The 277,093-nt window shown below is 37.1% G+C and overlaps 6 protein-coding genes and 2 long non-coding RNA genes across 21 annotated transcripts; 4 read left to right on the forward strand and 4 right to left on the reverse strand.

The window, feature by feature from the left end:
- The first annotated feature begins 35,544 nt into the window (after positions 1-35,544).
- LOC114293050 (protein TRIGALACTOSYLDIACYLGLYCEROL 4, chloroplastic) lies at positions 35,545-51,680 on the forward strand. The gene is given in 7 exon segments (XM_028237070.2): positions 35,545-35,693; positions 38,179-38,316; positions 38,465-38,711; positions 39,228-39,582; positions 50,316-50,650; positions 51,310-51,319; positions 51,322-51,680. Coding segments are annotated over 7 exon segments (1,404 nt in total). The 5' UTR covers positions 35,545-35,559; the 3' UTR covers positions 51,507-51,680.
- Positions 51,681-52,222: 542 nt separating this feature from the next.
- Positions 52,223-55,214, reverse strand: LOC114309341 (uncharacterized). Of its 2 annotated transcripts, none has more exons than XM_082873282.1 (6): positions 54,846-55,214; positions 54,611-54,746; positions 53,558-53,697; positions 53,317-53,463; positions 52,833-52,895; positions 52,223-52,611 (listed from the first exon to the last, which is right to left on the reverse strand). In XM_082873282.1, exons 1-6 carry the CDS (start codon positions 54,912-54,914, stop codon positions 52,375-52,377), a joined length of 792 nt encoding a protein of 263 aa, XP_082729408.1. In that variant the 5' UTR covers positions 54,915-55,214; the 3' UTR covers positions 52,223-52,374. The 2 variants fall into 2 exon arrangements, with proteins under 2 accessions (XP_082729408.1, XP_028110854.2); XM_028255053.2 differs by having other exon boundaries at positions 53,101-53,463.
- A 6,563-nt stretch (positions 55,215-61,777) lies between these two features.
- On the reverse strand, positions 61,778-78,526 carry LOC145792566 (uncharacterized). 12 transcript variants are annotated; one of them, XM_082873250.1, is made up of 5 exons: positions 78,307-78,500; positions 63,934-67,574; positions 63,147-63,194; positions 62,033-62,196; positions 61,778-61,938 (listed from the first exon to the last, which is right to left on the reverse strand). In XM_082873250.1, the coding sequence occupies exons 2-5, from the start codon at positions 64,016-64,018 to the stop codon at positions 61,930-61,932; spliced, it is 306 nt and encodes a 101-aa protein (XP_082729376.1). In that variant the 5' UTR covers positions 64,019-67,574; positions 78,307-78,500; the 3' UTR covers positions 61,778-61,929. The 12 variants fall into 12 exon arrangements, 2 of the variants coding, with proteins under 2 accessions (XP_082729376.1, XP_082729377.1); XR_014331940.1 differs by lacking the exon at positions 63,934-67,574 and adding an exon at positions 78,206-78,240 and having other exon boundaries at positions 61,778-62,272; XR_014331941.1 differs by lacking the exon at positions 63,934-67,574 and adding an exon at positions 78,206-78,240 and having other exon boundaries at positions 61,778-62,196; positions 63,147-63,224.
- Positions 78,527-96,344: 17,818 nt separating this feature from the next.
- On the forward strand, positions 96,345-138,189 carry LOC114293063 (rRNA-processing protein fcf2). Its single transcript, XM_028237082.2, has 7 exons — positions 96,345-96,594; positions 110,487-110,535; positions 118,351-118,619; positions 118,723-118,783; positions 137,318-137,395; positions 137,546-137,661; positions 137,782-138,189. The coding sequence occupies exons 3-7, from the start codon at positions 118,351-118,353 to the stop codon at positions 137,888-137,890; spliced, it is 633 nt and encodes a 210-aa protein (XP_028092883.1). The 5' UTR covers positions 96,345-96,594; positions 110,487-110,535; the 3' UTR covers positions 137,891-138,189.
- A 749-nt stretch (positions 138,190-138,938) lies between these two features.
- LOC114293053 (pyruvate dehydrogenase (acetyl-transferring) kinase, mitochondrial-like) lies at positions 138,939-143,026 on the reverse strand. 2 transcript variants are annotated; one of them, XM_082873284.1, is made up of 7 exons: positions 142,823-143,026; positions 142,044-142,393; positions 141,359-141,617; positions 141,011-141,191; positions 140,607-140,754; positions 140,074-140,287; positions 138,939-139,261 (listed from the first exon to the last, which is right to left on the reverse strand). In XM_082873284.1, exons 2-7 carry the CDS (start codon positions 142,296-142,298, stop codon positions 139,203-139,205), a joined length of 1,116 nt encoding a protein of 371 aa, XP_082729410.1. In that variant the 5' UTR covers positions 142,299-142,393; positions 142,823-143,026; the 3' UTR covers positions 138,939-139,202. The 2 variants fall into 2 exon arrangements, with proteins under 2 accessions (XP_082729410.1, XP_082729409.1); XM_082873283.1 differs by lacking the exon at positions 142,823-143,026 and having other exon boundaries at positions 142,044-142,623.
- A 41,733-nt stretch (positions 143,027-184,759) lies between these two features.
- On the forward strand, positions 184,760-223,884 carry LOC114293052 (UDP-rhamnose/UDP-galactose transporter 2). Its single transcript, XM_028237074.2, has 5 exons — positions 184,760-185,274; positions 192,472-192,656; positions 197,668-197,868; positions 222,915-223,076; positions 223,230-223,884. The coding sequence occupies exons 1-5, from the start codon at positions 185,145-185,147 to the stop codon at positions 223,587-223,589; spliced, it is 1,038 nt and encodes a 345-aa protein (XP_028092875.1). The 5' UTR covers positions 184,760-185,144; the 3' UTR covers positions 223,590-223,884.
- On the reverse strand, positions 205,933-206,157 carry LOC145792567 (uncharacterized). Its single transcript, XR_014331965.1, has 2 exons — positions 206,018-206,157; positions 205,933-205,975 (listed from the first exon to the last, which is right to left on the reverse strand). It is a non-coding gene; the product is annotated as an uncharacterized LOC145792567 (long non-coding RNA).
- Positions 207,243-208,985, forward strand: LOC145792568 (uncharacterized). Its single transcript, XR_014331966.1, has 2 exons — positions 207,243-208,255; positions 208,312-208,985. It is a non-coding gene; the product is annotated as an uncharacterized LOC145792568 (long non-coding RNA).
- Positions 223,885-277,093: the final 53,209 nt, after the last annotated feature.

A 277,093-nucleotide genomic window follows, 5' to 3' on the forward strand; every position in this document is an offset into this window, starting at 1 on the left:
GCCACGTGTGATGTTTTCAACACTGAATACGATCGTGCTTCAACCCACTTGGTAAAATAGCCAATGGAAACTAAGATGAATTGATGCCCATTTGAACCCTTCGGTGTGATTGCCCCGATGACATCTATGCCCCAAACTGATAAAGGCCAAGGCGAATTCATGTTATAGAGTTTGGATGGCGGGATGTTCATGCGATTGGCATGGATTTGACATATGTGGCATTACCTAACAAAGTTAATGCAATCACTCTCCATGGTTAACCAGTAGTATCATTGTCTAAGGATTTTTCTGGCTAGCATTATATTGTTCATATGGGCTCCACACTCTCCTCCATGGATGGCTTATATGACACGTTTTGCCTCTTCTTCCTCTACACACAGCTTGTGTATTCCCAGATGCCCTTTCTTGTATAGCTTATCTCCACAAATGATGAACTAAGTGGCCAGACGCCGTATCCCCCTTTTGTCTTTGGCGTTTGCCCCTTGTGGGTATGTGCCACTTTCCAGAAAATTCCAAATATCAAAGTACTAAGGGTTTTCATCTTGAACTTCTTCCATTGCGGCTATCATTTCATATGCAAGGGCGTACCTTTGTTATATAAGGATTGGACATATCTTGACCCCGACTGATATATCTATCATTGATGCCAGGGTTGCAAACATATCAGCAAATCTGTTGTTCTCTCTTACTAGGTGTGTAAAAGTTAGTTTTTCGAACCTCGGGATCAACATGTCCAAGGTCTGATGATAGACTTTTATTTTTTGCTCTTTAACTTTCCAATCTTCGTTGGCTTGAGAGACGACCAAGTTTGAGTCCCCGATCACACCCAACCTTATTGCCCCTAGTTCCAGGGCTACTTCCATTCCGGCAATGCACGCCTCATACTTTGCTTGGTTGTTGGATATTCTGAGTCGGAGTTTGAAGGCTAAAGGGATATGGGAATCATCCGACGTTATAACCAACACAACTATCTTGTAGCCAAATTGATTGGACGTTCAATCAAAATACAACTTCCAAGTGTCTTCTTCCATCTGCATGACCTCTTTATCTAGGAATGAATACTCCAAATCTTCTCCTCCTTCAATTGGATGATCAGCCAAAAATTCTGCTATAGCCCTTTCTTTGACAAATTTGCGAGTGACATACTTAAGGTCAAATTCAGAAAGCAAAAGCAACCAACGAGCTAGCCTACCGATAAGTGCTGGTTTCTCAAAGAGATATTTGATTGGGTCTAATCTTGAAATTAGAATCACCGAGTGAGCTAACAGGTATTGTCTCAACTTCCTGGTGGCCTATACCAAAGCTAAGCAAGCTTTTTCCAAAGGAGTATAGCGGGTCTCATATTCAAGCATCTTTTCACTTAAGTAGTAGATGGCCTTCTCCACTTTCTCATCCGACTTTTGTGCAAGCATACATCCTATAGTTGATTCGGTCACTGATAAGTATAGGATCAGCGAATTCCCTGGCTCAAGTAGTGATAACACAAGTGGATTCCGCGGATACTGCTTGACTTGCTCGAACACAAACTGACATCGATTATCCCATAGGAACTTCTTCACTTTCTTTAGGAGACAAAACAGTGGTTCACAAGTCAAGGTTAGCTTTGAAATAAACCTCCTTATGAATTGCACCTTTCCTAGAAAACCCTGCACCTCCTTTTTAGTCATTGGTGGTGGCATTTCTAAGATGGCCTTAATTTTAGATGGATCAACTTCGATTCCCCGTTGTGTGATTAGAAATCCCAACATCTTGCCCACAGTTACCTCAAAGATGCATTTATATGGATTCAGCCTTAGCCTGTATTCCCTAATTCTCTCAAGAATTTCTTTAATGCGGTGTAATGGCTTTTTCGATCTTTGGACTTGACCATCATGTCGTCTATATACACCTTAACTTCCTTGTGGATCATATCATGCAACAGAGTGGTAGCGGCTTTCTGATAAGCGGCCCGGCATTATTCAAACCGAATGGCATAACCCTGTAATAGTATGTCCCCTATGGTGTGGTAAATGCAGTCTTTTCTCTGTCCTCTAGAGCCATAAGGATCTGGTTATACCCCGAAAAACCATCCATGAATGACAGTAAGGCATGCCCTGCAGTGAAGTCTACCAATTCATCAATATGTGGCAATGGGAAATCATCATTCGGACTAGCCTTGTTCAAATCTCGAAAATCAACACAAACTTGGATTATGCCATCTTTCTTCGGAAGTGGCACAATATCGGCTAACCAAGTAGGATATTCTGATACGAGCAAAAACCCAGCATTGATCTGCTTGGAAACCTCTTCTTCAATTTTCAAGGCCCAATCCAGATGAATTCTGCAAAGCTTCTATTTGACAGGTCGGGCCTCAAGGTCGAAAGGGATCCTATGCTGTACAATCTCAGGGTCAATTCCTGACATGTTTTCGTAGGACCACGCAAAAACATCTTTGAATTCTTTTAATAAAGAAACTAATTGTTCACGTTCCTCTGAAGACAATGTAGAACCAATCTAGATCAAGTGAGGATCTTTCTCAATACCCACATTTATAGAAACAATTTCATCCACTAATGGCTTAGCATGCCTTTCTTCCTCCCAGTCGATTAAATTTTTGAAAGCCTGAGGAATTTCTTCCTTTTCATTTTTATCAAGATTTTGAAAATTTTGGTCAATGTTATGAACTATGGGCACAGAAAGTAAACAGAAATCACAACATCTTCATTCAAAGCCCCGAGCTCAGAAGTTGTAACAAACTCAAAAGAGAAAGAAAAAAAAGACTCAGACGGCTTAGACAAACTTGAATCTGACTCCAACCCCACAGGCCCACCGGACTCAAACTCAACAGCCAATTCAGACTCTCAATACAACTATTTTCAAAATGCCAACTTATTTGTGAGTCATTCACTGCACCCATGATAAAGCTTGAGCAGTTAGCAGGTACCTCTTCGTCGATCATGGCAATGGTTATATCCCCTAAATTCATTGGTTCGACGCTAGTATGTGACTCTGTCAGTAAATCAGCCAGTGTTAGACCCAAGACTTCCTCTGTGCTGCTTTCCGAGTTGACTTCTCTGTTTTGTCTGATGTCGATACTAGGATCTACCCACTCCTTGTCACTATCGGAGAGCTGATGATCAAAGAAAATCTTAAACCCAGGGTATCTCTTCCTCTCCACTTGATCAATCCAGGGCTCTGGAAAACCACAGAAAGGAAAGTCTTCTCCTTGGCGGACAAAGCGTCCGTTTAAGGTCCCATGGATTGGCCTATAAACCAACCCATACTTCTTTCTCATCTTTTTTGCATTGATTCTCTCTTTCATTTCCTTCCCTTTCTTCTCCCAATCTTCTGTTAGTGGTTTATATCCCAACCCAAATGCATGTGGGTTGTGGATTACCTTAGTTAACTCTGTGGTGCCTTGTCGGCCACTCCTTCCCAATCCAGATCCTGGGATGTATCCTAGCTTGTTCATCATGTAGACTGACTGAGCACTCAGATGTGTACCCTCCCCTTCTGCCATGATTGTCTGCACCAGCCGTGCTTCTGCCAAGGTAAAACCCGAAAGAAAAACATCTTCCCTCTCATGTTGTATTTCCAGTATTGGCGTTGTGACTTCTGGAGGAGGGTGGATCGTAGAATTGCCAAAAACTGTGACAATCCCTCCATTGTGTGGGTACTTCACCAACTGGTGTACGGTTGAAGAGATCGCTCCCATCTTATGCAACCAAGGCCTACACAACAATAGGTTAAAATTTGTCAGGACATCCATGACATGGAATTCTACCTCATGCTCAAAGGGACCAACTAATATCTGGACCTTGAAAGTCCCCCATAACATTCCTGCTGGTGTTGTCATATGCCCAGATAACTTGGCTTGTTGGCGTGAAGTCAGTCAGCTTTAACCCAATCGCATAAGCAGTCCTTGCTGGGCACACATTAATGGTTGAATCGATATCAACCAAAACTACTGGAATCCACTTCTTTCTACACACCAAGGCCACATACAAAGGCTTGTTGTGGTCAACCCCCTCAGGTGGTAACTCTTTGTCAGTAAATGATAACATAGGGGTCGTGTCTCTAGGTATGATGAAAGATACTAAGTAATCCGACGTTGTCTTAATGGATAGCTTGGCCTTGTTTAAGGCTGACAACATTGCTTGTCGGTGTTCTCGGGAAGCCATGAGAAGTCCCCAGATGAAGATGTTTGCTTGGATCTTTTTTAGCTGTTTTAAAACCAAGTCTTCTTCTGCTTCTTTCTCTTTCTCTTTATCAATGTTTGTACCTTTGCCCGAGGACTCGCCTTGGTCTAGTTGTGGACGTTTAAAGTAGCGCCCACTCCTAGTTAGGTGATCAATTTCCTCGGAATACCAAGTCTCATCCGGAAAAGTACTACCCCATTCATCATCGGTGTGGCCGAGCTACAGATTGCTATCATCCCACCATTTGCCTTCATTAACCGAAAAGCAATTGTCAGGCTCTACATGAATCATTCCCACATTATACTCTAGCAGCCTTTCTGATTCTTCTTCTCTCTTGGAACCCCTTTCGTTGCCATTATTTTCAAACTTTTTGGTGTCAGTTTTTGGTTTATCCTCTTTTCTCTTAGTTTTCCCATCAGGACCTTCATCATCGCTTACCCAACCATGAGTAGCATTGGAACTTCTTGGATCCCACTAGCTAATCTGCACATTCCCAAAGTCCAATTCCTCAAAGAATTTGAGATTATTAGCCAAGTCATCTAATCCCTATTCAAGCATTTCTTCTCTAACGACATTGATGGTACATGAGTCAAGCAGGATAACTTCCAGTTTCAACTAGCCAATAGGTACTATGTATTTGTTAGGATCATACTTCCGACAATCTTCCAGTCTCAATCACGGGTACTTCGGTTAAGTCTTTTTTGGGTTCTTCTCTTGATACGGTCTTTTCTTTCTCAGTTTATAATACCACCACTATGGTTTGTTTTGGCTTTGGTTGGGTTAGATGTGCATCCATCATACATAAATCAATGCTCTCTAGAATGCATACCTCGGGTTTGGGTAGATGGATAGGTGTGATATATATACCAGGGTTAAAGGTGGGTGGAAGTGTAGGGATATGGTTGAGGCGAGGAGGTGGTTGATTTTTGTCATGGGGTGGCAACGGCTTGGTAGTGACGTTGGGTTTTAGTGGTTGTTGGGGAGCTATGATCTTATTGTCAATTAGGTCTTGGATCTCATGGCGAAGGCGAAAACAGTGGTCAGTGTCGTGTCTGGGTTGTTGATGGAAAGCACAATATTTGGTAGGGTCGTGTTTGGCTGGGAGAGAATTGGGAAGAGGTCGGGGGTCCAGAGGCTTGAGATACCCTCTTTCTGTCAAGATTTTCATAACTTTAGCTGAGGACATGTAGAGAGGGTTAAAGGTTCTGGCCGTGGTTCAGGTTGAGTTAGTTTTTTTGTGGACCAGCATTGGTAAATAGGTCGGCTATTTTGGCGGTGGTGGTAGTAACTGAATTGACCTCAGAAGGTGTTACAATTGTACTACTACCAATAGTAGCATTGGCAAAAGGCTTCCGAACAGGTTCCTTATCATCCACAATGATTCCCTGTTTGATGGCATCCTCTATCTGGACCCCTATTTCATGTAAGTCTTTAAAAGTGAAGAATGGGAGGACTATCAATTTTTATAACATCTTTCCATGCAGATTTCTGACTACCATACGGATTTGATCTTTTTCGAGTGGTCTATTGGTCATCATTGCTACTTTTGCCCTCCATCTGGTGATGAAGGCCACGAAACTTTCATTGGGCTCTTGACGGGTGGCCTCTAATTCTCGAGTAATCACTTCAATTTTGGTGTTATAAGCATACTGGGTGATAAAGGCCTCAGCTAACTCTTTCCAACTTTGTTTTACCGAGTCCTCTAACTTGGCATACCAGATGGCAGCCACTCCTGACAAAGTTCATCCGAATAAAGAGAGCTTTTCCAAATGAGTCACACCCATTGGCTTTAAGACATCAGAGAATAGGCGAATGTGCACCATTAGGTCGTCGGAGCCATCAAACCTATCAATGTGTGGCATTTTGAACCGTTCTGGCAACTTCACAGCTGTCTCAGTGTACCTGTCTTCGATGTCCAGGATTGAATTGACTCCTTGTGACCTTTTGAAAAGTTTTTCCAACTTGGACATCTTTAGCATAGTTGGGTCAGACTCAGGTGCCTCGGAGGGAAGGAGCCCTCCCGCTAGTTATGGAAGGGGAAATGATCCTCCTGATATTTGTACAGGAACCCTCAGATATTCTAGTGAGTTAAGTTCGAGAAACTTGTCAGCTAGTGGAGGTGGAGGTGGTGATAGAACTGGATGAGTCACCGGAGGTGGTTGAGTAGTGGACGCCCCAGATGGGCGTTGCAGTTCAGCAAGAGTGTTGCCTTGAGAGGCAAGAGTAGTGCCTTGGGCACAACTGTAGTGGCAATGGTATCCATGCCCCAATGAAGGGCCAATAATATGTCTAGTAAATTTTCTGGAATCTGAGCCATCACTAATTTTGGTAAGTTGAGTGGTGATGATCTAGCAGGTGAAGAAAGGGTATTCTAGACAGTTGATGAGGCTTTCATTTTTCTCCTTCATGTAATCGGTGGCAAAGAAACTAACACTAGTTATCCCTCAACTAGATCTGAGATCTTACAGAGTCTACCGGCGCGAATCTAAAGAACTTGAGGGATATCAGGTCGTTCTGAAGCTATTGTGCTATGACTACCTTGCTGAAACAAAACGGGACCCCCAATCAGAATTTCATTAGCATCCCCACTTAACTAATTACTGCTAACTCATGTTGAAAAACTAAACTCAACCCCACAAACTGAAATGACTGAACCACTCATCTAAATCTGAGAATCCCCATACATTGCACATAACACATCACAAGAAAGAAAACAAACACTCCTATGGGGGCTAGGGTTACCTTGTCCTAGCTTTGAAATGATCTAGGGTTTCACTATTCAAACAAGCGGCATCACACATCCTAGAAATGAGAGAGCATCCTGTCCTATTGTTGGAAGGTACTAGAGCTCACTATATGCACAATGTTAGTTGTACTCTAGAGGTTGAAGTCAAGGTGACCTTACCAAAGAGTCCTTTGGGTCATAACCAATAAAAATCCCAAGAAATCAGAAGAGTCAATATAGTCTCTCTTCGGAGTCTGAGAACCTTAGATAACAAAACTAGATAGTAGAGCTACCTTTTTGACAGATCTCAAAAGGATACAACACAAGGGCTTCTAAAGTATCGTAAAGATAGGTGTAGTGTCACATAAAGCTTGCCTGTGCTCCCACCAGTATTTGGGCAACACAGGGACTTGAAGTGCACCAATGCATGCAATGCAATGAACATATAATTGAAACTAAAAGTCATATCATGGAGTTCGAGTCAAGGTTTTATAAAATTCCCAGCAGAGTCGCCAGAAACTGTAACATACCCAGGGGGTACCCCTTCCCATTAAACAGTTTGGACCCTCAATCTCTTTGATCTAGTCTCACTAGTGCAATGTGAAACTTAAATTAGAGTCCAGATTTGGCAACTTTTAAAAAATCTATTTTATTGCAAAACCTTTTGCCATAAATGGGCTGTGTCATCAAATCTCAGAGCCACCGTTTAATATTTTGGAAAATTAGGAAACCCATGGTTCGTGCCAAGGCCACTGTTCGTCATAACAAAAGTTGTCTCGGTTCGGAACCTTAGGTATGATTGGGGAAAGTCATTAATTGAGCACCCCCGCTCACCTGATCAAAAGATCGGCCTTTACTAAACCATGATATAAATTTTATTTACGTTATATGTTCATATTTTAATTATTTAATAAATCCTAAAAATTACTATGTGAAGCATACAAATATAGACTATGTCATTTATTTTGGAATAATTTGATTTCATGTATTTTAAAAGAGTTTTGAAGATGTACAACCCAAATAAATTGATTTTACAAAAAATCAACATTATTCCAAATTAAGCGACATAACCTCCATCCACTAGCATTCATACAATTATATCAAGTAAGCAAGTAGCCATATGGTAGGATACTTAAACATACTAAGAAAAACACACACAAACGAGATGCTAAAGCATAAAAACTTACATATTTACCGATGTCCCGCGAACAGCTACAAAACAAAGTTAGTAAAACATGTATAATCTTATATACAAAATCCTAATGAAATTCACTCATGAGATGCAACTAAAGATTCGGCTTCTAAGATGTGACATGTGAATCATCTCAAAAACATGAGGTAACGCACATAATCACATACGAATTGATTAAATCCACAAATGCAAATTTAGCCGAATTAAAATGCATGAAACATGGATGCAAAGTATGGATATAACGAAAATAAAATAAAATAAAATAAACATGATGCATATCCACAAATAAGGAAAGAAAGTAAAAGAACGTGATAGAAAGAAATGGGATGGGAAATTATTACAACACTTTGAATAAATTATTACAAACCAAATAAGAGAAAAATGAGGGAATATTACAATAAAATAAAACATAACCTCACAAAACACTCAAAATAAAAAGAAACAAAATAAAAGCTTCACATTCCTTGGAACTGTCGGTGGAGATTGGTCAACATCGGGAGATTATGCCATCTTGTCCAAAAGAAGCTAACCGGCCGGCCAAATAGGCCGGCGGGCCAACTACGCCGAGCAAAACCTATCTTGTTGCAAAATCAAGAAAAAAAATAAACAAGAAATATGTAGGTGGCTCAACTAACCACTACCAGTTAGCTTATAACACAACTAATATGAAACAAGAGCAAGCAAATAAGTAAAATAATAATAATAATAATAATAATAATAATAATAATAATAATAATAATAATTATGAGCTAAACAAACCACTTGGATTATAACAACACACTATGAAATATAAAGTAAGAAAATAAATATGAGATAAACAAACCACTTGGATTATAACAAAACACTATGAAATAACAAACAAGAAAATAAATATGAGTTGGATTATGACAAAACACTATAAAATATAAAGTAAGAAAATAAATATGAGATAAACAAACTACTTGGATCATAACAAAACACTATGAAATATAAAGTAAGAAAATAAATATAAGATAAACAAACCATTTGGATTATAACAAAACACTATGAAATAAGAAGCAAGAAAATAAATATGAGATGGAAAATATAAGAAAATGAAATGCTAAAAATTCACCTTCCAAAGAAAGATTGAAATTCTTGATTTCCAAACTTCCTCTTGATCACCCTCAAGTTTAGGAAGTATGCTCTCAATCCACAATTCGAAACTAAATGGAGCTTTGGGTATGTGTGGTGGAAAAGTGGCTAACTCTCTTATTTTTCCTCACTTTCAATAACACTCACTCTTTCCTTTGATCAATCACTACTGAAATTTAGCTATTTCAAAAATTTTGGAGTTGTTTTGGATGCATAAAAGGTGGAATTTCAGTGTGTATAAGCCATGGGAGGTTTATATGGAAGATAAAAGTGTTTTTGCCTCAAAACTTGAATTTTCTCTCTTTTTTATCTCTTTTTCTCACTCTTTTCTCTTCAATTTTGTCGTCCTCCTACTCTTTTACCATTTGATCATTATATATAGGCAATGAAGGAGAGTTAAGATAAAAAAAGAAGGTGGGAGATAAGAATGTGATAGGAGGGATGAATTTTCAAGGTGGTTGCATGGGATACTTCTTTATGGATGCAAACAAAATCTCTTTTTGACAATGGGGGATGACTAGTTATGTATTTGGTGATATATGAGTCGGCCAATGGGGTAAGGGAGTGTCCCATACACACAAAAAAAAAAAAAAAAAAGCAAAAGAAAACCTTCTCTGCCTACTGGTTTGGAATGGTCAAATATTATTTGAGGGGAAATATAACACAAGGCAAAGCTTTAGCAGAGTAGTTAAGGTGTTGGGTGTTGGGTAGTAGGTTGGATGTTCAAATCCCCTTCCAAGCATTCCTTAAATTCATTTTTTTGGCAAAAGACATGTCAGCGCCATATCATCAGCAAGGACCATCCAATCAGCAAGACTGCCACATTAGCATTGACGGACTATTCAACATATGGACGGAATATTCCCTGACTTTAACAAAACATTCCCTCACATAACAGAATATTCCCTGAGTTTTGAGAATTACAATTTGGCCCAGAAGTTTCAAATATTTGTGTTGTAACCCAAATTTTGGGAGAATTTTTCAGTGAAGCCCCTAGAAGTGCAATGAAGGTTGATCCTAGCTAAACGAACCATTCTGGACGCATTCGTAAGGTCAGAATATTCCCTTAGAAAGGTAATTTGTGGCTGTTTAGGGTTGGAAATATGGCTCAAATTCTAAGTTTTTTTATTGAAGATTCTGTGAGAAACACCTTCTTGCTTTGTCATCATAGAGTAACCAAAAGAAAGCGCCTAAGTCTTAGGGCCGGTCAAAATGGGGTGTCTACACTCAGAAATCACTGTCTTGTTTTGTTTGTCTTTTTCACTCTTTCTTTTGAGTTTATTTCTATCATTGAGCTAGTTGAGCCAAAAGATCTGAATGAAATTGCAGTTATTTTCACCTACTTCTCTGTGCCTTTAAATCATTGCATTAACCAATTTACTTTTATATCTTGATTGTTTGCCCAAGTCTTACGGCCTTGTCAAAATGGATTGTCTCTGGGCTCTGACATTCACTCACGTCATTTCATGGCTACGAGCTCTGTCAAAGAGGGGCAACTGTAGACACCCCATTTTTGACCGCCCTTAAGACTTGGACGCCTCCGATTAATCACCCAATGATGAATTTATACGTTGTACAAATGCTTGATTTCCTCAACAGGAAGCCTCAGTTTTAAGTCTCAGAAGCCTAAAAACCTTGCATCACTTTTAGACCAAAACAGAATTTTTCCAAGCCTAACCACTCAGACGCCTACAAGCCAACTAGTGGCCGGCTGGCCAGAAATGAGTGTCCGGCTATCCCCCTAGTGGCCATCAGGCCAGTTGTTCCAGTAAAACAGATATTTTGCTGCCAACTGTCCCCATAGGTGCATGCATTGCACTAGCTGTCTCTATACTGATATTTCCGAGATAGTAACATATTTTTCTATATATACCTGACCACCCCTCTAGAAATTAGTTTAGAAAAATTTTGTAAAGCAAAATTCTTGAAAAATATTTCTCTCTCTCTACCTTGCAACCTATATACACCTTACCTAGACTCCCTAAACTAAAATTTTAGGGCTTTTTGCTGAGGTTATTGAGCTTGAATTTCAGCACTTGAGGGTGGAAATTTGTTGGTTTGAAACTCAAATTGCTACTCCTCTTTAAGAGGTATAACTCCTAGCTCTTTACACCACTTCTTTCCTATCTTTATTTACTGTTTTTGGACTATTTTTCAACTATGTTTTATGGCTTGAAACTTGTGGCTTAAAACTATTAAAGGTAGAGGGGTTAATCACTCTTTTTTGAACCTTGTTTCCCAAGCTTTGCCCTTGTGTTTTCCATCTTTTTCTCAACTTTTTACCACTGATATTCAGAGGTTTTAAGATGCTAAAAATGTTGTTTTGAGGTCCCAAAAATGAAGGGGTTAGCCATCCCTTCTTATACTTGTTTACTAGCTCAATTTCTCCATTGTTTTAGCTAACTTTTTCAAGCTTTTCCATGTTATTTGCAGCACTAGTTTTAGCTATTTTAGGACTGTTTTAGGTTGATTATTTCATTTATGCTTTGTATAGCATGCTTGTAGTGTAGTTGTCCTCATAGGTTTGGTGGTTTAGGCCTTAGCCACCAACCTATTTGAGTTGATAGCATTTATTTCATGCTTTTCATACTTGTGTTCACATGTAATCACCTCTGTAACCTCCCTCCTTTCTTGGCTTTTTATTTCTTTGAGAGTTGTTTCAACCGAGTGTTGTTTAAGCTTGAGGAAGAGACCCTTCAATGCTAAATGGTTTAATCTCTTCAGAGGTTCATTACCAGGGCATTACTTCTCTCTCACGCCCAAAACAACTTTTTATTTGACACTTCTCTCCATTTAGTGGACTTAACTATCATTTTTGGACTAAAATGACTAAGGAATGGAAGGTAATCAAAAGAGGCAATAAAATTGGGCTAAAATGGAACAAGAGAATAAAATCAAGTTTGGGGTTCAATCGGACATTAGTTGAACCCCATTGAGTCTTGAGCCGTTTCATACATTTTAGTGATGAAAATGGTTCAAGATTCAAGATCTACCGCTTCCCTTGATCAATTCCATGATAGGGAGGAGGTTTATGGGTCTTTTATTATCATTTATTAAGATTTTGTCCCTTGATTCATAAACCATCATGCAACGAGTTGCATCAATTGATGGTTTACGCATCAATTGATGGTTTACGAATCAATCCTGCCCCTCCTTTAATCTGTTTGATGACAACGAGAGGCAGGGTAGACAAACATCTCCCTGAAAATACTCTATTTGTGCTTTGTTTTGTGTCTATTGCAGCAGGGCAGTGACAAAAACAAGTGGCCGGCCGGCCATCTAATTTTAGGTCAGCAGTACCATTTTCCTTGCAAAACAGAGCAGAGGCTGGGGTAAAAACAGATCAACTTTCTGACTGCACAACAGAACCATTCTGGCAGCAGAACGAAGGCATTTTTTGGATGGAAATTCACATTCATGCATGAGCCATGTCACGCCCCAACCCGCCCCTAAAAGTTTGGGCATGATCACTTCAGAAACAGACATTGAACCTGGTATACATAGCATATGGGGGCTGAACGGAAGCATCCAATATCCTTCAGTAACATAAAATAACATCCATTGAGTTATATCTACTAAACCAGGATCACAAACATTGCATGATGCGAATAACATATAGTGACATACACTTGAGAGCTAGTTATATACATATACATATACAGACCCAGCCCTAGAATTGGGCGTATAACAAAAGCATTGGAGGAGAAAGTATTATATACATTTCAACCTTAGGCTAACAATTAAAGCACAAGACCAGGAGCTTAACACGCTCAACAAAAATGCACGGGCTTCACTTAAGTGCCTGGACTTCCTGAGGCTGACAAAAGGGAAGACGAACATCAAGGGTTAAGTTTGACCTCCAGATTGATTACCTACAGAATCAGACAAAATACAGAGTGAGACCAGCTCAGTGAATAACAGTACTTAATTAATTGAATAATCAACTTGAATTATAATGCATATCCATGCGTACATAAATGCAAAAGACATGTAATTAATCTGATACTGCAATTATTTCAAGAACAACCTTGGGCCCAGTCTTTACTCAGAGTGGCATTAAGCCCATGTTAAACAGAGTGGTACTACGCCCAGATTAAACAGAGTGGCATTAAGCCCTTAAACAGAATGGCATTAAGCCCCTTTCATGCATGTATGAATTCAAGAGGTGGCTCGCACGGATTCTAGAGGTGACTCGCATGGCAGCACTTAGTTCCATGCAGCACTTTTTTTCATACTAACAGATCATACAGAATGGCCATAGACCCAGATGTCACAAATTGGCCATAGGCCTCACAGATGTTACAGAACGGCCATAGGCCTCATAACTTTCACAGAACGACCATAGGCCTCATAACTTTCACATCGGCTTGAAGCCCAGTTCACATATGTATGGACTCAAGAGGTGGCTCGTACGGATTCTAGAGGTGGCTTGCATTGCAGCACTTAGTTCCATGCAGCACTTTGTTTCATACCAGAAATCATTAGGTCTTAAAGACCGGTCAATCCATATCATGTCATAATATAGCGTAAACGGAACGGATAAATAGAAACATATTCATACATATTTTTAATTATGCTTGAATCCTAAACAGAAATCAAAATTCATGTTTGTTTATACATGGTACATCCCATAATGCTAACAAATCAATATAGAGCATACTTGTTCGTTCCATAAAGGTACCTCCGGTATCAAGAACTTGTAACATACTTGAACCACGGTATTATTACCCCCGAGCAAGGGCCATAAGACCACGGTATTATTACCCCCGGGTAAAGGCCTTGTGCTAAGGATGCCATGAATACTTTTACATATATGACCAATCATTCGTTGATTCAAAACGTAATATATTAGAAAATAGAGTACTTCTTGTCATATCATGTCATTACGGTACACTTAACAGAGACAGAACAGTTTACCTCATAATATGAGTTACATGACAATGTCATTGATATTTAATTCTGTCTTCAGGTTGAGTCATTCGTAAGTCAATCCGATGCTTATCATAATTCTTAACAGTTATTAACGTATAAAACAACCCGTGATCTTATCCAATTAGATATTTATGCCATAAAACATGTGTTGAGCCAAATGAACTATAGTAGCCTTTGATAGGCCATTCAGAATATCATATTCCCAGTAAGCGGGGTCTACATTTACCATTTCTTCCTGTTAACCAATTCCACAGTATTAACTCCCGAATACAGAACACAGTACAACAATTCTCTTAAAACACATCACTCCTATTTTTGTATAATACATGTCACTTTTTATCATAATGAACCCAGTTAAATTTATCTGTAAACTAATTCAACGTTAATAATTCATATGAACTTCTCATGCGGAGTCATAGATAATTTACAGATTATGGCACATTATCGACAACCATTAACCATAACCGGAATGTAGATTAGTTTCAGAGTCATACCGATATACACAAGTCTTTCAACGTTCCCATACATTTGCACCGATTTCCAATCAGCATAAACGTTAATACAATTACTTGCAAGGAACAAAGTATTAAGAATAAGAATCATTAATGGTAAGTAAATGCACGATCTCCGTACTACTACTCACAGTGCTATAGCAGAGCGCTTGACCCTCCCGGGTTATGACCTACACATGTACACAATTTATACATTAGTTCTTTTTCTTTCTTTCATTATTTCCTGCTTCATTTTACTTCAAACAAATTTACAGGCATCCTAGGGACATCAAACATAAGTTTCAAAAATACCAGAGGGTTAAGCACGCGAAACGAAGCAGAACATTTTTTCCAGCTTGGGCCGCACCTGCGGCTGTGAGCCCCGCACCTGCGGCAAGGCTTCCCGCACGTGCGGCAGTGATCCCCGCACGTGCGGCGATTCTGGGCAGATTGCAATTCAAAAATTCAGCAAAACCCACTTTTTGGTACACTTTTTCAAGGCTCAAAATAAGTTCTTTAATTGTTAGAATATGGTTCAAAAAGCATGTACAAGATTCACAAACACACAACAATCTAACTATGATTCGAATCTTTCATTCCTAAAGCTTATAACAACTTCAATTACATAATATTCCATTTGTACACTCACACACTCATACATACAAATCCAAGCTTGGTAATCAAGGGAATAAGATGTATCTTTCCACTAGATAACTTAAGTTGAATCAAAATAAATAAATAGTAAAAGTATCATGCTAATTCTTCAACACACACACACACACAACTTCCATTACAACTCTAAGTCACACAACACCAAGGGATTCCTACTCTAAAGCAAGAAAAGAAAGAACTAGGTGGGTTAAACTCACCTTGAACCTTAATCTCCAGATAACTTCTCAATTTCCCAAATTTCCTTCCTTGTTGAACTTCTTTTCTCCCTTTCAAACCCTTCTCTTCTCTAATTTTCTTCTCAAGGGATATTTTTAGTAATGGCTCTCTAAGTCAAAGGATTAGAGAATATGGACATATATATTAAAGGTGAATAAGGACGAAAATTAATCAGTTTAATCATTCCAAATTGAAATTTCACGGAAAATCATATTATGACTTAAAAATTATGCTGATCTCAAATGTAAAATCAATTTCAGATTATCAAGCCTCTAAGGCTCTTAATTTCTAATCCAAACACCGTAATTGTGACAGATATATTTCTTATCGCACAGATATACATCCATAATCATAGGATTCACTTAATGAAACTCAATTTCACATAAAATTTCACAGTAAGCATTTAAATGCTCAGAATAAGGAACTGAAAATATACCAGAAATAGATACGAGGATCGGGTTATTACAAGCCATCCCTCGCTTCTCGGGGCCCGTTAAAATTATGTTTAATAATAGTATATCGCACCTAAAGTAGTGGACTTGTAATAATTAATTACTTAGTTAATTAATTCCGTATTATAACTAATTAGTTAGTTTAATTCTAATTTGTAAGAATTAGTTAGTGTAGCTAGTTATTTTGGTGTTGTAATAATTAGCTTAAAGTAGGACATTTATTCGAACCCTGCTGCACGAGTGCAAAAATGTAATAATGTGTATGTCTTCCAACCCCCATTTCTTTCTCCCTTTTATTTGCTCGCTTATGATGGATAGCATAGAGCATCATGTTTAAATTAGCATTTTTCATACTTGCATCCATTCGTCTTGCATACATAAGGTTTCGGCTTATCATACTAATCGATGTCAATTTCAAATTCCTTATTCGAATACGTGCTTTGTCGCATGCCTTGAATTGATTCACATGCCACACTAGTAGTCGAGCCTATTAATTGCATTTTGTATGTGTTACATTAGTCACTTGCATATTAGAGCATGTATTTTTCTAATTGTTTTATTTCTTTTGGATTGCCTTGGAGTACTAGGTAAACATTTATTACTTTAGCATATTGCATGCATGTGATTGATTGTTGTCATATCAAGCATAATACCATGAGGCTAAGTACTTAAGTGACATATATGTTTGAATGCTAGTGGATGAAGGCTAATTGCTTAAATTGGGATGTTTTGACCAATGTATTTACTAGTTCACTTTTTTTAAGTGATGTGTATTTAAAACTCTTTTTCAAAGCAAACATGAAATCAAAGTGTTCCAACTTTTGCAATTAGTCTATACTTGTGTGCATCACATAGTAAATTAGCCTAATAATTGGAACAAGAGCATATAATGTAAATAAGAATCGCATCATGATTAGTAGAAGCCGATCTTTGATCGGATGAGTGGGGTGCTCAATTCATGACCTTCCCCTCTCATATCTAAGTTCCCGAGCTGAGACACTTTGGTGATAACGGATAAGTGGCCTTTGGCGCTAGTCTCGGGTTTTTAAAATTTTCCAAAACTATTTAGACTCTAAAATCTTACAATGCAATCCATTTTTGGCATTTTTGATTCAAAATCGATTTTCCAAAAGAACTGCTAGATTTGGACTCATTTGTGTTTATCTATTTCACATTGCACTTGTGAAATCAGATTCAAAACCACAAGAGTCCGAACTGTAGGGCTGGTCGTATCCAAAAGGAACACGAAAAGCAAGCTACAAGCGGTAGACAAAGCTTCCCCCCACAAATGAATAGAAAGATCAGCATGAGCCATTATAGACCTTGTCATTTCCATTAGAGTACGATTTTGTCTTTCTGCAATCCGATTTTGTTGTGGTGGGTATGACATTGTAAACAAATGTTTTATGCCGTTGTCCTTGCAAAAAGAATCCATAGTTTCATATTCGCCACCTCTATCATTATGCAAGTTTTCAATGGACTGACCAAGTTGCTTTTCTACCTTTAATTTATATTCCTTAAACTTTTCAATTGCCTCTTATTTGTGTTTAAGAAGGTAGATATGTCCATATCTTGAATAATTATCAATGAAAGTAATAAAGTATTCCATACCTCGATGATTTTAAGTTCTTAAAGGGCCACAAATGTCCGAATAAATTACTTCAAGTAATTCCGATGATTTCTAATGTTTTAAAAATGGCTTACTAGTCATTTTGCCTTTGATACATGGTTCACATATATCAAAATCATCAGAACATACTTTAGGCAATAGGCCACTTTTAAACATTTGAGACATTTATTTTTGTTAATGTGACCTAATCTTAGATGTCATAAATAAGAACTATTACTAGTAGAAATAGACATAATTAGAAATACGTACTTTATTATTATCAATAGGGAGAGAGTACATGTCATTCACTCTTACACCTTTCACTGATACATTTCCTTTCTTAATTAACACTGTGTTAAACCTAAAATTAATCTCAAAACCCTTTTGGGTTAATACTAGAACTGAAATTAAATTTCGGTGAATGCTGGGTACATAAAGCACATCATGAAACATAATGGAAGTTCCATTAATAGAGAATTGACAGTTGCCGATGCCCAAAACATCACTATAGGAGTTGTTGCCCATGTAGATTCTATGTTCACCAATCTTCTTTTCAATGAACTCCACGAACATGTCTTTATTTTGCACAATATGCATAGTTGCAGCAGAATCAATCCGCCATGAATTTGATGAAGGTTCAAGCACCACTGCTTCAGAAACGGTCATAGTAATAAGATTATGATCCTTTTTATGCTTGTTCTGAGGACAAGTGGCTTTGATATTACCTTTTTTACCACAATTGTAACACGGGCCAGCTTGATTCTTGTGATGTTGTTGTTTTTGCCATCCTTGTTGCTTTTTCCATCCTTTCTGGAATCCCTTCTTCCATTTTTTCTTTAAAGAAGTAGTCTTTTTCTTGTTGAATGATGTGTGGGAATTATTCTGTGATTGTGGTGAAGATTGTGCCATCAACAAATTAGAAGACAAACCTTCTTTACGCCTTCGCTTCATTCTTTCTTCTTCCAAAACCAAGAGTACAGGCAATGTTACCATTGAAATCTCTCGTCTGCTATGAGTTAAAGATATGACAACATGATCCCAAGACAATGAAAAACTATTATGTATGGTAGTTACTTGCATCTTGTCTGACAAAGGATGATCAACGTTGGATAATTCTTTAGCAATTAATTCCATTTGATTAACATGATCACCAACACTATCATTATCACTCATACGAATGTTATTATATTTGTCCAAGAGCAATTGAATTTGAGTGTCCGATCGAACTCCATACTTACTTTCTAGTGCTTCCATTAATTGTTTTGCAGTTTCATGTTCTTCAAATAGCGGAATAATGTTGTCTTTCATATTATGTAACATAGTTGCATTTGCCATTGCATCATCTTTTATCCATTTATTTTGAAACCAATTGGAATCATCATCTGGTTTATAAGTGGATAAAGTGTGCAATGTTTTTTCATGTGTAAGAAGATAAGGAATGTGGTATTTCCCTGCTCAGAAATTATTTCCATTAAGCATCTTAATTTTTGAAGAATCAATAGCACTTTTAATATCCATTCTCAAGACAAATGTGTTACAATAAAAATATGAATGTGGATATTACAAACAAAATAAACAAATAAGAAAAAATAAATACAACAACAAGTCTTAATAAGGATAAGCCTTGTAATTGTTGAGTTGGCCCCTGTGATAAGCAAAATATCGATGTGGAGGAGTATAATGGTCTTCTTTCCTTGGGTAAGAAGAATGATGAAAACCCAATGGCCTATTGAACCTAATACTCTGCTTATGAGGCTTGTGAAAATAGTTACGAGCTTAAGGAACACAACGGTACTTATTAGAAAATTTTTCTTTGGATGTTTTTCTGGGCAACACCCTTGGATAACCTCTTTCTCTAATTATTTCTTCCGGAATTTTAGTACTATTACCCACAGAAAAATTCTTAGAATAATTCTGGAGATTTTGGCTTTTGAATAATTGAAAATGACTTTGAAATGAGCAAGAACTTACCAAAAAACCGTTTAGACTGGGCTACTGCCGGTTCAAGAGTTGGGCTGAACCGGTTTGGGCTGGCTGGGGCTGAACCGGCGGGTCAAGGAGCAGGTCTGGGTGCGGAGCAGCAAGGCGTGGATTTGGTTTGGCACGCGGGTCAGCTTGCTGGGCAGTTGGGCGCGAATCGCGCGGGTCAACGTACACTTATGCTTGACTGCCCACGTCTGTGGACCGCTGGGCTGCGCCTGTTGCTATGGGCTACGCCTGGTTTGGCCCAATAAAATTCTTTTTAATCCTTAGGCCCAAAGGAATTGATTTCAATCTATATACTTTATTTTGGGCCCTCTCTTTAACTTTGGATTTAGCCTAAAACTTTGAAACTTCAAAACAGAAACACCGGACTGTGCATTCCGGTTGTCTTCTCTGGTGATGGGGGTAGGAGACCACACACTTAAATTTGAATTTTGTGGATCAAGTTTTTGCCGTTTCTCACAACGAATTTCACCGTTGTGATCAAAATTCTGAGAAGAACAAAATGGTGCTAATTTGGAGAAGCAATTTGAACCGAAAATTATTTTATAAAATTACTTCCAATGATATAATTCGGCCTCACTTTCGACAAGATTCGGAACAATAGCACCACTAACTGTTATTTTCTTTGGATATTTCTCTGGGAATATAACACGTTGGTGATGATTAAATAAACAAACGGAATTAACCAATGCCGAAGATTGATAATCTTAATAATGGCAATGGATCGGAGTTCCCGTGTGGGTGTTTATCACGCAGGAAAATACAATCCGGAAGAGAAAAATAAAGAGAAAAATTCAAGTGAGCAAACCATTGTTTAGGCCATATATAGTTTTCATGGTGGCTTTTGATCAATAGTTACAGCCATTCAAATTGTATTGTCAAACCAACAGTCACCATGTTTCCAAACATTGTGACTGTTTATTTCAAATTCAAACTACCAGTTGTGTTTCTTCCTGAGGGAAGGTATAAATCACCATCTATAGAAAATGTTTGGATGTAATAAGTCAAACCGAATTATGGCATGATCACATTTATTCCATCATCCTTTTCTCTCAATTCTCCTTTTTTTTCTTTTTTCTTTTTTTTTTCTTTTTATGGTCAGGTGTTTAGATCAACTTATGTGCACCTCGATTAATCCCAAGACCCACGCAAAACGCCCCTCCACGTGGATCGGGCAAATCTAAGGCAGAGTCCATAGGCATGACTCCAATGAGCGGATTGCTCCTAATGGAAGTTGAACTTGAAACTTAGAGGGAGCATACCCTTATGCCTAAGTTTCACCCATTAAGCCAACCCTTGAAGTTCTCAATCCTCCTCTCTTATTGTTATAGATGTTCTTTTTCTTCAACTTTAGCTTTCGACATTGACCAAAGTTTAGTGGTGGCAGTGATGGAATTAGATAGCGGCGGCAGGGATAACAAAGATGATGATTTAGAGTGCATGATAAAAAAAATTAACTTTTTTATATAATTTTTAAAAAATTTAACTTTTTTAGTGATTTTTTTACTAAAATATCAACTATCCAAACGAGGCTTCAAACATATCCTAAAAGCAATTAACTCTCTCATAATCAATTACATGTGTTTTATCATTTTTGAATGAGGTTTTCAATTTAATAAAAGATTTCTATTACCTATATAATGGTTATAAAATAGGTAAATAAATTTATAATTAATTTAAATAAAAACAAATATCATTACAATAGTCAAACTCAAACTCAAACTCAGAAGTTTTTTTCATATTTTCCATTTTTTGTCTTCTTTATTCTTTGCAATATTGTCCTATAAATGTAGTAAAATTCTATGATATACATCCATATATATATATGTATATATTTATATATATATCGTACTTGTGGTAACCTATGTTATGCACAGACAAGTAACAAGAGGTGATAAACAACGCTAAAATATGTTAAAAATTAATAACTAAATACTATGATATTAATTTAGATAGGTACTTAAATAATAGACTTAATTGATCTCAACTAAAAAAGAAGAGCAAGAGTGAAATTTCATAAATATAAAATAAAAATAAAAATAAATGAAGTTTGAATTTGAAGATAAATTATAAGAATATAGAAAGTGAAAATCAAATAAATCCTAGAAAAAGAATAAACTCAATTAAAAATCAAGAGCAAGGATAGATCCTATAAATGTAAGATAAAGATTTAAAAAAATCAAGTGTAAATTTGGAGATAAATTATAAGAATATAGAAAGAGAAACTTAGATAAATCCTAGAAAAATGAGGTAGAGAGAAATTTAGTAAATATCAAATGAAGATTAAAAAAAATTAAGTTGAAATTTAAAAATTCAAAAATAAGATATAATAAACTTGATAAGAAAAATATAATATAATATAACTCTAATAATAGAAGAACTGGAGAGAGTAGTAGTTATGGGAGATTTACCAATAAATCCCAAATGTTGATCTTATGATCCAATTGGTCCCATTTTTTTCTAGTGATCCATTTAGTCCTGCCGTTTTTTGAAGGACTTGAATACCCTCAGTTGACAGATTAATATATACGGTATAGTTGTATATGAAGGGATCAGGTTTGGGCACGTGTGGCACACGCTTGTGAATCGGAAAGGGAGGTATTGTATGTGTCACGTGACACATAATTGGGGAGTCACACAAGGGTAAAGCACACTAAGGGGATATGTACTACACTTGTGTGTTTGCTAGTTGCCACATGGCACAGAGGCACACAACCCAATGCCCACACCCGTGCAATGTCAGTACAAAAAAGAAATAAAGCCCAAACCCCCACATACCCAACCCCACACCAAAACATTGTTTTTCACTTTCTGTTGTCCCAACCTTCATTGGTCCATTCACACAACCTATTTGACCATGTATTTCCATACACACAACCACCCAACCCACATTACACACCACCCCATTCCCACATCACACACAACCAAATCTGCAATGTTTCCAAACACAGAAGCGGTCCCGCAAAACACGTCTCACTCAAACAAAGGACATAATCGTCCACACAGTCAAATCAAACATGGAAAATAGAACCACAAAGGAACAAATCCCCCACCAACAAGACTTAACGGAACAAAAGAATAAAAGTGGGACTGATTGGTACAACAGTTTGTGAGATAGGATTTATTGGTAAATATTCCTTTAAAAATTAGATAAGAGTGAAAGGCCACCTATAATTTTTTAAAATTTGTAATAAAAAAAAAACTCAAAAATAAGGTAAGTTAAAAATTATATAAGAGTTAAATGCCATCTGTAATTTTTTTTTTAATTTAAATTTTGTGTAGTTAAAAAATAAGCATTATTGTTATCTTATTATATAAATTTTGACCCCATTTTGTGTCTACTACATACAATTTTTGATAGTTTTTGTATTCTAAAGCTATTTCATTATAAAATATATTCAAGGATCACCTTTTTATTTTTTAAAATTTGTTTTGTGTATAACCTATAAATTTCAACAACTTTTGTATTTTCAAGCTACTAATAAAAATAGCATCACTTCTTTTTTTTTTTAACATCTTAGTTTTATTTTTACTTTTAGTTATATGATAATATAATTATTCATTTTAAATAATAAAGTCTTAAGCATAGAACGCACATGGCATGAATATTTCTCTACCAGTGACACGTGAATATAAAATTCAACAATCATAGAAAAAAAAATTATTACCTATGATTTTTGTCTAAATACATAAAACATATTTATTTAAAGTAAGTTTTAAAATTTTGATTATTAATATATAATGTGTTTATAATTTCAACACAAACATAGTTGAATAATAATTTTGTTTATATGAAATTAACCAAACTTTTATTGAAGTATTCACATATTGAATCCAATCTGTTAAAAAATTACATGACATTCAATAATATAATTGAAATTAACTATTAAATAATAATCAAGTAAAAAATATGTATATTGAATTTTTGTTCTTCGAATGAATCCAAATGCCCCGGTCTACAATTGGTTTTCCTTATATATATATATATATATATAAAGAGTATTATGAGTTGAAAACAAAATAGTTTATTTGCATTAAGGATTTTTAGATCTAATCTTGTGCTTCAAATGTTTCTTTGCCCAGAGGACTTTTTACTGCAAAAGAGAAACTCATCATTTAACAACTTAATTCTACTTAATTAGTGTACTCACTACATATATGCAAAGAAACAAATTTAAACTCAAGAAGATCTCAAATAAAAAAATAAAAATGTAAGCAAAAATATTTTAGACCTACTACATAATTAAGTTTAGTTACATCTAGATTTAAATTGAGTGCCTCCTTATATATTACAACAAAATCAAACACATAAGTTAATATAATTAAAGAACAATAAAAAATAAATGAAATTGAACAAAAACTTCTTTCAAATTCGTAAATGTGTTCCAAATACTCTTCTCGATTGGTACAATTTTTCTTTAAAAAAATGTATGAACTCCATTTGCATCACAAAATATCACTCTTTGTGTTGGTCTTTTAGCCATTCGTTGTCATTACCACTTTTTTCCTATATGTTGTAGTTGTAAAATTTAAAAAAAAATAATGAATAATAAATTTTGGAGGCATAAGCGCTTCTATTACATTACTATAATTTCAACAACTAACTTAGATTATGAAGAGAAAAAAAATTAAACACACCAACTAAACTAAAACTAAAACTAAAACTAAAACAAACAAAAAAATATGCAAAGGAAAAAATAGAGCAAAAAACATAATATGAGATTTCAAACATGTGTTTCTTTTCACATAAGAAAAATCTTGCATAATTAGTTAAATCACCTATTTAATTTTTCTACAGGGTTCTTCTGTTTTTCAATATTTTTGCCCAATTTCATATTGTCCTGGAAGTAAGTTTTTTTTTTTTTTTTTTTTTTGAAATATCTTTGAGTAGGATATAAATTTGATGAAGGAATTTGAATTAAAGTCAAACTCATCTTTCATCTGTAAATATTTTGAAAATATCCTATCCATATGATATTATATAGGGAAAATTACTATGCAGTCCTATGTAGGGGATCTATTTCCCTTCTAATCCCACTATATTTTTAATAGACTAACAGGTCCACAGTTTTTTAAGTTTTGTACTCAGAGGTCTCTTTTTTATTTTCTTATTTTTTAAATGACTATATTACCCTTTGATTTGAGATATATATACGTGAAAAATCAAATATTAGATTGTGGATCTTTCCTATACAAGGTTGACTGCGATCTCAATCTCTCTCTATGAGGTCGATCTCTTTGTGCTGTGAGGTCGATCTCTTTGTGCGATCTGAATCTCTGTATACAGGCGATCTTTGCATACGCTCTCTCTCTCTCTCTCTCTCTCTCTATATATATATATATATATATAGATATCTCTATCTCTCGAAACATATATGTATGTATACATATAGATACGCAAATTTGCATGATCTCTGGTTTGTGTTCATCAATGTTGTTATAATTCTTTGTGTTTGTGATAAATTTTGTTTGTTTGATACTTATTTTGTGATTTTTGTATGTGATATAGTGTAATGATTTTTATTTTTTTTATTTTTTTTGTTGTATAATGTGATGTGTTTTAAATTTGTAGTTTGGAATTGTGAATTCTGAAGTTCTGATACTGATATGTTGTAACTATATAATTTTACAGTTTGGAATCTGTGAACAATTGTTTGTTGGTTTGTGATTTGTAATATGAAGGGGTGTTTCATGTTAATGTGCAAATACAGTAAGTCTTGTACTGTTATTAAGATTAGTGAGGGATGTCATTATTATGAAGTTGTTGGGAAAATATATGCGAAGTTTAAAGAGTTGAGTGTTGGTAACTTTTGTTTGTTTTTCTCTATTCTTGGATATTCTAATTGTATTGTTGAATGTGATGATGATTTGGGGAATATAATGCCAATGGTAGCTTCTGGTGGTTCTCATGTTGTTGATGTTGTTGTGGGTGATAGGAGAATTGTGGAGGTTGATGACAATTCTTCTAGGATTGATTCTGTAATTTGTGAGAACTCTTTTGTTAACGATTGTGATGATTTTGGTGGTTTGTTGCCTAGTTTTTATCTAAAACCAGAGAGAGTTTTGTTGTCTGCTAGTTGGAAGGGGATTATACACAGTGTTGGTCAAGAATTTGACAATGCAGTGCTGGTGTTCCGCATTGCATTAGCTAAGTATGCAGTTGAGTGTGGTTTTGCAGTGAATTATTTGAAGAATGATGTAACAAGAGTAACTGCTGAATGTATGATAAAGTTGTCTATGAGTTGTAAATGGTTTGTGCATGGAAGAGTGTTGATGAATTCCAGTAATTTTTATTATTATGAAGTTAAATAATGTGCATAGTTGTGGGGTTGTTGCTCGTAGATCTTGTAGCAAACTGGTTGGTTCTAGAATTGTCTCTGATATTGTGCATAATGATATTAGTGATAATCCATTGACTCATCCTATTGAAGTTAAAAAAAAGTTAAAGAAGCAATATGGTATAGATGTTTCTTATCAAGTTGCATGGTTAGGAGTTGATAAAGTAAGAGGTGGGTTGTTTGGTGATTTTACATCTTCTTTTGACCAACTTCGATGGTATCTTGAGACAAGTATGAGAAAGAACCCTGGAAGTATGTTTGAATTAGATATAGATGAAAGTAGTGGGTGTTTTCGGAGGTTGTTTATGGCATTTCATGGATGTTTGTATGGCTTTCAATTTTGTCGTCCGTTGTTGTTTGTTGATGGTACATTCTTGAAAGGACATTTGCTTGCAGCAACATGAAAGGATGGTAATCAAGGTATATATTTATTTGCAGTTAGTATAGTTTTGGTTTGTTAGTGTGTTTTGGTAATTGGTGGATTTTGGTTTCTGTTATTGTATTGTGAGTCTGTTAATTTTTACAGTTTCATGTTATTTTGTTTTCAGTCTTGTTTCCTTTGGCTTTTGTAATTATTGATGCTGAAAATCAAGATAATTGGATGTGATTTTCAAGTCAGATGTTGAAAGCTGTTGGTTAAGTCTGGAGATTGACCTTTGTGTCTGATCGTTAACATGGATTGCTAAATGCTCTTTCAGTGGTTTTTTCTGATGTACATCATGCATATTGCTTGAATAATTGGTAGGACTTCGTACTAACTACAAGCTAACTTTGATGAAAATATTAGTCAAATGTGCCTATGCGCCAACTGTTGCTTCTTTCCAACATTATATGGAGAAATTAAGGCATATTGCTGGGAATGGTAGAGTTGATAGTATGTTGAATGGTTTGCAAAATGATAAGTGGGCGAATGCATTTTTTAGAGGGAAACGATATGGTGAGATGTCATCTAATGCTGCCGAGTCTTACAATAATTGGATTGGTGGGGCCCGTGAGTTGCCTATTACTTGTATGGTTGATATGATTAGGGTTCAAATCATGACTCAATTGTCTAATAGGAGAGCTTAATCTAAAAGATAGACTACCAAATTGTGTCTAGTTATGGAAAAGAAGTTGGTGGACTCTTTGAAGCTAGCTAAGTCTTGGGATATGATTGTTGCTAGTGATACTATGCTTGAGGTTCAATCTTCTATTTCTTTTTATGTTGATATTGGTAGAGGGACTTGTTCTTGCCATGAATGGAAATTGAATGGTTTTCCTTGTTTTCATGTTGCACATGCTTTGCGTAGTAGTGGTAGAGATGTGTATGATTTCATTGATCTTTTTTTTGTGTGGATTATTTTAGAGAGTCGTACAAGGATATGCTTATCCAATGCCTTCAAGTGAGAGATTTGGCTTTGATGGTGCCAGTAGTTTGATTATCAAACCTCCTATAACAAAAAAGCAGCCCAAGCGAAACAAGAAGAAAAGGATACCTTATAGGGGTGAGAATGTGAAACAAATCAAGTGTGCGAGGTGCTTGAAATATGGGAATCACAATAAGAAGGCGTGCATGGCTGCTATTTGAGGCCATAGTCTATTCTTTGGATTTGTATTTGAAGTTGAGGAATTATGATAATAAAATGTGATATTTGGTATTATGGAAGTAATGAATAAAGTTGGTTGTATTTTTTTTTTCTTTTTTGATGTGTTCTTTAGTTATTGAAGTTGTTTTGTAACAGTTTTTTTTTTTTTTTTTGGTTTATGGAGTCGGTTGGTTTTATTTTTTGGAATGCTAATAAAGTTTTTGAAAATTTCTTATTGAAACTGTATAATCTTGCAGTTTTACTACATGATGTATTTATTTAATGTTTCGTAGTGACAAAATTGTAGAATTTTGCAATTTTATTTACAATTTTGAAATGTAGTTCATCAATTTGTTTGAGTCATGAAATTAGATAATTTTGCAGTTACAAGAATTATGTAGGAAATACATATTATAATGCATGGAAGGCAATTCACGATAATGAAATTACATAATTGTATAGCATAATTTTTGTTTGAGTGATGAAACTGCATAATTTTGTAGTTTTAAGAATTATTAGAAACAATCTATCCTGTATGAATTTATATGCAACCACAAACGTGATGACAATAATAACCATAAAAACACAAACAAGAATAATAACCACATGAAGAACAACAACAAGAATAATAACAACAACAAGAGCAACAACAACATCAATGACAACAATCATTATCACCACGACAACCACAAGAAGATCAATCACCAAAAGGATAAAAAGTACTTGTCATACGTTAAAAAAAAAAAAAAAAAAAAAAAAGTACAAAAATATGTTCACATGAATATTTCTATTGTAAAGAAGTTTGTTCATTGTTTTTATGGTTTGGTATGTTTTGTCAACATTTGATAGTGCTCAAGGTTCCAAAATCAGTTCTTATCATTGAGGAATTGACTAATGATTTCTGCTCAAAATTTGGCTCACTTAGTTGATCGAACTGGACAAGTTGCCAGTTGATATATTGGTTGATAACATTGTAGACGGCGATTGCACAATCATTCCTACAAAATTTTAGATGAAGTGAATTAGTTAGGTAAAACTGGAAAATATAGCATATTGAAACGTTAGTTATTGAGTTTGTATCTTATGAGTGTGGGGTTTGTTGTGGGCATTCCTCAATTGATACAACTACTGTCTCGCACTCTTGAGATGATAACATGTTTCCTTGATTGCTGAATAATGCTTTATTCCTTCTTAGCTGATGTTGTTGCTACAAAAGAGTTAGTGGGTGTTTTTATTAGTTATAGTGATGTGCTTAGATGTTTTGAAAGAAATGGAACTAAGTAAGAAATTTTATTTAACTTACGATTTCCTTTGCAATTTCAAAGTGCTTGTTGTGACATCGTTTTGCTGGCCTCAAAGAGTCATAGTGCCTCCATATCCCATCAGCATTGTCAAAGACCACAATGGTCCAATGGTTTTCGTGATTGATTAGAAAATGGATATATCTGTTTTTCATTGCTTCTAGAAAATGGTTGTCCAACATTTTTTCTCTTAGTGCCTGATCTTGGTTTTGTAGTGGAGTCTGTAATTTATATATGTTTGAAATATGTTATAAAAGTATGTAGTAAGACATGTTAAGAAAGTAGAAAATTTTACAGTTTGTATAATATTGAAAGGTATGTTAATAGTTTTGCTTACATTAATGAGTGTTGAGAAAACGTAAGATCTTGCTACGTATGGATTTCTTGCAAACGCTAGATCATGTTTCTCAAATTCTTCAATTGATGGTTGGAGTGCCAATTTCATTTCTGCGAAGGCATCAATGACCTGAAACATGTTATATATGAGAATGTGTTAGGTTTATGGAATAGGTTATTGAACATGAACAGAAACTGTAAAATTGTGCAGTTTAAGACCTACATTTTCATATAAGGCTTCCCTGTTACACAATCTGAATATATCTGAAAAGTATATACAATTTTCATCTTCGCTGCCAGACCGGACACAAGCAGTTGATTGTGTGTTGTTGATGAGTTGAATTTGGTCTTAGTCTTTTTGGGATAGGCTATGCCAAACCTTGTTTGTTTTGCGGAATGAAAGGGCAAGTAGCTTGTTGTGGATTGGTTCTTCCTTGAAGTCATCATCACTTTCCAAATCAGGAGCTACTTGAACTTGTGTCTTTCCTTGATTGGCATGCTCTTTTGGCTTGGGTTCACCAGCAGCTTTTTTCTCTTGGCCGATTTCTTCTTTAGTCTTTTCTTTCCCCTGCTCTTTTTCTTCATCAGTACTCTCTTTTGGCTCGAGTTCAACAGTAGGTTCTTTCTCTGTTTCAATTTCTTCTTTTGTCTTTTCATTCTCCTTCTTTTTTTCTTCATCAGTACCCTCTTTTGGCTTGGGTACATTAGCAGTAGTTTCTTTCTCGTTCCTTGTATCTTCTTTGTCATTTTGTTTATGCAGATTTCTTTGGCTTTTGTCATTGGTTGGTATTCAAAATCTGGCTTATGTGCTCCTTTTCTTGACTTTTGTTTAATTCTTTTGACCATTGATCTTTGTTGGGGATTTTTTCCTGCTTGTTCTTGATAATGTTCTTTTTTCTTTGGAATTGTGCTTCTAGTTTTTTGGCGGACATTGCCTTCAACTCCTCTTCTTTTCTACGCAATTTAGCCATGAATTTTTGTTCCCTTTCTTGCATTTGCGCTCTCATGGATGCTATGAGTTTGTCCTTGTCATCCTCTTAGGTTGATGTTTGTGCTTGGTCATTACCTATAAAAATGTTGCATTTTGTTTTGGTTAGTTTAATTAAATTTTGCAGTTTGGTTTAGTATTAGACAAGAGTTTACCTTGTGCATGAAATAGGTCAAATTTCTCTTAGAGTTCTTCTTCTTCTTGTTCTATTCCTTTTTCTTCTTGTTGGTTTGCATGTTCTTTTTCTTCAAGTTGTTGTTTTTATTGGTCCGTTAGTTCTTGTTCATTAACTTCTTGTTGGTTTGTTTGTTTTTCTTCTTCTTCTTCTTGTTGGCCTTATTTTTCATCAGTGTCTTCTTGTTCATCACATTCTTCTTGTTCTTCATCACTCTCTTCTTCTTGTTCATCACTTTCTACTTCTTCAATTTGTTGCTTTTGTGGTTCTTACATTCTTTTCTTTGTTTTTCTGTTTTTGTTCTTTTTCTGATTCTGATTCTGATTGGTGTTCTTCTTCGACAAAGTCTTCCTCATCACTGTCTAGAAGTTTCTTTTTTGTTGCTTTGGTTTGTTTTTTTCGCTTCTTGTCTTTTTTGTAGTCATGTTTCTTTACTGAAGAGTCTGTTGATGTGTTTTGATTGATATGCAACAACTGTATTTTTTGTTCAGTTGGAGTTAAAGCACTTTGGTCAACCTGTATTGGAACAATATGGCATATATATTGGAAAATTGGTCAGTTTCATAACATGATTTGTACTGTGAGTAATGTGAGTGAAGTGTTGAAAATATGTTGTTTGAAACTGTAAACTTTTATAGTTTCGTAACATAATGTTACTATGATCAATGTTAAATAGATTTTTTCTTTGAAACTGAAAATTTTTACAGTTTCATGACATTATTGTTACTGTAATTACTGTGGAACGAGTGTTGTATAGATTTGTGCTTTGAAATTGCAAACTTTTACAGTTTCATAACATGATTGTTACTGTAATGAACGTGAAATGAGTGTTGAATAGATTTGTGCGTTGAAACCACAAATTTTGTAGTTTCATAACATAAGTGAGAGGAGTGTTAAATAGGTTTGTGCTTTGAAACTACAAACTTTTACTATTTCATAACATGATTGTTACTGTAATGACTGTGAAAGAAGTGTTGAATAGATTTGTGCTTTGAGAGTATAGAAGAGTTTGAATACCTTTTCAAAGTCAACAAGGCTGATGTGTTTCCACTTGGAGTACATTATGCCAAGGTTCCACTTCATAAAACCTTGGGAAGCCTTCTTTGTTGGATGGTCGGAGGAGTTTACTGTGCTCGTAGTACCAATACTGTAAAAAAAATTGAAATATGTTAGATAGTTTGAGATAGTTGGATGTTTGATATTTTTGTGTGAAGTAGTTGAGTAGTGTGTTTACCAAGAGTAATATGACGCAACCAGTGACATGCCTTGGGTTGTTGTTTGCATTTGTCATTGAATTCATCAGTGTGTCTTTTATTGCTTCAACTCAATTGTACTTCTTGATGTTGTTAAGATTGTCAACATATTTGAGAAAACTCCAACTGAGTGTATGTGTTGTTGTAGGCATGAGAAGTTGCAGGCACAGGTAAAGGGTGATGACCCTTGCAAGATCTTGATGGTCATTGGTTGATTTCCCCTTTTTTTGTTTCTTAAAGCATTTTGGTCAATGACCTGGCATCCAGTCTCTTCACTGATTTGCATCTTCGTTTGTAAAATGAGAGCTCAAAATCTTTTGGCCTTGCATAGGATTTGGTGGTGATGTTGTGTTCTCCACGGTCGATACCAAAAATGTGCCTTACATCACTATTTCTGAGTTTCATTTTCTTTTTGCCAAGTGTAAATGCTCTCTTTTTTTTGTTGTAAAGTGTTGTCATTTCTACTACAATGGAATTGTAGCATCTGCACCAAGAGGCCTTCAGTTGTGTTGAGGAGAGAGCATTTATAATGGCCTAAAAAGGGGTTTTTTGCAACTCTGTCTTTTGGGTTGTTATGAATTTGACCCCCTTGAACAGTTTGATTACCGTTCTGATGTTGAAACGGTAATTAAATTGTTAGACTCTCTTTGCATGGACTGTTCCTTTTTTCCCTTTTGATGCCTTGGTTTGTGTTTCGGGACTTGATTGGCTTTCTTGGAGCTTTCTTCTTCTTTTTTTGTTGGAGGAGCTTCTTTTTTTTTTTTTTTTTTTTTGGCTTTCTTTTGTTTATTTTATTTTTGTGGTTGGAGGTGTGGTTGGTGTTTGTTGTGTGGATGTGGTCTATGGTGTAGTTCTTGGGCTTTTTCTTGTAGGTAGTGTGGTTGTTTTGTGGGTTTTTTTTGTTGTTTTTTGTTGTGGTGGTTGGGTTTTTTGTTAAAAGGGAGATGGTGGCATTTCAGTGGATATGGGTGAAGGAGAGTCAAAGGGGAAGATACTTAAATCTCTGATTGGATTTTTGGACATATTGGTTTGCTTCTTCTAATATCTTTCAACAACTATTTCTAAAAAAATGAAAGCAACAGCAGGGCATGAGTAATATAGTGACAAAACTGTATAATTTTACAGTTTTATATGCAGTTTAATATTAAATTATATCTATTTGTTGTTAATAGTTACAAAACTGTATAATTAGGCAGTTTTATTTACACTTTATAATAAGTTTACCTATTTGTTTTGAATAGTGATTAAATTGTGTAGTTTTGCAATTTCATTTGCAGTTTGAATAAATTTAGATATTTACTTGTAGAGTGATGAAACTATATGATGTTTCAGTTTTATAAACACTAGCAACAATAAGAACAGTCCATTGTATTTTGTAAACAACAACAATAACAACAAGAAGATGAAGTATTCAACAAAATGTAGCAACAATAAGAAGAAGAAAAGCCAATATTTAACAACAAGAAGAAGCAACAACAACAAGAATAAAAACAAGAACAAGAAGTTGAATGTGTAAAAACAGGGAATATGTGTAAAAACAACAGATTAAGTATAACTAAAATGTGTAAAAACAGGAGATTACATAACTAGAATATGTAAAAATTGGGGATTATATAATCTACGCAAGAATAAAACGAAAAAGAGATCTAGAATCGTATGTAGAGTATGTAAAATAGGGTTTATACATTTTGAAGTATGTAAAATGTGTTTGTACAAGGGTTTTTTATGAAAGTGTTATTGAAACGGTATGATATATACAAAATATCAAAGAAAATGTACAAATTTGAATGAAAAATAAAAAGTGAAGAGATATTTTAATTTTTTTCCCCATTTTTGTGAATCGGAAGTCAAACTATGAAATTTTTTTAGAGTCGTGATAGTTCTTCGTGTTGTTAAGAGTCGCCGATTGGAGAAGTTGAATGGCTTCATGTTATGTTGTTGAGAGTCGACGATTGGAGAAGATGAACAGCTTTATTTTGTGGTTAGGGTAGGGTTTCAGAGGTAGTGGAGTCGAACAGTGGAGAGATGGAGGACTGAGAATGCAGAGTCGAGCAGCACAGATGCGACAATGTATTGATCAGACTGGTGTGAGATGATCATGGGTGGAGGTTGCGCACGTGTAAATTGGATGATATGTGAGGGTATTTTCATCTGATTGCTAATTTGAGGACTTAATGAAGTATTGAATTTGTTTTGGGTCTAAATGGGGCGTAATATGTTGGGTTTGGACTTTTGGGTCAGTTCCCCTATTATATATGTCCATGCCTAAGTAATTAAAAAGTAAAATAAAATATATAAAAAAGAGAAAAAAATAGGAAAATAGAATCAGAGAATAATAGACGTGCCACCTAGGAAAAAGTTTAATGAGATATTAGGATTGAGAATTTGGAATTTTTTAAGAGGCCACTATATTTGGTTATATATATAGTATAGATGTAACTTTTATCTATTTTATAATGTATATTATGCAATTTTTTTAGTAAATATTGTGTATTTTTTTGATAAATTTACGATAATTTGTAATTCATTCTAACATTTTGTAATTTTTTTTTAATATTACATAATTTTTTATCTAAATATTTTATAATTAAAAATATATAAAATCACCAAAAACAACAAATTATTACACCGGGCTAGAAAAATATCACAAAAACAAGAACAAGAAAAAGAAAAAGAAATAAAGAGCGATTAATGTTAGAGATTCTAAATATTTTATTATTATTTTTATGAAATATTTTATATAAGCGTGAAATCTACATAAAACACACATAATATGAATTTTATACCAATGTAAAATATTTGATAAAAATATTTTAAAAAAAATTGAAGTGCCTAGCATTTTTCATAAAGAGGATTACCCCTCAAAAGAATTACCTATAATAAATATGTAACACGATGGAGTGTTGGTGGTGGGGGGATAGAGAGGGGTGCCTCTATTTACACACTACCTTTTATTTTAAGGCATACCATTAATTAATTAATTTTTTATTACAATATTAACTTAATGTAAAATGATCACAAAGGACAAAGGGTAATGATATACACGTTATATAAAATTACCATAAAGAATAATAATAAATACAATACACACCTCTATTCTGAAACGTTACTTACGTATCTTCTCTCTCAAGAACCTAAAGACCCAAAAACAAAAAACCAAAACAAAAAAATCTTAAAGAAACAATAAAAAAATATACATATTATTAAAGATTTTGATTAGACTGAATGACGGATGCATCTGGCAATATTGGTTTGGAACAATGGAGTAAAGAAAATGTTAGTTTTACATTTTTATTTTATTTTTTTTATTTTCATGTACTTGCTGAGTGGTAAATCGTTTGTATTCGTTTGGATACCTAGATTTGAACAATATACTCATGTTCGACTATCTACAACTGAACAAGTTCTAATTGTTCGATTTTCTAGTGTCGAACATAGTCCACATGTTCCGTTAATAAGTTTCAAACTTATAGCATTTGTTCAATTTTTAACTGTCAAACTTTTGAACTTAGCTCGACTCTATATTTCTGAACACTTATAACAATTTTTTCTTTTTGGTTTTTCCAGAACTGTGCATCCATGGAGGGGGTTGTGAACCAGAGAAGAATGGAGTAAAGTTGTGTTCAGCACGAATGAAGATCAGTTTAGACTTGTTCCTAAATCTCTGGGATGACAATGAAACAGAGAATGGAGGGGGACGTTGTGTGTGTTTTTGAAATGGAGGTGTAGAATATGAAAGATTAAAGATTGTGGATGAGATGCGTGAATGAATAAGAGTAAAGATAGAAGATTATGAATGAAGTATGTAAATAAGAATACAAATGAAAGATTGCGGTTTCTATTGAATAAATTTCTTATTTATCAAAATACTTAAAGATATGTATTGAATAGTGATTGAGAAGAAAGGTGGTGTGGTGTGGAAATAGAGGCAGCCGATAGAAATGGAGAGACGGTGGAGGGGTAATGCGGTAGAAGTGGTAGGATATTGTTTGTGGAAGAAAGAGGGAGGGGTTTTTGTGGGGGTTGGGCATTAAGAAATGAAGAAGTTGAGATGGGCAATGGACGGTGGGTTTTGGGAATTGGATGTGTCGACGTCCGTAACCCTGGAGGGGGTGGGTAGGGTGGTGCCAGGGCAGCCTCTGCCGTTGGGTATGTGCGGTAGAGGGTCCAGGTAGGAATGGCAATGGGGGGCAATGGGGTGGATATTAATTCCCCATCCCCATTCCCCTATAATAAATTTTTCCCATTCCTCATTCCCCATTCCCCATGGGTACCACCCTCCCCATTTTTTAATGGGTATGGATTTTCTCCAACCCACTTTAATCCCCATTTTTATTTTTTATATTTAATGTTAACAACCACTTTTTTTTTTTTTTTTTTTTTTTTTTTTTTTTTTTTTTTTTTTTTAAGGTTCACAACAAAAACTAAATATACCTTCAATCTTTTTTCTTTCTTTTTAAATATATTTAATGTTAACAATTTTTTTTTTTTTTTTTTTTTTTTTTTTAAGGTTCACAACAAAAGTTAAATATACCTTCAATCTTTTTTCTTTCTTTTTTAATATATTTAATGTTAACAATTTTTATTTATTTATTTTTTTTTTTTTTTTTAAGGTTCACAACAAAAGTTAAATATACCTTCAATCTTTTTTCTTTCTTTTTTAATATATTTAATGTTAACAATTTTTTTATTTTTTTTTATTTTTATTTTTTATTTAAGGTTCACAACAAAAGTTAAATATACCTTCAATCTTTTTTCTTTCTTTTTTAATATATTTAATGTTAACAACCTTCTTGTTTTTCTTTTGTCTTTTTTTTATAAAGGTTTTAGCTAAATATACCTTCAATCTTTTTTCTTTCTTTTTTAATATATTTAATGTTAACAACTTATTTTTTTATTTTATTTTTTATTTTTTTAAGGTTCACAACAAAAGCTAAATATACATTCAATCTTATTTTATTTTATTTGGTTCAACAACAAAATCAAATACACATTAATTAATTAATTAAAAAGTTTGTTTTATAATAATCAAATATATAATTTTGAGAAAATCAAAAAGTTTGTTTGAAGAAAGTGTTATAAGACTCATATTAAATTGCATCATGGCATAAACAAGGAATTGTTAGCCACGGACAATTTAGACATTAAACCATCTTTCTCTTAGCAAATTTGAACAATTCATTTTAATTTATCCAAAATCTAATTATACCTTTAACAAATCTGAACCACTCATTTTAAGATATCTATGCATTACCACACCCAATCCATCCTCCATCTTCTTCCTTTAGTCCCCCACGAATTTTGTTGTTTGTTACTTTTAAAAAACAAAAAATGTTTTTTCAATTAAATTTTTACTAATTTCACAACACCATCACCACTATTCTCACTTTCACTGTCACACTACCATCACCATAGCCACTACCATCATCACTGCCGCCATCACTCCACCACTATGTAACAATTTCTACTTTCACCTTCGTTCCATCACCACCACCACCAAATATAAAAAAATATATTTTGAATTTTTTTTATAAAAAATATTTTTCATTAAAAAATATTTTCTATCTAAATAAATGAAGCATAACATTGGGAAACAAGCTGATTTCAGTTAAATCTGTTCATAACTAAGAAAAATTCTTTTAATTTAAAAAAAATTATTTAGTATGACTTTGTATCCCCTTTTTGTTTTTCTAGCAAATAAATCTATGTACCCATCATTTCTAACCAATCACAACTCATGCGTGTTTTGATTCTCTACAATTTCCTTATTTTCAAATACATTCATATATATATATATATATATATATGTTGTATAAATTGTGTGATAACATAAAACAAATAGATTCATACTCGTTAATTGAAATTTCAGAACAAGCAAACCATTCTGAAAATTACAATACACAACAAAATAAAATAACATAGAAAAGCAAACCGAAACCTACACTAGACAATGTCCTTAATTTTTTTTTAAATAAATTTAAAAAATTCTAGATATGCATAAAATTTTACAACAATAATGTGACAATGTTAATTAATGTGTATTTGATTTTATTGTTGAGCCAAATAAAATAAAATAAGATTGAATGTATAGCTTTGGTTGTGAATCTTAAAAAAAAAAAAAAAATGGTTGTGAACCTTAAAAAAAAAATTAAAAAAAAAAGAAAAAAAAATTAAATATATATTTTTAGCTTTGGTTGTGAATCTTAAAAAAAAAAAAATAGTTGTGAACCTTAAAAAAAATTAAAAAAAGGAAAAAAATTAAATGTATATTTAGCTTTTGTTGTGAATCTTAAAAATTAAAAAAAAATGGTTGTGAACCTTAAAAATAAAATAAAAAAAGATTGGAGGTATATTTAGCTTTGGTTGTGGATCTTAAAAAAAAAAAAAAAAAAAATGATTGTGAACCTTAAAAAATAAATAAATAAATAAAAGAAAAAAGATTGAATGTATATTTAGTTTTAGTTGTGAATCTTTAAAAAAAAAAAACATATGGAGAAATTAGTGGGTATCCCATCCCCAACCCATCCCCTTTGGATATTTAAAGAATATCACCTACCCTACCCAATGGATAAGAAAAAGAGAAAAAAACCTATGTATTTGGGTTGGGTGTCCATGAATACCACAGTGTAGGTTATCCATTGCCATCCTCAGTCCAGGCTGTCCAGACCCAAGCAGATTCACTTCTTCCAGCGCTTCATGTCCATCCCCTTTCTCCCCTCCTTCTCCCCTCCTCACTCCTTGTCTCTCCAACGCGTTCTTACTTTCCCCCTTCCTCCTGCTGCCGCTGAATACTGGTAATACCACTACCACTGCCACTACCACTACCACTTACTATTGCAATAATTAATCATGCCGATCCCGCATTACCTTTTTCTTTTTAGTTTGATATTCACTCACTCACTCACTGATATCTATCTATCTATCTTCTTGCAAGTCCTTCAGGTTTGCAACTTTGCTCGGTCAGTTCAATTTGCACAAGTTCGTATCCTCTGTCAAAGAGAATGGATTGATGCAACCCTCCGAATCTTCATGGCTGAAAACCCTTGGAAGACACCTTTGCAACAAATCCTTGTATGCCCTCTATTTCTGTTCAGAGCTCTTGATAACTCCTGATGATACTCTGCTCCTTAGCATAGAAGCCTATGGTGATAACAAGACAACTCGAAAGAACGCACTTCTTCATCACAAGGCAAGGGTCTTTCACCTGGCCTCTTTGATTATACTATATAAATGTGGTGCTTCAAATGTTATGCTGATGATGACACTTTTGAATTTCATTTGCTTATTTATTTATAGATTTTATTCATGTTTTTATTTATTGCTTAGCATTACTAACTGAATTTTATTTGGATATGAATTGGTTCCTCACTTCCTTATATGGGGTGGGGGAAGAAAAACAAATAGATGAAATTTTGTTGTTGATCCAGCTGTGTTTCTGTAGTCTCTTCTTTTCTTTTATTTCATTTTTCTATTGTTTTTCCAAGTCTAATTTGTTGGCACTTCTTATTATCTGACATTGTCATGCCAACGCATTTTTTTTCTTCTATCCCGGTACCTATCAAATATCGCTAAGCCATGAAAATTTCAATGGTTTACACGTTAAATGTTTTTGTTTTGCGATATATACTTTCTTTGCTGATGCTTTTTATTGGAAATGTATTCTTCTATTTTGCTTGATGAGTGTTGGATATGAATGCCTCTGCAGTTTTTGCATCACAATCTAGCGGTGGAGGCATCGTGGCCAGATCTTTTTGTTGATGATCTTGGTGGTTACTGGGATGTACCATTCTCAATGGCAATTGATCTGGCTTCAGTTGCTTCTGACTCTGGTGCAAGTTATCATTTTTGCATCAATCATAATGCGGGACAACCTAAGCAGCATGAAGATCAACTCACCAGTGGAGTGGCGATGACTCTTCTTCCTGGTTTGTTCATCAAAAATGCATTTTCTTTTAAGAAAAATGTTGACATTTGGAGAAGCAAAGCTCCCAAGTTGAAAATGGTGCAGCCATTTGACATACTCTTGTCAAATCCTCACATCTCAGCATCAGGGATACTTGGTAAGATGCTACCTGTTTACTTCCTAATTGCTGTCATTTGCTAATTGAGATTTTCTTATATGTCTAGCTTCTTGTTCGTTGATCTAGTTGAAGGAAATGACACTATTTCAAGGAAGTCAACATTTTCTTTGTGCTGTATCTATATCATACATCTGACTTCGAGGTCAGACAGCTGAAGCTCTCATTTTGTTGATGTCTTGCTAAGTTCATTTTTCCCCTTGCCAATGATCCTAAATTTGTTGGAAGGATTTATTATTTTTTCCACTACCTCTCATTGTTATAAAACCAAGGTGTTGATCTGATGGTTGAGCTCATTAGATCCCTATGCTGGGAAGACCAGTTATCTTAACCACTTATAGAACTTGCATCATGAAATACTGAGTTGTATAGAGGGTGGACATTGGCTTATCCTGTCATGCTATCTACAATGCTTTTCTTCTATACTTTGGTCCTAATGGTTTTTTCCTTGGCAATTTTTCAGGATATCATAAAAAAATGGATTTGGTTATGGTCTTTTTTGGTTAGGGTCTTTGAGGAGTTCTTTGAGAATGGTGTGGTTAATGCTTGGACCAATGCCTCTTTTATTTGCTTTATTCCTAAAAAAGGGAGTTCAAGAAAATTAGTGACTTTAGGCCTATTAGCTTCATTTCATCATTGCATAATATTTTGGGGAAAGTCTTATCAAAAAGGTTAAGAGTTGTTTTGGGAGACACTATTCCCCTAGTTCAAGGGGCATTTGCTGAGGGCCATCAGATCTTGGATGTTGTGTTGTTGGTTGCTAATGAGGTGGTTGAAGATTATAGAGGGTCTAATAAATAAGCAGGATGTAATTTAAAGTGGACTTTGAGAAAGCTTATGATCATGTTGATTGGGTTTTTTTGGATTACGTGCTTAGAAAAGGATTTGGTGTGAAATGGAGAAAGGTGGATTCGCAGGTTTTTGTCTTCTTGTTGTAACATGTTGATCATTGTAAATGGTAAGGCAGGAAAGAGTTTTAGGGCTTTAGGAGTCTCAGGCAAGGCAATCCTACGTCCTCCCCTTTTCTCTCTACTTTGGTGGTGGATGTTTTGGGACGAATGGTTGATAGGGCCTTGGAGGTTGGTCTTGATGATGGATTCGTTGTAGAGAGGGATTGAGTTTCTATCTCACATGCACTTTGTAGATGACATCATCTCGGGTCTTAAAATAATTTGAATAACAGCAACATTGTGGGCATTAGTTTTTAGGAGGATAGGTTATAGAGGCTGTCGAGTCTATTGGAATGTCTTGTTGATCATCTTCCTTTCAAGTTTATAGGGGGTAATCCCATAGTGGAGTCATTTTGGGCCCGAGGTTAGAGAAAATTTCTAAGAAATTTGAGGGTTAGAAGAGAGCATTGTTTTCTAGGAGGAGGTATACCCTAGTGCAATCAATGTTGAGCAGTGTTCCAATCTATTTTTTGTCATTGTTTAAGATTCTAGTTGGGTTGCAAATAAAATCAAAAAAAAGATGACGGATTTTTTGTGAGAGGGAAAAGATGAAGGGAGAAGGGATCATTTGGTGAATTGTGAAACTCTCTCTCTCTCTAAATAAAAGGGGGTCTTGCCATCGATAATAGTGGGAAGAAATATTGCTCTGCTTGGAAAGTAGTCATGGAGATTTTCCTATGAGTGTAACACTCTGTGACATCTCATTATTAAAACTAAATGCAGAGCTCATGTAAATGGGATGGATTCTATTGTGGTTAATGGGGTAAATAGTCGGTTTCCGGGGAAATCCATCTCTTGCATCCTTCCTATTTTCTTCCGCTTCCTTTCTTTAAGGGTGGAAAATGGTATGAGTGTTATTTTTTGGGAAGATATTTAGGTCGGGGATTCTTCCTTCGATGTTTTGTTCCCATATTTATACTATTTGGTTTGCTCTCATAATGTTTCCATTGAATCGATGGATGGCTCTTTCCAATGACACCAATATTATGTAATTAATTTTTTTTTTTTAAAGTTTTAATATCGCAAAACTAGTGAGTTGGCATCCTTGTTGAGTATTCATAAAGGTTTTTTCATGAGGACTAATGTCAATGATAAATGGGTTTGGTCAATTCATTCTTCGGGGATTTTCTCAAGCAAATTGTTTTTTGACAAAATCATTGATAATTATAATGTTCCTCATTTTCACTATCATTCTACAATTTTGAAAACGATTGTGCCTCTTAAAGTTAAGGTTATTGTGTGGACTTCGGCTCGCAAGAGTCTCATGACCAACGGCATTTTTTTAAAAAGAAGACCCTATTGCAATCTCCACCCTCAATGGTGTAATGTGTAGGAGGAATGAGTAATCAATGGATAATTTGTTTTTGCGTTGTCCATTGGCCTTGCATTTATGGCATTGGTTATTCCAACTAACAGATGTGTTGGGTGGCTCCAGCTTCTTGCTCCCAATTACTTTTAATCGACTTTAGGGCTTTCGGTACCAATAAGAAAGGCAAAGCTTTGCGGAATGTTGTCTTTTGTTCAATACTACAGGTTATTTGGTTAGACCACAACACAAGGTAGGGTTGTTCATAGGAATTGTGGACCCGCTTAAATCGACCCGATCCAAGAAGATACGGACCATTTCGAACTACTGAATGGTTGACTCTGGTTTTCTTGACTCTGATTTTATATTTACCTTTGAATCTTCCAGGTGGCGATTGATTGCCTTTGGGATTATCTTTCATGCTTGTGTTATCTCTTATGTAGTTGATTATTGACAGCCTGTATTCCAAATTTCAAAATCTTTTGAGCATCTCTCTCTCTCTCTGTCTCTCTCTCTCTCTCTCTCTCTCACACACACACACATTCACACATTCCAATGTCCAAGAATAAACATAAACACTAGAACACACATGCACACTCTCATCAAGTGCCTCATTTCTCTCTCTCACATTCCAACTTCCAAGAACAAACCTAATCCCCATAACACAGATGCTCTCTCTCATTAGGTGTCTCGTTTCTCTCTCTAAGCCTCGTAGACACATGTTGTTTAATCTCTTAGTCTCCCCCATCTTTGTGTCTCTCGCGTCTCTCCTCTTTGATATTTCATTTTCCCCTTTTCATTGGTGGCGAATGATGTTGGTTACAAACTGTGGAGATGTCAATGAGTGATGTCAGCGGCAACGATGAGCAATGGCAGTGGCAATGGCAATGCTAGTGGCATGCTGAGTTTCCACTCTTTTCCATTTTTTCCCCATTTTTTCCCTCCATCTTTTTCTCTCATAAATTTGTTTGAGATTTATTATTTTGATTTTGAACTTTCAATCCCATTTTCTCCATTTTTTCGCTCGCCCTCTTTTCTTTAATAGTTCTTTGAAATTGACTAAATTGACTGCCAAATTGAGTATGTTTGGTTGGTCGATTTTGAACAATAAATCGATTGAGAACAGTTGAGTGATTTCCTAACCTGATGGTGTTAGTCCAACTTGTAGACCAAGGGTAAACTCGAGTCGAACCTATCTATGAACACCTCTAACGCTAAGGTCTTTGAGGACAAAGTCAAGAACATTAATTTGCTTTGGGATAGAGTGTGTTTTCTATCCTCTTTTTAGGCTTCAATTTCCTCTCTTTTAAAGGGGATTCGTTTATTTTTTATTTCTAGGGATTGGACGACGGTGTGTCACTTGTAGTTTGTTATGTTGATTCAATTTTCCTTTTTCTTCTCTTTTGTTTTCTTTAGTGGACTTCTTGTCTTCCATTTTCTTGTATTTCTCTTCCTTTTTTTTCTTTTTTTTTTCGGCTAATTAATATTGTCACCTATCAAAAAAATACTTGCATTTGGTTGAGGTATTTGCTTTTATGAGGAATAGTATGATACCATTTTACCTTTCTATTTGTAGTGGCTTAGAATACTTGCTACAGTTCTATGGCCCCGTTTGGTAGAGCTGTGGGAAAGTGATTCTAACTTATAGCCTAACAGCTTATAGCTTATAACTATGAACATAAGCTGATTTTTAACTTTCAAAAAGTTATAAGCTATATTATTAAACTGAACCAAACACATCAAAATAGCTTAAATTAAGCTAAAAGCTAAAATAAGCTGGAAATAAGCTCTACCAAACAGGGCCTATGTGTGCATTGGTTGGGCGCATAGTTTTTGAGAGACCTTAGACACCTGAGTTATGGGAGATATATGATTGTTGTGTGTTAAGTTGTTGTGTTTGACTGTGTGCATAGATACCACTTTATAGGCCAAGCAAGCACCTTGGAGCTCATGTCACCTATGGATAGGTGGCCAGTTCTCCTTGACTCAACAGAGTAGAGGTATTAGGTCTATCCGTGCATTATATGATTTAGACCTTGGGAAGGTTGTATCATAGGAGCTACACAGGTAGGGATAAGTGTATCATGGCTCATCGCATGACGCATGCATGAGTGTTAGGTCAATGTTCTCTCTCTCTAAGACTAATCAAGGAGTCGTCTTCCCTTGGGAGACAACCAAGCAACCTTGACAAACCCATGATCCTAGCTTCCAATTCACAATCCTTCAATAATCCAAGTAGTGAATGTGTGGACCCTGCTTCTAGCCTAGGATGCCAAGTGATGACTATGATAGCAGTATGTAGCAAGTAATCCCAACCTATGTTACATGGACTCTTCTATTTCTCCCAGAGTACCCATGCCCACTGGATATGACATGGGTAAGGGTGTAGGAAATGTGTCCGACACTCGTACTCAATTTAGATACTCAGATCCTTTAATTTGTGACAATACATGGAGAAGAAGAAACTTACATTTATTAGGAGAGCAATATTTTTAGCCTCTCACATGAATTAGATATAGAAATTTTATATTTTCTCTAAATCCTATTTAATTTTTAGTATATTTCTATATAATTTACAACATCTCATCTGAGAATATTATATAATATGCAATATATATGTGCATATGACGTGTCTCTATACCCATAACCTGCACCCGATACTCGTACCCGAGTTCATGTAACATAGATCCCAACTAAGGGAGTGAGTTCATAGGGGAGATATAAGCGATCAAAGGGTTGGGCTATGATGTTGTCGAGTAGGAGTGACTGAGTGGAGGCATGCTTGGGTTCGAGCGATGCTCCTGATCGCTCTGCGAGCAGTACATCGAGCTCTTCATAATTTGACTCATTCACTACGGTGCTTTGGCTTGTTAGAGAGGTGACTATGCTAGTGTGCCTAGCAGCCATACTTGGTGGTGTATATGCCTTGCTTAGGCTAAGTATGTAACTCCAGTTAATCCAATCATGACATCGTGGTGCTTCAGTGGTCTGCCACTTAGAGGTACTGGCAACGTTGCATGTGTTGTCGCGGGGTCACCCACTGGACTTAAAGATTTCATTAAGAAAAAATTTATATATACACATTTATTTTAAAGAGTCTTATAAATAGGGAGTTTATACAATAATACACGCCACTATTTTGTTGTGTATTGTATGTAAATTATGACCTTTTGTGATTTTGATACCACTTTGTGTCATAACCAAACCATTTTTGGTTATAATCAAAAGGAAAACAATCAGTGGCATGACCAAAAATTTATTTCAATGGTATCATCGATATCATTATTTCATAATTTTAATTCTACAAAACTTATTATATTCACAACAATAACATTGTATATATATTGATTGAAAAAAAAAATAGAGGACAAAATAAGCCTTAATGTGAGGGGAAAAAATCCGTAAACACATAAGAATCTCATGTCTAAAAAGAAGGTAAACTCTCAACTAAGTTCTACTTTAAAAGATTTAAAAAAAAAAGAAAAAGAAAAAGAAATGATATATAAACAGAAGTTTTATTTCTTATTGCCCTTTTATTTTCAATCAAAACATCCACTATTGTTTTCATAATTTCAAAAATATTATTAACATATCATTTTAGATGTGTTTTTTGTATAAACTTTATGTTTATAAATTATTTTTGACACCATATTATTTATTTTTAACAATTTTAGTGGTGTCAATTTATAAAAACCTTTCAAAAAATTTACATAATACTATATATTCCTAAAACAATTTGAAAGTTCAGTGGGTTCAATTGAACCCACTAAACGACACATAGCTACGCCCTTGACCACAATCTAGGAAGCACGGATACGGGTACGATACGATACGGATACGGTGATACGGCAAAATGTGAAAAACTAGGATACGGGCATGGCTTGGATACGTTCGTAAAAAATATTATTTTTATAATTTTTAGTAATGAAGTATGTATACACATAAAACCGAAAAACTGAATTAAAATATTATAATATGGCAAGTATTCAAAGCCCTGCTCTCACATTACTCTTTTCAAGACTTAGAAAGTACTTCCTAAGGCTACTACATTCCTCAAAAGTGGTTCTATTTTAAAATTTTGGATATCAGATCATAATTTTTATGCTTCAATTCATGTTTTGCTTATTTTCTTCCCAAATATGTAGTGAGATTGAGCGAGAGGGAGAGACAGAGAGAGAGAGAGTATGAGTGAGATCGAGCGAGAGAGAGGGAGAGATAGATCAAGCGAGAGAGAGAGTGTGTGAGATCGAGCGAGAGAGAATGAAAGTGAGAGTGATGAACCTTAATCGACGACAATGACGAGGACAGCGACTTGCTGCTGTTCGCGATTCAAAGACGGTGGCTCTCTTGCTGCTGTTCGATGACTCCTCTAGGTAGGGTTTGTTTAATTTTTTTTGTTTTATTTTAGATATAGTTTTGTTATTTTACACTTTGACCCCAGTTATAAGTTTCAAAATTATTTTTCTGCCCCATCGTATCCCGAAAGTATCCTGTTAGAATTTCCCATCTTTACCTTCACCTACTCCACTACACACTCCACTTCACCTACTCTCCACCTACTTCACCCACTTAAACCTACTCCACTAAACCTAACCCACTACACCACTACCACCTCACCTACTCCACTAAACCTAACCCACTACACCACTACCACTTCCACTTCACCTACTCCTTACCTATTACACACTCACCCTCTTCTATATATAGGATTCATGAATCATTGTAATTGAAATCAATAAACATCAATCAATAATACATAAATTTTTACATGGTATCAGAGCAAGGTTAAGACCTTAGTATTTCTCGCTTCACCGGCGGGCGGCAACCTCGCCTTGGCCGCCCGCCGGACCTCAACCTATTCCGCTTATTTTCTACACATACCTTGACTTCTTCAACATTTTCTTACACCCCTCCTCCGCTATGTCGGCGGCGGCACCCGCATCATCGTCTAGCCTCTATCGCCGTTCACCTCGCCTCTCACATATCCGTGGTTGTACTCTTACTCCTCGTCGTCGTCGTTGGCGTTTCTGGCGCAGCTTTTCTGCTCGTCACTGCTGTTTTTTTTTCCCGATTTGCTCTCTCTCTCTTAGCCATGGATTTGGGTGTGGGGTGTAGAGCTGTGGCTCTGTTGTTGGTAGCCATGTTTGCTGGCTTGAAGGTTTCAATGGCAGCAGTGTACAAGGTTGGGGACTCCGCTGGTTGAACCATCATTGGGAATATTGATTACAAGGCCTGGGCTGCTTCCAAGACGTTTCATGTTGGAGATGTCATCATTTTCGAATACAATTTTCAATGTCACGTGTTGCAAGTGCCCCACAAAGAATACCAAGCCTGCAGAAGTGTAAGACAGTAACATGCATCTTCACATACAGCTTGGGTAATGTGTAACTATCAAAAGCACAAGCTTCTTGGACATCCCTCTCTCTCTCTCTCTCCATGGACCCAACATCATCATCATGCACCCACTCTATCTCCCTCTCTCTCATCTTTTCCCACTTTCAAACCCACTTTAATCATATCTCTCCTTTCTCTTAATTTATTTCATCCACAAATATTTTTCTCTATTTTCTTTATCCATTATTTTCTTTTATTTTATTTTTCTTATTAAACAAAACAACACCACAAAATAACACCAAGAACATTCCACAACCTTGTCATTTTATTCATATCAGGGGATCAACCCCGATCACACTAAAAAAAAAAAAAAAAAAAAAAAAAAAAAAAAAACCCACACAAACAAAAACAAAACTACCACACCCACAGTGGGATTTTTCTTCTCTACTCAGCCGCCGGTCTTTTCTTCTTGCCTCCGTCCTGGGTGGTCCTTGCCGGTGTTGCCTCCGTGTTTCCCACTCCACTGGGCCCGATCACTACACCCTGCTCCTCCACTACAGCATATGGCGGACCTCCAAATCGGAACATCACGGTGGCCTTCCGCTTCAGCTCCTTGTTTTCTGCCCTTAGCACGCTTATCTCTGCTCGCGCATCCTTATACATGCGTTGGAGCAGAGCCAGCTGGGCGTTTAAATGCTGAACCTCATTTGTCCTACTCTGCAGCCGGTTCGACAAATTTGTGACCGCCGTCATGGTTTCCACGCATGACTTCAGAGTATACTGATTAGCCTCAATATCAGTTTGCACCGCCATTTTTTGCTCCACCGACCGCATCGGAAAGTTCAATGGAGCAAAACCAGAGGTGTTTGGTTGAGGTTCACTGGCCACCGCACCAGTTATTTCTCCTGTGGGCTCGTTCAGTTCTGGAAAGAGAGTGAGCAGGTTCTGGGTAGCTGGACGGGAAGAAGAGGCCATGTTTTTGGGTTGCTAAGTGTTTCCGAGCAGGGTTTACAGAGTATTTCAGACTGCCAAAATTCATAGGTTTTTTGCCTCAGCCTCAGCCTCTGTCTTATAGCCGAGGCAGCCACGCGCATCGCGCGCCTCTTACCACCAGCCGACAAACGGGCACGCAAGCCAAGGCGCCCACGTGCCTCGCCATCATGTCCGGCACACCTTTTGATGAATTGGGCACGCCTTTTGATGGCACGCCTTTTGACATAGATTGGGCACACCTTTTGAGGGTGCGACTTTTTAAGGGTCCGACAAGACTCTGTAAACTGTCCCGACATTGATTCCGGTTAGCTCCTTTACGGGTCCGACAAGACTCTGTAAACTGTCCCGACATAGATTCCGGTTAGTTTCTACAAGGGTCCGACAAGACTCTGTAAACTGTCCCGACATTAATTCCGGTTAGTTTCTACAAGGGTCCAGCAAGACTCCGTAAACTGTCACAACATTGTCTTCTACAACGGTCCGACATGACCCCATAAACTGTCTTCTACAACGGTCCGACATGACCCCATAAACTGTCTTCTACAAACGGTCCGACATGACCCCATAAACTGTCTTCTACAACGGTCCGACATGACCCCATAAACTGTCTTCTACAAACGGTCCGACATGACCCCATAAACTGTCTTCTACAACGGTCCGACATGACCCCATAAACTGTCTTCTACATCGGTCTGACACCACCATACAGTGTCCTCTACAACGTTATGACACCCCATACAGTGTCTTCACCAACGGTCTGACACGACCATACAGTGTCTCCTATCCTTTTTTATTTTTTATGTATTTTCTTGTTTTGTTACTCTCTCCAAACTCAAGTTGGTTAGTTTCTCTCCTCCTTGAGTTTGCGGGGGGCTGTTAGAATTTCCCATCTTTACCTTCACCTACTCCACTACACACTCCACTTCACCTACTCTCCACCTACTTCACCCACTTAAACCTACTCCACTAAACCTAACCCACTACACCACTACCACCTCACCTACTCCACTAAACCTAACCCACTACACCACTACCACTTCCACTTCACCTACTCCTTACCTATTACACACTCACCCTCTTCTATATATAGGATTCATGAATCATTGTAATTGAAATCAATAAACATCAATCAATAATACATAAATTTTTACATATCCCAAGCGTATCCTTGAAGTATCTTGGCGTATCCCAAACGTATCCAAAATTCAAAAAATTAAAAAAAAAATGGGATACTTTTTTGCCGTATCTGATACATATATCGGATGTGTATCCGTATCCGATACACGTACAGGGGCCATTTTGGAGTATCCGTGCTTCCTAGACCACAATGGATCATAACTGAACACCCTTTGAGGCATAACCAAAGACTTCTGTAGTCCTAACCAAAATAACAACCGTGATAGGTCATAACCAATACGACAATGTGTCATAGCCAAGTTGTAACCAACACCACAATAAATCATAACTAAACACCACTTGAGGCATAACAAAAAATCTCTTTTCAATCACAACCAAAATAACAACCACAAATGGTCATAACTAAGTCATAACCAATACTACAATGAGTTATAACCAACACCGTAATGAGTAATATCACAAAAGTTGTAACTAAACAAATGGTACACCCCTTTTTGTGATGTGTATTATAGAATTTCCGTTATAAATAAAGCAAAATAATTTTAGGCAAAATAAAACACCTCGTTGAGGGTAGTTACAGAAGTTTATGTACTTGTAACCTTTTGAAAAAGCATTCGAATGAATGCATTGGAGTTTTAATTTTTTTGTGGTTTGAAATTTTAAATTCTTTATCAACTTAATGGAAATAGATGATACATATGTAAATTATTATTATTATTATTATTAGAATTTGTTTTGCTTATATTTTTCATTGACCCCATTAGAAAAACTTTCTAGAGTCGCTACTACGTAGAGGTGACGGTGGAGATGACGTGATGCCTGTGGGACTCGTCACGTACTAGGCGTGATATAAATGCCCACAACAATCAATTGCTTATAGTCATTTTATTTTGTCTTTGAGCATCATGGAAGTCATCATAGTCTGCTAAATTGACATACATTTCCCTTTTACCTAATATTTTGAACCCTTATTGTTTGCATGATTATCTTTACAGGTGCTGCTCTAACGGCATGTATTGGAGATAATTTAGTCAGATCACGAGGAGAAGATTCACTGCCTTTTAAGGGCCTAACTCTTCGTGCTCCAGTAGTAAATTCTACTATTTTGGCTGATATATTTGCATCCATTTCACTTTCTGTGCAGTATGGAAACTTTCAAAGGTTATTCCTAGATCTTACTCGATTTTACGCCCGCGTGAGTTTTCCTTCTGGCTCAAAATTTATTTCAGGCGCCACTCATCTGGCTCAAGATCTTTACAATTCTCGTCAGCCAAGTGTGGAAGCAATTCAGGCAATTTGTCCCAAAGCCACCCTTTCACTTCAGCAGCAGGTACCTACTTTTTCTGCCAACCTCCCATGTTTATTTTTTATGCTATAATATTGTAAATAAAATTGACACTGAAAAGTGAGTGGAAAAGGCAATAGTATCGATTGGATATCGCACTCTAGTTTGTTCCTTCTCTGTATCAAACTTAAATTGCAATTTCAAATATGCTTCTGTATGTTTCTGGTTGTTAATTTAATTAATTTGAGACATGATTCTGTACTTTGGAGGTGTTGAATTTGAACCTTGATATTGTGGGCAACAGGGGTTCCCAAACAGGGTTTTGGCTTCGAATCAAACAGAAGGCATTCATTCTGAGTTAGCACTGTATTTTTCTATGTAGTTGTTAAGGTTTCAGTACTGAACTGACCTCCTTTGCACTTTGTTTTTTTGATTGCCAGGGAAAATTTAAGTCTCCTGTTTTTTTGATTGCCAAGGAAAATTTAAGTCTCCCTTTCTGTGCCTTGTCTGAAATTATGATGAAATTTGTGTTATAATTTTAACCATTTAAGAAATTGTCTTGGTATCAGCGCTCATGAATCTCAAATTGATTCTGTGGTAGTATTTGATTGGGAATACTTCAAATTTTTGTTTGCATCATGTTCAGTATGAATTAATATCAATTTGGGGATCAGTTATGACATCTTACATATACTTAAATGCAGATTGCTGGGCCTTTAGTTTCCAAGTTGATTCAGGAGTGGCACTCAATTACAAGAACAGTGGCTGGCATGTAAGTGTGAATGATCCTGTGTTTGCAATTGAATATGCATTGCAAGTTCTTGGGTCAGCAAAGGCTGTGGCTTGGTATTCCCTGAAGCAGCAAGAGTTTATGATAGAGCTTCGTTTTTTTGAGACATAAATCATGTTTCTTCAGTTTGTTATCATTTCAGTTGCTTTTCTTTTCTCCCCCTCCCTTTTAGTGTTTTCTGCTTTCAAGGAAGACACTGTCCATGCAGATATCTCTATCCACTCCGTTCACCATCTAACAAGTCGATGCAGCGGTTAACTGGAGTGGTGGTTTTGAATTATGCAATTTCTGGTATATGCAATGCAGTCCTGCCTTTTTACAGGCTTGGATATTCATTTTTGCCGCAACATTGTATTTTGTCGTGTCATGTTGGAAATTACTACTAATTTTATGTGCAATGTGTGTTGAATGGAAAAGAAATGGCAAAGGTGATATTTTTAAATTTGCCCAGCTGCTGTTTTGGCAACCGAATACTAGATACTGATACTTGTGAAAGGGTGTGTATGAGGTTTGCTTGTTTTTCTTTCATACTTGGGTGGGTGGTATCTTTGATCAGATAGTCATAGCTGTTATCTTGACCGATGGCCTGATAAATGTTTGTTTCCTCCTGCTCAAATCAGACTAGACAGTGGTTCCTTACAAGCAGAACAACAGCCATTTTATCACTTCCGAAGTTCCAAGTAGTTCATATATTGCACCATGCCACCACGAGTTCACACCTATATGCAACTTTTCAACATTAAAAAACTTCATCTAAATGTTTAAGCTGCAGAGTAGAGCTCCATCAAGCAAGGGTACCTCTCAGCTACGATGTAAACATTTTAATATTAAGAGAAATAAATCCCTTTATTGCATATCACGTATGACACACGATGCCACCTGGCTTGCTAAAAGGGCAAGTTCTCGGAGAATTTTAAACACAATTCTTGCATTTTGATTTTTTTCCTTCTGAGTTTTCAGTTTTACAAATGAATTTCCTTTAAAAAAATGGAAGCTTGCATTTCCTTATGCTATGATGCCTACCGAAACTAGTTGCAGGGCAAGCTGTTGGAAGCTGCAGATGTTCTTCATTATAATTGACACTTACAAGACACAGACCATGAGGTGGAGCAGATAAAGCATACTTTGCAAGCTCCTTGCGATCTCGAGTTGCCAAAATCCTGGGGACAATATCTGGTGGAATTGCTTCCCTCCCTATTTGCAGCAATAAAGCAACCTGTAAAAAAGTATATTATTAAAATGATGTTTAAAATTCACATATCATGTTCCACATGCCCCCACTATCGCTAGCTCCTAGAATGTCAATAAGAAATATTACTTCAAGATCATGACAACTATAATCAACTTAACAAGGCCAAGAATAAACCATAGTACAGCAGTAATAAAGCAGATAAATGAGATGATAGAATCTTTGAATCAGTAGTTGTGAATGCATACCATGTTTCGCACTTGTCTATATAAGAAACCAGAGCCCTCAACTTCAAGCTGCACAAGAGGTCCCTAAAAAACAACACAATCAACCATCAAATTCAAAACTATCACTAGTAGAAACACACAAAAAAACAAAATCGCAAAAAATAGGGGAGGATGTGTAATCTATGGTGGAACTGCTAATCCATTCATACAGGAGGGCTAATAGGATGAAACCCAGAAATCCTACGACCCTTTTAACTTGAGGTACATTGTTGTTGGGCTTCACAATTACCATCTCAGTTACGTCACAGCGGAAAATATTCTTCACCGGATTTGGTGATTGATCATTGCGTGATGCATTTACAAAAGCGGAGAAGTCATGCTTCCCAAGGAAATGCTTTGCAGCTTCCCTCATGACATTGGTATTGAGTTTATAAACACTATGGTAAGCATACTGACGCTGAAATGGATCCATGATGGTATTGTTATATATCTTGTAGTGATAAACCTTGCTCTTTGCTGAAAAGCGAGCATGAAATTCAGGCACTGCAGCGCTAATTTCTCTAATTCTGACATCTGAAGGAAGAAGACCATTTAGGGCTGCATGAATGCTTTCCAATCTGTCATAGTTGAAAGGCGTAACAAAGTGTGCCACCTGAAAGCTAAACACAATTTAAATTCACACCCTATGTGTTGGATAATGCTTGTAGAATCCCCACACAAAAAGCATAATGAAGAAAGAGTCAGACCTGACCCCAAGCATGGACTCCAGTATCCGTCCTACTTGCACCAACTAAATGGAGATCCCTCCGTTCTTGTTTTGTTATTTGGGTTAAAGCTTTCTCCACAATGCATTGTATGGTTGGTGGAGACTGCTGATACTGCCAACCTGAACAACATACATAACGTTCAAGACAACACCAAGTGAAAGCATAGAATTTTGAAACAAGAGTTATTTCAGGAATCGTAAACATTTTTGTAAGCCCAAAGGAAAAAAAAAAAAAAAAACAGAATTGAAGAAGCCAAACCTATGTGCCAGATGTAGTGTTATCTTACTAGCGGGAAGAAGAAAAAGAATTCACGTGATTCATGTTTGCCACTGCCACACACAAGGTCTATAAGAGAATGAGGGTGCTATATCCTATATTTTAATTGAGAATTAAAGAAGAATTACTGAAAAGTAGAAGCCTAACGAACACTACCCTAGCAATCAGAATGAAGCCCCAACCTGGATCATGAAAAAAACCCCTCAAACCCTGAAAATACTATCGCAAACAAACCAAGGCATTCCCAAGTAGAGGCCGCCCTCACAAGAATTTGCATACAAAAAACTCTAATCTCAGCAGCCACAACCTTGGAGAACCGAGAATAAATGAAGACAACAGATGCTTGTTCAAGGAGTAGTGATGTAGAACGCCTATTAAGAAATCCCTTCAACGATTCAATTGATTCCAAAGACCAAAAAATATGGAGAATGGTTCCAAAAGAAAAGAAGCAAGATTCAAGAAGAAAAGAATATTCAAGAGAAGAACACAGAAAGACAGCCACAGCCTAAAACACTCTCAATATCATTAATTCAAAGCATCCCCATCAAAAAAGAACAACTAAAATTCCATTTTGTCAAAGTAACTTAGCCTCAAAATGAAATCAACTCTTGCATAAAATAGGGAAGAACAGATGATGCACAGGATCAGGAGCAAAATCCCCATCACAAAGAATGGACCATTTTATTAACATGAATTATATATGTACGTAATGTATGTTACTAATTAATTCAGACAAGATTTAAGTAAGGAAAGAACCTGAAAATCGAGAACCGTCATAGGATATAAGCATGCGCCACTTATAAGCTGGTGGTACAGGTACAGTGAGCTGCTGCTGCTGCTGCTGCTTCCCCTCTATTATTATTAACTGCTTAGGATCCTCCCCCCTTGAATTCTGCCCCAAAAAATACGCACTTAAAAATATGCTCAAATTCGGTATATTAAATACAGAAAAAGAGACTCAAATATTATGGGGAAATGTATTAACAGAGACATTATTATTGTCTGAATAGTTCATCAGATTGACAAGAGAGGGAAGTCCCACAACCGCAGCATAACTCATTCTCTCTCTCTCTCTCTCTTCAAACGAATCCACCAGGGGGCGTTACGTATATATATATATATATATATATATATTTAGATAGATAGATAAATAGAAAGAGAGAGAGAAGAGATGACACTACACACTACTAGTACACATATATTTATATATTCAAGATCAGAGTCCGACTGGCTGGGCTTGTTCGGTGGCTCCTCTTCTCTCCAAATCCCCCATCTCCCCCTAGTCTTCTTTCTTTCGCATGATAAGGCAAAAATAACGAGCGTTAAAAGGGGTTGCTTATACTTAGAATTTTCTAGGTTCACGTTTGTTTGGCGTCTTTATTATTTTGAAAATATGGTTATAATTAATTTTTTTTTTATTAAAAGTTCATTATAATTAAAATTTTTTTATAAGAGAGAAGTGAATTATAATTTGAAAAGTAGATTATAAATCATTTTCTAAAAAATCCTTTAGAGTGATTGGATTGAACTATTATGGTTGTAGGTTTTCATCTACAATATATTTGATAATGAAATGAGAACATGGATGGATAGTCTAAGTAATTTTCTCAGTAGGGGATTAATTTGGCTAAGTTTTGAGTAGAATTAGGCTTGATTTGGAAAGTGAGTTGATTTTTTTAACTTTTTTAGCGTGGGATTAAAAAATCTAATTTGGGAATGATTTTTGACTTTTTTGACTTTCTTGTAAGAGAAAGAATGTAATGATTATGAGTGGATGTGATGTTTTGTCTTATTCAGGCTAAAAAATCTTTTTTTTTTTTGTAATTATTTTAGCCCCAAATCCATCCAAACTCACTTCCCAAACCTTGCCACAGGAAAATAGTTGGGGGGGATTAGCCTGGTTAAGTTTTGGGTGAAATTAGGAAAATAGTGAAGGAATTGAGTCTATTTTATATATATATATATATATATATATAAAATTTTAAAAAAAATTAGCAAGTGCACCTGTTTGTTTTAATATTCGTTTTATTTTTTTAATATAAAAATAATTTATTTATTTATTTTATATAAAAATAATTTAACAATCTCATCACTAATCATCTCTTATACTATCATCAAAACAAACACACTTTTACTTAATCCCCTCACTAATAATCTTCATATTAACAATCTATTCACTAATCATCCTCTCCCTAGCAATCTCATCCAACTTAATTCGTCAAACAAACGTGGGCAAGTGTATACGTAGACAGAGAATTTTATCTTGTATACCTTTAGGGGCCGTTTGTTTTCAGACATAGAGATAGGTTGGATGAAATTATTAGTGAGGGGGTTAAGAAAAATTGTATTTATTTGATAACCAATAGATTAGCAATAGTTCCAATTTATTTTGCGAGATAGGAATGAGATTAACCATGTAAAATTTCACAAATACTCTTGTTACATTATTATTAAATCTGGAGTTATACCAATTAATAAATGCATTACATATTTTAATATTAAAAATTATATTTCATAGATATATATTTTTGGTACTATTTTATTTTTTTAATATAATTTTTTTTGGGTATAAATATTATTATACTATTATATTTTTATATTAAATTATTTTGATATAAAAAATGATGGAATAAAAAATGGTGGAATAATTAAACAAAATGATAGACAAAAGACCATACTAATCACATAGAATAAATAAATTAGGTAGGATAATAAAAGGCAAAATAGAAAATACCCTTCTAATCCCAAGGGATTGTTTTCTAATACCATCTCCCATTGGGGACTATTAATCCCATCCGTAGAAACCTATCATAATATCAAGGTATTGTGAATTCCCTTACCTATTTTACAAACAAATATAATATTAATAGACCCCACATCCAGCTTAATCCCTTATAACCCAAAACAAACGGACTATTAGTTATATAATTCGTTTGGCATGCGCTTATTTTAACCTAAAAATCAAAACGGAACGGCTGGGTAGCTCGAAATGAGCTAACCCAAATGGCTCGAAATGTTGGTTTTCTATGAGATTCACGTGCTTGTTAAATAAAAAAAAAGAGAAAGAAAAACAAAAACAAAAACAAAAACAAAAACAAACAGACAGAAGAGAGAGGAGAGGACAAAGAGAGGGGAACCGATGTTGAGACTTTGAAGGGTAGTCATGCAATTTTGAAGCTGAATTTTTCCTTTTACCTCAATTCTTAGCAACCAAACAAAACAAACACCATGGATGAGAGCAATAGGATTTCCCAGAGAGGAGAAAGAATGATGTCAAACCTTGGGTCTGAGAAACTTCAAAAAAAAAAAAAAAACTGAGAAGAAGAAAGACAAGAAATATTGCCGGAGATCTTGCCGTCACCCGCTCTCCGGCGAACTCGCCATCCCTTTTCCATCCCTTCCCTCCCTACACCCACCGGCGCGCCACCACCTCGCTATCATAACCCACCTACGTCCCTTCTTCTTCCTCTTCCTTCAGTCCGACCGCCGCGAGCCCCTTTCTCTCTCTCTCTCTCTCTCTCTCTCTCTCTCTCTCTCTCTCTCTCTCTCTCGCGATCTCGACCTCGCCACTAACACCCAACCACCATCATCGGTCAACATTCCACAACCGCCGCCACTACCGTAAGACTCTTTTCTCTCAATTTCTCGTCGCCGCTGAAAACCATAGATCTAGGGTTTGCGTTTAAAAACCCCATCAATCATCCATTCAATTCCGGTTTGTAAGTATAATAAAGTCAATGTACTTTGAAACAAGAGTGCTTTGTTTGCTTGACTGAGTTTCAAGAGTTGAGTGCAAATAGAGTCTCATCTCTCTTCAATTTTTCTCCCTTTTTTTTTATAAAAAAGTTAGCCCCAAAACGATGTCGTTTTGGGCATGATAGGCACCACGCACGTGAGTCCAAACATTCGGGCCGTTCGAGCTAAATGTTTCAAGTTACGAAACATTTTCGAAATCAAAAATTTACTAAAAAATCAAGGATAAATTACATTGACACCTCTTGAGGTTTGGTCAAATTACTACCCACACCCTGACGTTTTAGAAATTGCATTCCCATCCTTGTGGTTAATAATCTCATTTTCACAAACCCCCTGCTTATATAAAAGGTAACAACTCCTAATAGAAAAATAGAGAAAATTACATTAAAAAAAATTTAACGGAAAAGTGCAAAAAAAAAAAAAAAAAAAAAAAAGAGAAAGTAAAGCAAAGCAAAAAAAGAGAGAGTGCATGTGTTCAATGTCTTCATTCTGTATAAATAATTACAATGACAGGGGGTTAGTGTAATTTCCCAAACTTCAAGAGGTGATATGTATTAAACCCAAACCTTAGGGGGTGTAAGTGTAATTTACCCAAAAAATCAAAAAGCCTATAACATGTACCAAAAAATCAAAGATTCTATTTTCTCTCTACTTTTTGCACATCTTTTCGTAAAAAACTAAAAAGTCATTCCAAATATACTAATTTTTTTATCTCATATTTTAGTCAAAAAGTCAAAAAGTTACTAAAATAGTATGTTCCCAAACGAGACCTTCTTTAGCTATGACATTATTTTGAGATTTTGGTTATGAATTTTTTGTATTTGGTTATGACTTCTATTTTATTTTTATTTGAAATTATGTCATTTTTTTTTTTCTATAGTTATAAAGTGCATATGATACACACCCTTTGAAGGGTGTATATCAGTCCTTCCCTACAAAAAATTCTATCATGCACACCTCATATCATATGAGTAGACAGAATTTTTTTTATCATATCACTTGTTTATGTAGACGAGAAAAAAAAAATTGAGTGTTAAGCTTGGGTACCCCTTTTTGGGTTAAATATACTTCTTAGTGCTCAGAGCACATGAGACCTTAGCTTTGGCCTCGATATAGGTGCGATGAAGTTCCCTGTAAATGCATTGTGGGTGCTAAGGGACAAAACTTTCTGATAGATATATAGAGTAGCCTAACTGCATATCCATTTTACGAATGTAAAAAAAGAAGACAAGAAAAACCTAAGTGGAGTTGAGTAAAATGATGACAAATTTATCCCTCATCAATTAGGAAAATAATATATAAGTCTACTTTTTAGACCCACTCTTTAGACTCAGTAATGTGTCAAGAAGATAATTGGTTGATAATTTCTTGACAAGTCACTGGGTTTAAAAAGTATGTCTAACTTTTTAGTCTGGATAACAATGTTCCATCAATTATATTGGATTTTTTTTAAAAAAATTCAATTCATGTGATACTTTAATAAGGGAATTGCAGTGAAAAAAAATTATACAAACATGTGGGTGCAAGTGATTTTGTGATGGGATGTAAGTGAAATGATATGGGGATGCAAGTGTGACTTGCATCCTTTCATCTTTGTGTAAAAGAAAATATGTCTCACTTGGATGTAATTCTCCCTATTTTAATCTATTTTTTATTACAAATTCATTAGTTGTATACACGGAAGAAGGATTGGGCAAATTTTACTTGACTCACTTGTAAATAATCCCATGTGTAGTTTATCTTATGTTATTTGAAAATAAATACATAATTCCTTGCAGTTTTGTGTATTAAAATACACCATTATACATTTTTGGATAAATTACAAATACATCCCATGAGGTTTGATTAAAATACGAATCGCCCCTATGGTTCTAAAAATTTCATTTCACCCTCTGAGGTTTTTAATTTCATAACAAATCATCGCTTTTATTAGTAAATTATCAAGTCAATTAACAGTTTTTAATAATATTAGAAATATGTTTCAATTAATAATTTAGATAATTTTATTATTGTATAGAAGAGCAATTATGAATTTTATTTTTTAAATTAATTTTGTTAAATAAAAAATTCTAACAAGGGGGCATCTGTAATTTGCTAAACTATAAGAGACAATTTGTATTTTAAACAAATTTTAAGAGATATATTTATAATTTACTTTACATTTTTAACCATAAATGTGAAACACAAGGAAAAATTCAAGGTCATAGGGATTCATAATTTGGTTTCCTCAACCAACAATAAGACTACATACGGAGAGTGAATTCACTTTCAATGAGTAATTAGCTTGCTACCTATACATGTAGCATCACCATTGCAAAACTTTTTTTTTTTTTAAATTTTGGTGAAACACATCAGGATATAAGAGAATTATATCTTTATTTCCAAAAGTTAGAGATACAAATTGCCCACGGAGTAAAATACAATGAATTTTGCCTCCATTTTGCAAACTATGACCATATTTGTTAAACTTTTTTTTTAAGAAAATTACAATTCAGTGTAAGATAAAAAAAAATATATTAACAAAACACACTACAAAAAATTAAGGTTTTAGAGACTAAAATTTAGAGACAAAATTATTTTTTAGAGAACAAATGTTTTTGTTGCGAAAAGTATCGTTATTATATTTTTAGCAATGAAAATTGGACATTAATGATAAATTATTATCTTTTTGAGACCAAATTTATTATCTCAAAAAATAAACTATTTTGAGACCAAATTATTTTGTCCCTAAAAGTGTATTTATTAGTGACATTTTCAAAATATTGTTGCTAAAAACCTTATTTTTAACTTTTCAGGACAACCTTTTAGCGACTATTCTTATGACAATAGAAATTGGTCCCTAAATGTCTTTTGTAACAAAATTTTCACTTTTAGAGACCAAAAAATTTAGTCTCTAAAACTCTTATATGTTATAGTGACACCACCAACTCAAAGACGAGACGGAACTCCAGTGTAAATTTTCTTTCTTTGTTCCGCTTAATTATAGACTTAGAATGATTTAAATAAACGTATTTTTTAACTTTTTATGAAAAGATGTGTAAAAAAATAAATAGATAATATGACCCAAATAAGTGCACTTATTTAAGAGATGCCTTTTATTTTTTGAGAAAATTTTAAATCAGTGTAAAAATTGAAAATAATTACAGATAAATTTTATCAATATTAATAATTAATATTGTAAACATATTCATTCATATGTAAAAACTTTCTCACATCACCTCTGATGTGATTGGTAATTTCCCCTCTATCTTTTCTTTATTTTGGGAGGCAATGATGACGAACAATGTCGTAGCACTACAATATTTTCTTAATTTAGTGACATTTAAAAGTGTCATAAAACTATTCCTCTAGTGAATTTTTTTAGTCTTCTTGTGTTTTGAACAAGTGTCATTCATACCCATGCCACGGTAGATACTAGTGGCACCTCAATGACACTTGCAAGTGCCATGACACCATCATCTCTAAAGACTTTTAATGACACTTTGATGTCATAATAGACACTATTCATGATACTACCAAGTGCCATCAAAAAAAGACTTAGTGACACTTTAGTGACACTTGTAAGTGCCATTACACCATTAAGACTAAAGACTTTCAATGACACTTTGATGTCATGGTAGACACTATTTGTGACGCTACCAAGTGCCATTAAAAAAGACTTACAATCTAAAAAATGCCACTATATGCTTTTTTAATGGAGCTTGTTATGCCACGATTGATATTTTCAACAACTTTATAAATGCCACTAAATCCAATTCATTTGTGCCATAAATGGATATAAGTGCCATTGGAGCTTATTCTAGTGACACTTTGCAAAGCTACTACCACTACTATGAAATGCCACTTATATGTTTTTTTTAACGACACTTTTAAAAGTCACAACTAAGCATGCGTAAATACCTGTAAAAATTGTCCTTTAATTTATAAAAAAATTAAATATTGATTGCCACATCCTATATTAATTGGACATCCATTCATCCTGTAATATTTCCATAATAATAAACAAATATTAACACCATATGATCATCACATTAAAAACAAAGAAAATTCAAACCACAATTATTTTTTGATCTAAAGATATAAATTTATTTATATTACAATAAAAATCATAATGAAAATTATAAAAAAAAATCTACCACACTAACAAAGTCAAAGCTTAAAAATAAATAAATAAATAAATAAATAAATAAAAATTCCAACTATAAGTTCTCAAAAACCATAGTTATATCTATCTTTTATAGAAACAAATTACCAAAACAAATTCAGTCTCCAAATTCTCAACCTCGCTTGTATAAGTATTCTTGACTAGCATCTATAACTTACGAAATCTTCATCCAAAAGATAAACATACAAAAGTATTAGAAACTATATTGAGTTAATATAAAATTGTTAATGAAATTAGGATTTATGGAAGAAATATACCACAAATAGAGCAGACCAAGCAACATGAGCTCCAATAGCTTGTCCAATTGTTTTGACAAGTCCATATGTTTGGATCAAGCCCTCATTAGGTTTGACTGGCACTTGAACATGTATCTCCCAATAGTCAGGTCCTAGTTCTTTCCCTTCTACTTCTGTAGATGGATCTGTATTTTCAAATACTCCAATTGTAACTGTTTCTGTTGGCCTAATGATACTTTTTAGAACAACTATATCTCTAACCTATAAATCAAAATTTAACTACTTAAGTAAATATGTATTTACAACTAATAAATAATAGTTAAAAAAAAAAAAACTAGTGCAAAGTGCTAATGATCACAATTGAAAGTGATATGTATTTCTCTAGTAGATAAGCAAGCCACGTGCTACTTGTCTACTTTTATATATTTTGGATACACATATATATTTTAGTGAAAGGAAAAAAAAAATATTTTGGGAATCAATTTACCATGATTTAATTACTTAATTGGTCCACCACATTACAACAAATTATATGAAAACAACAGCCGTAAGTCTTTAGATCGTATCAAACAATAGCTTAAAAAATTACGACAACCAAAGGCACCAATCAACAACAATCACAACCATGCCCATTACCAATATCAAGATCCCTTTCACTACTTTTGACTTCTTTCTATAAGTTAGAAATGAAAATGCCAAGGTTTAATGACATTCATGTACCTTTATAAGTTCAAAATGTCTTTATTTATAATTGTTACGAGCCTTAACCAAGAAAGAAGAGCTCACATAGTTTCTCACAAGAGGAAACAAAAACAAGAAGAAATTTTCTAGAATTACACTTTCTTAAAGAGTACTAATTACAATTTGTTCCTTTTTCTATTTTGCTTGGACCCTATTTATATTAAAGTCTTTGTAAACAGATTTGCAACTTGATTACAATTGTTTTAGCTGCCCCAAAACAGGGTCGAATAGAGGATTAATCCAAAACTTACTGCTAACTAAAATTTTCCATCAAAACAGGAAGATATATTTTGGAACACTTCTTATCATTCTACAATTCTAAGACAAGTTTTGCATGCTATTCTAAAACAAAGCTTGAAGTAATGTCATTGTATGATTAGCTTTTAGTGGTTACCTATGCAAGAGAGGCATCTTGTATCGATGATGAGGACTAGATGTTGAGCTGCATGTCAAGAGGACTAAAAGTTGTGACCTAACCAAATTTGAACTAATTATTTTTACACACACACATAGATATATGTAGGAAAACAATTAATAACTTATAATTTCTATCTAGGGACATGATTGACGACTAGAGTTGAGGGATCATCAAAGTTTTTTAGTTTAGCCCTCTCAAGGTGACCCCACTTTGGCTAGACATGATAAAGAGACCTCTGCAAGAAGATCAAATAGACCAAGTCATGTGATACCACAAGAAGTGTATCACGCCTACCCACTATGGTACCTAATAAGTTGTATCACACCTACTAAGCACAACTCTGAAGAGTGAGTCGGTCCCTATTATCCAATTCTACTATAAAAGGAGGTCATCTCCTACTCGAAGTGGTCTCATGCCATCATAATGCCTACCATGATTCCTAGAAGTCCCATGGTCTACCAAATTTACCACTGATTGTCAACAAGGTGCAACCATATTCATGTATATATGAACGTCCATGATTTATAGTAATGAGCCTAAGTATATCTCATTAAATTAACTTATGAAATAATCCATATGACTGTTTTCAAGTTCTATAAGCAAATCTCGCTTTTTGTAACTTAAAATTAAACTATTTAGAAACAAGCAAATGCCAAAACGATTGTGAAAGCATATACCATAAAATGCTATATTTTAAAACAAATATTGTGTTTGAAAAACTGATTTCGAGTATCTCTGTTGATGAGGAAGCTTAGCTACATACCATAGAACCAGTTGAATGATCCCAAAGCAAGTTCATGGGCAACTGGGCAAGCAACATACCAATGATGTTTGGCCTTTACATCCATAAAAGGGTGGGTCTTTGACCACCTTCATATACCCTCAATACATTGCAAGCATAATTGCATTTTCCAAACCAATTATTTAATGAACAAAATTCATAATGTAGTATGCCACTGCACCTATGAAGTCAAGCCATAAAAATAATTTCATTTGCATATTTTAAATAAAGTAAATGATCAAATCTTCCCTTTAACATTTAACAAACATAAGATGCCAAACACTATCAAAATTGTAAGTAATATACATACTATTTATATAAACACATATACACACAAATAGAGGGCACAAGAACTCTCCATAATATAGTTCAAGAGAAGTCAATAAAGGATGAACAAGGGGATAGAAACAGGGAGAATCATAGTTCTTCCAATCTTATTTTTCTCATCTCTCTTAAAAATCCTAGAAAGAATGAAGGACTACTAGTTTGCACTGACCCATCAAAGCTACATATAATGGAAGCTGCATGGTATTTTCATTATTATTTTTAATCCAAACCATTACTTATAGTCAATATAAAATGATGACACATCTTCTATAAAATGGTATACATTCTCAATGGTAGATTGAAGGGGCAAAGTTTTGAAATCCTATTTGATTTGTAGTGCTTTTCTTCTTGGTTGGTAAATTGCCAAGGGATGCCTGTAACAACCCCGACCTGTGATTAGCTGATTAACTATGATTAATTATGCCCAATAAGTAATTAAGATGAAATTCTAAATTAATTACATGTATGTTGCATTATTTGTATTTTTATCTATCTATCGTAAGAAGGTTTGTTTGTGTTTTGTCTTATTTTGCGAATTGAAGGCCATATCGGCATCTGATCACGAAATTGACTTGATATATGAGTTATTTAGAATTTTTAGGGATTTATGGTAAGTTTAATTGAAGTTCGATTAGAAACAAATTAATTAGAATAAAATAGTGTCCATTTGATTAGTGATAAGCTCAATTGATTAAACTCCCTAATCAAGCCTATATAAGGCTAATTTAACTCCTTAAGATCATTTTTGCACCTTCATTTCATCCTCCTTGAGCCCAAAAATGTGAGAGAGGGAAAGAAAGGAGAGATTTAAGCTCAACTAAGGGGAATTGCTAGGAAGAAGAAGGATTGGACTTGGGGACTCAAGAATTAAGCCTCTAGTGCTCACCTTGGAAAGTCTAGTTAAGAGTTCAACCCTTAGATGGTACAATTTTGATGTCTAGCTCATGAATTCATAAAAGTAAGTTGAGTTAATCTAGAATTAAGTTATTGAGTTGGTAGGAAGATCATATCATGCAAACATGCCCATTTGAGCACAATTCGAGTTTGATTTCAAGAGATTCCCTCATACATATGTTCATCTTACCATTATTTTGAGAATTCATCTTGTTTGATACCATTTTGTGGCAAATGATCATGGTTTGGAAGCTTTGAAGTCAAGATAAAGCTTGCATGTTATACATGTTATGTTTTCAAAGAAATAAAGAGTTATTTTGCACAATTGGCAAGCTTTTGGGCCTTGATTTTGTGAAATGATCTGTAATTCACCATGTTTTCTAAGTTTATATAAGTTTTCTCAAGTTTTTGGGCCAAAAGATCATGATTTGCAGTTTGAAATTGAGTTTTGCAGCTTGGAGGTGAATCTGGAAATTTCAGAATTTGACCACCCATTCGAGCGACAAAACTTACGCTCGGGCGACCACTCTGTGATCTTGCACTTCTGCTCGAGCGACAAGAAGTTCGCTCGAGTGAGAAATGCAAGCTCCCAGAAGTTGACACATTTTATAGACCACTCGAGCGACAGAAGCTACACTCGAGCAGGGACTTCAGTCTCACGCTCGAGCGACCATCGAGCGGAGATTTCACACAACCAGTACTTTTTTAGAGTTTTCAGACCGCTCGAGTGAAGGAAGTTGCGCTCAAGCAGCTCTTCACATGTTTGCATGTCCGCTCAAGCGAGAGAAGTTGCGCTCGAGCGGGACCCCTGTTTTCAGCAAGTTTTGTTAAGTGTTTCCAAGTGCATTTTGGTATCCTCATTGCATCCTAGGCATTCCTAGGCCAAGATTAAGACACAATAGTGAGAGTAAAGGCTAGAAACACACTAACAACAAAATGAAATGAGTTATGTGCAATCCAAGCATGTGTTTCAGTATATGTATCTGTTATGTTGTTGTAGGTCAGGCACCCTGAGTTGTTGATCCATTGGTTTGCTATCAAGCTATCTGTGAAGCTATCTGTGAGTAATAACTTAGTAAAGCTATGTTCGATATGAAATACTTTCTGAATATTCTGATATGATAAGAATGGTTTTGTTTTGAATGATAGAAAAGAAAACGATGGGATTACATGAATGATGATCCACTCCTGTGAAATGTAATTGTGGTATCCTTAGCAAAGGCCCTCACCCAGGGGACATAATACTGTGGCTTATGGTCATGAGGCCCTCACCAGAGGAGACAATACCGTGGCCAAGGCCCTCACTCGGGGGAAATAATGTCGTGGCACAGGCCCTCGCCCAAGGGAAACAATATCGTGGCCCACGTATGTGATATGTTACCCAGTACCGGAGGTTCCAATATGGAACTTAATATGCTTGACCAAAGAGATAAGTTTAATGATAACGGATACACCACTCATGATATGAATATGCTTATGCCTCTGTTTCTGATACGAATTTGTTTATGCTTCTGTTCAATAAGAGATTTGAAAGTTATATCTGCGACGGACATCACTTATTTAAATTCTTTACTCTGTTATTATTCATTGGGCTTCCGCTCGCTATTTATATTATGTATGTAGGTGACCAGGCGCGTGACCAGACTCAAAGTTGAGGACCTGGTGTCTTAGTTTTGTCAGCCAGCCATTGAGCCTCCGAGGAGGTCCCTTTTGTGAGCGAGTCAAGTCTAAATGGCTTATTTTTAAGACCTTGTCTTCTTTGAATTATGAACAAGTTTTCTGTTATCTGTATATTGGGTTAAGTCCCTTTTGGCTATATCTGTAATGAACGTGACGTAAGACCTGCATTATGACGTCACATATATGTGTAGAAGGTTTAAAATTTCTGTCCCATATATGTCTCCACAGCTCAATGGACTATGTATGGTTTTATATTTGCTTTCGCAGCCCCTAATTATAAGTTATTCTGTTTAGAGGCCTTTGGTAATCCAAGGATTACTGGCTGGTTATGTCACGACTCAAACCCGCCCCTATAGGTTTAGCGACGTAATCGGCTAGTAATCCTGGGATTACCAAAGGCCTCTTAACAGAATGACAAAATATAAGGGGTTACGGAAGCAATTATACGAAATACAAGGTCCATAGAGCTATGAACACATACATAAGACAAATAAGTTTTAAACTTATACAATGTCAAACTTCCACAAGACTTGTATCACCATACATATAATGTCATAAGGGACTTAGCCCAAGATATAGATAAGCAAAACAACCAACAAAAACACCTTCATGAGGTTCATAGAACTTGACTTCTCAAAAAGGAACCTCCCCAAGAGGCACAGTGGTTGGCTGACTCAAAACACTCCAGGCAGCAGCTTAGGCCTGGTCACGCGCTTGCTCACCTACATATATAAAATAAATAGTGGGCGGGAGCCCAGTGAATAATAACAAAGTAAAGGGTTTAAATGAATGATGTCCATAACAAATTTTGAAATCAGAGTTCGTATCAGGAATATATTTATATTCATATTCTTGTTCAAACTACATACAGAAATCAGAGTTCATGTTTCATCATACATGGTACATCCATTAGTGTTATCATGCTTGTCAGTTCCATAAGAAACCTTTGATATAGGGAAAGTTATAATATAATTGAGCCACAGTATTATTAACCCCGGGAAAGGGCCTTGAGACCACAGTATTATTACTCCCGGACAAGGGCCATGAGACCACGGTATTGTTAGCCCCGGGCAAGGGCCTTATACTTATAGACCACAGTATTATTACCCCGGGCAAGGGCCTTGTGCTAAGAATGCCACGAACACGTTTTAGAAATTTGGACAATCATTCATTCATACAAAACATCACATTTCAGAAAACTGATCATTTCATAGTATCAGAAAATAATTAAAGTTAACATAACTTTACAGAGTTATTATTCACAAATGGCTCCACTTGCGGAATAGACAAATCAGATAACTTTGTGGCGCGTGACCTACATATGTATACAATAGAAACACACACTCGATTGGTAGTTAACTTCTTTCGCTTCGTTCTTAGTGTGTTTCTAGGTCTTAACCTCTTATTGAGTCTTAATCATGGCCTAGGAATGCCAAGGATGCAATGTGGATGCCAAAATACACTTTAACACATTTAACAAAACTTGCTGAAAACAGGGGTCACGCTCGAGTGCAACTTCCCTTGCTCGAGCAGAAATGCAAAAATGTGAGGGGTCGCTCGAGCACAGATTCCCTTGCTCAAGTGGTCTGTAAATTCTACAAAAGTACTGGTTGTGTGAAATCTTCGTGCCAACACCGCTCGACGGTCGCTCGAGCGTGAGACTGAGGTCCCCGCTTGAGCACATCTTCTATCACTCAAGCAGTCTACAAAATGTGTAAACTTTTGAGAGCTTGCATTTCACACTCGAGCGGACTTCAAGTCGCTCGAGTGGAAGTGTAAGATCACGGACTTGTTGCTCGAGCGGAAGTGCAGAATCTAGAATTTCCAAATTGCACTCCCAAGCTCCAAACTCGAATCACACACCTTAAAACTCATATTTTTGGGCCAAAATTCCAAAAAACATTTAGAAACTTGTAAAATACCATGATTTGAAGATCATTTCACTAAATCAAGGCCCTAAAGCATGCCAATTTATCAAAACTCCAACTTGAAATTATGAATATGCCATGAACATGACATGCATGAATTACTTTGAGCTTAGGCTTTCCAAACCATGATCAATTAAGGTCAAATGGTAAGAAATGTGATGAATTCTCAAAACCAAGTCAAGATAAGCACATGCATGTGAAAATTCTTTAGAAAACTACTCAAAATGCCATGACATATGCATGCATGCATGATACACTCCTATAGTCAACCATCAAGTTCAATTCTTGCATTACACTACTCAATTCTTGCATCATCCAACTTAATTCTCTAGAGTTCATGTCCTATACATCATAATTGTAAAATCTAAAGGTTGAAGTCCAATTTCTTCAATTTCTAGCAAATTTTTTGGTTGAGCTCAAATCTCTCATTTCTCTCCCTCTCTCATGTCTGTTTGCTTGTGTAGGCTCAAAATGTGTTGAAGAAGAGAGGTGAAACACATATGGGAGTCTTATATAGGCTTAGTTAAATTTTGATTAAATTGTTGATCAAACTAATCAATTAGACATTAAATTATTCTAATTTAATTGTGCCAAATCGAATTTCAATTAAACCTACCATAATGTTCTAAAAATCCTAAATAGCACATAAATCAAGTCAATTTTGTAATCAGATAATGATAAGGCCTTCAATTCATAGAACGAAACAGAAATAGATATTTCCACGATAAATAGATATAAGCACAATAATGCAACACATACATGCAATTAATTCAGAATTTCACCTTAATTACTGATTAGGCTTATTTAATCATGAATTAATGTTAATTAGAGGTCGGGGTTGTTACAGGTTACAACACTAAACTTATAGGGGCGGGTTTGGGTCTTGATAGAGTGGTATCAAAGCACATGTTATACCACACACATGAGTTCATATGAGCTATAAGGTGTCCTAGTAAGCATTAGAGGCATCTCATATGTATGTATGAGTGTGTTTACTAATTTTTGTAAATGAGGAAACTGAATTTGACCATGAATACTTGAAATAGAAATGAATGGACCGTGATTGAATGATCTAAACATTGTGAAACGAACTATTTGCCTATGTTCACAAATGTTCTGTTTATCAATAGCAATGGAAAAAACAAGAAGTAACAGTACAGCTGAATCGTCAGAGGCTCACATGAGCCGAATGGAGCAAATGCTTGCAGCTCTAACTGAAGCAATAACACAACAACAACCTTTACCTCCTCCACTTCTGCCGGTCCAAGTTGAACCCAATAAAAATGACCTAATCAACCTTACTCAGAAATTCATGAAGATGAAACCACCAACCTTCTTTGGTGGTATTGAACCCTTAAAGGCAGAAATATGGCTACTGGAAATGAAGAAACTATTTGAGGTGTTTCCTTGCTCTGAGATTCAAAAAGTCCTTTTGGCCACCTACACTTTAAAAGATGAAGCCCGAAGATGGTGGTTATTAATCTACAATAGCAATGGAAACATGACATGGGCTCAATTCAATGAGATATTCTACAACAAGTACTTTCTCCATTGTTTTAGAGATCGGAAAGTGTCAGAGTTTCAACAACTTAAGCAAGGCAGGATGTCCGTGGCCAAGTATGAAGCCAAATTCACTAAGTTGGCTCGGTTTGCCCCACACATGGTGGATACTAATTACAAAAAGGCGAGAAAATTTGAAGGCGGCTTGGATTTAGAAGTGTTTGATCGAGTAGGCATCTTGAAGTTGCCTACCTATGTGGAAGTCTTGGACAAAGCAATAATGACGGAAGCCACCCTAGTAGCAATGAAACAAGCCAAGGCACCAACCACAGAATGGAGAAGTAAAAGATCTGAATACAATTTCAAGAAGGGCCGGTCATTTTCAAAAAAACAGAACACGGGATCTTCCAGCAGCTTTAGCCAGAGTAGTGGCTCTATTCCAAACTATCCTGATTGTAGAAGAAAGCACAAGAGAGTGTGTCACCGTGCATCTAATGCCTATTATTGGTGTGGCAAAGTTGGCCATATGATGAAAGATTGTCCACTTGGGCTTGAGAATGCCAATCGCCTCGCAGCAAGTTCAGCTGGGTCTGCCTCGGTGGCCTGGTCAAATGCTAGAACTAATGTCAAGGGTAACACTGGGAATGAAACGTTGAAGCAAGGGAAAGTATTCGCACTAGTGCCCGGAGCTGTACAGAACACCGAGCCTGTGGTGTCAGGTATAATTTACATTTGTGCCCAAAATGCGTATGTCTTGATAGATTCTGGTTCTACACACTCATTTGTATTGCATGCCTTTTCTCGAAAATTAACTAGACCCTTAGAATCCATGAATTATTTATTGTCTGTATCCACGCCATCTGGGGGTTCTATGGTATGTGTATATGTCTATCCAGCATGTGATATTGTGATTGAAAATGTGACGTTGTATGTTGACTTATTGCTGTTGGGAATTGGTCATTTTGACTGCATACGGGTATAGACTGGTTAACGAAGCACTGTGCGACTATTAATTGTGTGAATAAATCTGTAGTATTTCATCCACCTGGTTTACCTGAGTTTGTGTTTAGTGGGAATGGGGTAATTCCTCCCTCATACTTGATTTCTACCATGAAAGTTGTTAAACTGCTTAGGAAGGGATGTAAGGGTTACATGTGTTGTGTTTTGATTGAGATTTCTGATAATTCTAATGTAGAAACTATTCCTGTTGCTTGTGAATTTCCCGATGTGTTTCCGAATGACTTGCCTGGAGACTTAGTTAATAGGGAAATTGAGTTCACTATTGAAGTAGCATTGGGAACACAACCTATTTCTAAGACCCCTTACAGAATGTCAACCTCAAAACTGAAAGAATTGAAAACCCAAATTCAAGAACTGTTAGACAAAAAATTCATCCGCCCGAGCACTTCACCTTGGGGTGCTCCAGTTTTGTTTGTTAAGAAGAAAGATGGGTCCTTAAGATTATGTATAGATTACCGGGAACTGAATAAAGTAACTATCAAGAATAAATATCCATTGCCCCAGATAGATGATTTATTCAACCAACTTCAGGAAGCCCAAGTATTTTCTAAAATTGATCTTCGATTGGGCTATCATCAATTAAAAGTCAAGGTAGAAGATGTTGAGAAAACTATATTCAGAACTAGATACGGACACTATGAATTTTTGGTAATGCCATTCGGAGTAACTAATGCACCTGCAGCATTCATGGACTTAATTAATAGAGTGTTCAAACAATTCCTTGATGAGTTTATTGTTGTGCTCATCGATGATATATTGATTTATTCTAAAATTATGGAGGAACATGAAAATCATATGAGAATTGCTTTACAGACCTTAAGGGAGAAGAAATTGTATACAAAGTTGTCCAAATGTGAATTTTGGCTTGGCAGCGTGGCATTTCTGGGTCATGTGATTAACAAAGATGGCATAACAATGGATCTAGAGAAAATCGAGGCTATTGTTGATTGGCCAAGACCAACCAATGTGTCCGAAGTCAGAAGTTTTCTGGGACTTGCTGGCTACTACAGAAGATTTGTGAAAGATTTTCTCGAAACTTGCTATGCCATTGACACAATTAACATAGAAAAATGTACCATTTGACTAGAACGATCAACGGGAGTCAGTCTTTCAGAAATTGAAGACTAGATTGGTAACTGCACCTATCCTGACATTGCGTAATGGAATTGATGGGTTTTAGATTTACAGTGATGCCTCCTACAAAGGTTTGGGTTGTGTGCTAATGCAAAATGGGAAAGTAATTAATTATACCTCTCGGTAACTCCGTCCTCATGAAATAATTACCCGACTCATGATCTTGAACTGGCGATTTTGGTGTTTGCTTTGAAAATTTGGCGTCACTATCTATACGGCGTAACTTGTGAAGTATATACCAATCACAAAAGTTTAAAATATTTCTTTACTCAGAAAGAACTGAACATGAGACAGAGAAGATGGCTGGAATTGATAAAAGGCTATGACTTGGAAATTCTGTATCATCCATGGAAGGCAAATATCGTTGCAGATGCATTGAGCCGGAAATCTATTAGAAATTTGTCATGTTTGCTCACCGGTCGGAGAAAGTTGTTGTGTGACTTGGAGAAGAATGAGATTGAAATAGTGTTGCATGAATAAGGTGGGATCTTGGTTGCCATTTCTGCTCAACCTGCTATCATTGAAGAAATTAAAGAGAAACAATGTGAAGATGAGTTTTTAAAGAAAATCATTGAGGAGATTGGCTCAAAACCGAAGCCAGGATTTGTGACTGAGAATGGTGTGCTGAAATTCCAGAATAGACTTTGTGTACTGGACCATTCTGATTTGAGGAAACGTGTTATGACTGAAGCACATAATTTCAAATTTGCTATGCATCCGGGAAACACAAAGATGTATCATGATTTAAGACAGAACTTCTGGTGGCCTGGAATGAAGACAAGCATTGCTGACTTCGTGGCTAGATGTTTACATTGCCAACAAGTTAAAACTAAACATTAACGACCCTCTGGATTACTTCAGCTGCTTCCAATACCGGAATGGAAATGGGAGCATATTATCATGGATTTTATTGTAGAACTACCTCGCTCTTCTTGAGGTATGGATTCTATTTGGGTCATTGTTGATCGATTAACTAAATCTGCTCACTTTTTACCTGTCAAATCTTTGTATAATGCGGATAATTTAGCTAACTTGTATGTCAATGAGATTGTGAAATTTCATGGAGTTCCAGTGTCCATAGTATCTGACAGAGATCCCAAGTTTACTTTGAGATTCTGGCAGAGTTTGCGACAAGCTTTGGGGACTGAATTGAGATTAAGCAATGCTTATCACCCATAGATAGACGGTCAACCTGAACAGACAATTCAAACATTGGAAGACATGTTACGGATGTATGTGTTAGACTTTCAAAGAAATTGGGAGACCTTCTTACCATTGGTCAAATTTATGTATAATAATAGCTACCATTCAAGTATCGGTATGGCCCCATATGAAGCTTTGTATGGTAGAAAGTGTCGATCTTCAATTTGCTGGGTTGAGGTAGGTGATAGACCATTATTGGGACCAGAACTTGTGCAAGAAACAACTGAAAAAGTGAAATTGATACGACAACGTCTAAAAACTGCACAAAGCCGCCAAAAGAGTTATGCCGATGTCCGAAGACATGATAAAGAATATGAAGTTGGAGATCATGTGTTTATCAAAGTAACTCCAATGAAAGGCCATACACGGTTTGGAGTGAAGGGTAAGTTGGCACCAAGATATGTTGGCCTTATGAAATCCTAAAAAAAATTAACCCGGTGACGTATTGGGTAGCCTTGCCTCCAATCATGGAAAATATGCACAATGTCTTTCATGTTTCAATACATCGAGACTATTTGAGGGACCTATTCCATGTTATTGAGCTGACACATGTACTTTTGAAGGATGATTATACGTATGAAGAACGGCCAATTCAGATCGTTAACCGAAGAATCAAGAGATTGAGGAACAAGGGAATCCGTTGGTGAAAGTTGATTAGTAGAATCATGGAGGAACTTATGCTACATGGGAAACAGAAGAAGATATGATGAAGAGATATCCAGATTTATTTCTGTTGAACCCAATATTCTTCCAAAATGAAGGTAATTCGAGTTTGGAGGACCAAACTCTTTAAGAGGGAAAGACTGTAATAACCCCGACATGTGATTAGCTGATTAACCATGATTAATTATGCCCAATAAGTAATTAAGACGAAATTCTAAATTAATTACATGTGTGTTGCATTATTTGTGTTTTTATCTGTCTATTGTAGGAAGATTTGTTTGTGCTTTGTCTTTTTCTGCAAATTAAAGACCTTATTAGCATCCAATCATGAAATTGACTTGATATATGAGTTATTTGGAATTTTTAGGAAATTATGGTAAGTTCAATTGAAGTTCGATTCGGAACAAATTAATTAGAATAAAATAATGTCCATTTGATTGGTGGTAAGCTCAATTGATTAAACTCCCTAATCAAGCCTATATAAGGCTAATTTAACTTCTGAGATCATTTTTGCACCTTTATTTCATCCTCCTTGAGCCCAAAAACGTGAGAGAGGGAGAGAAATGAGAGATTTGAGCTCAACTAAGGGGAATTGCTAGGAAAAAAAAGGATTGGACTTGGAGACTCAAGAATTAAGCCTCTAGTTCTCACCTTGAAAAGTCTAGATAAGAATTCAACCCTTAGATGGTACAATTATGATGTCTAGCTCATGAATTCATAAGAGTAAGTTGAGTCAATCTAGAATTAAGCTATTGAGTTGGTAGGAAGATCATATCATGCATGCATGCCCATTGGAGCACAATTTGAGTTTGATTTCAAGAGATTACCTCATGCATGTGTTCATCTTACCATATCTTGAGAATTCATCTTGTTTGATACCATTTTATGGCAAATAATCATGGTTTGGAATCTTTGAAGTCAAGATAAAGCATGCATGTTATACATGTTATGTTTTCAAAGAAATGAAGAGTTGTTTTGCACAATTGGCAAGCTTTTAGGCCTTGATTTTGTGAAATGATATTTAATTCACCATGTTTTCCAAGTTTATATAAGTTTCCTCAAGTTTTTGGGCAAAAAAACCATGGTTTGCAACTTTTAAATTGAGTTTTACAGCTTGGAGGTGAATTTGGAAATTCCAGAATTCGACCTCCCGCTTGAGTAACAAAACTTACGCTCGAGCGACCACTTTGTGATCTGGCACTTCCGCTCGAGCGACCAAAAGTTCGCTCAAGCAAGAAATGCAAGCTCCCAGAAGTTAACACATTTTACAGACCGCTCGAGCGACAGAAGCTACGCTCTAGCGGGGACATCAGTCTCACGCTCGAGCGACCGTAGAGCGGAGATTTCACACAACCAGTACTTTTTCAGAGTTTGCAGATCGTTCGAGCGAAGGAAGATGCACTAGAGCAACCCCTCACATGTTTGTATGTCTGCTCGAGCGAGGGAAGTTGCGCTCGAGCGGGACCCCTGTTTTCAGCAAGTTTTGTTAAGTGTTTCCAAGTGCATTTTGGCATCCTCATTGCATCCTAGGCATTCCTAGGCCAAGATTAAGACACAATGATGAGAGTAAAAGCTAGAAACACACTAACAACAAAATAAAATGAGTTATGTGCAATCCAAGCGTGTGTTTCAGTATATGTATCTGTTATGTTGATGTAAGTCAGGCACCATAAGCTGTTGATCCATTGGTTTGCTACCAAGCTATCTGTGAAGCTATTTGTGAGTAATAACTTAGTAAAGCTATGTTTGATATGAAATACTTCTGAATATTCTGATATGATAAGAATGGTTTTATTTCGAATGATAGAAAAGAAAATGATGTGATTACATGAATGATGATCCACTCCTGTGAAATGTAATTGTGGTATCCTTAGCAGAGGCCTTCACCCAAGGGACGTAATATTGTGGCTTATGGTTGTGAGACCCTCACCCAGGGGAGACAATACCATGGCCCAGGCTCTCGCTCAGGGGAAATAATGTCGTGGCATAGACCCTCGCCTGAGGGAAACAATACTATGGCTCACGTATGTGATATGTTACCCGGTACCGGAGGTTCCAATGTGGAACTTAATATGCTTGACCAAAGAGATAAGTTTATTGCTAACTGATGCACCACTCATGATATGAATATGCTTATGACTCTGTTTCTGATATGAATATGTTTATGCTTCTGTTCAATAAGAGATTTGAAAGTTGTATCTACGACGGACATCATTCATTTAAACTTTTTACTCTGTTATTATTTACTAGGCTTCCGCTCACTATTTATGTTATATATGTAGGTGACCAGGCGTGTGACCAAACTCAAAGTTGAGGACCTGGTGTCTTAGTTTTGTCAGCCAGCCGTTGAGCCTCTGAGGAGGTTCCCTTTTGTGAGCAAGTCAAGTCTAAATAGCTTATGCTTAAGACCTTGTCTTCTTTGAATTATGAATAAGTTTTCTGTTATCTGTATATTGAGCTAAGTCCCTTTTGGCTATATCTGTAATGAATGTGACGTAAGACCTGCATTATGACGTCACGTATATGTGTAGAAGGTTTAAAATTTCTATCCCATATATGTCTCCACAGCTCAATGGACTATGTATGTTTTTATATTTGCTTCCGCAACCCCAAATTATAAGTTATTCTGTTCAGAGTCCTTTGGTAATCCAAAGATTACTAGCCCGTTACAACGCTAAACCTACAGGAGCGGGTTTGGGTCGTGACAGTGCCCCCCACCCCCAAAGGGCAATCTAAAATCTAATAGCCCTCCCAACACCCATAGAAGAGGTGGACCCACAAATTATTTTATGTTAATACACAAATTATTTTGTGGTTATATATTTTCAATAATTGAAATTTATGCTGCCTCCTTGTTTAACCAATAAAAGACTGGCTCCACAACTAAATTTTATACAATAATTTATTTTTTGAGACATTAGAAGAAAATAATGATAAGACAAAGGGTTCAAGCCTAATTAATTAGAGGTCGTGAAGTTGGCTAGACTAAGAGGTTAAGTATTCAAGTTTTGTTATAGGCTAGACTACTAATTCCCAGGCTATGGCCTCATATTGATCAAGAAAATAAATAAACAAAATGATGAGTACAAGCACAAAATATTTTAAACAACAGAGCAAAATACTTATTAGAAAAGTTCTGATCAATGTTTTCCCTAACTTGGAAATCAAAATACTCTTTCTTGATTGAGAATTTTATTTTTGGATTTAATGACATTTTTCATTTTTTATATTAAAAATGTATCTTTTAATATAGTTACGTACGATACTATTGCTATGAAAGAAATAATTAGAACTTTGTTATCAAGTATGGCCCCCTCTAGTTATAATTTTTGCTCTACCACTGATATGTTTTAGTTAAATCATTATAAGACAGTAAATTTCATGCATAGCATGGTACCCCAAACATTGGATGACATAACCAACTTGGAAAAATAGAATTTATCTACCCATATCACTAAATTATTATCCAAAGACACCCAAAAAAAAACATTTAAAAAAAAATCATCAACAACCACATGAACATTGAGCAAATATCTAATATAAAATCAAAACAAAATCTAATAAAAGGATTTTTTTTTTTTCTTATTCATCCTTACAACAGGATCAAAAAAAATAAAAATATAAAAAACAAACATAGCAAAATAATGCAAGGTCTCATTGAGACATTTGAACAAACACTAGCATGGCATTATATAAAATCACCATATAAATACAATAATAGTAAATCATAATTAACCCTTAATATTAAGAGATGAAAATTAATAAATTCATGGATTAGAAGACTAGACTTTCAGATTATATCAAGTTTTATACCCAAAATAAGAAGATTATAAATAAGAAAGAAAGATAGAGGTATTGTGTGTGTTTGCCTCCATGTGTGAGAGTGAGAAAGAGAGAAAGAATACCTAATGAACTCAGTAGATTGTAGAAGATGAAAAAACTGCAAATTTGTGGTGTAGATGTTAGATAAGAGTGGTGTAAAAGATGAAGAATGATAAACCCTTACCTCATTATTTCGCTCTTGCCTCTTTGTCCCGCCAAAATCGATTTTGCTTTATCAATTTCAGATTTATTATGGATTGGGTTAACGAACTTAAATTTGTTGGATTCGTGAATTGGATTGCTTCACCAAAATCAATTTTGTCCCACAGCTACTCTAGTCTTTTGATGTAGTTTAGTCGGTTTTTTTTTTTTTTTTTTTTGGCCTTCTCGTAAGTCTTGTTTCCTATGTTTTTATAATATATATATATATAAATGGAGAATTGGTAATGAGGTGATAAACTGGTGTACCAAAAAATTTATTTATTTATTTATTTATTTTTAGATAAGTTTGTTCATATTTTAAATAAAAATAAATAAATATTAATTTTGGTACTTACACTCTTAATTAGATTGATTTTAACTTTTAATTTTAAATTTTGTGTCAATTTCGTCCAATTGATAATACCATTAGTGTTTTTGACAAAAAATGATCACCGAATTGGTTTAGATTAATTTACTGAATTGAGCAAATTTATAATTTTGCTTATAAAAAATGACATGTGCATTTTTATTGAAAAATGCTAACAATTAGGGCAAATTACACTGTTAGTCTCTCTATTTTGGCTATTGTGTCATTTTAATTTCTATAATTTCAATTTAATAGATTTTGACCTTGTTTTTTTATTATCTTGTCTCAAATTAGTTCAATTGATAGCATTTTTTCAAGGCAAATGCAACATGTGTCATCATTTTATGAGCAAAATCATAAACTTGGTCAATTAAGTGACCATAACCAATTAAGTGAAATTTTTTTATCAAAAGCACCAAAGACGTTATCAATTGGACTAAATTGATATAAAATCTAAAATAAAGTTTCAAAATTGAGTCAATTGAAACTAGGAAACAACAAAATGTGAGGACTATTGATATAATTTACCCAACAATTATAAGCAATTGGGAATAAATTGAGATAAATCTATAAATTTAGAGTCAAAATTGAGTCAATTAAAACTACATGGACTAAAATGAAACAAAAACCAAATCACGTCCCTTAAAGTTTCCAATTTTATAATAAATTAATTAATCATCAAGTTAATTAACACTTTTTGATAATGTCAGAAATTTGTTTCAATTAAAAATTCAAGTAACCTTATCATTATATAAGAGAGCAAATTGAAATTTTATTTATTCAGTTAATTCATATAAAGTCATTCATCAATTCTGTACATGTGGCAAGTACAGTTGAAAAACATGTTATATTGTGTTCAATTTATTTGTTCATATATATTTTGTGCATTTTAAAAATTTTGGAAGTATATTGGCATTTTTTTTCCCCGCAAAATGCCATTAGATAACTTGGAAAGTTTTTGGCTTAGTGGCATTTCTCAAAATGACATAAAAAGTAACTTGCACTTGCTTAGTTTAGTAACATTTTTAAAAAAAATGCCATTGCTACTAAAGTTTAGTGGCATCCGTTAATAAGTGTCACTAAAACAATTTTTTGTGTCATTCTTTCATAAAATGCCATAAAATTGATGTTACTATAGATCACATTTTTATTGTAGTGATGTGGCATTTCTTTATTGAAATGCCACTAGAGCCTTTTGTGTTTGTAGCTCTGTGACATTTTTCTAAAATGTGCCACAAAATATTATTTTTGTGGCATTTTCTAAAAATATGCCACTAGTATAGTGTCACTAAAGTGTGTTTTTGTTGTAGTGTGGCAATGCAACTGATGAATGCTGTTTGAATTGCTTCGGCATCAGGACTTGAAGCCGATAAGAGGGTTAAAGAAGCCTTGCTAGCCAGGAACAAAACCATTTGGTGACACGCATGTCTAGTTGTTAAGCAGGAGAATAGGAAAGACGAAATAGTGACACCCAAAGAGAAAATGGAACAAAACCCATACTCGGTGATTCTGTTGTTTGTGGCACCAAAAAAAAAAAAAAGATTCAAAATCAAATTGGAACAATTGTTTTGGGGTCTCCTAGAAATGGTTTATCCGTCAAAAGTAACTACTATTCACTCTCAAATTCCTAGGGTACAAGGAGGGAAGGAGACTAATGGCTTGTATTTGGCAAAATCACCCCAAAGAGGTCATAGTCGGGAAGATCAATTGACTGCATGAATGTGTAGTGGTCCATTTTGTTCTTCGCTAACTGATTTTGTCTTCCTCAAATATGTTTGTGCTTTTTTGTCTTTCTCCAATCGTCAAATTGTTTTTTTCTTCTTCTTTTTTCATGTGGTTGTGTGCTTTTGCTTATTTGTTTGTTGTCTTGCTATCCAGTTCCTTTTTCCCTAGTGATATGTGAGCAAAATTAATCTTTTGACAAAAACAAAACAAAACAAAACAAAAAACAAAAAAACAAAGACCCTTAAATTAACTCAAATATTGATAAAAATATTTGCAAATTTATGATGCATTTCCTCAATGTTGCATAGAGCAATAACTAGTGTTGAATACCATACGATGAGATCGCTCATATAATTGAATTTGTTGTGTCTCTGACATTGTTGGAGTCACTGTGTGCTCGTTGGGTTCTATAAAGGCCATAGATTTGTTAATTCTTAAAACAATATTTAATAAGAATGTAATTCAGTGGAGTCTAAACCTTTCCTCTATGTGTATGTTATGAGTAGAACTTGGGAAGTTTGAATTGCATCTATAAGCTTTGAGCTTGTTTATGTAAATTAAGCGCCCTTTATATAGACTATAGTCATTATGCACTCTGTGGGTTCCTTTAAGTTAACAACGTAGTCCCAAGTTAGTTACCAAAAAAACAAATGGCATACTCGAGGTTCCCTTTGAACTCAAAATGCCTAATATCGAGAGCTAACAAATCTAACGTAGCATTCTCAACACATATTTCACAAGCACGGTATACAGATGAACACAAAACAAATTCCCCAGATGGAGCAGATACACACAATCGATAAGGCAATGATTCCATAGGTCTATTTAGTCTAGATGCAAATACAGTAGATACAAAAGAATGTGTTGAACCCAAATCAATTAGCACATAAGTATCTTGATTGCAAATAGAAAGGGTACCTGAGACAACAACCTCGGTATTCTGTGTATCACCTAGGACGAATGCAAAAACTCTCCCTTGTCTTAGTGTGTCTCTTATAGCAATAGGTCTTGCAGTGTTTCCTGGTATTGAGACGAACCCAGTTGTACTAGCAGCTGGTCTTCTACTTCTCTGTTGTTTAGTTTGGGGGCAATCTTTCGCCATGTGTCCCATTTTACCGCATTTGAAACAAGCCCCGGAAATACGATAACAAACCCCTCAATGTTTCTTACCACATTCGCTACATGTTGGTGTCATATCCCTTATGGAGTTCGAAGTGCTCATTGATCCCGTATTTTGCTTTTTAAATGATCCCTTCTTTGAGAAATAACCTTGCCTCTTACTTTTCCATTTAGATTGTTTATTATGATTTGTCATGTTAGTTTCAGGCATTAGGGCTCGATGCAACACATCAACATAAATGGGTAGTTTCAACATACTAACTCTCTTTAGAATTGTATTTTGGAGTCCACCTTCAAATTTTCTTACTTTTTTGTAATCGGTGTCGACTATATGCAATGCAAATCTGGCCACCTCTGTGAACTTTGCTTCATACTCGGCTACTGTCATGTTACCTTGCTTGAGTTCCTCAAACTCGGACACTTTTTGATCACAGATGCATTGCGAAAAATATTTCTCATAGAAAATTTCAAGAAATCATTCCTAATCAATCCTCTTATTATCTTCTCGGATTAACATTCACTATTTTCTTGCCTCATCCTTTAGAGTGAATGCGGCCAACTGAACCTTTTGTGCCTCAATACATGGAAATACCTCAAATAATTTCTCAGTTCCAAAGACTCAAGCTTCAGCTTTTAATGGGTCTACTCCCCTATGGAATATCGGTGGTTTCATCTTCTTAAATTCTTTAGTGAGGTGTCACGACCCAAACTCGCCCTCATAGGTTTAGTGCCGTAACTAGCTAGTAATCCTGGGATTACCAAAAGCCTCTGAACAAATTAAACAAAATACAGGGGCTAGCGGAAGCAATTATACAAAATACAATGTCCATAGAGCTGTGCTAACATACATGGAACATAAATTTAAAACTTTATATGCACACATGTGACATCATATTTGCATTAGTCTTACATCATTCACATATACAAATAAAACCAAAATGGGACTTAGCCCAATATACAGATAAACAAAAAATTATTCAGATTTTAGTAAAAGAAAACAAAGTCTTAAACTTAGTTCACAAAACTTGACCACTTGACCTTTTTCGGAACCTCCACGGGATGCACAAAGGTTAGCCAAAAAAACGGAATTCCAAGCAATCATCACTAAGCCTGGTCACGCGCTTGGTCACCTACATACATAGATAATACAGTGAGTTGGAGCTGTAATAACCTAACCCTCTCATATGCTTTATTTCCTTCATTATATATGTGATTATGTGAATGATGTGAAAAGCCATGTTTTAATATGTGAATTATATGTTTACAACCTTGTATCTGTCGGTTACGAGAAAATATGTGAAATTACCATATTTGGATTAAAAATTAAAGGCCTTAGAGGCACGATAACCGAAAATTGACTTTACAGTTATGATTATCATGATTTTTAGGACATAATATGAAGTTTTGTAAAAATTTGATTCGTAATGATTTAATTGACTTTCTTTGGCTAATTTCCTAATTAAGTTCCATTTTGACTCAAAAAGCTTAATAGAGATAGATATATACCAGAGCCTTAGGAGACTTAGACAAAAACATATAAAAATATCTCCTGGAGGAAATATAGAGGAGAAGAAAGAGAAGAAAGAGAGAGAGAAGAAGGAGTCAACATAGGAGCTTGGGGATTGAGGAAATTGAAAGAAGATTCAAAAAAGTAGTTCAAGGTAAGTAGGAATCACCTAGAATACCTCTCAATCTTCCTTAAATGGCTTGAAACAAGACCTAAAATGAAGCTTTGGCACGCTTGGAAATTAGGGTTTATAAGTTATCTCTTGCATACTTGAGCTCATGCATATGTGTATATATATATGAAAAGATGAAGAAATAAAGGAAAAATAGAGATTAGGGTTTTATATGTCAAGTAAAAAGAAGTTGGGAAATATATTTATTGTGTTCATATGTTATGATTTTGAAGTGTTGTTGCTTGATTTGTGCCTTAGAAATGCCTTTGGTAAGCTTGAATTTGTTGGATTTTCGTACTGCACAAATAGAGCCAGAACCGCACGTGTTGGATGCATAGTTGCATGTGCGGGGCTCACTGCCACACATGCAGGGTATGGAAAACAGGGGAGGCAAGGTTGGCATTCTAAAATAAAAGAACATGCGGAGCCGCACGTGCAGCAGACTTATCCACACGTGCGGTGAGGGACCTCCGCACGTGTGAGAATTGAGGAAAAATTTGATTACTTTTTGTTGCTTTTTTCGACCCTTTGAATCTGTTAATGTGTATATTAATTTCTCCAAAATGCTTAAAACTGATTAAAACAGTGAACGAAATGGAAGAGTGGTGAAAGTCAAGAAACTAATAAAAGAATACATTACCGAATTATGTGTATGATGTATAGGTCACTCGCTGGAAGGGACCATCGCACGATCGGAAACAGTGAGTAGTAGTAATGTTATGATATGTTGAATGTTACAAAATATATACTTTTGATCACGGATGACATGTTTGACACAATTTGTGTTCAATTAAAGTGTTTGAGAATCTGACAGCATTGGCATATGAAATGGGCCTGAGGCCATTCTGTTATTATATTGGTCTCGAGACCGTTCTGCTATTATATTGGGCCTAAGACCGTTCTGTTATCATATTGGGCCTGAGGCCGTTCTATTATTGTATTAGGCGCGAGGCCGTTTTGTTTTTGTGTTGGGCCCAAGGCCGTTCCGTCTTCTGTAGGCCCGAGGCCATTCTGAAATGTGATTGTGGATAAGTTATACATTTGTTATATCAATATTCTTCAAGACACATGTTCATTATATGCCTCCTTGTATTATTATTATCATTATCATTATTACTACTCACTGAGTCTTGCTCACTCTGTGTTTATATATATTTTATAGGTGGTCAGCCTGGAGGCCAGCCCTAGGTCAGCTTTAGGAAGCTTTTGACGAACCCGTTTTGTTAAGCCTTTAACATTGGAGTCTTTTTGTCTTTTGAGAAGTTCCTTTAATGCCACCTTTTTGTTTAACCTTTAGTGGCTACACTTTGTTGATATGATAAGTTTGGATCGTTAACTCTTTGTATATGGCTACTTGACTTGGACTTATGTATATATGGCCTGTGTATGTGGTCTTTTTATATTTGACTTGATGTGTTAGAATCCTAGCATTTAAGCACTGCGCAATGGACGTTTTGTTATAAAATTTTACTTTTGGTTTAGGTCCCGATATGATTAGATTATTTTAGATTTGTGTTTTGAGGCCTAAGCATAGGTCAGTCATGGCCTAAACTTCTTGGGGCAGGTCCGGGTTGTGGCAAGAGCTCAGTGAATAATAATAGAGTAAAGGATTTAATGAATGTTATCCATAATAAATACAAAAAACAAAATTTAGTTTATCTCAGAAGCAAATTCATACTCATAATCAGCAATTACAGTTAATCATACATGGTACATCCATTAGCACTAACAGAAAAATTTGACCTATAAAGGAACGGCCATGAAGGCATACAGTTGACTCACGAATACATTTCAGAAACATTAGACAACCATTCATTCATAACGGAAATAATATTTCAGAAACAAATCATCTTATATCATTCAGAAAATACTCATAATTGAACATAGCTTGACAAAGTTATTACTTACAATTGGCCGCAATAGCAGACGGACAGAGCAGATAAAGCAGACAAACAGAGCAGATAACCAGATAGCCTACGACTTGTGACCTACATAAACACAGAACGGATACACATTGAAACATACGCTCAAAATTCATTTAATTTATTTCTCTCTTGCCTGGGTGTGTTTCTAATCTTTATCTTCATTATTATGTCTTAATTAGGGCTTAGGAATGCCTAAGATGCAATGAGAATGCCAAAATATAACTTGAAACACTTAGTCAAATTTTCAAAAACAGGGCAACTCGCTCGAGTGCAATTTCTAGCGCTCGAGAGGTCAGCAAAGTCTGCAAAAGTACTGGTTGCATGATTTTTCCGCTCGATGGACGCTCGAGCACAAGACTGGATAAACAGGGTCCCCACTTGAGCGCAACTTTCTATGCTCAAGCGGTCTGCAAAAGTTTGTAAAACTTTTGGGAGCTTTCAATTTACACTCGAGCTCAACTTCGATTGCTCAAGCGAAGGGTCAAAAATAAGGGTGGTCGCTCGATTGCAAGTTCTACCACTTGAGCCAATCCCCAAACTCTGTAAAAGTAATAAGAGTTCACATTCTTCGCTCGAGCGCAAACTTCACCACTTGAGCGGAGGGTGCAAATTCTGGAATTTCCAGATTGCAGTTCTAAGTTCAAAATTCAACTTCAAGACTTTAAAACACATCCTTTTGGGCCCAAAACTTGAGGAAACATATGTAAACTTGTATAACTTTGTGAATTCAAAATCATTTCGCAAAATCATGCCCCAAAAGCAAGTGAATTATGGTAAATTCAAGCTCAATACTCATTATACAAACATGCATGTAATTTCTTTGAACTTAAACCCTTCAAATCATGCTCAAACAAGGCAAATTGATGGAAAACATGATGAAGTCTCAAAACTGAGTTGAAAATATGACATGCATGGAAGAATGACTCGAAATCAACTTCAAAATACTATGAAATGCACACGCATGCTCTAGTCTTCTTCTTTTTTACTTCATTAGTTCATTTCATGTGTTAATATTTTATTATCTTTTGAATCCACAATTTGTGTGAGTCAACTGCATAACTTAAGGATTGGATTTCTTGCCTACAAATCTTAATTCCTTGAATTCTTGAATGATTCTTCCCAATTTCTCAAATTCTAACTAAGTTCAAGCGACTTCCTTCAAATTCCCCAAGAATCTCCCTAGTTAAGCTTGATTTCTTTCTCTTCTCTCTCTCTCTCTCTCTCTCTCTCTCTCTCTCCAACGGTTGTAAGCTCAAAGGTGAGGGAATGAAAAAGTCTAAAATGAGCTAGTGGAGTCCAATTATCCTTATATAGGCTATTTTAATCAAATATAATTAAAGATAGATAAGTAAGCTTAAGTCTAATTGAATATAATCTAATTATTTCGTTCTGAATCGAATTTCAATTCAACCTACCATAAAATTCTAAAAATGCTAATTAGCATGTATTCTCAGCCAATTTCACATTCTTTAGCCGATAAGGCCTTCAATCTGCGGAAACAAACAAAATTCTGAACAGATATTTCTATAATAGATAGATATAATGCAAATATCACATAACTCATACAATTAACGTAGAATTTCATCTTAATTACTTATTAGGCATTCTTAATCATGGATTATAGGCTAATCACAGGTTGGGGTTGTTACATGAGGGCAATTGTGCAGTCATCAGCCTGATGATCTTGCACAGGCGGTATTAGCATAAGAGGCGAGGGTGGCGGTTGTTGCCATTGTTGTTGTTGTCTCCATTCTGTCTAATCGAGCAGTGGACGACTATTCTATCTCACCATTATCTATATAAACTTGCATTATAACAAAAATAAAACTTGTTCGTACACATAGTCACAACAATTCATATCTCATATATTCACATATTCTCAATGCACACAAGCATGTTCTTATCAAATGGATGCACCTTAAGTCTTTTCTAGACACCTTGATGCTCAATTTGACAAGTGTGAGAGTTATTAACTCGTGCTTTGATACCACTCTGTCATGACCTAAACCCGCTCCAAGAGGTATGGATCATAACCGGCCAGTAATCATGATATTACCTACGGTCTTAGATAGAAATCAAATCATATTTAAATATATGGAGCTAGAAACGAAAGCAGAAATATAGAATTTGTCTAATGAGCTTGTGCATAAATGGCATGAGCAAAAATATTTTGTACGTTAATAACTCATACCCATACATATGTAAAAAGATCTCACATGTCCAAGATCATACATATATCTTAACCATACAAAAACCAAAACTTATACAAAGATGTGGTCAAACATAACCAACAAAAGAAAGTAAAAGATCAAAACAAAAGAAATAAAAGCCTCTAAGAAGAGGCACTCCAAGGTTGACATCTTAAAACCACAAGCTTCTCTTGGGCAGACTCTAAAGTTAGGCAACCGGTTGCTCACCTACATACATATATATAAAGAGTGAGCGAAAGCCCAATGAATAACATCAAAGTAAAGAGGTTAATCAATGAGATTTATATATAAATAAGTCATACTTATACATATTACATGTGGAATATTATTTCTATTCATAACAGACTTAAGCAGATCATAACAAAGCAAAACGACCTCGGCTCCAGTCCATTATACTTAAAACATATCAAAGGGACGAAACAACCTTGGGTCCAACATATTCATATTCAAAACGACATTTGGTCCAATATATTCTTATTCAAAATGATATTTGGTCCATTGAGACAAATATCCAAAACGACCTTAGGTCCATTAAGACAAATATACAAAACGACCTTGGGTCAAACATATTCATATTCAAAATGACCTTTGGTCCAATATATTCTTATTCAAAACGACCTTTGTGCATTGAGATAAATATTCAAAACGACCTTAGGTCCAATATATTCTTATTCAACACAACCTTTGTGCATTGAGATAAATATTCAAAACGACCTTAGGTCCATTGAGACAAATATACAAACGACCTTGGGTCCAACTTATATATAGAACGACCTTAGGTCCATTATATGCAAAACGATCTTGGGTTCATCATACTTTAATCTTTAACAAATCAAATTCAAAAGTCACATTGAAACATTCGAAGTCTCATTCATATTTCAAAAATCATGAGTTCCGAGACTTAGGTCGAAATCTAGGTTTTCTATACCTGAATTGAACTTCAAAGCATATATTTTCAAATCAAAAGCTTGCATGGCTTGTACACAACCTCTTAAACACTTAAAAACCCTTCTATAAAAATGGATACAAAACCAATTCTCAAACCTCATGGTCAAAGTTCATGAACTCAAACTCAAATGATCATACATGTAACATTTAACTTCAAATTCCTTTCCAAAGCTTACAAAACATGAAGATTAGCTTTAAAACAACTTAATTCTTGAATGCATTTATGATATGATCCTCAATTCTAACATGGATAACAAAACCTTGCTCAATAGGATGAAACTTAACAAAACTATGCATGCATGTGTGAATTAGCTTCAAATTCATCATCCTTAATTCATTTCTTGTAATTAATCATATATTTCTTGAATTCACATCTTTGATGACCTAAACTCATAAATTAAGATTCAAAAGCTTACCTAAGGTCTTCAATTAAGCAAATTTTAGCAAGAACGTGAGTTCTCTTTCACAATTCTTCAATCTTACAAGCAATTCCAAGCTTCCAAGCTCTTTATCTCTCTAAAATCAAGATCTCTCTCTCTCTCTAAAGCTCTCTTTCTCAAATTTTTAAGGGCAAAAATAATGAGCTTATTCTCATTCTTAACATACATATAAGGCTAGATTAGCTTAATGAACTAATCAAGGATTAGACAAGGTAATTAAAGCTTAAGTTAATTCATCCATGTCTTAATTTAATTGAATTAATCTAATTAATTTAAACTTAATTTAATCAAACTACTCATTAGGCTTTAAAAATTACGCCATTCACAATAAACTCGCCAATTTCAATTTTTGACGCCATTAAGGCCTTCAATTTCAGATTGTAACAAAAGTCACAACATATATTCTTACGGCTAACATATATGAATCCAAAAATCATATAAAACACATAATTAGCATTCAAATATTCACACTAAGCACTTAATTAACATTCAAAATTAAGGATTAAGGGCATAATACGTAACGAGGTCGTTATACTTATAATCAGATAGAAAGACACACAAGTGTATGTTGTGTTAAGTGATTACTCAACTGAAAATGCAGCATAAATATAACATTAAAGCCTAAACTTTACACTTCACATAATTTCCATGACTCACAATGACTCAAGCAATGTGCTTTATTTATTTATTTATTTATTTTCTGACTATGCAATGTCTAGGTTCCTTAAGCGTTTTTAATTAACCCATGTAGTAAGTGTTGGGTCAATGACTCTTAAACCAAATTGTTTTAGGGCACTAGGTGTGAAGATGCCTCAATGGGCTTAATAACTTGAGTTAAAAATGCTATATACCTAAAGTAGTCGCTTTTGTCATTCTACACACTCTCGCTCTTTGACGCGAACACTCACTACTTATAAAGGCAAGAGACTAGATTACTAAATGAAAAGTACGGCAAAACAAACATTTTAGTTTTTTTTTCCTTCACTAAATGGGACAACTCACTCATCATGGGATATGCAAGATAAGAAATCTAACTTCATATTTTCTACCTCAAATAATGCATGGTGTGTAGTGTAAGAATAAATGTAAATGTGCTCAATTTCTATCCAAGCATAAGGAAGGAGTAACAAGTAACACGCTTAAGCATAAGATCAGTAATCAAGTGTTTAATCTCATTGATGAATATCAACTCAAGTGCTATACTTCCTAATAGGGGTGTATAGAAATTCAAATTACTCGAAGAACTGATCCAATCTACCTGACCCAATTACAATACGGGTGGTTTCGACCAATCACGTAGTCGGTTGTGGTTGGCATTGATGATTTTTCTCTTAGTTTGGTTAGATATCAGATTTAATAAGAAAAAATCAGTATAACTTGCCCCGACCAAACTAGTTATTCCAGCTTGCAACATGTACCTCTTTGTTTTCTTAGTTGATTAACTTGAATTTATTTTTCAAATAAATGTCTCTTTATCTTCTCAAAACACATTTTTCCAAGACAAAGTTTGTCCTTCTCAAGATTTTTACCTTCCCAAGATTTGACCCTCTCTACAATAATAATAAAAAAGACCTAATCCTTACCTACCATTTTGTCTCCCAAGATTTGGCTCCACAATAAAATAAAAAATAAAATAAAAATCTGACCCTCACCCACCATTTTGTTAACACTCACCCATATCTCTTAACCCTCTCATTTTATTTTATTCTCTCTCTCTCTCTCTTTCTCTCTCTATATATATAGGGAAATTCTATTTACACACCACTAATCCTCTCAATACACACCATAACAGATTAAATTTATAATCTAATAATATCCTCAAATGAAATCACCATTAAAGACAACATGGGATGCATTCTACCCATTTAAAATTTTTATATTTAAAAATATAAAATACTCTCCACACGCCATCATCCCTATAAGGTTTAAGGTTTCAACATATAAACATTATATTTCTTCATCTTCTTCACCATTAACATACACTTATGATGTCATTCATTATCAATAAGCTCACTTCATTCTCTTCTCCATTATACTTATTTTTCAAACTCAAAACATTATTGCCTTCGAAGATTTAGGGTTTAAGAATATTGAAATCAATTAGTTTTGAAGATTTGCACACCATGGATGACACTAAGATGGTTATAAACATTGAAAAGGTTCATTTGAACATTGAAAATGTTAGTTTATGACTTGGCTTTTTTGTTTTTTATTTATCTAATTTGTATGTTGGGAAGATAAGTTTGTTCATCGTGTTCGAATAACTAGACTTGAACTTTTACACAATGTTTGATTATTAATATTTGAACAAAATAGTTTTGTTCAAATTATTAAGATTGAACAAATATTAAATGTTCATACATAAAAAAAAAAAAAAAAAATTGTATATTTTAAGTTAGTTTGGTTAAAATAAATTAAACTTTTATTCTTTTTTCATATATATAAATTTTTAAATACATTAAGTTTGTTTAACTCTGTATACATGAGCATGACTAATTTGATGAATTTGTTAAATTTTTTTTTTTTACAGAATTCTATACCCACCCAATATAGCAATGTTGAAACTGATTGTGTTGCTGATTACAAAAGTGAATTTGTTACTAAAGTGGCATGCTTATGTTTCAAGATCAACACCAGCGAACATGAAGGCCGAACGAAACACTCTACTGGTGATTTGAAACGATGAGACGAGATACAATGAAAGTTCAACACCAACTACAAAGGTCAACATCGGTGAAGATGAAAGCAGAATGAAACTTTCGTCGGCAATAGAGATCAAGGCTAACGAAGATGGTCTTTGTTTTGAAAATTGTGAGGGGTTTTTGTTGTGTGTAGTGGTAAAGATGAAGAGTTTTTGATGTGTGTATTGGTGTGTATTCAAATGGTTAGTGGTGTGTTAATGTAGGGTTAGTAATGAAAAGTTAATGCGTGAACTAAGATATTTTTAAACCCTAAAAATTATTTTGTATATGACCTAAATAATGGTGTGTACTGAAAGTATTAGTGGTGTGTAAATAGAATCACCCATCGTCACGACCCCAACCCATCTCAAACAGGATGGTGAAGTGAGCCGCTAGTAGTTCCTAACTACCGAAGGCCTGTCTGAATAAAAGTCAATTCAAACTGGACTCTTATGAAAGTTGGGGCAAATTAAGATTTAAATTGAGAATTTAATTATGATTTGATTTTGGAACATACAAAATTAGTTAGTTTTAATTTTAATTACGTACATGTAAATATTTTTGTAGGAATTTTATAACCTCAATTTTAGATTTTGAAGAGAGAGAAAAGAGTTTGAAATTAATTTCTATAATTAGAAAGAGATAATGAAAGGATGAAAATTTTGGAATAGGATGTGGAATCAAGGAATTAATTTGGGAAATAATCATTTTGGGTTGGATTCTTGTTGTCCTACATAAATTTAAGTTTCAATTGCATAGACATCATTGATTTTTACAAGTTTTGAAGGTTTGAGCTTTTGTTTTGAAGAAAGAAGAATAAGGTTTTGGGAAACATGAAGTTTGATTCTAATTTTGACAAATTAAATGAAGTTTTGATGCGAATGAGTTGAAGATTAATCATATTTTCTTGTATAATGATGAATTTATATAATTTTGGATGGGTGTAGTATGAGTTTTAGTAAAAATTTTAGTAGATGAAGCTTTGAACATTGAAGAATTTTTCGAACATCACAAAATTCCGAAAATCGCACATGCGGCTGTGAGCCCCGTACGTGTGGCCAACACCCTAAAACAAGGCTCTCAATTCTAAAATAACCGCACATGTAGCTGGAACTCCCGCACATACGAAAAACAGGGATGTGTATTTGGATCTCATTTCAACCTTTTTGACCTTTTAGACACCTTTACATATTTATTAAGACTAACTAGAAAATAAAATATATTTAGAAACCAACTTTAATTAAACTGATTGAATGAACGAAGTTAAAGTAAATTAGATACTTTTGTTTTATCGACTTTGTATGTATGTGTTATGTAGGTTTGTCATACGAGGAGATTTATTGGAGTCAAACCCACTATGAGTAATATCTTTGTAAAGTTATGTTCGAAAATATATTTTGGAAATGCTTTGAGAATGATGTTTTCTGAAATCTTATTTTATATGAATCAATGAATGTTCCATGTTGCGAGGAATCTAATAGTGGCATCCTTTAGTGAGTCCGAGCCATTGAAGGGCATTTATCTATGCGCCATGCCATTTGTCGAGATCTCTTTAAGACAACCATGTATGGTTGGATGTGTTACTTTATTAGATGTACCATGTTATCACAATTTTGAGCATATCTTATGAAATGTTCAAATGCTTTTGGAATTGTGAATTGGAATAGATCTTTTACAAATGTTTGGAATTCATTCATTACCACTTTACCTTGGTATTACTCATTGGACTTTAGCTCAGGTAAGCAACATGAAGAGCAACCTTAGAGTTGTATTTGAAGACCTTTGAGAAAGCCTTATGAGAGTTGTCGCTTGAGCTAAGTCTATTGTTTACCTCATTTTGGGAAAAGTTTTGAAGAGTCAACACTATGAAATTGTGAATGTTTGTATTTGATTTAATTATGTGGGTAATGTAACAATAATATGTATATGTAATATTTCCATGTTAGTTACGCACTGCTGAATGGACAGGTTTATTTTCTAATTAATTGGTGTTTAAAAAAAAAAAAAAAGGCTTTCGCTTGTCACCCCATTATTATATTAAATATTTTGTATTTTGTCAAGATAAGCCTTTGGTAATCTAAAATTACTGGCCGGTTACCTCACTAACCTTTAGGGTCGAGTTTGGGACGTGACACCCATATATATATATATATATATGTGTGTATGAATGTATGTATATATATATATATATATCTTACACAACCCCACTATCCCATCTCCCTTTCTCTCAACCCCTCTTACTCTCTCTCTCTCTTCTCTACATCTCTCTTTTTCTCAACCCTTTCTGTGGTCCCTCTTTTCAGATCTATATATGTCGTCTTCCTCTTTTCACATGAGCACCGATCTCCAAGGCCGTTGAACCCCCTTTCCCTCTTTTGTTAACCTTTGCAAATATTTTTGCCAGATATATTGTTGATGAGATAATTATGCCACACAGGAGACCAATTTGAGATTTTTTTTTTTGTTTTTTTTTTTTTGGAGCTTTGTTAATGATTTGTTTTATGAGATGATTATATGGGATAATATAATAATCAAAGTCATATCTGCAATATGGTGATGAATGAACATAGGTTTTTTTTTTTCACTTCTCTTTTGGTGGTCAATACCTTTTTTTTTTGGGACCTCCACCATAATCTCAAAAGTGCCCCTCTCGTTGAACCCCTACCATTACCACAAGCTTTCCACTAGCAACTCTCCTTCCCCACCGTCTACACTAGCCCCGGCTGCCCACACCAACCCTCCACCACTTTTTCCTGCCACACCATCTCCTTCGAAACTCATGGCCACCCAAGTCACTTCTCTGGTGGCTCTTCCAAACCCTCCATTCGCAATTACCGCCTCCTTTTGCAATCTACTTAGATCTGGTTTGATAGTTTATGATCGAACCACTACCATTTGTTCGATGGCATATGACTGAACTACTATTTGGTGGTCTGCATTGCACAGATCTAGTTTGACAATCTATGACCGAACCACCAATATTTATTCGGAGATATATGTTCGAAATAACACTCTTTGTTCGACATTTGTTTTCCAAACCAAGTGTTACAACTTCGATATCTCTATTTGTATTCCTTTTCGAACAACGCGTTATAATCCACGCCATATGAAACCCTAGTTGCAAAAAGAAAGAAACAGCGTATCTCAATTGCAATCGATGATTGATCGGCTAAGAGAAAGAGATATGATGTAGCTTGGCTATAACGGTTATGAGTAATGATAAGCTAATGGGTGGTGAAGTGGTGGAAAAAGGACAAAGGGAGGTTGAGAAAGGATGGGTAGTGGTGAAAGGCAATGGGAATAAGTTGAGGAGAATTGCTAGAGTGCGCTGGTTGGAATAGTAATGTCTAAGGGTTAGGATTTTGAACAGAGAAGTTTAGGGACAAAACTGAAATTTTGTATCAAGATAAAATTGTAAAAAAAATAAATAAATGATGTAGGGTTCAAGAGTAATTCTATTTGCAGACCATACAAATTCTAAGTACACATCACAAATGGTGTTTGGATATAAAGGAAAAAGATCTGAACCCCTTTTTTTTCCCCACCTCCTTGACTCCCTCTCTTTTTGATTGGTCAGATTTTTTTTTTCCCAATCACCACCCACCACGTGTGTGGGGGGGGTGGTGATTGGAGGGGTTCTCTATCAAAGCCTGGATATAAATTTTTTTGAACAAAAGTCAAATGTTCAAATATAACTTTATGAACATAAAACAATTGTTTAGATATAAATAACAATAATGCTACGCACAAACAGGACCAAATACAGAACCAAATACAAAATTGTTCATCCGGATGACCACTCAGATGATGGGGTGGTCAACCGGATGATAAGATGATAGTTGCAGTTGACGAGATGACAGCCGCTATTGACAAGATGATAGCCACGGTTGACAAGCTCTGGCTGTGGTCGACAAGATGACAATCGCGGTTGACAAGATGATAGTCGCGGTCAACAAGCTCTGGTCGGTCAACCACCCAATCATCCAGGTGTACAGTTTCTATGTTTGGTTATGTGTTTGGTCCTCTATGTGCATAACAGTATTGTATATATAATTGAACCAAATATATATTTGAATAATTTATTTTTATTCATAATTTTAAATTTGAACATTGACTTTTGTTCAAAAATTTATATTCAAACATCATTTATAGTGTGTACTGATAGTTTGTATAGTGTATAAATAAAATTTTTGGGTCCAAACTAGGGGTGCTCAATGAATTTGCCGATTCGTCAAACCGCCCGACCTGACCTAACGATGAGTTTTGGGCGGATGTGTAATAATGGGCGAACAAATGTAGGTAAAAAAATGTGAGTTTAATGGGTGTGGGTTGGGTAGTGGATCAACCGCCACCAAACTACATAGACCCAACGTGCTTGTACCCCTCTCTCATTCTCTTATTTTTTAGCATTGATTGGAAGTTCGAATTTGAGTTTGCCTGAATCGTTCAAATTTTGACTTCTTGGTTGTTCGGTTGGTTATCTTGCAAGAAAGTGACAACCGTGATCAATAAAGATGACAACCGAAGTAGACAAGTATTGCACGGTCATCCGGATGATTAATTGAGCAGTTGACTGACAAACGCAAATTTAGATTTTCGGAGATCGATTGAGTGGTTGACTGACAAGCACATCGAGATCTTCATCTTCATCTTCATCGAGAGAGAGAGAGAGAGAGAGCACCGCCGAAAATCGCCTCCACGCACCGGAAATTGCCAATTAGTCTTTAAGAGGAGTGAATAGTATTTTTCATTGTAGTTTATATAGTGGTCATTTGGTAATATTTGAGATTGATGAGGGGTATTTAAGTCATTTTGTCCCTCAATTCTAGCTTCCCGCTTAAGCTATTTCAGAAAAGCATCTCCTCCCCGGCTCAAAAAATAATCATTTTTTTGACTTAATTCAAGCTAAAAATTGATCATTTAAATTAGATCAAACACTCAAAAATTACTTATTTAAGTCAAAAGTTGAACTAGGTTAATTTTAAACTCTGCCAAACGGGGCTAAATCCCGACACAAAGCATCCATTTATTTAACTTTTGAGATTCCCAAACCATATTCTCACTTCTCTCTCTCTCTCTCTGCCCAAACCGTGACCTTAGTCTGCGTATCCCTCGATCGGCCGGCACTGTCTCCATCCTTCGACCGGCGGCGAGCGGCGGCGGCGGCGGCGACTGAGGTATATTCTTCTTCTCTTCTTCTACTCTAATGTTCTGAGTTTTGTTGAAATCAGCCCTTGGTTTTCATTCCAAATATCATACTATTTTCTAATTCAATTTTTGTTGATTTTATTTATTGATTTGGGGTTTTTTTGGGCAAAAGGAGGTGATATTTATTCCATCTTTTCAGATCTATTTTGCTTGTTTGATTGGTTTGTATTGTAGATTTTCAGATTATCAGTATGTTGTTCTATATATTTCTGTTGTGTCAAAATGACAGTTAAATATAATTTTTTTATATATTTCTATTTTTGTGGTGTTTGAAAATTTGTTCTATGTATTTGTTCTATTTGGCTAGATCTTTTAAAATTTCGATTCCATTTAATAGTTGAATCCATTACTTAATTATAACTTTGTTAAATTTTATGTCAAATTTAATATAAAATGTGACTCAAGTCTTTTTATTGGAACAAATATACAGTCATATTAGATAGAAACACTACAAAATTACTAACAAATATATTAACCAAGAGAAATATTAAATTTTCTCATCATTTAACAATTATTAAAATTTTCTTATATTTATTTATTATTGGTATTTAACAATTATCAATTGTGTCTTTTTATTTATTTTAAAACATGAAAATTTGTTTGTTATTTTTTATTTTTAGCATATTTTAGAAGGTGATGCTATACTTTATGCTTTGCGTTTTTAAAAATAGTCTTTTATTAACCAGTAATTATAGCTATTTATGAAATATGAAAGTTTGGACTTTATTTTTATTATAAAAAAGGAAGAATAAAAAAATTTGGACCCAATTAAGGCCCAAAACAATAAAAAACTACTAGAAAATAGTCTGAAAAAAGGTCTAAAATAATAAAGTCCAAACCGCCAAACTAATCCTCATCCAACTATTAATCCACACGGCCTCTTCAATCTGCATCCTCTCACTAAGCGAACATATGCGGATTGATTTTTTTCGATCCGCCTAAGTTTGCATGGATGGCAGATGGGAGGCCATCTGACCCAAGCAGATCTACGAGCACCCCTGATTCTTAAAATATAGGCTAAAAATTAAATAAATAAATAAATTAACTGAAAGAAAACCTACTTAATTTTTTATTAAATTTATAAATACTTGTGCATATGGGTCGACATACATAGTTATAACCTTATTGCCGCCGCCATCACCATCACCATCACCATCACCATCACCACCACTCCTACTGTTACAAGGTCAATTTTTTTGTTTCAAATTTCCAGCCTGTAATGCCACTAAGTTGGACACTTAGTCTCAGCCAATTATGAATACACACACACACAAAGTGTTATAGCAAGTAAGAGAATAGGCAACAAGAGATTACAGGAAAACTCTCAACTTTTATTAATTGCACCAACAATACAAAGGATGCCTATGGAAACTCTTACCCTATGAAGCACGGACATGGACATGCATACGGACACAGACATGGACACAGGACACAGCAATTTCTAAAAAATAGGGACACGGACACGGCAAGGGACACGGCAAATTTTTTAATTTTTTAATAAATATTTTTATTTTAATACACATTAATTATTTTATTTATTTATTATATTTTTTAAATAATTAATTTTTTTATTTTATTTTACATACATGTGTTTATTTTTTTTATTAATATGTATGAGTATATATTATCTTACAATATGTATTATATATTATCTTATAAATATATTATATGTTATATAATAACTATTATATAATATATAATAATAATAGTTTTTTTTTTTTTGATCAGACATAATAATAATAGTTATTGCTGGAAATTTGTGTTAATGCATATAATAAGATAGTGGCATATGATAGTGGTGTTGGTGGTAGATAGTGGCATGTATAGAATATGATAGTGGTGTTGGTGGTAGATAGTGGCATATATATAATATGATAGTGGTAGATAGTGGTAATATATAATATGTAAGTGGCATATAATGGGTTATAATGATGTTTGTAATATCTCCTATATAAGGAGTGTCATTTGGTCTTGTAAAATAAGAAGTTTTGAATATAACATAAATATATTCCTTCTTCCTCATATTTTCGGAGTTCTTCTTCCTCATATTTTCTAAGTTGGTATCAGAGCTACAAAAAACACAGCAGCCCTAAAACCGTCATAGCCATGTCGGAAGTCACGTCCGAAACCACTTCAACCCCTGCCGCTGCCATTCCGGTGAAAACGTCAAACTCTCACTCTGTCCAAATCACCACCATCCGCCTAAATGGTGATAATTTTCTCCGCTGGTCACAATCTGTCCGGATGTATATCCGTGGGCAAGGAAAGATCGGTTACATCACTGGTGACAAGAAGGCTCCTGCTGTTAATGATCCGCTGTTCGACAGTTGGGACGCTGAAAATTCCATGGTTATGACATGGTTGGTCAATTCCATGGAGGAGGATATAAGCTCTAATTACATGTGCTATCCTACTGCACAAGAATTGTGGGATAATGTTAGTCAGATGTATTCTGACCTAGGAAATCAATCTCAAGTTTTCGAATTAACTTTGAAGTTGGGAGAGATTCGTCAAGGAGATGATTCCGTCACCAAATATTTCAATTCGTTGAAAAGGTTGTGGCAGGATCTTGACATCTTCAACACATACGAATGGAAATCGGTTGACGACTGCAACCACCACAAGAAAACTGTGGAAGATAGCCGTATTTACAAGTTTCTTGCCGGCCTCAACATTGAGTTCGATGAAGTGCGAGGAAGAATTATTGGCAGACCTCCTCTCCCATCCATTGGCGAAGTATTTGCCGAAGTCAGAAGGGAAGAGAGCCGAAGGAGCGTCATGCTTAAGAAAAAAGGTACTGGTGAATCAATTGAAATTTCTGCTTTAATTAGCGATGCTGCGGCCAACAAGGCTGCAAATTACCAGCGCAGGTTTGATGATAAGCCACGGGTCTGGTGTGATTTTTGCAACAAGCCTCGCCATACACGCGAAACGTGTTGGAAGATCCATGGCAAACCTGTCAACTGGAAAAGCAGCAAACAAGGAGAGAAGAATCGTGGCTTTCCTACCGCTAATGAAGCCGATTCAGGTCCCTTCAACAAAGAGCAGATTGATCAACTCTTAAAGCTGATAAAATCCAACTCCTCATCCGGTACTCCGAGTGTTTTGTTGGCACAAACAGGTAGAAATCCTAAAGCCTTCTCTTGCCTAAACTTCTCTCCGTGGATCATAGATTCCGGTGCCTCCGATCACATGACTAGTTTTTCCCATTTATTTAGTACCTATTTCCCTTGTTCTGGTCATGACAAAATCAGAATAGCCGATGGTAGTTTTTCACCATTGCAGGAAAAGGATTTATTAAACTAACTGAGAAAATTAATCTCAATGCTGTTCTTCACGTCCCCAACTTAGCCTGTAACCTTTTGTCTGTCAGTAAACTATCTAAGGATTCTAATTGTCGTGTTACATTTTTTGAATCCCATTGTGAATTTCAGGACCAGAACTCGGGGATGATGATTGGGCGTGCTAGGATGCTTGAAGGTCTTTACTACTTTGATGAAGTACCTGTTAGTAATAAAAAAGCTCAGAGCTTTAATAGTACTAGTTCAATCTCTGTTCGAGAAAAAATAATGCTATGGCACTATAGGCTAGGACATCCTAGTTTTCTTTATCTGAAACATTTATTTCCAGAATTATTTAAAGGGATTGATTGTTCTTCTTTTCATTGTGAAAGTTGCTTTTTTGCAAAATTTCATCGCTCTACTTATTTGCCAAAACCTTACCAGGTTTCCAAACCTTTTTATTTGATTCATAGTGATGTTTGGGGCCCTTCTAAAATCACTACTCTTTCTGGTAAAAGATGGTTTGTTACATTTATTGATGACCATACCCGCTTATGTTGGATTTATTTGATGAATAAAAAATCTGACGTGAAAAATTTATTCACAAATTTTTACAATATGATTGAAAATCAATTTCAAACCAAAATTGGTATTTTACATTCTGATAATGGAACAGAATATTTCAATGAGCAGTTGGGTGAGTTTTTGGAAAAAAAGGGGATTTTTCATCAATCTACATGTCGGGATACCCCTCAACAAAATGGCATTGCAGAACGAAAAAATAAACATCTACTTGAAGTAGCACGTGCTATAATGTTTTACATGCATGTTCCTAAATATTTATGGGGTGAAGCAATTTTAACAGCCTCTTATTTGATAAACAGGATGCCTACAAAGGTGTTAACATACAAAACACCTTTCGATTGTCTCAAAACTTTTTTTCCTGACACGAGGTTGTTTTCTGATTTACCCGCCAAAGTTTTTGGATGTACTGCCTATGTTCATGTTCCTAGTCAATTTCGTTCAAAACTTGACCCCCGTGCTATAAAATGTGTTTTTTTGGGTTATTCCTCAAACAAAAAGGGGTATAAGTGTTTCGATCCTCAAACCAAGAAATTTCATGTGAGTATGGATGTGTCATTTGTGGAAACAAAATCCTATTTCCCCAACACTTCTCTTCAGGGGGAGACAAGTGGAGTAGAAGACCGTTTTTGGGATATTTCTATCCCACTCCCCAATGTCATTTATCCTACACAAAAACCACATCTGTCTGATAATGATCACTTAGGAGAACCAAGTTCTATGGTGCCTAGTCAAGAAGATTCTTGTTTAGGGGGAGAAGTACTACAAAATGATCTAAATCCTGAGCTTCAGGTTTATACTAGGAAGCGATTTCATCTGAGGAATAATGACCCGAATGTCCATCCTAATGACCCGAATGTCCACCCGAGTTCTGGCATCGAAATTTTAGGTAATCCTATTCCTTCTATTTCCGACCTTGATGTTCCTATAGCAATTAGGAAAGGTGTCCGAAATTGCATTAAACATCCTATTGCAAATTACCTCTCCTATCAAAGACTGTCTAAAAACCATAGAGCTTTCACATCTAGGATTTCACACTTGTTTGTTCCAAGGAATATACAGGAAGCATTGGATGATCCGAATTGGAAATTAGCAGTCATGGAGGAGATGAATGCTTTAAGGAGAAGTGGTACTTGGGAGATAGTTGATCTACCCAAAGACAAGAAAACAGTTGGGTGTAAATGGGTGTTTACGATAAAATGTAACGCAGATGGAAGCGTTGAGAGATACAAGGCGAGACTGGTGGCTAAAGGCTTCACTCAAACTTATGGGATCGACTATCAGGAGACGTTTGCTCCTGTTGCTAAAATAAATTCCATCAGAGTACTGTTATCTCTTGCAGTAAATTCAGATTGGCCTCTACATCAACTTGACATTAAAAATGCATTTCTCAATGGTGATCTTGAAGAGGAGGTGTTCATGAGCCTACCGCCGGGATTTGAGCAGAGACTTGGAAGTGACAGAGTATGCAGATTGAACAAGTCATTATACGGACTCAAACAATCACCAAGAGCATGGTTTGAACGCTTTGGGAAGGCAGTTATCAGTTGTGGCTTCTCGCAGAGTCAAGCAGATCACACAATATTTTATAAACATTCAAAAAACAGTAAAATTGCAATTTTGATTGTTTATGTTGATGACATCATTTTAACTGGTAATGATGAAGCAGAGTTAGCAGCCCTCAAAGAGAAACTCGCAAAAGAATTTCACATTAAGGATCTGGGAGCCCTCAAGTATTTCCTCGGAATGGAATTTGCAAGATCCAAGGAAGGTATATTCGTTAATCAGAGAAAATATGTTCTTGATCTCCTTGGAGAAACAGGTATGCTTGGTTGTAAGATGGTGGAGACTCCGATCGAGCCTAACTTGAAGTTACAAGCTGCTAAGGCTGAAGAAGTCAAAGAGAGGGAACAATATCAGCGACTTGTCGGGAAATTGATTTACTTGTCTCATACGCGGCCTGATATTGCCTTTGCAGTCAGCATGGTAAGTCAGTTCATGCACTCACCAGGGGCAGAGCACTTTGAGGCCGTTTATAAGATCTTAAGATATTTGAAAGGAACTCCAGGGAGAGGCTTACTGTTCAAGAAACATGGACATCTTCAAGTTGAAGTATACACAGATGCAGACTGGGCAGGAAGTGTTACAGACAGGAGATCAACATCCGGATACTGCTCCTTTGTAGGTGGGAACCTAGTTACATGGCGGAGTAAAAAACAGAATGTGGTAGCTAGAAGTAGTGCAGAAGCAGAGTTCAGAGCTGTTGCCCATGGAATCTGTGAAGTAATGTGGATTAAAAGAATTCTTGAAGAATTAAAGCTTTCTCACCCGACACCTATGAAGGTCTATTGTGACAACAAAGCAGCTATATCTATAGCTCATAATCCAGTTCTACATGATCGCACAAAACATATAGAAGTGGATAAACATTTCATCAAGGAGAAAATCAATGCTGGCATAATCTGTATGACCTACCTTCCAACAGGTGAACAATTAGCTGATGTGCTAACGAAGGGACTACACAAGAAGCAATTTGATAAGCTGACTAGCAAGCTGGCTATGGAAGATATCTTCAAACCAGCTTGAGGGGGAGTGCTGGAAATTTGTGTTAATGCATATAATAAGATAGTGGCATATGATAGTGGTGTTGGTGGTAGATAGTGGCATGTATAGAATATGATAGTGGTGTTGGTGGTAGATAGTGGCATGTATAGAATATGATAGTGGTGTTGGTGGTAGATAGTGGCATATATATAATATGATAGTGGTAGATAGTGGTAATATATAATATGTAAGTGGCATATAATGGGTTATAATGATGTTTGTAATATCTCCTATATAAGGAGTGTCATTTGGTCTTGTAAAATAAGAAGTTTTGAATATAACATAAATATATTCCTTCTTCCTCATATTTTCGGAGTTCTTCTTCCTCATATTTTCTAAGTGTTATTATATAATAACTAAACCCTCATACGTTAGAAGCAAGGGAGGGAGAGAAGGAGAGAGAGAGAGGGAGATAGGTCCAGGTCAAGGTCAAGGTCGTGATCGCGATCGAGAGAGAGAGAGAGACAGATTGTGAAGGCGAGAGAGAGAGACAGATCGCGATCGTCTGGGGCTTGGAGCTTCGACCTTCTGATGGAGCTTGGAGCTTGGAGCTTGGAGCTTCGATCTTCGATCTTCGACCGGATTCATGGAGCTTTGACCTTCGATCTTCGATCTTCGACAAGTTTGTCTCTCTTCACTCTCTTCCTTCACACTCTCTTCTTCGTTTCTCCCTCCTTGCCGTGTCTCTCGCCGTGTCCAGATCTGGACACGCGTGTCCCCTACAAGAAAAACAATTAAATTAAAGGGACACGGCAGATGGAGTGTCCCGTACGTGTCCCCGACGTGTCCCCGTGTCCCTGGCTTGTCCCCGTGTCTGACATCGCCACGGCGTTGATTTTGCCGTGTCTATGCTTCATAGCTCTTACCAACACTTAGTTCATTTTCGAGTTCCATGGCTATGCCTAAATAGGCTTACAATCAGTTACAAACTTTACAACCAGCATTACAAGGAAAGCATGCCAAGTGGCATGGCAGTTGACACCCCCAACTGCCAAGGGACTTAGGATCATTTCTGGAACATAACTGCTAGTAACTGCTGCTAACTCCCTGCCTTGATTCCAGATGTCCAGACTTGCCTTGTCTTTGCTCAACATGGGTAACTGCTGCCAAACAAGCATAACTACCTTGAAACTGCCCATGTTGTTTGCCTTCTCAGTCAGCCATGAATTTGGTTGTCTTGGCCCCCAGACCAAGTTTTGCCTACTGAATGCTTTGAACCCCCAAGTATGCTGTAGCCCACATTCGGGTCATGTTAATGCCTTGCATATGTGCCACTGCTGCGCATACTTTGGCCAAGGGTCCTGTGCTACTGCCTCAGCACTTTGTCAATGTTTCACCTTGCTGCTTTGGCATGCCACCATCATGCCGTGGTCTTGGTTGGACATTGGTGCAAGGTGCTGCCAATGCCAACCATGCAGCCTTCAAGTAAAAGGTGCTAACAAACCACCCCCACCAAAAGAAGCCAACGTCCTCGTTGGTAGGGTCTTCAAGTACTCCTTGACCTGTTTTTCAAATTGCCACAATGTGACATCCTTTTCCCAACTTGCATCTGATTCTGAGGAACCCTTCCACTTTACCAAGTAATGGATCCTTCGATTCTTTTTGCTTTGACCCTCGGTCTTGTGATCAAGAATCTGTTCCACTTCCTTGTCAAACTGTTTTCTGATCACCGGGGGTGCTCTCCGAGCTTGTTTCCTTGTCAAGTTTGTTTGATCCTCATGAAATGGTTTCAAAAAACTGACATGGAAAGTTGGGTGGATTTTCAACCGATCAGGCAGCACTAGCCTGTATGCAACATTTTAAGATTTCAAAGGGGCCATCATATTTCAAAATTAAGCCACGGTGCACTTACTGCTTATCTTCTTCCAGATCTGTGGAGTAAGCTTCAGTAGCACTTTGTCATCCACTTTGAACTCTAAGGGTCTTCGCCCTTTGTCAGCATACTTCTTCATTCGTTTGCTTGCTTTGGCCAAACTGTCTTGTGCTTCTTCCGGCAATTCTTGTTTGGTCCTTGCAAAGCGGTATACTGCTGGACATCTACCACCAGAGCCTGTTTTAGCCACTTCGTGAGGAGTTAGGGGTTGCTGCCCCGTGGCCAATTCAAACGGGCTCATCCTAATTGCAGATGATCTATGCATATTGTAGCAAAATTGTGCGCTGTCCAACAATTCGACCCAGTTCTTTTGACTTGCGGTCACATAATGTCGGAGATACTCCTCCAGCAATCCATTCATCCTCTCGGTCTGACCATCCGTCTGAGGGTGATTTGCTGTGGAGAACTTTAATTCGGAACCCAGCAAATTAAAGAGCACAGTCCAAAACCTTCCCGTAAACCGGGTATCCCTGTCGCTTATTATGTCCTCAGGCAAGCCAAAGTATTTTACAACATACTTACAAAATAAATCAGCAGCAACATCTGCGGGACAAGCATGAGGAGCAGGGATAAAAACAGCATACTTAGAGAAACGGTCAACAATTACAAAATTACTTAGAGAAACGGTCAACAATTTCCCATTGACTTTGGGAAATCCAGAGATAAAGTCCATGGATATGGAAACCCAAGGCTTCTCAGGGACAGGTAGTGGTTGTAATAAACCAGCTTTATTTCGGTCTTGTCCAATTGGCACACCATGCATGTTTTGACATAGGCCTCTACGTCTTCTTCCATTTTTGGCCAAACATATGAACGCGACAAAAGAGCCAGCATGCGTTGTTGCCTCGGATGACCAGCCCACTGTGGGTTTCCATTCGTAGCCCCCCAACACTTGGGACATATAGCCTATCTCCTTTGTCATGGAGAAGACCATCTTCAAGCCAATACCGACGAGCAATTCCATCCTTTACTTGCTGTACCAACCGTTGATATTCTGAGTCAATGGCAGCACTATCCCTGATCCTTTCCAGCAACTGTGATTCAATGTTGGAGATAGCAGCCACATATTCAATTATCTCTTTCCGGCTTAAGGCATCAGCGACTAGGTTATGTCGTCCAGGCTTGTGTCGCCATTCAAAGTCATACTCTTCAAGGAATTCCTGCCAACGGGCCTGCGTTGGAGACAACTTTTTATGAGTTTTGAAGAATGTATTAGCCACATTATCAGTAAGAACCAAAAACTTCTATCCCAACAGATAGACCCTCCAGGTGAGTAGGCAATGCACTACTGCCGTCATTTCCTTCTCATGGGCTGAATAATTCTTCTCAGCAGCGTTTAGTTTTCTACTTTCAAAGGCCACCGGGTGTCCTTCCTGCACCAGTACTCCTCCAAGTGCTTTGTCTGAGGCATCCGTGTGTACTTCGAAAGGCAACTCGAAACTAGGCAGTTGCAAGACCGGTTCACTTGCCACTGCACTTTTCAGTTTGTCAAAGGCCTTTTCACAATTAATGGACCAATGCCATTTGTGATATTTCTTCAGCAAATCAGTCAGGGGAGCAGCCTTCTTTGAATATCCCTCAATGAATTTCCGATAGTAGTTTGCCAAGCCTAAGAAGGATCGCAACTCCGCAACATTGGTGGGTGGAGACCATTCCATAATAGCCTGTACCTTCCTTCCATCCATTTTGACATGGCCTTGGCAAATGATATGCCCAAGAAACTTAATCTCCCGCTGGGCAAACTCACATTTTTCCTTCTTGACATACAACTTGTGTTCTCATAACCGAGTGAACACCATCCGAAGATGGGACAAGTGATCCTCTAGGGACTCACTATATATTACAATATCATCCAAATAAACAACAACAAACTGATCAACATAATCATTGAACACATCATTCATAAGATTACAGAATGTAGCCGGGGCATTAGTTAACCCAAACGGCATTACTAGGAACTCAAAAGACCCATACCTCGTAACACATGTGGTCTTTGATTCATCTCCTTCAGCCACTCAGACTTGTCAATAGCCAGCACGTAAATCCAATTTTGTGAAGTAAGTGGCTTTGCACAATCGATCAAATAGGTCTGCCACCAAAGGGACTGGATACTTGTTCTTTATCGTCACTTTGTTGAGAGCCCGATAATCCACACACATGCGCAAACTTCCATCTTGCTTCTTTTGAAAAAGCACTGGGGCACCGTAAGGGGCTTTGGATGGCTGAACCAGTCCAGCATCCAATAAGTCCGTCAATTGCCTTCGCAACTCTGTAAGTTCCATTGGGGACATTCTGTAGGGTGCCTTTGCTGGAGGCTTAGCACCCAGAATCAACTCTATTTTATGATCAGTGGCACGCCGAGGAGGAAGGGACTTTGGCAACTCCGGAGGCATCACATCCTCAAATTCCCTCAACACTTCTGCCACTTCATCCGGCACTTGTACTGATAGATCAGGTTTGATTTCTACCAAGGCAGCAAGATAAGTCTCTGCGCCCTTTTTCAAACCGTTGTGCACTTGAATGGCTGAGAGGGTCTCCGTCTTCCTCTTTGTGCCCTTGCCTTTGTCTGATTTACTGCAACCAACGACAAAGCAAGGCTTGTCTTCATCCGAAATAAGTATCCCACCCAAATATGGCATCAAAGCCACTTTTGCAGTCACAAAGAAGTCATTTCCTAAGATGACATCGAAATCATCCAAAGGAACCACCATCAAGTTAACCCGTCCAGTTCAATCTCCAACTGTGATCGATACTTTGGAAGCCATTCCTTGCACCGATTAGGCCGCCGAGTTTACTGCCTTGATTCGACTGGCGCTTTGGGTAACTTGCAATCCGAGGGTCTGCACAATTTTTTCTGACAGAAAGTTATGCGTGGCACCGGTGTCTACCATTGCCGCAATGTCGGTACCCGCCAATGCCACCTTGATGTACATTAGACCAGTCGTAGGGGCTTTGTCCGCATGAATTGCATTGAGCAATTGTAAGGGGTTTACCCTAGTCGGCCCCTCAGAATCCGATTCCCCTTTGCCATTTTCCGCGACCATAGCGTTCAGTTTCTCACGCTTGGGACAATCTTTCGCTCTATGGGGTCCATCACAGATGAAACACCCCTTTGTTAGATTTCCCACCGTTGGTCTGAGAAGAATCCCCATTCTGTTTGTACTTGGAACCCTCTTTCCCCTTCTTGAAACCAGACTTCTTCTCTCCCGTCTTCTTTTTTCCTTTCTTCTTGGATTTGCTGGTTTTAGTAGTGGGTTCCTTGCTTAACTTGTAGTCAAGCAAACCATCTGCTGCAGCCATGGCAGAGGGCAAATCTTTGACACCGAGTCTCCAATGTTCCAACTGGGCCCAATTCTGCAACCCAGACATAAAGTTGAAGAGTTTATCTTCCTCCGACTTGTTCTTGATGTCCAGCATCAAAGAACTGAATTCTTTCACATAATCCCTCACCGATCCGGAATGCTTCAACCGTTTCAGGGCATCTCTTGCAACCCAAGATGTGTTGCAAGGAAGGAATTGTTCCTTCATTTCCTTCTTTAGAGCCTCCCATGTTGAGATCTCTGGCCGAGCATTATCCCCGACACGTGTACGCCACCAGAGTTTAGCATCATCAGTAAGGTACATGCTTGTGATTGTAACCTTCTCTCCTTCAGGCACATGAGCAGCCCTGAAATACTGCTCCATGTCCCATAGAAAATTCTCAAGTTCCTTGGCACTTCGATTCCCACCAAAAGCTTTAGGGTCTGGAACTTTAATTTTCGAAGGAGTCTTTTCCGAATTCGTATGCCCACAGACAGCCTTCTTCAGAAGGAGCAGTTCATCCACAACTTCTTGAAACTTGTCTTTCCAGGACTCCGAAATGGCTAGCACATCCGTCAGCATGTCTTTGAACCGATCTGCTGTCGAGGTCTCAAGGGCAAGAAACCCTGAGGCCACAGCATCCAATCGATCTGTCAGCGAGCGGTTCTCATCAGCAGGTTCGCCAATGAGGTTTTCCAATCGTGTTACTTGTTCTTTCAAGGCATCCATGCCAGAAACCATTAGAGCATAACCGTGCTCTGATACCAATTGTTACAGGGTCAATTTTTTTGTTTCAAATTTCCAGCCTGTAATGGCACTAAGTTGGACACTTAGTCTTAGCCAATTATGAATACACGCACACACAAAGTGTTATAGCAAATAAGAGAATAGGCAACAAGAGATTATAGGAAAACTCCCAACCTTTATTAATTGCACCAACAATACAAAGGATGCCTATGGAAACTCTTACCAACACTTAGTTTATTTTCGAGTTCCATGGCTATGCCTAAATAGGCTTACAATCAATTACAAACTTTACAACCAGCATTACAAGGAAAGCATGCCAAGTGGCATGGCAGTTGACACCCCCAACTGCCTAGGGACTTAGGATCATTTCTGGAACATAACTGCTAGTAACTGCTGCTAATTCCCTGCCTTGATTCTAGATGTCCAGACTTGCCTTGTCTTTGCTCAACATGGGTAACTGCTGCCAGACAAGCATAACTGCCTTGAAACTGCCCATGTTGTTTGCCTTCTCAGTCAGCCACGAATTTGGTTGTCTTGGCCCCCAGACTAAGTTTTGCCTACTGAATGCTTTGAACCCCCAAGTATGCTGCAGCCCACATTCGGGTTATGTTAATGCCTTGCATTTGTGCCACTGCTGCCCATACTTTGGCCAAGGGTCCTGTGCTGCTGCCTCAGCACTTTGTCAATGTTTCACCTTGCTGCTTTGGCATGCCACCATCATGCTGTGGTCTTGGTTGGACATTGGTGCAAGGTGCTGCCAATGCCAACCATGCAGCCTTCAAGTAGAAGGTGCTAACACCTACCATCGTTACCATCACCACCACCACCACCACCACTATTATGCCACCACCCCTCCACTGCCATCACCACTTCTACCACCGCCTTCGCTGCCACCACAACCACCATCACAATCATCACCCCACCACTATAGCTACTATCACCGCCCCTCCACCACCACCACTACCTCAACCTCCATTACCATTGTCATCGTTGCATATCAATCTCACATCGAACCTCTTGAGAGCAAGTCCCAAACTCTTATGCAGGGCTTGCTATGTTGAACAAATTCAAAGGCCATTATTTATTTATTTGCACTGAGTTCAAAGGTAATTACAATTGATTGGTCATGACCATGGGTACCTTCATAGAGCATATCAGTATAAAGGCTTGTAGTTTTCCTAGTATAGAAATGAGGCAACAACAAAATTACTTCAGCCAAGTTGCTTGTGATGCATAATGCATCTTTTCTTTGACTTGATTTCTTAAGAACCCAAGTGTCATTGCTGAAGCTTCCCCTACTTGAGATCTAGGAATGTAACTTTTTTTTATTCTACTTAGTGTGAAACTGTGATGCCTCAATAAGTCACTCCTCCAAGAGACCTTCGGCACCTTGGTGCGCCTTGAGTCTTTAAAAACACTGATTGTCACCATTTTATACCTAGGTAGGCTTTCATCGAACTTTCTTTTCTTGCAGGTTTTTGTGCCGCATTTGAAGTGTTGCAAGAAAATAAAGCCATACTGAGGTATATGGCTACCTTATCTTATGGATTGAATTATCGCTATTGTTGACCTTAAAATTACTAAAAACATGTGCATGGTATTTCTAAATGGAAGCTTATTATGGTGGAATAATTAGCATTGCATATTTGCATCCCAAGGGGTGTACTTACATGATATGATTTTTTTACCTCTCCTTGCTAATAAAATTTATTGTTATTTTTGTTTCATATTCTACACCATTGGCTTATGTTTAATCCTCATGGCTTCTGTACTTTTTGTTTTCTACATTGAAAAGGGAATAAGGCTTAACTTAGAAGTGTAGTTGAAATTCATTTTCAAACATTGCTTCATCATTTTTTTGGCGTTCAACTTTTAAGTCGTTTGGAATGCATTATTGAAGCAAGTAGTTATGTTGATAGTTAGATTATTATAACTACTTAAATAACTTAGATGTTATGCTTGGAGTGGTTACTCAACTTTCATTTTAAATCCAAATGATTTTGTTGCTTATCCTTTTCCATAGTAGAAATAAAAATGAATATATGGTGTGTAACTTTAGTAACAATGGAAGTAGAACTAACAGAAAAGTGAAGATTGAAAAGCAGGAAATAACAAATGGTGAATATTTTTGTTACTTAGGTTCAATTATTAATAATAATAGAGAAGTTGGAATGATGTGATTCGTGGAATTATAGTAGGTTGGCTCAAATGGAGGTCACGATTGAGTGCTTTTGGCATATTACAATTGATGAATACTAATGAAGTTCATAGAAAAATTCTATGGAACAACTATAAAAGGCTAGTGATGCTTAGGGCTGTGCAGCAGATCCACCAACCCGACAGAACCGTCTGACCCCTAATGAATGGATGCGTGACACATGGCGGACGGGTGCGGGCCCAATTTTTTTAGTTTTCTTGAGTTCGAGTCAGGTGGCTGGTGATCCACCATTATAACCAGCAAACCCGACCCGCCCGTGACCCCCCCCCCTTTTTTTTTTTCCAAATTTTTTTTTTACGCCTCAAGCCCCTTTTCTTTCAAAGTTTGCCCTAATTTCTTCGCAGACCCAACAAACATAACACACACGTAGAGACACTCTCTCTCTCTCTACCCTACCCATCGTCCGACGGTCTACACTGAACCTTCGACCGATGATCTACACTGAACGACCAACGATCTACACATCTGAACGGCGATCGATCTACACTGAACGGTGATCGATCTGCACTGAGGTATCTCTCTCCCTCTCTCTAGATAGAAGATATACAGATACCTCTCTCTGTATATATATTGAGTTGATCGTTTGAGAATCTTTGTATATTGAGTAATCGGCCTCTGTGATCGTATATTGAGTTGATCTTTTGAGAATCTTTGTCTCTGTGTAGCGTGAGAGGGTTTGATGTATATATATGTGTGTGTGTGTGTGTGTGTGTGGTCCTCCTGTTTTAAGACTAGGTTTTTTTCCCCTTTGATTGAGTTGATAAAAAGACATGTAATTTGTGGTTTAGGTTGCTGACTTTTGGGTTTAACCTTGAATTCAATGTATAACTTATGGGTTTAGGTTGCTGATTTTTGGGTTTGAGTTTGACTTTGGATTTTTGGGTTTGAGCTTGATTTTTAGGTTGTTTAGGTGGCTGATTTTTGGGTTTGGGGTTGCAGAGACCCCTCCCCCCCCTCTCAAAACGAAACCAAAAAAAAAAAATGTTAGATATTGAATTAATGTGAGCATTGTGTGTGCCTTGCCCAAGCTTGGAACCTCCAGATGGCAGAGTACTGGGTGGAGATAATACACATCAAGTGATTGAGTGATTAGAAATATCACAAGAAAATAACTAAAATTTGAACTAGTTTTCCTTGTAATGGTAGAAAACCTACTGAAGGAATGGAAAATTAAAAAGATGTTTGAAAATGTTTGCAGTTGTGATAAAAATAAAAAACAAAGTAAAGCACTTGTAACAAGTTCTGGCACAGAAATCACTTGTAAAGTTAACAGAATGCATAGAGAATTGGAATGATTTTAGCATTGTCAGATAACTAATTCCTCTGAAAGGAGATTACGCTTTCAGAAACTTGTCACTAAAAATGTGATAGAAACTACAAATGAACGAAATATGATGCATACATATCTCATGGAATCGTAAAAAAGACGTAATATTATGATCAAATGATAGCAAAAACTCACTCGCCTACACAGCTATAGCATTAGTCTATAATTTCTTTTTGTGCATTGCATTTCTTTTCATATATTGAGTTGATCTTTTGAGAATCTTCATCTCTATGTAGCGTTAGAGGGTTTGATGTATATATGTGTGTGTGTGTGTGTGTGTGTGTGGAATCATTTATCATTTGGAATCAATGCTTATGCATAGAGGGTATGTCATCTTGTTTGAAATGATAGGGAAAAATAGAGCATGGATTTGAAAAGTATATTTTGAATGATTTTTTATTGGTTTTTGGCAAAGAATCGAAATCTTGTTAGACATGTTTTATGTGTGTTAATATATTCTATATGATAAAAAGTGAAAAAACGAGATCTAGTTTTGTGTTTATTAGTTTAGTAAGTATGTGGAGTGTTACAATAAAGATATTAAAGCATGTATTAAGAATAAAAGTTAAAAAAATAAAAACAAATCATGCGTTATTAACCTCCGCCCTTTTTTTCCCCCCTTATCCCGAATCTCTCTTTTACTAAAGGCATACTCATCCCACCTACGGAATTTGGTGTTAGGAACCACCATTTTTCCATCACAAACTGGCGGAGCGATTGACAAATAATGGCGGTTTTGACTTAGCGGTTCGAGCGGATTAGTGGATTAGAAAAAGCATAATTCAAATTATAAAATCTAAAAAAGAAAATAAACCTAATTTATAAATTAGCTAAAACAGTCGAAATTAAAATAGATGTCCATTCATCTGACATTCAACATTGACAAACTAAAAAAATTAGAAATCCAACAATCCAAAAAAATTTATAATAACAATCCAAAGCACTCATCACTTGTATTTCCCTCGTCCATTATCTATTACAAAATACAAATTTACAATGAACCCTAAAAAAAAGTGTCAAATGGAAGACATATGACACAATGTTACACATAACTATTCATAGATTTGGAAGTACATAAATCAAAGTACTGACAACAAAAATGAAATCAAATATATAATCGACAACTTAAAGAATATAAATTTGTTCCAAACAATCTATTAAATTTGCCATGTTCATTCTTTTGTTTTTTTTAGGTAAATAATTCATTGAACAAGAAAACCAGCAAAACAATCAGCCCAAAAAAAAAAAAAAAAAAAAATCCTCTCAACGTGAGCTAAACTAAAGCTCAAGAAAAAATAAAAAGTTGGGAAGCAGGGTTGAAGAAAATGATTGAATCAAATTAAAATACAGAGAGTAAAAATCTGTGCACAACCATAAAAAGGTTGGAAAAAAAAGTTCAAAAAAAATATGAAGGTAACATTGATATGATTCATGAAGATGAAACAAAAATATGGAGAGAGAGAGAGTAAATAAGCAATATATTACTCAAAAGATTTGAGAGAGAGAGAGAGAGAGAGAGAGAGAGAGAACTAGGGCGACGACAGTCGGTGGCAAGAGAAGAGGTGAGGCGAGACAGCGATCGGCGGCAGTGAGGTCTGCTTCTTTCTTCTCTATGAATCTGATAAGTAGGGGTGTGCGTGGTGTGGGTCGGTATGGTTTAGGGGTAAAATAGAAACCGCATGGCGGGTGGCGGATTGACAAAATTGACATTAGAAATTGGCGTTTTGTTTATCAAAAACCGGCGGTTCAATTGGCAAAGAATGACGGTTTTGACTTGGCGATTCAGGTGGATTGGCGGTTTATAATAAACAAGTATAAATAAAAACTCAAATACTCAATATTTCAGCCAAAACATTTTTTCCCCACATAGTTAAGATTTCTCAAACATTTTTTATACCCAAACAATAGCTAACAGATTAGACATTTTTTTCTTATTGAGCAATAGTAGCTAACAGACCCGCAAGGCCGATCAAAAAAAAAAAATCAAAACTACCATTAAATCTATGTCTCAGATTCACAGATTAATCAAAACTACCATTGAATCTATTTCTCAGATTTACAAATTAATCAAAACCACCATTAAATCTATTTCTCAGATTTACAAATTAATCAAAATCATTGTATTGAAGGCCGATAAAATAGAAAATCAAAAGCTTTAATGGATTTCAGAGGTGAAGTACTGAAGCATAGTCCACAATAACCTTTTCAAGGTTTGAACAACTTGCAGACCATGAGAACCAACTATACTATTTCTCAATAAAACAAAACAGCACTCAATACACACACAGATATAACCAATTCACCCTCCTCTGCTTGACTAGACAGAGACAACCCATCCGTGTGCTAAGATTCATAGAGTAATCATCACAGAGAAAGCAAATAGACAGAGAGAGCAGAGAGAGAGAGAACATAGAGAGCAAATTCTTTTTTTCCACTATAATGTTAAATGCATTAGGTACATTGTGGGTATACAGGGGTATCGTATGGGATAGGTATGCCGGGGAAAAAATTGCATTATTTGAAAAGTTTTAGTCTACCGAAGCAATTAATTTGTTCACATTTTGAAAACCTTACAAATTTTAGTTGGTTTTGCAATAATGGAAAACATTAACAAATTAGGTTAACCACACTCCGTTGAGCTACCTCTCTGGACTCTCATTCGAAGACATTAGAACTCTCATTCGAAGACGACGGCGACGTGTGAACTTTTCAATGAATTTTCTCAATTCCTCTTCTTTGACACTTCCTCGTCTTCTTCGATTTTTTTTTTTTTTTTGATCTTTTTGTTTCTCCTCTGTAGCAACCATTCTCAGTGGAAACAACTGAGCGTCCTTGGTTCCTCTTCTTCAATTCAGCCGTTTATTCTTCTTTAGTCATCTTCGAAAACCTTCAAGTAATTCATAACTAACCATTGCCCTTTACTCATGAATTTGCCCTCTTTTGCTTCCTGTTATATACAATCAAAATTACATAAAATAAAATAAAACTAATACTTTTATAAGAAGACTAAAAAGAAAGAAACAATTAGATATTAGGGTTCATAAGTTGGTGTATTTATTTCATTGCTACTTTCATAATCTTGATGTTTTTGTAATTGTTATTTGATTAGTTGATTTTCACACAGAGACACACATATATAGTTATTCTCTAGAAAGCACCGACACATCTGCCAAGCCCATGTATCAGTGTCGGACACTGACACACGTCGGACACGCAGTGGACATGTGTTCAACACTCAGTCTGGCGCGTCCCTTTTTTTTTTTGTCTTTTCATCTTAGACACGTCCTGGACACGTTCAAGACCCTAGCCACAGAGAGAGAGAGAGAGAGAGAGAGAGAGAGAGAAGAAGAAGAAGAAGAAGAAGAAGAAGAAGATGAAATACCCGAAAATTGAAGATCTGTTCAGGCAACATGTTTGAGACCAATCGAGAACTATTCAAAGTTGTAGCTGCAAGAGAGATGAGAAAGGGAAGACGAACAAGCTTTGCAAGTGAGATGAGCGAGAGATGAGAGAGGGAAGACGAACAAGCTTTCCATCTGCGATGAGTGAGAGAAAGCTTCCTGCTATTGCAACAAATTTTTGATTTCCCTCCTTTTGTTTTGTTTTTGTTTTTGTTTTTGTTTTTGTTTTTGTTTTTATATATTCCTAGAAAAGAAAAGGGTGTACAACTTTCCACCTTCTAAGCCAATAAAGGTTCACCTAGAAGTCAAATGGTCAAACAACTGGCTTCCGCCTACTAGTCGAATGGTTAAAATAAAGTATTTATATTTTTGCTAAATGTTCATTTTTGCGTGTTTGCAGCTGAATGTTTATATTTTTAATTGGTGTTAAATTATTTTTTTTTATAACTTTAAATAAAATATTTATATATGTGACGAATATTATATGCATAAATAAATATATATTTAACATGTCCTTAGCATGTCGTGTGAGGCATTTTTTGGAAATTAATGTGTCTGTGTCGTGTTGTGTCATGTGTCTATGTCCGTGCAACATAGGTTATTCTATATGTTATATACTTGAAGTGAAAGATTTGCATGTGCTTGAATTAAAATATTTTCATAAAGCATTATAAAAAACTTTAAAAAAATAAAAAATTTATTGACGTATCCTAGTTGTATCCATATCCCACTTCTTTAAGATTTTGCCACATTGGTGTACCCATAACGTACACGTACCAGTATCTATCCCTGCACCCATGCTTCACAGATTCTAACCATTTGTCATTTATAACTAACAAAATAGGGACAATTTAGACAATTTAACCACTTTTTGTTGGTGATGTTGGACAGCGGTGGTGGTTATAGACTAGGGAAGGGAAGGAGTAATAATGGATGGGGAAAATGGATAGAGCAGTGGCGGTGAGTTGGGAAAAAGAAGGGTGGTGATGGGTTACGGTAAGGATAAGGGGTGATTGTCAATAGTAATGAAGGGACAAACAGTGATTAAATTGTGTAAATTGCCCATCCTCTATTAGTTATAACTAACAGCTACAAACAGATGGTCATAATTGATACAATTTTTAAAGTTGAGGGTCTAAATTGAAATAATTAAAATTTTAGGGTTTGATTTGTTAACAAGGTAAAACCCGAGTGTTTTTTTTGTTGTTGTTGTTGTTGTTGTAATTCCTGAAAAATTATAAATATAAATGTTACCAAATAGGGCATTAGTATTTTATTTTAGGGTAAATTACACTCACCTCCTTGAGGTTTGAAGAAAATACAATTAGCCCCACACTTATGATATAATTACAATTGCCTCCCTCAAGGTTATAATTTACATAACACTTGGGCCTTTTTTCAGCAATAAATCGTTAGCTGTATGAATAAAAAAAATGATGTTATCATATCTTTCCTACTGAAATTTATATTTGTCTTTGTTCATTTCGAAGTCTACTCACCATTGACATTAGTTTCAATTGCTTTAACCATACTAAAAGGGAAGTTAGTCTAATTATGTCAAAATTGTAGAGCTAATTGTATTTTCTTTAAACCTCAAGGGAGGTTAGTGTAATTTACCCTTCATTTTATTAGGCAAATTGGACAGTAGTTGGAAGTTAAATGAGGCCCATCAAGAGCCCATAAAAAACCCCAGCACATATTGCTCGCCAAACCATAATATCTCCGAAAGCCCTATCCAATAAACCCTAGCCATCGTGCTTGAACTCGAAGTGTGCACACTATCTAGGGCTGAGTTAAAAAATCAAAAAAACCACAAAACTATACGATCCAGACCAAATCCAATGGTTTGGTTTGGTTTCTTCAATGCTTGGTTCGGTCCATTAGGCGAACCGTATTTTATGGTTTAGTCTGTGGTTTCATAGTTATGGTTCTGGTATGAAATAAAACTGAACAGCTTATTTATTGTAGACACTCGAGCACCTTTTTAGTATCCCATATATATTTATAAGTTGTTAACCCTCTACTCTTGCAAGTGTGCCTTTATATAATTCTAGAACTAGTTTTAAAGAATCATTTAAACAATTCTTGTTTGTAAAATGATAGCATATTATTTAATGTATGTTGCGATCATATTGTGAACGATGACAAGTTTTACAAAAACTGTGATTCCAAACTGAACCAAACCGCGTTTTCATGATTCGGTTTGGTTTGGTTACAAAATTTTCATAGTTCGGTTTAGTTCAAAAATTTATGGGACTGTAAGTAGTGGCTTGGTCTTGGTTTATTTTAAAACCGAACTAAATCGAACCATGCTCACCTCTAGCACTATCTGAGCATATACATCACATTACTTGTATATATTGGGAGAAATTATTGTTTCTTGGGTTGTTAGATGCTCAAATCAGAAGGAATGGCCGAAGCAGCTAAAAGCAAACCAGTGATCGGTCTTTCATGGGAACCGAAGCTGCCTCCACTTCCATCTGGAACCAAAAAGGGGTCTGATAAGCCTCCTCAAACTTTGCCTGAAAGTAGTAGTAGTAGTGCTGCGGTGTATAAATCTAACACAGAGCTCATAGACGGCCTGTTTGTTCCACCGAACAACCCTAAAAAGTTGAACAAATTACTGAGGAAGCAAGTCAAAGATACTGCTGGGAAGAATTGGTACATGCGGATCTAACTTTTTATATTTTTTTTAACTTTTTGTGAATAATTTTTTGAGTATTTGTGATGTGGGTGGGTTGGTTGGTTGTATATTTATAAATAGGTTTGACATGCCTGCCCAAACCCTCACCCCTGAGTTGACGAAAGATCTTCAGCTACTCAAGGTGCAGTGACTTTCTTTCTTATCAAAATGTTGTTTCTTTTGCTACTACAAATTATATTGGTGTGCTTACTGCACTAAAATAATGTTCTGCGAATGGGGCCAAATCAAAAGTTTTCTTCAAAATTGAAAGTTTCCTTTGATTTTATAAGTGCTCTTTTGATTATCATCTTTGAAGACCTCCTTGATACATGTCACACATCAACGAATGGTGATCGTAAAAGAGTTCTCTTTTATGGTTTAACCTTGTGAAAAAAGGGACTAATCTTTAATTTTTCTGTGCATTGGGATGTTGTGTATTTGCTATGTAGCAAGCTTTTTTGTGTTCAGCAAATATATCAATGTGTAAATTTGGTTCATGCTGCATTGAAGCTATGTGACGTAGGACAGTGCTGTTAGGGCTGTTTAGGGGCTGTGAAAACGCTGAAATTTAGGAAAGAAAGAAAGAAAAGAGAAGATAGGTCTAGAAATCACTCCTAAAATCCTTTAGGCATCGTACTTAGGATTTGATTGTATTGCACAATCCACAAAGAAATTTCAAAAGCTCTAAAAATTCTTTAAAATATTAACTCTATTAAATTATACCTATTACATGACTTTATATAAAATTAGGAGACTTCCTAAATCAACTAAAACTAAAAAAGAAAACTGTTAAATCTTTGACTTCCAAAAGCTCATCTAAGACTAAATAAAAAACATAAACCAAAATCTAATTAAATAACGTATATTAAATTATAAATATTACATGACTTTATATAAAATTAGGAGACTTCCTAAATCAACTAAAACTAAAAAAGAAAACTATTAAATCTTTGACTTTCAAAAGTTCATCTAAGACTAAATAAAAAACATAAACAAAAAACTAATTAAATAACGTGACCCACAAGATGATCTATGGGCGACCCCTATAACCCCATGTCCAGAAAGTTGTGAAATTACCAAAATACCCCTAAACATGCAAATTTGTTAAAATAGGAAATACGTAATTGTGTGATTGTGCTTCCTTATATTATGCTTTATGGCACTCCTGTAATTATTCATCATTATCAATATAAAAGGGAATGAAGTCTAACTCATTCCCTAACTCTTTCTCTTCTTCAAAATTACATAGTATTAGAGCCAAAACCCTAGCCCATACCTCTGTCGGCAGTCACACCTCTCAGACTTCTGTAGCCTATCACCCAGGCCCCCTACAGTAAATCCAAACCTCCCACACTCTTGTTCAGTCCATCGGCAGCCTCTCTGTGCCTCCCGACAGCCTCTTAGGCCTAGTCGACAGCCCCTCTAGCCTTCTAGGGGTCTGTCAGCAACCTCTTTCTTCCATCGCAGGATTGCCCAGGCTCGTCGGCAGCCCTAACTTGTTTACTAGGGCTGTCGCGGTTTCCTAGGTGGTCGGCTAGGGCCTTCGGTGCTCCCTAGTTGGTCGGCTAGCCTTACGCATTTAACTAGTCGTCTCTGTATAAAACAACAAAAAAACAAAAAAAACAAAACCAAAAAAAAAAAAATGTAAAAAAAAATAGTTTTTGTTTCTTCTTTATGCTTTCATAAGGTGAGTTGTGTCCTTCCTTCTACTATTATCTTCCAGGTTTGTGATTGGCCCTGAGGTTGAAGGTTTCTTAGTAGAATATTCATGGCAGAGTTCACTAGTGAGTTAACAACTTCTCAGCCGCTCAAGAGCGAGAGATCCTTTCTACCTTCTACTATGACGAATAATCTCAACCTTGGTCTAAAAATCACCACGTCTCTATTCAATGGTCAAAACTATCTAGCGTGGTTGCAGAGTCTGACTATTTTCTTGAAGAGTAGAGGGAAGATAGGTCATGTTGATGGCAGGATACAGGCACCCATCACCACGGACCCGAGTTATGATCAGTGGAAGATCACCAACTCCCTCATTATGGGTTGGTTGATCCATTCTATGGTCCCGAAGATTGGAGAGGGCTATCTCTCTATGGACACTACGCAGGATATTTAGGAGGCTGTGACTATTACTTACTCCCGAAGGAGAACTTCTCCCAGGCTTTTGGGTTACGTCGCTCCATTAAAAGGTCGGTATAAGGTGAGATGACTATCCTTCAGTATTTTACCTTCCTTAGCAATGGGTGGAAGCGACTTGATTATCTTCAGGATTACAAACCAATCTGTCCCACTGATTCTATGGGTTACTGGAAGTTTGTGGCACAAGAGCGGGTCTTCAAGTTCTTGGAAGGCCTAAATGTGGAGTATGATCCAGTGCGGAACAGAGTCCTTGGCATGGATGTGCTTCTTTCTCTCCAGAAAGCCTTTGCTTTTGTGCTGAATAAGGAGAGTTGCTGCTTTGCAATGCTTCCCTCTACCACTCCTGATCGCTCGACCTTGGTCTCTACACCCCCTCGCGATGGCGACCGTGTGACTCATGGATCTCATCTTTCCTTTGAGAAGGATAATCTTTTCTGTGACTACTGTCGTCGACTTTGCCACACACGAGAGACCTGTTGGAAGCTGCATGGGACTCCTTCTGGTGGCCGAGGAGACCGTCTTGGTACTCGAGGGGGTAGGTCTGGTCCATCTAGAGGCCGAGGGGCCAATGCTCGGGCATATCTTTCAGACACGGTTGAGCCACAATCTTCATCTCTAGTTGTCGCCCCTGCTGTTGATGTTTCGGGTTCTCTGTCTGGGATTTTGAAATTGCTTTTCGACACTTGCTAGATCGTCAAGTCTCCACTTCTACTCCAGGTGCACCCTCTTCTTCCTTTGCCAATTCAAGTAACTTGGCTTCCTCTCAATGTGCATTGCTATCTCATACGCCTATACCATGGATTATTGTTTCTGGTACTTCCGACCATATGTCTGGCTCTTCTAATTTATTTTCAGAGTATAACCCCTCCTCTGGTCAGGACAAAGTGCGTATTGCTGATGGCACTTTTTCATGTGTGTCAGGGAAAGGTTTAATTCATGCCACCTCTTCCCTTCCTTTGTCTTCTGTCCTCCATGTTCTCAATTTTAGTGTTAATCTTTTATCTTTGAGTCATATTATCTGTGACTTAAATTGTTGCGTGACGTTTTTTCCTGATCATTGTCTTTTTCAGGACCTTATCACGGGAAAGAGGATTGACAGTGGTAGAGAGGACCATGGTCTCTACATTCTGGATCAGACAGACAAGCTGGCCCATTCAACTATTCAATTCCCATCCACCATGGACGACATTTAGCTGTGGCACTGTCGCTTAGGACATCCCTCTTTTTTATTATTTAAGCATTTATTTCCTTCTGTCTTTGAGAAAAATAATGTGTTTGATTTTCAATGTGAGTCTTGTCAACTTGGAAAACAACACAGAGCCTCTTTTGCTCCTTTTATTAATAAAAGTTCAATTCCCTTTTCTTTGATTCATTCTGATGTTTGGGGTCCATCCCGTTTTGTGTCTTTAACCGGTCAAAAATGGTTTGTTACCTTTATAGATGACTGTTCCAAGGCCACTTGGGTATATTTGATGAAAGATAAAAGTGAGGTGTTTTTGTGGTTCAAAACTTCATAAAATGGTTTGTACTCAGTTTGGGGCGGTTGTTAAAGTTCTTCGTTCTGATAATGGGGGAGAATATATCGACTCTGGTCTTGCCACTTACTTCGCCACTCATGGCATTATTCACCAGACTTCATGCACTAATACCCCTCAACAAAATGGTGTTGCTGAGCGCAAAAATCGCCATCTCCTTGATGTCGCCCGTTGTCTATCCTTTGAGATGTGGGTTCCTCGATCCTATTAGGCGGAAGCGGTTCTCACTGCCGTTTATTTGATTAATCATCTTCCTATCCAAGTCCTTTAAAAACAAACACCTCTTCAAGTTTTATTTGGGTCTACCACTTTTGGGTTCTCCATTTCTCCTAAGACTTTTGGTTGTGTTTGCTTTGTCCATAATCATTCACTTACTCGTGGTAAATTAGATCCTAGGTCTATTAAGTGTGTTTTTCTGGGTTATTCTGTTACCAAAAAAGGTTATAAGTATTATCATCCTACCACTCGCAAATGGTTTGTCTCCATGGATGTCACTTTCTTTGAGTCTCGGCCTTACTTTCCGTCCTCTCCGGTATCACCATCATCCCTTCAAGGGGATGAAGAGATTCCTGTTCCACTTCCGCCTGTGGTTGACCATATAGAGGATGATGAGCCAACAGTTGTTGAAGAAAAGGCAGGCAAAGTTTATATCAGGGATAAGGACAGACAACAAGTCACCTGGATGCAAGAGACGACTTTCCTTCCTCTACTGCCAACTTCTTCTCCGGATGAGTGTCCTGAGAGTCCAGGTAATTCTGATTCTAGTACTCCTATTCTTGATTTTTCATATCTTAATGTTCCCATTACTAATAGGAAGGGGATGAGGTCATGTACTCAACATCTGATTACTAATCATGTCTCTTATTCTAATCTGTCTTCGTCATATAAAGCCTTTCTGTCTAAAGTGTCTTCTGTGAGTCTACCTACCAATTTTCAGGATGCTTTCTCTATTCCTGAATGGAAGCATGCCATGATGGAAGAGATGAAAGCTCTCAGCAAGAGTGGCACTTGGGAGTTAGTGGAGTTACCTAGAGGCAAAAATCCAGTTGGGTGTAAGTGGGTGTACACGGTAAAACACAAAGGTGATGGTTCCATAGAACGGTACAAAGCAAGACTAGTTGTTAAAGGTTTCACTCAGACTTATGGGGTGGATTACTAGGAGACATTCACACTGGTTGCTAAGATGAATTCTGTGAGAATCTAACTCTTGTTGCAAATTTGGATTAGCCACTTCATCAGTTTGATGTAAAGAATGCTTTCCTTCATGGAGATCTAGCAGAAGAGGTCTATATGGATATTCCCCCTAGTTTTGTAGATGCTGAGTCCAACGGTAAATTATGCAGGCTCCAAAAGTCACTTTATGTGCTTAAGTAGTCTCATAGGGCTTGGTTCGAAAGGTTTGCTCAAGCTATGCTGAACTATGGGTTCAAGCAAAGTCAAGCTGATCACACCTTGTTTGTGAAACACTCTTCATATAGAAAGACCACAACTCTTATTGACTATATTGATGATATTGTTTTGACAGGAGATGATTTTGAGGAGATTCCTCGTTTGAAAGAAGACTTAGCCAAAGAGTTTGAAATAAAAAAACTTAGGCTATTTGAAGTATTTTTTGGGCATTGAAGTAGCTCGGTCCAAAAATGGCATCTTCATATGCCAGAGGAAGTATCTACTTGACTTGCTAAAGGAAACTGAAATGTTTGGAGGTAGACCTTGTGATACACCTCTAGAACCGGGTCAGAAACTAATGGAGGATCAAGAGGGAGATCCAGTGGACAGGGAGAGATACTAAAGACTAGTGGGAAAGCTCATATATTTATCCCACTCACGTCCAGACATTGCTATTGCCGTGAGTATAATGAGTCAGTTTATGCATGCTCCGAGAACTTCCCACTTAGAAGCAGTTATGAGAATCCTGAGATACATGAAATCTTCTCCTGAAAAGGGTCTCTATTTCTCAAAACATGGCCATTTCAGTGTGGAGGCATTTACTGATGCAGATTGGGCTGGATCTGTCACTGGCTGGCGATTAACTTCCGGATATTGCACATTTGTTGGTGGCAACCTAGTCACATGGCGAAGTAAGAAACAGAATGTGGTTGCTAGTTCTAGTGCTGAGGTAGAATTCAAGGTTATGGCTCAGGGTGTATGTGAGTTACTATGGATTAAACTTTTGTTGGGAGACTTGAGAATCCATTAGAATGACTCCATGCGACTATACTGTGACAACAAGGCCGCAATCAATATAGCTCATAATTCAATTCAACATGATAGAACTAAGCATGTGGAGGTTGATAGGCACTTCATCAAGAAAAAACTCACTAGTGGTATCATATGTATTCCATTTGTGAAGACCGGAGACCAACTAGCCGATGTTCTCACCAAGGGGTTAGGGAGCAAATCATTTCATGGCATCCTCAACAAGCTGGGCATGAGAGATATCTTCACACCAGCTTGATGGGGAGTGTTAGAATAGGAAATACGTAATTGTGTGATTGTGTTTTCTTATATTATGCCTTATGGCACTCCTGTAATTACTCAGTATTATCAATATAAAAGGGAATGAAGTCTAACTCATTCCCTAACTCTTTCTCTTCTCCAAAACTACAAAATTGACAAAGACTTGACCTAAAAATAATAATAGAACAAGACCCATAAGCCTAAAACATAACAAGTGAGTTGCCCATCATCTAACGCATGCCAAATCAAAGCTTGGGCCTTAGAGGTATCTCTTTCGTGTCTCTTGTACACCATAAGAGGAGGTTTCCACTTGCCTCCATCACTATGGTAATGATAGGAAATTTAAGCCATCAGAAATCATCTTGTCTACAAATTTATTTTCGCCAGCTAGATTTGCATCAACGGAGAATTGATATTGTAGCAATTGTTAGAATAATATTGTTATTTGGGCTCTTATTTTGTAATTATTCTATGCATTAGGGCTCCCTTGTAATTATTAAATTCATTAATATAAATAGGGGATGATATTCTAATCATTCCCTAATTGAGTATTCTCCAAAAATAACATAGTATCAGAGCCTAAACCTAAAACCTAAATTCCTCTACCCATACAGTACCCACCGGAGCCACCACAGAGACACCATACAGTCATCTTCCATTGTCACACCCTTAGGACCATCGTCACTCCACAGTCGTCTTCTACAGTCGTCTTCCGACGAAGCTAAGGCCAGGAGGCCTGACGGCAGTGGCCGACTGGGCTAGGAGAGCCCTAGGCAGCCCCGACTGGGAGTATCGCTGACGAAGCTAAGGCCAGGAGGCCTGACGGCAGTAGCCGACTTGGCTGGGAGAGCCCTAGGCAGCCCTAACTGGTGTGTTTGTCCCTGTCGCCTTCGACTGGTGGGTCTGTCCCTGTCGCCTATCATCTGTCGTCTGTCTATTGTCTTCGTGAAGATGTATCTCTGAGTTCTCTTCGTCACTTGTTCGTGACTTGGAAGCTCTGTTTATGGTCTGTAACTCACCTCTCTCGTTTTTCTTTAATTTATTTATTTATTTTCTAAAAAAAAAAATTTTAAAAAATAAAAAAATAAAAAAAAAAGTAAAAGAAGAAAAAAAATGCAGTAAAGGAAAAAAGGGTTGATGAGTTTTTAAGTCTATAATTTTCTTAGTAGTCATTGTGTTTGTATTCCTCCACTTTCCGGATTTATGATTCGCACTAGTTTTGTTGAGGGTTCAGTAGTACAGTATCTATGGCAGATTCCACTGGTGTGTCCACTACTTCTCAGACACCTAGGAGTGAGAGTTTTCCTATACCTACTACTATGATTGAAAACCCCAACCCTAGTCTTAAAATCACTACCTCTATTTAATGGTCAGAATTATCTCGCATGGTCGCAGAGTTTGACTATGTTTTTGAAGAGCAGAGGGAAGATGGGGTATGCGGATGGCAGGATACAGGCACCCAGCACAATTGACCCGGGTTATGACCAATGGGAGATTACCTACTCTTTGATTATGGGTTGGCTTATTCATTCGATGGTACCAGACATTGGCGAGGGCTACTTATCTATGGAGACTTCCCAGGATGTTTGGGATGCTGTGGCTACCACCTATTCCCGCAAAGGGAATTTCTCACAGGCATTTGAGTTGCGCCACTCTATTGAGAGCTCTATTCAGGGGGAGCAGACGGTTCTTCAGTACTTCACCTTCCTTACCAATGGCTGGAAACGCCTTGATCACCTGCAGGATTATAAGCCTGTTTGCACTGCTGATTTAGTCGTACAGGAAGTTCATTGCACAGGAGAGAGTCTTCAAGTTTCTAGCCGGTCTCAATGTGGAGCATGATCCGGTTCGGAGTCGGGTTCTGAGTATGGACACTCTTCCCTCACTTCATGAGGCATTTGCCTATGTACAAAATGAGGAGAGTCACCGGTCTGCTATGATGTCCCCTATTTCTACTGATCGCTCAGCATTATTGTCTACCTCTAGAGATGGCCTCAGCCTGACTCCCATCCCTCCGTCTACCGCCAAGGAGTTTGTCTTTTGTGATTACTGTAAGAAGCCGCAGCATACTCGAGAGACGTGTTGGAAGTTTCATGGGACTCCATCCAGGGGTTGAGGTGATCTGTCTGGTTCTAGAGGAGGTCGGTCAGGCCAGTCTAGAGGACGTGGCTCCTATCCTCGGGCTCATCAGTCTAGTGCCGCTGATACACTTGATTCTACTTCTACTTCCGTTGGCCAGGTTTCTGATGGTCTCTCTAGCATGACTACTCATGAGCTTGAGGATGTTCTGCGTCACTTGTTAGATCGCCAGTCTTCTACTGCTCTCAGTACATCTTCCTCGTCATTTGCCCGCTTGGGTGACTTAGCCTCTTTTCCTTGTGTTTTCCTGTCTCATACGACTTCGCCCTGGATTATTGATTCTGGTGCCTCAAATCATATGTCTGGTTTCTATGACCTTTTCTCTGTCTATAAGCCCCTTCAGGTCAGGACAAAGTTAGGATTGCAGATGGTACTGTTTCTTCCATTTCTGGGAAAGGTTTAGTCCATGTCACTCCTACTCTACCTCTCTTTTCTGTTCTCCATGTTCCCAATTTTTCTGTTAACCTGCTATCCTTGAGTCGTATTACAAAGGATTTGAATTGTAGTGTGACATTTTTTCCTGATCATTGTCTTTTTCAGGACCTTGTCACGAGGAGGACGATTGGCAGTGATAGTGCAGAAAATGGTATCTACTTCCTGGATCAACCGGACAAGCTTGCTCATTCTTCCACTAAGGGTCCTACTACCACCGATGATATATGGATGTGGCATCGGCATCTTGGGCATCCTTCTTTTTCTTTACTTAAGCATTTATTTCCATTTGTTTTTTCAACCAATAATGTGTCCGAATTTCTTTGTGAGTCTTGTCAGCTTGGAAAACAACACAGAGCTTCTTTTGCTCACAGTTTTAATAAAAGTTTAGTTCTTTTCTCATTAATACATTCTGATGTTTGGGGTCCATCTCGTGTTGTGTCTGTGAAAGGTCATCGCTAGTTTGTTACATTTATTGATGATTTTTCTCGTACTACTTGGGTGTATCTCATGAAAGACAAGAGTGAGGTTTTCTCTGTGTTCTACAATTTTCATAAGATGATTTGTACTCAGTTTAGGGCCATTGTCAAAATATTTCGTTCTGATAATGGGGGTGAATACATAGATTCTGGGTTAAGGCAATATTTTTCTACTCATGGCATTATCTATCAGACCTCCTGCACCAATACCCCTCAACAAAATGGGGTGGCGGAACGCAAGAATCGCCATCTTTTTGACAATGCTTGGTGCATGTATTTTTCTATGAGTGTGCCTCGGTTCTACTCGGGCGACGCTATTCTCACCGCTGCCTATCTTATTAATCGTCTTCCTACTCAGGTCTTGCAAAAACAAGCTCCTCTTCAAGTCCTCCTCGGTTCCCCGTCTTTGTTTCCTATTCCTCCCAAAATATTTGGTTGTCTGTTTTGTCCATAATCACTCTCCTACTCCTGGTAAGTTGGACCCACGTTCCCTCAAATGTGTTTTCCTTGGGTACTCTCCTACACAAAAAGGGTATAAGTGTTACCACCCTCCTTGTAAGTGGTTTGTGTCCATGGATGTCACCTTCTTTGAGTCCCAGTCCTATTTCTTGTTCGCTTCGGTGTCCCAGTCCTCCCTTCAGGGGGAGCCTTGGTGTGAAGTGTTTCCTGTGATTCCTATGGTGGAACCAATTGTTCTTGCACCACCACCTCCTACTGGGACTACAGAACACAGTATCACCAAGGATAGGGAAGGGCCAATTTATGTCCGGGACAAAGACAGACATAAAGTTACCTGGATACAAGAGACCACTTCTGCTCCTCCACTGCCATCTCCTGCTTCTGATGAGAGTTCAAGGAACTTTGAATCTCTTGAGTCCATTGATCTTGATGTTCCTATTGCCAAGAGAAAGGGTGTGAGATCTTGTACTCAACATCCTATCTCAAATTTTGTGTCTTACTCTCATTTGTCGTCCTCATATAGAGCGTTTGTGTCAAATATTTCCTCTATTAGCATTCCTAACCATTTTCAGGATGCTCTTGCTACCTCTGAGTGGAAACTTGCCATGATTGATGAAATGAAAGCACTTAGGAAGAATGGCACTTGGGAATTAACTGAGTTACCTAAGGACAAACGACCTGTAGGATGCAAATAGGTGTATACTGTGAAACACAAAGCGGATGGTTCTATTGAGTGTTACAAGGCGAGACTTGTGGCACAAGGGTTCAGTCAGACATATAACGTTGACTATCAGGAGACCTTTGCACCTGTGGCTAAGATGAATTCAGTCAGAGCACTTCTCTCTCTAGCAGCTAATCTAGATTGGCCACTTCATTAGTTTGATGTGAAGAATGCCTTTCTCCATGGTGACCTTGAAGAAGAGGTATATATGGACATTCCTCCTGGTTTTGAGGATCATCAGACAGAAGGTAAAATATGCAGGCTTCGAAAGTCATTATATGGTCTCAAACAATCTCCAAGGGCTTGGTTTGAGAGATTCACTCAGGCTATGCTTAAATATGCCTTCAAACAGAGTCAGGCAAATCATACCTTATTTGTGAAACATTCTTCACTTGGTAAGATTATAGCACTCATTGTTTATGTAGATGACATGGTTCTTACGGGTGATGATAGTGATGAAATTCCTCTGTTGAAGAAATATTTAGCCAGTGAGTTTGAAATCAAAGACTTGGGAAGCTTGAAGTATTTTCTGGGAATTGAAGTTACTCGCTCCAAGGATGGAATATTTATCTCACAGAGGAAATATGTGCTTGATCTGTTGAAGGAAACAGGGATGCTTGGCTGCAAGGCCTGTGACACTCCACTGGAACCCAATCAGAAACTGGGGGATGATGAAGGAAGAGCAATTGTTGACACGGGGAGCTATCAGCGATTAGTAGGTAAGCTCATTTACCTCTCTCACTCCCGTCCTGATATTGCTGTTACTGTCAGTGTGGTTAGCCAGTTTATGCATGTTCCTCATCAGATTCACTTTGAGGCTGTTATGAGGATTTTGAGGTACTTGAAGTCTGCTCCTAGTAAGGGTCTTTATTTTTCAAAGTATGATCATCTTCGTGTGGAAGCCTATACAGATGCCAACTGGGTTGGATCAATGACTGATAGGAGATCTACTTCAGGGTATTGCACCTTTGTTGGAGGCAACTTATTTACTTGGAGGAGTAAGAAACAGAATGTGGTTGCCAGGTCAAATGCAGAAGTTGAGTTTAGAGCTATGGCACAAGGGGTGTGTGAGCTCTTATGGATCAAGTTATTGTTGAGTGATCTAGGTATTGATCAGACGGACTCCATACGGTTATACTGTGATAATAAGGCCGCCATCAACATCGCTCACAATCCGGTTCAGCATGACAGGACAAAGCATGTTGAGATTGATCGCCACTTTATTTAGGAGAAACTCACTAGTGGCACAATATGTGCTCCCTTTGTACAGTCTGGTGAACAACTTGCTGACATCCTCACCAAGGGAGTTGGGAGTAAGCCATTTCATGACATCATAGGCAAGCTAGGCATGAGAGATATTTTCGCACCAGCTTAAGGGGGAGCGTTAGAATAATATTGTTATTTGGGCTCTTATTTTGTAATTATTCTATGCATTAGGGCTCCCTTGTAATTATTAAATTCATTAATATAAATAGGGGATGATATTCTAATCATTCCCTAATTGAGTATTCTCCAAAAATAACAGCAACTTATGATAAAAGCTTGCCTAAACTGTAGTAAAGATTCTTGCTCAACTTTCTACATTAGTAGATATTGCTGGCGAATGTTGCTCAGCCTTTTGACTGAATTATTTGTGGGATGAGAATATATGTTCCCTCCAGTCAAATTTTCTTCATGCCAGTCATTGCAACATTTTGACAGTGATTTTTTAAGCTTTAGTTAGATAGTTGCAAATAGTTTAAGCAAAAATTTAGTGACTCCAATACTTGCTCTGCCCCCTAGGATCTTTGCTGGAGTTGTTGGGCTTTCGACAAATTTTTATTGATCCATCAATGAAGGCCCCGTTTGGTGTAGCTGTTAATCTGTTTAGTGTAACTGTTGGATTATAGATTTAAGTTGTTGAGTAGTGTTGGTTAAATAAACTGTGAAGTAGTTTTTTCAATCAACTTTTATTTTTTGTTATTCACTACTTGTCTACATTTCTCATAAAAAAAATAATAATAATAATCTATAGTCCATTTGGGTCTTTTTTTATTTTTAAAAAAATAAAAAATAAAAAAAATCTAAGAGTATAACCGTAAATTAACATGTTCACAGCAGAAGTTAATAATCAGAAGCAAGAGGTGAGCAGCTTCTCAGAATCAGCTTTTTTAAGTTAAAATAAGTTGTTAGAATAAGAAACTGTTTGAAATAAATTTAACCAAACAGTTCAAAATAGTTTTTCAAAAGCTAAAAGTTATAAGTTGGCTCAAAAAAGCCCAAACAAACACTCCCGAAGTGTTTAGCTATTTACAATGAAAATGAATAAAATTTTATTAAAAAATTATGTCGCAAGTCTAAATATATATATTAGTGATGTTTGCCTACCCGATGGATGTGTTGTTAAATCTAGAAAATATAAATTTTGATTTTGATTTTGATTTAAAAGCGCACACATTGTGTGCCGCTCAAGTGGTAAGGGTCTTGTCTACTAGACCAAAGTACTTCGTTTCAAGTCCCAACATCCTCTCTATATAATTTTGTATTTTAAATCAGCTAGAAGAGCATTTTCGGAAATCAAAATGTCACATTGTGTCAACACCATCTCAAGCCTTCACTTTATAATATATATATTGATGGACACATCACATTTCCATGTCGATATTGCGAATTTTGAAACAAAAATTATAGATCTTTACTCAAAATTATGAATAATTTGTAAAGTATTAAGTATAAATAGTTATGCATAATTTTGAAGGTCAAATGTTGTAATAAAATGTATATTTGACATTCTTATAATAGCATACATAGTGTGACAAATATGTGCTGCAGAATACATAAATAACACCAATGATTAAATTTTTATGATATATGAAGGCAATTATACTAACCAAATAATATAAGTATAATATACAAATAAAGTTCAAATAGATGGATTAAATGTACTTTTTAATTGATGTAAATACACAGAATAAAGCTCATATACATAGATAACTGAAAAAATAAATGTATTATTGATTGATGAGTTGATGATTGATATTTGATTCTGTTACAATTGATTGATTATATAGATGTAGGTTAGGTGGTGGTAGGTGAGGAGTAGGTGAGTGTAGTAGGTGAGTGTGTGGTAGGTGATGGTAAGTGTGTGGTAGGTGATGGTAAATTCTAACAGCCCCCCGCAAACTCAAGGAGGATAGAAACTAACCAACTTGAGTTTGAAGAGAGGAACAAAACAAGAAAATACATAAAAATAAACAAGAAAATACATAAAAAGAAAAAAAAGGATAGGAGACACTGTATGGTCGTGTCAGACCGTTGGTGAAGGCACTGTATGGTGGTGTCATAACGTGGTAGAGGACACTGGATGGTGGTGTCATAACATTGTAGAGGACACTGTATGGTGGTGCCAGACCGATGTAGAAGACAGTTTATGGGGTCATGTCGGACCGTTGTAGCAGACAATGCTGTGACAGTTGTTGTGACAGTTTACGGAGTCTTGTTGGACCCTTGTAGAAACTAACCGGAATCAATGTCGGGACAGTTTACAGAGTCTTGTCGGACCCATAAAGGAGCTAACCGGAATCAATGTCGGGACAGTTTACAGAGTCTTGTCGGACCCATAAAGGAGCTAACCGGAATCAATGTCGGGACAGTTTACAGAGTCTTGTCGGACCCTTGAAAAAGTTGCACCCTCAAAAGGTGTGCCCAATTTTGTCAAAAGGCATGCCATCAAAAGGCGTGCCCAATTCATCAAAAGGTGTGCCGGACATGATGGCGAGGCACGTGGGCGCCTTGGCTTGCGTGCCCAGTTGTCGGCTGGTGGCAAGAGGCGCGCGATGCGCGTGGCTGCCTTGGCTATTTAACCAAGGTTGATGCTGAGGCTGAGGCAGAGAAAAGCTGCGAAAAACCTCTGAAAAAAAACTTCGTTGTGCTGAGAGAGAGTCTGAAAAACTCTTCGTTGTGCTGAGAGAGAGAGTCGGTAACACTCTGTTGCGAGAGATATTCTGTAACACTCTGTTGCCCAGAAAATGGCCTCGTCCTCGTCTTCCCGTGGACTGCTCACCCTCTTTCCCGACCTCAACGAGTCAACAAGAGAGAGAACTGGTGCGGTGGCACTGGAAACTCAACCAAGCGCCCCGGAGTTTGCTCCGTTGAACTTTCCGATGCGGTCGGTGGAGCAAAGAATGGCAGTGCAGTCGGATGTGGAGGCCAATCAGTATACTCTGAAGGCATGTGTGGAAAGCATGACGGCGGTCACAAACTTGTCGAACCGGCTGCAGAGTAGGACAAATGAGGTGCAGCATTTAAACTCCCAGCTGGCTCTGCTCCAACGCATGTATAAGGATGCGCGAGCAGAGATAAGCGTGCTAAGGGCAGAAAACAAGGAGCTGAAGCGGAAGGCCACCGTGATGTTCCGATTTGGAGGGCCGCCATATGCGGCAGTGGAGGAGTATGGGGGAGTGAACGTGCTCGGCGGCGTGGAAAACACGGAGGTAGCACCGTCAAGGACTGCTCAGGACGGAGGCAAGAAGAAGAGACCGGCGGCAGAGTAAAGACGAAAAATCCCACTGTTCCAATTTGTGTTGGTTTTTTTTTTTTTTTTTTTTTTTTTTTTTTTTTTTGAAGTGGTGTAAAATGGTGATCGGGGTGAGCCCCGACATGAATAAAATAAGTTGGTGTGCAGTTGGTCTTCTGCCTTTTTTTTTTTTTTTTTTTTATTTTAATCATGAAAAAAAAGATGAAAAATAAAGTGAAGAAAAAATAAAAAAGAAAGAAATAATAAGAAGAGAATCACGTGGGTTGCTTGTAATGGAATCAGAGAAATGATGAAAGTGGGTTTAGTGGATAGAAAAAGGGATGAGAGAGAGAGGGAGTGGATGGAATTAAAAAATAAAAAATAAAGAAAAATAATGTTATCAGAAAGGGCATGTGCAAAGCTGTGTCGTGGGCCTTTAGAGAGAGTCATGGGATGCTTGTCGGAAAGGGTGCTGTCCGTGTGTATGATGATGGCTCTGAATCTTGCAGCGGTGGTGGTAGATCTAGAAGTCAAGGCTAGCGGCGACGAACCCGTTTTTCGGAAAGATTGATAGGAGTCGGAGGTTGATCAGGTTGCTTCTCCAACTTAAGTTTCTCTATGGATGTGTTAGGTAGCCAAGAATGGAACTTTGAAGGTTCCGAATCTCCATCGCAAGATAGATCTGTAAATTTTCCAGAACCTTCTCGAAGTTCTGGTGGAGTTTCAAGTAAGGTTCCACAGGCTTTGAGAAATCTGCCCTCATCCTTGAGCTCCCTGTTGTTGTTGCCATGCTCTGGAGTCCTCAAGGCAGGATTTTTTTCATCCTGACATGGCAATCCTTCTTTATCATCGGCAAGTAGTAAGGATGACAGAGGATTCCGAGATACAACAGGTTTTCTGAGATTCGAAGGGAGTGGTTCTGTTCTTTCACACCCACGATCCATCGACACCATTATCTTTGGGGAAAGCTGTTTTATGAATCGAAGGAGGGAAGGAAGCACAGGAAGGCTTAGCTGTTTTATGAATCGAAGGAGGGAAGGAAGCACAGGAAGGCGATTCGAACAAGCCCAGATAGGAATACTCACGGCAATTGCCTCGTCCGGTGATCGGACAGGAGGGATTGAATAAGAGCTTGGGTCAAAAGCATCGAAATCGATGATATGAACACGGCCGCCATAGCCAAGAGCTTCGAGGATTGCTTGGTTAGAAGTGAAATTCATGAAATGGGTAACAGGGGAGGCTTCAGAGAGCAATTTATAAGCACCCATTTTGAACAAAGCATCAAATGGCGTAGAAGTTCTAGGAGGTTTGGGTGAATCTGTTTGTTGAGGAAGGAGAAAGAGAATTAGAAAATTTTGGGTTTGTCCGGCGGACGGCCAAGGCGAGGCTGCCGTCCGCCGGTGAAGCGGAATCACTAAATTCTCAAACTTGCTCTGATACCATGAAAAAATAAATGTATTATTGATTGATGAGTTGATGATTGATATTTGATTCTGTTACAATTGATTGATTATATAGATGTAGGTTAGGTGGTGGTAGGTGAGGAGTAGGTGAGTGTAGTAGGTGAGTGTGTGGTAGGTGATGGTAAGTGTGTGGTAGGTGATGGTAAATTCTAACAATAACAATCCATTAGTACACCAACTATTTAATATGACTATTGTCTACTACTATTATATATATTTTTTGGATAAGTAGTATTACCCCTATGTTCAATTCAAAAGTTTTTAGCTGGCTCGCATGTGGGGCCCACATGTCCTTCAATCCTCCATTATCCTGTGTTTGGTTCACCTAGATTATCTTCCCTCCTCTTTCCAACTGTAAAAATAATCCTCCCAACTCTTATCCCATTCTTCATCCCACTTTAACCATATATAATACAAAAAGTCTCATGGTATATATAAACAGTCAATATCCCATAATGTACCAAGAAACATGTGGGGCCCGTGGTATTACTTATCCCCTTGTCCCCTTAATCCTATTTCCCGAAACAAACATGGCCTTAGTGTATGCTTTGGTACACAATGCACTTTCTTGACATCCCATGTGAACTTGGAGTCTAGGTCAAAACCGGTATAGAATCTGTGTTACTTGGAATGCAAATTGAATCCTATGCGAGGAACAGCAATAGAAATGTGATACACCACACGCTCTAAAATGTATTATGACAGAAGTGGCTTGTATAGATCACACTAAATATAATTTATTATTCTTCAAATTAATCATTTAAAACCTAATTATAAAAGGATTATGGTCCTATGTTTATACATTTTGTCATGCCAAGCTCCCACTATGTTTAGCTTTTAGTTCATTATATTTAATTCTTTTCCTTCTAATTAAAGAAATTACATAGGGTGGGAGAAAATTGATATAGTTTTGGATCGTTGAATCCATTGTTTTAGAATGGAAGTTTACTTTGTTTTGGAATGTGCGTTCGAATTCATAAATCGTTAGGGTGTTAGCTTTTTTCTTGTACATTGTGTGGAATAGTAAGGAAGAGCACAGAAGAGAAAGGAGAATAATAATAAATAAATAAAAAAGAAAAAGAAGAAACAAAGAGGGAGAAAAGTTGTGGAGTACACTTCTACTCTGTGTTCTGTTATGAAGTTTTGTCATTCACTAGATATTGAGCTGAAGTGTTCAGGGGATGAAAAAGGTGATTGTTGTAACTATAGTTACTGGAATAGTGATATTCTGGCGATCTACATTTGGGAATATATGTTCTGAAACGTGGACACTTATTTAGTGATCCAAAGCAATTCTAACATTTTCTCTATTTAATTCCTTGGTGTTTCCCTTGTGAGGGAAGAAGAAAAACATGAAAAATAATGAACTAAAATAAAAAAAAGAGTGGGATTTTGGCAAAAGATCTAAATGAAAAAGGCCATAGACATTACTTGACTTGTACAGAAAATACACTAGATCGTAAAGGATGCGTGTTAGTCAGTTTTTTATTTATTTTTATTTTTTTATTTTGTAAGTTTGAGGAATAAGTTGGACGATTATGCTATTCAGAAGGAAAGCATGTTGGATATAAGAAAAGTTAAATACCAGAAATGCATTTTATGTTTCATTGAATATCTGAGTATTTATGAAAAAAATCATCTGGTATATGGAAGTATGTCAATACATTGCACATTTTGTGATCTATACAAGCTATCCTTTTGTGCACGAGGTTGTGTAGTATTTGGTGTACCATGTTCTTCTTCATATTCCCATTCGTCATACTGAATGACCCACAATTTAGGCGACACTAGTTGGCTGGTTTAACATGGAATGTATAGCATAATGATTGAATGTCTATTATTTTCTTGATAAGTTTTCTTTTGTAAACAAGAAATTTAGGTTTGTTTTGTATTAAGAATTAGGAAACCCCTCAGCTATAAATTCTCTATCATGATCCAATTAAATGATTGGAGTTAGCCTTTGCTGATCAAGAAGGTCCGAGTTCCATGTCTTGTTTCCCATCATATGCAATTCTATGTTCTGAATTGCAGACACCTTGCTCTCTTATCATCTTTGGGTCTAGTTTCACATATTTCCACAACTTGAGTAGTTATCATATGTTCCTTGGTTATTTTTCCCCCGTTCAGTTGTTGAATTGCAATTCGTGAACTACCTTTACAAGCATAATGTTATCTATGAGTTCATATGCAATAATTACCGGGTTTGATCAAGATTTTATTGGCACTCAATATGACATTTGATTCTTTGCTTACCTTGGACAAGTTATCAGAATATTGTTTCTAGGATGGCTGTCATCATTTGATTTGTTTCAAAAGGATTTGACAGTTTACATTTGTGTCTCTTTTGTTAATTACAGTTGAGGAGTGTCATTGATCCAAAGAGGCACTACAAGAAGGGTGATTCAAAATCGAGAACAGTTCCCAAGTATTTCCAGGCAAGTACTTGGTTGCATACAAGAAATGTAACCTTATTATATTACCAAAAGGAGCATCTGCCGGACTTCATCATATGTATTCTTTTTTTGTTGCCCTGTATTGATTTCTTAGGTAAGTAGTGAGAAGATTGGCATTTTACAAATTTTCAGGTGGGCACAGTGATAGAGTCGGCATCAGACTTCTTCACAGGTCGGCTTACTAAGAAGGAGAGGAAAGCAACCCTTGCTGATGAGCTACTCTCTGATCATACCCTTGGGGAGTACAGGTGAGGCAGAGTACATTACTGTTGCCTGTTGTCCAAAGCTTTGCTCCCCCCCCCCCCCCCCCCCCCCCCCGCCCCTTTTTCTTTTTTTTTTTCTAATAATTGTATATCAACCTTTTGCAGGAAGCGCAAGGTTCGAGAGATTGAAGAACAAAACCGTCCTGGAGGGGTGGAGAAATGGAAGATAAAAGGTAGACAGTCTTGGAAACGTGCTAAGCAAAGAAGACACTGATGGCTTTCAATGTTGTTGACCCTGCAAAGGATATTTTTCTCCAGCCAAGTTCAGTTTTTGTGTTTACACATATGACACATACCAGTGGTAGATGTTAACATTTGGTCTTGTGCCATAATGAAATGAGAGCAGTCAATCAGATCAACATCAGGCGCGTTTAATCATTATAAATTATATTTATACACATCACATGAATTTATTGATTGCTTGCTTTTTTATGTATTGACTGTTAATGTTTTAGACACTTCTCTAGAAGATGGCTATTAATGTTGTATGAAGTTTTGGATTTGTGTGGCAAATTGTCATTATTGAGATGGAAGGACAGTTAATTGCTTTTGGCGTCTGGTTTATTGCTAGAGTCCACTATCAACCTAGTGGTTTTGGTTTTTTTTTTTTTTTCTCCTTTTTAAATTCAATCAAAAGTAGGGGAATAATAAGGGAAGTTACATCACGCACACAGTAGTAGTGAATAATGAGACTTTGAAAAACATTTTAGCAATTTGGTGAAAGATTTTGCTGAATCATTTCTCTGTACTGTATTGTATTGTATTTAACCTCCTACTGTACTGTTTTTTTTTCAGCCAGCAATTGACATCTCATCAATATTATTGACCAGGAGTAAGTGCTGATATACAGCATTGTTCGCGCTCACATAACAGATGAGCACATGAGATGAGTTGAGTGAATTTAATAGCCCGTTTGGAAACCAATTTTTCGGCCCAAAAAAAAAAAAAAAAAAAAGTTAAAAAAAAGAAGCCAAATGGTCATATACATCAATTAACGAGTCTGTAATCTAAACATTAACAGTATTTAAAAACGGATGCAAAATGGCACATGTAAAAACCTAATTGGAGGAGCCTAGACGGAAAGGGAATCTGGGAACACAACAAACAAACTAAAAATACAGCAACTGCTCATTTAAAATGCAGTGATAACTAGATGCCAACAACATGCCCCGCTTTACCACGGAACCTGAAATGAAATGATATGATGAGGCTACGTTGACAAACTAAACTAGAACTATTACATGAACCAAATCACAGCCCCATAAAAAAATAATAATAATAACAATAAAATAAACCTAGTATGCGTCCCAGATTGAATGGATTACAATATCCTGTACCAGGAAAAGTAGAATGCCAAAACATATGACAACAAAACCGCCCAACTTATTATGGACAATTAGGAATTGATAAATTTGTTGTGTTTACAATAAGGGGTACAGATTTCTGTTGTTTTTAACTCATTTACACAAAGTTGATTAAGAAAGTTCAATGCAAATTCCAGTTTGTAGCACCATAATAGTCTTGATTCATGGCAGCGGTTCTTGCGAATCTCCCAAGCGAGACAAATGAAGGTATGCATCTGTCCCTGTGAGAACAAAGCACGTGCATACATGTCAGTAAACATTGTGGCAGAATCCAAGTGTAAAAAAAAAGAGCCGTGATCCATACACCCACTGGGGGTCGCGCCCCCAGTGACGTGGCGCGCCCCCAGTGGCTGAAAACTTAAAAAAAAAAAAAAAAAAAAAAAAAAGTTTTTTTTTTTGGACCAATCCGGGGCCGACACCTCACTGGGGGTCGACCCCCAGTGGGGGTATGAAGCTTTTCTGAAAAAAAAATCAGAACCATGGAGAAGTGGAATTCATAAACATTTAGTAAAAGAATAAAAAGCCTAGTGCTGCATATGCAAACATGTGAGCATTCCTACATTAACCTCCTTTATCACCCTGACTTTATATGTTTGATCCTTACCCAAGATTCCTAAATTTTCCATGCCAAAATGGCATGTAGATTCAATGTTGTTCGGAAGCCCCACCTCATTCTCAGGTGCATGTATTTCAAGCATAGTTCCAGGAAGAATAGACTATTGAAATGAGCAGAAGATAGAAAAGATAGTTCTAATTTCTAAACAAAACTATATTTATCAGTTTAAGAAGAAAATTTTGGTTCATGTACATCCCCCAAGCTCCTTTTTGACCATCTATCCCCAACCAACTAGGCAGAAAGAACAGAGAACACATTTGATTGAAACAAAGACAAGATATACCAAGCAGTTTGTGGGTAACCTTCTAGATGCAAATAACAGGGCAATGAAGTCATGGAGAGCACATTATCAAGCTGATTTTCATACATTAAGGGATTCTTCGATTAAAGCACAACACAAAACAATAATTAACTTACCGTATCCTTCCATAGAGATGATTTGCAGGTCCCCTCCAAAATATCTGGCATATAAGCGGCTTATTGGAAGCCCATATCCATAACCAGCCATTGTTGCTATGTTAGTTGTTCCAAGATCTGACTGCTCATCCAGGGGGTTTTTGGCAGTACTGTAAAGATATGTAAATATTTTAGGGAGACCACTTCTTGGTATTCCACCCCCTTCATCTGACACCTACCATCCAAATATACCACATTTGTTGAGTAATAGTGGGTGTTCTGTTAAATTTGTAAACTTAAAAGTATAAATGTTGTGTGCCGCTCAAGTGGTAAAAATGGTCTTTCTTAGAATGAAGGTCTTGGGTTCGAGCCCCATCCTCTTTATATAATTTTACATAAACACCAACTCTAGAGGTATTTTGGGAAAACCTAAAACATGAGACATTTTGTGTCAACATCATCTCAAGGCTTCACATATATAATAGTATAGATATAGATACATAGATAGATAGATAGATAGAGGATAGATTGAGAAAAAACAACAAAACACATGCCTTAATGGTAACGTCCTCTATTCCATCAGCTACTATTATTCGAATAGGAGGTGTGGCTTTGTCCGAGTCCATAAACCGCTCCTGGACAGCACGTAAGGAGTTCTTAACCAACTCAAAAACCATCAGATGTAAATGTGTTGGAACATACCTGTTAAGGAAGCAAACAAAGTTGTTAACATGGAACATGAAAGAAAACATAGAAGAACAAATTCTACTTGGAATTCATTACTCGGACACACATGGGCGCGCGGGCGCGCACATACACACACACATATATATATGAAGAGTCCAACACACCATTTTTGTTTGTTGTTTGACAAGGGAAGAAGAAGAAGAAGAAGAAAATGGCAAAACAAATAGAGGAATAATATATTAAAGGATTAATTAGAAGGACAATAGCTTACGGGAATGTAAATTTAGGATCCCCATAGATATTAACATCAGGTGCACTTCCATACTCCCGCAAACAAATTGCACGGGCATCCTCACTGGCAGTTCGTGCTACCTGTACAGGAGACATTTTGGTATGTATATAACCCACACAATCAGGAGGAGGGTTGGGATCATGCAATGCAACGTGCTGCCCTGAGTTTCATGCAAATTAGAGGTACATAAAACATGTTCAGTATCCATCTTTAGTAACACTAACAAAATTGATTACGACGGAGGGATAAACATAATGCTTAAGTAAAAAGGTCAATTAGGAAATAAATCACAGGTACAATAAATGGGAGTAAACAAGATGGGCTAACCAATAAGCATTCGAATCCCAATTCTTGACATGTAAAAGCGATCGAGGAACTGATGAATCTCGTCCAGATCCTGATAATCAATCTTCCGACCCAGGCTTTTCTTTAACTGTTGAACCCCCAAAGCCATCATGGGAACAACATTATTGTGCCTCACCTTAATCATCTTAATCATTTGGGTAAATTCCAACTCATCATTTGTGTTCTTGATCTCGGGAAAGGATCTAAGGTCACGGAAAGAATCCAGATACCAATCACGCACCTAAAAACAGGAAGTTCAAATAATTAACGGGTACTGAGCTCAAATAATGAAATGCCGTTCTGATGAATCTACTAGTATTTACTTATGTATGTTTATTTTTATTTTTATTTTTATTTTATAAAAAGCAAAACACAATGCAGTCTTAGGGAAGGGAGTTATGTCCATCGATTAAATAACACTTAAAAAAAAATAAACATAAGACCGATGGTGAGAATATTCAAAGCAGAAGTCAAGAAAGATACAATACCCAAATTGAGATATGCAACAGCAAGATCTTTTCTTTCATATATTGTAAAATATTTGAAAAATGAAAAATCTTCTTTTTCCGATTTATTAAGAAACTCAGATTAATTCAATTCCATCCAATTCACAGGAGAATTTATAAATAAAATAATAAATTTAAAGAAAAAAAAAAAAAAGAAGGACCTTGAGAACGGCGGGCTTTAGGGATAAGCCATAAGGGAGGGTCTCGAGCTCAAGGGCTTTTCTGGCAATCCTGGCAGGGAGCTCTTTGTGGAGAAACTGAGCGGAAATCAAGAGATTGCGGAGGGTGGGGGTGGACCCAAACTCCATCATGTACTTGAGGCTGACTCCCTTCTGCTTCAAACCACCCCATCGCTGCACCTCATGGATCAGGCTCTTCGAGTACGTCTCGTACAGTTTCTGATTCTTCGCCGCCATGCCCCCCCTTTTCCCCTCCACCTCCCCCTCCTAACTCCTACTCCTACACCACCACCTACAGGACCAACATGCAAACCGGACTCATGCACACAATTCTGTCCCATTTTAATTCCATCAACAGGCATCCATTAAACAACCCCATAATATTCAAAAAAAAATAATAATAATAATAATAACATTCGAGCCACCATTCCTATCCCATATTCACACGCACATCTTTCGTCTCTCTGTTATTCACAATATTTCATGGATTAAAGAAAATTCTATTCAATTTATTGTTTTCTACTCAAATTGAGAATTTAAAATTATACCAAATTTGCTTCATAACAGAAATAGGTTTTAATAACATTTATATACATATTTTGTAAAAAAGATTTAAAAATTTTTAAGCAATATCAAGTAAAATGGTTTATTCATTTGAATATGGTTTTAATCCAATAAGATCTTCAAATTAGCTCATAAGTCACAATAATACCATGAAATTTCTCCAAAATAAAGAAATATTAAGGTAAAAGTATCCCTACCTCAAGATTGGAAGCTAAGGATGAAGACCCATCTTGAAACTCCAATAAAATCACAAGACAATCGGTAAAAGTCTTGATCCATACTTGTTCTTCAATCTTCTTGAAAGATTTGGGTTGAATCCTTGGTAAAAAGAAGAGAAATCGAGAGTTTGGAAGGTTAGGGTTTCAGGTTTGGAGAATGAGAGGAGAAGAGATGGAGAAAAAGTCACTTTTATAATGTCTGTTAGTGACTTGGTCACTCAAGCGAATGAAGCTTGGCTCGAGCGTAGAAAAGAATCTTCCAAAATCTCTGAAAATCGCGCAGTTTGCCCGAGCAAAGAAAAGCTCGCTCGAACGAGCATACTTCCAACACAGAAATTCAAAATTCAAACAGGTATAACTCTCTCGTTCGGACTCTTCTTTAGGCCATTCTTGTGTCCAAATCGAAGCCCCGAAAACAAGCTTTCCAGTGGTTCTAGCCTCACATTCAAATTCAAAGTATAGAAGGAGAAATGACAAAAGAGTAAAGGTTGGTCAAAAATGAAAACCCAAATTTGGGGCTTTTGATTTAACATTGCCTAAATACTTTGTTCAGGCTTCAATCAAGGTTCCAAATATCACCCAAGGATTCCCAATTATAATATTTAAAGCTCACTTGCCAACCCATCAGTGCCAAGAATCCAACAACCACACAAGTTTTAAGGTGACGGGCACCCAGTTACCCCAATCCGATAGGAATTAGAATCCAAGTCATTACAAGTGCATGCTAGATATGAACTTTAATTTGCTTGTGGCATAGTTATTCAAATGAACAAATTGTATCAAAGAGAACTTGTGGCATGTTTATCTTCTTTCGATTGTGAGTGTTAGGTGTGATAGTCCAACTGTATTTTTTATTTTATTTTATTTTATCTTTCCTTAACACCATATTTTTCGTGTTCTTTTTCTTATGAATGTTGTTACGTTGTTGTGTAGAAAAGAATGAATGTTGTTACATTGTTGTGTAGAAAAGAATGAATGATTGTTACACTATTGTTTAGGTAATGCATGTATGCACTTTTTCTTTTCTTTTTTTTCATTTCTTTATTAGAAGGGGACCAAAAAACATCGACATATATGCGCTAAAGTGGGCGGCCTTGGGAATTGCATTTTTTATAAGGCTAGGCTTGGGACCAACAATAGGTGTGATGTTTAGGCCTGGTTGGACCAAACTTGGGTAAACACGAAGTCCCATAATAAGTAATGCAAGCCCAAGTCGAACCTAACTCAATCCAAGTAATGTCCACCCCTATTGTCAAACCAGGGCAAGCCATTCACGAATTTACTTATCTTTGGCTACCAAGCCAAGCCAAGCCAAGTCTACTGATTGTGTTTCACTCATAAGCCACACTGGTGCTAAGCATTTAGGTCAACTTTATGCCTTGCATCTGTTGCAATGAGTATTGCTTGTCCATGGGTCTAGTGTCAATGCCACATTGTTCTATCTCACCTTGTCGTCTTGGCATGTCTTGATTAGGTTGACATAGGTGCAAGGTGCCACTACATGCAATCATGTATCCCTAAAGCTTGGGGTGCTAAAAAACCATCCCTACTGGAAAAACTCGACATCCAAGTCGATAGGGTTTGTAAATACTCCTCAATTTGCTATTTCAAATTGCCACAATGTGACATCTTTTTCCTAGCCAACTTTTGACTAAGGAGAACCCTTCCGTTTTACTAGTTAATGAGTCGTCCGATCCTTTTTGCTTTGTCCCTTTGTCTTGTGATCTAAATTTTTTTTTACCTTCATATCAAATTGCTTTTGAATCACAAGAGGGCTCAATGCACTAGCTTCCTTGCATGTTCACCATATTCTCATGGAATGGTTTTAGAAAACTGACATAAAACCTATCCAACAATTTTAGTCGATAAACAACATTGTCGACCATTTTCATCATTTCAAAAGGGCCATCATATTTTGGAATTAGGCTATGATGGACGATTTTACTACTAATTTTCTTCCATATTTGGGGTGAAGTTTTAGCATCACTTTATCACCCACATTAAACTCCAACGGCTGCCTTCCTTCGTCTACATATTTCTTCATACAACGAGCAATATTTTACTTATGCTCTTGTGCCCCATGGGGATCGAGGGGTTGATATCCTAAAGCCAACTCGAATGGACTCATTCTAGTGGTAGAGGACTTGTGCAAGTTATAAATAAATAAATAAAAACTATGCACTATCCAATAACTTGACCAGTTCTTTTTTACTAGCTGCATAGTGTCGAAGATAATCTTTGATCGGCTTTAATTGCACACATTATAGCCAATCAATAGCTACCAACACGGCATGCAAAAAATGATATTGCCAATATATACAATTGTAGATACACCATTTTGACGAGCTATAATGCTTAACCTGCTTTGGGAACGTTGCCTGATGATGAAACTCAATGGATGATTTGGGACTTTTGATTCGTCAACTTTCACCAGGAATCGAATGCACCATAATGGAATTTAGCCTAGCTAAGCACCTTAGCCAACCCATTCTAGGCCTATTTGAGCCATATTGGATTGCTTGGGGTTCAATTTCTTTTATTCTCTCCCTATCTCTTGCAATCTTGGAAAAAGGTTTTACCTTATATGGAACATTTAAATGAACTTGTTTTTGATTTTTGAATTCGGCCAATGCTAGTTTGTATAATTTTCAAAAAAGCTTTCCGGTGATATGAAATTCGTCAAAATTCGATTTAAAACAAAGGTTTGATAGTTGTTTTCTTATCACTTGTTGATTTTTTACAAGCAAATGCAAAATGGTATTTTTCTTAAAATCTACACTTCAAAATTAGGCCGGGCCTTTTATTTTAATCTAGGCTAATTTTATTACTAAATTAAATAATTTTCAAACAAAGTTGGGTAGCCCATGCCCAAAAACTTGTTTTGGAATCCTAGAAATCACTTGGTGTTTACAAGAAATCACAAGATGGTGCAATCATCAAGAGGTAGCCAAATCGGCTAACTATCAAACTTTCCAAACGAATAAATGGTTGGACCAGCTCTATGAGCTAGTTTGGCCATGGTGGCAACTTTTTTTCCCTTTCTTTCTAATTTTATCCTAATTCGTTTTTACAAGTCCCATGTCATTTTTTGAGCTCAAAACTTGTTCACTAGTTGTACGAAGAATCTCGAGAAAAACTTGACCACATGAAGTTATTTGATGGCTTCGAATATGGAGTAGAAGAACCATGTAAATTCAAAAGAGAGAAACAACCACAAACTAATAAGACACAAAAAGATTTACGTGGTTTAACTTAAGCGTACATCCACGAACAATCACAAAGAGAAGGATTCCACTAGCAAAGAGAAGGATTTCACTAAAGCAATCTCTCACAAATAATTAAGCTCACCAAGCTCAAAATACAAGTTCTCTCACTAAACCTAAATCCTCTCTACATAAGTCTCATGAAAATTAATATCAATTTCTCTCAATCTCTCACCAAACCCAAGTTGTATTCCAACAAAACACCCAATGGTGGGCTCCAAATAGCTAACAAGTCCTACCAATGGAACTGAAAAATTCAATTGAATTAATGAGGGACTCCACCTATTTATAGCCAAAGAATCATTCCTAAAGCAAAATAGATTTCCTTCCAATATAATTCATAAACAACTAGAAAAAACTAAATCCAAAACTTTATGAAGTCCAAACCAAGTCAAATAGGTTTCTCATAAATCCAAACAAATATGGGAGTCAAAACCAAGTTAATGTTTGACTACCATCAAATCATATTCCAATAAGGAAATAGAATACCAAATCCAAATCATATTGAGATTGGATATTGAGCCAATAATCTAACAAATCTCCACCTTGGCGAAATGTCTAGCTACAACAAGCCAATCAACCAACACTAGTGTCCTATATAAATAGGGACGGAACTAGGTTTCCATCATCGAAGTGGCCAAAAATAAGGTGTAAGTCAAGTAGGTTGGATCAACCTCAAGACTTGCCCAAGACTCATTCGAGTAGTGCTTGGAATTACGCATGCTTGTCCAAGGTCGACTTGCCAGCCTAAGGTGTTTTGCGCAAGTCCACCCAAACTCAATAAATATAGTTCAAGTTAGGAATATAGGTTGTCTACAAAAGATTGTTGTGCTATTGACCTTAATTTTTGAAGACATTTTTTGGGCTAGACAATTATTTTTCGGTTGATTATAAAAATAATAAATAATAAAAAATTGTTCATGACAAATTAATAAGAGTCAAACAACAAGTCATCACAGTTTGTCATCTCAGAAAATAGATCCAATTATTAGTGTGAGTTATATTTGTTATATAAGTACATAAATATGTTATGTCTACCATTATAATATTTACCATTTGCATTTATCATGTGGTGTGGCATACTCCATAATCCTTGGATATTAATGTTATATTTGTGAGTCTTATTGTCTCAATAATAGTGTCCAATAATATTTGTGAGTCTTCTTGCTCATATAGAAAATATATTATAGATATATGTATGTAATGATCCAATTGAAAATTTACTGTCAACGTATATTATATCCAATTATCATATTGGGTTCAACATTTGCTTTTGAGGACATGGACTGGGGCCAAATTCAATTAAGGTTATTCTAAACCATTGTGTCAGTTGTATATATCTATATTATCATATTGTGCATTACCATATTGTGTATTATCATAGATATAGTTTTTATACTTAGCTTCTCCTTTTCCTATATAAAGGAGCCTTGTATTACTCATATTATTCATTGAAATATACAAAGTTATATTCTCTCTCTCTCTCTCTCTCTCTCTCTCTCTATGCTCATAACACCATATCAGTGCGCAGGTTTTGAACCTTACTGCTTGGCCCATCCGAAGGATTCTACTCCACCTCCTGGCCCTGTTGTTCTACTCCTTGATCTTGAACCTACTCCTGTTCTTGTTTCTGCTCCCGTTCTTACTCTACCTCCTAATCTTGTCTTCATTCCCTTTCATAGTGAGCCTTATACATCCCTTGATTCCACTACATCATTTTATGCACCAGAGGTATCTTTTCATCATTCTACTCGGGTAATACAACTTTCTGTCTTTCTTCATGATTTCGTTGTTAGTTTCATTGTTCTTTCTTCTCATGAACCTACTTCATATCGAGAGGCTTGCTCTAACCCTCTTTAGCAGCAAGCTATGACTAATGAGTTTACAAGATCAAAACCCATTCTGATGGTTCCATTGAGCGTTACAAAACTCGTCTTGTTACCCGGAGGTTTACTCAAGTATATGGGATTGATTATGAGGAAACATTTGCTCCTATTGCCCGTCCAACTTCAGTTCACAACCTACTTGTCGTTGTTGCTGCTCGCCATTGGAGTCTTTGTTAGATGGACGTCAAGAACGCTTTGCTCAATGGTGATCTCACTGAGGAAGTTTATATGCAACCTCTTCCTGGTTCCTCAGTTCTATCCACTAAAGTCTGCAAAGTTCGCTGTGTTTTGTATGGTTTAAAACAAGCTCCTCATGCCTGGTTTGCCAAGTTCAGTTTTACCATTCATGACTTTGGATTCTTCTCCAGTGCCTATGATTTTGCTCTGTTTATATGTAAGACAGAGCATGGTATTCTTCTTCTTCTTCTTCTTCTTCTTCTTCTCTATGTCGATAATATGATCATCATTAGGGATGACACAGTAGGTATCTCTAGTCTCAAACAGTTCATCAGTCGCCATTTTGAGATGAAAGATTTGGGTTTGTGTAGACACCCCATTTTTTACCGTCCTCAAGACTTGGACGTCACCGCTTGAACACCCGGTGATCATCCTTGTTTGTGTTCGTCTTGAGTTCCTGGAGGTCTCGGCTACGCGCCTTGCCTCAGGACCTCTCGACTCGACTGTTTTGTGTTTGGTTTTGCACCAAACACTTGCGTTTTGCCTTGGAGGGGCAGGGAATGGCTTGTGAGCCATCCCCACACATCACCAGCCATGGCTTGAGGTCACCGGCTGTGTTTTGCTTCCATCAACCAAATGTTTGGCCGGCCGGCACTATAGATGGTCGACCGGCCATCTATTTTGGCCAAATTGCATTTTTGGCTGGCCGACCACTGTTCATCTGCTTTTGCAGATATTTTATGCTAGCTGGCCTACACTTTTCTTCCCTCCATACACGTGTATGGAGGGATCTCCCTCTTGTTAGCTTGCCTTGGAAGCTTTACAAGATTGAATCCTTTATAAGAGGAGGTCTTTTCTCCCTCTTGGAGGTTGGACAATATTTTCAGAGGGTTCTAGCTTTAGGGTTTGAGTTGTGTATCTATCCTATATCTATATCTCCCTCTCTTTTGTGTTTTGTGTGTATTTTGTCTTACTTTTGTGCATAAACACCCACCATCACACCTTCTTTTAACTACTGAGGTACTAAGAGGCTGTTCTTGAAGTTTTTGCCTGGTTTTGAGCTTAGAGAAGCTACTGGACCATTGTTTGTGAAGAGGGTCATCAAGGGTAAGAACTTCACCATTTATTCCCCATTCTTGCATAGTCTTTTTGCCTATCTTGCAACTGTTTTTGAGCTTAACATATAACATAGAAAAGTCTTATTTTTATCTACCCTAAATAGTTTCTTAAGGGTGTTTTAAGCTTTGGGGTTGTTTGACCCCTCTTAAGGCTTGTTTGGCCCTTGTTTTGTGCCATTTCGGTTGAGCTCCGAGACCATTGTGTTTGGGCCTCCTCACCACTGAAATCTTGAGGGATTTCAGTGATGAGGATAGTACCTTGAGGTCCTACGAAGGAGAGGGCCACCCCCTCTCCTTGTTGTCCTTGAAAAGGGCCATTTTTGCCTCTTTAGTGAGCATCATGTTTAGGTTCATGTTGGCCATGCCTTGACTGATATTTATGCTTATTATGTCATGATATAGCTCTGTTTTTTAGTTGGTTTTGGTACACCATGCTTGCTTAGCATACATGCCTTGTAATGCCATGATTTACCTCAATACATGCATAGCATTTAGACTACCATGCTAATGTGTTTTGGCTAAGCTTTGTGAAGCTTACATGCATATTTTGATGTGCTAAGGGACTATTTTAGGTCACTTGAGTCATTCATATCTTGCTTTGTATAGCTACCATGCAATCCCTCTTGAATGCCTTAAGCTTTGGCCTCTCTAGCATGCCATCCTTGCTTTGTTTCAGTGGTTTGGAATCACTTGGTATGTTATTTCAGACCTCATGATGTGTTTATATGCTTGCATTTTCCATCCCTTTCATGCTTTGAAGAGTTGATGGCTTATGCTCCATGTTTAGTCCCTTGTTGATGCATATTTGTGTGTGTGTTTTCATGCCTTTGTTGCATCATTTTGGCCACTAATTTTGGCATGCTTGAGAGCTGCCCATATTAGTTTAAGTCCATCCTTTATATGTCGTCACATGTTTACCTTGCGTGCTTGAATGACCATGTTGCATCTTGTATGCATGACTAGGTTACATTACATTTGGAATACTTGTTACCTCTACATGCTCATGTTGCATTAGTCTTGCTTGCATGTTTGTATCTCATTCCTCTTGATCAAACATGATGGAGGTTGGGGCCCCTTTGTATGTTTTGTGTGCATTTCATTTTACATTGAAATTGCATACTTAGCCTTTTGGGCCACCATGCATCGAAATGCGCAATTGATGGCCCGAGAGTCGAGGACCACGCTCCCTTGAGTCCATAACATGATTGGGAGAGTGGCCATGCACACATTTGCTTGAAATGCATTGCCATGCTGTGTTTTGCCCTCTGCTACTATCAAAAATAGATTCTGCAGGAAAATTTGGCCGACCGGCCATCTGCAGTGCCGACCGGCCATCCATAAGTGGCCGATGGATTAATTTATGGTCGATGACCATTCCCCATGGCCGGTGACTATTCCTCACGGCCGGTGGTGCTCCACAGCACTCAGAAAAGCAACCCTGGGACTTGTGCAGTCTTCAGAGAAGCAGAACAGTCAAAGTAGAGGTAGCTTGTGCATGGCAGTGACTTCCGAGCGGAATCGAGCACGCATCGCATTGGACCCTCTTCCCGAGGCTGTTTATTGCTTAAATTAGATTAATTAATTTGCTTAATTAATTAGGTGGTCTGTAATATTTAATTAGCTTGTTAGTTAGTTAAATTGTATTATTCTTTCGGTCCCTCCGAGTGAGGGATAACTTGTAATAAGTGTGGGTGCGTATGTGCATGTCTTCCAATCCCCCACTTCTTTCTCCCTTTTACTTACCTGCTTTTGATGGTTAGTATTAGGGCATATTTAAATTAGCATACCTTATGCTATGCATGCGTGCATCCATACCTTTGTCCTACATGCACCGGGCTCGGTACATCATACTAACTGCACTTGTATTTCAATTCCAAGTTGAATACCTGTTAGTTGCAGCATTTCACATACCATCATTAGGATAGCCGAGCCTATTGTAGTTACATCTTGTATGTGTTGCATTAGCCATCTCAACATGAACTAGGATCATGCACATGATTACTAACTAGCTTCTGTTTTGGCTTGGAGTACTCGGTAAGCATTTATGCTTTAGCATACCGCGTGCGTGTGAATGTTGCCATAATAGCATGATTACCATGAGGCTAGCTGCTTATGTGATATAACTGCTTGAATGCCTGTGGATGGAGGTTGAATTAACTAAATTGGGATAGCACATTAAAACTGTGAGTTTCAAGCCCACTAGATAGTGGCAAAATCATCTTTTCTAAAGCCCACTTGAGGGTGGCGAAATCTACATTTTTAGCCTACTTGCGAGTAGCAACCATTTTCAAAACAAGCATGAAATGTTTTGTTCCAATTTAGGTGATTTGGTCTATACTTGTTTGCTGTGTGCATAACACAGTAATTCTAGGCTAATAACCGAAATAAGAACACATAACATTTTCAAAAACGGATATCACAGTTAGTAGAGGCCGATCTTCGGATTGGGCGAGAGGGGGTGCTCATAGCTGACCTTCCCCAATCGTACCCAAGCTCCCGAGCCGAGGCAACTTTGGTGATGACGGACACGTGGCCTTTGGCACCGAGTCAGGGTTTCCTAAATTTTCCAAAATAAAATATTTAGGTGGCGACTCTGTATCTAGCAAAGCAGTCCATGTTTGGCACTTCTTTTCTAAAAATCTGTTTTTCTCAAAACGATTTGCCGGATTTGGACTCTTTGGTTCAGATTAAGAACCGTGACAATTTGAGAGTCCTGAACTATAGTGAACCCAAAACAAACAGAACGGGACTCGTCCTCCCGGGGCGTTCAGGGACGTCTACAGTTTGCTTGACTACTTTCTCAACTTGGAAATTTCTCAAGATCCTTCTAGTTACTTTCTCACCCAAGCCAAGTATACCTCTGATCTCTTCATTTAGCACTTTACACTTCTCGATAAAATGGAATTATATTTGAATATTTGATTATTATAATTGAGAACCTTTTAGTCGATATTTGAGCCTTAGTTGAGGCGTTACCAAAATGGTTAGGCAAGATTAGATTAAAAACTCCAAATTTGAATAGTTGTTCCTGAATAATCTTCACTCTTTGATCATGTTCTCTTCACACTTTGAATCTCGATATGATGCTAGAACCATTGGAAAGCTTATTTCTAGGGCTTTAATTTGGACACAAGAACGACCTAAAATGGAGTCCGAACGAGTGAGTTATGCCCATTTGAAGTTTGCAAATCTATGTTGTGTGCATATTTTGCTCGAGCACAACTTTAACCACTTGAGCGGTCCATAGACCCTTCCAGCTCTATTTTTCAAAATTGTATGAGATACTGCAAGCCTTGATTCACTGCTCAAACACACTTTTGACCACTTGAGCGGTCTGTTCAAGAAAGTATAGATACTAAGAGATTTCATTCACCGCTCGAGTGCAAATTTGACCACTTGAGCGGTCTGTTCAAGATCTGATCTTTAAAAAGTCACTTTTGGGTCAAATCTATCTCATTTTCCATTATCTCCTCTCTCTTTCCTCCATTTCCGAAAAGCCTAAGCTTTCAAGCTTGGATTTCATCTTCATCCACTAAAAATCTCACCCTAGTTCTTTATACCAAAACATAGAGCACAACGAGAGGTTCCTTTTAATTTGTTTCTTTTCAATACTTTCGTATAGATAGATGTGTGGTACTTTTCTATTGCATAAAACATCACATTGGAAAGAGAATTTTGAAAAAACATGTAAGTGAAATTTAGGGTTTTAAAAGAAAGAAGTTAAACCTATGATTCATTGAGGATTGTGAAAGCCTTCAACTATTAGAATATATCTATGTAATTTCTAGTAAAAAGCCCTAATTTCTAATAATGAAATGAGGTTGTGGAATGAAATAAATTAAGACTGAATGATTGTAGAGTTATGTTAACTTAGTGAGTAGAAATTGTGTTTATAAATAAAATGAAAATGATCATTATAGAATTAGTTAATCTCATTGGTATTGGTAAATTTGAAATTGGTGAAGTGCATCATGAGACATGTATGATGTTTTGTTATTGGTCCAATCCTAATAAAGGTTGTTGCTATCGGGGTATGAAATTTGGTTGTTTCATTGAAGAGGATTTGTGTCATTACATATGTAGAGGTTTTATCCTTGGTCATCGGTGGAGGATGTTATTGATTGTTGTAGAATGGGTATAGGTGTAATGTGATGTTGATTTAATTCTATAAAATTGAATGATGAATGATATGAGGAATTGATGGATTAAAATGTTGGAAAGATGGTTCGTTTCCTTCCGGCTTGTGACTAGTAAAACGTGGCGCTTGATACTGCCATCCTTGTGGAGTAGCACCTGGTAAAGCATGTAGACTGTTGGGCTTTATAAAGGTTTCACATTCTTTCTGCCTAGCCACTAGTAACGCGTGGAACTTTGAGATAGGTTTCAGTTTTCCTTCCAATTAGTGCCCGGTAAACTGTGTTAGATTGGCTTGATGAAGCCGGTTGATAAATTATGTTATATTTGTTGTTTGGCTACAGAATTGTGCAAATATATGTGACATGGTGGCTTTGTGTGGAAGGTTTAAAGTGTGTGATTGAGATAATTCTATAATGAATTGGATGATATTGTTTGTCTATATGATAAGTGTTGGGACGTATAATTGGTGTAATATAGATTATAGTAAGTTGGCAGGTGGTAGTATAATTATCATTTTTGGATTAAAGGTTAGAATAAGTGTAAGATTGATTAGTTTAAAACTTTTTCTAAAGTAAAGAGATTTGAAGAACTTCTTTTGAATCAAAAGTGATAAGTTGAAAGGATAATAAAAAAGTTTTCCTTAAAAGGCCGAAAAGGGATTTTGAGATGGAAGTGTATATTTATGTATGTTCATCTTGGATATAAAAGAGTACATTACTTATCTAATTATCATCTGATAGCATTCATGATCACATATATCTATTGGCCTTATTGTTGAGAATTATTGTAGATCCCTACTGGACCTTGTATTCATCCCAATCTTTAAACTATTTTTAGGTGTGGAATCGAATGTATCACCAAGATACAAGATTATTATTTTATTGTGGATTGTAAATTGTTTATTTTGAGTGAGATATCAATGTATTGTATAGAGATTATATTCTCTTCATTGTAAATATTGTATTCTGTAATTCTTAATGTAAGCCTAAGGGCATGTGTTGTACTTATTTGTGTTGAACATTCTATCATTGCATTTATGAGAAAGAGGACTTTAATTATTTTATTTATCTTATTTTGCTTATGTAACTATATCTTGAAAATAGACTTCTATAATGGGATTTAGTAATGTATTCGAGTAATAAAAATTGGAGCGTGACACTTGGCTCGTGCTGATCTTACTAATTGCAAGACTACTCTTACCCCAGTTGATACTCTGACTCGTCTCACACCTCTTGACGGTCACCTATTGTTTGATACTACTTTATATCATCAGTTAGTTGTCTTGTCTATCTCACGGTTACTCATCCAAACATTGCCTGTGTTGTTCATATTGTCAGTTAGTTCATGGCTGCTCCTCGCTCTCCGCACTATGATGTTCTAGTTCTCATTTTGCGTTATCTCAAAGGAACTATGTTTCATGGTCTTCCCTACTCAGCACACTATTCTCTATAGTTACACGCATTTTCTAATGCAAATTGGGCAGGGGATCCTACTGACTGCAATTCTACTACATGGTTATGCTTCTTTTTAGGTGACTCTCTCATTGCCTGACGTAGCAAGAAGCAAACTCTTATGGCTCGTTCTAGTACTGGGATTGAGTATTGTGCTCTTGCTAACACTACTTAAGAGCTCGTGTGGCTTCGTTGGCTTCTTTCTGATATAAGGGTTTTTCATCTTGCTACCACTAACCTCTATTGTGACAATTAGAGTGCTATTTATATTGCACATAACGATGTCTTCTATGATCGCACTAAGCATATTGAGATTGATTGTCACTTCATACGGCAACATGTTACTAGTGGCACTGTTTGTCTTATCTTTGTTACCTCTGCCGATCACAAAACCTACATCTTCACCAAGGTTCATCCTCCAGGACACTTTTTTGACTTACTTTCCAAGCTCAAGTTGATATCTCATTACCGCCTTAAGCTTGAGGGGGGGGGGGTGTTAGCTATATATATCTATATTACCATATTGTGCATTACTATATTGTGTATTACCATAGATAGAGTTTCTATACTTAGCTTCTCCTTCTCCTATATAAAGGTGCCTTGTATTCACTCATATTATTCATTGAAATATATAGAGTTATATTCTCTCCCTCTCTCTCTCTCTCTCTCTCTCACATAATAGTATGTAGCAGGAGAATTCCCAAAGGCAAATCGACTACAACCCTTTTTAGTCTACACTATGGTCCATTCTTATATAGAGAGTTAGGATCCTCTAAGTGATTTTTCATAGAGTGATTATAGAGTGATGAAGTTAGACTTTGAGAGTTAAAATGTGAAATGATTATTGTACCCTTAAAATCACTCTAAGATCATTCTAACAAAAATTACTCTAGAGAATCCTCACTCATATATTAACCCGCTCACCTTTAGTATTTTTCATTCAAGAATTCAAACTTGAGAGTTCTATAGGATTACTCTACAATTAGAGAAATTTGGGTTGTGTAGCACCATTGTGAAAAGACTTGGCCATTAGTTCAAAGTTTTGTTTCAAGTTTAGTTTTGCTTTAGTTTTCAGCTTTAATTTTCTGGTTTTAATTTTCTATTTAGATTGGGGTTTCTTTTTTTTGTTATTAGTTTAGTTTAAATCTTCTCTTCTCTCTCCTATTATGTTCATATGGGCATATAACTTATGTGTGATGAAGACATTGTTAGCTTTGTTATTGTGTGTGTAATTTTCCGATCACACTGCCAACTTAGTATTCAACTAGAGAGTACTGGCAGAATAGATGGCACCTGGCTGACCTGCAACAGAAAGAGTAGATTCCGGCAGTGGTTCGTCCACCCGGGGGCACTCCGACGATCAAGTCAGTATATCTCTCAAAGACAACCAACAGTGCCAAATTCACAGTTCAGGATATAAATTGCGTACCTTACACCCATTGGGGGTGCCTTTCTTTTATAGTTAACTCAATCTTAGTTCCTATAGAAGCCTAGCTTCAATGGACTTGCTCAGTGCTTATCCTGGACTCTCCAAGAGATAAATATAAACTCCCTAAGAACGTTATCCTTATCCATGGTAAAGTCCCTCCTTATTATAGGACTCTTGTCCCCTATCCGCTTATCTCGGATTCCGATATCTTCGGAGATAACCTCGGCCTAGCCGAGATCACCTCGGCGTCATAACCTGGACACGTGGCACCTCGGCTGACACGTCGGCATCACCTTGGCCACGTGTTGGGACTCAGAAAATATATCCCCACAACTGCCCCCTAGGTTCTATTACCTCGGCATTCTGAGGTGATGGAACCTATATCAGAACTTCCTGTCAATACATCGGTTTAAAGTCTCTCAGTCGAGATCATCATATAGGCCGACATGTCTTTTTAAGTTTTAAAGTTTCCAAGATCTCTTTCACACGTATGGGCTATCATGCAAAATAACTCAACTGTTTCAGCCACGCGTCTTCCTTTAACTAGATCGTACTCCGTACGCGTTTGTAAGTCGTCTCGCGCCTACATGCGCCGTCTGACGCATTCGTTGTTCCAGGCACATTAATTGCCTTTTTGCCGCCGTTTCAAGTTTTAACAAAACTTGTATCCTCTCTTTTCGTCTCTTCACTTTTTCACTTTCGCGTCTGAAGTTTTTCTCTCTTTCTAACTTTTCCCTTCAAGATCCTCCATTGCTCAAGCTTCCAAAGCTCTGCAACTCGCTCCATCCATTTCCTCCGGCGAGGTTCTTGCCAATCTGTTCCACTGCCGCCATTCTTCTGACTTCGGCGATCTCAACATCGGCTTCTTTTCTCTGGTAAGTCACCATTCCTCTTAGTTTTAGTTCTTGTTGTGTTCCAAGAAAATTTTCTTTATCATTAGTCGCCATTGCTGTTTTACTCAAATATTTAATTCATGAATCATGCATCTGAGTGTATTTATTTCACGATTTTGTTCTTTGCCCATGTCTTAAATACTCGCACTGCTCATAAGTTTTCTGCACTTTTGCCACTGTTCTTGACCTTATACCCTTCGTACTTACAATGTTCTTGATAGTCCATCTTTGTTCTTGATTCTGAAGCGCATTCTTGCTTTTCTGTTTTCCAGATTTCGCGCCTTCAATCTTTGTATCCATAAATCTAGGTTTGGGATTTGCTTGTAGAACCCACGATTATTAGGAAAAACTAAAACTATTTCCTCAAATTCTTACCCAGCAAATTTTTAGGTTTTTGCCAAGGTCCCAATAACCCCATTAAAACACCTTCATTCTGAAACCCAGTTCCTCCTAGTTAGGCCGATATCATGGGTATGTGGAAACATAGGGTAGACACCCCGACCAAGTTAGGTCACTTTAGGCGTGAGTTTGACATCCCAGCCGACGTCCATCTGAGGTTTGCTGGGAAGGAAGACTCTATCATGCCCACAGCTGATTCCATTCCCCTTCCTGTTGTAGCTTTCATCGAGTGCGGACTTCGGCTCCCACTCAATATCCTTTTTCGCGAGGTCGTCCATTATTATAAGTTGAACCCAATGCAGCTTGCCATCAACTTCTACCGAGTCATTAATGGCATCATAGCCTTAGCCAAACAAGAAAACGTTAGGGTTACTTTAGCCGATATCCAGTATTGCTGCACCATGTGTGGTCTCAAAAAAGACACGGGCTACATTTACTACCTCAAGCTGAGATCCACAGAATACAAAATTGTAGCCGACCTCCCAAACTCCAACAAAGGAGCTGGAGACGATTACTTCATTACCTCGGGGAACTGGGAGTTAGCTCCAGATGAGGACCTTCATCTTTGCCCTCTTCCTCGAGCAGTTTTTGTAGAGGGCAATGGTAAGAGCCCTGTGTCCATATTTAACTTGTTTGTTTTAAAGTCTTCAATACTTTATTCGTTTCTAATGTCTGCTTTTCTTGCAGCTCTTCCTCAGCCACCAAAGGGCTTCCGTCAGTCTTTCTTTCCCAACAAAGGCTTGAGGAAACTGTTGGATTTGCCAGTCCTCAAATGAAAAGCCCCTCTTCTACTCAATTTCATTCCTACCTACAAGTCAGCTCTTTCGACGTCCCCAAGAAGAAGAAGAAAAGCCTTTCTCCGCCTTCCACCACAACTCCTCAATCTGCCTCCTCATCTCGGCCAGATCAAGGATCAACTTCTGACCCAACAGATCAGCCGTCAACCTCGGCTCCATATCTGTTCCCGCCATCTTAATGCCAACGTCGACGACGAACGGTTTTTGCCGCTGAAATGGGCCGTCAAAAAGTAGTCGCTAAGGATCTTTTGGCCAACATTCCTAATTCTGTTGATGCTCAATCAGCGCCAACCCAACCTCCAAAGCCAAAGCAAAAAAGGATAAAGAAGGCTCAGCCAAAGGCAAAAGTGACTCAGATTAACACTGAGGAGACCTTGCCGATCTCTAAACTAGCTGAGAGGGATAAGTCCCACTCTGCCGCGGAGAAGAGGCTTGCCGAGGCCCAACCATCCGAGTCTACCCGATCAAAGAGGCCGAGGTCATCCGCTATAACCACCTCGGGGTCTTCAAAGCGCGATGCCCCCTGGGCCTCCCAAATCACATTGGAAGACAAGCTAGTTATGGCTAGCGACAGTGTCGACGACATTAATGTCGCCGTCGCCCTTAGTACCGCTCTGCTCCTTCTCGGCGATCTCGATTGAAACGCCGAGATGAGCGAATATGAGAACTATGCTCTGATGCTCCAGCACTCTGTTCAGGTAAGTCTATTTATTGGGAAATTTTTCTTTCTTTCTCTTCATTACATACTTACAATATTTTCTAATAACTTCTGTTTACTTTTAGGCCATCCAGCATGCTATCATCACCAGATTTGGGATTCCGAGAGCAATAGTTGCTGACAATGGAACACAATTTGACAGCAAGCTAATTAAGAACTTCTGTGCAAAGTTCAAAATCAAGAACTATTTTTCAACCCCAAGCTTTCCCCAAAGCAATGAACAAGCAGAAGCATCCAACAAAGTTATTTTGAATGGGATAAAGAAGAGGCTGCAGGCAGCAAAGGGAAAGTGGGTGGATGAACTACCAAGTGTACTCTGGGCATATCGAACTACGCCGAGAAGATCAATGGGGGAATTCCCCTTTGCCATGGCTTATGGCACAGAAGCTGTCATTCTGCTGGAGGTCGGCATCCCTGGGATTAGAACCCCGGAAGTAGAGGACGAGACTAATGATGTACTCTTAGCCTGAGATCTGGACCTACTAGAAGAAAGAAGAGAGAGAACCGTAATTCAGCTGGCAGCATACTAGCAGCAACTTGCCAGAGCTTATAATAAAAGGGTCAACCCAAGGGAGTTTCAAATCGATGACCTCGTCTTGAGGAACGTCGTCGGTAACAAGAAGGATCCTAGAGAGGGGAAGCTTGGCCCAAATTGGAAAGGACCCTACAGAATCATCTCAGTACTGGGCAATAGGGCATATCGGCTTGAAGATAATGAGGGAAAAGAGTTGCCAAGGCCTTGGAACACTTACAATTTGAAATTTTTTTATCATTAGAATTTTTTGTCATTTTTTCCGAAGTAAATAAATAAAGTTTTAGCTTGTTTATATATGTTTATACACTTGTGACTGATAAAGATACATAACGTTGTTTCTAGAATATGTGTATAATGAGAACCCAAGTGGAACTTAGGTTCACATCATGGGGCAGAGAGAAGAAAAATAGGTTTAACACTTGTTGAAACTTGAAAAAAGTTTACAAGTTGAAGTTAAACCGAGATGATGTTTAACACTTGTTGAAACTTGAGAAAAGTTTACAAGTTGAAGTTAAACCGAGATGATGTTTAACACTTGTTGAAACTTAAAAAGTTTACAAGTTGAAGTTAAACCGAGATTATGTTTAACACTTGTTGAAACTTAAAAAGTTTACAAGCTGAAGTTAAACTGAGATTATGTTTAGCACTTGTTGAAACTTAAAAAGTTTACAGGTTGAAGTTAAACCAAGGTTAAACACTTGTTGAAATTTTATGAAAAAATTTACAAGTGAAACCAAGGTTGTACCAAGAAAGATACTTGGGTACTTGCCGAGGTAAATCATCAGTTTGTATAACCAAGGTATGTTACCCCGAGAAGGCTGCACAAGGATTGAAGTGTATATTAAAGTTATACAAAATATACTAAGTATGGAAGCATACAAAGCAAACATGCAAGCATTCAAAACAAAAGAGTTGAATTAAAGGCACATCGGCGATGTAAAGAGTTTACATTACTTCAAAAAGAAAAACAAAGTACAAAATACAAAGGAAAAAGACATCAAAGTCAAGACTCTTTAGTGACAACAGATGGTTGTGTCTGAAGTTCGGACGACTGCTGGGAAGACACCTCGGTAGCTTTTTCCGCCGCAAGCTTGGCATCAATTTCTTGAAGGGTTTCGTCAAGGCTCTTGTCAGCAAGAAGCACATCGGCTGATGCCTTCTCAGCTGTAGCATCTTTGGGAACCTCCTCACCCTCCTCATCTTGAGTCAAGTCCAGGACTTGTTCATTCAGAGAAGAGGACTTGGTCCCAACAGCCTCCTTTGATTTCCTCACCAAGGTCTCCTCCACAGACTCAGATTCGTCGTCGGATTGACTTGGAGTTGGAGGGAATGGAAAAGGAATGACGTCAGCGTTCCTGAGGGACGAGTCCTCGGGGACTTCAAGCTTTTTTAGCAAAGTCATCCAACCAAGGGTAAAACCCTTGTTGCATGCTTGCTTTACTTGCTTTTCATAGTCTGCCATGACATCGGTCACCCCCTCGTTGTACCCCTTCTGGTCGGCCTCCTTGAGCTCGACGTCCTTCGTGGCCAAGGCCTCTTGCAATTCTTTTTGGGCCTGGGCCGTTTTCTCCTCGGCATCCTTCTGTTCAGCCTCAAGCACCTTCTTGATGGCCTCAGCAGAGTCCGCCTTTTCTTCGGTGTTGTTTTGAGCTTTGATGGCAGCCTCGGCCTGATCCTCCAAAGTCTTCATCTTTGACTGTAGATTTTTGTTAGTCTTTTGCAGACTGGAGACCTCCCTCTTCTTCTCGACCAGCTTCTCCCGGTTCTCGAAAGATTGTATTGAGAAATTCTTCACGTCTACATCTCAAATCTTGGCTAGGGGCTCAGCTTCTATCCACTTGGTGAAGTAATCTGTTGCTACCAGCAGGTACTTCCTTTGTCCAGTTGCTTGGGGCAGTTGCCCAATGAGATCCATTCTCCATTGGGCAAACGGCCAAGGACTGGATATTGGGTTCATGTCTATTGCTGGTTGGTGTATCAATGGTGTAAACCTTTGGCATTTTTCACACTTCTTGACATAGGCCTCTGTGTCCTTCTGCATGTAGGGCCACCAATATCCTTGGGTGATGGCCCTATAAGCTAGTGATCTGCCCCCAGCATGGCTTCCACAAATTCCTTCATGTATTTCATATAAAAAAAATCTTTAACTTGTGAAGGATGTACACACCGCAAAAAAGGTCCAGTGAAGGATCTTCTGTAGAGATGTCCTTCTGCTATCAGATTGAATCTTGCCGACTTCAATCTGATCTTGGGCCCCTCTTTGTGGTCATCTGGCAGCTTTCCTTCATTTAAGAATGCTACAATTGCATCCATCCAGCTTGGTCCCATATCTACACGCATTGCTTCGTGCTCTGCGATCGGTGGTTCAATGCTCGGGCCCGACAGGTATTCGACCATTATTGTCCTTGCTTTTCCAGGTTATATTGCACTAGCCAGATTGGCCAGTGCATCGGCGTTACTGTTATCATCTCAGCTAACATGATATAGTCGGCAATTCTAAAATAAGGCTACTAACCTGTTGACTTCCTTTGCGTAGGCTGACATCCTTTCATCTTGAGCTACAAACTCACAATTTGTCTGGTTGATTATGAGCTGGGAGTCACAGAAGACTATCACTTCATCTGATTCTGCTGCTACTGCCAGCTTTAGTCCTGCAATCAATGCTTCATACTCTGCTTCATTATTCAAGGCCTTGAATCCCAATCGAATGGACTGTTCCAATATCTCTTTATCTAGAGATACCAGTACTACTCCTGCCCCCGCTCCTTGTCGGTTTGAGCTCCCATCGACAAACAGTCAAAAGGAGTCGCCGATATAAATGCTGCAGGGTCTGAGTTTTTCCTTCTTCCTTTGTTCTGTTGCATTTGGCTGGGCTTCTCCCTGCTTGCTTGGACATCGTTCACCTCAACACAACGGAGCCCGATGTACGATGGATCCTGGTGTGAACTCGGCCACGAAGTTGGCCAAAACTTGGCCTTTGATTGCTGTTCTGGGTCTGTACTCCAAGTCATACTATCCCAAGGCCACTGCCCATCTGGCTATTCTTCCTGTCAGGTCTCCTTGTTGCAGCAAGGACTTCAAGGGGTGTTCAGTTAGCACCACAATTTTATGGGTCTGGAAGTAATGGTTCAGTTTCTTTGAAGCCATTACTAAAGCCAGTGCCAATTTTTCTAAGGGTAGATACCTTGTTTCTGCATCGGCCAGGGTTTTGCTTACATAGTAAACAGCCCTTTGTTCCCCTTTTTCTTCTCGGATTACCACTGCGCTTACTGCGTGTTCTGAGACTGCTAAGTACAAAAACAACTCCTCCCCAGGTTCTGGATTTGAAAGAACTGGAGTTGTGGTCAAATACTTCTTCAAGTCGGCCAGGGCGACCTCGCATTTTTCTGTCCATAAAAAATCTATGGCTTTCTTCACTAAGTTGAAGAAAGGTTTGCACTTGTCTGAGCTTTTGCTTATGAACCTATTCAGGACTGCAGCCCTTCCAGTCAACATTTGTACCTATTTTGCCGACGTTAGGCTCTTCAATTCCAAAATGGCCTTAATCTGATCCTGGCTGGCCTCAAGGCCCCTTCTAGTCACCAGGTATCCCAGAAACTTACCAGATCCCACTCCAAATGCACACTTTGATGCGTTGAGTCAGAGCCGATATGCTTTAAGGATTTCAAAGACTGCTTTGAGGTCGGCCAGATGACCTTCTGGTTCCTTGGTCTTCACGACCATGTCATCGATGTAAACTTCCACCGTTTGACTAATCAGATGTCTGAACAACCCAAAAGGCATCACTCTGTAGCAGTACAGACCTTTTAGGGTGATAAACGCAGTCTTCTCCTCATCTGGGGATGCATGGCTATCTGATGGTATCCCTTGTAAGCATCCAGGAAGCTCATCCTTCCATGTCCCGAAGTGGCATCTACCAGCTGGCCAATCTTGGGTAGAGGAAAACTGTCTTTGGGACAGGCCTTGTTCAGGCTGGTAAAGTCCACACAGACCCTCCATTTACCATTCTTTTTCTTCACCACCACTGTGTTTAATAGCCATGTCGGGTAATTTACCTCTCGAATAGCCCTAGCCTCCAGACGTCTGTCTACTTCCTCTTCCACTGCTTCGATGTATATCAACGTCGGTCTTCTTGCTCGTTGGATTACAGGTTTTGCCGACCTATCAACATTCAGTTTATAGCAAGTGACCTCGGGGTCAATGCCAGGTATTTCATAAGGCGTCCAAGCAAATACCTCAATATTTGCTCTCAAAAAAGCTTCCAACTCTTTTTCCTCTTCTTCAGCTAAGCCCGAGCCGTGAAGAAAAAAGCGTTCTTCATCCCCCTCTTGGATGAGGATTTTCTTCAGTGTTTCTTCACTCTTCTCAGCTAACTCTTTGCCGACATCCTCTAGGACCTCCACGTCCTCGTCTTCGATCTCTGCCTTCTCTGGTTCTCGAATGCTGCAGGTGGATTTCATTGCTGCGATGGAGCAATTCTTTGCCTGCAGCTGATCTCCTCTGACCTCCTCAATCCCATGCTCTATTAGGAATCGCAATAGTTGATGCAGTGTTGAGGGAACAGCCCCCATTGCATACAACCATGGCCTTTCCAAGATGATATTATAAGGGAAGGGTGTGTCGATTACGGTGAACTCTGTCTTTATCTTCTTGGTGCCAGCCTGCACCTCCAAGCTTGTCGTTTCCAGTGGCCATGTCGGCGTTCCGTTGAACCCAACCATTGGGCTATTGGATTGCTCCATATCGTCTGGATGAAGGCCAAGCTCCTTGTAACATCTGACACACATGATGTCACAAGAGCTACCTTGGTCGATTAAGATGCGCTTCACTTGGCATTCTCCAACTTGGAAGGATACTACCAAGGCATCGTTGTGTGGATGTTGCACCATCTCAAGGTCGGCTTCAGTAAAGGACACTACTGGTCCTTGGCACCCTTCTGCCTGATGTCTCTTCTCCCTGACTTGGTAGACATGCTGTAGGTGTTTTACCTTCTGGGTCTCCTCCCGAATCTCGTTTTCGTTGACCTTCGAGTGAATTACATTAATTACCCGAGGTCCTCCTGCTTGAGGTTGTTGTGCTGGGAGAGGTGGAGCTGCTGTCGCCTGAGGCAATCTTGTCTATTCCTCCCTTGTCCTGGCCTCATCGACAAGGTCTCTCAGATAGCCTTGCCTCACTAGGTCTTCTAAGTGTGTTTTCAGGGCTCTACAACCCTGAGTCATGTGCCCATCTTCATTGTGGTAAGCACAATGTCTGCCAAATTTTCTTTCCATAAACTCTCCTGGTGCCCTTACTGGTGCTCTGAAATAGGGCTGGTTCCGAATTTTGTCCAGCACTTTGTGAATTAGGATTCGGAACACAGTCGTAATTGCCTGTGTAACCCTCATTCCTATCTCTTGCTTGCTGGATCTCTTGTTACCTCAACCTCGCTTCGGCGAGCCGTTTCCTTTTTTTTGTTTTGCCTCCTTAGTCCCCGATGTATCTTCCTCGGCTCTGGCATACTTCTCGATTCTCGCCATGAGCTCTTCCATACTTTTTGGCAATGTCTTTGCCAAAGATTTTCGTAGTGGACAGTCGTCTTTTAGGCTGTTCTTGAAAGATACGACCGTCACCTCTTGATTACATTCTGGTATTCGGTTGAACACCTCATAGTACCTTTTTGCATAGGCCCTAAGGCCTTCATCCTTACTGATCTTCAGGGCCATCAATGCATCCACCCTTAATGGCTGTAGCTTGTTTGTCACGAACCTAGCCACAAACATCTCGGCCAGGCCTTCCCAGGTCTTCACACTTCCCTTTGGTAGTTTGTGAAACCAATCTGATGCAATCTCCCTAAAGGATGAGGGGAACACTTTGCAGAGCAACGGCTCGTTCCCACTATACAATGCCATTGAGTTCAAGTATAATCCAACGTGGAAGTTAGGGTCTGACTTACCATCGTTTATTTGGAATCTCGGCATACTGAATCTCTTTGGTGCTTCGAATTTGTCCAATTCCGCTGAGAAGGGTGTTCTCGGCTTATCAAGGGAGGTTACCTCGGCATCGGCATTCTGTTGCCTCCTCTTGAGGTAATCTCTCAAGTCCTCCTTTGTCCACCTAGGAGCTCGGCTATCTCCCGACTTTAGTCTTTTCGGCATACTACTCTCAGCTTCGTTGTGGGCCCTTTTCGACCTTTCTCCATGTGTTGTGTCAAAGCACAACTCTTGCCTTTGAACGTGCTGATGTTCTCTTGGGTCTGCTTCTTTAGTGCGATGTGTCCTTCGTGACTCTTCTCTCCTTGGCTCTCCTCGCCCGACCTCTCTGGAAGGCCGGTGAGAGTGTTTCTCGCTTCTGGAGTGCTGAGGAGCTATTGGGATTGGTTTCCGCCCTCCCTTCTGGGCATTGGCCACCGGAATCGACGTGTCCTGCAGCGAGTATGGTGGCTGCATGACGTTATTTTGCATCATAAAATTGATGACCGATTGCAGGTCTTCCAATTTGTTTGCCATCTCTTTCACCTCTTCGTCCCTCCGCAGGCATCTATTTTTCCATTCCTAGAGATCATCCTCGTTGTAGTATCCGCGTCGATCTGGTTTCTTTGGCATGTCGCCATCCTGGCCGACGTCTTTCGTGTCGTGATTCTGGTTCTGAGTCTCCTCATTGCGATCATCTTCCTCCATATTAGGATCACTGTACTTACCGTTCACAGCAGGGGTTTCGTCCCCAACCTTATCCTTCTGTCCGTCGTTGGCCATCTACTCTCCTTTCTTTCCCACAGACGGCGCCAAATTGTGTGAGTAATTTTTCGATCACACTGCCAACTTAGTATTCAATTGGAGAGTACTAGCAAAATAGATGGCACCTGGTTGACCTGCAACAGAAAGAGTAGATTCTGGCGGTGGTTCGTCCACCCGGGGACACTCCAACGATCAAGTCAGTATTTCTCTCAAAGATAATCAATAGTGCTAAATTCACAGTTCAGGATATAAATTGCGTACCTTAAACCCATCGGGGGTGCCTTTCTTTTATAGTTAACTCAATCCTAGTCCCTATAGAAGCCTAGCTTCGATGGACTTTTGCTCAGTGCTTATCCTGGACTCTCCAAGAGATAAAGATAAACTCCTTAAGAGCGTTATCCTTATCCATGGTAAAGTCCCTCCTTATTATAGGACTCTTGTCCCCTATCCGCTTATCTCGGATTCCGATATCTTCGGAGATAACCTCGGCCTAGCCGAGATCACCTCGACGTCATAACCTGGACACGTGGCACCTCAGCTAACACGTCGGCGTCACATTGGCCACGTGTTGGGACTCAAAAAATATATTCCCACAGTTATATATAGGTTAGCTATCCGGTTTGTTTAGTATTAGTTATTGTTTTCTTTGCTTGTTTTCTTTTTCTATTTTCTTTTGCTGTGAACCTAAAAGGTTGGCAATACGATCCTTCCACTATTGGAATGATCATGTTGTTATAACTTGATCTTTAATCATCTAAAGTTGTTGTTTTTTTAGTAAACTAAGATACTAGAGTTTCTCATGTTTGGTAGTGATTTAGTTTGATAGGCATGCGTTGTATTGGGTTAAAACGATAGTCTTATTGTGTTTTTGTTACTATGGTTATATTTATTTGTGTTTTGCCCTTAAAACAACTAGAAAATAGGTTGATTAGGGTTTGTTTAGTTAATTAGGATTTTGTTTTCATGTTATAAACTTCTCTCCTTGTTTTTCATCTTCTTTAAGCTCATACTCTGTGGATATATTTTGTTTACTATTGTGAATGGTCTTATTATCCTTTTCTTGTCCCATTTTTCTTTTCCTATTTTTGGGAATGGTTTTTGCTTTCTTATGTGTTTTGTTAGGGAACATTGAGACAATTGTTTAAAAGGCATAATAGGAGTTTTTAAACCTATTTTCTCAAATTGATATGAACTTTTATTTTTTTTTTAATTTTGGACCTTTTCTAATAAAAACAATCACTTTGCTTGGTTTGGGTTTTCTAAAAATACTTTTCAAAAAATTTTACTTTTTTTTTCGTATTTTTTTGTTTTTACTGAATTTTTTTAATATTTTAAGCAATTTTTAAAATTTTTAGACACACCTAACATAAATATACTTAAAAAGTATAATTTTGATGAAAAAAATCTTTAAGAAATTCACTAAATACCAAAAATACAAAAAAAATAAAAATAAAAATTCAGTATATTTTATGTATTTTTGCATATTTATTAATTTTTTGAAAATTTTTCACAAATATTTTACTTTTTAGATGCATCTAGTAAAAAAATGCTTAAAATTTCAAAAATATTTACTAAAAATAAAAAAACTCGAAAAATAAAAAATTCAATTTTTAGAAAATTGAAACCAAACACACTGAATAATTTTCACTTTAAAAATCTTTTTTCCTTTTTTCGTATTTAAGAAAAAAAAAATACTAGTTGTGATCCGCGTTGCACGTGAATTATTTTTAAAAGTGTAAAAATTAAGTTAAACTTATTTTAAAGGGAGCTTTTTTCATAAATCTATTTTCTAAGAGATTTATTCCATCCAACCCATATTCTTTTTGACTATTCCATTAGGCCCAATTTGAGATAAGAAGACCAAAATACCCTTTTCATCTACTTATGTTCCATTTAGTTCACATTATTTTCTTATGTTTCAATAAGTCCTATGGGTGACATAATTACCAAAATACCCTTAATGTGAATGTTCACACCGTCAATATAAATGTTTATATCGTCAATGTGTAGGGGCCCGGCTTATGTCGATTCTCGTGGGTGCCTGGAAAAATTCGAGTCGGGCCGGGCCGGCCCACAAGTCAAAAAAATAGGCCCGACCCGGCCTGTTGATAAAATGAATATTCACATTGACAAGTTAACATTCACATTGATAGGAGTGTAAAATTGGCCTGCGGCCCATGGGCGGCCCGAAACCAGCCCGTCGCCCGGGCCGGCCCGTTCACAATATGAATATTCACATTGACATATTAACATTAACATTAACATTGACAAGAGTGTAAAATGGGCCCATGACCCGTGGGCAGCCCGAAGCCCGGGCCCGGGTCGGGGCGGGCCCGGCCCGACCCGTTGACAATGTGAATATTCACATTGACAAGTTAACATTCATATTAATAGGAGTGTAAAATTGGCCTACGGCCCATGGGCGGCCCGAAACCAGCCCGTCGCCCGGGGCGGGCCCGGGCCGGCCCGTTCACAATATGAATATTCACATTGACATATTAACATTAACATTAACATTGATAAGAGTGTAAAATTGGCCCATGACCCGTGGGCAGCCCGAAGCCCGGGCTCGGGTCGAGGCGGGCCCGGCCCGGCCCGTTGACAATGTGAATATTCACATTGACATGTTAACATTCACATTGATAGGAGTGTAAAATTAGCCCGCGGCCTGTGGCCGGCCCGAAACCCGCCTACGGCTCGTGGGCTGCCCTGGGCGGGCCTGGCCCGACCCGTTGATAATGCAAATATTCACATTGACTTGTTAACATTCACATTGATAAGAGTATAAAATTAGCCCGCGCCCCGTGGCTGCCCGAAACTAGTCCACGGCCCGTGGGTGGCCCGGGGCGGGCCCGACCTGGCCTGTTGACAATGTGAATATTCACATTGACATATTAACATTTACATTAATAAGAGTGTAAAATTAACTCGCGTCCCATGAACGGCCCGGGGCGAGCCCGATCCGACCCGTTGACAATGTGAATATTCACATTGACATATTAACATTCACATTGGTAGGAGTGTAAAATTGGCCCGTGGCCCGTGGGCGGCCCGAAGCCCGCCCACTGCCCAGGGCAGGCCCGGCCCGGCTCGTTGACAATGCGAATATTCACATTGACATATTAACATTAACATTGATAAGAGTGTAAAATTAGCCCGTGACCCGTGGGCAGCCTGAAGCCCGGCCCCGGGCCGACGCGGGCCCGGCCCGTTGACAACGTGAATATTCACATTGACATGTTAACATTCACATTGATAAGAGTGTAACATTAGCCCGTGCCCCGTGGCTGCCCGAAAGACGCCCACGGCCCGTGGGCGACCCGGCCAAGCCTGTTGACAATGTGAATATTCACATTGACATGTTAACATTCACATTAATAAGAGTGTAAAATTGACTCGCGTCCCATGGGCGGCCCGAAGCCCGTGGGCGGCCCGGGTTTGGGTTCGGGCCTACCCCGGGCCGCGGGCGAGCTTCGGGCAGCGGACACTTATCAATATTAATGTTAACATGTCAATGTGAATATTCACATTGTCACGGGTTGGGCCAAGCCCGCCTCAGGCTGCGATCGGGCTTCGGGCCACCTACGGGCTGCGGGCCAATTTTACACTCCTATCAATGTGAATGTTAACATGTCAATGTGAATATTCACATTGCCAACGGGCCGGGCCCGCCCTGGCCCGAGGTCGGGCTTCGGGCTACCCACGGGTCACGGGCCAATTGTACACTCTCATCAATGTGAATGTTAACATGTCAATGTAAATATTCACATTGTCAACAGGCTGGGCCGGGCCCGTCCCGGGCCGCCCACGGGCCGTGGACGGGTTTCGGGCAGCCACGGGGCGCGGACTAATTTTACACTCCTATCAATGTGCATGTTAACATGTCAATGTGAATATTCACATTGTCATGGGTCGGGCCAAGCCCGCCTCGGGCTGCGGTCGGGCTTCGAGCCGCCCATAGGCTGCGGGCCAATTTTACACTCTTATCAATGTGAATGTTAACATGTCAATGTAAATATTCACATTGTCAACGGGCCGGGCCGGGCCCGCCCCGGGCCGCGGCCGGGCTTTTAGCCATCCATGGGTCGCGGGTCAATGTTATACTCTTATCAATGTGAATGTTAACATGTCAATGTGAATATTCACATTGTCAACGGACCGGACCGGGCCCGTCCATGGGTCGCGGGCGGGTTTCGCGCCGCCACGGGACGGGGGCCAATTTTACACTCCTATTAATGTGAATGTTAACATGTCAATGTGAATATTCACATTGTCAACGGGCCGAGCCGGGCCCGCCCTGGGCTGCTGTCTAGTTTTATACTCTTATCAATGTGAATGTTAACATGTCAATGTGAACATTCACATTGTCAACAGGCCGAGCCGGGCCCGCCCACGGGCCGTGGGTAGGTTTCGGGCAGCTACAAGGCGCAGGCTAATTTTACACTCCTATCAATGTGAATGTTAACATGTCAATGTGAATATTCACATTGTCAACGGGCCGGGCCGGGCCCGTCCCGGGTTGCTGGCGGGATTTTGGCTGCCCATGGGCCGCGGCCCAATTTTATACTCTTATCAATGTGAATGTTAACATGTCAATGTGAATATTCACATTGTCAACGGGCCGGACCGGGCCCGCCCCAGGCCGCGGGCTGGTTTCGCGCCGCCACGGGACGGGGGCCAATTTTACACTCCTATTAATGTGAATTTTAACATGTCAATGTGAATATTCACATTGTCAACGGGCCGGGCCCGCCCTGGCTAGCGGGCGGGTTTCGGGCCGCCCACGGGCCAATTTACATTCCTACAAATGTGAATTTTAAAATATGAATGTTCACATCATTAAATTGCTAATCGTTGAAAAAATATTTATAAGGGTATCAAAATTAAATATAAGGGCATAAGTGTCCAAGAAAATAGTGTAAATCAAGAAAATGGACTTTATGGAATAAAACTATATATACATGGGACTAAATGGGTTAAAGAATTCCTTCATGGACTTCTTGGGTTAAAACACTTCTAAATTGGACTTATCAATAAAAATCCCTATTTTAAATTTTGCATTTATAATTTTAAAAAATTGAAAACATAAGCCACTACTATTATGTGACATATTTACTATAAGGGAGAGTAGGCAGAGAATAGTTATGGTTTTTTCACTTATAAGTAGTTGGTTGTGTGTGTCTTTTTTCCCCTACAATATTAAGTAATTGTAGCTCAATTTCAATTTAAAAAAGACGAGGATGAAATTAGTGTCTAACATGTCCATAAAAATGCATAAATATAAAACTAAAAACTATAACCACAAGTTATAAAAAACAAATTTTTAAAACAACTATTTTCTTTCTTGATTGGCCCTGGTAGTTGATCATCCAGATTAACCATGTTTCGTTTGTTATTTTTACCAAAAATCTCTTCCTCATATACTTCTCGTACTATCACCTTAGTTGCCATTTGGTGTTTCTGATTGTTCCTGTCGATCTTTGTAAAAAAAAATGTATAGTTCATTATTATAGTTTATCAAATCCTAACCTTCTTGTTAGAAATTGGACGCCCAAGTGGCATGACCCTTTGAACCTTTTGAACCTTATCCATGTAAGTTTGAATTTGAATTCAAAACTTAATTGGATAACCACTCAGGATATCCATATCTATCATATCAACTGATATGGATAGATGAGATATTATCCTATATATCTGATATGATATGGGATATGGGTGATTAAGAGAAAAACAACGTATGTCGTATGTTTTTCCTATATACTGACTTTCTCTCAAAATACAACGATTAAGAGCCATTTTGCACTGTGACTTGTGTGGGTGATATTCATTCTGTAATATCACTCCATTGCTGGGATGATTGATCAGATTCAGGAAGCACGTGATTTATCCACGAGATCCTTCAATTCAGACTCTGCAGAAAAAGGTATGACCATAATTTTTCATCTGCTGCGTTTATACTTTGATTTACATTGGTATCAGAGCATGAATGGGTATTTTCGTATTTTCTCAAATCATGTGTATATTTTATATATATATATATATATATGTACACATTATATACATGAATGTTTATAAAGGAGGAAAATTTCAACTCCCATTAGATTGAGAGTGTGGTACACCTCATTTTTATGTTCATTAAATATGATTTTTGAAGCCATAAATGTTTTTGTTGTGAAAAATGGAGTTCGGGAGTACTGAAATCAGACCAGAAAACACCCAGGAAGGCGGCGGGTGTGCCTCACGCTCCAGATGACGCCGCCAGCGGCGGACACGCCCTGCCACGCGCTGTCACACGCTCTCACGCGCCTCCACGTGCTGAGACGCGCTGCCACAGGCACACTGTTCCGTGCTTTCACGCGCGCGCCCTCCTCGCTGTCCACGCGCGCGCCCTCCGCGCCACACACGCGCGCCGCATGCTGAGTCGCGCGCTGAGCCGCGCGCGCTAAGCCACGTCGTTTTTCCTCTGCCGGCTTGGCTGCTGATGCATAAGGCACTGTTTGTTTTGTTTTTTAAATTCTGAATCGCGTTAAATGGTCGTAATTAATTCGTTATAGCTTTGTTTTAAGCGTGGTTGGTACCGTTAGACTCATAATTAAATTTTTTATCTTCTGTAAAATTTTAAAACTTTTATAAAAATAAAAAATATTTTTCCTGAAATAATAATTCATTATTTCTGGTTTAAAATGCATCTGGTGTTGCATGATTAAGTTTCTGGGGCTGAATTTTTTTATTGTAGACTACTGTTGTAGTTTGCTATTTACTGGTATAGTTATAGCATTTTACCAGATTCTGGAATATTTATTTCTAATTTTATGTGTGTTTATTAGTTATTTAAAATTCCAGAAAATACCAGAAAATTCTAGAAAATTTCAGAAGTAATGTACATTCTGTTATGGCATAATTTGAATATTAAATATGGCATATTGTTATTTTTTGCCTAGAGTTTCTAATATGTTGTAATTAAAATAGCATGATTAATTGTTATTTGTTTAAATTCCATTATTAATTATGACATGGCATGAGTTGGTTGTGAATCTACATTATGATACTATTGTATGGAATTAGAATTTTTTCTCATGCTTTTAGACATGCCATAGTCAGTGGGAGGTTATTCGGTTGAGAGAAATCTTTGTAGATTAACTCCCGAAAACTAATATTTTGCGCATAAATTAAATTAAATTTTGGATAATTGTCACCTGTGGCGCAAGAGATGATTACGAGCATAACGGATTTTCGATCTTGCGACTTGTGTAATATTGTCACTATTTAATTTAGATTTTTGTGGCAAAATTATATTATGCTAATCAAACTAATCCCAATGCAAATTTCTCTCTAAATTGACTTAGCTTATGGAAGTTAATTGGTTGACCTAGACTTAGTAAAGATGTTCAAATGTGAACAATGTAATCCTATTCTTTAGATGAGCAAAAGTCTTGGAGACTTTAGGTCAGTCCTTAATTGAGCCAAAGTAAGGAAACATGACTCAAAGTCGCCGTGGTTTTGTTGCCTTGTTTGGCACAATAAAAACTAATATGTGCGCTATGGTTAGCGGCATGCTACGTAATTTTGGTTGGTGAGTTTTGGAGTTATGAAATTAGTAAGCCTTCAATAGATCTGTATATGATCTTGACTATTGAGCTGTGTGGATTAACTTTGTAATTTGACTTGTAAATAATGTTACATCATTGGATGAAGTAACATTCAAGAGTCACGTCATCCAAGAAATGCGAGCTTAAATAAATTAGTCATTAAGTGTAAGACGAGTAGCCAGTATGAGCAGTGTTTTGCTCTCTACCCAATTATTGGGAGTTGATAGAGCAAAAATTTCATGCACTATAATAGTGTGCGTTGAAATATCACGTGAAGTTAAAAGATTAGCACTTAGAAGCTGCAAAATCTATTAACACTAAGTGAAAAGATTAGCGCTTAGAAGCTGCAAAATCTATTAACACTAAGTGAAAAGATTAGCGCTTAGTGGCTGCAAAATCTATTAGCATTGCCGACTTGTCTTAGTCTGGACACTTACTGTTTCCACACTTGAGTGTGAGACATGAGGAGGGGCTTCTTTGTATGATTCCTTAGCTAGGCTAACGTTTTTTAATAACGTTTACCACTAAGCGCAAACGTTGCAGCATAGTAATGAAAAGGTCAAGGCTGACAAGGTTGTTATGACTCTAAGAACTTGACACATCGCTTGTAAGAGCATTGTGTTGAATTAGACTCTTTAGCCTAATTCGCGCTTAAGTTATTTCAGGAGTTGTCATAGTTAATAGCTTATTCTCTCCTTCTTGTGGATAGTAGAATTAATTGCAAGTAACTATGAAGCGAGAAATAGATATGGCAAGAGGAGTATCGTCATCTTTCAACTAGATGCAGTAAAGTGTATGGAGAATAAAATTGACTTGAAGGTGCAGGGGATTAGCACTTACTAGTTAAATTTATGACTTAGGCGCACTTGATATCTCATTACCTAGTTGGGCCTAAACCTTTAAAACTTGTCTTCGAGAACTCACACATTAAGATGATTGGAATTAGTTTATGACATTGGTCATGAACCAGTGGCTTATTATACTTAATCACATTAATGAGATGATGACATGATGGTTTGAGTAGGCCTTCTCGGGCCCACTCGTTTATGACATCCTGCTCTTGTGTGAATGTGTAACTTTGTTCGCAATGGTTGCGCACAAGTAAGTAGGAAAGCCGTAGAAGGTCATTTGTATTGGCGCATTTAGTCCACTATGATTTTTGTGACTAGATATGTGTAAGGGTATGATAGCTAAGCCTCAATCTCGACACATTTATAGATTACGATACACATCTGAGTCAAGACTATTTGATCTCCTATAAGTCAAAAGTTTTGAGATGATTTTTGACATTGCACATATGAGGTCGAGATCAATTAGATAAAAGATTTTGTGCTTTTAGTTTTGACCAAGGCAACGAGTATCTATTTGAGTTTTTTTTAAAAAGCTCTGTGAAGAGAAATGGATGCTTGGAAAATTGATTATTCCTAGTACTCAACAACACAATGATGTAATAGAGATAAGGAATTAAGTATTGTTAATGTTAGGTGGATGATGGCGCAAAAATGTTTCCTAATTGGGAATTGCACTTTAGTTTGTTGCTTATATCCCTAACTAAGTGCCCTTCATATCAGATTTTACACTCCATTTAAGTAATGGGTTAGCAGAGAGCCATTTGTGGGCGAACTGTAACCGTCAAAGCAGCTTATCCTTATTTTACTTCTCATAAGGTTGCAAAGTTAAGACCTAGGGTTCTATAGCGCATTATTGTATGCTGTCTTGTATGCACATAGGGTTATATGGCGCATTATTGTATGCTGTCATGTAAACCCTCCGGGTCATGTGCATATACGTAAGCAGCTTTGTGGTAGTGTAACTAAGTCACATAAAGTTTTCTTAGTAAAGGTGACGTGAATAGAGTTTTTGGAACTCTATAAGATAGAGAATTTTAAGCATAGCGCTTTAAATAGCCTAGTTGAGAATGGAAAGAAATTTCCAATATCCTAGGGACAGTGGGAGCGATGTGCCTACTAATGGATTAATCCGTTAGAGAAGAATACTCTACATTCTTAGTTGCGTGGTAGCAATTATGAAATTTTTTCACGTCATCACTAGGTGATTGAGAGGGAAACATTCATGATTGCTCTGCAAGATGATAAAGAGCCTAGGATAATGCCAAAGGCTCTAGTCCCCTATTTTTAGAAAGTGGATTGATGTTGCGCAGTTTAAGACAAAGTCTTTGAGGATTAACAATTTCTATAATTTGGTTGACTTTCCATTATGACGCGAAACTGTTCGGAGGTTATGCGCAATTTGGATAGTCATTGTTAAGGCATAAGGCTCGCTAGATACCGAAAAGTTACACCATTGAGAAAAGTGTAGACCATGAGAAGACTTCCTCCTGGGGAGTGAGGTTATTTCGACTTAGGCTATGATTGACATAAGTTCGGAACATTAATTTGTGGACATTGTGACCCAACTTTCTCGTTAGAGAATTGGATAAGTAGATCCGTAGGGATTTACCTTCTGCTTTTAAGGTGAAAAGTTAGGAGCGCAAAAAGGTTGCTAGTTCCAATAAATCTTTTACAGCCTAAAACAGTTATCCAAATAATGGTTCTTAGATTTCGTCAAGCCATGATAGGCCAACGATGATCGATGAAGACCCCTAAGGCATGATCAATGGTCCAAAAGAAGTTTTTCCTTACTTAGTCATTATGAGCCAGGAATTTATAAGGTTGTCGCCACCTAGGATAGGCAGTCCTCTATTTTAGATATGACGGACATGGGTGATGTAATTTATATGCTCGGATGTACGATCCTTAGGGATTGTTTTGGGAAAATTCTCAGTTTGTCTTCGATGACTTACATAAGGAATATCCTAGAATGATTCTAGATGCAAAATTGCAAACCCATTGACTTACCTATCGGTAAAAGCCAGAGCCTTAGCTATTGAGTGAATCCTCGGATTGTCTCTGGGAGAAACAGATGACTTGCATTCCTTGATCTTTTCATTGTTGCGGGAGCTTAAAGTACGCTATGTGGACGTATTCGGCATGATAAGTGTTATCTTTGGTAAATGGTCAACTAAGTTGTTTAGACATTGACCTTGCTCATTAGACTGTGGATATAATGCTTTACTAGTAGTATATTAATTTGCTCCTTGTAAGATTCAATGCGCTAGTTGGGCGCATCCAGAATGAATGCAAATTGGTCACCAAAATATCTTTAGAGAGGTTATTGCGCAAGAGGTAGTGATCTTGAATCACTTCATGTGAGGTGGACATGGTGGATTCCGTTGTATATACTTATCCCAAGAGGTGCTGATAAGACTTATGTTTGGAATCTAGAATTGTGATCTTGAATCACTTCATGTGAGGCGCACATGGTGGATTCTGTTGTATATACTTATCGCAAGAGGTACTGACAAGGCTTATGTTTGGAATAGGAATGGCAACGGGCCGGGGCGGGGCCGGGGACCCCACTCCCCGTCCCCGATCCCCGAAGGTTAAAATATCCCCGTCCCCGTCCCCGATCCCCGGCGGGGGGAAACTCATCACTCCCCATCCCCGTCCCCAACGGGGATCGGGTTTCCCCGACCCCGAAAAATCCCCGAGGTTTTTTTAATTTTTTTTTATTTTGTTCAAGAACAACAAATCAATATAGCAGATCTGAGTACCAACAATCATCATCAACAGATTTAAATTAAAAAAACAATTAATCTGAAAAAAAAAAATGTTTTCATTATCATCAACAGATTTAATTTATAAAAAAAAAACAATCTGAAAAAAATATATATATACATAATCATCATCTCAACAGATTTAAACTAAAAAAAAAATTGAAAAAAAAAATAGATGTACCAACAATCAGATCAAAGCGAGAGAGAGAAAGAGATAACAGATCTGATACAGATCTAACAGTAACAGATTTGATCTGAAAGACCGTGGCTGTGGCGAGATCAACGGCGGCTGTGGCGAGATCAACACAGGTATTAGCGGCTGTGGCTGTAGCTGTGGCTGTGGCGAGATCAACGGCGGTGGTGGGACACGCCGACTGTGAGAGTGAGAGAGTTGAGAGAGAAGAACGAGAGGGTGAGTGAGAAGAACGAGCGGCTGTGGCGAGATCAACGGCAGTGGTGGGACACGCCGACTGTGAGAGAGAGAGTTGAGAGAGAAGAACAAGAGGGTGAATGATAGAGTTGAGAGAGTGATAGAGTTGAGAGAGTGAACTCAGATAGATATAATGATATACTAGATATATATTATAATACAACTAGTGAGTGATTTTTTAACACAGGTATTAGCGGGGAAATTTCGGGGAAATTTCGGGGCGAGGCCGGGCCGGGGCCGGGGCTGGGGCTCAGGAGTCTATCCCCATCCCCAGCCCGAAATTAATCGGGGAGTGATTTTTTAATACCATCCCCGTCCCCGTGGGGATATTTTTCGGGGAAAAACCACTTATTTCGGGGTCGGGGGATCGGGTCCCCGTCGGGCCGGGTTTAAATTGCCATCCCTAGTTTGGAATCTAAAATTACTCAAGCTGTGGTCAAATTTTTTTTTAAAAATCGATCACTTATTTTGAGATGATGGGATGTTGACACTATTATGGTTTGTGCCATAATGATTAGCAGATGATGATGTCAATAGGCAAGATTGGCTCACTCACACGAGCAATCGCCCTTGGCGCTTGGGAGCGAGCAAGGATGAGACTAGTGGTTCATTTTTATTTGGAGCCAAGAGAGGCTTAAACAATCCACTATGTATGTCGCCTTGGTTACAACCAAGATGAGGTCATGTTAAGGACCAAACATGGATGTTAGTACCCACTTTCCATGTTGTGCCTGTTATGATTAGCCAGATCCGAGATCTCATTTGGTGCCTGGAAAGCGAGCAAATAGAGAATTTGGGTTAGGCGCTAGAAAACGACTAGACTAATATCTGTACGGTGTATCGAGTATGACGTCACTCTTTATGGAAAAGTTACTCCACCGTAACATGGATTCATACTATATGTGCTTGGCAACCGAGTAATGAGGTAAGAGAATGGATCCTTGTTTCCTCACCGTGTGAGTCTTACATGTCATTATTGATATGACTTTCATTTATGTACCCTTTTGTGACTTTTGACTATGTCATAAGGTAAGGGATTGATGTTCTGCTACTTTGGTATGTTGCCTGCGGTCATGTATGATTCGACCTTAAGGGACATCACTGGGAAAGCGATCAATCCTAAGCTAAATGGCATGAGGGCAAAGGGAAGATCATCTAGTATTATACCACTGTTGTATATTCACTGCCGGCAACTCACATCGCTCTGTATGAGAGGCGGATTGAGTGTGAATATATTGCAAGAATTGAGAGGGTCAAACATGCTCTTTTTGAGGGATTAGAGATGTTTTTTTGGACCGGTGTAATTAGATGGGTCTGTGGTATATAAGACACTATTTTTGTTCTCTTTGGGTTGATGTCTCTATGTTGGCTCATTTTGAGTTTCTAGTATAGAGCTCCCACATGCAGGTGTTCTCAGCAGTCGCACGGTGCAGTGGCTAGTATGAGATTGTTCATTTTTTTGGGAGATTGAGATAGAGATGTGGCAGTGTCATGCCAACTCATGTCCGAGTGGGAGATGTTAGAAATTGGGCGCCTATGTGGCATGACCCTTTGAACCTTTTGAACCTTATCCATGTAAGTTTGAATTTGAATTCAAAACTTACTTGGATAACCACTCAGGATATCCATATCTATCATATCAACTGATATGGATAGATGAGATATTATCCTATATATCTGATATGATATGGGATATGGGTGATTAAGAGAAAAACAACGTATGTCGTATGTTTTTCCTATATACTGACTCTCTCCAAAAATACAACGATCAAGAGCCATTTTGCACTGTGACTTGTGTGGGTGATATTCATTCTGTAATATCACTCCATTGCTGGGTTGATTGATCATATTCAGGAAGCACATGATTTACCCACGAGATCCTTCAATTCAGACTCTGTGGAAAAAGATATGACCATAATTTTTCATCTGCTGCGTTTATACTTTGATTTACACTTCTTCTATACCCATTTTTTAAACCCTTGTTCAAACAAATTTTTAAATTTGGCTGATTTTCAAATGTGATCTACATAAAAAAACTGTTAACAAAACAAAAAAGAAAGGAAAAAAAAAAAAAACTAAAGATGTAATCGTGATAACATCATAATACAATTGATCAGCCGTTTTTTAATTAAAAATAAGAACTAAACAAAACACTAATTCTGTAGAACAGTGGATTGTCCAGGCATTGTATCACGAGGGCTATGGGTTGAGTTGTATCAATTCGATTGGTAATTTCTAAATTGATTTGAGGAAAATATAATGATTGAATTTAACTAATGAGAATTTAAATCAAATCTAAATTAATTGCGTGAATAAAATAAGTTTTTCCAAATTTGGAGAGAGACTTAGGATCTCAAATCCACTATCAATCGCATATCACATAATTTAAATACTCAATTATAGTAAATCAATGGTCCCGATAATAATGATGTATCTTAGCTACAAGCTTTGATAACATCGTCAAGAGGATGAGTATATTCAAAACGTAGGCACGAATCATCTTCGATCGGCATAAATCGTCCACACTAAACTAGGGTTGCGGCACAACTCATCTCCTCTAAACATGGCTCATCTCATGGTTTATATATACAAGAAAGTAAAACAGTTGTATGATCATGCATTCTCAATCACAAAAATTGAATACATAAATCGAATGAAAAGATTGTTTGAATAAAAGATCTAAAATGATCATACAATGATTATCCAAATCCAAAGAAAAACTAAAATTTAAATACAAAATTACATGATACTTGATTAGTGTTTCATCTCGATCCTAAGAAGAAAGTTTAGCTGCTCATGGAGAGATTGAACATTTTGAGGGTTGAAGAGAATGCCATGGATTAATGATTGTTCCTTGCTTCTCTAGCTTCTTTAGACATCTTCTTTAGGGTTTTGGATCCCTAAAACAAGTTTCTAAAATCTCTTTTTATCACCTCTAGTCAAATTCTGAGCAAAAATGCATGCACGCAAAATTAGGCAAGTCTACTTGTGTGGTTTAAATATTCCGCTCGAGCAGATTGAGTCAAGGTGAAAACATGTTCAAGGAAATCCGCTTGTGCGGTTTTTGAATTCTGCTCGAGCAAATTGAATCAGTTAGGAATCTTTGCTCTTTTTGCAACCTTTTTGTCTTCGAAGTGATACTAGCCTGAAAAGGAAGAAAAAACACTTTATTTATCAAATATCATAAGCTAAAAGACTAAAAACATAAGTTATGGAGCCTCAAAGTGTTACATTTCAACTCATATCAATAGTTTTAAGAATTTATTCCCTTTTGACAAAGTATTGGATCATATATAAACAAATTATACTGAACAATTTTTTTTTTTTTAAAAAAAGTCTTCATAAGAACAAGTTAGCATTGTTAAAGGGGTTGGGGGGTGGGGGATGGGGAGGAGGTGGGGTTAGATCCCTACTAATATTACTTTAGAGGAATAAAAAACAAACATTTTTCTAGTGGTAGTTCAGGTCCTTCAACAAACATGGTTAACCATTTTGGACAAAAATGTCTCCTACATTTAGTTACCTTTTACATTGTTTAAGTGATTTTAAAACTTTAAAATTTAATAACTTTTGATTTACATCTCCATTTTTGTAAAATTTACATTTTTATAATCTTATTGACAAGATCTTTCAAACAAGGTTGTTGATATTAATTTTTGAAAATTTCCTGTCGACAAACATGCTGAGGTGGCATGTCAAATGTGCCAATGAAGTGGCATGGTGACGTGGCCTTGGAGAACTAAGTAAAGGCCAAAAGGTTAGGAAAGGTAATTGTTGCAGATCATTTGAACTGATGCTAAAATCAAAGGAGCAGGACTGGGTCAAAACACCAGATCTGCTAATAGTTCCTAAAGAGTAGAGATATGGTCGAGTAGAAACAAGAATCAAGGAAGATCATAGATGACACGTGTGGCTACAGCAAAAGTGGCTAGCAAATATAAAAGCTCAAGACATTAGAAGAGAAAGGACACACAACTCAACTCACACAATGTGAATTCTAGGAGTAGCTTTCTATCTAGGAGTAGTCACTTAGCTTTTAGGAGTAGTTCAGCTGTAGCTTGTTACTGTTTTCCCTGTCGATTCGTGTAATTACTGTCAAGTTCATGTAACTTATGGCAAGTGACAAATTTTTCTGTTTATATCAATTCAATTCTCAGTTCTCTTTACCCATTTTCTTCTTTACTTATTTTTCTCCAAAGAAGTCCTTCATCTATTCAAGGCATAGAACTCAACCACACCGCTTGATCTGTTATTGTTTTGTGAAGATTTTGGTTTATCTGTCAATTGGCTTATGTCGATCTCATTCAAACTAATTTTTTGCTAACAAAAGTCCATGATTATTATGAAATTCTGTAGAAAAAAAAAAATCATGAAATTTTATTGTGTTCGTTATTATGTCACAATGACATTTCTCTAACTTCATACATAGTGAAAAACACATAAATACAAAGAAAATTTTGTATTCAACACAGAGAAAAATACAAAAACACATAAATTTTTTTTGTTTCAACATATAGGAAAGCCCAAAGATAAAGAAAATTTTGTGTTTCAATACAGAGAAAAATAGCAACAAAGAAATTTTGTGTTTCAACATAAAGACACAAAGAAAATAATAGGAAGAGATGGACAGAGGAGATGAGAAAAGAGATTTAAAACTCTTACATTATATTTGTGCATAAATCAACGATAATGAAACAAATCGACTGAAGTGAAAGTAAAACATGCTAGATCTATGTATAGAATGAAGAGAGGGGTTGTCGATGGTGAACGACGATGATTAGGCGACGATGGTAGATGACGGAACATTGGTAGATGACGGAACATTGATAGATGTGGTTGAGAGAGTGATGAGTCATTTTCACTCCAAAAATAAAGAAGTAAACTAAACCTCACTTCTGTAAAATAATGATAAGTTTATGTATCGATCTACAGGGACTAAAAGACTAGGTTGTTTAAATATTAGAAAATCAATTCTTACTTAATTCAAATCAGATAAATATTTTGATTTTAATCTAAAATTAACTTAAAATAGTTATTAAACAAAAAGAAAAATTGAGATGGAATTTAAGTACAAATTCCAATAAATCAATGATTTGGATACTAGTGATGTATCATGGCTACAAGCACTGCTATCATCGTCAAGAGAATGAGTATAATCAAATTGCGGACACAAATCATCTTTAGTAGGTACGAATCATCTACGCTAAACTAAAATGTAGCACGACCCGTCTTTCTTAGGTATGACTCGTCTAAAAATTTGTATATACAAACGAATAAAACAAATTTATAACAATATATTCTCAATCACAGAAATCGAATACATTCATTAGATAAAAACTTTACTTCAATAAATAAACTTTGAAAGTTATACAATGATTATACAAATCAAATCAAAACTAAAATCACAATACATTAATTCAAGTTACTTGATTAGAACTTCATCTTAATCCCAAAGAAGAATATTAGCCGCTCATGGTTGAGGTGGAAAACCTTTTCTTCTTGCCTCTCTCAACTTTTCTCTAGAATCCTACATAACCCTTGAGAGGGTGATTTGCACCAGGTTAATAGGCCGAGCTAAATCAGAGTGTTGTATGGGGCCGAGTTAAAGGTTCGTTAGCTTGCAAGGTTTTAGCCATGTTATCAACATTTGGAGCAAGCAAACAACAAATGTCAATGTTTAACCAGGCAGAATTGGTTTAGTTGACTGGGCTAAGGGCAGAATTGTGTTGAGCTAAGTCAGCGTATCCAGATAAGAAGAGCGCCGAGCTAGATCAGCTCGGCGTGGTGTTTCGTTTTGTTCTAGAGCTAGCAAGGCTCAATCAGCTATATAATTGGTGAACAACCGGGCTGATAGTTTTCCCAATTACCAATCAGGGTGTTAGACCATTTCACTTGAACATCAGCGATAAGAGTGTGAAGAGATTGCCATTATCCTTTAAGAATGTGATCCGTAGTGGGACTCTACGAAGAGGAATTAGAGTTCTATTAAGATTCTACCGTGTGGAACGTGTAGAAGGAGGTAACGCAATTATATTCACCGAATTCAATAGAGCTTTTTTTCATATTGATCTTGAGTATTGACTTAAGTATAATAGGGATTTTCTGACATACACCCGCCGGTAAGCTCATCAAAATTATTTTGTAGGACAAACGACATTGTTCGTAGAGGTTCAAGCTTAATCACAAGGAATACACGTATGACAAATATTTAATGCTTGTACAACCATGTTGACAATGTCGTTATTTGCTATGTGGGGCATGGGAATATATCAACCATTATGGTGATTTTAGACACATTTTTAAGGGATTGGGATTTTTTTCATTATATAATTGTTATGAAAAAAATTTATTATATTATATTATTTAAGAATTGTTATGAAAATTTATTATTATTTTAAATTTTAGAAGAATTATTACAAAGTTATGACTAATGCGATAAAAATACTTTATTATAATTTTGGAAAGGGGGAGGATTTCAATTTCATTTTACTCTGAGTTACGGGGAAGAGAAAGAGTTGGGCGTGAGAAAGTGAATTAGTCTCGTTTGGAAACAAGTTAATTTAATAATTTTTTAGTTATTTTATTAAAATATGAGTTAAAAAAAATTAATATATTTATAATGAGTTTTTGACTTTTTTAAAAAAAATGTACAAAAATAAAGAGAAAGAAAAATATTTTAACTTTTTAATATGAATTATTAATTTTTTAACTTTTTTAATAATTTTTGACTTTTTATCTAAACCAACTAATCCCAAACGAGTCCTTAGTTCAAATTCCAAACCCAGCCTGCTTTGCAGAATTCAGATCGCCCCCCGACAAACATTCCGAGCATATACCCATACCCTCCCTCTTCCTCTTCGTTGTCACACAGAAAGGAGCGTTTTAACAATAACCCACCCTACCCTTGTATCATTGTCGTCGTCATTAATAATTGTCTTGTCTTGTTGTCTTTCTTCGTCGTATTCTTCTTCTTGTTGCTCATATATGCACTCTCTTTGTGTCTCTCTGTGACTGTGAGATCTACCTCGATCTGCATTACATCTTCGGGTGGGTGGGTGGGTGGGTCAGTTCATTTCCTTTGGCATTGGCAGGGCAGGTCTTGTAGTAACAAGTATCCAATTACAAGTGTCGAAGATTAAAGAGAGGAAAAATGGAGGGTGAGAAGAAAGCTTCGTCGGTATCAGATGTGGGTGCTTGGGCGATGAATGTGATAAGTTCAGTCGGAATCATCATGGCCAACAAGCAGCTTATGTCCCTCAATGGTTATGCTTTCACCTTCGGTCAGTCTCTCTCTCTCCCTTTTCCTTGGATCTTATCTCTCTCATCTGATTTTAACCTCCATTCCATGTGCTTAGCTTCTTTTGGATCTTCATCCTTCTTCTTCCTTTAATTCCGCCCATTTTTTTTTTTTTTTTATGCTTGCTTGTACCTGAATTAATTCTTTTTCGCATCATTCTGTCTGCAAATTCCATCTCTCGCCTTGTTATGGTTGAATCTGCTACAAGTTTTGGGCATCTGTTTTTTTTTTTTTTTTTTTTTTTTTTTTTTTTTTTTATGTTTGGGTAACGTATAAAAGAAAAAAGCAATATCTTTTACATAGCTCGGGTATTTAAAACCTCTACAAAATGGAAGAGTTAGACAGTAGAAGGTTAACAACTCCCTACTCCCAACTATACCCCAAAACAATAATAATTAAGGGGGGAAAATATATAAGAAAAAATGTCCATTGTATATATTTTCGTCTGATGATAAAAAGTATCGTGTGCATATATTTTCTTTCACATTTTTTTTTTTCATAGGAGAGGAGAAGATATATGTCATATTTATTTCTCTTAGGAAAATGTTTGGTAGCTCAAAATTTTGTAGCTCAAATGGCTCAAATTTGTCAAAACGACGTCGTTTTGCACTCAAAATCTGTCAAAACGACGTCGTTTTGAGTGATTTGAGCCATTTGAACCACAAAAATTTGAACTACCTAGCATTGTTGTTTCTCTTATATATGTAAATAAATCAGCTCTTCATAATCATTTTGGTCATAAAATTGACATGTACAGTTCACATGTTCAACCTATATAATGGACCTCTATATCATCAAATTATTTAAGATTTTGCTCCCCCCATATAATCCACATATGATTTAAGGAAATCAGCATCCACAGCTTTTTCGTCCTCTTACCCACTTGAACCCCTTGCCAACTGTAAAGGAGTTCATCCACCCCACAAGTGAATGCCCAAATCACCTTGAACAAAGATAATACTGAATTCCAAAGCTCCCTTCTCACTTGGCAATGTACAAGTCAATGATTCACTGATTCTCCATCCTTTTTGCACATACAATACCAATCTAGAAACATTTGTTTTCATCGGATCAAATTATCTGTAGTAAGGATTTTACCATCAGTTGCACACCAAACAAAAACATCACATTGGAAAGATCCTCGGGCTTCTAAATAGCTTTCCATGGGATAGAAGGCTAGAAGCACTATGATGATAAATCAATGGCCTCTAATACAAAGCACCCAGTATAGTCAACTTCCATCTCAAAGAGTCTTCCCTTGTCTAAATTCTAGATATCTTGTACAACCTCTTAGCCGCTCCATCAGTCGATCATCTCCCTGCCCTATAGTTGCAACATAACAAGATATTTATATGTTGATCAGCATGACAAAGCAAGATATCCCAAAAAACATATTGTCCCTCTCTACGTAAATACGCATCGACTGTGGCATCTCGGTCCCCGACAACATGAAAAACAGAGGGATTCCATTTGCCAACATCTCTTCCCCACTCCACAACTGCAACTAAAACTTAAGTTTCCTAGTCCCTCATTGAAAAGCATGATTTAAGTTCTAGAGTATCGAATAATACTAAAATTCTTTTCGAATTTGCCTCTGTTTGGAAAAAAAAAACTTTATTACTTTTCATAGCTCTGACTCTGAGCCGCCGAGGACGGAATGGGTAACAAGGACATAAACTATATTGGCAAACTCAATAAAGTACTCCTAGTAAGTGTGAATCTTCCCCCTTTCAACATGCATTGCCTCTTCCATTTTGTCAACCTACTTTGAAACCTCACCACAACTGGATTCCAAACTAGCTGAGTTTTGAAAGAGGAACTCAATGGCAAACCTAGATAGGGAGACTAGAAAGACCCCGCTTTGCAACGAAGGATAGATATTAGCCAATCTATATTTGGTACCTTCCCTACCAGAATCAATTTGACTTCTCAAAATTCTCTCGAAGGCTTAAAACAACTTCAAAGCATAGGAGCACACACACTAGATACCCAACTACTTTGCATCCGTCCCATGACAAATAATAGTATTGTATGCAAACAAGAGATGAGAAGTAGTCAACAAGGAATCATCCAACCGTCCTACCTGAAAACCTTCATAAAGCTTCCCCCACTGCCATATCAACCGTGCTACTAAACACCTTACCAAAATCACAGCTGGCAAATAAAAGGTCTCCCGACCTCCACTCCCTATAAGTTTGAAGAAAACTCATTAGGAAACCATTCACTAAGACCAACATTTTTACCGTAGATATACAAAACAGCACCTACTTCCTTCATTATCCCCCAAAGCTCATCATACCATCACATAAAGCAAGAAATCCTGCCTTATGTGGTGTTTGTGGAGTGAGAGAAGTAGATCTTTTGAAAATTTGGAGAATTTGGTGTTTGGAAGGGACAATGTCTCCTTGTACTTTTGGTTTAGGAGATTCTTCCTTTTTCTCTAGGGGATTGTGTTGGTATTTGCGGAATTGTACATCCTTGTAGACTAAGAATCACAGACACATGACACGATACGAACATGCGGACGTGCAAATTTTTAAAAAATGCAAAACACAAAACGTTAGGGACACGTGTGAAACATATAATTTTATATATTTATTAGATTTTATATTTTTAATTAATATTTTTTTATGTCAATAAGTTATTTATCAATATATATATATATATTTATTTTATGTTAAATATTTAATTTTATCAAATTTATCAACATTAAGTTTGCTATTTTAATACAAAAATAAAAATTTTAATTTTTTTTGAAAAAAATGGTCCGCAGCGTGTCTTCATCGTGTCCAACTTTTTCCAGCATGTTCGGCGCGTGTCCATGTCCGACACGTGTCAGACACCTGTATGTCACCTCCGGGGAGATGTTTGTGCTTCATAGCTTGTACATATATGGACTGATACCTTTTTGTTTTTATGTGCATCACATGTACACCGTTGCACTTCCTTCTTGGTGTTTCATTTTATATAAAATTTTATAAAAAAATGATCATCCATATTTCTATATCAACCTTGCACACTGCTTCAAGGATATTTTTGAATCTATACTCTCATTTGTCACCAATCAACGTGGCAAATGAACAGGAACCTCTTAAGAACCCTAATGAGAAAATGGGAGTTTTTAAGAAACTTCACATTCAAAATTTGTCTAACTTCCACAAAGCCATTTTGAGAATCCAATACTTTGTGTAGAAGCTTATCAACCTAATGGCCGATACTTTGTCTAGAAACAAACTAAAATAGGTGTAAAGTCCCTAATGTTTTCCGCTCCTCCTTTATTGGGAAGCAAAGTAACAAAAGAGGCACACACTCATAATGGTCAAGAAAGAATTGCACCCTATCACCTCCTTCTAACCACCTCTTTTTTGTTTTTTTTAAATGAATAACTCCTCCTCCCCAACCACACCACAACATTATTGGAAAAAAAGCTAAAGACATCCCATATGGCCAAGAGCCTTATCACGATTGAGAACTTCTAAAATTACTGCCACCACCTCCTTTTTAGTAAAAGCCCTCTCTTACCGAGCTACATACTTGGAAGAGACAATGGAGAACTCCATCCCATCAGACCCATCCAACCTTGGATGCCTCCTGATGCTACTGCGGGTTCTAGATGGAACGGGTCAGACTGATCCACGTTTCCTAAACCAATGTCCGAGTGACCATACTCCTTGGTGGGTGACAGGAAAGGGTTATTGGGACAGGGTCTCTGGCGACAATGAGCACAACTGGCGTGCGGAGCAAAGCTTTTCCACAGACTGCGCCAACTGATGATACTGCGGGTTCCAGATGGAACGGGTCGGACTGATCCACGTTTCCCAAACCAATGTCCGAGTGACCAAGCCCACCAGAAAACCTGCACAAGAGTTCAACGGGGAACAAGGAGTCCCCCAGCGAACCCTCCGACGAGCAAGTTAGAAAGAGAAGTGGACTGTAGAGATAGATTAGAGATAGAAAGCTTAACCTTCTTCTTGTCTTTGACGTTTGCTTATATCCTCTGATAATCATTTCGTTGTCCCTTCCGACCTGTCGCCATGGCCGAAAGTCTATGCTCTAGCTTGCTTTGTTCATGGTGAGGCCGTTCTGTCTCGACGGGAAGGGCTTATCGCAATAAATGCTGTAAGGGGCTTCATTAATGACTGATGTGCAGTGCAACAACTTTGCAGGATCTTTGTCTGCTTATGTGGCTTGTCTTTCACCTGCCGCGTGTCTGAGTGTCATTGGTTCTTAATGTCATGTTGACTTCCATTCATGTTGGGCCTCATCAGTTGAATTATGTATTGGGCCCTAAGTAGTGGGTTTGGGTTGTTCATAGTGGGCTATAGCCTTTATGCGCCTACCCATGTTTGAAAATTTCGTCAGTTTGAAAATTTTCAAAAATTTGCCAAAACTGTCTTTTCAACACCCTATATTGACCTATCGCTTCATTTCTTGCTCAACGCCTAGCCTTCCCCATCATGGGATTCCGCCGCGTGTACGCCCACGATCCACTGTCCCTTTCCCCTGCCCTGTCTTTTCCACTTCAAATCACTATGTGCCCTGCCACCCCTCGAGCCCTGCGCACCGCCACTCGGTCACCCTTCGCGGTCGGCCCTCCTCATGGTCGGGCCCTCCACTCGGTCACCCTTCGCGGTCGGCCCTCCTCATGGTCGGTCCATCCACTCGATCACCCTTCGCGGTCGGCCCTCCTCATGGTCGGTGCCTCCACTCGGTCACCTTTCGCGGTCGGCCCTCCTCATGGTCGGTCCCTTCCCTCGGTCACCCTTCGCAGTCGGACCTCCTCATGGTCGGTCCCTCCACTTGGTCACCCTTCGCTGTCGGCCCTCCTCATGGTCAGCCCTCCACGAGGTCGGCCCCTCCATTCGATCACCCGTCGCTGTCGGCCCTCCTCATGGTCGGCCCCTTCGCCGCGCCGGTCTCTACCAACCATCATTTTATCCATTATTCCCTTCGTTGGACTAAAGCTGCACTTGGGAATGGGGGCTACTGATATGGGTAAGCCCATAAAGGCTATAGCCCACTATGAACAACCCAAGCCCACTACTTATGGCCCAATACATAATTCAACTGATGAGGCCCAACATGACTGGAAGTCAACATGGCATTAAGAACCAATGACACTCAGACACGTGGCAGGTGAAGGACAAGCCACATAAGTAAACAAAGATCCTGCAAAGTTATTGCGCTGCACATCAGCCATTAATGAAGCCCCTTACAGCATTTATTGCGATAAGCCCTCCCCGTCGAGACAGAACGGCCTCACCATGAACAAGGCAAGCTAGAGCATAGACTTTCGGCCATGGCGACAGGTCGGAAGGGACAACGAAATGATTACCAGAGGATATAAGCAAACGTCGAAGACAAGAAGAAGGTTAAGCTTTCTATCTCTAATCTATCTCTACAGTCCACTTCTTTTTCTAACTTGCTCGTCGGAGGGTTCGCTGGGGGACTCCCCGTTCCCCCTTGAACTCTTGTGCAGGTTTTCTGGTGGGCTTGGTCACTCGGACATTGGTTTGGGAAATGTGGATCAGTCCAACTCGTTCCATCTGGAACCCGCAGTATCATCACCTCCTAATTGCCACGAATGCAAATTATTATCAAAGTTGGGTACTCCTGGTTGGATCTCCTCCTCCCCAGCAATTATCTATCTTCAATCTTAATACGTGTTAGTGGTAATAGCATTGGCATCGATGAGAAAAGTGATGGTTCCGGTCCCCTTCCCTCTACCACAAGGATCTTGACTTCTTGCACCAACTGATTTCTTCTATCCTCGCAATCCTACCAAACTCCTCACGATTCTTCTTGTCCTTGCTCTCCAAACCTGATAAAGGCGTGCTACTTAATCTCATCAAGCCAAAAAAATCTTTCCCAAGTGATAGAGGGAGTCCATCTCCAAGTGACCCCAGTAATGGGAAGGCTATTAAGAAGGAAAATAGAAGAAAACTCAAAGAGAAACTTCATAACCTAAAAAGTGCTAGGGGGAAAGTTTGAATCCTCCTTTGTTATGAGAGCCTTTTTATTTCTTCCGTAGGCTTAGTTTTGTATCCTTTGGTGGGAGGAATTGGTTCTAATTATTTTTGTGCTCCCTATTGGATGTGTGTTGAACTTCATTTTATAACTTTATTTTTTTGGTTATAAAATTACATACTTAAACCACCCACACCCCCCCCCCCCCCCCGGCCCAATAAAAAAAAAAGAGCTTGGTAAGAACCTTTTGGCAAGTGTGGAGCCACGATTGCACTGTGTCAAAAGATTTTCAATCAAGTGAATCATGAACATAATGACTTCAAATGTTTGCCTGCCCAACCTAGCCCAAGTTTGGTCTATGGAAATTGGCAGCATACAACAAGTGATGTGTATGGGTGGACGGTCAATAGATGACTCTTGCCTTTTCCTTAGAGACCTCAAACAACACTTCAGTGAGCGTATTAAAAGAGGAGGGTTAATTGAGCTACCTGTACGTGACCTATGGACTAATAATCGATGACAATTCTTTTGCCCTTGGATTAGAGGCTTCATAGCAAGAGACCAGCACACAAATTGTTAAATGCGTTGTAAAGCAATCCAAATATGTCAATTTTATTTGAGTTTAAGAACAAAACCAAAAATACTTGGAAGGAAAATAATGAATATTGGGTCGGGGATATGGAGATTCTAGAGGGAGGGGAGAGAGATGAGACTTCCTGTTGAGGATATCTAAACCCTTTACTTTAGGGTTTCGTCATTTGTGAAAAATTATCACTAAAATGTTATACTAAGTATTGAAAGTATTATTTATGGATTATGCTATCTACACAAAATTTTATAATAGGAAGTGTTAAGCTAGTAGGAGAGAGGAAGACTGGTGGTTTGGTGAAGGAAGAATTATTTGGTCTAAAATTTATGGTCTCAAGTAGTGCCAAGGATCTAATGTGGTGTTTGTCTCTTGCTGCTGAAAATCTGCAAACACATGGAGAATGCTTGGATGCTAGATTTAATGTTAAATCTACATTCTCAAGATTGAATTCCAGATTTTGGTTGGTTGTTAAATCTATTCTGTTTTGGATAAAAAAGGAATTTTGTTACTAATCTATGAAGTGTGTTCCATTTGTTTGATGTTTCACTCCACCCAACTTTGTTTTCAGCTGATCACAGTTTGGATCACAGTTTTGACGAGATCTTCATGTTTTGCTTTCTCCAGCTACAACTTTAACTGGATTCCACTTTGCTGTGACTGCATTGGTTGGCCTGGTGTCAAATGCTACAGGTTACTCTGCATCAAAGCATGTTCCTCTGTGGGAGCTTCTCTGGTTCTCAATTGTTGCCAATATGTCTATTACTGGGATGAATTTGAGTCTCATGCTGAATTCTGTTGGATTTTACCAAGTATGGATTTATAAAACATCATCTACATACAATTTTCTTTAATATTAGTTACATGTTTTATTATGCAACTCAAGTGTGTTCTCTCTGTGTGATGCTAATGACTCAAGTCATAATTTGACTAGCCTAGTTTTATGTAGAAGGTACTGGATATAGTTTTTCCTTTCTATGATTAGGAACTTGCTCGTTTAATTTTTAACTTAAAAATAAGAAATGTACAATTTATGAGTAGAAATAGAAAACGTTAATTAAACAGCTATTGTAAACATGTAGGTTGAATGCTAAGGTACCTTTTATTATTTCAGTTATACTAACTATTTGCTGTAGTGTTGTAGAAAATGAAATTATTAATACAAGACCTTATCTAGTAAATTTTTTGTTCATATTTGAGAAAATAATGATTCAGCAAAATAATTTAAAATGTGATTCATTTTGTGATTGTTTATATTGACTTTGGGGTGGGGGAATCCTTATGCTTTATTTATCAGATTCAAGCTTTCTAGTTGAAATATATGTTACATGGACTCTTCAAAATAAATCAAATACCCGTGTCGGATACTAGACAATTGGACAAGGGTATGGGATATGTGTCTAATACTTTCCATTGGACCCTTCTTATATGTTTGTATTTAGCACTAGTATTATATGTATATATTGTTGTATAATTTGTGTAAAATGAGTAAAATGCCTTATTGACATTGTATGTTACATATAACACCAATTTATCTAACATAATAGATTAAAAATATAACCCTTTTTTGCCGAGTCCACGCATCGTTAAATTTGAGGCTTGATGGGTCCAACCTCTAGATACACACTTGTATCTGAGTCCAAGTAACATAGGTTAAAATATAGTAGACTACTTGACACGAAGCAATAAATATCAATGGGTTTCAATCAATGAGTCAATATGAAAAATGCATTTTCTATATTGTCAATACATTTGTCTAAGTTGGCTAATGCTGTAAAGATCTCAAATATAACCCTTTTGTGTGTTGTCTTCATAATTTTGCATTATGTTTATGCTTGAAAATTATAGATTTTCAAGATGAATAGCTAGTTCAATTGCATCTTTGAGATCTTTTGAATATATAAGACATCTCTTATATAATTTCAAACCTCAGCCTTCCTTTGAATCGAAGAATAGTCATTTGTTCATTTTCTACTACTCCAAACTTAAGGAAGAGTGCCTTACCCTGTTCCGATGTCAATCCACTTGTGTATGATCTCCCACAAAGTGAAAATGTCATGGCAAAACCTTAAACTCTAATACTAAACTAATGTAGGATAAGACGTTGAAGTATTTAAGAGTTGAAATTAGTAGGCTTCCATTGCAGTTTAAAGCTGTTATATAGCGGAAAATTTAGGTGTTTAAAATATGTATGGAAGGAAGTAAGGTTAGGGCTTAGTTAAATATGGAAAATGAATGAATTTTGGGACTATTTTGGTGCTATGAACAGTACCTGTGAATAGCAACTGGAGTTGTTATGTATTCTTTGGCACTTAAGGTGCTAAGCTATGATGCACGGGCACGGACACGGACACGGACAAGGGACACAACACAGACACGCAAATTTTCAAAAAGCAGGGGACACGACATGTAGCAACATGCTCAATATGTGTAATTTTATTTATTTATTATGTCTAAAATTTTTTAAAAAATTAATAATTTGTTCAATAACAATAAAATTAATAAACACGCTCAATAAAAAAGCAAATTCAGTAATTTACCCAACAAAATAAATTCAGCAATTTTAAAAAATCGAAAATAATTTATTCTATATAGGGTTAGGTTAGATAATATGTTCTAGTGGTCAGGTTCTCATCTCAAGTATAAAAAAAAAAAGTTTTAAACGTATATATATATATATATATATATATAAATGTTAATGTTTATCATTAGATAGAGGGGAAGAAAAAAAAAAAGGAAATAGAGTAAGAGAGAGACGAACACATAGAAAGAGAGAGGGACGAACACAGCGTGCGCGAGAGAGAGAGTGATTGAATACACACAGAGAGCGACAAAGAGAGAGTGATCGAAGAAGAAGATCGAACAAGAAGCAGAAGATCGAACAAGAAAATGAAGAAGAAGAGAATCGAAGAAGGAAGAGGAGAAGAAAAGAGAAGAACAAACTTGAAAAAGAAGACATACCTACGATTTATTGCAGCAAACAGTGAGCAGCCCTCAGCCTTGTCTCTCTTCTCTTCAATCTAGGGTTCCAAAATTTTCAATTTTTGTTTTTTACAATTTGACCCCACTTACAAGTTTTAGAAATTATGTTTTGCACCTCGCAGTGTCTGAAATGTGTCCGAACATGTCCCAAACATGTCCAGCTGCAAAAAATTCAAAAAAAAAAAAAAAAAGAAGGTACGCCTTCGTGTGTCAGACACGTATCCACAAATTGTCCGACACTGATACGTAGCCCTTGGGGAGATGTCTGTGCTTTATAGGTGCTAAGGCTGAGGGACCATAATGCTAGAGGGTTGAATAGGGTTTAGTATCGATCATGTTTTTGTGGTTTAGAGCTTAGAGGGTAGAAGTGCAGAGCAATTGAAGAAAGAGAAGAAGATAGTTCTAGGAATTACTCTTAGAGGCCTTAGTATCACACCTAGGGTTAGATTGCGTCACACAATCATATCTAAACCAAACCAAATCAAATCAAACTAAACCATGTGTCCTAATCAAGTGGGATCGGCTGTATGAATTATTTTTTATTAATTCTGCTTTGTCAAGGGCTAAATATGCTTAATTAAATTAAATAAATTTATATTATTTCTTACTACTACATCCTATGTCTTTGCTTCCCCCTAACATTTCCATTTATGGTGATCATCACTCTTCCTTAATGTTGCATTTATTGATCATTGTGCATGACCAAATCATCTTAGGTTGTTTTCGTTCAACTTATGGTACTCCTACATTAGTTAGAAATAATTATCTCAATACTTTCTTTTTTTTTTATTGAATTAAAAACATGACCTAACTTTATTTTATAGATTAGAAAGACTTCATTCACCAGTTAGGATTAGGATTTTTAAAAAGAAATTACTAAACTTTTGACTTTTAAAACATATCTAAGACCAAACAAGACCCATAAATAAAAACCAGTTAAATAATGTCACCCACAATCTGACCCATGGGCTATCCATTCAACCCATTTCTAGAAAATTATGAAATTGCCAAAATACCCATAGCTCCTAAAACTTGGGGCAAATTACACTAACCTCCCTTGACTATTACCCAAAATACACTTAGCCGAAGAAATGACACGGGCCTCTATGGGCCTCAAAACTTAACCCCTCTAACAGAAATTATGGAAAGACTAAGCTGTCCCCATGTTTTAAATTTTTTTTTTTTTCCAAATGGGATCCTCCACCCCCACCCCTTTCTTCCTTCCATCCTCAATTGCCAGTCATTGTTGCTGCGACCACGACCAACAACCTTTGCCACCTCAATCTTACCCACACCCCATAGCCCTCGCTGCCTCCATCTCACTTCAGCACCCCAACCCCTACCACCAAAAGCCCAACACCACCAACCTTACCCCAAAGCCACCATCACCAAAACCCTAACCCCACACTAAAGCCACCAGAGGTCTAGGGGGTTGTGACTTCCGACGATACTTCCCTCGTTCTCACTCCCTTTATTGAATCTATATTCTTTTTCCGCTTGCTCTATCTCAGACTTCCCTTTGTTTTTCTCACCAGACTATTGCATCCCCTTGTAGACATCCCATTTTGACAAACCCTAAGACTTGGGCATTTTGGATGCAACCTGATGATGGAACTATTATATTTCTAATGCTTTGGTGTATTTGGACTTTCTGAGCCCATTTTTTGCTTTACTTGGCCAAAATTCAAACATCTTTTCAAAAGGAGATGAAATATGTGTTCAATTAATTTTGAATTGTCAATTTTTGGGGTTAATTTGAAGTTAATTAGACCCATAAAGGTGACAAAAATCATTCGAAAGTCAAAATTGTTGACTAGAGCATTGTGGGCCCACAGGCTAGTCCAGTTGCGGCCGCACATCCCGAGTCAACCCGCAGGTTCGCACTTGCAGCCGCATTACGGGATTATAGCCACCCATTGCCCATGTGCGGCCACACATCCCTTGTGCGGCCGCACGTTCCTAGCAATGTGCACAGATTTGATTTTCAGAAGTTTTGTTACATATTTTGGTGTATTGTGCCGCGGGGCTACATGTATACACATTCGGGTTTCACCCTAATATGTATGTACTTGCTTCCCAAGCCTCCTATGGCTATATATACCCCTTCCCCTCCTCCTTTTGGGGGATACCAAGAATTTCCAAGTAAACTCTCTCTCTCACTCACGTATACCTCAACTCTGAAATTCACACCAATTCCAGCAAGCAATACAATGACTTTAGCACACCAGAAGCAAAGGATATCAAATTTAACAAACCTCCAAAATCTGAGGGGAGCATCCAAGCTTCTGTCTTCGCTAAGTTTTTGCTTTTTTTTCAGTATGACTTAACAAACTAGCAGTTAGTTGTTCATTATCTATTGTTTTTATTTATTTTAATCATGATTTATGTGTTTGATAATGGTTAAACATGGTTCATGCATAATCCATGACATTAGAGTAGTTATTCATCATATTTTATTACTTTTGTCACTTTTTGCCTATTGTAGGGTTCTTTTTTCATTCATAACTTGCACATCATGCATATACACCAAGAATACTCATTGATCATTCATTTATATCGCTGCGTTTTGCTGCTTTTAGATGTTTTATGTGTTTAATTCATGAGTCTATTGCGTATATATCATAGTTTGTGCATTCTGGACCTTTATGGTTTCATAATATGCATGTTTGCATTAGTTTTTCTAACATCTGGGATTATGCATTTAGATTAATATTCATCTTTTTGTTTTCATTCTTCCCTTCTTTTCTTGATGCTTTTTTTAATTTTTTTTTTACCCGTACGTATTCTGCTAAATATCATTGTGTTTTTTTCTGCTAAATATCATTGCGTTTTTTTGTACAGATCTCAAAACTGAGCATGATTCCAGTGGTTTGTGTAATGGAGTGGATCCTTCATAACAAGCATTACTCAAGGGAAGTTAAAATGTCAGTTGTGGTTGTGGTCATAGGTGTGGGTGTTTGTACTGTGACCGATGTCAAAGTTAATGCCAAAGGTTTTCTATGTGCCTTCATGGCAGTATTGTCTACATCGCTGCAACAAATTGTGAGTACTTTTGTAATTCCCCTCTTATATTTTTGCTAGTTATATTGAGTACAATGCTTTATGAACCGGATCATGCACCATCCAAGGCGGGGATTGGCTTACTACTCAGTGATTCAGCTGTATTGGTGGCTCAAGATTGATTTTAATTCCATCATGATGATAGTGGACAACTTTTTTGAAACTCAAATAAATAGTAAATAGATTATAATTGGAGAAATTGAAGGTTAGATGCGAAGAAATAAAAGAAAAGAATATGTTATAATGCATTGGAAATCACATTTAGGTTTTTAGACACTCACACCAAGAAGAGAAGCATCAAACATCATTAATATATTGCTTTATGAGACTTCTTTGTTCACGACTTTAACAATTTAAAAATAAAACACCATGGCAGCTATTCTACAGCCCCAAATTGAAATTCTTAAAGTACCTTTAAAGCACATAAATATTATAAAAATGCGTCCTAGCCTATATTTGTGACACATAATTGAAACATACTAAAGACTCAATGAGAGTTTGACATACATTGTTAAGCAATTTTCTATTAGCTTGAGCTTCAGCGCATTTGGTGATCTAATAAGGTACTGGAGTGTTGCCTTTAGAAGTCTTTGTGTGTACATATATATTCATTTTGTTTGTCGGTGAGCATTTTGTTTTGTGTTCATGTACCCTATTTGTTTCAAATTGTGTGTTAATTTGTCTTTTTCACATTCAAGAGGAGATTGCGTGTAAGGGTGTGAGATCTTGATACACATTATTGGGTCCATCCCAATGCCAACAACTTAAGTTTTTTGGGGAAATTGGTGATCTAACTGCTTTAATTATCTTGACACAATTTAGAAAAATTTAGTTCTCCTATGGGTTTACGTTGAATTTAAGCCAAATCTTCATAATTTTCTTAATTCTTTTAAATTTGTAGTTTCCTAGGATCCCAATATTTTGCATCATTCTCCTTCAAAAGGAGACAAGTGGACATAGTATTAGAATGTAAAGACACAAGAAATTCTCATGCCACTGCTTTTAAATTTGTATTGACAAGGTATGATGCAGTCCAGAAGAAATGCTTGCAAAAGTAAATCCAAGAGTGCAGCTAAAGTTACATACTTAGTTGTATGAAGTGAGAATGGGGGCAATATGACATGTAAAAGAGTCTAAGGTTGGGAGCGCTTAGGGGAGCGTTTGTGTATGTTATATATAAATATAACGTAAGATATTTTTGCTTAGTTGTACTATATATGTTAAATGTCTACGGTAGTGTGAGTCTTTGTAAAGAAGAAAATGAAAACGGATAGCAGTGTGAGTCTTCGTAAAGAAGTCAACCAACTGGAGAAAGGAGGGAACAAAGGGGAGAGAGTGTAAGAGTGCCTGCTTGAAGGTGCGCTTATAGAAAACCAAATTGTGGACAATCTGAACAGCACTTTGATTGTCACAACACAATGGAGTCGGGAAGAAAGAGAAACACCCATATTAGAAAGAGGCCAGTGAAGCCAAACTATTTGAAAAGTGGCATGAGTCATGGCACGATATTCAGTCTCGGTAGTGGAGCGAGCAACAACAGACTATTTCTTACTTTTTTAAGAGATGAGAGAATCTCCAAGAAAAACATAGAAACCTAAGATAGATTTGCAATCAGAGATATCATCGGCCCAATTAGCATTAGCATAGACACAAAGGGTCAAATCCCAAGAGGAAGACAATAGTAAGCATTGCAACGAAGTACCACGAATGCGGCGAAGAGTATGTAACAAGATAGCCTAGTGGATGGGACGCGGAGCAAATACAAACTGGCTGAGAATGTGAACAACATAAGAGATATTTGGACGAGTCACAGTGAGATAAACAAGATATCTAACCAACTCATGATAGACAGTAGGATCCTTAAGGAGACCACCATCAAAAGCAGAGAACTCAGCATGCAATTCTATAGGAGTGTCCACAATCATGTCATTAGTGAGAAGATCAAGCACTAGATTAACTCATCATTCATGGCAGTAACTAACTCAATTTGGATCATGACAAGCTTCTTACGGGGTGACGTTACCAAGGGGGGATAGCAAGGTGCAGGAGAAGCACGATCCAGAGAGACATGAGGATCAATAGAGCTAGAGGAGGGGGAACTCGAAGGTGCATAGTGATGCTTGTAAAGAAAGAAGAGGAGCAGGCGAAGAATCTGAAGAGTTGGCAGGAGGTAGATTAGACACCTCAAGATCAGAGACACTCATCTGGCGTACATCAGGAGGAAGGGGTCAATATGAACTAATTCATCTTTGACAATGGGGGTAGGGGTGGATGGAGTGAAGCAGGGTAGTTTTCCTAAGAAGGTGACATGCTGGGAAACATAGAACTTTTTGGTCATATGATTATAATATCAATAACCCTTTTGATGAATACTATACCCCAGAAATACACATAAGACAAAATGGGAATTAAGTTTGGAGCAGTCCTGTTTGGGAAGAAGAACAGAATATGCAGAGCCAAGGACATGAAGAGAGTAATTGGGAACTTCACCAAGGAGTCGCTCATAAGGAGAGGAACACGAGAGGAGTAGGCATCATATTGAGAAGATATGTAGCAGTGAGCAACACAGATGTCATAGAAGACGAAATGAGGGATTGAGTTGTATCGAGGAGATGCAATGTTTGTGTTCAATTTGACCATTTTGTGCAAGGGTATCAAAACAAGAGGATTGATGAATAGTACCATTAGCTGCTAGAAACTCAGTAAAAACCATATTTGTGTGTCATTAAGTAGATCCATGTAAACTGACTATAATCATCAACAAATGACACGTACTACTAGTTGGTATGGTTGGAGCTGAATCGTCGGACGTTTGAAGGTTTAGCAGTTTCGGTTCCTTGTTTTTCAAACAAGGTGTTGGTTGTCTTACATAGATGGGTGTCCGGAATTGTGGACCCAGATGTCTTTGCTTTTTTGGATTTCATCGAGTCTTTATTTCTTCAATGAATGTAGTTTTCGGGTTCTTTGCATCATCTTGATGCTATATTAATTGATAAACAATGGGAATAATATTCATTACTTAGAAATATACATGGAAAGACTATATATACAAGTTATAGCTAGCTAATCCCTATAAATCAGGTATATGACTAATCGAAATACAAATTCAAATATTCACTACTTGGCCAGCTCACACACAGATCCAGCTTGGTTATCTTTGGCACTCCCTCTCAAGCTGGCAACAATGATTGAAACCCCCATTGTTTGAAGACCCCCACAACCCCCTTTGGATTTCTACCATTGATGGTGTGGGCTCCACACATACATGAGTGGGTCCCATACATACATCAATGGTGGAGATCCAAAGGGGGTTGTGGGGGGTCTTTAAAAAATGGGGATCTCAAGCATTAATCGGTGGATATTATCCATTCCCTCCGAAAGACTAAACCATTTAACCCTTTAGTTAGCACATCAGCCACTTGACCCCCTGAAGGTACAAACGGTGTGCAGATTAGTCCACTGTCCAGCTTTTCTTTTATGAAGTGCCTGTCAACTTCAATGTGCTTGGTCCGATCATGTTGCACAGGATTATGTGCAATGTTGATTGCTGACTTGTTATCACAATAAAGTTTCATAGGTCCTTCCCACGCAACTTTCAAATCTTCTAAAATTATTTTCAGCCACAGAAGTTCACAAACTCCTAATGCCATTGCCCCCGAATTCAGCTTCCGCACTTGATCTAGCAACCACATTTTGCTTCTTGCTTCTCCATGTTATAAGGTTTACTCCAAGGAAAGTACAATAGCCCGATGTTGATCTTCTGTCATCAATAGATCCTGCATAGGCTGCATCTGTATAGGCTTCTAGTGTTAACTTTCCTCCTTTCATGAACAATATCCCTTTTCCTAAAGTTCCCTTACGATATTATAAATTCTAATGTACTGCTTTGAGATGGATCTCTTTGGGATTATGCATGAACTGACTTACAACTCCTGTTGCATAGGCTATGTCTGGTCTAGTGTGTGAGAGGTAAATCAATCTACCAACCAATCTTTGATAAGACTCTCTATTTACCACTGCGCCTTCAACAACTTCACAAAGCTTGTGATTTTGTTCGATAGGAGTTTCCATTGGTTTACACCCAAGCTTCCCTGTCTCAGCTAACAAGTCCAATGCATACCTTTGTTGGGATATAAAAATCCCATGTTGAGAGCGAGCAACTTCAATGCCATGAAAGTATTTCAATCTACCAAGTTCTTTTATTTCAAACTCTTGAACTAGGCATCTTTTCAAAGCTTCTCTTCCTTCCAAGTCATCTCTTGTTACAATAATATCATCTACATAAACCAACAAAGCAGTGACTCCCCCTGTAGCCAAATGTTTAACAAATAGTGTGGGATCACCTTGACTTTGCTTATATCCCAAAGCTTTCATAACTCTGGTAAATCTACCAAACCAAGCTCTAAGGGATTGCTTTAACCCATAGGGGGCCTTCTTCAATTTACACACCTTGTTACCTTTTGACTCAAAACCTGGAGGGACTTCCATGTGGATTTCCTCATCAAATCGCCATGTAAGAAGGCATTCTTGACATCATATTGCTGCATACTCCACTCACAATTGGCAGCTAGAGATAACAAGATCCTCACAATGTTCATTTTGGCAACCGGGGCACAGGTTTCAAGATAGCGTGTTCCATAGGTTTGGGTATACCCTTTAGCCACCATACTTGCTGTTACAGGGTCAATTTTTGTCTCAAATTTCCAGCCTGTAATGGCAGTAAGTTGGGCACTTAGTCTCAACCAATTCTGAATACACACACAAAGTGTTATAGCAAATAAGAGAATAGGCAACAAGAGATTACAGGAAAATTCCCAACCTTTATTAATTGCACCAACAATACAAAGGAGGCCTATGGTAACTCTTACAAACACTTGGTTAATTTTTGAGTTCCATGGCTATGCCTAAAATAAGCTTACAATCAGTTATAAACTTACAACCAACATTACAAGGAAAGCATGCCAAGTGGCATGGCAGTTGACACCCCCAACTGCCTAGGGACTTAGGAACATTTCTGGGACATAACTGCTATCAACTGCTGCTATCTTTCAGCCTTGCTTCCTGCAGTCCAGGCCTGCCTTGTCTTTGCCCAACATGGGTAACTGTTGCCAACAGACCAGCATAACTGCTAATAACTGTTGTGTTGTTTGCCTCATCAAGTCAGCCACGAATTTGGTTGTCTTGGCCCCCAGACCAAGTTTTGCCTACTGATTGCTTTGAACCCCCAAGTATGCTGCAGCCCACATTCGGGTCATGTTAATGCCTTGCATTTGTGCAACTGCTGCCCATACTTTGACCAAGGGTTGTGTGCTGCTGCCTCAGCACTTAGCCAACTTTTGACCTTGCTGTTTTGGCATGCCACCATCATGCCATTGCCTTGGCTGGACATTGGCGCAAGGTGTTGCCAATGCCAAGCTTACAGCCTTCAAGTAGAAGGTGCTAAGTGCTAACAAACCACCTCCACCAGAAGAAGCTGACGTCCTCGTCGGTAAGGCCTCTAAGTAGTTTGTAATTTGTTTCTCTAACTGCCATAGAGTCACATCATTTTCCCAACTTGCATCCGCTTCAGGAGAACCCTTCCACTTAACCAAGTAATGAGTTCTTCGATTTTTCTTGCTTTGCCCCTCTGTCTTGTGGTCCAGAATTTGTTCCACTTCTTTGTCAAATTGTTTTCTGATCACCGGAGGGGCGCGTCGAGCTTGCGTCCGTGTTAAGTTAGCCTGATCCTCATGATAAGGTTTCAGGAAACTAACATGGATTGTTGGGTGAATCTTCAACCGGTCAAGCAATTTCAGCCTGTAAGCAACATTTCCCACACGTTTTAGAATTTCAAAGGGTCCATCGTACTTTGGAATTAGGCCTCGGTACGCTGTCTTACTACTTATCTTTTTCCAAATCTGTGGAGTAAGTTTCAGCAGCACCTTGTCTCCCACTTTGAATTCCAAGGGTCTTCGCCCTTTGTCAGCATATTTTTTCATCCGCTTGCTTGCCTTAGCCAAACTGTCTTGTGCTTCATCTAGCATGTCTTGTTCAGCTCTTGCAAACCGGTATGCTGCCATCTACCCCCTGAGCCAGTCCGTGCCACTTCATGCAGAGTGAAGGGCTGTTGCCCTGTGGCTAATTCAGATGGACTCATGCCTGTGGCAGATGACCGATGCAGATTATAACAAAACTGGGCACTATCCAACAGGTCAATCCAATTCCTCTGACTTGCAGTCACATAATGTCGAAGGTATTCTTCCAGCAAAGCATTCATTCTCTCGGTCTGTCCATCCGTCTGAGGATGATTTGCTGTAGAAAACTTTAATTCGGATCCCATCAAGTTGAATAACACCGTCCAAAACCGTGCTGTAAATCGGGTATCCCTGTCACTAACAATATCCTCGGGCAAACCAAAGTATTTCACCACATACTTATAAACTAGGTCTGCCGCAACATCGGCGGGACAAGCATGAGAGGTAGGGATAAACACAGCATATTTAGCAGAAACGATCAACAACAATCATAACAGAACGCATATCGTTCACCTTTGGCAACCCGGATATGAAGTCCATGGAAATAGACACCCATGGCTTCGTTGGAATAGGCAACAGTTGCAGCAGTCCAGCTGCCTTTTTTCTCTCTATCTTGTCCAGTTGGCACATGAGGCAAGTTTTGACATAGGCTTCTACATCTTCCTTCATTTTTGGCCAACAATAGGAACGAGACAGTAAAGCCATCATGCGTTGTTGTCCAGGGTGACCCGCCCATTGCGGATCATGAGTTTCTCTAAGCAACTCTAATCTTAGCCCACCAATACTAGGGACATATAATCTATCTCCTTTGTCGTGGAGTAGATCATTTTCCAACCAATAGCGACGCACAGTGCCATCTTTCACTTGCTGAACTAGCCTTTGATATTCAAATCAATTGCAACCCTTGCCCGAATTCTTTCCAACAATTGAGTTTCAATGTTTGATATCGCAACAACGTAGTCCACAATTTCCTTCCGACTCAAAGCATCAGTAACCTGGTTGTGGCGCCCAGGTTTGTGTCGCCATTCGAAGTCATACTCCTCAAGGAATTCTTGCCATCTGGCTTGCCTTGGAGACAACTTCTTTTGTGTTTTGAAGAAAGTATTTCCCACATTGTCCGTCAATACCATGAATTTGGTTCCCAGCAGGTAAACTCTCCAAATCTGAAGACAATGCACAACCGCTGTCATTTCCTTTTCATGGGCAGAATACTTTTTCTCCGCATCATTCAGCTTCCGACTTTCGAACGCAACTGGCGCCCCTCTTGCACCAACACACCCCCAATAGCCTTATGAGAGGCATCAGTATGTAATTCGAATGGAAGTTCAAAATCAGGCAACCGCAAAACCGGTTCACTTGCAACAGCCACTTTCAATTTGTCAAAGGCCGCTTGACAATTTTCATCCCGCTTTCAGGGTCTGTCTTTCTTGAGCAAATCTGTGAGAGGTGCTGCCTTCTTTGAGTATCCCTCAATGAATTTTCTATAATAGTTGGCCAAACCCAAAAAGGAGCGCAACTCAGTCACTTTGCTTGGTGCTTGCCAATCCATGATTGCTTGCGCTTTTCTATTGTCCATCTTTACGTGACCTTTGCAAATTACATGCCCCAAGAACTTAATCTCCCGCTGGGCAAACTCACATTTTTCCTTCTTGACATACAACTGGTGTTCTCGTAACCGAGTGAACACCATCCGAAGGTGGGACAAGTGATCCTCTAGGGACTCACTATATATTACAATATCATCTAAATAAACAACAACAAACTGATCGACATAATCATTGAACACATCATTCATAAGATTACAGAATGTAGCCGGGGCATTAGTTAACCTAAACAGCATTACTAGGAACTCAAAATACCCATACCTCGTAACACATGTGGTCTTTGACTCATCACCTTCAGCCACTCGGACTTGCCAATAGCCAACACGTAAATCCAATTTTGTGAAGTGGCCTTGCACAATTGATCGAATAGGTCTGCCACCAAAGGGACTAGGTACTTGTTCTTTATAGTCACTTTGTTGAGAGCCCGATGTTAAAATCCACCTACTCTCCACCTACTTCACCCACTTAAACCTACTCCACTAAACCTAACCCACTACACCACTACCACCTCACCTACTCCACTAAACCTAACCCACTACACCACTACCACCTCACCTACTCCACTAAACCTAACCCACTACACCACTACCACCTCCACTTCACCTACTCCTTACCTACTACACACTCACCCTCTTCTATATATAGGAATCATGAATCATTGTAATAGATATCAATATATATCAATCAATAATAATACATACAATTTATTCTCTCTCTTTCTCTATACATTATTTCTTACATGGTATCAGAGCTGGTTTAAAACCTAGTATTTTCGCTTCCCCGGCGGGCGGCAACCTCACCTTAGCCGCCCGCCGGACCTCAACCTATTCCGCTTATTTTCTACACAACACATACCTTCACTTTGAAACCAGAGAACATTTTGCTTTCAAGCCCTCACAGTGATGCAGTGCTAAAGATTGCTGTTTTTGGTCTCTCAAGAATTTTACATCCTAATGATCACGCAGAGACAGTTTGCAGGTCTCCACTGTATATGGCCCCAGAAATTCTGCAATTTCAGCAATATGATGCCAAGGTTGACATGTGGAGTGCTGAATGTCCAGTCGTGTTCATGTCTTCCATTTTCCGAGCTCATCCCTTACGGTAATGCCAGGATGAGAGAGAAAGCTACAACACCCATCTCTTCTTTCTTTCAGATTCCTTTTCTCTCACAAGCATATGTCTCACAGACCCATCGTTCCTCACTCTTCTTCAATACCCTTCACTCTCCACACTCACTCCTCCATCACCATCATCAAAACCATCATTCACAATGGACAACTTTCTGAATATAATATAACCCACTATGTTTGTCCTCCACAATGGACAACCACCCACATGCCTTCTCTCTCTCATCTTTTCACTTTCCAACCCACTTTGCATCCACCGCCACTTTCCCCACTTTCTTTATTTTATATATATATATATATCTCTTTTTTTTATTATAAAAAAAAAAAAAAAAAAAACATCATCTCTCCTCCGTTTGATTTCAAACTCCATTATTTTTATTTATTTTCTCCAAACCACTTTCCTTATTTCCCCATCTTTCATTTTTGATTTCAAATATATTTTTATTATTTCTTTCTTTATTTTTCTTTCACCTTATTTTTAATCTTTTTCCAATTCCATTCATACCATCTAGCTTTGCACACCAAACCATATTTTATTCATCTCAGGGATCAACCCCGATCACAATTTTACAAAAAAAAAAAAAAAAAACAAAAAAAAAACAAACAAACAAACAACCACATTCACAGGTGAGATTTTTTCTTCTCTACTCTGCCGCCGGTCTTTTCTTCTTGCCTCCGTCCTGGGCGGCCCTTGCCGGTGTTGCCTCCGTGTTTCCCACTCCACTGGGCATGATCACTACTCCCTGCTCCTCCACTGCAGCATATGGCGGCCCTCCAAATCGGAACATAAAACTGGCCTTCCGCTTCAGCTCCTTGTTTTCCGCCTTTAGCACACTTATCTCTGCTCGCGCATCCTTATACATGCGTTGGAGCAGAGCCAGCTGGGAGTTTAATTGCTGCACCTCATTTGTCCTACTCTGCAGCCGGTGCGACAAGTTTGTGACCGCCGTCATGGACTCCACACATGCCTTCAAAGTATACTGATTAGCCTCCACATCCGTTTGCACTGCCATTTTTTGCTCCACCGACCGCATCGGAAAGTTCAACGGAGCAAACTCCGGGGCGCTTGGTTGAGGTTCGAGTGCCACCGCACCAGTTTTCTCTCTTGTTGACTCGTTGAGGTCTGGAAAGAGAGTGAGCAGACTCCGGGAAGACGAGGCCATTTTCTGGGCAACAGAGTGCTACAGAATATCTCTCGCAACAGAGTATTACAGAGTTTCTCTCTCAGCACAAGGAACTCTCTTTCTCAGCAACACGAAGGATTTTTCAGAGGTTTCTCTCAGTTTTTCTCTGCCTCAGCCTCTGCCTTCGTCTTGGTTATATAGCCAAGGCGGCCACGCGCATCGCGCGCCTCTTGACGCCCGACAAACTGGCACGCCTTTTCATGGCACATCTTTTGATAAAGTGGACACGCCTTTTGATGGCACGCCTTTTTATGGATTGGACACGCCTTTTGATGGCACGCCTTTTGAAAGATTGGGCACACCTTTTGAGGGTGCGACTTTTTAGGGGTCCGACAAGACTCTGTAAACTGTCCCGACATTTGATTCCGGTTAGCTTTTCCAAGGGTCCGACAAGACTCTGTAAACTGTCCCGACATTGATTCCGGTTAGTTTCTACATGGGTCCGACAAGACTCTGTAAACTGTCCCGACATTGATTCCGGTTAGTTTCTATATAGGTCCGATAAGACTCTGTAAACTGTCCCGACATTTGATTCCGGTTAGCTTTTCCAAGGGTCCGACAAGACTCTGTAAACTGTCCCGACATTGATTCCGGTTAGTTTCTACAAGGGTCCAGCAAGACTCCGTAAACTGTCACAACAACTGTCACCACATTGTCTGCTACAACGGTCCGACATGACCCCATAAACTGTCTTCTACATGGTTATGACACCCCCATACAGTGTCCTCTACAACGTTATGACACCACCATCCAGTGTCTTCACCAATGGTCTGACACGACCATTCAGTGTCTCTTATCCTCTTTTATTTTTATGTATTTTCTTGTTTTGTTACTCTCTCCAAACTCAAGTTGGTTAGTTCCTATCCCCCTTGAGTTTGCGGGGGGCTGTTAAAATCCACCTACTCTCCACCTACTTCACCCACTTAAACCTACTCCACTAAACCTAACCCACTACACCACTACCACCTCACCTACTCCACTAAACCTAACCCACTACACCACTACCACCTCACCTACTCCACTAAACCTAACCCACTACACCACTACCACCTCCACTTCACCTACTCCTTACCTACTACACACTCACCCTCTTCTATATATAGGAATCATGAATCATTGTAATAGATATCAATATATATCAATCAATAATAATACATACAATTTATTCTCTCTCTTTCTCTATACATTATTTCTTACACCCGATAATCCACACACATGCGCAAACTTCCATCTTGCTTCGTTTGAAAAAGCACTGGGGCACCGTAAGGGGCTTTGGATGGCTGAACCAGTCTAGCATCCAATAAGTCCGTCAATTGCCTTCGCAACTCCGTAAGTTCCATTGGGGACATTTTGTAGGGTACCTTTGCTGGAGGGTTAGCACCCGGAATCAACTCTATTTTATGATCAGTGGCACGCCGAGGAGGAAGGGACTTTGGCAACTCCGGAGGCATCACATCCTCAAATTCCCTCAACACTTCTGCCACTTCATCCGGCACTTCTACTGGTAGATCGGGTTTGATTTCCACCAAGGCAGCAAGATAAGTCTCTGCGCCCTTTTTCAAACCGTTGTGCACTTGAATGGCTGAGAGGGTCTCCGTCTTCCTCTTTGTGCCTTTGTCTGATTTACTGCAACCAGCGACAAAGCAAGGCTTGTCTTCATCCGAAGTAAGTATCCCACCCAAATATGGCATCAAAGCCACTTTTGCAGTCACAAAGAAATCATTTCCTAAGATGACATCGAAATTATCCAAAGGAACCACCATCAAGTTAACCCGTCCAATCTAGTCCAGTCCAATCTGCAACTGTGATCGATACTTTGGAAGCCATTCCTTGTACCGATTGAGACGCTGAGTTTACTGCCTTGATTCGATTAGCGCTTTGGGTAACTTGCAATCCGAGGGTCTGCACAACTTTTTCTGACAGAAAGTTATGCGTGGCACCGGTGTCTACCATTGCCGCAATGTCGGTACCTGCCAATTTCACCTTGATGTACATTAGACCAGTAGTAGGGGCTTTGTCTGCATGAATTGCATTGAGCAATTGTAAAGGGTTTACCCTAGTCGGCCCCTCAGAATCCGACTCCCCTTTGCCATCTTCCGCGACCATAGCGTTAAGTTTCTCTTGCTTGGGACAGTCTTTCGCTCTATGGGGTCCATCACAAATGAAACACCCTTTGTTAGATTTCCCACCATTGGTCTGAGAAGAATCCCCCTTCTGCTTATATTTGGAACCGTCTTTGCCTTTCTTGAAACCAGCCTTTTTCTCTGCCACCTTCTCTTTCCCTTTCTTCTAGGTTTTGCTGGTTTCAAACGTGAGTTCTTTGCTTCACTTGTAGTCAAGCAACCCATCCGCTACAGCCATGGCAGAGGGCAAATCCTTGACACCGAGTCCCCGAAGTTCCAACTGGGCCCAATTCTGCAACGTAGACATAAAGTTGAAGAGCTTATCTTCCTCCGACGTGTTCTTGATGTCCAGCATCAAAGAACTGAATTCTTTCACATAGTCCCTCACCGATTCAGAATGCTTCAACTGTTTCAAGGCGTCTCTTGCAACCCAAGATGTGTTGCAAGGAAGGAATTGTTCCTTCATTTCCTTCTTCAGGGTCTCCCAAGTCGAGATCTCTGGCCGAGCATCATCCCCGACACGTGTATGCCACCAAAGTTTAGCATCACCAGTAAGGTACATGCTTGTGATTGTAACCTTCTCTCCTTCTGGCACATGAGCAGCCTTGAAGTACTGCTCCATGTCCCTCAGAAAATTCTCAAGTTCCTTGGCACTCCGATTTCCACTGAAAGCTTTAGGGTCTAGAACTTTGATTTTCGAAGGAGTCTTTTCCGAATTCGTATGCCCACAGATAGCCTTCTTGAGAAGGGACAGTTCATCCACAACTTCTTGAAACTTGTCCTTCAAGAATCCGAAATGGCTAGCACATCTGTCAGCATGTCTTTGAACCGATCTGCTGTCGAGGTCTCAAGGGCAAGGAACCCTGAGGCCACAGCATCCAATCGATCTGTCAGCGAGCGGTTCTCATTAGCAGGTTCACCCACGAGATTTTCCAACCGCATTACTCTTTCTTTCAAGGCATCCATGCCAGAAACCATTAGAGCATAACCGTGCTCTGATACCAATTGGTACAGGGTCAATTTTTGTCTCAAATTTCCAGCCTGTAATGGCACTAAGTTGGGCACTTAGTCTCAACCAATTCTGAATACACACACACACAAAGTGTTATAGTAAATAAGAGAATAGGCAACAAGAGATTACAGGAAAATTCCCAACCTTTATTAATTGCACCAACAATACAAAGGAGGCCTATGGTAACTCTTACAAACACTTAGTTAATTTTTGAGTTCCATGGCTATGCCTAAAATAAGCTTACAATCAGTTATAAACTTACAACCAACATTACAAGGAAAGCATGCCAAGTGGCATGGCAGTTGACACCCCCAACTGCCTAGGGACTTAAGAACATTTCTGGGATATAACTGCTATCAACTGCTGCTATCTTTCAGTGTTGCTTCTTGAAGTCCAGGCCTGCCTTGTCTTTGCCCAACATGGGTAACTGCTGTCAACAGACCCGCATAACTGCTAATAACTGCTGTGTTGTTTGCCTCATCAAGTCAGCCACGAATTTGGTTGTCTTGGCCCCCAGACCAAGTTTTGCCTACCGATTGCTTTGAACCCCCAAGTATGCTGCAGCCCACATTCGGGTCATGTTAATGCCTTGCATTTGTGCAACTGCTGCCCATACTTTGGCCAAGGATTGTGTGATGCTGCCTCAGCACTTAGCCAACTTTTCACCTTGCTGTTTTGGCATGCCACCATCATGCCATTGCCTTGGCTGGACATTGGCGCAAGGTGTTGCCAATGCCAAGCCTACAGCCTTCAAGTAGAAGGTGCTAACACTAGCCTTGTACTTTTCAAGTGACCCATATGACTTATACTTTACAGTAAAGACCCATCTACATCCCACTGTTTGCTTTTCCTTCAGTAACTCAACCAATTCCCAAGTTTTATTTTTTTCAAGGGCATCCATCTCAACTTTCATAGCTTCCATCCATTCTTTATGATCTAATGCTTCAGAAACAGTTTTTGGGATGGTTATAGTGTTTAGGTGAGTAAGGAAGCTTTTATGGCTGTTAGATAACCTCTCATAAGACACAAAGTGAGATAATGGGTATAGTGGACGTTGGGTACACTTTCTCACACCTTTCCTAATAGCAATAGGAAGATCATAATCATTTCTATCTTCACCATCAGATACTTCCTTAACATCATCAGTACTGTCATCAGTGCCAGGGTTTGGTTCTGATTGAAGGTTCTGCATAGGTTGAATAATGGGTTCTCTCCTCCTTGAATAAACTTGCAGTGGGTGAGTAGCACTCTGAATATATTTATCCTTTCCAATAGGACTTGGACTGGCTGGATCTGTTTGATTAGAAGACTCATTTGAGACAGATGGGGATGGGGAGAATGAAAGATCAAGTAAGAACAAATCTCTATCCTTATCTTCTATGAATGATGTCTCCCCCTGAAGATAAGACTTAGAAAATATGAAGAAGAAGAACTCCGAAAATATGATGAAGAAGGAATATATTTCTGTTATATTCAAAACTTCTTATCTTACAAGACCAAATGACACTCCTTATATAGGAGATATTACAAACATCATCATAACCCATTATATGCCACTTACATATTATATATTACCACTATCTACCACTATCATATTATATACATGCCACTATCTACCACCAACACCACTATCATATTCTATACATGCCACTATCTACCACCAACGCCACTATCATATTATATACATAAACACAATTTCCAGCACTCCCCCTCAAGCTGGTTTGAAGATATCTTCCATAGCCAGCTTGCTAGTCAGCTTATCAAATTGCTTCTTGTGTAGTCCCTTCGTTAGCACATCAGCTAATTGTTCACCTGTTGGAAGGTAGGTCATACAGATTATGCCAGCATTGATTTTCTCCTTGATGAAATGTTTATCCACTTCTATATGTTTTGTGCGATCATGTAGAACTGGATTATGAGCTATAGATATAGCTGCTTTGTTGTCACAATAGACCTTCATAGGTGTCGGGTGAGAAAGCTTTAATTCTTCAAGAATTCTTTTAATCCACATTACTTCACAGATTCCATGGGCAACAGCTCTGAACTCTGCTTCTGCACTACTTCTAGCTACCACATTCTGTTTTTTACTCCGCCATGTAACTAGGTTCCCACCTACAAAGGAGCAGTATCCGGATGTTGATCTGCTGTCTGTAACACTTCCTGCCCAGTCTGCATCTGTGTATACTTCAACTTGAAGATGTTCATGTTTCTTGAACAGTAAGCCTCTCCCTGGAGTTCCTTTCAAATATCTTAAGATCTTATAAACGGCCTCAAAGTGCTCTGCCCCTGGTGAGTGCATGAACTGACTTACCATGCTGACTGCAAAGGCAATATCAGGCCGCGTATGAGACAAGTAAATCAATTTCCCTACAAGTCGCTGATATTGTTCTCTCTCTTTGACTTCTTCAGCCTTAGCAGCTTGTAACTTCAAGTTAGGCTCGATCGGAGTCTCCGCCATCTTACAACCAAGCATACCTGTTTCTCCAAGGAGATCAAGAACATATTTTCTCTGATTAACGAATATACCTTCCTTGGATCTTGCAAATTCCATTCCGAGGAAATACTTGAGGGCTCCCAGATCCTTAATGTGAAATTCTTTTGCGAGTTCTCTTTGAGGGCTGCTAACTCTGCTTCATCATTACCAGTTAAAATGATGTCATCAACATAAACAATCAAAATTGCAATTTTACTGTTTTTTGAATGTTTATAAAATATTGTGTGATCTGCTTGACTCTGCGAGAAGCCACAACTGATAACTGCCTTCCCAAAGCGTTCAAACCACGCTCTTGGTGATTGTTTGAGTCCGTATAATGATTTGTTCAATCTGCATACTCTGTCACTTCCAAGTCTCTGCTCAAATCCCGGCGGTAGGCTCATGAACACCTCCTCTTCAAGATCACCATTGAGAAATGCATTTTTAATGTCAAGTTGATGTAGAGGCCAATCTGAATTTACTGCAAGAGATAACAGTACTCTGATGGAATTTATTTTAGCAACAGGAGCAAACGTCTCCTGATAGTCGATCCCATAAGTTTGAGTGAAGCCTTTAGCCACCAGTCTCGCCTTGTATCTCTCAACGCTTCCATCTGCGTTACATTTTATCGTAAACACCCATTTACACCCAACTGTTTTCTTGTCTTTGGGTAGATCAACTATCTCCCAAGTACCACTTCTCCTTAAAGTATTCATCTCCTCCATGACTGCTAATTTCCAATTCGGATCATCCAATGCTTCCTGTATATTCCTTAGAACAAACAAGTGTGAAATCCTAGATGTGAAAGCTCTATGGTTTTTAGACAGTCTTTGATAGGAGAGGTAATTTGCAATAGGATGTTTAATGCAATTTCGGACACCTTTCCTAATTGCTATAGGTACATCAAGGTCGGAAATAGAAGGAATAGGATTACCTAAAATTTCGATACCAGAACTCAGGTGGACATTCGGGTCATTAGGATGGACATTCGGGTCATTATTCCTCAGATGAAATCGCTTCCTAGTATAAACCTGAAGCTCAGGATTTAGATCATTTTGTAGTACTTCTCCCCCTAAACAAGAATCTTCTTGACTAGGCACCATAGAACTTGGTTCTCCTAAGTGATCATTATCAGACAGATGTGGTTTTTGTGTAGGATAAATGACATTGGGGAGCGGGATAGAAATATCCCAAAAACGGTCTTCTACTCCACTTGTCTCCCCCTGAAGAGAAGTGTTGGGGAAATAGGATTTTGTTTCCACAAATGACACATCCATATTCACATGAAATTTCTTGTTTTGAGGATCGAAGCACTTATACCCCTTTTTGTTTGAGAAATAACCCAAAAAAACACATTTTATAGCACGGGGGTCAAGTTTTGAACGAAATTGACTGGGAACATGAACATAGGCAGTACATCCAAAAACTTTAGCGGGTAAATCAGAAAACAACCTCGTGTCAGGAAAAAAAGTTTTGAGACAATCAAAAGGTGTTTTGTATGTTAACACCTTTGTAGGCATCCTGTTTATCAAATAAGAGGCTGTTAAAATTGCTTCACCCCATAAATATTTAGGAACATGCATGTAAAACATTATAGCACGTGCTACTTTAAGTAGATGTTTATTTTTTCGTTCTGCAATGCCATTTTGTTGAGGGGTATCCCGACATGTAGATTGATGAAAAATCCCATTTTTTTCCAAAAACTCACCCAACTGCTCATTGAAATATTCTGTTCCATTATCAGAATGTAAAATACCAATTTTGGTTTGAAATTGGTTTTCAATCATATTGTAAAAATTTGTGAATAAATTTTTCACGTCAGATTTTTTATTCATCAAATAAATCCAACATAAGCGGGTATGGTCATCAATAAATGTAACAAACCATCTTTTACTAGAAAGAGTAGTGATTTTAGAAGGGCCCCAAACATCACTATGAATCAAATAAAAAGGTTTTGAAGCCTGGTAAGGTTTTGGCAAATAAGTAGAGCGATGAAATTTTGCAAAAATGCAACTTTCACAATGAAAAGAAGAACAATCAATCCCTTTAAATAATTCTGGAAATAAATGTTTCAGATAAAGAAAATTAGGATGTCCTAGCCTATAGTGCCATAGCATTATTTTTTCTCAAACAGAGATTGAACTAGTACTATTAAAGCTCTGAGCTTTTTTATTACTAACAGGTACTTCATCAAAGTAGTAAAGACCTTCAAGCATCCTAGCACGCCCAATCATCATCCCCGAGTTCTGGTCCTGAAATTCACAATGGGATTCAAAAAATGTAACACGACAATTAGAATCCTTAGATAGTTTACTGACAGACAAAAGGTTGCAGGCTAAGTTGGGGACGTGAAGAACAGCATTGAGATTAATTTTCTCAGTTAGTTTAATAAATCCTTTTCCTGCAATAGGTGAAAAACTACCATCGGCTATTCTGATTTTGTCATGACCAGAACAAGGGAAATAGGTACTAAATAAATGGGAAAAACTAGTCATGTGATCGGAGGCACCGGAATCTATGATCCACGGAGAGAAGTTTAGGCAAGAGAAGGCTTTAGGATTTCTACCTGTTTGTGCCAACAAAACACTAGGAGTACCGGTTGAGGAGTTGGATTTTATCAGCTTTAAGAGTTGATCAATCTGCTCTTTGTTGAAGGGACCTGAATCGGCTTCATTAGCGGTAGGAAAGCCACGATTCTTCTCTCCTTGTTTGCTGCTTTTCCAGTTGACAGGTTTGCCATGGATCTTCCAACACGTTTCGCGTGTATGGCGAGGCTTGTTGCAAAAATCACACCAGACCCGTGGCTTATCATCAAACCTGCGCTGGTAATTTGCAGCCTTGTTGGCCGCAGCATCGCTAATTAAAGCAGAAATTTCAATTGATTCACCATTACCTTTTTTCTTAAGCATGACGCTCCTTCGGCTCTCTTCCCTTCTGACTTCGGCAAATACTTCGCCAATGGATGGGAGAGGAGGTCTGCCAATAATTCTTCCTCGCACTTCATCGAACTCAATGTTGAGGCCGGCAAGAAACTTGTAAATACGGCTGTCTTCCACAGTTTTCTTGTGGTGGTTGCAGTCGTCAACCGATTTCCATTCGTATGTGTTGAAGATGTCAAGATCCTGCCACAACCTTTTCAACGAATTGAAATATTTGGTGACGGAATCATCTCCTTGACGAATCTCTCCCAACTTCAAAGTTAATTCGAAAACTTGAGATTGATTTCCTAGGTCAGAATACATCTGACTAACATTATCCCACAATTCTTGTGCAGTAGTATAGCACATGTAATTAGAGCTTATATCCTCCTCCATGGAATTGACCAACCATGTCATAACCATGGAGTTTTCAGCGTCCCAACTGTCGAACAGCGGATCATTAACAGCAGGAGCCTTCTTGTCACCAGTGATGTAACCGATCTTTCCTTACCCACGGATATACATCCGGACAGATTGTGACCAGCGGAGAAAATTATCACCATTTAGGCGGATGGTGGTGATTTGGACAGAGTGAGAGTTGGACGTTTTCACCGGAATGGCAGCGGCAGGGGTTGAAGTGGTTTTGGACGTGACTTCCGACATGGCTATGACGGTTTTAGGGCTGCTGTGTTTTTTGTTGCTCTGATACCAACTTAGAAAATATGAAGAAGAAGAACTCCGAAAATATGAGGAAGAAGGAATATATTTCTGTTATATTCAAAACTTCTTATCTTACAAGACCAAATGACACTCCTTATATAGGAGATATTACAAACATCATCATAACCCATTATATGCCACTTACATATTATATATTACCACTATCTACCACTATCATATTATATACATGCCACTATCTACCACCAAGTTTACCCCTTTAGGAGGCAGGTTGACCCCTTTGAGAATGAATATGAACAAATGACACACAACCAAAAACTTTAGGAGGCAGGTTGTTTGTGGCTTGAAAATCTAGGAAAAATGATGAAAAAAGTTGCATAGGAGTTTTCTGATCAAGGACTCGAGAGGGTAATCTATTTATAAGATGAGCAGCAGTTAAAACAGCTTCCCCCCAAGGAATGTGTTGGAACATTAGTTTGGAATAGAAAGGCACGAGTAATTGCTGGAAGATGACCAATTTTCCTTTCTGCCACCCTGTTTTGCTGTGGTGTATTAACACATGAAGACTCATGAATTATTCCTCTCTCTTGAAAGAATGGTGACAAGGTTTGATTGAAATAATCCCTAGCATTATCGGATCGTACCCTCTTAAGTTCTACCCCAAATTGATTTTTAATCATGTGAAAGAATGCTTGGAAGGTAGAGCTAAGATCAGACTTATGTTTTAACAAGAAAACCCATGACACAAGAGTGCAATCATCAATAAACAACACTAACCAGCGAGCCCCAGAAACATTTGAAACCATAGAAGGTCCCCATACATCACTATGGATAAGAGCAAACGGAATGGACAATCTTGTATTATTTAGTGGAAGAGAAGTACGCTTGTGTTTTGCAAGCTCACGAACATCATAATGAAATATACCCATATCAATCCCATTAAACAAATGTGAAAACATAATTTTAAGAACACTGAAAGAGGGATGACCAAAACGAAGATGATACAATCAGATTTTGTTTTTATTTGAAAGAGATGACTCAGAAAGAAATGAGACAGGAAAATTATTCATAGTGCTATTTTACCCACTGAATTCTTCAAGATAGTACAGTCCATGTTTCTCTCTAGCAAGTCCAATCATCTTCCCCGTGCCCTGGTCCTGAAATTCACAATGTGTAGAAGAGAAGGTCATGGTACAATTCAAATCCTTTGCAAGTTTATGAACAGAGACGAGGTTTACGGATAATTTCGGCACATGTAAAACATTCTTTAAAACAATTTTCGAATTGATAACAATCTCTCCCTAACCAGCAACAATAATCAAAGTACCATCTGCAGTAGATATTTTTTTATTACTAGGACAAGGATTGTAAGAGACAAATTCATGAGAAGATTTAGTCAATGATCTGTGGCCCCAGAATCAACTACACAAGAATCTGTTACGGGCATTTTCGAGACATTGAGAGTAAAGGATTGAGAGGCATTACCTGGATAAACGAAGGAACAAGTACTTGAGCTCGTAGGATTTTCTGGAGTGCCCAGTAAATTTTTTAGTTTTTCAATCTCGTCCATGTTGAACTCTGCTCAATCGTGGACAATCTATTTCGCTTCTTGGTTGTACCGTAGTCACATGTGCTTGTCCTTGTCCTTGTCCTTGTCCTTGTCCTCGTGCTGGTCCACTCTTTACTCTCCAATTTTTGTTGGTGGTTTGAGGATTGTGATAATTTGCAGGCTTGCCGTGAAGTTTCTAGCATTTTTCTCTGGTGTGTCTTGGCTTTTTGCAGAAAGTACACACAATCGAATCCTTGTTTCCATTTTCAATTGTCAATTCATCAGAGTAAGAGCTCAGTGGATGATCTGCTCCCCTATTCCTTGCATTGGCACCCCTAACAACCATGGCAAAACCTTCCACAGATTGAGGCTCCAACATGACTCCTCTGCGACTTTCTTCTCCTCGGATTATTCCAATAGTCTCATTCAATGATGGAAAGTCTTCTTTTCCAAGGACTTGAATTCTGACAGCATCAAACTCAGCATTCAATCCAGCAAGGAAAATGTAACTTCTTTCCTTCTCCATAAACCTCTTAAGAATGGTAGAGTCTTCACTGCACTTCATCGCAATACATTGATAATGATCCAACTCTTGCCTTAAGTTTTGCAAGATATTAGAGTATTCAGTAATAGAACGATTACCCTGTTTAGTGGCTGAAATTCTGGTCTTGATATCATAGACTTGTGCGGCATCATGAACCTTCGAATAAGTTTGTTTACATGTGTCCCAAATGTCCTTTGTTGTTTCCAAAAACATGCACTTATCACTCACTTCAGGTATCATCAAGTTCCATAGCCATGACATTACCATGGAATCAGCTTCATCCCAGGCATCAAACTTCGGATCTCTGGGTTTTGGTCCTGCTCCAAGAAGATGACTCAATTTTCCCTTCCCTTTAAGAAAAGTTCAAACAAATTGAGACCACTTAAGGTAGTTTTTTCCATTCAACCGGTAACTTGGTTGAATATTCTGCAAGTCTCCTGTTGAAACCATGCTAGGAGTCGGTTTTCCCAATTTCAGATGGGTTCGAAGTTTGAGTTACTTCAGACATGATGATATTGAAGAAGAAGAAAAAATGGAATGAAAAAGAAGTATTTCTGGGCAAAGACATTCTACAATTGGCAATGAAGGTCGAAGAATGAAAGGTTGAAGGAACAACGAAGTATGGCAATGCAAGCCACAGAAAGTTTTAGTTCCCAGAGAGCATAAGAGGCTCTGATACCATGATAAATGGGAATAATATTCATTACTTAGAAATATACATGGAAAGACTATATATACAAATTATAGCTAGCTAATCCCTACAAATCAGGAATGAGATTCCTAGAATACAATCCCTATAAATTAGGGATATGACAAATCTAAATACAAATTCAAATATTCACAGTTTGGCCAGCTCACACACAGATCCAGCCTGGTTATCTTTGACATTAATAATATTTGTTCTTATTTATCAAAAAACAAGAAAAAACAAATAACACATAATACTGTGAACCACTCTTGGTAACAATGGGGGAAGGCTCCCAAACGTCATTGTGAACCAACTGGAAGGGAGAGGAAGAAATATAACTACTTTTATTAAAAGAAGAGCAGAAATTTTTGCAAATTTACAACCACTACACTTAGAAATGTCACGAATGGAAAATTTACCTGAGTGACGAGATTTAACGAAAAGTTTCAAAAGATCACTCGATTAGTGAGTCAATCTAGAATGCTAAATATAAAACAGGGAAGAGCTATTGTTTAGACAATATGAAGACAAAGTAGTGGAAGATACATCCAAAGAGACATGCAAGCTTTCCAAGACATAATGTTTTCTAACTCTACACCCACTCCCAATATGTCTCTTGGACACCCAATCCTGCACAACACAGTGAGAAAAAAAGAAAACATCAAAATTGGAATGAGACATTGTAGGATCAAGCACTTACTATCTCACCAAAACCCATAAGTAGTAGTGAAGTCGCAACTTTATTCCCTTAAAAGGGTACAGTGTCAAGCGCTACAAGTCGACTGTGACGCGGCCAACAATCCCCCCAGCACTTGCCCACAGGCAGTATGCCATCCAGGAGAATCGAACTTGAGACCTCGCTCTGATACCAATTGTAGGATCAATCGCTTACCATCTCACCAAAACCCATAGGTAGTGGTGAAGGCGCAACTTTATTCCATTAAAGGGTAGAGCGCCACAAGTCAACTGTGACTTGGCCTCAACCCGAACCTTCGCCACGGCAGGATGCTAACCCAAACCCAAGCTAGCAAGACAATTGGCTAATAGATATAAGGCTGAGAGAGAGAGTTGAGGCACATAGAAGACACAAGAAATAAACAAGCAAGGAGAGGAGATTGAACCAATAAAATGAGCAGTCATAGGAGAGCCATTAGCAGTGACAATAGTAATGGGAGAAGAAGGTGACACTCAATTACTAAGAAGTTACACAATAGGAGTCATATGATGAGAACAACTAGAATAAAATATCCCCGTAGGAGTGTGAAATGAATATTTTTAGAATAAGAGAAGGAAAATATTTTTAACTATTATTTTGTCAACATTGAGAAGGGAGGTTTGTATCATTTCAAAAACCTCGGGGGACGTCCTTGTTATTTCATTACCCTAAATATTTTAGTTATGGGCTCCACTATATGAGGCATGCCTATGAGACTCAAATAGTTTTATGCCATTAGTCCTGGGCCAGTCCCATATTTTGTTGAGATCGAAGTTAAATTTGTACACCAATTGATGCAACTAGTCAAAAATTATCTTGTGCCTTACATGTCACATATGGATTTACGTAGATATTGTATATGCATGTCTTTACCTTCTAATACCATGTGGAAATGTAGAAGTAACAAGGAAATATGTGAAATGAAAGAATAAGAGATAGAGAAGAGATAAATGTACATATTTTAGCCGTGGTGGCTTACATTTACAAATTCAAATAGTACTATTTTCACTAAACTCCTATTGAATACATGGATATAATCATATTTGTAGATCTTTACAAATAAAAGGTAAGATTGTTTAGATATTTGTTATATCCTGACCTGCCAATCTCTAAAGATAAGATTAATTCTGAATCTTATATTTAACACTAATAATTAAATGATATCATTGGATTTTTTAAAACAAATGTCAATTTTTAAGTATAGAGCTATTAAATTGTCCATCTTTGAACCAAGTTAGTTCCTCAAGCGGTTATTAGTTATCAGAATTTTATTTATTTATTTACTTTTTGATAAATAAAAGTCAATATTACTAAGTTAGAAGCATCAAGATGATGCTAACAATTACACAGGAAAAAATGACCAAACAGCCCAAAACCTGAACATGAAGAGTATCTGAAAAATCAATTAGAGAAAACAAATCCGAATCCACTCTCCCTAAAACCCCACTATACAAAATCACCAAAAACCTTTACTTCTAACGAGCCACCGATACATTCACTCTCTGAAAAATTCTCCGATTGCGTTCCAACCATTATGAGAAATATTAATTGATTACTGTTAATTTGTAGAGGGTTCACTACGCATTGTGGCTGCTGACATGTACTCTTTGATGCCTAGGCATTTTCTCACATGGCTCAGTCAACAAATCAGTGAAGTTGCCTATCATGGCCTAAGTAGATGGTGAGTAGCCGTGTTAGGACTGTGACTCCATAACCCCAACAGCACATTCATGGGCAGCAGATTGAAAATAAACAGTACATGAAGAAAAGTGTTATTGAAATTGACTTCAACTAAAATTTGTTTATGCAGTAGTATAGAGATGAACCTTTTATGATATTTTGAACCTAACACTGTAAGTGTTGGTGCAAACACTTCCAGCATGATCCTTCCAGCTCATATTCAACTTTAGATCCATCCACCCACATCTTTCTTTACCCAGTTCAAACATACAAGCAGATGTGTGTTGTACACTGTCTACATACACAAGAACATACACACACATGACATGGGGGAGCGATAGAGAGTGGTTTGACTCAGTAGTTTTGATTTTGGATGTAGTTCACAAATACAATTTTTTGAGAATTTTTAGCATATATTTTCAATACCGAAACCAACACCGTTCATATTCAGGAGTAAGTAAGAAGAATATTATTTGGAAACTTTTTCTAGTAAATTGTTGGAAAACTTGAATTTATGAGACCTTGAATGCTATTGAATGTACATTTTTTTGGAATTAAGGTCTAACTTTACTTGTGACTGTTATCCTGGCCTTTCATGCACTCCATTGCTTGTATTTACTGCTTGATTTTTCAGTGTCATTTCATTACATTATCTCTGGAACACTGATTTTATTCTATGGTCTTGGTTTTATGGTTAAGCAAGCTTCATTTGTATACAGTCAATAGGTTCCTTACAAGAGAAGTATTCAATCGGATCTTTTGAATTGTTGAGTAAGACAGCTCCAATTCAATCGTTCTCTCTTCTTGTGCTGGGTCCTATCATTGACTACTATCTTAGTGGAAAATTTATAGGGAGCTACAAGATGTCTTCTGGTGCCATTGTAAGTACTCATCTCCTATTCAATCTTTACTCTAGTAGTATAATATGTAGAACTTTGTTTCATCCATGGATTGATCTGTTCTTCGTATGAGAATAATTTTTTGTGAAATATATATATATATATATCTAATAACATGTGTGGCAATATTTGCAGTTATTCATTCTTCTTTCCTGCTCCCTAGCAGTGTTCTGCAATGTGAGCCAGTACCTCTGCATTGGACGGTTCTCAGCAGTTTCCTTCCAGGTTTTAGGTCATATGAAAACAGTATGCGTCCTCACTTTGGGGTGGCTGCTGTTTGATTCAGAGTTGACATTTAAGAACATTATGGGAATGCTTATTGCAGTTATTGGCATGATAATTTATAGTTGGGCCATGGAGGCTGAAAAGCAGTCTAATACCAAGATCACATCCCAAACAAAAAACAGCCTTACAGAAGAAGAAATTCGTCTATTGAAGGTGGGAGTTGAAAACACTCCTGTGAAGGATATTGAACTTGGTGTGTCTAAGGGGTAGAGGTTGTTGACATCTCTATTGGTTTGCTTGATTTATGTTACAGCAGAGCCCAGCTGTGCACATCTCCTGACCCTCATCATTTTAGAATTTAGACTTAGATATTGTTACTGATGTTACTCAACATTTGCACTTTCCATATATTTATTATTTATTATTTATTATTTTGTCTGTCTTTTTTTATTTAATTTATTTGTGTGTGAATGGCATAGAGGGGATGTTCAAAATGTAAAATCTATTTGTTGTACAATACTGCAATCTATTTATTCATGGCTGAACCCAGGCTGTCTTATCATAATTATTGGGTTTTATTGGGTTTTTTTTCTTTCTTTTTCTCCCTTTTATTAACTAGTGGCCAACTATGGAGGGGGCTCTTTTTTGTGCATGCATGTGGATGAGTTGTTTTTCCTTTTTGTCTGTGTGCACATATGTGGATAAGTTACCTGGTGTTAGGGGTGAGTATTTGTTGGGCCGAGTGTCACGGGTTGCCTTGCAAGGCTAACTCCGTGATGTTTCGCCTGCGGTGGTGTGGCCATTTGAGTGCTAAAGAGTAGCCGTTGGAGTGCCTCAACGTGGCCTAACATTGGCCCCAAGCAGCCCAAGGCATGTGGGCCACCAGCAGCCAGCATTAGCAAGGCCGCAGCCCATATAAATAGCCAGCGCTAGCTGCCAACAGCAGCAGCACGCAGCAGCAGCAGCTCATGCCAGCAGCAGCCAGCTGTGGCAGCAAGCAGTAGCGGGCAGCAAAAGCAGCCAGCAGCAGGCAGCAGCAGCAGCAGCAGCCGCCGCCAGCAATAGTAGCCAACAGTGCAGATTTTTGGTGCGTTGTTTGGGCATCCAAATGAAGGAGTTTTGAGTTGAAATTTTTACTAGAAAGAGGTCTTGGTGGAAGTGTTTTCCCGACCAAGTTTCGTGATTTTTCTCAACTTGTGAAATTTATGAAAAATCACTATGACTCCTCAGACATATTGATGTTTCCTCCTGTCAGAGGACTAATTGCTTAACAAGCACATATAAGGGGGGCAAGGTGTGCTACCTACCTACCTCTCCGCCCAAACTAGGTTTCAAGTGAGCAGCCTTGGGGCAAGGGCAGGCTTTAGGCACCACCAAAGGCCTCGTTATTTCCATTATGCCACACAATATGACATCTTTGGAACTCATTTTGGACCGAGTGGGCTATCAAGGCACCACCAAAGGCCTCGTGTGCTAACTCAAGTGTTTGGTTTGAGTTCAACCTTGCACGAGGGGATCTTGTGGCTTAAGCTAAGCAGTTGGAACGCAACATCACATATGTGGGCTATCGAATGAAAGCATCAAGCTATGCATTGACTAAGTCTATTGAGGAACTACATTATGCTACAAACAAGTTACAGATTGAGACGTTGCCTTACTCATGCTACATGCTGGTGCAACGCTAAGGTGTGCAATGCCCTTAGGCGGAATCTAACACACGTGTTGGCATAAGGATTACACTGTGGGCAAGAGATTGACCCTTGGTGGCTTATGGGTTTTGCATGACTGTTTGGCCATCCGATATGCATCAATTGAGGCATGCTTGACCCTAAGACACTTTGAGATGCTATTAAAGACCCAACATGCAATGTTGGCTAGTCGGCTAAGTCGAGGGCCTTCGCTAGCACATTGTTTTGTGGCTAGGCACCTTGATGACATGAACCTAAGTTGGGCAAGCACCTTGCTTGACGCTATGAAGCGACTTATGCCGTGCTTGGTACACTTGAAGTGTTAAGCCTACTTATGGCATCCGGGTGAAGACGGAGCTTCCTTGTGAAGTTGTTTTGCTTGACAAAGCATTGGGCCCTAATGTTCAAACAAATGAGATCACTACCACTCGATTTGTCAACAAGCTATGGTGGGCTTAAACTTTGTGGAGTTTGAGCGCCACACCACATGGGTAAAAAATTGATCCGCTACGCCACTAAAGGAGTCGGCCGTGACACCGAGCCAACACTACATAATAAGGGATTTTATATTTGTCTAAGCTTAGCCCGGCTTGGCCCAACCCTAATATAGTTCTGCTACATCTGCTCAAATATGGTTCAAAAAATAATTATAGATTTCAAATCCATCCATTGGGCTATATGTTCAAAAAAAATTAAAATATTTATAATTAAATTTAACCACACATTATATTTGTTAAATAAATATAATTGTGTATAAATTGAAGGATTTTTTAAATAAAATCATATATGTGAGTTTTAATAAAATCAAAAAAGATAAAATTTTAATTTTAATTAAAAATATATATTTTTAATATATTATAATTAATTTAATAGCGGGACAGGCAGGGTTGAAATTATAAATCTCAAATTTAGTTTATTAATATATCGAGCTAAAAATGTTAATCTAAACCAACCCCTAAAACAATTTTTGCAAACTCAAAAAATAAGGTCGGACTGGATAGGCCAACGGATCGATGTCCATCCCTACCTGACAGCACTCACGTGCACCACATTAGAAAGTTAATTGGATAAGTCGGGTTGAATGGTCCTGCTGTTGTTGTAGAATTGCCATTGTCATTGCCGTTGTCGTTGTGGTCGTGGAAGGAAGGGGTTTGATTCCCTTTTTATTGAGGTTCAAATTGTCTAGTTTTATATAATTGGAGTGGGGGAAATTGGAAAAGTCATTTTATTTGGCAATGACGTGAACCTTACAGAGATACAAATGCCAACTTGAAAGGGGCAACTGGAGGGCTTTTCTCAAAAAATAAAAGAATTCCAATCTATTTTCTATAGTTGTCAAGTATTAACATGTTCTTATTAAAGACCAACCATAAAGATAAATCGGTTTACCTACTGGGATATTAGATTATAGCAACTCAAGTGTGTATATATATTTATATATTAGTGGCCATGCGCATACAATGTGCTTGCAATTGCAATAATCTCCTCTGCACTCCCGTTCTGCACTCTCTTCCATCTCCATGTCCATAACATACTTCCTTCTTGATCTAACTTGAGAGTTTAGCTGCAAGTGCAAGTGAGGCAACCATTTAATTAGTTTGGATATTTTTGGCTCTCACAAGTCAAGCGATAGGAGGAAAGGCTCTTCGATTTGGATTTCTGAAGCATAAGATAACAAGTCAGGAGTTAGACCTAGAGAGAGATTGGAAGTATGGCTCTTGGATTTTTCTCCACACACCCAATCCTTCCATATAGATATATCTTGTCACTATTCTCAACAAACTAATTAGTTATTTTTCTTAGTTTTTTTTTTTTTTCTTTTTTTCTTTTAATAAGAATACCCTTCCAAACGAGGGAAGCTTTTCTCTTGTTAATCCAATTGAAGAGGGTTCTTTTTTTTTTTTTTTTGTGGAAGATTTTAATTGTTGGAAAAATAGTTAATATAGGCATATTTTGGGCTGACTTTGAGCCCAAAATTGAGTGGACCCCAAACGTCTTTTGGGGCGGGTCCGAAGAGGTGAAGTGTTCCTTACCGAGTGGCAAGTCACACGGTGAAGACGGTTCGTCAAAACCATTTATGAGTGAATGGGAACATGACGTCGTTTTCGTGTTCGTGGAATGAACATTTAAAGTTTGTAATGTGGGTTTCCTTGTGAGGCTTGTCCTACATTGAAACTTTAAGAGAGTTTTTTTTAGTTTATAAGCTCTAGCCTACAATACTTAGGTTGGGCCCCAAGGGGCACCCCAAGTTTGTAGAAGGAAGGAGTTATGGACAAAGTGAACTTTAGCCCAAACCACCACACGCGCACCACCGTCCGGCTGAGCGCGAGTGTGGGTTGGGGGTCGGGCCGGTTCTTGTATTAATTTTTTGGACGAAATTCATTTGAATTTTTTCAAAAAATATTGCGGGAATTTAATTCAAATTTGAATTCCAATTTTTGTCCAACTTCTGTCCGAAATTACTCAACAGATTAAAACTGTCTTTTAGTTTTTTTAACTTCCAGAAACTGCCCTGCAGTTCCGGGTTTAACTGTCCAACAGTTAAATCTGTTCAAACAGGTTAGATCTATTTGAATTTTGAAGTATACCTGTTCATTTCAAATTCGCATATGTTGAGTTCAAAATTCTGCACCTGTTCGGCTCTATATATACCAGCACTGTCCAGCATTTTTTCCAATCCGAAAATCAGTGCCTTTGCTATCCAGATTGCTTTAGTGCATTCATTCTTCATATATTAGTTTTAGATTAAATAATCAGAGAGGTAGAACACAGGTTTGGTTCGCCGAACAATTTGTTTTGGAGTGCTACTACAAATTGGTTAAGATCATTGTATCTTGGGAGATAGACGCCACTCAGCCGTAAGCACCGTAGCGGGGCGAATCTGTCTTAAGGACAGAGTGTCACACACTCGACTTGGTCTTTGAATTATTTATTCGGTTCTACAAAATAAATACTGTAAGTTTTATTTTATTTTGTTTGAATTGTTTCATATTATTTTATTTACACAGAAGATTGTTCCAACAATCTTAAGACAGATTCGAATTATTCTGTTTACAGAATTTTTCGTTTGTTTCCTTTTCTCTTTCTTCTTTTAAGAAATTATTTTCTGTGATTTTACAAAATAATATTCTGGATGGAAAAATAAATAGTAATTATATGCTATTTGACAGATAGTAGTAATATACTGTCTATTTTCTTTGACAACTAGTAGTACGATACTGGTGTCATTAACAATTCAGAATATATTTTTTTGTAATTTTTTCAGAAATTAATTTTGGGTTTTAGAAATTATTTTCTGAGTTTTCATTACTTAAAATTCTGTTTTAGTATTTTAATTATTGAAGTATTACACAAATTAATTTTTTATGTGGAATTAATTTGGTTGAATAAAATTTTATTTTATTTCCAAATTAATTGAAAAATAAAAGTTATTTTCTTATTTCTTTTATTTTACAGAATTTAATTTCTTGTGTGGAATTAATTTGGTTGAATAAAATTTTATTTTATTTCCAAATTAATTGAAAAATAAAAGTTATATTCTTATTTCTTTTATTTTACAGAATTTAATTTCCTGTGTGGAATTAATTTGGTTAAATAAAATTTTATTTTATTTCCAAATTAATTGAAAAATAAAAGTTACATTCTTGTTTCTTTTATTTTTTACAGAATTTAATTCTATGAATTTGGTTTAATTTTCTTTGTAGTGTAAATTCTAATTATAATTTTGTTTTATAAATTAGAATTGATGGCTACTGAAACTAATGCCCAAACAAGTACCACTGTGGTGGCTGCAATGACGCCAACCCCCTCTCCTGTTGTAACAGTACTGGTAAACCACGGTGAAAAGTCAGAGAAGTTCTCAGGAACTGACTTTAAAAGATGGCAACAGAAAATGTTGTTCAATCTTATAACTCTAAACCTGGCTCGTTTCCTCCGTGAAGATGCTCCTATCTTGAAAGATGATGAAACTGACCGGCAAGTGGTTGCTGCAGTTGATGCCTGGAAACATGTCGATTTCCTTTGCCGGAACTACATCTTGAACGGACTTGACGACACATTATACAACGTCTACAGCTCTATCAAGACAGCAAAGGAACTTTGGGAATCTTTGGAGAAAAAATACAAAACGGAAGATGCCGGCTCAAAAAAATTTGTGGTTGGCAGATTCCTGAATTTTGTAATGGTTGATTCAAAAACTGTGATCAACCAAGTTCAAGATTTCCAACTCATTCTGCATGACATTCGCGCAGAAGGTATGTCTCTCAGTGAATCCTTCCAAGTTGCAGCCATAATTGAAAAATTACGAAAAAGCTGGAAGGAATTCAAGAACTACCTCAAACACAAGCGCAAAGAAATTTCTATGGAAGAATTAATTATGCGTTTGAGGATTGAGGAGGACAACTGCAATTCTGACAAACTGGCTGGTAAGCATCCTATGGAGTCTAAGGCAAATGTGGTGGAACATGCTTCAAAAACCAAGAAACGAAAGTCTTTTGGAGAAAGTTCATCATAAGGCTCTAAAGGGGGGAAAAATAAAAAGTACAAGTTTAATGGCAAATGTTACATCTGTGACAAAGAGGGACATCGGGCCAAAGATTGTCGTAGCAATGGCAAAAGCAAAAGAAGAACAAGCAAGAAGCCTGCTCAAGCCCATCTAACCGAAGTGGACAAGATTTCCAATGGTGTAGATGACATCAATCTTTCTGCAATTGTTTCCAAGGCAAATCTTGTCGGAAATTCTAAAGAATGGTGAGTGAACACTGGTGCTACTCGCCACATTTGTGCCGACAAAAAGATGTTCACATCTTATTCTACAGTGGACAATGGTGAACAACTCTTTATGGGCAACTCCTTAACTTCCAAAGTTGAAGGACAAGGAAAGATTGTACTTAAAATGACATTTGGAAAGGAACTCACTCTCAACAATGTGCTGCATGTACGGGATATTTGCAAGAATCTTGTTTCCGGATCTCTGTTGAGTAAGAATGGGTTTAGGCTAGTATTTGAGAGTGATAAATTTGTACTTACTAAGAATGGGATGTATGTAGGAAAAGGTTACATGTCTGATGGCCTTTTCAAGTTAAATGTAATGACCGTTGTACCCTCAGTTATTAATAATACTACATCTTCTTCTTACTTGCTTGAGTCTTCAAATTTATGGCATGGTAGACTAGGACATGTTAATTATGGATCTTTACGTAGATTAATTAATATGGAATGTTTACCTAAATTTGACATTGATTCAAATCATAAATGTGAAATTTGTGTTGAGGCAAAATTATCTAAAATTCCTTTTCATTCAATTGAAAGAAGTACGGAACCACTTGAATTAATTCATAGTGACATTTGTGATTTTAAATCAATTCAAACTAGAGGTGGGAAAAAGTATTTTATCACTTTTATAGATGACTATACTAGATATAGTTATATTTATTTAATTCGAACCAAGAATGAAACTTTGGAAACTTTCATTCAATATAAGAATGAAGTTGAAAATCAACTTGGTAAGAAAATCAAAAAACTAAGAAGTGATAGAGGTGGTGAATATGAATCACCTTTTGGTGAGTTTTGTAAAGAACGTGGAATAATTTATCAAACCACCGCTCCTTACTCACCTCAGCAAAATGGAATTGCTGAAAGGAAAAATAGGACTTTAAAAGAAATGATGAATGTCATGTTAATAAGTTCTAAATTACCTCAAAACTTGTGGGGGGAAGCAATACTTTCTGCTAATTATATACTTAATAAAGTACCCCGAAAGAAAGTGAATCAAACACCTTGTGAATTGTGGCATGGAAGAGTACCATCCTACAAATACTTAAAAGTGTGGGGGTGTTTGGCTAAAGTGGCTATTCCTAATCCTAAAAAGACTAAAATAGGTCCTAAGACCATTGATTGCATTTTCATTGGTTATGCCAAGAATAGTAGTGCATATCGGTTTTTGATTCATAAATCAGAACATTCCGAAATGCGTGTAAATACTATTATTGAATCTCGAAATGCATCTTTCTTTGAACATGTATTTCTAAATAAGACTGGACAAGAGACTAGTAACAATAAAAGATCTCATGATGCTATTATTAGTCAGAATCAAGAACATGATCAAGAACAAGAGTTAGATCAAAATGAGGAAGAGGAACTTAGGCGTAGTAAACGTGCTAGAACCTCAAAATCTTTTGGTCCAGATTTCCTAACATTTTTATTAGAAAATGAGCCTTTAACTTTTAAAGAGGCTATGTCCAGTCCTGAAGCTCCTTTATGGAAAGAAGCTGTCAACAGTGAAGTTGAATCCATCTTGCAAAATCACACTTGGGAATTAGTGGACTTACCACTAGGTTGTAAACCTCTTGGGTACAAGTGGATTTTCAAAAGAAAATTAAAAGCGGATGGATCAATTGACAAATACAAAACAAGACTTGTGGTCAAAGGATTTAGACAAAAAGAAGGTCTTGATTACTTTGACACATACTCACCGGTTACTAGAATAACATCCATTAGAATGCTAATTGCCATTGCATCTCTATACAATCTAGAAATTCATCAAATGGATGTGAAAACCGCTTTCTTAAATGGTGAGTTAAATGAAGAAATTTACATGGAACAACCAGAAGGTTTTTCTGTTTCAGAAAAAGAAAAGAAAGTGTGTAAATTGGTTAAATCATTATATGGTTTAAAACAAGCGCCAAAGCAATGGCATGAGAAATTTGATAAAGCAATTATGTCAAATGGATTTAAAATTAATGAGTGTGACAAATGTGTTTATATTAAAAATACAGACAAATGTTATGTCATTGTATATCTTTATGTAGATGATATGCTCATCATAGGTAGTAATAATGATATGATTAAAACTACCAAGAAAATGTTGAATAAACATTTTGACATGAAGGACATAGGCATTGCTAATGTAATTCTTGGTATGAAAATTACCAAAACATCATAAGGATATGCTTTGTCACAATCTCATTACATTGAGAAAATACTTGACAAATTCAGCAAAGATGATGATCATCTTGCTAGAACACCTGTAGATTTTAATTTGTATCTTTCTAAGAATGTACAGGAAAGTATTTCTCAATTAGAGTATGCCCAAATTATTGGAAGCTTAATGTACTTGATGAACTGCACTCACTCAGATATAGCTTATGCAGTAAGTAAATTAAGTAGATATACGAGTAATCCGGGAGTAAAACACTAGAAAACAATTATAAGGGTTCTAAGATATCTCCAATTCACTCGTAACATTGGGTTGAATTATACTAGATATCCAGCAGTACTTGAGGGATACTGTGATGCAAATTGGATATCGGATACTAGAGACTCAAAGTCCACCAGTGGGTATGTCTTTACTCTTGGTGGGGCGGTTGTATCATGGAAATCTTCCAAACAGACTTGCATTGCTAGGTCTACTATGGAATCAGAATTCATAGCTTTAGACAAAGCAGGGGAAGAGGCAGAATAGCTTTGCCACTTCCTTGAAGATATTCTAATATGGCCTAAACCAGTGCCTGCTATATGCATACATTGCGATAGTCAATCAGCTATAGGTAGAGCACAGAGTCATATGTATAACGGTAAGTCACAACACATTCGTCGTCGACATAACACCGTGAGACAACTACTCTCTAATGGAATTATTTCCATAAAATATGTTAAGTCTAAAGGCAACATAGCAGATCCACTAACCAAAGGGTTAGCAAGAGAGTTAGTTGAGAATTCTTTGAGGCGAATGGGACTTAAGCTTATTAAATAAGAGTTACCACAACGGCAACCCAACCTAGTTGACTGGAGATCCCAAGATCTAGGTTCAAAGGGACAACCGAGTTGTGAATGACTCAGAAGGATCACTGGAGAGTCTAACTCCTACCCATTTCTATGATGACATAGTGATGTCTGCAACGTTTTAGGTTAAGTAAGATTTTAATGATTCTTATATTTAGGTAAACCTAGTGGAGTATGGCAGGATACTCTTCATAAGAATCACCTATATGAGTGTGAACTGGGCCGGTTCTATAAAATTTGTGAAGGACTACAAATCTTTAGAACACTCATGATAGACCAGGTTGTTCAGGGCCAAAATGAACACAATAGTGAGAACTAAACTGTGTCTGGGGATATACTGTGTTAGTTCTATTATCTTGGTTTACACAAACGGCTAAAAAGTTCAAGACATCATGTTCACTAGTTAGCTAGTAAATCCGATAGTGTCTCACAATGGAAGGTTCAAAGCCAAAAGCTACCTATCCTTTGCAGAATATTTTCAATTTCTGTACTCTCTGTAAGTAGATCATGTTGTTGCATTTTCTCTCCGTCAAATTCCATTCATGTGGGGGATTGTTGGAAAAATGGTTAATATAGGCATATTTTGGGCCGACTTTGAGCCCAAAATTGAGTGGGCTCCAAACGTCTTTTGGGGCGGGTCCGAAGAGGTGAAGTGTTCCTTGCCGAGTGGCAAGTCACTCGGTGAAGACGGTTCGTCAAAACCATTTATGAGTGAATGGGAACATGACGTCGTTTTTGGGTTCGTGGAATAAACATTTAAAGTTTGCAATATAGGTTTCCTTGTGAGGCTTGTCCCACATTGAAACTTTAAGAGAGTTTTTTTGAGTTTATAAGCTCTAGCCTACAATACTTGGGTTGGGCCCTAAGGGGCACCCCAAGTTTGTAGAAGAAAGGAGTTATGGACAAAGTGAACCTTAACCTAAACCACCACACACACCCACGCGCGCCGCCGTCCATCTGGCCGGGCGCGGGTGTGGGTTGTAGGTCGGGTCGGTTCTTGTATTAATTTTTTGGACGAAATTCTTTTGAATTTTTTCAAAAAATATTGCGGGAATTTAATTCAAATTTGAATTCCAATTTTTTTCCAACTTCTATCCGAAATTACTCAACAGATTAAAACTGTTTTTCAGTTTTTTTAACTTCCAGAAACTGCCCTGCAATTCCAGGTTTAACTGTCCAACAGTTAAATCTAGTCAAACAGATTAGATCTGTTTGAATTTTGAAGTATACTTGTTCATTTCAAATTCGCATCTGTTGAGTTCAAAATTCTGCACCTGTTCGGCTCTATATATACCAGCACTGTCCAGCATTTTTTCCAATCCGAAAATCAGTGCCTTTCCTGTCCAGATTGCTCTAGTGCATTCATTCTTCATATATTAGTTTTAGATTAAATAATTAGAGAGTTAGAACACAGGTTTGGTTCGCCGAACAATTTGTTTTGGAGTGCTACTACAAATTGGTTAAAATCATTATATCCTGAGAGATAGACGCCACTCAATCGTAACCACCGTAGCGGGGCGAATCTGTCTTAAGGACAGAGTGTCACACACTCGACTTGGTCTTTGAATTATTTTATTCGGTTCTACAAAATAAATACTGTAAGTTTTATTTTATTTTGTTTGAATTGTTTCATATTATTTTATTTACACAGAAGATTGTTCCAACATTAACAACCCTAGTAATAGAAAAAACCATAGTCAATAGATTATGTTCATCATGCAAAATATTCCAACCAAGTTAAAAGGGCAAGATTATAATCCCTAGCTTTCTTGATACCTAGACTCTCTTGTTCTTAAATTTACAATCACGTTTCCAATTTACAAATCGGTCATTGTGTTATTAATAAGAGAAAAGTTAGGGATCATGAAATTTTTTTCATGAAAATAATCATGAAAGATTTATGATCTTCGGATTACCTTGATTAGTGTGTGATGCTTTATTCTAAGTGTAATCCAAGGGTCACAAAGTTTTCATGATTATTTTCATGAAAAGTTTTTTATAATACCTAGTATTGTTGTATTAATAATCACCTACGGTTTTAATAATTATTTAAAATTTTATTTCAAAATAAAATAAAATATTAAAAAAAAACTAAAAGATATAAGATCAAGTAAATTTTAGTTGTTTTCAAGTAAGCTATACTAAAATGATATGTTTTTTTCGACTGTGAGTAATGTTTGGTTGAAAGCTTTATATAAAAAATAATGTCATCATTCAATAGGCACTCAGACCATAAATTTAAATTAAAAATTTGTGGGGCAATCTTCACAAACTCTTTTTTTTTTTTTTAATCCAAAAAGACAACAATAATGTGAAAGACCATATTACTCACACCTATTTGTCTATTTGTCCACTATCTATCCACGTGTCCACCTGTCTATTCCCTTGTCCGCCACTGCCATTGCCTACCATCGTTGATTGACATTTTCGACGAGTTTTCGGCGATGATGGGCAGTAATTGATAGTAGTGTGTGAAAATAGAGAGAGAAAGTAGAGATAGAAAGAGTACAAGTCGTAGACACTCCATTTTGATTGACTATAATGCTTGGAACCACTTGATGAACGCCACCCTATAATGTACTCAAAACAATAAGAAATTCTCGATTTGTTTGCTCTATTCCAGAATTAAAAGCACTAAGTCTAGGTCTAGTTCACCGTAACATCCCTAAAAGCCCAGTTATAACCCTTTTGAGCGTCATTGAGTCCCAACGATCCAATCCTTTATATTCTCTTGACCTTACACAAGTTTGGAAACATGTATTGTCTTCTATGTGAAAAACTTTAAAAAAAAAAAAAATTCAAGCTTTCTAATGACATAAAATTCGCTGAAATCCGATTTCAAAGGAAATTTTAGTAAGCATTTTCCATTTGAGAGAGAGGATTAAAAGGTCTTTTCACAAAAACTACAAATCAGACTTGGACCGGGATTTTTATTTTATTTTGGGCCTATTTTATTATTTAAATTGGACCAATTTTTAGTAAAATGGATAGCTCAAGCCCAAAAAACACTTTTCTCCACCTAAGGTTGGCAAAAAAAACACAAAAAAGAGGGCTAAAAGATACCGGCTCCGGCCAGGTGTTTTTTACAAGCGATTTTTGACCCTTTTGTTCTTTTCCTGCACAGTTGGTCTTATCGGTATCTGATTTTGTTCAATCTCATATCGTCTTTGAGCTAAAAAATCACTCCTCCAAAAGCTTATATAAACCCCCCCTGCCTTCATCATTTTTCATTCAAGATTTGAGTTCAATAAGTCATTTTCTAAATTCAAAAGATTACTCTAGCATTTAGAGAAATCTTGGTTGTCTAGCACTTTTGTGCATTGATTTCGCCATCTTAGTTCAAAGTTCTTGTGTTTAGTCTAGTCTTAGGTGTATTCATCTGGAGGTGAAACGGGAGTTCTTCCAAGCAAGGAGGAAAACCTGACGGCATTCCCATTGTGCTTCTACACTTCAAAAGGTTAGTGTTTTTCTGTTTTTTCATTGTAATTCATTTTCTGTCTTTTATTTTTAGTCTTATTGGGCATATGACCCATATGCAATCAAGCCTCTGTTGACTTGGTTGCGTATAGATTAGCCATCTATGATTTTACTTGTTTTGTTTATCCCCTCTTTACATATTCCCTTTTTATGCATATCCCTCATTCTGACTCTCATATTCTTTTATTTTTTGCTACCTGTCATGCATAAGTCTTATCAATTTTGGATTTAAAATTATTAAGATGATGAGTAGAGGTTGACCTTGTGTTAGGCGAGGTGGGTGCGTAAAACCTTCTTACCGAGTTCTCTGGTGATGATTGATTAGTTGCTTTTATGGAGTCATTTTACGATTCTTGGTCCTTAAAAATCAAGTGGTGGTCCTAAGTTTCCATTGTTGTTTATTTAGTCACTTAGCCTATGTAGGAAAACAATAAAAGATCAATGCAGGCCATACAATGGATCCTAGTGGGTTTCGATGATAAGGCTATTCAACCGAATTTTCAACAATTTCATGGATAATGAGAATATGAAAGTTGTAAACCGATTGTGTCTATCCTCTCTCTTCTGAGAAGATGAGCAAATAGGTTAGTTGCACTTACACAAGCGTACAAGTTGAAATAAATATCTTTTATTAATAATTTATTTTAATAAATATAGGGTCTATTTTTAGAGTTCGCCTAGGGCTCAACAAAACTCAGGATCAACCCTGCCATCCACCACCCTTCCACAATCACCACATTCATCACTATTGTCATTGTTATCCACAAGCACCACTATCATTTCACTACCACCACCACAATTGACACTGTCATTACCAACTCTTCATTTCCAAAACAACTGTCACTTTTGCCAGAACCACCACTATCATTCAACTACTACAATAACCACCATTATTATACTACCGTCACCCCACTTTTTATCTCTACTCAACTATCCATCCACCATTACCACAACAACTATCTCTCTATCTCCACCATCAACTCGCTATCACAATATAAAATTAAAAATGTAATTTAAAAATAAGAAATTTTAAATTTAAGAATATACTATCAAACAACTTATTTTAGTTCAGCTCTTAAATTTTTATCAAATAGGTTTTCAACTTAAAAAATTCAACATTCTATTTTTAGTACTTAATTGTTAGTCTCAGTCTTAAATTATGGTTTATAGCTAAAACTTTTATTTGAATTTTTTATTTAAATATTTTAAAATTATACATGGTTAAAATTTCATTTGGACATTTCGTTAAACTTTAAATTAGCTTAGATGTTGTTAATTTTATTTTTTTTATTTTTTTACATTCTACCTATAGATTTTTTTTTTTTAAATTTAAAATTAGATATAGTTAGATAGGCAATAATTTTATGCCACATGAACTTTTTAGTTTTCAAAACTAAAAAATAATAGAAATTTTGGTTAATATTTTGAAGTAAATATTTTTAAAATTTCAAATTATATTATTACATTTTAAATTTCCTTTTAAAGATTTTTAAATTCAAAATTAGATGTAATTTAGATATAGTTAAAAGATATGACTAAAATATATTTTCTGAGATTCTATATAAATATTTTTAAAATTTTAAATAATAGACATGACTAAATAGGCCAAGATTTTTATGCCATGTATACTTTTAACTTTTAAAAATAAAATAATAAAATTAATATTTTGATGTTTCTAGAACTTTTTTGTAACTTCCCAGACCTGCATTTGATTAATTAGTTTTCTAATTACATTTTTACGTGTTAATTGATTATGTGATTTAATGTTTTACATGAATTATTTGATAAAGTGATTTAATTCCGACTCAAATAGTTAATATAAGATTTTATGGATTCAATTTGACACATATGGGATTGATATATATGCATGATATTTATATATGAATGATTATCTTATGTTTAATTGCAAAAATTTATATGTCTATGAGCTTCTGATTCAATAATTTAAACATGATTGAATAATTATAATTTAATGTGTATGAGCTTAATTTAAGTTCAATTGTGCAATTAGTGAACTTAATAAGGGTTGTATATGATTAGATTATTTATATTTAATTAGTTTGATTAATGTGTAAGGACATGTATTTGAACCTGTCTGAGTCAGTAAATCAGAATGTTAGAATTATATATTCGGATAGGTGTTTAGAGCCTAATTCACATTTGTACAGTTTAAGTAAATGTATAAATATATTTAATTTAATTTAGTTTAGTGAGATTGATTAGCCTAAACTTAGAATTAATTAAAGCCTAATTAAGATTAGTGCCTAATTAAACTTCTAATCCTACTCATCAAATTAAGAAAGGAAGAGATGTTTCAGATAGAGAGAGAGTGGGTTTTGGTGGAGGAGCTCATTCTTGAGAGGGAGAGAATAGTTTCTAAGAAGAAGAACAAGAGGTTGAAGAGGAAGAGCTTGATAACTCATCAATCTAAGGTAGGATTTCTCTTCTAATTTCTTGAATTAGAGGTGTTACACTCATGAGTTAAAGGAATATAAGCTTAATTAGAAAGAACTCATGCTTAATTGTGACTTTTGTGGTGTAAGTTGATGTAGTAAACCTATATGAACATTCAAGACAAGAAATGAAGTATTTAGCTCACAAATTTAACATGCATGGCATAAATTCATAAAATTCATGTTCACACATTTGACTTCTTGCATGGTTCTTGAGAATTGAGAAGAAACTCCATGGATTTTGAAGTTTGGAACATGCATGACTTGGTAGGGAAGAATTGAAGAAATTAACTCATAATCTCGACATGCATGGTACAATTGATGGAAATTCATGATCAAATTTTTGCTTCCTTGCATGACTTACAAGTTTTCTAAGGAATTTTCCATGAAAAATGAGGTTGTAACTCTTAACTATGTGTTTTATGATTTTACCATGTAACTCAAAGAATTGTGAATTACAGATAAAAATTTGGGTTTTGTTCCAAAGGTTATGATTTGAATTTGAAGCTAAACATTTAAAATTCAAGTTGTTTTTAAGAATTTTTGGGTTGAATTACTTGAATTTAAAGTTTGAATTTGAAGAATTTGAGTTCCACATTTTGAGCTAATTTTCGGACTGGTTTTGAACCCAGACTGCACGTGCGGCATGAGGCCTCACACATGCTGAACACCTTCTCCTGTTTCACTTCAACCACTGTTTTAATTGCATGTGCGACCCGCATGTGTAGTGATGGTTCTGCACATGCGGCCAAGGCCCTCACACGTGTGGTTTTCAGGACAGTGTACCATTTTGTTTTCTCTTCATTTTTCTGATGCATGGGCCTTCATTCGCATGATTTAAATTGACATTTTACACTCATTTGCATACCTTGAATAAAAAAGAATTTACGGGACAAAAAGAAATGACTTAATGAACACGTGTCAAACGTTTGGAATAAGTATAAGACCCGATTAATAAATCGAATGTGTTGTGCTTGGATATGTTTTTGTAGGTTGATTCGTTGAAATGTATCATCCGACCAAGTACTGTGAGTAACATTATTGTAAAGATATGTTCATATGAATTATGTTCGAAATGTTAACCGATAAGCTATGATTTCTGAAATGTTATTTTGTTTAAGTGAACGAATGTCCTATTTTGATCTATCATGGCATCCATAGAAAGTCTCAAGTCATGGGGGGGCAGCATATTAATGCTGGTCCATGACAAATGTACATTTATAAGATCACGCTAGCCACTTGACAAAGTAGTGTTATGTTTGATAATCGGCGTCCAGGACCGATTACTCTAGCTGGATGACAATATGTTTTGTTCTGTTAGATGTAAAATTATTATGTTCAAATATGAAAATGATTATGATATACTTTGTTTTATGTTTATGAAATGTTCGAAATTCATTCACTAACCTCTTTACTTTAATGTTATTCACTGGGCTTTAGCTCATTGTGTGTATATATATGTATAGGTGAGTGCCTTGATGAGCAAGCCCAGAAGGAGACTTTTAGCCGAGCCACAAACTAAAGCCCTTTTGAGTTTTGTTTTGGTGCCTCCAAGTTAAGGCTAAGTCCAGTTGGCTTTTGGCAAATGTTATGTACATAAGGTTAAAGTTTTGATGATATGTATATATGTATAAATGTTTTTGTACATGTTGATATGTATGTATTCAAGGTGGTATATTAGCGTAATTATGTGTTGGTTCATATAGTTAGCACAGCTCAATGGACTTGTAAGTTTCTGAAGAATATCGTGTATTCAGATGTATTTGTTTACAAAGAGTTCATTAGTTTATATAGCCCTAAAACTATGACTGAAAAAGGAAATACAAAGATTACAATGATTCCACAATCTTGCTTAATTCCTAATATACACAATCATGCCATATATACAATATATATTCTCACACCCCCGCTCAAACTCAAGGTGTTTTAGCAGAAAACACTGAGAGTTTGCTAAGAAGAAACTGAAAACGAGCAGTAGTATGAGTCTTGGTGAAGAAGTCCACAAGTTGCAAAGCCGAGGAGACGAAAGGAAGCGACATAGAGCTAGACTGCAGATGTTGTCGGACAAAGTAACAATCAATCTCAATGTGTTTTATCCATTCATGGAAGACAATATTGTTGGCAATTTGAATAGCACTACGGTTGTCATAATAGAGACAAGTCGGAGAAGACTGAGGTACACCTAAATCAGAGAGAAGACAACAAAGCCAAACAAGCTCAGCAGTAGTATGAGCCATAGCACGGTACTCAGCTTCGATAGTAGAGCGAGCATCAACAGTTTGTTTCTTGCTTTTCCAAGAGATCAAGGAATCGCCAAAAAACATATAGAAACCAGAGTTGGATTTGCGATCAGTAACATCACCAGCTCAATCAGAATCAGTATGGGCCACCAAGTCTAAAAAGGCAGTAGAGGACAACAGTAAGCCTTAAAAGATAATACCCTGGAGGTAGCAAACAGCGCGAACCAAAGCAGCCCAATGAGGAGAGCGAGGAGCAGAAACAAACTGACTAACCACATGAATAGCATAAGCAAAATCAGGGCGATTGACAATCAAATATACTAAACAACCCACCAGCTCGCGATAGACTGTAGGATCATCCAGAGGGACAACATCAATAGAGTTGAGCTTCACATTAAGCTCAATAGGTGTATCAGAAACCTTAGTATCAGTAAGACCAGCATGGTGAATAACCTCATTAGCATACTTGGCCTGAGATAGAAAATAACCCTTTGGAGAAGAGGCAGCCTCAATACCAAGAAAATACTGCAATGGACCAAGATCCTTCATTTCGAAGGTACAGAAGAGATGTTGCTCGACCTCAGAGATAGTAGAAGAGTCAAAGCCAGAGATAATCATATCATCCACATAGAGTAGAAGAGCAACAAAACTAGTCGATGTATGTCTCAAAAACAAAGCAGAGTCAAAAGTAAAAAAATAAAGCCCAAGCTCGGTAACAGCAGTCTGAAAGCGATCATACCAAGCATGAGGAGACTGCTTCAAACCATACAAAGCATACTAAATATGACAAACCTGTTCAGAGAAGTGGAGAAGACCAGCGGGAGGACGCATGTTGACCTTCGCAGTGAGATGATTGTTAAGAAAAGCATTCTTAACGTCCATTTGATAGAGAGGCCAATGTCGAACAGTAGCAATAGAAATCAAGGTACGGACAGTAGTCATCTTGGTAACAGAATGTCTCCTCATAATCAATACCATACTCCTGCGAGAAACTCTTAGCAACCAAGCGAGCTTTGTAGCGCTCGAGAGAACCATCAGAATGAGTCTTGACTTTATAGACCCATTTGCAACCAAGCAGATTCTTGGCAGCAAGCAAAGGAACCAACTTCCAAGTGTTAGTCTTCTGCAAGGCAAACAACTCATCCTCCATAGCTTGAACCCAATTAGGATCCTGACAGGCCTCCGTGTAAGACTGCGGTTCTGAAAAAGAATGAATAACAAACAAAAAAGTACGATAGGAAGTAGAAAAACATGTGTTAGACCAACCCAACCTGTTTAGAGGACGATGATCATGAGTAGGATAACGGTGTGCAGTAGGATCAGAGTTGTCAGAAGCAGAAAGAACAGCAACAGGAGTAGAGACAACTGATGGTGGGGGAGCCTGGCGACGAGAATAGACCAACAACGGAGGAGAAGAAGAAGTCGAAGGAAGAAAATGAGCCATGGGTGACGCAAACGAAGAAGTAGAAATCGCCTCAGGAGGAATAGTGGAGATGTACTCATCAGACGGGACCTCAAAAGAGAATGGATCAATGTGAACCAAATCCTCTTTGGAAATGGGAACAGTTAGAGGGGGAAGCTGAAAGTAAGGCAGACGTTCAAAAAAGGCAACATAACGGGAGATATAAAGGTAAAGAGAGACAGGGTCGTAACAACGGTAGCCTTTCTGAGTAAGACTGTAACCCAAAAAGACACATAAAATAGATCGGACACTAGTTTGGTCCTATCTTTACGGGGAAGAAAGACAAAACAAACAAACCCAAAGACACGCAAGAGGGAATAATTGGGAGGTTAGGAATACAAATCCTTATAAGGGGATTGACCAGAGAGTAGGGGAGTCGGCATGCAATTAAGGAGGAATGCGGCAGTAAGAACTGTCTCACCCAGAATGGTACCGGAACAGAGGCAATGAGAAGAAGAATCGAGCTGTCTCGAGGAGGTGACGGTGTTTGCACTCAGCATGACCATTTTGGGCAAGGGTATCAGTACAGGAGGTTTAGTGAATGGTGCATAATGTAGCCAAATACTCACAGAATTCAGTTTTAAAGTATTCCCCACCCAAGTCAGATCGGAGTATTTTAATTGTGGCCCCAAACTGTGTAGTGATCATCGACTGAAAGGTACGATATATCTAGTAGAAGTCAAATTTATAAGCCATAAGATAAACCCAGGTACAGAGGGTATAATCATTAACAAAAGACACATAGTACGCAAAACCCGCTTTAGTGAGAACATAAGAAGGTCCCCAGACTTACATACAAGAGAAAAAGAGGAAACAAAAATAGAAGTATTGTTATTAAAAGGTAAAGCTGTCATTTTAACAAGTTTACATCCTTGACACTTATTAATTTGACTAGGAGAAACTTTACCTAAAAATCATGACTGAGCTAAAGACTGCAAGCGGTTAACAAACAAATGACTTAAGCGAGAATGCTGTAAATAAAATAGACTCGACTGAGAATCTAACTAAAAGGATGAAAATGCAACGGGGAGAAAAACAGAGGAAGATGCAAACTTTCTACCACATAGAGATCTCCAGCTCTACGACTGGTCTCAATCTACTTCATGGACGCCCGATCCTGTACACAATAGATAGAAGAAGAAAAAATAACATCAAAACCAGAAGCATCAAGCTGACTGATAGAAAGTAAGCTAACAGACAGTTGAGGAACATAAAGAACAGAGAGAATAGTAACAACAGACATGACAGAAGATAAGACAGACCCAATAGATAAGACAAACAAACTAGACCCATTTGCAGTATTAATAGTAATAGGAAAGGAATGGGGGATACAGTTTTGGAGTAAGGAAAGGTGATGAGTCATATGATGAAAGGCACCAGAATCAAAAAGCCACATAGAGGAAGGAATGCCTGAAGAGGACCCAAGCAAACCTGAATGAAAAGAGATGAGAGTAGAGGCAGATAAAGATTACTAAGAGGTTGACCAGAGATGCCGAAACTAGGCAATCTGGGCATTCAAGGAAGCCAAGTCAGGATCAGAAACAGGAGCACAGACAATATAAGTAGCAGAATGGCGAAAAGTACTTGGAGCAGGACCTCAAAATTGTGGCTGAGACGGCTGAGAAGACTGAGCAAACTAACGACTCTTCTTGGGACCATTGTACTTCTAATGGCCCTTCTGATGGAAAAAAGCACACTCATCAGAGGCTAGTGGCCCCTTCTTGGGCTTTGCAGTGACCTGAAGCTAATGAGGGAGGTTCGACAACAGAGGAGGCTGAATAGGAGCTGAGAAGACAGGTGGAGACAGAGTCTGACTGGCCATCTTAAGACGGGTTTCCTCGAAAGGAGCTCACAAACAATAGCATCCATAAAGGGGAAAGAAGACCGATGAAGGATGCCACCACAGATAGCCTCATACTGGGGGGAAAGAGCTGTTAAGAACTGCACTAAACGACCCTGCTCCCAAAACTCAACATAAGTATTTAGTACCTTGAGGCTAGGTGGTTCCATGGGAGCCAATTGATCCCAGAGACCTGTCATCTCAATATAGAAACCCTGAATAGTCTGATCCCGTTGACGAGCACTCTGAATAGCTGTTTCCAACTCATACCGCTTGGCAAAGTTGGACTGCTGATAAACATCCAGTAAATAATCTCACACCTCTTTGGCAGTACTGTATTTAGAAAACATCATTCCAATACGGTCATCCAGAAAATTATGAAACCAGGTCAGAACTTGGGCATTATCGCAATCCCAAGTATCACAGGAAATCAGATATCCCTCCGCCTTTGAGTCCAATGGCCGTGGAACATAACTAGAAACATATCCCCATTTTTTCTGACCAAGAAGAAAATTCTTCATAACACTGGTCCAATAGGCATAATTGTTACTAGTGAGTTTGCACTTGATAGCTTGGATTTTAGTGTCCGACATTATAATGAAACAAGGGTTATAGAATTAAGGGTTATGAAACAAGGGTTATAAATTTATAATATTTAGAAGGTACTGGGGTCAAACAATAATAAACCTAAAAAAAAATTTAAGTTTACTAGCCCCAAACCAAAACCAGGTTACCATGAGCAGAGAGAGAGATACAATGGTCGCGAAGGAGAGAAACATAATTCGAGATGAGACGAAGCACAGATGAGACCAAGCGAAGCAGATATAGCCGAGGGAGACAACAACGACGACGCGACGATGAGAAGTAGCAAAGATGGCTGAGGGAGACGACCGTTCTAGGGCTCGCAAGCACACAGACTGATCACGACTTTTCAATCGTAATCCGAAAACCAGAGAAGGCTGAGGTAGATGACAGTGTTAGGGTTTGCGAGCACAGAGACTAATCAGAGACAACTGAGGAAGATGACGGTGCTAGGGTTACGAACACAGCTCTGATACCATATAAGTTTCTGAAGAATATCGTGTATTCAGATGTATTTGTTTACAAAGAGTTCATCAGTTTATATAGCCTTAAACCTATAACTGAAAAAGGAAATACAAAGACTACAATGATTCAACAATCTTGCCTAATTCCTAATATACACAATCATGCCATATATACACAATCATGCCATATATATAATATATATTCTTGCAGGACCATCTGTTGTATATATGTTATAAGCTTTTGTTAGCCCCGATTAATTTTGATTTGTACAAGAAGGCCTTTGGTAATCTTGGATTACTGACCGGTCACCTCACTGACCCTTACGGGGCGGGGTTCGGGTCCTGACACTTTTAGATAAAAATTGATGGAATGGCGCTTTTAAATTGCATAGATTGAAGCATCCTCATTAGCTACACAATAGCTAAGAACATCAAGCACATTCAATGAAGATGGACAAAAAGTAAAAACATCAACTTTCAACAATTTCCTTACCTTTTCTTCTTTTTCACTTCTTTCCATTCATTTAGCTTGACTCGAATTAAATTTTAGACTAACTAGGATACGACTTTGTTGAATGACCAAATATTTTACAATCTTCACACACTTGAGGTTTCCAAGGAACTTCTCCTTAGATTTTAAAAGGTTCTCCATATCCTAAGTTAATAACAAAAGAACCAAGGCCTTTGACTTAATAGTTATGTAATACCATTTTGTGATCTAAAGTTTCAGGTTCAAATCTTTATAGAGAATAGTTTGATATCTTTTGTGGTTCCCTCTTCTCCTACTAACAACTAATATCTAAGCCCTACCGATGTATATCATATTAAAGGAAGTTGGGATCTACTTATTAACTTTCGTCTCGATACAAATTCTAGCAAATGTTAGGTGGCTGTGACTTTGAGTAAATTCATCAAGGTACAATAGATTACCAATAACACTTGCTAGGTAACTCAGTCTCTGTTGGAATGTGTCCCACATCACCTGGAGTTACCCCATCTATGTTGATTATAAGGCTCCAGTTTCCCTCTTCTTAATTTCTGGGTTTTAAGGAGAAGTACGAATTGAGGTTTTCAATTTGGTATCAAAGCTTGGTTTGTATGTTGTGGTCCTCAGTTCAAAGTTCAATAGGTACATTAAAAAACTTTATCTAAATCGGCCCTCTTGAGAAAACATTCTTTGTGAGAGGCATGCCCAGGTGCCATTTCTTGATCACAATCAATTTACTCCCAAAATAGGGTAAATTACACGTTACACAGCTGTACTTTGCACCAAATCTCACTTTGGCCCCTACTCATGAAATCATGATAGTCAACCCTCTGTACTTTTGATCAAATCTCACTTTGGTCCCTGTACATGAAATCATGACAGTCAACTCCCTACACTTTCACTCAAATCCCATTTTGGTCCCTACACAAGTGTCAATGTCCCTCTTTTGTTATTTCATTTTTAAATCTTTAAAAAAATCCAGTCAGGTGACAAAAATATGACTACAAAATGAGGGTAAGAGAGAAAAATCATCTATGTTTCTCACCAATACACTTTGTCCTACGTAATAAGCACATGAGAGTTATGTAATACAACATATATATATATATATGTTCGTATGGTAAAAATTGTGATGAAAAGACAAGAAAGTAGAGCATTTCAAATAAAATTTTTAAAAAAAATGGGATGAAATCAAAGAGAAAGAAAGATAGATAAACAGAAGACTGTGTTACCGTGAAAAATAGAGTTTCATGATTTCAATTTATGTAAAACCCTAGTTTATCTTCTTAATTGTTCATAATCTGCGTTTTGTTTTAGCCTAATACAGTCATATTTTGATATAAATTTTAGGATAAAATGAGTATTGGTAGAAAATGTAGATGATTTTCCTTTCTTACCCTTATGTTATAGTCATATTCTGATCATATGAGTAGATTCTGTTAAAGATGTAAACAATTGAGTAACATAAATGGGTCATTGACACTTGTGTAGGGAACAAAGTAAGATTTTACCAAAAGTACAGTGGGTTGACTGTCACAATTTCATGTGCAGGGAGCAAAGTAGGATTTGACCAGAAATGCAAAGGGTTAACTATCATGATTTCATGTACAAGAGGCTAGAGTGAGATTTAGTGCAAATGAAGGGGTGCAAAGTGTAATTTAACCACCAAAATATTATGGCCCTTCTTCAAGAAATGACCTCAACGCTTCTTCATTTTTAATCTTAAATACAAAGTAGCTATTGTCCAAAGTTACTACTACTTCTTCAAGCTTTTCTTTCCACAACTTGTAGGTCCGAGTCTTCACTTGGAAAAAAGATAAATTTCTAACAATGAAATAACCCGCATGAGCAAATATCCATTCTTTAAAACCAATTTTAGAGATTTCAAATGGGATTTGAAATTGATGGTTCTTATAACCCACCGAATATTGTTTGAGGCTTTTAACTAACTTCTTCTTAGCAATCTTAGTTTTAAATAAACCATTCCAAGGTGTAGCAATAAAATTAAGGGGAGTAGAGTTATCCATCCCTTTGCAGTTATTGCCTTGGACCATTTTTACAACAACCCCTTCTGATGTATCCATAGAAGCCATTGAATTGAATTCTTACCATTGCCTCAATATCCCCTATTAGATTTGGAAAGATTGCTTTGCTCAGGACTTGTTCTGAAAAAGAGCTGTGCCCAGAAATCGTTGCTTTGTGAGCTTTAGGAGAACTACCATAGTCTTCTACAATTTCAAAATCTCCATCATCAAGCTCAAAATTAAACTGCCTTTGCATGAAGTCTATGTAATTCTGATTTTTATCATTTGATTGAGTTAGATTGATGGTGCCCAATTTCTCTCTCACCAAACTAAAATGAAAATCTTTGATAGAGAGTTTGAATGAACTACCTTTCTTGTTTCTTGCTTTCTTCCCCATTTTTCAAAAGCAAGGGCCTCTTTAAAGCTTTGAAAAAGAAGGATCAAAACGTTATTACATTCCCCTTCTTCTTCTATGTAAGAGAATCAATTTGAGATTGAAAAAAGGAGAGAAAAGAATGCTTCTTATGTGATTTGAAAGAAATATAAGAAATGGAAAAGGTAATAATAATAAAATGAAAAAAGTATAAAGAAAATAAATAAATAAAATTCTTGAAGAAAAGAAAATGAAAATTTGATAGAAAATGAAAGTGAAAGAAAAGAAATAGAAAATAATATAATATAAATTTTCTTGCAAATATTTGATTAAGATGAAAATTTTATAAGAAAAAGATAGAAAATTTAAAAGTTTAGTTATAGATAACTCACACATTCAATTTTTCTTTTTCTTTTTTTGCATGAAATTAAAAATTAGTTACAATGCTAATATAAATTGTACAAGAAAATTTGTTGCATTTTACTTTCCATCACCTTCAAGCTAAACAAACTCATAAAAGTTTTTTTTTTTTTTTCTTTCTCTCACTTTTACCTATTTTATCATAAATAAACTAAGCTGAAAAGAAGACAAAAAATTTCAATGCATGCACTCTAAGAAAAAGCCATGCATACAAATTTTTTTCATGCAGTTTAAGAAGAAAACGATGGATGTAATTGGTTTGATACAAATGCTAAGGTGGACTAGCTTATTGTCAATTAACTTTTTGATGTGTAAATGTCTTTTTTATCTTTGTTAATTGTAAATTGAATGAACTTTTATTAGTTGTAAATTGAATTAATTTTTATTTTTTGTTATTCATTACTAGTCCACATTTCCCATAAAAAAAAAAAGAAGGTAAATTACACTTTGCACCAAATCTCACTTTAGCCCCTACACATAAAATCATAACAGTCAACCCCCAACACTTCTGGTCAAATCCCACTTTGATCCCTACACATAAAATCTTGATAGACAACCCCCTGTACTTTTGCTCAAATCTCACTTTGGTCCCTACACAAGTGTAAATGTCCTTCTTCTATTTTTTCATTTTTAAATCTTTAACAAAATCCAGTCATGTGAACAAAATGTAATTACGAAATGAGTGTAAGAGAGAAAAAGCTTCCATGTTTCCCACCAATACACTTTGTCCTACGTGATAAGTATGTGAGAATTATATAATACAATATATATATATATATATGTTCGTATGCTAACAATTAGGACAAAGAGGTAAGAAAATAGAGCTTTTAAAATATTAAAAAAAAAAGTGACAAAGAAATTCAAAAGAAAGTAAGATGAATAGACAGAATATTGTGTTACCATGAAAAACAAAATTTTATAATTCCAATTTATGCAAAACCGTATTTCATCTTCTTCATCGTTCACAATATGTGTTTTGTTTTAGCTTAATATAGTCATAATTTGATGTAAATTTTAGGACAAAGTGTGTATTAGTGAAAAATATAGATGATTTTCCTCTTTTATTCAATTATCATAGTCATATTCTTGTCACATGACTAGATTTTGTTAAAGATTTAAGCAATTGAGTAATAGAAAAGGGACATTGACACTTGTGTAGAGATTAAAGTGAGATTTGACCAAAAGTACAGGGGGTTGACTGTCACAATTTCATGTGTAAGGACCAAAGTGCGATTTAATCAGAAGTGCAGGGGGTTAATTGTCATGATTTCATGTGTAGGGGCCAAAGTGAGATTTGGTGCAAAGTGTAGTGGTGCAAAGTGTAATTTACCCTAAAAAAAATTACTTCACAGCCCATTTGAGTCTTTTTCTATTTTCATTTTGAAAAAAAAACAACAACAACTAAAAAAAAAAACTAAGGATATAATCGTAAATTAACATACCCACAGCAGAAGTTGGTAATCAAAAAGGGTGGACAGGGAAAATTCTATTTCCACACACCTACTTATCTCAATGCACACACTTAATGAAACATTATTTTAATGACAATTATACCTTAAAGTAATATTACCATAATGGATATCAAAACACACTCATAATATTATATCAAAATATTCTCTGTATATATCTTTTTAAAACAAAAAAAATCTCAATCCATATCTAAACCCTAATTTCTCCATTGAATATCCACCTTTGAATTTCCAACAAAATGAAAAACCCATCAATTTGAACAAGTCTTGTCCCCAATAAAAACCCAACAATTATATCCAGCAATATGAAATACTCCACTTTGGACTTTAGTCGAACATGTCGTTTGCACACTCCTACCAGAGAGAGAGAGAGAGAGAACAAATAAGTTGAAGTAATAGTAAATAGGAGGAAGATGGTGGTAGTAACTGTTCACGGTGAGGTGAGTTGTTCAAGGAGGCGATGGAATGAGAGAGGATGTTATTCAACAAGTTTTCTTTGTAAGCACTATTTTTACCCATCTCTCTCTCTCTCTCTCTCACTATTGCCTTGCTGTCAATGGTGGACACCATCTCCATCTTGATTTCTTTTTTCCAGCAATATTTGAGTGTTGATAGTGGTTGTAGTGGAAACAAGGTATGGTATTGTATAAGGGATTTAGGTGTTGATTTGGTGTGGTGATGATGAGTCTGGTAGAAGTGATACAAATGGAGTAAGAGTTCTGAAAATATCCAACTATTTTGGAAGTTAATAGTTGATTAAGGGCTTTTTTTGGGTAAACCAGTGCCAAATGCAAAAAATAAATAAATAAATAAATAAATCGAAGAAAAACCCTCAGGTCATTTTCATACATCAGGTGGGTGGAAGAGGGCTTTGAACCGAATTGGTAAAGGTGTGTGGAAAGGATAAGTGATGTGTGTACAAGGATATAAGTTAGGGTATAATTGAAACATAAAGTGTATGAAATGAGAAGAACAATTAATAACCAAATTAATGATTATGTGCATTGAGGTAAATAGGTGTGTGAAAATAAAATTTCTCGGGTGGACAGCTTCTCAAAATTATCTTTTTTAAGCTAAAATAAGTTGCTACAATAAAAACCTAGTTGAAAAAAGTTTAACCAAATAGTACAAAATAACTTTTTTAAAGTTAGAATTTATAAGTTGCCAAAATAAGGCATCTATGTACGAAACAAGTAAATGGGGGTGTTTGGTATGGCTTATTTTGGGGATAAGTTATTTTAGCTTAAAAACTAAAAAGTCATTATAAGTTATCATATCATTCTTTCTATTTTTTTACACGATTTTCATAAAAAAAAAATTAAACTAAATAATTGCCAAACCATCCTTTAGGTGGCTTGATGTAATTGGTTTGATGCAATTAATAAGATATGCATGTTAACCATTACTCTAAAATGGGTATTTGGCTTGTTTCATTTTTTCACTTTGACTCATTCACAAAAATCTTATTTAGGCATTTTTTTTTTTAAGAAAAAAAATAACTCAATTGATAAGAGAGTAATTATAATATAAGAAATATTTACATCATTAAAGAGACTACTAACCCACAATAACTATAAAGTCAACAAATCCTAACCCAACCAAGCTCAACTACATACAAATCCTATTATGGAAATAAACCATCATAAACGGTATCAAACTCTTTTTTATAGGAGTTGAACTTTAGACTTTACATCCTAAAAGGTGTTACACAACCATAAGGCCAAATGACCTGGAATATGGATGATTGCTTGGCATTATTAGCTTGTATTTAATTTTAAAATAATACTTTTTATTTTAGGAGAAATTACAAAAAAAAATAAAAATAAATAAATAAATAAATAAACTTAAGGTTTGATTCTAATAATAAATCAAATCTTAATTTTTTAATTATATCAATTTAAACCCTCAACTTTTAAAATGATATCAATTCTAACCATCCATTAATTAATGGAACATGGGCAATTTAAACAATTTAACCACTTTTTGTCGATGGTATTGAATGGTAGTGGTGGCTGTGAACTAGGGAATGAATTGTCACGACCCAAACCCGCCCCTATGGGTTTAGCATCGCAACCGGCCAGTAATCCGTGATTACCGAAGGCCTGCTTAACAGTAATGACAGTAATACAGAGTAAAGGGGCTGGCGAAAGCTAAAACAGTAATTAAAATGTGCCCAATGAACTGTGACAGTCTGAATGCGAAAAGACTTTTATAAACAAACCGCATTCATAAACAAAACATATATATATATATATATATGCGACATATATACAAACATCCATGTTAGGGGCCGAATCCCTAACCAACTGTACAGTCAGGTCTAAACATTTATTACAAAACAGAGACGGAATGGTGAAACTAAGACACCCCAAAACAGCCTTAGCTTGGACCGACTTGGAACCGCGCAATGAGGCACAATGGTTGGCTTGACAAAACTGGAGCTTAACCTGACGCTCTTAGCATCGGTCCGGTGCCTGAACACCTACATATAAATATAAACAGTGAGCTAAAACCAAGTGAATAACAAATGCATAAAGAGGTTAAGAATGAATGTCCTTTCAGTAATAAATCAGTCATATTAGTTATATGTGGTACATCCAATAACAAACAGTACAGTAGGTCTTAACAGACCAAACAGTCAGTTGATGGCCATCATAACAGTATACAGTATTGGTTCCAAGTATTGGAACCGACAGAGATCTCTGTGACAGTAGCAGTAACAGTACAGTAATGGTAAGTTGTTATGGATGCCACGAGTACAGTTCATAAATAGGGCATCATTCATTCAGTGAACAGTATCACTTCAGAAAACAATACAGTTAATTGTTCAGAAAATAATCATCATTTGAACATATCTTTACAACATTGTTACTCACAGAGCACTGGGCTATAAGCAGCTAATGAGCGTCCTCAGATGCCAACCCTACACAGTTACAGAATGAACACACACTAAGTTACACACTTGGGAATCAACAACTTAGTCCCTATCTTGACTCGGTATGGTTCTATATCAATATCCTCATTAAGATGCCTTAAACTAGGCCTAGAAATGCCTAGGATGGAATGAGGATGCAAAGATGCAGTCTGTAAAAATGCAAAAAGTACTGGATGTTGAAAATCTCCACTCGACGCTCGCTCGATGCTCGCTCGAGCGTGAGACACATCCTTCACTCGAGAGTGGGTCTCGTCGCTCTAGCTTGCATCTGCACGCACCAAAAATCTAAGAGCTTGCAATCTACGCTCGAGCGAGCATTCCTTCGCTCGAGCAGAGCTCTGAATAAAATACAGTCGCTCGAGCGTGGAAGCCAAAATCTGGAATTTCCAGATTTGCCTCCCAAGCTCAAACCAAGCATTCAACACCTCAAAACTCAACTTTTTGGGCCAATTTTCTGGAAAACACTTAAAAACCAACAATATAATATGTTTTGGAGATCAATTTGTAAAATCAAAGCCCAAGGGTGAGTCAATTGAACACTAATTTCAAATAAACTTCAAGAACAAGATGTACATTTAACATGCATGTATTCAATTGAATTCAAAGCTTCTAACACATGATCAAATGAGTCAATCCTTCCAAAAACATGATGAATTCATGAACTACAACTAAAAAATGGACATGCATGTGGAAATTCATGAAGAACAACCTCAAAATTCAAGAATATGTACATGCATGCATGGATTAATTCTCAATTCAACACTTTAAACCATAATTGTACTCTAACCTCCAATAATCCCATGAACCATGCAAGAACAACTCAAATGTACAAATGAGATGATGAAATCTCTACCTTAGGTCTTGAATTCCAAGTGTAGAAGCTCAATTATGCAAATTCCCTTTAATTCCTCTAAGTTTCAAGCCAATCTAGGTGAACTCAACCTCTTTCCTCTCACTCTCCTCTCACCCACGGTTTGGTCTTCAAAAGATGAGCAAAAGATATGAAACTAAGCTCTAAACAATGTTTAATAAAGTGGCCCACTACAATGGCACAAGTGTAATTACTTAGGTTCAATTAGTTTAACATTATTTAATCCAATTTAATCATTCCAAATCGAATTTAAATTAAATCTACCATAAAATCACATAAATTCTAATTAGCATGAAACACTAATCAATTTCTGATTCGGTCGCCGATAAGACCTTCAATCCGCAATTCGAAGTTAAAAACATGAACAGATCATTCTACGATAAACAGATAGAAATGCAATTAAGGTAATACACTTATGCAATCAATTCTGAATTTCAGTCCGATCAATTACTTATCATGCTTAATCATAGATTAGCACTAATCAGAGGTGAGGGTTGTCACATGAATGAAAAGGGTAACAGTGAGCTAGGAAAGACGAGGGGTAACTGTAGATGAGGAAAAGAGATAGAGTGGTAGCAGTGGGTTGGGAAAGATGATGAGTAGTGGTAGAAGACAATAAGGGTGATAGATGGCTATCAACAGTAACAAAGAAAAATAAAATGATTAAATTGTCTAAATTGTACCTTCTTCATTAGTTATAACTGTCTGATATTAATGAATGGTTATAATTGATACTATTTTAAAAATTAAGAGTTTAAATTGAAACAAATAAAAAACATGGAGCCTTCTTGAAGTTGGATTTGTAACACAAAACCCCTTTGAGGTTAATACCAAAGTGTAAAAGTGAATGGTACTAACAAAAAAGTTAAAAAGACAAAAATATCCCTTTTATTTATAAGAGGTTTAGTGGAAAATCTCGTTTCATGGACTTATATTCTAATCAGTCTATGAGATATTTTTATATTCCAATAAGTCCTATTCATTTGGACTTATGTTCCACCAAATCATTTTTCCTATATTGGGGGTCTTTTGTGGACTATTTTACCATTATAGATATTTTATCAGAGAAACCCACAATATATACGGTATATATATTTCCTGCACCAGAACGTACGATGGTAACATTGAACTCTCTGAGGTCATGGGTTCAATTCCCTTTAGAGGGGTTAAATTAAGAGAATGCAAGCATTTAAATGCTTTGCCAAGGGTCGGGAGATTTTCTCCCATAGGTGCTAATCTAACAACTAATAACTAACATTTGCCAATAAAAAAAAAAACATTGAACTCTCTGACACCACTGAAGGAGAAGATGGAGACTCAGGTTCAAAGAGAAAATCAAAACTCTCTCTTGAATGATTTTCTTTGGAAGTCTAAGAAATGAGTGTTGAGATTGTAAGAAGTGAAGTTTCTGGTAAAGAAATAGGAATTTTTTTGGAGAGAGAAAAAGTGGGTTTGGTTTTATTTGGATTAGTGCAATGGTGGAACTGCAGGGGTTGTTGATGATAGTGATGAAGATGAAGATGATGATAATGCTGATGATGATTCCAATTGGAGTAAAAAAAACCGCAATGTGAAGTAATTTATATAAATGTTCATATTTTAGATAATAGTGTGGGCATAAAAAAAAATAAAGTATAACAGCGTTGTGGGTATAAAAAAAATAAAAATAGAGCATAACAAAGTTAATGGGTGTCGAAATAGAACATCAACAAGATGTATTTCTACCCACCTATGCAAATGGTCACAATTCTGTAACACTCCAAAATAATAAACAACCCATCTCATAATATTCAATAGAAAATGCAATCTACGAAATAATAACCTTTCATTTTGTCATGACCCAAACCCGCCCCTACAGGTTTAGCATCGTAGCCGGCCAGTAATCCTGGGATTACCGAAGGCCTCTGAGACATTTTAACATAATATTAGGGGCTAGCGGAAGCAAATAACAAATATACAACGTCTATTGAGCTGTGCAGACTCATATGAGACAAAAAAATTTGAAACTTTTTATATACATAATTACACATCATTCTTACGTCATCATATAAATACAGATTAGACAAAAAGGGACTTAGCCTTATATCCAAAATAAACAAAGACTTGTTTAACCAACAAGAAAACAAAACTTGAACTTTATGTACTTAGCCATAACCACTAGACATATCCGGAACCTCCACGGGAGGCACTTAGGTTGGCTGATAAAACAGAGTCCAGGCAGAAGTTCTAGGCCTAGTCACGCGGCTGATCACCTATATACATAAATAATACAATGAGTTGAAACCCAGTGAATAATAACAGGGTAAAGAGTCTTAATGAATGATGTCCATCACAGAGTCAAAAATCAGAGTTTATACTAGAAACAGGTTCTTATCGGAAATAGAGTCTTATGCATATTCAGATTCCAAATCAGAAACAGATTCATATACATGTTCATATTCATTTTCATATTCAGATTTTGCATATGATCATACGTGGTTCATCCATTAGCGCTAACAAATCCGATGACCCATAAAGGGACAGCCTTAAAGGCATTCTGATGACCCATAAAGAGACGGCCATAAAGGCATTCTGATGACCCATAAAGGGACCTGATGACCCGTAAAGGGACCTGATGACCCATAAAGGGACGGCCATAAAGGCATTCTGATGACCCATAAAGGGACGGCCATAAAGGCATTCTGATGACCCATAAATGGACCTGATGACCCGTAAAGGGACCTGATGACCCATAAAGGGACGGCCATAAAGACATTCTGATGACCCATAAAGGGACCTGATGACCTGTAAAAGGGACCAGATGACCCGTAAAGGGACGGCCATAAAGGCATTCTGATGACCCATAAAGGGACGCATATCATATGATGCTAAGGATGCCACGAATACATTTCAGAATCTTGGATAATCATTCATTCATTTCAAACATAGCGTAGCATTTCAGAAACCAATCATTTCATAATTTCAAACATAGCGTAGCATTTCAGAAACTAATCATTTCATATCATAATGTTCAGAAAATATTTAACAGTGAACATAACTTTACAAAGTTATTACTCACAGTGTTCTGGTGCTTGATTCGTCCTTGTGCTTGACCCTACATAATTCATAACACATTGGGTCATATTACAATTCATCCCATTCTTTAGCTTGTTTAACATTCTTAGGCTCATTTCATGTTCTTTAATTCATTTACAATGTTTAATGCATGCCTAAGAGAGCTTTGAAATGAAAGAGAACGAAAAACGAAGCATAAAACATCTTTTCAAAATTTCTAAAACAGGTCCCTCTGCTCGAGCGGACCCCTTTGTTCTGCAAAAGTACTGGTTACTTGCAAATTACGCTCGAGCGAGACTTCTGAAGCTCGAGCGAGGAGTCTGGCAAAACAAGGCACGCTCGAGCGGGACTCTCCATGCTCGAGCGGACAGGTCGAATTCTGGGTTTTTCTAGATTATGTTTGAGCTTCAACACTTGGTTCCAACCAATGCAATCAATATCATAAAACTCATATTTCCACCATATAACTTCAAAGCTCATGCAAATTCATTTCCATATCGTTTTGAAATATACATGCATATGAAATATAGGCTTCATTCTCAACGTAAATAATACAATTGATGATCAACTTCATGAAATTCAACATTACCATGCTTGCATGTGCCAAATAGCCCTCAACTCATAATGAAATGCATGTTTGTATTCAAATATGCAAACTCACGACAATCCTTTATATGCATGTACACACAAATCTCAAATTCATCAAATTCAACTCAATTCGTGTTCTTCATATCAAGCCCAATTCCAAATTCACAAATTCTAAAACTTGAATTGAGCTTTCAAAATAATTTCAAAACTTGGGTTCATACATGGCTTGTCTAAACCATACAAACTCTTGAATAATCAAGAAAATATGATCCATTTTAAATCATTTACATCAAAACTCCTTTAATTATAAATTAGGCTTATTGTTCATAAACCCATAAATTTTCAAAGCTTAATTCTTATTTCATCAAAATATGAAATCAATTATTAGAAATCCATGATGCATGTAAATTTACATCTCATATATATATCAAGGTTTCTGAACCCAAGCTCAGTTGAAGAATTATAATTATTTTCATATTGATTAACCTTAACCGTGTTCACGAATTAATCCTTTAATTTCTCCAAATTGAACCTAAACTTAATACAACCCGACATAACTCAACATGATTCAAACACAACTTAATTCAACATAAGTCAACACTATTTGCACTTTAACATAATTCAAGATAAATTCTTGAATCCCATTTCAACATTCCATAACCAAATTTATGTCGTCCATATCATTGACACATCTTTTCCCCCAAATTTCATTTCATGTTATAGCATGATTTACATTATCCATAACAAAGGTTCAATTGCTAATTTTTAACATAATTTTCAAACATTTCCAAAATACAACTAAACTTGTATATATATAATTCAATCTTCCAATTTCATGATTTTACTTTTAATTTGGGCAAAATCATTAATTATCATCATGACTCAACTTAGGGTTTTCAAGGAAAATCAAGACTTTCAAGAAAAAATGAAACTTCTCACACTACTTCTTTTTATTCCAATTTTCCCATAGATTAAACACCCAAGGTTCATAATCCATAATCTTAACCCAACAATTGAATCCTAACACTACAATTCCCATGATATAACACTATATGCTCAAAAATGTAGATTTTGCCTTTATATAATCAACATGCCACAAATCTATCCATTAATGCAAGTATTGAAGAAGAACTAGGACCCTTACCTCAAGAATCAAGCAAAGGAGCAAGCTTTGAGAAGAATCCTTCGTGAATCCGAATTCTAATCGGTTGAAAATGTTGAACTTCAAGCCTTCTTCACTTTTTGGTGGAAGATCTTGATCAAAACTTAGAGGAACGGTGAGTATTTGGGATTAAAACCCTAGGGTTTTCGGACCTAGGGCAAGAGGGATGAAGAGAGGAGAGGAAAGTGTGATGAATGATCTAGAAAAGTCCCTTTAAACATGCTGAATTCGCGAGGTCCGCTCGAGCGTCTCTTTACACGCTTGAGCGTACCCGCTTCCAGCACATATATGAAAACTTTGAACAAGTATAACTCTCTCATCCGGACTCCGTTTTAGGTCGTTCTTATGTCCAAATTGAAGCCTCGGAAATAAGCTTTCCAATGGTTCTAGCCTCATACCCAAATTCAAAGTGTGGAAAAAGGAAAGGGCAAAAGAGTGACGACTGTTCGTAAGAAAAATTATCCGAATTAAATTCTTGGTTCACTCCTACTTTACCATTATGTTACCACTTCGATCAATGCCCCAAAATAAAACAAGGAGGTTTCAAATATTAAATTAAGCTTATTATCATCATCAATTTTTGTTTCATAAATCACCAAGGCCCTCAATTTCAAATCAAATCCCAAAATCCTTGTCGATAAATTCCATATTCAAATTGAATACCTCGCAAATAGATTTAATTCATAATAATCATAATTTCTCAAACCTTTTAACATGATTAAACATACAAATTCATATCGAACACATAATCACATGCGTAATTAAGTATATTACAGGTTGTGTTATTACACATTTATATAAATTTACCGGACAAAAGATGACATATGTGAGCAAGGTTTTAAAAAACAGCCGCAACCATTACGTAACGCCGTTACGTAACGATTGTGGTGGTTACCGCCACCCGTTACGGCCGCTTTTGCGGTGTGATTGAGATTCACAGGTGTGTCAGTCGTAGCGGTTGCCGTAGCGGTCATAATGGTGTCGTAATGGCTATAACGGCCTGTTACACACCGTTACGTAATGGTTCCAAACTAGTTTTTTGGAAAAAACAAAAAAAAAGAGCTCAAAATGGGGAAGAGGGATAGAGAGAGAAGAAGGAAGATGGAGGAGTAAGAAATGGAGAAAGAGAAGAGGGAAGATGAAGAATAAGTTATTGATTTGTTAAAATTGTAAGACCTATGCTATTCTAGTAAGTTGTTATCACTCAACCATTTTATTTGTGTGTCTATCTATATATTGTTTGAATCTATTTGACTTGATTAAAAAATATATATATATATATATATATATATTTAGGCTCTTATTTATTCTCATACTTTTGTCATTGTTTATCTTATATATAATAGTTAGTGATTGATTTTTTTGTAAAATATATAAAAAAAACATAACACCTATAATTATATATTAATTCATATTTTATGCATGTCAATTTTTTTGATTAGTTTATTTTATTTTTATTTATAGGTTATCCAAAAAGAGAATGAATATTCAAGTAATCCAAATCCCAAAAAAAAAAAAATCTTTATAATTTATTTTTTAATTTTTATATGATTACATTAGCATGCATAATATATTTTTTAAAACTATTTAAGTTAAAATTTGCATATGTTTCCACAAGTATAATAATTAAAAATAATAATTTTATACATCTAAGTCCAATAAAAAATTTTTTTGCCTCAAGCGTAATATGAATTTATGACATACAAAGTCATTAATTATTAAAATAAAATGTAAAAAACTCAGTTTATAGTGATTTAAAAATATAAAATATATTAGATCATACTAAAAAATTTACAAAAATTGATCAATATTTATTTTAAAACCCAATAAATATTATTATGTGAAAAAAAATATGCGTATTGGTAAGTTTTTTTTCAAATTGTGCGCAAAATTAAAAAAAAAAATTACGGTTCTGGTTACCGCAATCGTTACGCTATGGCCTTTACACCCCACAACCGCAACCGCGCCACCGCCACCATTACGACAACCGCAGCTACTTTTCAGAACCTTGTACGTGAGTATACATTCAATAATTCTAAATCCTGAATCTATAGCATATGTCACATATAAGTGAATTTGAAATAAAAGGTTATACAAATAAGTTAATGCCCTAAAGACTATATCTTTCTAAGACAATGCTTGGGTACAACAAAAACAAGTTCACTCAAAACAGTTAAAGCCCAAGGCTTGTACAAAATTAATTATAATAAGAAACAAAAAAAAATGAGCCTTCAGCTCCACGGTCCTCTCAAACTAAGTCCTTGGTGGAGGCACATCATCAGCACCTGAAAGTTGTTTTCCACATAGGATGAGCTAAAGCCCAGTAAAAACACTTTAACACAATGTATAAACTTAGCAAAATTATAAGGTGAATGCATATACATGCCATTTGTCAAACATTATACTTTTTTATCTCAAAACAATGCAATACCTTTATCAATACGCTTCAATTCATGAAAATACACTTTTATATTAGAAAACAGGACAATGGATACAAAACATTAGAAATCTTTAGATATGTGTCTGCTAGTAGGCTATACAAGCACTACTAAATCCATTTTACCGGTACTAACTGGAAGGATCGACACCTAACCACGCGAGTTTATGGACTTTCACTAAGGACACATAGGCCAACAATATAAACCACAACCACACCCCCTATCTAGATTCACCAAGGTATACACCCTTTTTTTTCTCGAAAACAATACATTTTCAATGTTCAAGTATGAAGCAATGTTCGATGCAAGATGTATGAGAAATTAGTTTTAATTTAACCTAATCCTTATACAATTTCTACAACAATCAAAACTATCCTCCACTGATAGCCCAAAATAGATATTTTTACTCAACAGATAATTTTTCCAACAATATATAAAATCTCAAAATTTTGAAATTACAGTGATAATAAATATCCAAGTCTATTCTCATTATCAACAGATACCCTTTTCTCATATCCTTTCTAAATCCAACACTATTTTCTTTATAAACCACATCAATGATTTTTCAACAACACCTTCTTTATTTTCAAAATCACATTTGAAAGAGAATTTTCCAACAATACATACACATCCACAATCTTTCTCAAGAATTCATTTAAAAAACCCCTTTTTTACTTTTCAACACCAAACCTTAGGTTTAACCCAAAACCCCCAAATCACTAAACACTTTTCAAAGGACAAATAACTAAGCTAAACATCATACGAGAGGTTGAAGAAATCCCTATCTTATAAGTAAAAGAGAAAGAGAGCAAGAGTAAAACTTTGGCGGAGTTGAAAATGAGATCCTCTTTGATTAGATTGAAGTTTTCGACGAGCTCTGCCTTTTTCTCCAAAGAGCAATGGATGATGGAGTATTTGAGGTTTTAAGCAAGAACTAGAGAGAGAAAGTGAAGAAATTAGGGTTTGAAAGGTTATAGAGAGAGGGAGAGGAAATGAAAAAAATGATTCAAAAACTCATTTTCCAGAACTGATATATGCCCAGATCGTTCGAGCGACCAAAACACCACCCAAGCGTCAAAGACAATAAGTGACACCATTCGAATGACCAAAATACCGCTCCCAATAGTTTTACAGATAGTAGAAGACCGCTCGAACACAAGAAGGACCGCTCGAGCGAACAAAAAGAAAACTGGATAACAACTCTCTCTAAAAACTAACTCCCAACCTATTTCAAACATGACCAACAATTCAACTCGACTACTAACAAGATGACAAAAGATATGAACAATAATTAAAATACTAGATCTCAGATCTAAGAGTATTAAATGGGTCGGGTTTAAACCAGAATTGTTATAATTCAATATGCTTTGTGAACGTTCATATTAATCGAAATCATATCAAAATATGAAATTGTGAACATTATAAGTTAGTGTAAACATTCACATATGGAACACAATTTTTATTTTCTTTGTACAAGCATAATGTTAATGTTAACATTCACTAGACAACAAGAAAAAAGTCTAAAAAATCACATTACACAATGTGCTTACAAGCAGTTATTTTTTCTGAAACTATGAACATTCACATCACAAACAATATAAATGTCAGCATAACTCATTAAGAAATGATGTGTTCATATTCACATTTGTGAGTGTTAACAATCCAAATATACCATGTGAACATTCATATTAAATATACCATATGAACATTCATATTAATTAGAAATCGAATGAGGGGGAAAGTGTTAACATTACCATCTATATGAATATTCACATTAGGGGTGCTCCCGGATCGGTTTTATGCGGTTTGTGGTTTGGTTTTGACCCGCCCGCATGTATGCGGTTTGGGAAAACGTCAAACCACAACTGCCCGCAGTGCGGTTTGTGCGGATAGGGTTTGCAGATGTCCAGGCGGTTGCGGGCGGTTTATGGTCTGGATTTTTTCTTTTAAAAATTAATTTTTGAGTTTTTTTTTCCCATTTTGTAAATATTTATTTTGGGTCATTTTCTTCTAATTTTCTAAAATGCTCCAACATTAATAATTAATGAATTAAAACTTATAAAATTAAAAACACAACACTTTCTCTTAGGGGCTCTAGGAGGCTTAGGTTTAGGTTTGGGTTCGGCGAAGGGGGGATTCATTTGAGAATTAGAGGATTCCGGAGGTAAAAGATTCACTGCGGGAGATTCAATAGTATCCTTCATTCAAACTGTACTACAAATTCAATTCAGATTCAAAAAAAAAATCAGATTCAATTTCAAATCAGATTTAATATCACCCACCCAGATTCAGATTCAAAAAAAAAAATAGATTCAATTTCAATTCAGATTCAATATCACCCACCTAGATTCAATATAAAAAAAAAAATCAATTTCAATTTCAATTTAGCTTCAATTCACATATTCAAATTCAACTCAGATTAAACAGATTCAAAAGTAAACAGATTCCAAAGATCAAAAGTAAACAAATTACAAAGATTCAATTCAGATTCAAATTAAACAGATTCAGATTCAAAAGTAAACAGATAACAAAGATTCAAATTAAACAAATTCAGAAGTAATAGAGTAAGTAAATTAAACAAAAACGAGAGAGAGAGAGAGAAAGAGAGAGAGAGAGAGAGAGAGAAATCTAAACAGATTTCACATTACAAAGATCAGATTACAAAGATAAAATTATAAATATCATATTACAAAGATCAGATCAGATTAACCCACCCAACAGATTCAGATTACAAAGATCAAACTTCCCCAAAAAATTAAACAAAATCAAAAGCACAGACAAATCTAAACAGATTCAATTTCAAAAAATTCAAACAATTTCAAACAAAAGAGAGAGACAGATCTGAGGGGGAGAGAGATAGACAGAGAAAGAGAGACAAAAAAAGAGACTGAGACAGAGATACAAATCATAGATCGGGGAGAAAGAGCGAGACAGAGAGAGCCTTACCTCAGAGTCGCCGGAGAGAGAGAGTCGATTGCAAAGGTCAATCATCCCGTGCGAACTGCGCAGATGAAAAATGAGAGAGTGAGACAAAGACAGAGATACAAATGAAATCACAGATCGATGAGAGAAAGCGAGACAGAGAGAGCCTTACCTCAGAGATACAAATCACAGATCGAAGGTCAATCATCGCGTACGAGCTGCGCAGATGAAAAATAGGAGAGAGATGAAAAGATGAAGAGAGCTCTCTCTCAGTCTCAGTGAGTCGAGATAAGAGAATGAGATTAGGTTTTGTTCTCAATTGGTTTTGTTTGGGTTAGGGCAAAAAATATTATCTACGGATGGAATAAAATAGATGAACGGTTCAGCCTTTTTCCCAAAAAAAAAAAAAAGTGCAGGCGGTTGTAGCGGATGTGGGTCAAACCCGCAACCCGAAAAATTGAAATATTTCAAACCACACCCTACCCTATTGTATTTGCGAAACCGCCCATACATATGCAGGTAGGGTCGGGTTAGGGCGGGTTGTGCAGGTCGGATAACCCTATGCCCAACCCTAATTGCAGCGATCCCTATTTTGACCCATCTCTGTGTGGTGTTCCGGGATCGGGTTTGTATGGTTTTAAACAGTGTCATGTATCTTAGTTTTCCTATATTCCCCTTATTTTGGTTATTGGGTTATAGCGGTGTGTTTGGAACAGGTAATGTCTCCAAGCCTTTAGATGCGAATCCAACTTGAATTGTGCCTTGTAGAGTTGTATCAAAAGTTAATTCTTTCATGTTTTGCCACTTCGCTGAGTAGGTCGGAGATTGAGCTACCCGATCAGCTCGCGGAGGTCTAGGGGGCAGCGCCCCTTGGCGGGTCTGAGGCAACGCCTAGGTAGGGACGAGAGGCAGCGCCCCCGAAACAAAAATGCAAAATGCATTCAAAGTTGCTTGTTCGTTCGAGCGGTTGTTTATGCGCTCGAGTGAAGAATGTTTGGTTCTAGAAGTTTGACCTGTCTGCAAAAGTACTGGGAAAATGTATTCGACACTCGAGCGGGAGGCTGTGTCTAATGCTCGAGCGAGGCTTTCCACGCTCGAGCGGACTATGTTATATCAGTTAGTGAAACTGATATTTCAAATCACTTTTTCAGTTCTCTCTCTCTCTCTAAAACTCTCTAGAATTTTAGATCTAGAGCTTCTCCCTCTAGAAGTCATCTTCTCTCTTTGATTTCTCCAAATTCATTGAGATTTAGACCTAAGTTCTTCATCAAAGTTGGTTATCATCTCGAGGGCTTCGTTGTGTGCGATGGAGATCGAGTTTAGGCATTATTGATTTTGGGGTTTCATCTCAATTCTTCTTCAATAATTGAGGTAGGGATTTTCTTAGAGTTATATATATATTTTTGCAAGATCTAGATGATTTTCGAAATCATCCTTCGATAGCTTTGAAAATTGATTGTTGATTCAAGAAGTTGAGCGATTTTGAAAGTGGATTTGTCTCTTGTTCTTTTAAAATGATCTTATGGGTTTTGATTTTCATTGATTGAAGAAAATATGATTTTGAAAAGATGATTTTGAAAAGTTTTCTTTCAAAAGATTTGAGTTGTATAGTTTTGGTAAGAAAACTTAGAAATTGGGGATTTTTAAAAGAAATTGAAAATCCATGAATGATATTGTTATATTTATTTTGTGTGTCAAAATATATGGATGTTTGAAAAATTTCTTATCTATATTTATATAAATGATGAATTTCATGGAATATGAGAATTATTGTTCATTATGGAAATTATTGTTCAAAACGTTGAAATAGTCTTGAAATGACTAATTGTTGAGGATAATTGAGAAAAGGGAATTATGTTATTCCTTGGATGATGAATTGGAATAAAAGTATTTAGATTCATCTTGTGAAATTGGCATATCAATTCATTTGATTACATTAAATTTTGAAAGTTGATTTGAAAACTTGCATTGAGAAAAGAATATTGAGAAACAAGTTATCATGGAATGGTTTTAGGGTAAATACGTTGGTAAGTCTTGATAGGTGGTGTAGATAATATTGAATAAGTTGGCCTGAAAGTGATGGGTGAAAGACCGAAAACCTGCACGGATAGGTGTCGAGCCTTCCGGTTAATACCGGTAAAAATGTCAATTTGGTAGTACTTATATAGTCTACTTGCAGACACCGACCTAGGAATGGCAACGGGGCGGGGCGGGGCCGAGGATCACCCTCCTTGTCCCCGTTCCCCGAAGGTACAAAAGTCTCCATCCCCGTCCTCGATCCCCAGCGGGGAACCCATCACCCTCCCCACCCCCGCCCCCAACGGGGATCGGGGATCCCCGACCTCGAAAAATCCCCGTAAAAAACAACATCCACAACAAACAACAACCCCCCCAACAGAACAGATCAACAGTTACAACATTACAACCAAAAAAAATGGACAGATCTGATACACACACACATACATGTATACATATACAATAGATGAACCAAAAAAAAAATGATACTAATACACACTCACACACACACATACATGTATACATACACACAAATCTGTGTGGATCGTGCACGGATCCATGTCGATCGACTCAGATTTACGCCGAAACATGGCTGAAATCGCGGTGCTACGGCGAGAGAGAAGAGAGAGAGGAGGTGCTACGGCCTACGGCGGTGCTGCGAATCTGCTATGGAGGATGGTAGAGGAAGTGTTGCGACGGAGGACGGCGGAACGGCTGTTCTTGAGACTAGATCTGGTCTGGATCGACATGGGTTTGAGAGAGTTGACAGAGAGAGAAGAACGAGAGAGTGAGAGAGAGATGAGAGTCAATTGAGAAAGTGAGTTGAGATGAGAGTATGTATATGAGACAGAGAGAGAGAGAGAGTTATATAAATATAATAATACAACAATAATACAACTAAACATATAAATAGGATATACGCAGGGATCTTTCGGGGAAATGTTGAGCCGGGGCCGAGAAATTTATCCCCGTCCCCGGCCCGAAAATCATCGGGGATGCATTTTTTAATACCAGCCCCGGCCCTACGGGGAATAATTTTTGGGAAAAAACCTATTTATCGGGACGGGGCGGTCCGGGTCCCCGTCGGGTCAGGTTCATATTGCCATCCCTACTGTAACAACCCTCATACTGTTTACTGATTAATGACTGACCGATTACCGATAATCACCGATTACTGTTAAACGAAACTGATAATGACTGATAACTGACTGATAATCGAACTGAATGAAATACTGAACTGACTGACTGAAATTGAAACTGAATTGACTGAGTATATGTTAGTTAATTGCATTCTATCTGTTTGATTGTCTGATTATCTGTTCATGTTTATATGTTTAAACTGCTAATTGAAGGCCTTATCGACGGCCGAACTAGAAACCGATTGATGTTCCGTGACCCTCATATTTAATGTGATTTTATGGTATAATTATCTGAAAATTGATTAGGTATGATTAAATTAGATTAAATAAGCTAATTGAAGAGTTGGACTTAATTACCGTTCCGCCACTTAGTGGCCACCACATCACACCTCTTGAGCCTTTTACACTCCACGTATGTGATCAAACCAAACATTTCTTCTCCTCTTCTTGCCTCAACCGACCTTAGAGAGAGAGAGAGAGACTTGAGGAGTTGGTTTTCATCTTGAATTGCTTGGAATTGTTTGAGAATTGAAGTGTGATTGCTACTTTGAGCTCCTAGACCTTGAATACAAGACTAAGGTAGGACATTCATCTTCTTGTTGTTGTTCTTGAGTTCATTCATGCTTTAATTGTAGAGTTAAGCCATGTTTTGGTGCATACATGTTGGATTGAAGCTCATCTCTTGCATGCATGTTAGTATTATTGCATTTTGAGGTTAATTACATGGACATTAGTACATGCATGCTCATATTGTTGTTATAGACCATGCTTTCATCTGGTTTTGGAAAGAAATGAGCTCATTTGAGCAAGCTTTGGAGCTTCAATTTGGTTTAAAACTCATTCATGCATGTTTGAATGTTGTTCTTGAAAATGGGTTTGAATGTGGTTTTAATTGACTCACCTTTGGGGCTTGAATTCATAAATTGAGCTTTGAAACTTGTTATACATTGAATTTAGTTATGTTTTCCAGAATTTGGGCCCAAGAGGTCGAGTTTGGAGTGGTTGAATGCTTGGTTTGAGCTTGGGAGGCAAATCTGGAAATTCCAGATTTGGCTTCCTCGCTCGAGCGAAGGGTTCCCCGCTCGAGCGAGCACCTTTGTCCAGGGCTCCGCTCGAGCGACCATCGAGCGACCATCGCGCGTAAAATCTCAGCATCCAGTACTTTTACTGTTTTGCAGACCGCTCGAGCGAAGGATTCCTCGCTCGAGCGAAGCCTTTGATTTTGGACTTACGCTCGAGCGGAGAAAGTCTCGCTCGAGCGAAGCCCCTATTTTCAGCAAAGTTTGCGGAATGTTTTCTAAGTGTGTCTTTGCATCCTCATCCCATCCTAGGCATTCTTAGGCCTAGTTTAAGACATTTAGATGAGGATATCGTTGTAGAACACACCAAGGCAAATTAGGGATTAAGTTATGATATTTCCCAACTGTGTAGCTTAGTGTGTGTTCAACCTGTGAACTGTGTAGGGTTGGCAACTGGGGAGACATGCTCTAGCATACTGTAGCCCAGAACTCTGTGAGTAACGATTGTGTAAAGATATGTTCACAAATGATTATCTTCTGATTACTGAACTGAACTGTTTACTGAACTGATATTGTTTACTGAATGAATGTATGTCCTTTATTTCTGAACTGTACTGTGGCATCCTTAGCACTACTGTTTACTGTCACTGTTACTGTTACAGAGATCTCTGTCGGTTCCCTCGTGGAACCACTACTGTTTACTGACTGATGGCCATCATTACTGTTCGGTCTTTCAAGACCTACTGTTACTGTTATGCTAATGGATGTACCGCATATGACTGTTTACTGTACTGAACGACTGAAATACTGATTGAATTGAACTGTTTTCATTACTGTAAGGACATTCATTCTAAACCTCTTTACGCTTTATGTTATTCACTGGGCTTTAGCTCACTGCTCATATATATATGTAGGTGTTCAGGCACTAGACCGCAGCTAGAGGCGTCAGGGTTACTCCAGTTTTGTCAAGCCAGCCTTTGTGCCTCACTGTGAGGTTCCGAGTTGCCATGCTATGGCTTGGGGGTGTTTTGTTTGTTTTTCCCCCTTCTGTACTGTTTTACTGTTCTGTATAGACCGAGTGTTACTGTACTGTTATCTAGGGTCGAGTCCCTAGTCCGAATGATTGTAAATATTGTGTATACTGTTCTGTACTGTTTATGTATAAATGTATGAAATGCCTTTTGCATACAGACTGTCACAGCTCAATGGACACTATTTATTTACTGTATTGGCTTCCGCCAGGCCCTGTACTCTGTTTTACTGTATTACTGTTCTGCAGGCCTTCGGTAATCTCGGATTACTGGCCAGTTACGGTGCTAAACCCATAGGGCCGGGTTTGGGTCGTGACACCTACACCAACCTAAAGATTACCAGAGTCGTATTTACTGCCCTTGAAATAAGTTGTTAAGTTTTAAACAATTGAAATTGCATGACATCATTGAGCATGATGGTTTTCAAAAGATTAAAATGTGATTTACTTTCAAAAAGGGGCATAGCATGACATGTGCATTTCATCTCTTGAGACTTGTATAAAATGTATATACTTTGTTAAGGATTTCCTACTGGGCTTTATGCTCACCCTACGGGATTTTTGTACAGGAAAAGATGTGGTGATCCCGCCTAACTAAAGGCGAGGAAATATGTGTTGAGAGTACAAGGCTTTCATTTTGCTGTAACTTTGTTTGTAAGCCAAGGGTTGTACTTGTGTGGGTTTGAATAACCATTTTGTGTAACCAGGTATAAGCCTTGGAAACTTGTAAACCCTTGGGGGTATCTATTTGTTTATGTTATTTTGATTTGAAGTGAATGTATTATCACCTAAAGACTATTTGTATCATGTAATGCAAATATAGGGATTTATTTTCAGTTTGTTTTAAAGAACCATGGTTATTGTATTATCATTTGGGTATAAAAATTGGGGCGTTACACTAATTCACATCATCACTTAGCGTTAATATTCACATTAAAAAAGAACAGCATATCAATGTACCCGACTAGGGCACAAGCAAAATAACTAATGATGATTCTACTATTCAATCAATCCGTATTTTCCAAAATTGCAAAGAATGTGAAGTTCACATCCATCAATAATGGATATACTATTTTGTACATAAATCATGGTGTTTATATCGAAAATAACAACAATATAAATGTTCACAGTGATGCATATTTTCATCATGGACTAATCATATGATAATGTCTTGTTTTGTGTATTATATTGCCTATTTGAATATTCACACTTTTGTGTTTCTTACGTGAAAGTTCAGCTCGCATGTAAATTGTGAACATTATGACTATCATATGATAATGGTTTTGTTTCGACTACGAGAATATTCACATTGTTATATCTTACAAATCCAAGCCCTTTTCTAGTAAGGAAAAAAGCTTCAAACAACAAGCATGTTCTTCTTTGGCCTCGCCATCAAAATCAATGTAAGCCTCATTTTCATCGTCAGCTTTGTTCGCTTTGAGAACGATTGATCTAAGTGTCGCTCTCAAATTCTTTTTTTTTTTTCTTTCTCTGCTACTTCTAATCATATATATATACACACTCAGACACACTATATGAGTGCTATGTAAGATTTGTGAATTGATTTCACTATCAATTTTGAAGATGAAATGACTGTTACTTTTGGTAGGTGTTGGTTTGAAACCCATCATTGCGTTTGGTAGGTGTTGGTTTGAAACCCAAAACCCAAAAAAAGTAGAGAGAGAGAGAGAGAGAGAGAGAGAGAGAGAGAGAGAGAAACCCAGAAGACACACAATGTATTGGTAGGGGTAGTTTGGTCATATTATTAGGCGTGAGACTTATTGGAATACTGAAAATGGAATGGTTTGGATGAAACATAAGTCTTATAGAGGGGATTTATTAAAAAAACACCCCTTTATTTATCCTAATTTTTTCTTTCCCCCACTCTTTTACCTTTCTTTTCTCTAATCCCACCACTATCACCCTTCATCACCACTACCCAAAACCACAATAACTTTCCACTTAAAACCACTATCACCTTATAGAAGATCAATATCACTTAACATAAATTACATACAACAATTTGTAGTTGAAAAATAAAAGCAACATAACAACTATCTAGATTAGTAAATAAGGATAAAACAAAAAGAAATAGTTCAAATTCCTGAGCAATCATGATTTCAATTTCAATTGGTAGAAAGAACTAGTACAAATTGATATAGACTTCATCGTGAAATTGACGATGATTAGATAGTGTAAATCTTAGCATGAAAAGCAACTATTGGCAGGTCTTTCTCAATTTCGTCTAGCATGCCATTCCTGAACAATTATGATTTCAATTTCAATTAATAGAAAAGGCTTGTACAAATTGATATAGACTTTATCGTGAAATTGACAATGATTAGAGAGTGTAAATCTTAGCATGATTAGAGAGTGTAAATCTTAGCATGAAAAGCTATCACAGACAGTTTTTTCTCAATTTCGTCCAGCGTGTCGATCTACTTATTAATCTAACAATTGAAGAATTCAGATAAGATGTATTCAAACAAAAACATTAGGTTGAAAGAATGTAAAAATGAGTGCAGTAACCATAGTATCTAGTATCCAAAGAAACAGAGTGAAGTACGTGGCAGTGTTACCACCCATTCACATACAAACCAACCCCCCACCTTCCTCATTTTTGTCTTGCATAACCAAGTCCTTTGTCTTCCCTAGTCCTGTCGTGTACAACTTAACCTTTTCTTCCTATATCTTTGTTGCGACATTTCACACCTTCCACTCCGTCGCGTATTACCCTTGGCCTCTATGTTTTTCGCGTTGCAACCCTTCAGTTCTCTACCTCTATCATCGCTAGACCTTCACTTCTCTATCCTTACTGCCGTTCTCCTTTTTCCCCATAGAGCATCCTCTTTCATTCCAAAATAACACAATAATCAAATCAAAACCCTAAACAAGTTAAAATCCTAATCAAATCAAAACTCAAATCTATAAAAATTAGCCAAAAGGGAAACAAGAAAAAGAGAGGATAAAAATTGCAGAGAGCTAAGAGGAACAAAGAATGAAAGTAAAAAAAAAAAAAATTGGAGAAAGGGTGTTAAAATTTTAATATTATAATAAATAAATAATATTATTTTTTGGTATGTTATACCCTGGAATTATTAATTTGAATGGCGAACATCAATAAACCTCAAGGAGGTTTTGTATTACAAATCTAACATTATCATGTTTTTGGTCTAATCTCAAGGCCTGAAATGTAATTTACCCTTAATCTTTCGTTATTGGAAGAGATAGGTGTAATTACATTAAAATTGTATATTTCATTTTATTTTCGTCAAACTTCAAGGACATCCTTGTAATTTGCCGAAAGAGTGTGAAATACATTTTTTTGTTTTTTTTACACTTTGCCCCTTTATGTTTGGCTACTTTTTCACTTTGGCCCTTACATTTTTTTTTCTCACTTTGGCCCTTCTTGTTTTAAGTTTTTTTTTTTTTTTTTCAATTTACTCCTAAAGCTAACTCCTAGTTAAAAATTAGATAGAAAATGACACATTAGCTGTCACGTGGTATAAAAATATTTTATCATATATAACTCACACCTTTAATATAAACTCAAATTCTAATATAATAATATATATTTTTATATTATGTGACAGTTATCATAGCATTTTCTATCTAATTTTAAACAAAAAATAATTTTAGCAACAAACTGAAAAAACCCTTAAAACTTGAAGGGCTAAAATGGGAAAAAAAAAACTTTAAAAGCCAAAATAAAGGGAAATTATACTTGCACTGCAAATTTATCTCTTTACACCTATTTTCTCATTACACTGTTTATAATACTAAAACTAACCTTAAATTAAACCCCTTTCAAAATCCCTACATATTTTTCTCATTACACCTATTCATTTTGCATTACTCTAGTATTAAATTACCGAACAAACTATAATTGTCCAGCCATCTATTGCCGCACGTTCACCGATTCACTCCTTAAAACATAAATTTTTTTTTTCTAAATTTATGATGGGCCTGTTTGGTTATACATTGTCAAACAATTTGGATTATTCTGGTGTCATGTTACCGAACAAGTTAGATTTGTCCAGCCATCTGTTATTGCACATTTACAGATTCACTTTCTTTAAAGACAACAAGCATCCACAAAAACATGAAGTGTACAAACATCTATAAAACATTCATAAATTTTGTCAATAAAAACATTTATAAAAACACAATGAGATGTTATTAGAATCCATCTATGTTGATAGTTTCGGTAGTTTCTATATCAGGTATGACAAGTGTACAGAATTGATCAATACGGGTAGTATAAACTTTTTCCCATCTATTAGCACACAGGTAATGAAAATGAATCCAATTATTTGCCTTTGGAGGTATTGGATGACTAAGAAGCAAATAAATCTAACAAATCACTTCTATAATGAATTCATGACTGTAGTTCATTAACAATGTACTACTAGCCTTACTACAATGAATAAAAACATACTCATTCAAAGCAATATATATATATATATATATATGTGTGTGTGTGTGTCAGAAAAATGAAACTATAAATGTTTAGCAGTGAGTTATCGGACATATACTTTTTATTTGGTAGTAGGTTACTAAACAAGTATTTTTTGTTCGGCAGTGGGTTACCAGATATGTATTTTTTGTTTGACAGTATGGTTTTTGGCTATTTGATTTTGTTTGGGTTTGGTACATTGAACAAATATCGAACAACCCTTTTAAAAAATGAAACTAAAACATAAAAAATAAAATAAAATAAAAAACTCATCATTTTACTTTTTTGCTAGTCCTTCATTACCATTTATTCGTCCATCGCTTTCTTTTATGATCAAAACACTATGATTGTGTTTGGTTTGACTTTGGAATCATGGTTCCAAAGGCAAAATTTTCAAATCACTTTTCAAAATTCATAACCAAACACACAACTCAAAATTACTCAAAACTCAATTCAAAAATTAATTTCAAAACTCATAACCAAACACACAACTTAAAACTCAATTCAAATCTCTTTTCAAAACTCTTTTAATAATATAATATTGAAGATGGTTAGTGATGTAATTGTTAAATTATTTTTATAAAAAATCTAAAAAAATAATTTCTATATTTAAAAAATATCTAAAACAAATATATATATATATATATATATTTTCAAATAATAGGTTGCAATTGCAAGAAAAAAAAATTGCACCGTTTCGATCAACTGGCCAGACAACTAGGAGGATGTCCGAGTGGACAACCGGGTAGACCCAATCTGCTCTTTTCAAAATTTAAAATTCAAAAATTCATTTCAAAACATTTTTCAAAATTTATAATCAAATAATTTTCTCTTTTCAAAACTCAACTCACAATTTCACACTCAAATCACAACTCCAAAAAGAGAATCACAATTCTAAAACTAAACCAAACGCAACCTATGATTCTCACTTTTTGAAAATAGATGTATGGTAGAAAAGAAGAAATGAGAAAGAAGAAAAGAAGTAGGGATTGAAGTTTAATAAGTGTGAAAAGATAATTAAATCTATTTAATTTTCATCTTTTGTCCTTAAAGGTAATTTCACATATTGGTAAAATTGAGAAAACAAAATATATAAAATGGAAAACGTGAAGAGATAAATGTGTGTGTAAGTAGAATTTTCCAAAAAAAAAAAAAAAAAAAAGAGGGCTGCTATTAGCAACTACATCTTTACTTTGGATCCTCCACTCTTTTATTTTTTTTAATCCAATTTTGTCCAAAGATAAAATTCCATTTCTACCCTTATCTTTAGCCCTCTAACCCTAATTTTCCAAACCCTAACCCTAATTCCATCACCTTCGGTAACCACTGCTCACCTCAATGCCGGTCATTTACCTTCTAGTCACCTTGAACCACCACCAACATCGCAGCACCTTTTCCTCATTCTGCTTTTTCTTTTTCTTTTTCTTCCTCCCGTCACCCTCAACCACCACCAACATCGCAACACTCTTTCTTCCTCTTCCTTCTTCTTCTTCCACTACTACACCATCGCGATCTATGACCTTAAACCCTAGCCGCCTTCGCCCCCGTTGCCATTACGATCTATGACCTAGCCGCGTCCGCCTTTGCCATCGACCACTACCTTTTCGTCTCCATAGACACCAAGTTCCTTGGTGTCATCGTTCATCCCCCTACTAGGGTCAATTTCTTTAGCCATCGCAAGCCCACTGCGCATTACGCGATCCTTAAAGCCAACATTGATCTTTTGAATCTTATTCAGATCGGCCTCACTCTCTTTGATTCTGACAATAACCTTCTCGATCTCAGCACTAACAATTGCTACATTTGGGAATTCAACTTTAAAGACTTCAATTTGGGGCTAGGGTTTATGATGTGAAGCGTTTGATGAGGTTTTGTGAGAACTTGTAAGGTGGGGACTTTGTTACGAAGACTCTTGATGTGGAAAGAGCAGTGACTAGTTCTAATAGGGGCTTTACTTTTGCAAAGACGGTCTTGAGAAGTACATCAATGGGGGTGAAGGTCGTCGGAAGGAAGGTCAGCGATGGCGAAAGGTTATTGGATGTGGAAAGGGTTGGCAAAAGAAGAAAAGTTCAGATCCAAAGAATAAGGGTATAGTTAGGGGTTGTTTGGGATGATCTAAATAAGTGCACTTTTTGTCTTTTTACGAAAAAGATGTGTAGAAAAGTAGAGAGGTGATGTGATGGAAAAAAAAATAAAAAGATGGATTATATAGGGGATGCCAAACCACCCCTTAGTACTAAGGTGGAGGTTCAAAGAGGAGATGGAAGAGTTTCAATTATATAAGAGGATGTAAAGAAATTGAAGGTTCAAAGAAAATAGATTGGACATTTAGCAGCTCTCTAAAAAAATGATCAAATATAAAGAGTTAAAGTGTAATCTTTTTTTTTTTTTTTTTGGGTGGTTATGTTTCCTATACTATAAAATGGTGCGACTCGTAAAAGAAAATTGAAATTTCAAGAGGCTTGGGTTCGTTTGAGATGTAGGTTAATTTTTTATTTTTTTTTTGACTTTTTTTAATTTGAGATTTAAAAGTCTCATTTGAGATGATTTTTTATTTTTATTTTTTTAACTTTTATGAGAGAAAAAATAAAATAATTATGATTTGAATGTGACATTTTATGTGATTAACTTTTAAACATTTTTATGTTTTTGTAACTATTTTAACCCAAACAATTTATGGCAAACACAAGTGCTTAGATAGGTTTTGTTTGGTATGTCATGTTTGGGTTAAAATAGTCATAAAAAGACAAACGGTTCGTTTGGGATGTGGGTTAACTTTTTGATTATTAGTCTGGAGTTAAAAAGTATTGTTTGGGATAGATTTTTTGATTTTTTTGAGAGAAAAAATGAAATGATTATGATTTGAATGTGATATTTTGTCTTATTAGGTAAAAAAACTTATTTTGTCATTTTGTGGTTATTTTAGCCAAAAAGCCTCATTTTAGCTTATGCTAAAGGAAGACAAAATATGCTTTTTAGTCCAGTAAAATAAAACATTACATCTAAACCATAATCATTTTATTTTTTTTTTCAAAACTTATTTCAAATGAAACTTTTTAACTCCAAATTAAAATAGCCAAAAAAATTAAAAAAACTAAGGTATCGTTTGGTAATGTTTACGTTTTTGGTTTATATTTACAAAATTTTTATAAAATGGTTTTTGTTTATTTTTAGAAAAACATAAACAATAAACGCGTTTGATTTGAATAAAATATTTGAAAAATTTTAACAATATAAATGAAAAAATATGTTTATTCAGGCCTAAAATATATAAATTTATTTTTTATTATTTATGACAATGGTATCATACATGTTATAATTGAAGAAAATAAATTAATCAAAAAAAATTAATTGAAAAAAAAATTAATTAGCCAAATTTTTAA

The sequence above is a fragment of the Camellia sinensis genome, chromosome 6 (assembly GCF_055761805.1).
Source record: "Camellia sinensis isolate YWXY chromosome 6, ASM5576180v1, whole genome shotgun sequence".
Classification (NCBI taxonomy): Eukaryota; Viridiplantae; Streptophyta; class Magnoliopsida; order Ericales; family Theaceae; genus Camellia; species Camellia sinensis.

Bases quoted from the DNA above. Each gene is read 5' to 3' on its own strand.
- LOC145792566 (XM_082873250.1), bottom strand. From the start codon at position 64,018: ATGGATGTAAAGGCCAAACATCATTGGTATGTTGCTTGCCCAGTTGCC. The intron at 63,195-63,933 runs GTATGTAGCTAA...CTTGACATGCAG, and splicing joins ATCATTCAACTGGTTCTATG to CTCAACATCTAGTCCTCATC. The intron at 62,197-63,146 runs GTAACCACTAAA...TTGAAAATACAG, and splicing joins AAGATGCCTCTCTTGCATAG to ATCCATCTACAGAAGTAGAA.
- LOC114293063 (XM_028237082.2), top strand. From the start codon at position 118,351: ATGCTCAAATCAGAAGGAATGGCCGAAGCAGCTAAAAGCAAACCAGTG. The intron at 118,620-118,722 runs GTACATGCGGAT...ATTTATAAATAG, and splicing joins GATACTGCTGGGAAGAATTG to GTTTGACATGCCTGCCCAAA. The intron at 118,784-137,317 runs GTGCAGTGACTT...TGTTAATTACAG, and splicing joins AAGATCTTCAGCTACTCAAG to TTGAGGAGTGTCATTGATCC.
- LOC114293052 (XM_028237074.2), top strand. From the start codon at position 185,145: ATGGAGGGTGAGAAGAAAGCTTCGTCGGTATCAGATGTGGGTGCTTGG. The intron at 185,275-192,471 runs GTCAGTCTCTCT...TGCTTTCTCCAG, and splicing joins TGGTTATGCTTTCACCTTCG to CTACAACTTTAACTGGATTC. The intron at 223,077-223,229 runs GTAAGTACTCAT...CAATATTTGCAG, and splicing joins AGATGTCTTCTGGTGCCATT to TTATTCATTCTTCTTTCCTG.
- LOC114309341 (XM_028255053.2), bottom strand. From the start codon at position 54,914: ATGAGTTATGCTGCGGTTGTGGGACTTCCCTCTCTTGTCAATCTGATG. The intron at 54,747-54,845 runs GTCTCTGTTAAT...TTTTTGGGGCAG, and splicing joins ACTATTCAGACAATAATAAT to AATTCAAGGGGGGAGGATCC. The intron at 53,464-53,557 runs GTCTGACTCTTT...TTTAGCTTTCAG, and splicing joins GAGTCCATGCTTGGGGTCAG to GTGGCACACTTTGTTACGCC.
- LOC114293053 (XM_082873284.1), bottom strand. From the start codon at position 142,298: ATGGCGGCGAAGAATCAGAAACTGTACGAGACGTACTCGAAGAGCCTG. The intron at 141,192-141,358 runs GTTAGCCCATCT...CATGAAACTCAG, and splicing joins TGGGATTCGAATGCTTATTG to GGCAGCACGTTGCATTGCAT. The intron at 139,262-140,073 runs GTAAGTTAATTA...TTGTTCTCACAG, and splicing joins CATCTCTATGGAAGGATACG to GGACAGATGCATACCTTCAT.